This window comes from Mixophyes fleayi, chromosome 1 (assembly GCF_038048845.1).
Source record: "Mixophyes fleayi isolate aMixFle1 chromosome 1, aMixFle1.hap1, whole genome shotgun sequence".
Taxonomy (NCBI): Eukaryota; Metazoa; Chordata; class Amphibia; order Anura; family Limnodynastidae; genus Mixophyes; species Mixophyes fleayi.
The window spans coordinates 88106050-88349842 of record NC_134402.1 but is presented as its reverse complement, the minus strand read 5'-3'; the positions used below and the strand labels follow the sequence as shown (position 1 = coordinate 88349842).

At 40.9% G+C, this 243793-nt stretch overlaps 1 protein-coding gene and 1 long non-coding RNA gene across 8 annotated transcripts; one reads left to right on the top strand and one right to left on the bottom strand.

Annotated features, from left to right (window-relative positions):
- Positions 1-8426: 8426 nt before the first annotated feature.
- On the bottom strand, positions 8427-132088 carry SH3RF1 (SH3 domain containing ring finger 1). Of its 7 annotated transcripts, XM_075197789.1 has the most exons (15): positions 132006-132085; positions 131188-131496; positions 122942-123434; positions 54823-55098; positions 43749-43844; positions 40380-40490; positions 36772-37068; positions 34259-34369; positions 25960-26114; positions 25203-25241; positions 21887-22057; positions 20638-20909; positions 16675-17000; positions 14481-14812; positions 8427-12916 (listed from the first exon to the last, which is right to left on the bottom strand). In XM_075197789.1, the coding sequence occupies exons 3-15, from the start codon at positions 123362-123364 to the stop codon at positions 12748-12750; spliced, it is 2778 nt and encodes a 925-aa protein (XP_075053890.1). In that variant the 5' UTR covers positions 123365-123434; positions 131188-131496; positions 132006-132085; the 3' UTR covers positions 8427-12747. The 7 variants fall into 7 exon arrangements, with proteins under 7 accessions (XP_075053890.1, XP_075053894.1, XP_075053902.1 ...); XM_075197793.1 differs by lacking the exon at positions 25203-25241 and having other exon boundaries at positions 132006-132088; XM_075197801.1 differs by lacking the exon at positions 40380-40490 and having other exon boundaries at positions 132006-132088.
- LOC142139960 (uncharacterized) lies at positions 112609-117077 on the top strand. Its single transcript, XR_012688264.1, has 3 exons — positions 112609-112664; positions 116504-116659; positions 116751-117077. It is a non-coding gene; the product is annotated as an uncharacterized LOC142139960 (long non-coding RNA).
- Positions 132089-243793: the final 111705 nt, after the last annotated feature.

Sequence of the window (243793 nt, the reverse complement as noted above, 5' to 3'; positions counted from 1 at the left end):
CAATAAAACATATCCTGTTACAATGAATGTACTGTAACATGCACAATCTATGTGTACTCTGTCATGGTGATTACTCATAAGTGTGAATTGTAAATAGATAAAACACAGTCTAATATAGCATCAGTTATGACTAACAGATCAATTTCATTATTGATTCAAGTCAATGACTAGTGATGTGGAACACATATCACCTGTCAGTCGCCCATCCAAACGGGTCCCTCTGTTGAGTCTGATCAATAGACCATTGTTGGAAAACTCATCAATTGGCTTTTCTATTTAGTTCCCAAATTAATTTCAATAGCATTCGCTTGAGTGTTTTTTGGTATAGTGGCATGTACACTAAGCTTTGTGTCATTATGTAAATGTAAGAGAGTGCTAGGCAATAATAGAGAAGCAGGTATTCTCATTTATTAAGGAGGAAGTAAAAATTGCACTTTCAGAATGAAGACCAGATAAATATAAATTGAAAGCTATTAATATCATGACTAGACATTTTTGTTTAAAAAAAAGCAACAAACAAGTAATAATTTGACAGGATGCCTCTGCAACTTACAGAGGGTTCAATGTTTGCCTAAAAAATACCTCCTAACATTTAAAATGGATCTGTGAAATACACGCAGTCATACCTCCCCTCACTGACCAAACTGGGACAGTGTGAGCATGCTGGCGTTTGGCCTCTGAAAAGGGGCTTGGTCCACATCATATTGGGGTGTACCTAGTACTTCTAGGACACTATAGAGAAAACCCCCATATGTAGTTGTATGGGCGACAGGCATACCTCCCAACAGTCACGGCAGATGGGACTGTCCCACCTAAACACACAATGGAGACATCCAGTTAGTGGGCTATTCCAGTATGCATAGTATACATTTGCTGGGAACCAGTGACATCACAGAGGCACAGCAGGACTAATACTCATTATCCTGATTGCTAGTTAATTCCTGGGCTACATTCTCCTTCGTTCACTTCACAAAAGGATGCCTCTACTGTGGTTAGGTGATAGGATTAAAAAAGCAAAATCAGGACAAAATATTTCCTGCCTATTGTCCACCCCAAACCCAACTTGATCATACAACCATGGCCACATTTCACAAAAACGTCACACTTTCCAATTATTCAGTATGCTTTTCATGGTCCATAAATCTGTTCAGCCCTGCCAGATTGAATTGCATGGGGGTATATTTACTAAATTGTAGGTTTGAAAAAGTGGAGATGTTGCCTATAGCAACCAATCAGATTCTATCTGTCATTTTGTAGAATGTACTAAATAAATAACTAGAATCTGATTGGTTGCTATAGGCAACATCTCCACTTTTTCAAACCTACAGTTTAGTAAATATACCTCATGGAGTATGTGTATTTTAAACAGATAACCACCAAAATAAAGCAAACACCAAAATGAAGTGTTTTAATTCAGCAGATCATAATAGAGTGTTTTGTGTGGACTTTGGCATAGATTCTGCAAGTGCCTGGAAATGTGTTGGAAGGATGAGGAGCCCTGTAAAAAATCCACATATAGCTGAGTTTTAGTCGGTAAGCTTGGTCCTTTATACTTGCATGTATCTGGGCAACACGGGGTGGAATTTGTATGTTCAATGACCAGGGGCGGATCCAGAAGTTAATTGTACCGGGGGCGATTTAGGGGGGGCGATTTAGCCCCGCCCCCTTTTTGACACCTAAGGCTGCTGACAGCTGCACACTATGTGCAGATCCGTTCAGCAGAGAGAGTTAGGGAGAGAGTCCTGCCCAACTGCTCTGATTGTGTCAATCAGAGCAGTTGGGCAGGACTCTCTCCCTAACTCTCTCTGCTGAACGGATCTGCACATAGTGTGCAGCCCCCGGCAGCAAGCCCCTGCTAGGGGCGCGATCGCCCCGATCGCCCCCCCCCTGGATCCGCCACTGTCAATGACAAATATTCTCTGTACAACACTGCATAATATGGTGGTGCTGCATAAATAAACGGTAAATATACTTTTGCTGGTGATGGTGCAATGCTTGTGTGGGGGCACACATGATGTCCAAGTAAAAAGAATCCTCATGATTAACTACTGGTAGAATACATTCAATTATTTATAGAGCTGGAATGTGATGAGAATTGGCATCATTGAGCTCTGTTACACTTGGTGATGGATAAGGGCACAGCAAAAGTGATTTAAAGGGTCACAAAAATGGGGCATTGTCTTCCTGGAATATTCTACTCCCATAGGTATGGAAAAAATTCACCATAAAATTCAGGCTCAGAATGGCTTTGTGTTATTTAGTGTGTTATTTTGTCCAGCATCTCACAAGTTAAGTTTGTGAACCATCTTATTCATGTACTTCAACTATACCATTCCATTCCTGTTGTGTTCTTATATTCCTCTGTTGTTTCCTGTAAAGTGCTGTACACCGCTTTTGGCACTAAATAGAGACAGATCTTCAACACGCAATTAAAATAATGAGAAAAATAAAAGTGTCACAATGAACTTTCTCTTCTTTTCTTTCACTTGAATAGTTAAATTAGAATTTACTTAAATATTAGTAAGATTGTCCTCCTTCGTACTTGTGGGAACAGCCAAGAAAAACATCTGGATTTCCGAAAGGATAAAGCAGCAGAGAGCAGTCTTTAATATGTTTACTTTGAAGGGAAGCAATTTGTAAAATATGACCAGCTACTTCCTTTTTGTCTTCAAGAATTAAAATCCAAACACACACATACTATATGGACAAAAGTATTCGGACGCTTGACCATTACACCAACAGGGACTGTAATGACATTGTATTCAAATACTTTAATATGGAGTTGGTCCCCCTTTTGCAGAGATAACACCTTCCACTCTTCTTGGAAGGCTTTCCACAAGATCTTGGAGTGTTTCTGTGGGAATTTGTGCCCATTCATTCTGTAGAGCATTTATGAGGTCAGACACTGATGTTGGACGAGAAAGCCTGGCTTGCAATCTCCGTTCCTGTTCATCCCAAATGTGTTAAATGGGGTTGAGGTCAGGGCTTTGTGCGGGCCAGTCACATTCTTCCACACCAAACTCATCAAACCATGTCTTGGAAGTCCTTGCTTTGTGCACTAGGGGCACAGTCATGTTGGAATAGAAAAGGGCCTTCCCCAAACTGTTGCCACAAAGTTGGAAGCATAGCATTGTCCAAAATGACTTGGTATGCTGAAGTATTAAGATTGCCCTTCACTGGAGATAAGGGGCTTAGCCCAAACCCTGATAAACAGTCCCATACCATTATCCCTCTTCCACCAAATTACACAGTTGACATAATGCAGTCAGACAGGTAACGTTCGCCCGGCATCCGCCAAACCCAGATTCGCCCATCTGACTGCCAAACAGAGAAGCGTGACTTTTCACTCCACAGAATATGTTTCTACTGCTCCACAGCCAAGTGTCTGTGTGCTTTACACAACTCCATCTGACGCTTGGCATTGGTGATGTGAGGCTTGCATGTAGCTGCTTGGCCATGAAAACCCATTCCATTAAGCTCCTGCCGCACAGTTTTTGTGCTTATATTAACGCCAGTGGAGATTTGGAACTCTTCAGCTATGGAATCCGCAGAGTGTTGGTGACTTTTACGTACCATGCGCCTTAGCAGTCGTCTAACTTGCTCTGTGATTTTACGTGGTCTTCCGCTTCGTGGCTGAGTTGCTGTTGTTCCTAAATGCTTAAACTTTCTAATAATATCACTTACAGTTGACCGTTGAGCAGGGATAAAATTTCACAAATCATCTTATTGCAATGATGGTATCCCATCACAGTACCACGCATGAAGTCACTTAGCTCTTCAGAACGACCCATTTTTTATTACAAATGTTTGCAAATGGAGACTGCATGGGTAGGAGCTTGATTTTATACACCTGTGGCAACGGGTCTGATTGAAACACTTCCATTGAATATTTAACAGATGTGACCAAATACTTTTGTTCATATAGTGTATATCTGAAACATATCATGCTTGTAATATTCACTAGGACAATACCTTTTCTCCACCTGTGTTTTGTTCTGTTGACCCATTTAGCAGGCCTATTTTGATTAGCTGATGCTGAAACACTGAAAATGATTCATCGCAACATCTTTTACTATACTTTATAAGGGTTAGTTACAGGAGGCAAATTATCAAAGGGAGATGTTGTCATGGTACGCACATTCAATATTCTCTGAGGAATATATTATTTACCTTTGCAATTTATTTAATTAGCAAAACATTCATGATTTATATTCTATTATAAGGTCTAGTGAGTATATTTACTAAACTGTGGGTTTGAAAAAGTGGAGATGTTGCCTATAGCAACCAATCATATTCTAGCTGTCATTTTGTAGAATATACTAAATAAATAACTAGAATATGATTGGCTGCTATAGGCAAAATCTCCACTTTTTCAAACCCACAGTTTAGTAAATATACCCGTCTCCCTTTCATGCCTGTGAAAAACAAATACAAAAACTGTTATGTTGTGTTTGCCTATTAGGATTTTGTGACCAAAAAGTAAAAAAACAAAACAAAACAAAGCACACATGTACATGTAAAACCAAAATAGCAAATAATCAAAACAATCTTTAAATTGAACATCTAGTCCAAGTCTGCAATGACAAGGTTTGTAATAATACAATTTTTAAGCAGACCAGCCATTACCATTTGAAAGCCACATTACTTATGGAATTGAGCAGTTTTACAATTGATAGCACAGTTAGTTTAGTGGAAATAAATTCCAAATCAATGGACTTAAAATATTGATCTCATATTCGGTTCAGATCCCTACATAAACAGAATCAGTTTTTTGACCCTCATCAGTTCCTTTACCTTAATGGTTATATGTGAAAATTTCAGATTTGGTCTGTTAAATATCCTAGTATACACATTCTAGCATTTTATTCGGTCAGTTTGATTTTATTATTGTTCATATATGACTCTTCATGGATGCAGTGTACTTGCTTACATGTATGTATATAGGACAGGATTAAATGCAGGATGCTGCAGGAGTTGACATGACCATCATGCAATGGGTGTGGCCCTTTCCTCGACTCGCAGCTACCGGATGCTATTCATGTTTTACATTCAACTGCCCCTTGTCTGAATCCTCAAGTGTTGGGGTGTGTGAAAAAATGATAGGTACATGACATATGAAAAGCCTATCAAGCCTCCAATCCCTCATGACCTCTTCTCCCTGCAATATGTCTATGCACTTAGAATAAAATACACATTCTCGTGTTGCACATGCACATCAAATATGTATACACCTAACATGTTGATGCTATTTTTAGATGCCGTAAAGGCGTTAGATAGGTTACATTGGTCCTATATTACTCAAGTTCTGCATACTTTCGGATTTGTCAGTTACATCCTGAATTCTATATTATGCCCGTATTCGAACCCATCCGCCCGGGTGAATAGTGACGGGTTTCTCTCCCAAAAGTTCTCAATTTCTAACGGAACCCGACAGGGTTGTCCCATGTCCCCCATCATCTATTTGATGGCTATAGAACCCCTGGCAGCACGAATAAGACTTGACCAAAGGTGCACAGGACTAGAGGTGAGAGGGACATCCCATAAAGTGTGCTTATTCGCTGACAACGTACTCCTATTTGTGACAAACCCGGAGACCTCGCTGCCAGCGATTCATGACCTTCTGTTTCAGTTCAGTAGAGCTCCTCTTTATAAATTGAATACCTCAAAGACAGAAGTACTCCCTATAAATCTATAAATGTCCCAACGGGCAGATTGCAGGCCTTAAAAGACAAATTTATCTACTCGTGGAAAACTACTGGACTTACTTATCTTGGGATTCAAATAACTCCCCACTTAGATTCAATTATAGATCATCATTTTTCTCTACTACACCAACAATTATTGACGCTCATAGGGTCATGGATGTGCTTCGAGGTCTCCTGGTTAGGCAGGTTCTCAGCGTTTAAAATGATGCTACTTCCTAAACTAATGTACCTATTCCGTATGCTTCCGTTCTGCCTTGCCCCGGGGTTATTAGCCAAATTGACCTCTCTGATGAAAACATATATATGGAAGGCCAAACCCCCCTGTATTGCTATGCAACGCATGACTAGAGGGAAATGACAAGGGGGACTGTCCCTTCCTCACTTGTCAAAATATCATGAGGCCTGCATTTTGTCTCAAGTGCAAGACTGGTACATTCCAAGGGGTGAGAAACTCTGGGTAGATCTGGAAGTAGTGTGTAACTCAGAGTTCCCTTGAACGGACCTATTATGGGTAACTGGTCAATGGAGACGTCCCGCGGAGACATTGCCGGCCCTTACTAGAAACACCTTGACTGTGTGGGACCGTCTGTACCGGGATACTGAGGGGCTTTTACGCCCCAGTACGGGTGTGTCACTGCAGGGGGTCACCAAATAACAGATTTAAATCTCTCTGGTTGGGTCAGTAGGAGTATTCAGACCCTAGGGCAGTTGTTGGGCTTGGGCGAGCTTTTCACCTACTCACATCTTAGTGCCATGTATTCGCTGCCAAAAGGTGACTTCTATAAATACCTCCAAATTAGGCATCTACTAACCTCTCCACGGTTGAGAAATCTGGCGATAGGACCTCCCCTGGCCAGATATTTCTCCCTGTTAACTAAAGGTAGCAGTAAAGCCAGCATTATCCTCTGGTATAACACCTTATTGTGCCTAAATACTGTACCTAAGTCTAAACCTCAGATCCAGTGGGAAACAGACCTCCAGTTAGAATTGTCAGAAGATGACTGGGAACATATCTTTGTTAACTCTTTCTGTCTAAGTGCCTTAACCATACGGAGATGTTGGTAAAACGATTGAATAGAACGTATGCCACCCCAGATAAACTCCATAAAATTTGGCCATCCATATCCCCATTATGTTGGCGCAATTGTTCAGAACGTGGCGACATTCTTCATACATTTTAGTCATGTCCTGTGGTGCTTCCGTTATGGATCAATGTTTTCCAATTGATAAACTCAGTCCTTGGCCACTCGATCTCCCCCACACCAGAGCTGGCTTTATTACAACACTATCCTCCTGCTCTCCCACGTTGGGATAGATATGTGACAGGCCAGGTGTTGATTGCAACCAGAGCAGCTATCGCTCAGGCATGGAAACAATCTCTCCCCCCACCACTGGCCAAAGTGATCCCTAAAATCAACTTTAACTTGGAAATGGAAACCCTAGGTGTCCCATACTCTACGTCAACATCATCCCCGCTGGTTAAGTGGAGAGCTTGGCATATTTATGTTACCGAAGGGGAAGGAACCCCATCACGCTCTCTACCCTCGCCCACTAACGTTACTGGTGAATGAGCTTATATATGGAGATTATTATCTGGGTTTACCATACCATATATGGCAAATAGTCAGGTAGTTACTGTTCTGATTTTGTATGCTTTCAGGAGTATTGTGTTCCAACTCCATTATGTACCCCTTTTTGAAAAATCTAAAAAAAAACTATAAAAATTTAATTTGTTAAAAAACCCAAAACAAATATGTATACACCTACGTCTGTGTGCAGATTTTGTCTCATCTCACTTACAAGTCCTTATGCTTGGAGAAGAGGGACATCAGGGGAAGAGAGGGTAGGCCGGATACAGTTAGGGCATGTTCACATAACAGTGACTGAAGTAGACGGGGACGCAGAGGCATATACACCTGACATAAAGCATATCTCTCTTGTGTGCTGGTGCAACAAGCTGCAATAATGACAAACAGCACTGTTAGCGGATTCTGATTGACTGATTGTGTACTGACTCCACTAGCTGATAGAACTACTTTCATTAGTTGTGGCTGCTATATTATATGAAGCTGCAGCCATCTACTCATTTTACTTAATTTATATTTCCAGTTCGACGGCCGCAGGAAAGAATATTCCCATTTCAATTTTAAAGGGGAAAACAGCTATGCTTGTATTTAATTTAGTTGTATTTTACACTTGTGTCTGTATATATTATTTTAGATGGTAACTGCAAATTTAAAATTTTCAACAGGTCAAAACACTATTCTCTTGTGTGTACGACACTTCATTACATTTCTATTTTGTGTAAAAGTAGGGTAATGCGACTCCCATATACTATAACACTGTCCAGCAACGTCTCCGCACTATGTCTAGTGGCTGTAAAGTATGCTCACTTGTTACTCCCGACATATGCTAGTTGGACGCATCCTGACTGCACATAAAACTGCTTTTTCATACATGCGCCTTTTCCTGCCTATGTTCAGGCACAAATGCTTACAACTCTACATGAGCTGCTATGTCATGTCTGTGTCTGTTACTTTATTAAATAATTGTTCACTTTATCTTTGTATAAATTGTTTCTTTTAATTACAATATACATTTTTATTTGAAAAGTTTCTAAAAAAAAATTATTAATAAAAGAGAAGATTTATTATTTTTAATGAGATGTAATCACAATTATTTCATTATAATACTTTATCTTTTATGCTATAGCTAAAATTAGCAAGGATGTAAAATTGTATTGTAGATTCAGGAAAAGCTATGCAGGTACTTTGTGGCTTAAATATTCAAATTACATAGAGGAGACCAGTTGACTAGGCATTCTAACAGTGTAAAAAGATAGTGCCCCTCTTATTCTAGTTGGATTGGATAGGAAGGTCAGGTACAAGTCCATGCTTCCATCACAAGCACCAATATGTAGGGATGAAAGGACCACTTTAACACACTTTATTATGGGGTTTTTTCTTTAAAAAGCAAGACATTTTCTTCAATTATCTTTATTTTTGATGAAAAAAGTTTAGTTGTCTTTTATAAATGTTGTACTGCTGCGACAAATCCTTGTTACAAAACACTAATCATCAAACGATGCAGAAAAAGGACAGCAGATTCTAACAGAACACATTTTGTAACATGAAATGTAGTACACATCTTGGCAAGCTTAGAATTCAGTATCTTCCTTGCAGATTCCTCTACAGGTCCCTAACAGCCAAGACCTTAATGTCATTGTAAAATAATATAGTCACTAATAAAAGTCTATTTGTCCTAAAAAGATTACAACCTTACAGTTATATTACCCAGTTACGTTGAGAAAAGCTGAAGCCAGCTTCATCTTCATTATATTTCATTTCACAAGACATATTTACAATGAGATTCAAGTATGTTATTAAAAGAAAAAAAGAAAAAAAAAAGAGAAATGTCAAAAACAGTCATTACAGGTACAGAATTGCAGAGGAATCTGTCATCTAAATAAAAATAACAATAATGATCCAACAACAATCAGCAGTCTAGTTTTAATTGCTGCCAGTCTATTTAAGCAGTCATGTTACCTTACAATGTGACAGACTTAATTGGTACAGTGTGATCTAACCCACCCAACTGGGCACCCTAAAAATCCTCATTGCACATACAATTTATTAGAAGAAACAGCTACAAGAGAGATGGTAGCATGTTTGAGTGCTTGAATAATAAAAAAGTTTTGTTCTATCCATTATAGTAGGTTTTTACATATGAGGCATGCGATTTTATTTGTGTATTGGTCTGTTACTAGCACAAGCCCAGGTCCACGCTTTGTATAGACCATGGACACTGCACTTTGCCATCCAACACAGATGTGTCTCTAATAAATACACATGCTCAGTTGGTGGGTCTTCCTAAAAAATAAATGCTATGTATTAATTATATATTCTCCAGCTAGCTAAAAAGCAGGACATGGCCAAATCATTTCAAAATCACAATGGGGTGGGCTATATATGCCAAGGAATTGTATGTGGGAACATCCAAATGATCACAATTCCTAGCTGTAGAGTTTATGTATATACTTCAGATCCTCATTAAGGTGTCTACAAGAAAGGACGTTCCTAGATATACAACCATATAAGTTCCTTGATTACCTAAATTTCAAAGGGAAAACAAACCCCTAAAAGTGTCTTACTGTCAGTACGTGAATAAGGACAGGTGTACGCTCACCCTTTGTAAGACTGAGTTGAGTGCATATATGTGACTTAGATGATTATTAAAGCATAACAAACATCAGTATGCAGGAGCTGGTGCTGGCAGGTTCCTACACTGCTTTCAAGCTGTATCATACTTTTATTGTACTGTACAGCCACACTATGAGCTTTCATTATTTTCGTCTCTTTATGATATTTGGGAAGCCTGAGAATTCTGATGGTTGTCCTTTAGATAGTATTACCTGCAGTTATCTTTCTGTTTGGGGAATCCTTGGTTTTAACCTGCTGGTGATCTGTTTTTTCCATGGATTCCAGGGCTCTCTCAATAAACTCTGCTTAAAAAACAAGCTAAAACTGATATGAAAGCTTATCTGGCATCATAATGATGGTGGCAGCTCATTAATACATTTAAATACAGTGTGATGCATAGAATAAAGAAGGGTGGCGTTATAAAGGGGAGGAGGCATATTGAGGGAGCACTGTATACACAAGAGGGCACTGCTTTAATTTCTAATGTATTACTTTCTAATGTCGCCAATGTTTAAAATGTATTGTAGTTTGATGGCAATAAGGTATCTACACCTGTTTACTGCCAATCCCACAATCCACGGAGACATGAACAATGGCATTCATAGAGTACTCAGGTAGAGGAATTATTTAGGTGTGCTGCATCTATTGGCACAGTGAATGGGTAAAGTGTACTTCTTTTGAACAGATAGAGGGTTTTAAAAAACTATTTCTTGTGTGCTCTTTTATGTTGATAAACAACTTTTTTTCCCCCCTACTTTTATGTTCATTAAACCAGTGGTGGCCAACAGGCGACCCAGCGAGCCTTCACCTGCAGCCCCCACTTCTGTGCACCACACTCGACTTATTCTAAAGCAGAGACTAAGGGCTAGATTTACTAAACTGCGAGTTTGAAAAAGTGGGGATGTTGCCTATAGCAACCAATTAGATTCTAGCTGTCATTTTGTAGAATGTACTAAATAATTGAAAGCTAGAATCTGATTGGTTGCTATAGGCAACATCCCCACTTTTTCAAACTCGCAGCTTAGTAAATCTAGCCCTAAGAGTGAACGGGAGCAGTCGGATTCCGCATCACGTGACCTCTCTGCACACTGTAGCACAACAAATCAGGGAAGGAGGAGGAGAGTGTAGTGTCTCAAATATATTGCTACATCTATATCAACATCAATTTAATTCACTCGTTATACTTTCTAAGTGCATCTTGAGTTAAATACTTGTGTTTATTATTATTAGCTGTGCATTTATTACAATACACTTTCTAGGAGGTTCAGGAGATTATGATTATGTTTGCACGGTGTTATGCCTGCAATAAATGATAATCTTAAATATATAACATTTAGTTCAATTTGTGCTAAATAAGCTGGAATTACAATAAATAGCTGCCTAATTTTGTTCATTTGAAATAAGTCTTTCTTACAACACCCAGACCACTTAAAGAAACAGTTTTGTACCCAATATCAATTCTTAATATTGCTGTTAGATAAAAGTGATATGCTGGAAGTCGTGCAGTTCAGGAAGTGCTTACATGGGCCTGTGCGTTATTTAGGAAAAATGTTTCTTACTATAGCAAGCAATGACCTTTCTTAAAATAAACATCATGAGCTATAAACTACAGCTCCCATTAATATAAAAACAAACAGATATTCAAAAACAATTTACATCAAAAAGAATAAAAAAAACACGCAAACCTACTAAATACCAAACTATCCTACTCTACTCATTTTGAAATCACAATATTTACCCACTTTATGAGTTTCTGAAACAAAAGCCTAATTTTAAAGAGGGAAAATAACCCAAAACAAGGTGGTTAAAAACAAAAAAAAATGATCACAGTCAAGATGGCTCATTAATGGATCGATAGATGTAAATAATAATTTTGTGGTGAATTTTAATGCTATAAATACACTTAAAATCAAGTATATTCTCATTTGTTCGCACATTACCACAAATTACAAATAAATCAGTCCAAAGTTTTCTAATCATCCATCTGCACTAGAACTGCTGACTCCGTGATGATTATACTTGTGCTTGAGTTACAGAAAAACAAGTTGAGATGTTCAGTCTGTGTCTTATTGCTGAGTCCAATATGTGTTTCCCCTCCGAGGCTGCGGGTGTAAATAATTCAAAGTCAGGACCTATCACTAGTGCATTGCCTAGACAAGTTATTACAGGTAAAAAATATAAAAAATTAAAATAAACCAAAACACACGCCTACAAAACAGCACTCTAAATAGTAAACAAACAATGAAATGATTTTTTTCGCATCTGTACTTACATGTGTGACATCGCTACACTACAAGACACACAGATTATACTCCACTAATCAGAACAATTATTATTAAAAACAAGAGGCTAAGGCCAGTATCTATGTCTGTTTTAGAGAAAAGAAACCAGCTTCTCTTTTCTGTGCCATTCCATAAATTAATAAATTTGTTATAACTATCATTTCAGAAGACGTTAATCTATTTAAAAAAAAAAAAAGGGTGATTTAAAAATGTACAAAACTGAGAGGAAGCAAATAAATTATTAGCTAATGCCTTGTAAACATTAGTTTATTTGTTGTTAGGGTAAAGAGGAAAATGAAATAAAAAAAGTATAAACTTAACAGTACAAGGCACAAATGACATGGATAAAACAAAGTCTGGGTAACTAAGAAATCAGTGGACACTTTCCAGTCCTTTCCAACGCATCTGTTCTGCAGCGTATGATCCTCAAAAGCGTTGTTGTCACTCCTGTGGAACCAATAAAGATTTGCTCTTTCCAATGTTAAATACAAGTCCAATGTTTATGCTGACAGAGCTTTGATATGTTTGTGCTCATTCATAAACACTACTGCGAACGAGGACTTAAATGTTTTCCACAAAGCTGCCTGGGAATAAGCCGGTTTTGCCGTTTCGCTGTAGGGTGCCTTTGAACCAGCCGTCTTCTCGTTTCCTGTGCACAAATACAATGTCTCCTTCCTTGAGTTCAAGCTCGGCTTCACTCTGGGGAGGGTACGACACCACCACCCTGTATCTGTGAAAGATAGATGCTGTGAATTTCACATCGTACGCACCGGCCTACACAAAGCTAGGCATCTGGGCCTGAAACATCAGCTGTGACTGCTACCAGGAAGTTGTCTGTTTACAGATACCACAGTTTTATCAACACAGACATAATTACAATTGTAATTGTTGTAAATATCTGCAAATGTTATGACTGCTTCTAATTACTACACTACACACAGAGGCACATTCACATAAGCTACCGCCCCACGTCAGCACTCCATACAAAACAAAGCCAGTGATTATAACCAGCGTGATTATATCCAGCGTGGTGACGTTCCTGAGCTGATCTGCCACTCGCACCGGCGCCTTCAAGCTTCCCTGAGGAACTTGATTTCGAAAAGCCATCCAGTCTTGTTATTGTCTTCTGGCCTTAGGTTTAAACCAAAAGCTGTAATCCCTAGTCATTGTATGATACTCACATCTTGTAGCTGCACAGGCTCAGACTACTAATATTATTATAGTATCACGGTCACTTCTCTCTCTGTGAGTTTTGTGAGAGGTTAAATATACACTTAAAAAAAGGAAAATAAATACACGTGTTGGTCTCAGTGGTTACATTTAAATAAAAAATATTTTATTCCTTACTGTAAATTATTACAGATATTAGAAGTTATCTTGAAATTACATGAACTCTATGCACAGATATTGACCTCCTATGATGTAATATCCTTATAATTTACAGTAGAGCGTAAATTATCCTATATAATTTACAGCAGTCAGCACATTATCCCATATGTGTGTTGCACAGTTACGGGATTTACTAGGCAGATTGTGTATATGGCACTGCGTTTTGTGGTCATTGTCTCACTGATACCAACATTTTGCTTTAATCTGTGCATTAGTCTTCCTATGTGGTGTTCTGCATTGTCCTGGGATCAGTCAGCATTGTACTTGGATCTTAAGAATAAGCAGTGTACTGGGGTCATCAGTATGAGTTCTGCTTGGTAGTCACTTTGATGCCATACCATGCACACTAAGTAACCACTATCTGCATGCTGCTCAGTGCACTCCGTATATCAGTTTTGCTGTAGTACAGTAGCAAGGGTTTTGCCTATAACAGACTTGCTGCAGTAAATTCTGCTTGTGAACATAAACAGGATATTCTATACCCATAAATATCAAGTAGAGTTTTCTACTTTGCAAAAATTATGTCTTGGCTGCCACCAGGTGACAGTCTTGGAATTTCTGCAGGGACTGGTTCATCTTCCATGTCTCCACCTTCCGCAGTCTCTATTCATTCCAACTGTACCACACCCCCAAAAGATGAACAAAAATGCCAGCCCCCAATAGCTTCTTTAATATCAGTGGCTGACAGTGCTTCTGTCTTGCAGCAGCCACAATTCCTCACCGGCAGTTACAATTGTTATTTCACTACCTTATTAATTGTTTCCCACACCACTTAGATTGAAAGCACATCTGGGTAGACCATCTTTAGCTTTACGTCATTGTATACTGTATGTATAGCGCTGAGTAATATGGTGGCCCTTTATAAATAAAAGATATAATAAATGATTGATAGACAAGAGAATTACCTTTCACAGACTACAGGTCGGGCATCATTTAGTACAGGGCCCAGTGAGGAGCAAGGCTGTCTTGGTGGTGGTGCTATAGGAACGTTGAGATCCACCGAACTTGTCTTGCGGTTCTCTTGTGCCAGAGCAACAGCAGATACAGTTTCACAATCCACAGTGCAGGCAGCAGCTCGGCCGCTGGTACTGAGAACGTCAGGACCTACTGCTCCTTCTAGAGCTGCCTCTGTTGCTGCCTGTTCCAGTTCTAGAGTCGGCGAGTGAGGTGGAGACGCCCGAGGTTTTCTTTTGGCGGAGGCCCCAGACAACAACTTGAGCAAACCTTTTTTTTCTTTCTGTAACAAAGGAAACGCATGTCGTTGTTTTAGTACATTTCTTTCTGGATAAACCCAAAACATGTTAAATGCAGCCAACATAGAATGTTAGGTTTTTAATATATACATTGAACATTTGTCAGTTCATGCTGCTTATTGTATTCATTTAATCACATGGACAAGTCAAGTGCAACACACTGTAGATCAGGTTTAAAAAAAAGGTAACCATCTCTATCATGAGGTTTGGAGCACACTGAGGAACAGTTATAGGTATCCTCAATAAAACTGTATAATAATAATAATGTGACGCAAAATAATCAGTTATACAGGGACTTAAACTACTTTCTAGCAGCAACAATTGAGAAATAAAAATTGCACATGCTCATAAAAATAAATATAAAGAATTTTGAGCTGGATCAGTTTTCTTATTCTACCCAAGAGTTTTGTTTTGGTAAAATATTGACAAATTTAGCTTTTTAATGTAATCTATTTTTTAATATATTCATTAATTTCTGCATTTTAAATTCAATCTCTCTTCCTATTAATAAAAACACATGCACTGGAATGGCTGCCTTGTAACTAAACTATATCTTATGGGTAACTACAGAAGAACCCTCAGCTGTAGTTTGCAGCTCCCAGTTTATATTCTAATTTTCTGTGTTCACAAGCAGAACCTTTTGTTTGGTTTGCTGGAAGCTAAAATATGCTCTGGTGCATCTATATAAATAATATACATATTAGGATCTGCACCCAGAGCTACAGTGCAATGCACATTTGCAGGCATTCACACCGGTTTATTGTACTCCGAAAAGGAAATTGTTGTCAATTTTGTGTACTGTGAATATATTTCTGTTTGTATGGCATAAGTTACATGAACTCAAATATGATAAAAAAAAAAAAACAGAATTCATCTCACTAAGGATGCTAATGGAACACGTATGATCAGGGCGGAACGCTACATATCTGGCCCTTCAAGTGCCAGTACTAATGGAGGCATCACTGTGACCTCTTGCTTTTGAGAGCAGATGTAGTATAGCAGCTCTGATATACATATGCTATTGGGCACAAGCAGTCACTTTCTATCAGCTGACCAGAACTACTTGTGACTGAAATCACTTGTCAAGCAGCTAAAGAGCAGCTGGGTCTCAGACATAGAATAGTTAGCGTTCATACTGGAGTGAGAAAGAAACACCACAACCCAAATGGACTTTGTCTGACATGTTTCCCGTCACATGTTTGAATCTACCTGGTATGACATTATTACCGTTTTACAAATGGCCATCTAGGTTCACAAATTCTTGTATGTGGTCAGATGTGTAGTTCAGTGCAGTTTAAACATGATGAACACAGAGCTCTCTAAAGTAGTTGTTCTTAACAAGGGGAGGGCGGCAGGATTGAGGCAAGTGGGCCGCAGACTGGTGCCCACCTGCACGGGATCACTCTTCTTTGGCGGATGCATCAACATTATGAAATAAGCTCCAGTGTTGACTTGTCACCAATTAGAGTCAGAGCTTTACTGCATCACATGTAGTATAGACTGCGGAAGGCATGGGGGGAGGAAAGGGAACTGGGATTTGGCAATAGGATTGGGGAAGAGACTGCACAGATGAGTGCATGGAGGAGAGGGAGCTAGCTGTGCATATCTGGTAGGTAAAAGGCTGGTAAAGGCATTGGGGAGAATAAGGGAAGCGTATTTAGGTCAAAAATCAGTCTGTGTAAATCTCCCAGCGGCCCAGCAAAAGAATCACTGAATGCTATAATTCTCAACTGTGTGTCTTATTTGTATTGAACTAACAGTACAATAACTTTAGTTTTACAATAAAAGCAATATATTGTCTTTTTATTATGAAAGCAAATCAGCATCTGCCATAGACAAAACTCACCTTGCTATCCTTGTCTTGCTTATTAGCAGCAGAACTTGAAGGTGCGGAGGAATTATCAGGAGATGAAGAACATCCGGATTTCCAACTGCAATCTGCCTCCACAGAGGGCGCACCGCTGCTGGAAGAATTGGCAGCCACTGGAACATTTGGCCTGTTGAGGTTCATGGCAGCATTGATGTAAGCAACTGAACTTGAAAGTGGAGGCTGCATTTGTAGGGCAGAGGAGCCTTGTTGGGTGTTGACAGCTGTTTGGCTAAGGCAAGAGGAGTTCTGAGCCTGAATGGGAGTAACGGCGGCTGTCGGTCGCTCTTGACTGTGTGCAGCGGCTGTAAAATGGTAGTAAGAGAAGTAGAAGGACATTCAGTCAATAGGCACCGACTGAACAATGTTTCAATAATAATATCGGTTATGTGTTAAAGAGAAAAAAAAACAAGAGCATTGCTGCATCTATCATGAACACCTCAATGTTGTATTTATTCAAAGTGTTTTTTGTTTTAAAAATCGTTTTCAAAAATAGAACATCATTACCGTTGATTGATTGATTTTTAACATGGAGGATAACTAAATGAAAAGTAGATGAGTGGCAAGACAAAACCTATATGTTTCAGTTTTAAGTACTTGTATCAGTGTTTTATCAATTATTTTATGAAGGTATTCTTCCACTACATCATATCTTGATTTAGTACTGAAGAATTATATATTTTGTGTTTCTAATGTAAAAGAAAGATTTATAGGTTTATGGTGACTCTGATTCTACAGAGGTCACCCAGTATGAATACAGCTGGGATCTTAAATACAGACCTTGCACTCCAGATCGCCACTTTCTGAAGAAGTGAGCAAGAAACTCATGAAACGCGTTAATGTGAAGATTAGCTGACAAATGCAAACACTTGTGTACTTGAAGACCAACATTAATTTTTAGGTGAACAAGAATGTATTTAAATATGAACCTATAATAATTAAAGATGATACACATTGACCCCTTTTTTCTTTCCCTGTCCCTATTTGCACCAGAAAGTTTTCCAATAATTCCTAAAAAAAAAAATACATATAAAACAAAAACTCCTAATATTCAACTTTCTAGGCTTGAATTTTTTAAACTGCTTAAAAAAAGAATTCTATTTGAGCAAAGCATCCTACTATACTGGGGCTCTCTATGTACAGTGGTAATGAAGACTCAGGATTAGGTTTTTTTAAATAGGCCAAGGGCCACTCAAACTCACACTTGATTGTCCTGCCATTGTTTGACACTCCATACTCTAATTATCCTCTCAACTGAACTGGTAAACCAGAGGTTCACATACTTTTTTTTTTTTAAGTTTAATGTTGGACCATTTTGATCAATAAATTAAAGTATATATCTATTTTTATGACTTGGTGAAGATCTGAACACATATAAAGACATATATGCAGACATTCAGAACATTCTAAAGGGTTCACAAACATTCTAGCACCACCGTATCATTTCTCGGATAGTTTTATACTGTATACCTGATGTTTTACATTGTTCACCACTAGTTGTTTAATAACCCATTTTAGTTAGGTCCATGCAGTTTACATTGAACAACACTATCGGCAGCTGCTCAATCTAATTTAATTTGTTTTTACAGGCCTGCACCAGTATTGCCGGTGTTTTGTTTTCCTTTTCATTATAAGGGCCTAAGGTGTAAGACGATTTGGGCTGAGCTAGTTAGTCCAATAAATTTAAATGACCATATGAGAAAATAACAATGTTTTCTTAGCCTTCCTTTATTGCTCCTCTTTGCTGGCTTTATTCTCGCCTTTGGTTGAATAACCATTCAAATATTCTATATTCAGTGGAATAGTAAAATGTGATATTTAGTGCACCCTTTGACTGAACTCGCAAAGAATTTAAAGAGCTAAAAATATATATTTTACAATTTCATCAATTTGTTCTTTGGAGTTTAATAAAGAGATCTGTAAATTAAAACGCATAGGAACAGATGTATAGTATCTGGCTATAAAAGAAATTCTCTTACGTCTAAAGCTCCCTTTCGAGCTGTAAAACCGATTTGACAATTTCACTTTGTGTAATGCATTTTCTAGATGTCTGACATTTATACCAATCACCCTAAAGAGACTTCTCAGTTGTCAAAGAAAAAAAAAAAAGGGGGGGGGGGAGAAGGGGGGGTTGGACCAATCAAGAATCAGTTGATACAATGATAACATCATGTGACAATTATTACTTTTTATAACATGATATTATAGACATGTTTTCTCTAACTTTAACTCAGTCATGACCACAGCTCTCTGCAACACTGTAGAATGCACTATGTACAAGTTACCTTGAAGAGTGAAAGGGCCACTAATCTTTGTATGAATTATAAAGTTTAACTATTCACAACTTTGCATAACTATTTACATGCAATTAAATGCTGCCAGAGACTTGTTGTCTAATTGGCAGCATTTAAAATACAAACTGCTACACAAACTAAGCTTTTCCTGTATTTAAAACGCAGCCCAAACGCCCCCACTCTGCCCCTTTCACTGTCTATTCATCTGTGGTCTGTTGGGACCTGGCCCGGCTGCCTTTGCAGAGCAGAGCTGCAATTGCTCCGTAGAGTGTGACTAGGTCTGTGGGTAGGCCAGTGTTGGCTAACCTGTGACACTCCAGGTGTTGTGAAACTACAAGTCCCAGCATACCCTTCCAGCAATAAGCTGCTATATATTGGCAAAGCATGCTGGGACTTGTAGTTTCACAACACCTGGAGTGTCACAGGTTAGCCAACACTGGGGTAGGCAGTTGGAGAGCATGAGGGAGAGAAAGCAGCAAAGGTGAGGGGTCCGTACCGCTGGTGGCAGCCGTACAGCTGCAGACCACGGTCCTCTAGTTGATTACCAATTATATAAACAAATCCTTAATGAGCATCATATTTGTAGTATGATTTAACAAGTCAATTTTATCTTATAACATGGATATATATATATATATATATACACACACATACATATATATGTACATATACAATACCAAAATTATGTTTGAAAATTGTATGTAACCCTGCTCTAACTGCAAGTGCAAACTACAGTGTATTCCTAAGGTGATTTTACCAAGCATTTTTGCCATCAGCCTTCCTCTTCCATTCATCCATATGTCCCCAGTTTTGAAGTAATCAGGTTTAGATTTGTAGCCAATCGGCTGATCAGAATGGTTACAGCAGCAGGATAGGAGTGAGCCGATCTTGTTGGAGGTAGTGACCTTTCCACGTGTGAGTAAGTTAACCAATTGTAAAGCGCTACGGAGTTTGCTGGCGCTATATAAATATATGTTGACGATGATAGTGAAGACAGGGCTGCATGTGACAGGGGCGAAGCATGATGTGAGGAGGGGAGGCCATAGACTGAAAGAGTGGAGGCTGCAGGGGCTCCTGTCATTGCAGAATGGGAATATAAAAAACCTGCAAAATGGATTCATGAAACTGTGGACTTATATTCCATGTCTTTGGACACAACAAACGTTTTATCACTGCATGCTCCGCATGGCTGCTTGCTGTGTGTTTCAGTGTTTACAGACGGGAAGACATGCATAGAACAAACAGTTACTTGATGACTCTCAGGTTTATCTCAAATCAGTTATGATAATTGGAGTCTTTACCGAAGTGTTAAAAGAGTATTAAAAGCGGCTTTCGTATAAAGCAGTAAGATCTCTGGGTGTAGCAATCCTTTAATATGAATTACATAAACAGAGAAGCATATTATACATTTTCTCCAGCTTTCTAGCTGTTGTCCCTGAACCTCCACAGGCTGAATGGATGGATGTCCTTAATGAAACATACGTCCAGAGAGTTCTGTAATAAACCCTTGCTTATATGCATCCCAACACAAGTACGTACATAGACAGTATTAAACTCGCAGTGCATTCTTTTTCATTATACTTTATGGAAAAGGGGATTATTTTTTTTATTTTTTTTTTTAGAAGTGTGACGTCTCATCATTTGTTACCTGTCCGGACAGCATTCCGGGCCTGGTTGACAGTCATTTGGCCACTCATGTGCATCAAGGCCTTGGCTTGTGGGCTGGTCTGAATATGGCTTCCTGGAACAACTGTCGGGGAAACGCCATTCAGGTTAACGGTTTTGCAAAAGTCCACTCCGTTTCCTTGTAACTTCTGGCACGGTACTCCGCTGGAGCATGGGGCTACCATGTTCACCATTTGTGTGCCCACGCCTGCCGTTGACAGAGCCACTTTGGCCTGCGACCCAGTTGTTAATGCCCTTAAGAAATTAAAATTGTTCAGTCATTTTTCTGGTTTCCTCACTCTGTTTTGCAAATTAGTTTTGTTATCAGACATTATAAAATCTTATAAACTGTAGTGATCCAGATGCCTGTATCTAAAATTGAATAAAACATATTTTACTTTTACTAAATACCTTGCCATTTTACAGCAATAATGCCGTCCTTTAAAGTTATTGTGTTAGTGATTATGGAAATGAAAGAAATGCAATGTAATTCTCTATTATTATTATTATTATGTGCCATAATTGTGGAAAATTATAGCTCACAGTTTGTGTTTGTTTCCTATGTATGCCCTACCATTACCGGGCTGGGTAATTAAATAACACAGGATTTGGGCAGCATTAAAACAATAGTGGAAATTAAGTTATATAAATATACTCCAATATGAGCAACTGCTGTCAGTTATAAAATGAATGAGGAAATGTATTCAATGTATTAAATCAACATAAAACTTACATGCCACATGTACATACATGTATTTGTGCTATTACTGTCAGTGTCAAAATACATTCAGGGCATATTCAATTGTTGGCGTTACAGCCAAAAGTTACACCGCCCCGTGCACTATTACCGTCATTACGGTAATAGTGCGCGTAAATACCGTTTTTACGGTACTTTTCACGCTGGATTTCAGTTCGCGTCTCAGGGAGCTGCGTGCTGAAATCCGGCTTACTATTACCGTAATAACTGTAATAGTTTTTCCGTGGCGGAAATCGGCAACAATTGAATATGCCCCCTGCCATGTGATTTGCTACTCTATAACAGAATGCTTCCTCTAATATGGAAAGATTACAATTTGTTTTATTATACAATACTTTGACTTCAACGCAAACAAAGCCATAAGGAAACATGCTTCAGGTGTCTGCCTAATAAGTATGTAACAATTATACTAGAGGTTACATTGACATCAGTTTCTAACATGCTGAATACTCCATACACTCCTATTAATTCTTACCTTGTGACTGGTGCAACATAGTTCCCAGGGAACACCCCAATCTTACTGGTGTGCATGGACGTTCCTTTAAACCAGCCATCCTGACAGCGTTCAAATACCAGAAACATTTCACCTTTCCGTAGCTCCAGCTCATCCTCCTTACGTGGGAAATAAGGATAGATTGCAACATATCTGAGAAGAGATGACATCTTATATAAGTGATGTCCATCATGCTTGAGGCATTGTATGTCTACATTATCTTATCTTTAAAGCACAGGAAAATTTGTAACAACTTGCATGGTAAAATGGTTTGCATTATATTGTGAGTACAGTGAACGGTGAATATCAGCAGAAAGCAGACTTAGAAATAAATCAGGTCCGCTTGTTTGGCATCATTCATTCACTAAGTGGTTAAATGTCTAATGTATAACATTATAGCAAAACTTAACAGTGCTTTCTGTGGTGCTAAATAAAATATAAATGCAATTCATACAAAGCACTCCAATGTGAAAAGCTGTTTGGTTTACTGGTTAGTAAAGTAAAATCCATAAAAAGACTTAAGCTAGGTACACACTACAGAAGATTTCTCCCGATGCATTATCTAACGACTTTACCAACGACTGAAAGTCCCGATCAGCATGCTGATTCCTGTGTACACACCTACACATTTTACCTTCAGATCTGTGCTCTTCATCTGTCATAACCATCTGCTGAAAACATTGTGACTCTGTAAACTCTATAGAGATCTGCCTACACTGCTGGTCGTGAGTACATACACACTGACTAAAAATCACTATGAACAATGTCGAGCAAATTCTACAGTTTATTAAATCAAACGATAAGATGTGCTTTGGTATGATAAAATATGGTAGTGGGAGCAAGCACACTAGTGCGATATCTGACAGTCATTTATCTCCTGAATGGCACAATAAATCGGGTGAAAAACCTGTGATGTGTACCCAGCTTAACACATAAAATGTTTAGTAGTGGGAGAGACAGGAAGCATTTCCATGAAAAGCGCAAATGCAACCCAAGTTAAGAACTAGATCTTCCTCTTTATAAACACAGGAATTTTTTTTTATTAATTGGTCTTTTCTGCAATTGCCAATACACTTGTATACTGGAACACATTTTTGGTACATGTTGAAGATGCAGACTGCTACAGGAAAATGACCACTTGCCTATATTTGCACATGGATTAACAGCTACCCCCGATGTAGGGAACATTTTCAGTTGCTATACGTGTTGTATTGAATGGCTTTATATATGTGTGTTATATTTCTATTAATAAAAAAATGGACTGCTTAACTATAAATGATACATCTGTATATATCAGTGTTTGCTAACATGTGTGACACTCCAGGTGTTGTAAAACTACAAGTCCCAGCATGCTTTGCCAATATATAGCAGCTTATTGCTGGAAGGGTATGCTGGGGCTTGAAGTTTCACAGGTTAGCCAACACTGGTCTATATCATTCCATACATGCCATTTAACTCCAGGGACTTAGGAAGTACATTCTTATTTGAATATTGTTTAAGATACAGAATTAAAATTCCAGGAAGATGTATACTACCTGATCCTGATCTTTTGTCTGCTAAGAAGTAAAAACAGACAAGACTGTTACTTTTTATAACCTCCAGTTCATAGCTTACTTTAGTCTGATTTATGATCTCAAGTGAACCATTTCTAGACAATACAAGAGAAATGAATGATAGTTAGCATGTTGTTTACTGTGTGCTTACTCAAAAGATAAGTTCCGCTTTTAATTATGATTTGTAAACCGTAACAACTTATGCCCAAGTGCACTTGAGACAAACAACTGGTTAAGCAATCTCCCTGCATGATAATTACCCGGACCTGAATCCTTAAGTCGAGGTCCGTGGTTCAGCAAGAATCATTCTGTAGGACATGTGGACACTATACCAAACACATGGAAATATTGCACAGGCCTCATAGCTTGTCTTTCATCACTAAACATATAGTTTGGCTCTAAAAACACCAGACATAATAAGTCTCACTTTTTAACTGAAAACATTCTTATTTGTAGTCATTTGTACTGTAAGTCCAAATGTTTCTGTTCAAATACAAACTTTGAAGTCTGCCCATGATCTATAATGATAAACATATGGAACAGGAATGCTCTCACCCAATCAGGATAATCCACTTTCTTGATCTATTTTATGAAACCTCAACATCAGACCACATTTCATAATGATATTTACTTGGCCAATCAATCAATAGCACTACAAGTAATTGGGAAACCTTTAATTCCTGCTGCACATCTGGATTGTGGAAACATCACTGACAGAGCCAGCAGTTAGAGGAAGAGGCAAACACATAGCAAGTGCTATGCTGGATGCTGATGTGGTTGCTAAAAGGGGTTCTCTAGCAAACTGATCCAGAGCAGCCCCTACTGCGATGGTCTAAGGCTTGGTACACCTTGCTGTGTTATACAGCCTGTTATTAGTTCTCATCTAGAGAACACTCAGGTGGAGCAATAGTTATCACAGATGGAGCAATAGTTATCACAGAGGGAGCAATAGTTATCACAGATGGAGCAATAGTTATCCACAGGTGGAACAATAGTTATCCACAGGTGGAGCAATAGTTATCCACAGGTGGAGCAATAGTTACCCACAGATGGAGCAATAGTTATCCAAACAATTCCTCAAAAGTAATCAGCTTAAAGGTTACAGACTTATCAGGATAGTTATCTCTTGAACCAATTGCTAAATTATATTGCAAATGTAAATTAGTCTAAGATTGCTCATGATAAGATTCAGTGATGTGAGATAATTAACTGGTGATTTATCTGTATATCTTAACGGGACAGTCTGTGGCTCTTAAAGACTTTTCGGTTACCCTCCAACTTCTTAAAAAAAGGCTCAATTTTATTACATTTTTAATAGGAACTGGTGTATGTGCCGCTATTCATACCATGCATATGGACCAGCATATGTTAAAAAATAATAATAATACAAAACACCAAATTAGACAATAGTCTCTCTATCTAGCCCAATATAAGACAGGAACATTTATTCTCAAAAAGTAATATAAAAGGTTCAGTGATTTATTTTGTTCAGAACTTTCAATCTATTCCATGTGTTGACCCTCAAAAGTAAATCCCTCAACTTTCATAGTAACACCATATATATGTACAGACAATGGACATGTAAGTACCATGCTGGACTTTCAGCCTTGTAAAGTGTCATGTGACAAATGCTGATTGCTCTCTATATTTAATTAGCTACATAAGATTTAGCTCTGTTTGTGGACTTATGTAGAATATTTGAAAGTACAAATAGAATACATTCCTAGAGAAATGTGATCAAATACCTTTTGCACGGTACGTTGTTAGCACCTAACGGAGCCCCACTATAACGGAAGCACAATGGAGTGGGCAGGGTTAATGCAGAGTGATCCAGAGTATCCTCCTCATTTCGGAGGTCACCAGATCGCTCCAAATGGCTAAAAGAAATGTCCTCCATCTGTATACATAAGTAATTTTATGTACATTATGCCAGATTGTGTATGCAGCTCTTTGCAATATTGGGGATAATTAAAAAAAAACAAAACAATCCCGCCTCCCAAAAAAAAACAATAAGATAGAGGAAAATAGTTTAAGATTGGTATTCTGCCATAAATTTGCAGAGATGCAAAATAGTTAAGAGGTAGGATTTCAGCTTAGAGATACAGAGTGATGTGGTGCAGATTAGTGTTTTGCTTAGAAATTGAAAATGAGTACTTTATAGTTTGTTTGGTGAAGAATATAAAGCCACATAAGGAATTTTAATAGGCTGCAAGCAGGCAGAGCCCAAGAGCAGAAGGATACAGTTCAAGCTGTAGAACGGAGTATAACTGCAACATTTAGTCTAGACTGTTGTAAGTTGAAGCTGAAAAGTAGGTAAGCCCGTAAACACAATGTTGTATAAAGCCAAGTAAACTAAGGATGAGCCTTCCTCAAAACCAAATTGTATGGTACAGTAAAAATGTAAAAAGAATATCACCTTCAGGTGTAAATATTGGTATATTGTTTATTGATATCTATTTACAGCAAGTTTTGTGTGGACAAGTTTATGCCCTTAAGACTTACACGCTTGGTCGAGTGGACGGCCTAAGATGTGCAACTTGTTCAGCAGAACCACTAGTCAATCTCTGTCCAGCAGTAGAAGATGTTGCCCCAGAAGTTGTGGAGACAATAACAGCAGCAGTCAAGGGTGGAGGAGGAAGAATAGGTGGATTCAAATCCTAAGAGTAAATTGAAGAACAGTTTATTTAAAGAGTAACATCTCACCACATAATTTTGTCATTATACTCCACACCAAAAATGTATATACTCTGAACTATACTCGTGTTACAAATATTTACTACTTTCCTGCATTCTATGCCAGGTTACAGCTAGTTTCTTCTCTACAAACACCCGCCTCTCCCTCTTCTTGCAAATTTGCTTGGTGTGTGTCTTACTGTACAGTGCAACGAGGTAAGAGTGAGAGCACAGGGTATACAGAGAAGCTAATCTCTGAGAGATACGAAGAAGAGGCACAGGGGTTAGGCTGGGTACACACTACAGGGTTTTCAGCCGATTATCGGGCCAATCACAAGATTAACGACCGTTAGGCCTGTCAACGGATTGGTGTGTACGCTCCAACGATGAACAATTATCGTTCCAAAGAACATTGTATCGTTTCATTTGATATTTAAACTGAACTAAAATCCTTGTTCAAAGATGGAATGATGTTGATCAACTCCTGCAGTGTGTACGCACGCATGACCATCTGTCCGACAATCTGCCAATAGTTGTTCCAATAGCAACGCCTTTCTGGGCGCGTGTATTTAAATTTATGATGATGTCTCTACGTCTCCCACGTGGTGCTTTGTCAAAATGTGAAGCAAATGGAAATCATGATCTTTTAATGGCGAATTAATATTAAATCTTTTTTACATGCTCCATATGGCATTCCTGTATGCAAGTGTACAACAGTGTAACACATGTGAAAATACATATTTTCAATAAAGTCTCCTTTATTTACTGATGTAACATGTGTCCATTTCTTCAAATCTGTATTATCTTCCCAAAAAAAAAAAAAAAAAATCGGAATAAGTGTGCAATTACGAACGGAATTGACAAACGTCCACTATACCTATGTTGTACAATATAATGAATGTCGATGATGTATTTCCTTTTCTTTTTTTTTTTTTTTTTTTTGGGTGTTGCGTGCCTTGGGTTCAGCCCTTTATTTAAATTTATTTAGCACATTGCTGCTGGAAAGGCATAAACCCATACAGTATGTATGGAGTCACGATCTTTTGAGACTATTGTTATGACAGATGAAAATCACAGAAGTCATGTAAAAATTGTGTCAAATGTTTATAGTGTGTATGCAAGAATTGGCGTGCTGATCAGGACAGTCGTTGGTAACATCGCTAACGATATTGCATCGGGAGAAATTTCCCGTAGTGTGTACCCACCCTTAGAAATGCTAAACAGTATCCAGACAAATTTCAGGTGATAAGTCATTCATAAAATACAATCTTCCATTTGTTGAGCGGAGTATGATGAAAACAATTGGCTGTTTGCTAGTCACAACACAAGCATTAGGAACTAGTTCCAGGATTTATTCTATAAATTCATTTTTTATTATTCTCCATGTTATAAAAACTGGAAGCCCCAGCATGAGTCAAACAACACAAAAGAAAATCTCTCAGAGATGATAAAAGTAGTATCATGGGTATTCAACTGTCTAGAAAAAATAAATGCAATTTTAAATATATATTTTTGAGCTGGGAACATGTATTTTAACCTTTTTGTTGACAGATGTCTAAGGAATATAAATAAGCAGTGTTTACCGAGCCTTCTGTAGTAGCACTATAAGCTCATAACCAAAGAAACATTTGGCCATGCCACACTATGTACTTCCTATTTCTACATAAACATAGATTCTACTTTGTTTGCTCTCATCACAGACAAACTTGACATTATGAACTGCCATAGAAAGAAACCAAACGTTATAAGTAAAGCTTAAAAAAAAAAATCTAAAGAAATATATAAGATGTTGACATATACAACACAGAAACACTTAATTTACACAGGGAATTAAATCATGTAATCTGAAACTGCTCTGCAAACCGCTGCAATTCAGCTGCACCATACCTGAAACCACAGCATCAGGGATTAAAAAAGCAACCCCCTTTGATCTGTGAACGGGCTATGGTTCACACTCTTGCTTTTGTTTTGTTTTTAAACTATCTATTAACATTGCCATCCTTTGAAATGTATTGGTACGGAGGGCAGAAAATCTGTAGAAAGGCACATAAAGATTCACTTTGAAAACCACTGATGCAATTGTTAGACTGTAATCCATATAACATCCGACAGTAGGAGTCTCAGAAGCAACACTCAAGAGGAAATGACAAAACAAAAAGGCATTCTGCCTTAAAGACACAACTCTACTCTGCAACTTCACAGTGTAATTAGGAACAAAAGACAATCTAATTAGAGAAATCAGATTATGCAACAATAAGATTCTAGAAAATATTTTAGAACCCATGTGACATCTAATGGCTTTGCCATAAGAGTAGGTTTGTCTTCTGTACTGCTTTACAAAGGACGATCATTTCATTTGGCAAACTGATTGTAAGATTGTTTGCTACATTTTTCCAAGTTGTCTGCCTTTAACACAAAAAAAGATCATCATAGAGCAAATCTGGCAGTCATGCAGCACAAAGGGTTGTCTCTCTATACGCAAAAGCTGTTTACATTCTAGTCCATAAGCTTATGGTCCCAGAATAGCACTCGTCTTTGCCACAAAGGTTGATAGGCATTTGATGAAAGGGTTAACCTCAAAACCAGCTATTATCCTCCCCATTTTTCTATTTGTCTGGGAACATTTGCAATGGTCCAGAAGCCAACATTCAAGAAGTCCTGGAGGGGGTTCAACTATTTTCAAGACTGATAGACAATTGTAACTTTAATTTTAGCACATTAGTAAGTGGCTCTAATGAGCCACTGACAACAGATCTGGCACACCAATCACAGCTGTTCTGGAGAAAGAATTCATGTGAACGCATTAGTCTGTTTACAACTGATAACATTTATTTGTGCAATGTAATATAGTGCAAAGTTCAAATGTCAAGAGACATTGATTCTCTCCAGCCCACTGAAAACTGCAAAGTAAATGAGAACACATTTGTACTGATCTCCATATTAAACATATTTGACCAGAGATTTTAATTTTAAATCTTTCAGATCTGTTATATAAAGTAGAGATAAGTTAATGAGTTAGAGGCTTCCAACCATTTACTATGCACGTATTCTGAGTTTGGTGAGACAGTGGGGGTCATTTATGAACCATAAAATCTGTGGACGCTTAATGCTACTGTGCTCTTATTTGTCTGCCATGGACAGTTCAAGGTGTACTATGCCAGGGTCTTTGGAAACCCCTGTAAAAACAACCTGCGTCTTGTTTCAGGATTGGTGGCTTTTACCGAAAATACATAGATCAAACCCGTAAACATGTCCAACCCACTACCATTTTAGGACCACCCCTTTTCATTTAAACGTTTCAGGGTTTTCTCCTAAAATGCTGCTCATTTAAACTTCATGTAGGTCTTAAAATAATCATGAGAGTGAGGAAACATTGGGATTGCTTTTTTTACGTGTCATTTTTGTGTGTTTGAAGCACTGTATTAATTTGTCCTTGTGTAGCTAGAAATGTGCATTTTGCCCAAAAGTGTAAGTTAAAAGTGTTAAAATGGGCAGCACGGTGGCTTAGTGGTTAGCACTTCTGCCTCACAGCACCGGGGTCATGAGTTCAATTCCCGACCATGGCCTTATCTGTGAGGAATTTGTATGTTTCTCCCCGTGTTTGCGAGGGTTTCCTCCGAGTGCTTCGGTTTCCTCCCACATTCTAAAAACATACCAGTAGGTTAATTGGCTGCTAACAAATTGACCCTAGTGTGTGTGTGTGTGTGTGTGTGTGTGTTAGGGAATTTAGACTAAGCCCCAGGGACCGGGGTCAGGGACTGATGTGAGCGAGTTCTCTGTACAGAGCTGCGAAATTAATGGCGCTATATAAATAAATCAATCACAGTGATGATTATAAAAAGCGGATGCCTGGTAACCTCAGAACTGGTGGGGAATTCAAGAAAGGAATGTGTACTTGTATGCAGAATATGGGTATTCTAAATAATAATACACCTCACACTATATAAGAGCATAAGAAATCATCTCAGCGATTCATGTACCTAAAGTCCTATGCTGTTTTATGGTCACAAAACTCAGTAAACTCTAAAGTTTTTTGATTTTACAGTAGGGTAGGTAGCACATTATTCCAAATCTAAGCATTCTAGGTGTAGGATCACTCAAAGACCTACCTTGAGCATTAATGTACCATTCCTTGGGCTAAGTAAGGCTATAAGTAAATATTTCCCAGGATTACAGCAGCTGTGGGAAACAGCATTACATGTAGTTTTCTATGCAAAACACTGTTAATCAGCAAGGCCTGGACCCACTACAATGGTTTCTGAACAGTATACAAGAACATCGAGGCAATTCCTGTGTGGGCAGTACATCAATTGGTTTTTAACAGAGTGAATCCATACTTCCTGGCATGCAAAAGCACAGTGCACGAACATGACTGGGTGTAGTTCATTCTAATTACATTATAGGTCAGTTCGACAGAAGATTAGATTCATATTGTCCCTATTAATATTGCTACTATTTTGCCTCTAGCCTTGCTGTTCATACAATAATTAGCATGATCAGGATGTAGCAACTGTTCAGGGGCTGGCTGTGGTGGTGTAATGATGTGGGGACTGTTTTCAGCGGGATAAAGCACCATGTCACATAAGACATCTAAAGCTGGCACCATGAACATGACAATGGCCTCCACAGTCACCAGTTTTAAATCCAATAGCCTACCTTTGGGATGTGGTGGAACAGAAGATAAGCAGCTAACAAATCTGCAGCAACTGCGTGATGCTATCATGTCAACATAGATCAGAATCTTTAAGGAATGTTTCCAGCACTATGTTGAATTCATGCCACAGGTTGTTCTGAAAGCAATTGAGAATCCTACCCAGTACAAGAAAGGTGTACCTAATAAAGTGGACACTGAGTGTATATATTACTTGTGTCTTTTGGAGAGTACACTTCAAAAAAAAAAAGAAGAAGGCATTACAGAAAAGTAGGTATAGTGGAACATAAAAATCTCAAACAGGCTTTCACAGATTTGCTTAGTGTTTAATTTTGCAAATGTACGTTTCCTTTGTAGCTCAGTGCTACTTAGGCTTGTGATCTTTTTATGACCTCCTTCTGGAAGGCTTTGATGGTTACAGTCTATGTAATACAATAATTGCATGCAGGCTCTCTGTTTATTAATTTAGTGTGGTCTCTCAGCTGCGCTTCCTTCCTCTAGTAAATTATCTGTTTATGAGTCATTGATGGCTCCTATTATTAATAACGTCAGTGATATGAATATTATAGCACTCTTTGTGTACTTATTATTGTCACCAGAAGGGGAAAAAAAACAAATGTACAACATGAGCTTAGTAACATGGGCATAATTAGAAATTGTATGATTCAAAAGCAAAGTTTGCATCCTAAGCTGCCAGGCAGCACGTGCCATCACAGAGCAATATGAGGCGTAACGCGGCAGAATACAACTGCACAAAATACAATGATGAAACATATGGGAAATACAGAGTACCTGTATAGACAAATCCCAGGTAGCCAAAAGCCTAAAACACTACAGCTCACACCTGCATCGTGGGACTTTCCAATGAGGTCAATGGATGTACATCTTCCTTAGCTCTTTCCAAAAAAATCTGTTGGCTCCAATAGTTGAGTGAATGGCTCATCATTTCATCCACCCCTGCCTGATGGTCAGATACTGCGTTGAGGGCACATATGGCAGTTGAATGAGAAACTTATATACACTATATGGACAAAAGTATTTGGCCACACCTGTTAATTATTGAATTGAAGTGTTGCATTGAGACTTGTTGCCAGAGGTGTATAAAATCAAGCATCTAGCCATGCAGTTTCCATTTGCAAACATTTGTGCTACAAAATGGATTGTTCTGAAGAGTTCAGTGACTTCAAGCGTGGTACAGTGATAAGATGCCACCTTTGCAATAAGACGGTTCATGAAATGTCATCCCTGCTGGATATTCCATGGTCAACTGTAAGTGATATTATTAAAAAGTGGAAACATTTAGGAACAGCAGCAACGCAGCCACGAAGCGGAAGACCACGTAAAATCACAGAGCGGGGTCAACGACTGCTAAGGTGCATGGTGCGTAAAAGTCACCAACGCTCTGCTGATTCCATAGCTGAAGAGTTCCGAACTTCCACTGGCATTAATGTAAGCACAAAAACTGTATGGCCGGAGCTTAATGGAATGGGTTTTCATGGCCGAGCAGCTGCATGCAAGTCTCACATCACCAAGACCAATGGCAAGCGTCGGATGGAGTGGTGCATACACACTGGACTGTGGAGCAGTGGAAACGTGTTTTGTGGAGTGATGAATCCCGCTTCTCTGTTTGGCAGTCAGATGTGCAAGACTGGTTTTGGCAGAAGCCAGGAAAATGATACCTCTCTGACTGCATTATGCCAACTGTGAAGTTTGGTGGAGGAGGGATAATGGTATGGGTCTGTTTTTCAGGATTTGGGCAGTGAAGGGCAATCTTATCTCCAGTGAAGGGCAATCTTAATGCTTCAGCATACCAAGTCATTTTGGACAATGCTATGCTTCCAACTTTGTGGCAACCGTTTGGGAAAGGCCATTTTCCATTTCAACATGACTGTGCCCCAGAGCAGAAAGCAAGGACTATAGAGACATGGTTTGAGGAGTTCGGTGTAGAAGTACTTGACTGGCCTGCACAGAGCCCTGACCTCAACCCCATTGAACACCTTTGGGATGACCAGGAATGGAGACTGCGAGCCAGGCCTTCTCATCCAACATCAGTGTCTAACCTCATAAATGCTCTACAAGATTAATGGGCACAAATTTCCACAGAAACACTCCAACATCTAGTGGAAAGCCTTCCAAGAAGAGTGGAAGGTGTTATCTCTGCAAAAGGGGGACCAACTCCATATTAAAGTATTTCAATACAATGTCATTACAGTCCCTGTTGGTGTAATGGTCAAGCGTCCAAATACTTTTGTCCATATAATGTATCTTGAAACGAGTACAATTAAGCTTGAGCAAGGAGAATACTTTCAGAAGTGACCCGCAGATGCAGATTCAAGCGCTATTATTTTATCAGAGCAACAATTTTATCTTAAAGTGTTGTATTGGAACGCCATTAGCTTAGCTCCCACGTTGTCGCTTACAGACAGCCTCCTTCTTGAACACAAATCCAAACTGTCCATTTACATTACAATTTGTCCCACTTTTGAATCTGGTTTATAGATACCCCCTGGCATCTTAGAATAATGTAGGTAAGGGAAATTGGCAACTCAAATCCATAATGTTTGGATAAGCCACCTGTATTGACCCCTGAGGTATCTGGTTACTAAACTTTAGAACAGCATCCAAATTTATGTTTGTTTAGTGATTGGTGTTTATAGCCATGTACAGTAAGTTGTGTTTACTGTTAATGTGAATCTGAAGGTCTGCTTTAGAGTTTGCACGTCACATACATTCTTTTAGGCTGTTACAATATATATTTGCACTATGTTTATAAGGCAACTGCTATTAGTTTTTGAATGTATGATCAGATCATTCAGAAGCAGTATAACAACTACCTCATTCCTGAAGACTAGAAAGAGGTTGGAGAAAACACATTAGACAGACTACTGCCTCCCAGGGTAGAAATGTTACTTATTATTATTCTGTATTCAAAAATAAATGACAATGATAAGACTTGCTCCTTCCTTACATCAAAACAGAAAGCGGCCAAGCCTCCTATTTTGTCACACAGTGAACGAGAGCACATCCCTTTACCTCACAGACACTAAGAGGTTAGGTTTGGCTTTACACGGAAAGAAATATAGAGATAGATCTTATTTCAAATAAGAAAGATATAAAGCCTGCTTGTTCTTGAAAGAGAAGAAAGATATAAAACCTGTCACGTTCTACTAAGCCCTTGGGGAAAAAAAACAAAAAACTTGTACTTCTGTTTTCTCTCAGCCTAAGAGGTTATACTGGAAGTTTTGCAAGAACAAAAAAAGTGGCGAGATAAATTATTTCCACCAATACAGAAAAACTAGTTACTCCCAGTGAAGCGAGGCTGTGGAGTTAAAGTCGGAGGAGGTAGAAGGCAACTCCTACTATAAAGTCAAATGAAAAAGAAGAAGAGATGTTAAGCCTACTGCATCCTCATAGAGAAGAATGTAGTAGGGTCCCTGATTGACTCCAGAGCATACAGCATTAAGGCCTACTACTTACTCCCAGAGCAACTCGGTAGGCGGTATCCGGAGGGAATGTAAATGCAGAGCCACTTATTACAGGGCTGCTCGGGGGTGGGGTCACAATAAGCCCTGCAGTACTGATATGGACCTGACAGGAATAAAGAAAAAAGAAAAATAAATTAATATAAACTTATTAGATAATACTTTAATCTTCTTGACTGCCAGCATCTGGGATTTTATTTGCAAAGAACCAAAAAGGAGTGTAAGATATGGTCCTGAATAAAGTACATTTCATGTAAAATTAAGTCTGATATAGGTCTGCTAATATCATGTTGGTTTTTATATGAACTGATCCGTACATCCAGATGTGTAATGCTATTATTTATAGTCGTGGCACACTTGCAAAGAGAGTTATGTAACAAGCAGTCAGGACTTGTATTTTAAGGGGGTTTTCCAGTAAAGCCATTTTTTCTAAATAATTACTATTACCAATAATATTACTTTGGTGGGAATCCCATCATTCGCTGTATTTAGTAGGGATCTCTACTGACCACCTTCAGTGCTGCTGCACGCCCCGCTCCAAAACATGGCTCTAAGGCTTTCAATCAGGGCCACTGTGTTAGATCTCTTCTACTACAGGTAGATCCAAGCAGCTATGAGGGGCGGGGCGTTTGGGATTCTAAATGTTGGGAGTTATGGTGGCAGGACTGCACTAAATACAGTAAGCGGGGGGAGTCATCTCAGGGATGAACTAATATTTGTAAGGGAAGTGATGATAACGTGGATACAATAAGGAAAGCACAAGTTGTGCCTCTTGTTTTGGGAAAGCACAACTAACAAAAGGTTCTTCAGAAGGAGTTCACTCCAAAAATAATAATAAATCCCAAAAATAGGCTCTTGAATGGGTAGCTCAGTTTATGTCAGAGAGGACGTCTCCTGAATGATATGTTATGTTGTCCATCTCTGACTTAGTATGAAGAGCTTACTATCTCTTAATGGGACATGCATAGTATCACATCTGGCTGTAACCTGCAGGGGCTACTCCATCTGTTACTGGCTGCCCTGTCTCTTCATGTTGCTCCTGTTCTCTAGACAAGTATGGGGGACATTATACATTTCCTCTTCACAGTATGATTAGTTGGCTGAGAGCTATTTTAAATCTAGGTTTATAAAAAAAAAAGATTGGAGTCATACAATATTAATTACATTAACTGTGCTTTTAAGTAACATTATGTTATACCATTATTACATTAATTATTTAAAGTAAAGTAATATTTATACTGCATACATATTCTTATGGCTGGATAAAATGATAGTTCTATGTCAGCGCCAGTAAAGACAAGTAAATGTTCTGGTATGTAACATTTAACAGCTAAGGTGGGTTACACACTGCCAAAAAAAAAGCAATTCAACAGCAAAATTTAGTAGATAAGAAAAGAACAATGACATTTTTATAAAACCTTTCAAAATGCTGATTTTAAATAAACAATAACATGCTGTAATAAGTCAAATCCAGTAAAATTAGCTATAGCCAGTGATATGACGGACGTGAGCGAGTTCTCTGTACAGCGCTGCAGAATTAGTTTCGCTGTATAAATAGATGATGATAACGACTAGAAATGACTGGGCCCTATAGTAACATGCTGTACAAAGGCCCAGACACTCTACTCATTTGCTATACTCAAACCTTTCAATACTTGTTCTGTCATGGGCCTATATCAAGCACATGGTCTACAATGGCTGTAATATACTGTCAGCAATTTTACTCTAATCATTTCAACTGATCTAACAAACATTTTAATATAAACTAAGCAACACAGAACATAATGACTGCAGTCTGCTCTTAAATAACTAAGTGCAGATTGGCCTTTCGTTGCTTTCTACATACTTTTATATTGGAAGCACACTCGATATCAGTTTGAGCTTGGCATATTTTGTCTGTTAATACAGTATGTACATCACGCTCCTGTTGGCACTGCTATATGAAGAAATAATAATCTTACTTGTGTATATTTAAATTAGAAATCATTTTCACCCGGAGCAAGTGTCACTGTATTCCCATAACGTCTTAGCCCAATGTAATGTAGAGACCATTTAAATGAACCAACGTGATTCATGTACAGTAAGTCTATTGCACAGTTCATACAGTTAAAAAACATTTATTAATTTTACCTAACAATAACCTGCTTACACATAGGCACTAAAGGACTGTCAACCCAAACACAGAGAACTGACAGACAAGATGCACAATGTAAAAGTCCTTAACAATGTAAAAGATAACAAACTATGGTGCCAATATATACACTTTCTGGTTTTCTTGTGTACACATAGCATGATCTATGATTTATTTAAATGTTCAGCCATTGCTGAGTGTTGCTCATTATACAGAGGGTCAAAACCTGTTTCAGAGACCACAAAGTACTAGTATCATGAAATTCAGTAAGACAAGCAGGCAATGTAGATCAGGCAGCAGGACCAGGCTCAACCAATGTAACACCGCTATCTTACATGCATTAAGGCAGGTTTATTACTGGATGGCATTTTCCCTACCTGAGAAGGAGCGCTGCAAGACAGACCAGACAGCTCGCTGATCCTAGCAGCAGCGGTGGGATTGCTGGAGCTGATCAGCACGGGAGGACTGATCTCCATGGAATGGCGGTTCTGAACAGACTGCGATGACTTGTTGGACATGGTAAGGGAGGTAAAGGAGTGACGCTTTTTGGTGTTCTTCTTGGCATCTGTGTGCTTTTGGGAAGAGCTGCTATGGTTTGTCCCAGAAGTTCCTTCCCCAGAGTCCACTCCCGAGGGCTTGTCCAACTCTATAAGTTGCTTAGCTGCGGAATTAAACTAAAACAAACATAATTCATAATTATAGCATATGATGCAACATATCCAAACATATAACATAGCACACATAACAACCAATGAGGTCTTGTTCACATATCAATCCTGAAATGCATGGTACAGGCTATACGTACAGCACATATATTGCACTGTGCATGAACGTGACTGGAATCAGGATGAAGGATTCCAATACCTTCCCTATGTACTGTGCGCTGTGATAGACACAGTGGTCAGATGGCGCTTTAATTGTTGTTGTTGTTTTGATCAATGATTCATGCTCTATTTTCAGTGCGCTAATATGTGAACCAGCCCTAAAATTATAACTAGGAACTCCCTTTTCATCACCTTTATAAAGAGGACAGAAACAATTATTATGACAATAAAAATGAGGCCTCCTCTAGTGTATTATTTATAAAAAGGAAAGAGAAATGCAAATTAGATTTAGTAATATTGATAATCAGAAAATATACTGTAATTAAAAGGCATAGAGCATTTTCTTTTTTTTTTTTTCATAATAGTGCTCGTTTAATTACAGGAACTGAAGGCAGATTTATAATATAATTGTTGGACGACATTCCCCTTTAAAGTGGAGTAAGGTAACAGATTGTCTGATCTGGATACATTACTGAATCTTAGTCATGGGACATGTTTGTAGCACATACCAAGCTGGTGAAACAAATATGCTTTTGATTCTAATACATCCTAAAGCTCTCTGCAGCTCCTTTAATAAAACCCTCTGCTGAGGAGAGCAATTAAGGAAAGTGAGAGAGATTACACTTGAGTTTTGTCAGTTTTCCTCTAGGCTTGTTTTTCCACTTAATTAAGATATTTATTTATCTCTTGAAATTATTACAGACAAAAAAGATCTGCCTGCCTGATTGCTGAGCAAAGAAAGCGGCTAATGACATGCCCATGGGATTGGTGTCACACAGGACCCAGTGTGGTATTCCTTCCAGAAGTAGCTACAAACATGTATCTACTTATCTGATTAATTAGTCACACTTACATGTACAAATATGAGGGTGCCAGGGTTATTTAGCTAACAGCAGATTCCAGAAGTCACATCTATATGTAGCTAAACATCTCTAGCACCAAGTGAACCAAGACATTGGCAAGAAAATGAAAAAAACAAAACAAACTTTTAGAATCTTTTGGCCTTTTACCGCATTTGATTAACATTTGAACGTTTGATTTGGCTCAAATTCATATACATGCTGCCAAATGAGGATTATCAAATTTGCACATTCCTCCTATGTCCACATGATTTCAAGAACATCTTAAATTATACTTTGGGGAATGAGAACCATTTTCTTTTTAATAGAGATGTGCGCTGACCCCAGTGTTTTGGTTTTGGATGTGGTTTTGGTTCTAAACCGTTTTCGTGCTTTGGTTTTTCCCAAAATCCCTGAAAGGTTTTGGTTTTGGATCTGGGTTTAATTAAAAATTGTGAAAAATTGGTAAAATTATGTGATTTTGAGCTATATTACAATTTATGGCATCAACATTCATTTCCAGTCATTTCCTAATGATCTTTTCACAAACTTTCACCAGTTTTGGCCAAAGTCTGCATCGAGCTGCCTAGCTAAAATTAATGATAGAGTAGGGCAAAATTACATGTCAGTTTAATAATGGTTTCTAACAAATGTTAGAATTTTTGGGGGGTTGTGCTGCTCAGAGGGGGGTCCCGCTACAATGCTACTCAAATACAACACCCGGTTCTTTTTGCATGCTTAGTAGTAATGAGGTCACTGAGACTGCCCCTCACCAAATGTAAAATTACTTTGACTGGGAAAGAGAAAAGATTTTAAAAGAAGTATTGTTGTTTGGTGGATGCTGCTCACAGTCAAACCCTATTTTTTGTCTGCTTCATAAAGATGACCCTCACTTCTTTCATTACCAAATCCGAACCGCTCATCTCTACTTTTTAATGTCGTTATTTTTAATTAGGAAATTATGGTGGAGGCAGCTGTGATGTGAAAATGCAGATTATCAATTTGCCGATAACCGGGGCCTCATAAAGTACCTCAGGTGTCACTGGTTATCAGTAAACTCCTGTACATATTGGGTCTCTCTATAAAATGGCTGCCGTGCCTCTTCAGTGTGTATGTGGACGACATGTCAACTTAAGCTTTGGGGGCAGCACGGTGGCTCAGTGGTTAGCACTTCTGCCTCACAGCACTGGGGTCATGAGTTCAATTCCCCACCATGGCCTTATCTGTGTAGAGTTTCTATGTTCTTGACCCTAGTCTGTCTGTCTGTGTGTGTGTGTGTCTGTGTGTGTGTGTGTTAGGGAATTTAGACTGTAAGCCCCAGTGGGGCAGGGACTGATGTGAGAGTTCTCTGTACAGCGCTGCAGAATTAGTGGCGCTATATAAATAAATGGTGATGATGATGATGATAATAAAGTAATGCCGTCCTATTAAATGGCATCACAAGAAACGTTAAACTATGGCATTTGCACTTGTACAAAAAAAAAATCACAATATAAGCTTTTATGGTTTTGGTGTAAAACTGCTTAACTTCTCACATCATCGTCCTTTAGTCAACATGAAATACAAAAAAACTGCAAATGTCATGTTTTATACAGAAAATCATTCTGCCGGACATCTGCTTTGATTTGTAGAAGAGGTCCTCTAAAGATCAAATACATCATTCAAACAGTACAACTGCTGAGCCAATCAGCTCATAGCCTACATTTTTTTTTTTATAAAAAAAATAAGCTGGTGTCAAGGGGGACTAAACAATCTAAATGTATAGTGTATACTTGCCAAGGTTTCACAGGTAATAGGTTTTTCAGCCCAATTCCCACTTACTTCATTCCCCTTCCTCCCCCAATTTTTTTTTATTAGAGCAATTACTTTTCTAATGCAAGTAATAATGCTTTCAGTTTATTTTGGCCCACAAACTATTAAGAAGGTGGAAAAGCTCCGCTTAGAGGAATTACGCTCACTCCATGTGTGCAACCTGCTGGATAGCAACGTTTGGTCCTATATGAATTTAATAAGCACCGTCCAGATGTCTGAAAAATCTGTGATTGTAGTCAACGAAATCCTTTTTTTTTTTTATACTTTGCTCATTCCTAAGATTATATTTGGAGTGCGATATATTACTAAATGATAACAGCTTAAATATACGTCTGAAATGATAACATTGGCAAAGGAGTTGTTTGTGAGTGGGTACTTGGTGTATCATTACACATTGCCATATGAAATGATCACATCCTCCCATATACCTATCACTATGTAACACTATACATTCATGGGTATACCACAAATTTCCTAAGTTTGCTACTCATTTGTTACAAAAATGCTTACGTTCTTATTTATCATTTTATCAGTTTTGCCCTCTTGTTTTCTGGCAGCCTTTACTGTATACCGATGGCAGTCTGGGCAAAGAACAGGATGGAGCCCGGTTCGGAAGGCTATCTACAGGTTTAAAAGGAAAAATGATCCCTGTCACGGTATATTTAGAGAAGAAAAGGATTTTTTTTCTTTACGTCATTTGCACTATAGAATAAAATAATTTCCAAGGCTTGTACATTCAAATACACATTAGGAAAGTTGTTTGGAGATTATTTGCCATTTACAAAAAGAAAGATATTCAAAGCCATATCAACAAGTACAATTGCTTCTAGCAGAATCTAAACAGATTTTAATAGCTGGGAGACTGACTTTCAAAATGAGAGGGACCACTGCTCCAATAAATCATGAAAACTGCTGAACCAATAAACCATGGAGGGCACAATCAGAAGTCAAGTCATACATGGAACAGTGTCTTAACAATTAAATGACGACAGAGCACTGATGGATACATGCTTTTTATGACACAATGCTTATTTATAACTCTGCCAGATTCTGTTAAGGGATATTCCTTGATTTCTGAAAATAAATCACAGCTACAAATAGTTCAAATCATATTCCCACACTAATGGCAATTACGGATCGGTGGTAGTCAATAGTGAGAGGACTACCTTTCCGAAAAAAACGAGTGCGACAAAAGAATTCCAATTGCAGTAATGTAGACACGTAGAAATTAGCGACTTACTGAAAAAGTGAAAGAAAACAATTCCGGCAACCCTGCTCTGAACGCCAACTGGAGAACAGGCCGGCGCTCAGATTGACGTCACTTTAAATGGCGACAGTTACATTGTTAGTATAAAGAGGCAATGTGAGGACCCGCCAGCTCTATAGTGCCAAACCATTTGTAAAAAAAACAAACATTTTAATAAGAACCCTCATTATCATTCCAACCAAGACTGAAGAATCACAGGAGCTCAGTTTTAGTCATATCACTTCTAGCACTTTTTATTTGCTATCAAAAACATACAAGAAAAATTTAGAGTTGACGGACTCCTAAAACTATTTTTATTTCCCTCTAAATGACGCTTCCATTTAGTTCTATTGGAAGCAACTACAACACAGGAAATTATGGAAACTGGTTATGGGTTCCAAAAATTGCAACTGATTAGATTGATATACAGATATATATCACTCTCACTTTTTACTACTGTTTAGAAAATGAAATGACAAATGTAATTACATCAGACATACAAATCAGCCTTCCAGAGGCAGTAGGGCAATGGTGAAACTGGAGCAGAATAAAAATTATTTAAAGCTGTGCTACCACCTACCGAATTTAGTTTTTTTTGATGAACCCAAGGAGAAGGGGACAGAGTGGAAGGACCAATCACAGGCCACAATCAAAATGTAAACAGCTTTCTGATCAGAGTCATCAGAACCCTGGTAAAAATGACTGCATGAGAGGGGGAGTATGGTGAAATTTAAATGCAGATGACGTGTGAACTCAAATTTTGATTTGCAGCCTCTCCCTGAAAGAGGCCGCATTCTATAACATTGTAGAAGCGTGGCAATTATTTTTAATATGTAATTTTGCAGCCGCAAAAAAAAGCCTCCTGTGTAAAACACGCAGCATAGAAATGGGCTCTGTGTTGTGAATTATACTAACTGGATCAACGTAATTGGCCTACCAGAGTGATTTATAACACCTGCCAACACAATCTTGGTTATAGTGAACACGCTTTCAAAAGTAGAGTGTGCCATTGAGGCTATAATTTGTAATCTCAGGGGAGAAATGTTATTAGCATGCACTTGAGCCAGAGAGGGTATTTACATAACTAGTCAATAAATAGGTTTTATTATTCCACCAAGTGATTCTTTAGATCTTGTATTCTGTTGCCATTTACACACAAGGCAATCCTAAATAAGATATTCAGTGACATTTGTGTGGTAGTAATTTCCATAAACAGATTGCTCCCTAACGCTTGTTATTTATTAGGTTCTAGTGTCTGAAACCAAACTGTGTTCAGGTAAACGGGAAAATGTTTAGAATGTCTTGTTGGTCAAATCAAGAGACTATAGCAGGTATCTGTCAGTCATTGTCCTTATGGTTGTAGCAACAAAACTGCCACCATTGGTAATAATTTCTCATTCAAAAATGGTGCGGTTAGGTGACTAGATCTGTCACACTGAGATCAACTATTGGCCGACAGTCGTATAAGTGCATACGTACTGCAGGAGCGGAAGGTGATTGAAAAGACAATGTTAAAACAGTACGACTAACCAAATGGGACGGCTTTCAATCATCATGTAAGTATACACACTCACACGATATCTGACCAAACAGTCGTATGTCAGCTGATTGCAGGTTTTTTGTGCAATCATTGGGCCAGTGTGTACCTATTAGAAGGGGAGAGGGAAAGGCAGGGGAGGAAAACACCGCTCCGCACAAGATGGTTACCAAACTCACTTACTAATAAAAATAGGTTATGTGAGAGGGTGCTTAGGTCAGTACTGATTAACACATAAATCCATAAAGAGGGAAGAAAAAAGCGACCAAAAAAGCACTCCAGTGTGTACCTAGCCTTACTCTACGACAACAAATGTAGAGAACTTTATTGAAGAACAATACGGTAACTGTGCCAAACAAACCAAGATAAATAGAAGGATAGGGAGAATTATGGTCGCTAAATATAAGGTTTCTATAACAAGGTACATTTTAAATTGAGAGAGGGATATGGAAAATCAGGAACATAAGAGGCAGATGTAATGAGCATTAAATCTCTTAGACAAATCTATTAAGGAGAAATTATACATTTTCACATTTCTCCATATTACTGCAAATCCTTCAAGGGATCTAAGCTTCTTGTTTTCAAACTTGACACGTTTTGTGGAAACCGTTATACTGAACAAATGAAGGACTAAAGTGAGATATCAGCTGTTACACTTCTACATCATGCACAAACTTTGCACAAATGCCAGTGAATCATCTTTGCATACAATAAAACCTGCCAGTATAGTGACTTGTATATGAAGTCATTGTGGCAGCCTCAATAATGAGAACACTGAGCAGGGCTGCAGAAACAATGAACTTCTGTTCCAAAATACCTTCCCAGTGACAATCTAATGGAATTCCTTTTCTGCAACGATTGTGGGAACTATGAACTAGTAACTCACCATGACATCAACATATTCTATGAATGATGCAGACAAGGCAACACATGTGCCCTATTAATGCAGTCAAAACCAATGCACTCAGCAATTAGATGTATATGTGGAGAGAGAAAAAGTCACGCTCTGGGTTAATGAGAAATACAAAAAATAAGGCTTCAGGGCTCATTGTAAGAAACCAAGTCACTTATCTATCATTATGGGTATATTACTTACCTCTACATAGGAAATTGGGAATATTCCGATTTTGTCTCCCAGCATTCCTTCTGCCCAGTTCTCATCTACTCTGCGGATTACTGTGAGAATGTCGTCCTGTACAGACAAGTAAAAATTATCTCAGCAGGCTGCAGTCAATTTGCTTAATTTCACAACACAATCCATATGGGCTCCCACAAGAACAGTACAATAGTATAAGGAAGTGTGAGGTAAACTGGAATCTGGTAATCCATATACCTATAATGAGGTTCACATGTGCTTTAGTAATAGGTTTTTCTAGTAGTTGTAGTGTTTTTATGCTTTTACAGGTTGGAGAATCCTTTAAGGTTCCAGAATTAAAATACTCTATGGGATGGCAGAAGGGACAAATCTGCTCACAAATCTATCTTTGGAACAAAATATGTCGCCCCAAGGTCAACCCAAGTAAATGACTCAATCGATTTTCACAAGTGCATAAATTATTCACTCCCTTTAAAAAGGTGCAAGTTTATATGTGTATGTGTGGGTTCTATTTTTTGTAGTGAAATATTTTAGAAATTGCTGTGTGGTTCATCTATGTAAAAAGATTAGCTGCCGAGATGGTTTAGTAATGTCTTACAAAGACTGTGAAATATTTCTAGGACTATATAAATAAAACAGTGAGGCAGAAACGTGTTATGAATGGCGAGACTGTGACAAACGTAAAACAGTTCGCTTCATCCTAAAACACAGAATGGAGACTCAAATCAGATTATTTACTCTCAGAAATAACAGTAGTCGGTATTATCTCACAACAGATACTTCACTCTGTAACGGAGGTTATAAACCAAACACTTGCAACTGTGTGCAGAATTAGTAGTCACAGCCTAAATCTACAGTATACTTCTCTGCTGCTAGCAACACACATTGTGATGGGATACACTAAGCCCTATAACAGCATGTGTGGCCCCAAAACAAGTGTGAGGCACAATATTAATCTAGTAAAATGATCAGATTGTTATCAATTTGGAAAGTACAGTTGGAAGGTGAATGAGTGGTCATCTTCCCATTGCCTTATTATATAGGCTGGACACCTTTCACTAATTGTACTACACCTGACTTCTGCCTTTCTGTTAATAAAACTAATCAGTCCTGCGCCACCATCATATTGTCTAGCGTCACATTCTATTCCGCCTTGTACTTTACTTCTCACATACAAGCACTCTCAAAATCATATCCTTTCCATCTTCATATTTATCTTTACCCTAATAACACTGCTAATAAGCCCCTCTAATGTTGGATAGCAGAGTTTGGCGACATTTAATCTGCATATTTCCATATAGTCAGACACTGTTGAAATATTGTACTGCATTTCCTTTATTGAATAGTGTAAACTTTTGAAAAACCACTTTAGTTCAGCACTAAGCTGTGTCGATCACCACTCTGTACAACCGCCTTCAATTTTACCAAGACTTTGTCTGTGCTTAATATTCTTAATTTTTATTATTACACTTATCTGACCTTAAAAGTGTACAGCAATTTAATATCTCTCAGTCTGCAAACTGGCCAACTTAAAATAAAATGTATTTGACGTACTGATAAAAACACATCAATTGGAACAATGGCTAAACCTACAAAGTGATTAAATCTACTGATTAAAGCAAACTCCAAAACACTTACCGGGCATCAGAATCCAAATATAAATACTTATGTTTGGCAGAAAGCACATCACACAACAAAGGCCAATGCTCATTGTAGTGTAGACTATGGGGTGCAGTTTATAGTACAGCTCCTCAAATTCACCTTAGGAAGCTTGATACTCTTTACACTCTAATTTACCATCTTGCTTTCCTATGTAACTACAGAACACACCATCAGGCTAGACCTGATAGCATATTACAACTTTGCCTTTATGGCAAATATTTTATGGACAAGTTACCTGATTACATTCTTACTCCTGCAGCAAACAGCATTTAGCACCCAAGATATATCTCTAGAAGACTGCTAATGGCTCCTAAAGGAATCTAGATGCCCTGTATTCTCCAACCAATGTTTAATGTCTTCTCTAATTTGGACACAATTGTATATAATAGATCTAGGACATACTTCCAAAATAAAAGGTGAATGTATTTCTACCTTCGAAATCTCCATTTATTTATCTTTTATATTGTGTATTGTGAGGCCGCATGCTGGCACAATGGCACATGTTGAATCTGTCTTAAGATATATATAACTCGAATGGCTGGATCATAGAGGGCACAGTTATGTAGTCAATGACCACATACATGGCATCATTACCGCCACCTTGTTTGATATCTGAACAATTGACCAGAATAGACAATCTATTTGGGCCCATACATGCTGCAATTTGTGACTAATTAATTTGCTAGAAAAGCATACAGTGCTTGTTTGATTGGTCAGTCTAGTCACATGAACAAAATACTATATAAAGTACAATTGTGATGGGCACCTGGTCTTCTTTCTGATTGGACTCTGTATAGTGAATCCATATTTCTCTGATCTTTATATCACAGGTGAGCAATCAAATCCCAGACACACAACAGAACTGTTGTACAGAAACAGCAGCATACTTCCTGGCAGCCCAAATAAACTGATTGTCTGCCAAATCCAAATGAGAAGCATCACAATATTTGTTTTGCAACATTATTCTATCAGCATGCTTAGGATATGCTAATATAACATATAACAAGCAAACCGTAGGTGGCACCTAACATTGGGCTGACACTCATTTTAATAAATGCTAAATCAATTGTATTCTATTAATCTAGTCTCCTATGTTCTGCCACATTTACAGAAAAATAATAAGTAAACACTATTTTTAAACTGCATTTTCATTTCTAAAACTTCAATTAAAATTTCTGCAGGGAAGCAGACGGCAACGTAATACACAGTGCACGGGCACAGAGCGGCAGAATGCGCAGGGAACGCACACAGACAGCAGAATGCGCAGGGAACGCACACAGACAGCGGCAGAACATGCAGGACGCGCACACAGACAGGAGTGGAGTCCTCAAGGTGTGCTTGAAAGTGGTCAATGCACCTTACTGCATTCAATATTTAGCTACTATGTGTCCCCAGTTTTTAAGTTGGTGTGGATAGACTAACCTGTAGCCAGTATCAGACCATTGCAGGAAGATTGTGGTGTCAAATGCACCTCTATATGAAGTTCATCCAACTTTTTTTTTCATTGAATAATTTACTACCTTGCAGATTATTCAAAATATCCAATTTGTACAAGTGGTGTTAATTTTTCTTTTTTTATGTTATAATAGGGTCCCATCTACATTTTAAAAATATAAATCACTAACTTTGTCCTTCTATCTATCTCTATATACATTATACATTTCTCTTTATACATTCTTCATACCCCAAATTCTGTCACTCTATAGTTTAGATCAGGCCTGTCCAACCTGTGGCCCTCCAGGTGTTGGGAAACTACAAGCCCCCGCATGCTTTGCCGGTAGACAACCAGCTGTTAGCTGGAAGGGCATGCAGGGACTTGTAGTTTCACAACACCTGGAGGGCCACAGGTTGGACAGGCCTGGTTTAGATGATACCTGTGGATCAAAGTGTCATTTTAATTCAACAGTTTAAAGGCAACGAATGTTTGGAAATAAACTGATTAAACAATTGGTTTGGAGAGCAGGCGCACGCTACAGCCAACAGATCACTGGCGGAGGGGAGGGGACTGCTGCAGCTTCTATACCTTACATTCACATTACAGACAAAGTTGTATTCGCCAGAGGCACTGAAAGCCCTGAACAGTGCAACATGTTTGTTCTTGCAGCAGTCTGTGCAGCCAGGCACCATGATCACATTATACACCCTGAGACTAACACAAAGATAACAGCTCCTAGTACCAACTAAATATAGCTTTGTGGAAACCCTCCATCCCTTTGTTCTGTAACTGAATGTTATGTGCTACTTAAACACTGCACTATTATTATCGGAGTTAAACAGATGGACTACTGTGTTGTCATCATGATAATTATCGAGTCAGTGATGATGGTTTACAAGATATATGATGCTCGGAGTCCCCAAATTACTCATTACAGAAATGCACCAGTTCTGCAGATACAATTCGGCTACAACATAATGATATCATTAAAATATACATTTATTTCAGAGACTGATGTATCTGCTTAAGTCTAAAGTACATTACTATGAATATCATTAAAGCACAATACGGCTATTTTAATTTTTCATTTTATATTTGTCAAATGTATGTTTTAAAGGGAAGAATTTGAAGCCAGCACCAAAGAGACTATGACTATGCCAAAGGAATTAATGCTGCACACTGGGGACTGTGTTGTGAAAGTTTTGTAACGGTTACATACGGGTCAATGAAGTTTGGCAACAAGGAGGACAATTTGTGTCTGTACATGCGTGAGTCTAGGATTACATGTAGCTGTAGTGTGAGTCTGTAAACCACGGAGTTGGTAATGTATATATATATATAGTGCTTTCATTGAACGCATGTATAGCTTGTGATGTTTGAGAATTGCTGAGTGTGACTTGTGTTTGTGTATGTGGGAGGCTGCCTTATGATTGTAGGTGATATAAATGTAATTATGTGCATTCACATAAGGGCAGCACGGTGACTAAGTGGTTAGCACTTCTGCCTTACAGCACTGGGGTCATGAGTTCAATTCCCAACCATGGCCTTATCTGTGTGGGGTTTGTATGTTCTCCCTGTGTTTGCGTGGGTTTCCTCCGGGTGCTCCGGTTTCCTCCCATACTCCAAAAACATACTGGTAGGTTAATTAGCTGCTATCAAAATTGACCCTAGTCTCCCTCTGTCTGTCTGTGTGTGAGTGTGTGTCTATATTAGGGAATTTAGACTGTAAGCTCCAATGGGGCAGGGACTGATGTGAGTGAGTTCTCTGTACAGCGCTGCGGAATCAGTGGCGCTATATACATAAATGGTGATGATGATGATAATGACAATGTGGTAGGTAGAATGCTTGTGATCTCTGTGCAGATTGTATCTATAATCATATTGGATTACTTCAGGGGCAAATTAGGATTCCTAGAGGGGGATTTCATGCCACACAACGAGTGGACATGACCAGCATGCAAGGGGCGTGGATATAATTTTAGACAGCACTGGGTCACTCTCCAATTTGTTCCCATTCCTTTTAAATACATGGTAAATGCTGTATGCACTACTGTTCGGTGCACGCAGCTCCCTATTCACAAGCAGTCCTGACTGAATGGGACATTTACCCAATATCACGACAGCACCACCTGAACCAGGAAAGTGTGTAGATTGTGTTGTAGCTTTCACTACCTGACAATACAATAATAAGCGCTCACTCTTAATTGGAGTTTGCGCCCATATATGGAATCTTCCATTTTCTAGTGAGTAATAAATCTTAAGACTGAATTAAAGTGTATAGTAATAAGATATTTAATAGGTCTCACAATCTAATTACTATCTAAACCAAAATTTATCAAAATTTATTAGGACCTATCTAAAATTGTGATAAAAAGATTATATTAAATACATATTTCTAATATAAAATGGACTTTTATGTACATTATAGTTAGTCCAAAACCCCAATAATTTCCAAATATAAGAGGTTAAAAGTGCTTTATTGGATGGTTCCTTTTAGATGAAACATACCAGCATTTAGTAAATCACATCAGAGTTCCTTCCTATACCACTTTGTGACACCGGTGGTGCGCGCTGTGTGAGAAGTATCAGCAGGACACAGAGGAGCGGGTATGTGCAGAGGGGAAAGGATGAAGATGATGCACAGCTCCTCCTGGGGAGGGACCAGCCAGCAGCAAACATACCGAGTCTTGTCCTCAACCACACTATTCTCAGCCGGGGGTGGGGTTTGGGGGGTGTTTCCAGGCAACTGGACCCCCCTCAGTGCGCAATCTGTACTTGTGGTGCCAAGATGGTTTACTAATAACATTAGTGGTGAGACAAAATAGCGGATGCCATGCTTGATGCTGAACTTGTAATACTATTCTGAGACACACCCTCCTCCTACACACACATAGGGAGTTTTCTGTGATATCTATGGATGTTTGTGTGATACATACAGAGGTCTGTGTGGTATGGTACAATATAGGTGTATCTGTGGAGTTATATAACAGTTTGCGTAGTAATGGAGTAACTGTGATAGGACTGTGTATAATGGTATGACAGGATTTGTTAGATCAAATAGTCAATGGTGTATGTGATATAATGTGAGAGTATTTGGTTTATGTTGTGATTTGTAGTATGTAATAATGAGGATGGTAGTAGTTGTCTGAATGAGAACTGTATTGGGAATTGTAATGGATTCTGGCATCCACCCCCCACCCTTTTATAATATGTATAAACTTATGACATATGTACCATCGTTCCTGGGAACTCAGAGTAGAAAATGAGTTGTATTTCTAGGGGATTAACTGCATTTGCAAGGAGTTTATTAATAATTAGTGCTTTACTATTAGACCATCAATGCTGCCAGAAAGGTAATAGACGCACTTTAGCAGTGAAGCTGCCCCAAAATAGTGCAGATCTGAAAATTCCAGTCCAGCTAATTGCAGCAATCACAGGGCTGCACCTACCAACCCCCCTTTCCTTTTCCTTGCTCTAAATACTGATTCAGGCAACCCGGCAACACACCAATGCTTCTCAATGGAAACAGTCCCCTCCCTTCATAGTCACTAATCATGTTTGGAGGGGATGGGTACGGATTATCGATGACCACAATTCCGACATCCTTCATCCCTACAAAAAAAAAAAGCGATTGCACAATAAAGAGAATTAAATACAAGCAGACTTGCCTGAAAGCCAAAGATGCAGATGTCCGATGGCACCGCAGGCTGACAGGCAGTAAATCCGAATGGACAGCTCTCCGGCACTTGACTGTGACTTAGATGAATGTTAATTTAAAGCGGCAATGTCTGGACCCCACAGGCTAAGTGTTGCACTTGTGGGGTCCAGACATTGCCCCTTTAAATTCCCATTCATCTAAGTCGCACACATGTCACACTCAAGTGCCGGAGAGCTGTCCATTCGGAATCACTGCCTGTCAGCCTGCGGTGCCAACGGACATCTGCATCTTTGGCTTTCAGGCAAGTCTGCTTGTATTTACTTCGTTTTTTGTGCAATCTTTTTTTTTTTGTAGGAATGAAGGATGTCATAATTGTGGTCATCGGTAATACGATTACCACCGGTTTGGGGCATGTACAAAATGGAGTATGTAACATTCATATACACCACACACATTCTCAAGCTTTTAGGATACATGGCTCTCTTACTCTGAGGCTGCCCCATAACCCCACAGTAAATGGTTTATCTCATCCAACCCATCTTTGTTCAAATGGGGACACACTCTTCCATCCCCTACACACACACACCTAGCCCCAATATCAATAACACCCCTCTTCACACCCCTCAATACAATTGCTGCTTACCCGAACCTTCCCTCTAGAATAAACTACTGATCCCTCCAGTTTAATAATGCATGTAAAGTCTCAATAAACACTTGTTCAAAAAGAAAAAGAATCTTCTAACGTGCATGAATCAAATGTGTGTATTTGCAGTAATCCACGTGGAGAAAGTTAAACATACATCCAACATGTGGCATTCGCAAAAATGCTAATCCCACTTCTTGTGTCACTCAGATGGTCGCCATCCCCTTTCTTCAATACTCAAGTTGTCACATAATTACCAGCTCCCCAGAGAAGGCAAAGTTGGCTGCACAAAAAAGACATATGAGGTATGGCTAGTCTGTATGGATTTACTGATGCATTTTTCACCCAAATTTTTTTTTTTGCCACAATCCAACAAAAGCATGTTTGATTTGGCTTTACAAATTGGAACTACATGAAAAAAACATTTTTTTATACAGCTGTATGCCTACACTTACAATCCCACACCTAAACCTGAATATGACATAGTGAGACAGAATCCAATCTGGATTTGTGAGTCCCGCATGATTCATTCCCCCAGAAATCCACACTCATCTTCAGTCTGTCAAATCAAGGATTCCTTTTACTTAGAAACTTTTCCTCAGTTCAAAGACCTCATGTTTTATTTCTCCCTATATCATATCACAAGAATTATCTTTATGTCCACTGTTCCATAAACATGTCAGTTTTCAGCAGCCTCATAAATGGAATGTTTATTCCCGTTATAATTAAATATCATTTAACTGCTGTGACTTCACAACACAGCAAAAGCAACTGTGGGAACAATAACTTTAAACAAATTATAAAAAAGACCAGAAGTCATTGTGAGCTTTGGGATATACAAGGGCCTGCTTGGGAAACATGTACAGACATAATAGGGTATTAGTTAAACATTAATATATATATATAAATTTGCAACCAGTGTGTCGGGACATATTTGTGGAACATGCCAGGTGTGAGACAATTTAGCGGTCATAGACGTAATCCTGTAACAGAAGTGATGCAGTGAGGTGGTGGAGGATATTAATACACTTTACAAACAAACCCCAAGTCATCAGCAATAAGTAAGAGAGTTTATTTAAAGATTATAATCAGGATTTCCATGTGGGTGCTCAACTGTGAAGCTCCTTATACCAGCCCCAAAATAGGAACAAGAAAACCAGCACTCCAGGGAACAACGTTTAAAGTTTCTTTTTAGCTGGAAAAGTTGAACTTTTATTAAATGATATCTTTAAAACATGAAAATGATCCCCACTTACCTTACAGGCACCACCTGTCCCTAATAATAGCTGTATGAACTATAATTTAATGGAAAAGAAAAACTATCCAGCCAAGATGTGACATGCTTTTCAAATGTACCTGTGTTTGTTCACGATTAGGGTTTGCTTAATTGTAAGCCACACACATGAATCACATGGAAGATGTGTCAGCAGGTGTGTCCCAGCATTAGAAAGGATTGTAAGTTACTAACCTAAGGGGGTAAAAAGTGTTTGTGTTCTATATTAATATCCTTTATTAATGATGAGTGAAGCAATCAATGTGGAAGTTCTTTTATACATGTTATATATAAAACAATATGGAGGAGGGAAGCACACATAAAGCAGAATAGGTATAATACAGTAAGAGACTGTTAACAGTACACAAAGGGTGCATATTACAAGATAGTATGTCATTTGTTCGCTGTTGATCTGGGCTGCATTCAATGAGAGATCATCAAAGGCAGCCGGGTATGATTAAGTGGAGCTCTGTTGATGCAAGTGGAGTTGGCCAACCACTTGCACCAACAAGCAATAGCTGTAAGATGTTAGTTGACAGAGAGCAGAAAGAATGCTTCTGCTAGACTCCTGCTGCCCTGTAAAGGCAGAGACAAGTTTATTCTAGTGTGGTCAGAGGTGACTAATGATCTGCAATGCTGCTTACTTGCACATTTATCTGCCACAGAACGACTTCAGCAGACCACACAGGTGGCTTCTTGCTTCTAGAATGTACATTTCACCTACACACAGGTGCTCCGGTTTCCTCCGGGTGCTCCGGTTTCCTCCCACACTCCAAAAACATACTGGTAAGTTAATTGGCTGCTATCAAAAATTGACCCTAGTCTCTACCTCTCTGTCTGTATGTATATGTCTGTGTGTGTGAGTGTGTGTCTATATTAGGGAATTTAGACTGTAAGCTCCAATGGGGCAGGGACTGATGTGAATGAGTTCTCTGTACAGCGCTGCGGAATTAGTGGCGCTATATAAATAAATGATGATGATGATGATGATGATGAGGTGGACCCAACCAATACTCAGCCTTTCATGACTATATTACTGTGCCTTGCAAGTCATCTCTTTATCTAATAAGTGCCTAGTGAGTTTATGAACTGGACTATCATGGAAAGGCCCAGCTCACAGAGAAAGCTGTCTGCTCTGTATGTAGACAACAGGTACACTTTAATATCACATAGTTTTACTCTGCATGTAGCGGACAGAGGTCACAGTGGCCCAACTTATTTATTTATTTAACTGAGCAAGCAGTATAACCCATGCACCATAACTGTTGGTGATGAGGGAGGCTGTCAGCATCATGCTGTATGAAGATATGATGCAACAGACCTGTATAGATTGTTAGCAGTCATAAAATATAGCACATGACGTGTGTTTGTATGTGTCGCTGTCTGTCTAGATATTGTACGTTGTGATTACCGCTTTGTTTGTTAATACCCAGTCTTGCTTCATTATTCGGTTTGTTAACAATTGTAAAGTGCTATAGAGTATACTGGCACTATATAAATAAGTGTTAATAAATAATATATGTTCCCCAGTTTCAGTGCTACTGGGCTTGTCTCGTGCTTTACATATGGTAATAACAGGCTGAATACCTAAAGTATATCCAGTTCTTATATTGCATCCGGCTGAGAAGCTGATCTCACTGGGTTTTATTTTTTAATAGAAGGCTAGATCACATAAAAGTAACACCAAAGCAATCTATAGCTTAGAAACCAAATGCAGATGGGTTCTGTGTGTAAGAGAGAGAGGAAACCCCTACTACCTGCATGTCTAAAAGCACAACAAAACTTTTATGCAAGAACAAACCAAGATACAGCAGACACACCGATCTAAAGACAAGTGCAAAAAGGTGCTTTAAAAAGCTTCAAAGGCTTTTCCCCTACTGGGTAGAGGTTACGCTAAGTTCACTAACGTGCATTATTCTGAGTTTTTATGGATCGAGTGGTCATTCAAGTGAAGGGACATTGCTAGGATAGTACAAGAGGAGTGAAGGAAAAACTCCCCATTTCCACAGACACCAACTTTCCACAGTATTTATCATTTTTGCATGCCAGAAGATAAACTATATGAACATCAAATAAGACAAAAATATTAAATACTGGAAACTGAAATGTTGATATATAATGCTATAATCTATATTGCAAGTCATTTTGTATTTTTCAAAGTTGAGCGAGTGCCTTTCTTCATTTTCATTCTCTCTGTTTCGATCTATATCTAGACTATATAGGCAGATATATAGCATAGGATTAATAATGTATGATGTATATATTCTCTAGAGTCATTTGAATGTGAATGCGTAGAAGGGGGATTCTAGAAGCATCATAAATAACCATGCTCTAATTGGCCTGATTTTCATCAACTGAAGCATCACTAATCCCTCCAGACAAGGCTTCTTATCTGGTTCCTACCTTTGAAAAGGGCAAGCAATCCTTGTCAGCTTCCTTGTCTTTCACTTCAAAGTCATAAAGTGCTTTGCATTGAGGCGGAGGTTGAGGTAAAGGCTTGATAATCTGCACAAAGTTGGTTGGGAAGAAGCCATGGACTCCATTGATTTCTCCGTGGTACCAATTCTCATCAACCTGTCGGCGAAGCACGATGATGTCGCCCTTGTTAAATTTCAGATCCCCAGGCTCTTTCCCTTCGTAGTTGTACAAAGCTTTGGCACACGGTAACTGAGGTACACCCTGATAAAAATAAATAAAATTAAAACAAGCACTTGAAACGCTGACAAAAAAGACACAGCACAACAGCCTTTGTCTGCACACACTACATAAACATACGGTGTAGGGGAAAGATAGGAAGTAGGTTTTACATATATAAATACATATAAAGCTCCATGGTGACAAGTTGAAAGTATATGCTGCTCCTTGTCTATTCTGTGTAGAGGAAAGATCAAAGTTCCTGCAATACAATCCTCAAGTTCCGCTATTGCTACACTATTCCATTTATCATCACCATCTCCATTTATTTATATAGCGCCACTGATTCCGCAGCACTGTACAGAGAACTCACTCACATCTGTCCCTGCCCCATTGGAGCTTACAGTCTAAATTCCCTAACATACACACAGGCAGAGAGAGAGAGACTAGGGTCAATTTTGACAGCAGTCAATTAACCGATTAGTATGTTTTTGGAGTGTGGGAGGAAACCGGAGCACCCGGAGGAAACCCACGCAAACACGGGGGGGACATACAAACTCCACACAGATAAGGTTTAGTGCCCATATCGCACTGTATCTGTAAATTCTTATTTTGTGAAATGTATAATCTACCCTTTTTACTCTGCTCTGCCGTGCTGTTGGTGTAGGACTGGTATTGTCAGCAAAACAACAACGACAGGGTAAAATTCCACGCAGAAAACTTAAGCCATAATTGCACTTGAGAAACATGTTAAATTCGATGTTCCATGAGGAATGATGGCTCTACAAGCCAGTAAGCTCCTGTGTACAGATTAAGTCTAATGAAGGTACATTTTCAGAATTGTGAGTCAGTGTTTATCAATGAGAATGAAGATGAACAAGTAATCTATCTACAAGCACCATTCACACCATCTTAAAGAACAAAGCATATATTATATGCATAGAATATGAAGTGTGGATGGTTATCCCAGCTTGTCTACTAGATCTAGGAAATTAGCTTTCTACATGTTTTCAACATATCCAAAGTTATGTTATGAATCAGATCTCGGGCAGTAATGTCCTCCTAGCGCTTTCAACAGCACAAGTCTTAAGCTAATGAAAGAAAATCTATAACAGAGATGTTCTGGAGCAGTAACTTGAAAGAAAATAATAATAGCAACTTCCCACATTCATTATTTTTATAGTGTCTAACAAAGCCTTCCAAACCTAGCAGATGTGTAATTCCACATTTCCTTGGTTTCCCCCACCCAGAGAGTTACCATATGTACTTCATGTTTCCCAAAGTACACTGAAAATCCATCCATCATAGAGTTACAATTCCTCTGGTTCTGTTGAAGCTGTTTTGAGTTTACCGATCTAGGATATGCTGCTACCTGGACAATTACAGGTATTGTAATAATTAAAAAGCAACCTGGCAAAGCACATAATAAAACACACCAAATTAGGCAGAAATTAATTGAAGTATCATGTTCTTGCACATTTTGCAGTACAAAGACTGCGCTACCCTTTTGCTATGGTTGTAAATTATCCATAGGGATTGAGAATATATCCCGAAACATCAATCAAAGCACAGCAGTACAAGAAGAATGGTACCCTCTGGTGTACATTGGCTATTATAATGTGTAAAGTGTTTGGACATTTTGGTCTGGGTTCATGTTCGGACATACAGCCATTTGCTTTCTTGCATGAAATAGCTCTGAACATGCAATTCATGTCCGAACGCAAATGACACTTATAACAGCCAACAACTTGAAGGCCAGAAAGAGGGAGGGAAGGGGCGGAGTAACAAAGCAATGTACAGTAGGGGTATACAGAGGGCGCTCCGATGCAGATTCAAGTCCTGGGTTTTTCTTAAGTACGCTTGGTGTAAGCCGTATCACATGCACCAACTATAGGGTAGGTGTAAGTGCCGACTGATAGGGTGACTGACATGGCATAGTGTTTGTTTTAACATTATACATAATATGTATCATTTATACATGGGTATAGAAGTTGAGTATATTATAAAGTACAGCCAATGTCCGAGATATTTATGTTATGGGTACACCTAGATTTCTTGATGTAACAAGAGGTTATTTGGAATGGTTGGTTGGTGCACGTACAAGTTCCATTCACAGAGACCATCCACACTACTGCTTGCCGCTACTTGGTGGTAATAGGGGTTCTACAGCTAAACTAAACATTTCACATCTTCTCAGCTCTTTAGGACCCCAACTAAATAATGTAAACTTTTTATCTATTTATAATTTCCTGATATGTGATTCTAGCACATTGTAAAGTACCCCTCTAAAATCAGCAATTATTGAGTTAGGATCATATAGAATGAGGCCATACCTAACTGTTGTGTGTAATTGCTACTTTTAGATACTAAATGATTTCCTTATGTATTATATGTATAAAATACACATATTCTATTTTACTATTACGCTACATAAAAATACAACATATAAAATATAAATATGTGTGTGTGTGTTACTTACTCAACTGAAATAAATAGCTACATATAAGTGTAAAGTAGTTTCTATACAAGTAACACATCACATCTGGTTATTGTAGATGAAACTTTATCTGTCATGGACTAATTGGAATAATGTGTTAATGTTTGTCTGTGGACTGATCACATGCTTATCTAACAGGGAAACCAGCTAAGAACCTCTGCATTGCTCTGTAGCAGCTCACTGGGACATGGCTAATAAAGAGAGACATGGGAAGCCAAATCCATTTGGCTGTTCACAGGTTGGTCTATTGAGAGCTGCTTCTACCTCTTTCTATGCCCTTGTTTCAAGTTTGCCCTTTTCAGTGTAAAAAAAAAATGTGTGCTGAATAGGAGCATTGAGATGCATAAACACTTTCCTCTAAAGAGAAGATCTGCTCTGAAAGAATCTTTCAGAGTCTCTGCTAAGACCTGGACTACAATCAAAGTCTGTAATAAATGAGACCACTGCTATCTGCATGCTGGACACATCCTCGTCGCATGTCCCCCCAGCAGACTGGATCTGCTGAACTTTCACACTTAAATCTAACAAAAATGTACCACCAGCGCAGAGACTGCAAAGTGACAAGGACTGTAGCCGGTACCTATTTTCTCAGTGTTATTATGTGGGCTCTCATCCAAAATGGTTTCATCAGATTCGGCATGATAAAGTACTTTAAGAGCACCAACATTCGTTGCACTTAGTTTTTGTTACTTAGTAAAAGTTTTAAAATGTTAACAGTTACTAAAGATATTAGCACTTTGCAAGTTCGCCACGTATGTAAAGAGACTGAAGAAATGTTTGCATGGCATCATACAAGTACAATATCATTCAAGCATCATTGTTTATTTGTAAGCAGCCATGAAACTCTGCAGCACATAAAAATAAAATGTACATCAGAAGTTGACGAAGGAGAAAGAGAGGCAGAGAGGGCCGTGCTCATGAGACCTTACAGTTTAGATGTGAAACTTTTGGCAAAGCAAGCTAGATCTAGAACACTGCCATATAGAACAACAAATATTGCCAAAAAGCTGTCTACACTGAATGAGCATAAGAACAGCATAAAGACCATTTTTTTTTTCTTTTAAAAAAAAATATCAAAATTTGTCTCCCCAGCACCTATTTCCTGGGTGCTCCAATCGGCTGATATTACTTGCCACCCGGCTCTTGGAGCCAAACAGAGTTCTATTATAATACAATAAACCATTGTTTCTCCTATTAGAAAATGCCCTATATAAGCACTACTGCCAGCAATCAATATTATTGCTAAGTATTACAACTGTCCCCACCCAACTGGTTCTTAATGCCACCCGGCTGGCAAAAATTTCCTGGGGAGAACACTGAAGAGAATGTGTATTCTGAGCAGGTTTAACAGTCAATGTAATTTGTGGAGTAGTACTCTAATAATTCATTTTCCCCACAAAAAAAAAATAAAACACAATAGGCCAGGTACTTAAAACAGAAATTATTACTTTAAACAAACGTTCATTGTTCTCTGCGACTCCAGTGACCAGGATTTCATTTCAAAGTATTAGATCACCCAGAATCTGCCTCAATAAGCATTGCCTTAATCTTAGAAATGAAAAAGTAACATAAAAACCATATTCATCTGTAAAAAACTACAGACTCATTAAATCAGCTGCATTGTAGGCCTACATCTCAAACGATAGCTTCTATAACGGACACACGCGTAAAGTATACGCTCTTACTGCAGAAAGAGGCTGTGATCTTAAGAATGAAGCCCTTAAGCTGAATGAAAATAAACGGAGCTGCTTGTCACGAAGCAGGACATGGACATTAGGGATTAATGTTTTGGGAAGTTGCTGCTCCCGGATGTTAGGGGAGGAGTGAAAGGAGTTGTTCATATATATCCCTGGCTAGGCAGGGCAACTTCCTCTTGCATCAGGATTTCCTGCTGGTCGGATCACTGTCAGGCTGAGTGGAATTTTTTGGTTTTGAAGTTGCTTTTGTGGTTTCAATAACTTTGTTTTCATTGTGTCTGATTTCTGTTCTGTGTTAGCATTGGTTATTTGATTGCTGGTTAATTCTGATATTGTGTGGGTACGGGTCCAAGTGCTGCACTGTTGTCGGTTCTTTGCTGCCAAACTTTTAGAAGATATGTCTCGCCCCAGGCGCAGCGTGGGTCCCCCTGCTTGTTTTAGCGACCTTACCGAGCTCCCTGCCGAGAGTGATCGCCCGCTTAGTCCCCATGTTATGGCGGCCGCCATCTTACCTGAGGGGTCTGGTGAGCAGAGTTCTGGTCCTGAAGTGGTACTAGCGGGAGCTGAGGGGTTGGAGGGGCAGCAAGGAGAGGTGAGTCGGGGATGTCCGGAGGCGGTAGATGGGTCATCTCTCCCGGGCGCGTGTACGTGCGCATGCACGGCCGGGCGCCCAGCAGGCCCCATAAACAGAGGCTTATGGCAAAGGAGAGGTAAGGCCATGAGACGTAGGGTTGAAACTCCGTCCCCGACTAGGGGGCAGGCACCGTGAGGCCGCCAGCATGACGCTAGGTCCAGGTCTGGGTCTCCAGAGGGCAAGGAGCTGGATTGGGGGTTTGTGGCTGACAGTATTAGCGGTAGAGGGGGGAAAAAAGGGAGCCCTTCAGCTCGGCAGGCGGCTAGGAGTAGGCGAGGGGAGCGAGTCTCGGGCAGGAGGGATTCTCATTCCCCGGCTGTCACTTATGTAAGGGGCTATGATGATCTAGGGAGCGTTAGTCATCGGTATCCCCGGGATTCAGGGCACTATTCGGAGAGCATGGACAGTGAGTATGGTGCAGGTGAGGAGCGCCATCTGAGGGATGAGGGACAGCAGTTCTGTGATTTCATGAACGCCCAAGTTATGCATAGACAGACGGGGGAGAGGTTCTATGGGTACGACGAGCAAGCGGTAGGTCAGAGAGGACTTTATCAACAGCGGCTCCCTCTCCCATCGTGGGGGCCGGGAAGGGGGAGGGGAGGGCCAGTGTCCTATGGTCAACCAAGTCAGGAAGCATATAGGCAAGGATCATATCTTTTACCTCCAGAGAGTTATGTAGAGCAGTATGGAGAGGCAGGTAGATAGGGAGACCAATACCAGAGTTTGACATGGGGCCAAGGCAGCGGGCAGGCATGTTGTCATCAAGGGGTGGCCAGGGACTACCCGCATGGTAGGGGAGGGTTGTATCATCAGAATAGACCCTTGGTTTATGCGGAAGCGCCGAATAGGCCTCCCCAAGCGAGGTATGTAGGCCGGCAACAGGGGTGTGGACGCTCTGGAAACTATGGAGAGGGAGATGATGGGAGGCGGACTCCTAGGTCAGTAGTTCCGGAGCGCATGCATGCGGCAAGCAGGGCAAGAGGAGCAGGTATTAACATTCTTTGTCCCCCAGAAAGACAGAGTAGCAGTGGAATGGAGGTTGGTGGCTTAGCAGAAGGTCCGGTGGCATCAAGAAGACGCCATCTGTCAGCCACAAGGAGTGCAACGTCAGTGGAAGTGGCGCCTCGGCGGGAAGGAGCGGCAAGTCCAGGGGTCACGTCGCAAGGTGAGTGCCGTAATGTTTTGTCTCACACAGTTACACATAGTACAAGTGGGTCATCTATATGCAGTGGGTCCTCATCGGATCAGGAAAGTGGTTCTCGGAAGCTTTTGAGGATTCTGAATGAGCATTTTAGTGGGGCTAAGAGCCAGAAAAGGGTAGCGCATGCTGCGGTCAAAGAAAGCAGTAGTAAGGGTCCAGTAGTCCATTGTTCGTATACGACGCTGACATCGGGAATTAGGAAGAGTTCGAGAGAAAGGATCAGGAAAGGAGTGTATGTAGATATTTTCATTATAACAAAAACGGGCAAGAAGGAGCTGGAAAAGGCAAAGGAGAAAGGGGGAATAGGAGAAGAGTCCTATAAGTCATTCCCCAATTGGGTGACGGCTTTTAGCGTCTTTGCTTCGGTGTATTTGGAAACTAGGCCTGAAGTGGCTGTGGATGTCTGGCGATATTTGCACCTAATTACAGGGATCTATAGAAGAGATGGAGGCTCCATTTGGCGGAGATATGATGAGAGCTTCCGGGAGAAGGTCAAGGGGAAACGCATCATTCCTTTTGATTGTAAGGATGTGGAGACGTGGATGGAGATGATGCGTCCGAAAGAAAGTGAAGGGCAAGAGTTTAGGGCGCAGAGGTTTCGCATGCAGGGGAGACGTAGTTCTCCCCCAACGCAGACCAGAAACAGGTGCTTTGCCTTTAACAGCGGCACGTGCACCAGGGGAAATCCATGTAGATACAGGCATGTTTGTGCCAAACGCAAAGGTTCCCATCCAGCCCGTGATTGCACTAAAGGCGGGCCAGGGGCAGGAAGAGGCAAGGGGGATGCAGGGCCTGCTCAGTAAAGCAGGTTCGCCGGTCCAGACGGTGCAGCTGGACAGGTGGCTTTGCTTGTTTCCGGATAGGAAGCAGGCGGAGTTTTTAGGTGCAGGTTTTAAGAGAGGTTTTCCCCTTTCCATAGTAGGTAATGTTTTGGCTAAGGCAAAAAAGAATTTGCGCTCAGCCTAGGTGTTCCCAGAGATTTTGGAGGAGAAGGTGCGGAAAGAAGTAGACTTAGGCCGCATGGCTGGCCCCTTTCCATCTACTCCTATATAGGATTTCGTCATCTCCCCAGCGGGAGTTGTGCCCAAGAAAGCATTAGGGAAAATTAGGCTTATTCAGCACCTTTCCCATCCTCACGGGCAATCAGTTAACGATGCCATAGCCGTGGAAGACAGCTCAGCGAGTTACCAGTCGTTTGAGGAAGCCTTAGATCTAGTTAGAGCCTTGGGGTCAGGGGCCTTGTTGGCAAAGCTAGATATTGAATCTGCTTTTCGCCTGCTTCCCCTACATCCAGATTCGTTTAGATTTATGGGTTCCCGTCTGCCGGATGGGTACTATGTGGACAAATGTTTCCCAATGGGTTGCGCAGTGTCCTGCACATTCTTTGAAGTGTTCAGCTCCTTCTTGCACTGGGGTATACAGGCAAGAACAGTTCATGTGGGTATAGCTCACTACTTGGACGACTTCTTGTTTATTGGAACGGCTGGTTCATCAGAGTACGCAGACATACTGTTTGCGGCTAAGGCTTTATTTTGGGTCTTGGGAGTGCCAGTTGCACACGACAAGACAGAGGGTCCATTACCTTGTTTGTCATTCTTGGGAATCAAGATTGACACATTGGAGGGTTGTTGTAGGTTGCCCCAGGAGAAGGTGAAGAAGCTGGTAAGGTCAATTGAACTTACTTTGGCTTCAAGGTCTATTTCCTTACGCCAAGCCCAATCATTGTTAGGGTCCTTTAATTTTTCCTGCAGAATTATTCCTATGGGAAAAGTTTTCTGTAGAAAGATGCAGCTGGCTACAGCGGGAATGTCGCTTCCACACGCGCGGGTTACACTAAATAAGGAGGTTAAAGAGGATTTGCGGATGTGGTTGAGGTTCTTCGAGAACTTTAACGGCATTCGTATTTGGCCGGCTGCACCAGTCTCTAATAAGCACCTCGAGTTAGTAACAGATGCCTCTGGCTCGGTTGGTTTTGGAGCTTACTTTAAGGGTAGATGGTGTGCTGATCGGTGGCCAGATGTATGGTGGGCCAAAGGGTTGTTAGGCAACCTACTGGTACTGGAGTTGTTCCCCATTGTGGTTGCGATGGAACTATGGGCGTCAATGTTAAGAGGGCAGGAAGTGGTATTCTGGTGCGATAATCGGGGCGTAGTGCAGTGCATTAATAAACAGAGCGCATTGTCCATTCCTGCAATTGAATTGTTGAGGCATCTTGTGCTGCGCTGCCTTGAAAATGACATTACATTTAGAGCAAGACATGTCCCTGGTGCGGAAAATGAGGTGGCGGACGCGTTATCCCGAGGACAGTGGACACGTTTTAGGGAATTGGCTTCGCAGGCAGACATTATGGGTACGCCATGTCCCCCTTTTGTTTGGCAGGTAGTCGAGCAGGTATTGTAGGACTGGCGGAAGCTTCGTTGGCCCCTTCCACCAGGAGAGCATATCGTGCTGCATGGCGCCAGTGGGGACAGTACTTACAGTCGCGCGGTCGGTGTGACTCAGGTCAGAGCGCGGATATGCTTGATTTTATTTGGTTTAAGTACCAACAGGGCATTTCTAAAACTTTAATGGCGGCTATGCTGGCAGGAATTTCATTTATGGCCAAACTTCATGGTTGGACTGATTTTACTAAGGGGTTTTTGGTCACTAAGGCCCTTAAAGGTTGGTCGCGAATACAACCAGGAAAGGAGGATATAAGAAGGCCGGTTGACAAGAATATCTTGAAGAAACTTATGTCTGCGCTGGCTTTCATTACAGATAGTGCTTATGAATCGTTGCTGTTTCGCTCAGCTTTTTCGCTCGCTTTCTTTGGTGCGTTCAGGGTGAGGAGTTAGTGGCGCAGTCTAAGCGTGATTTGGGCAATGCCTTGTCAGCGAAGCATAAGTTTTTGGATGTTAACATGCTTTCTTGCCAAATCCTTAGATCCAAAACAGATCAAGTGGGTCGTGGTCAATGGATATCCATTTCTGCACAAGGGGATTGTGATCTGTCCTGTGGCACTGTGCAATGAATTTTAAAGAGTTAGACCACATAATTCTGAACCCTGGTTTATTCACGCTGACGGATCCCCTTTGTCGAAATTTCAGTTCACGGCCATATTTAAGAGTGCACTGAAGCACGAGGGTTTAGACCCATCACAATTTGGCACTCACTCCTTCAGGATTGGTGCGGCTACGGTTGCTGCTGAAGGTGGTTCTTCCGTTAGCGCCATTAAAGCCTTAGTGCGTTGGAAGTCAGATGCGTATAAAAGGTATATTAGACCGAATAGGTAATCGATACGCAATAGTATTCTCCCCGTCCAGTGTTAACCTTGGGCTCCTCCGCTCGCCATTGTTTTTATACGGGGGCATGAAGGGATTTGCCATTTTTTCCTCCGAAAAAGGCCTGATTAGTGGTGTGCCTCCGGGGTTACGGTTTTACCTTCATTTTGGTTAACACTTTTTTCCCCTTACTTAATTATACTGTAAAGTCATGTTAATGTCACTTAGAAGTCACATAATTTTCCCAAGCTGCAAGGAGTGGTGCCGAGTCTATCGGTTTATGGTGGATGAGTTCAACCTAGTGGTGACGGATCCTATTATCGGTGTTACAGGTTGCTCTTCTCAGAGGATAAGCATATGGATTGTTGGGCATTCGTTTGTGTTCTGGGCGTCCAGTTATAATTTTGCCAACAATAGAGAGGCTTTTGTAAGGCCAGTTGATATTTGTTGGATCGGTAAAAGGGGTCTGAGATGGCGAGGTTTGATGCCACTTCTGTCTGCTGAAATTGCTAAAGCAGGCCCTCCAGATACATTTGGGGGTAATGATGTGGGTATAGGTAAGTCGTTGGACCTAATTATCACTATCAGAGAGGACCTGAGAAGTATTAAGAGGCTTTGGCCTTCAGTTATGGTTTGCTGGTCCAATATTATGCCACGAATTAACTGGCGAGCGGATATACCTTTCCGCAAGATAAAGATCATGGAGGCAGAATTGAATAGAGCAACAAAGAAAATAATTCTGCAATTAGGAGGGATCGTGGTAGATCACCCGTTAATAAGATCCGATTTGAGTAATCTGTATAGAGATGATGGGGTTCACCTGTCGGAGGAAGGCAATTGGATAATTGTAGAACAGCTTTTTTGGAGAGTAGGTCAGTTAGTGAGGTCTATGGGTGGCGGGCTGGGGGTCCGTTAAAGGACTTCAGCGTGGCAGGAGAGCTTCTTCAATCAGCGACTAATTCATACGTGCTACCGCTGATTGGCCGCACGTCACTGCTCCTTTCAAAGCACCTTGGCTCTTGGTACCTATGTGTGAGGTCCCCTTGACCTGCACTGTGCGCGTGCGTCTTGGGGAGCCCAGAGGGGAGTGGTCATGATGACGCCAGATTTAGCACCGGCCGATCGTAAAGGACTGTGGTGCCTGGGACCAGTGATTAGTGCCTGTGGGCCATACACTGTTCGGTTTTCGATATTAGTTGTTAGCTGATTGAATCGCTCTCGCCGCCACCCTTTATAGGCAAGAATAAATAGATAAAATAAATAAATAAAAAGATTATTTTATTTGCCACTACAAAGTTGTCGTGTCTTTATTGTAGTTAAGTTTTAGAGTGTTAAGATTAACATCATTAATGTATGATGTAAAGCTGAGGGAATCAGCAGTCTACAGTTTATATACATTCTGGCACACAATCTATATTTTCTCATGTGTAAAACAAAATGTAGCTGTTTTGCATGAGCTTACTTTTTTTTGGCATGTTAATGTTAGTTTATTTGGAGCTTGTGTATATATACATATATATATATATATATATATATGTCTAACACGGACATGCAAAAACTAAGTTGAAGAGGCACAAAAAGGTAAAAGTGGATCAAAACAGAAACCAAATTTACAGTGGTCAGATCCATACTGAAAACACATCTGAGAATCAAAACAAAGTGAAACAATTCCGATGTGCACTTTTCACAGCTTTACATGCAGCCCCTCTTACACCCTCTGAGCTGGTTCATCAGGCAACAGGCCCTGAAGATCTGCTGAGTTTACATTTTCCTTCCAGCCATTCACTTGGCTCCACATGAAAGGAAAGCAGCATAGTAAAATAACACAAAGTCCCAGCAGTCTGCCCACAGGTTTGCAACTGCCATTGTCTCCTGCCAGCAACATGGAAAAATCTTAAACTGTCTATAATGAAGGCTTAATTATAATATTACACCACTTATATAGGATTTTAATATATATGTATTTGGCGTTTACTTACTTCCTAATGAAAAAAGCTTTGTAAGCATTATAAAACGAGGTTTGGTTACTTTGATTTAAAAAAAAAAAATCCAGTGATAATGGAAACTTGTATCTATGAAACATGGCATGTCTTTTACCTGCAGTGTTCAACTTAACCTTACTATACTTTTCAACTCTCCCGGAATGTCCAGAAGACTTCCGATTTCCGGGTAGGTCTCCCAGACTTCCAGGAGAGCAAGCAATGCTCCCGCATCCTGCCCACTTCCTAGTGAAGTGAGCAGGATGTGATCCTCAATGACGCGATTCATGGGAAATCGCGTCATTTTGGCCCTGTCCACACTTTAAAATGGCGATTTCAGTGCTGACCGAGGCCAAAGTGACGCAATTGTCAGCGGCCAGTCCCATTCCGCCACGCCCCCCTTCTGGGATCTCCTGAAGTTAACAAAAGGAGAGTTGTCAGGTAGGACCTTAACTTTCCAGTGCAGTTCTTTATTAATATAATGGGATATTTCTTTCCTTTTCCTGACCAACGCAACACACATGCCACCATGTCATATCAATGACTGTTTAAAGTGCAGTGACATCACTGGTCAAATAACCATATATTGAAATACATGAACCAGTACAAAGAATTTCCACTGGCTGGAAGCATGCAAGTAAATATCTTCGAATTTTCTATATTCCCCATTTCAGTGATACAAGAAACACAAGCTCCACCCCATAAGCATCTAATGTTTGGTTGATTTAGTTAAATAAATACAATTCACGCATTATAAAAAAAATACTCCAGCAATTCCACCACAGTACATGTTAAGGTATATGACAATTGGAAAAAATGACTGACCAAGTAGGACATTCATTGAAGGGTAGCAAAGAGAAAACCACAAGACCAAAATAACCCAATCAAATAAAACACGTTGCAGTACAACTTGGGTGTTTCATGCCGATCTACCTTGGAAAACCTGACTACTTGAACAATATCTTCTGGACAGACAACATCACAGTAAAGTGTTGAAGCCCTGTGGTGGAGTGGTGATGATATGGGGCTGTTTGGCAGTCACAGGACCTGGAAGCCCCCTAACAGTGAATGAGTCCGCCACAAACTATTTTTCATTCCAGAAAATTCTAGAGGAAACGTGAGGCTCTCCATTTAGCAACCGAAGCTTGGACAAAAATATAAATTCAAAGTCTCGACCTCAATCCCACTGAGTTACTATGGAGACTCTCAAACATCAATGAAGTAAAGCAGTGTCGTAAGGAGAGATGGGTCAAAATTTCCCAAAAACAGAAACCGATTATTTTAATGGACTTATGTTAATGGCGGTTCTACAAGCTACTGAATCATGGGTGTCCTTACTTGTCTCCCCCATGTTGGATTATGTTTTGCTTATTAAATAGTGACAAAGTAAAAAATATATTATGGGTTGCCACATGAGATTAGATTTGATTTTCGGACTTGGTAAGCACTAGATAACTGTACATTAGGTCCAGAAATGTAAAACAGATTTGAAGGAGTGTGTACCTTCCTGTTCATATGACTGTAGGGGACAGGCACACTCTAATAAGAAATTATCATCATCATCATCATCATTTATTTATATAGCACCAACATATTCCGTAGCGCTTTACAATTGGGTACAAACATAGTAAACTAATAAACAAACTGGGTAAAAACAGACAAAAAGGTGAGAAAGCCTGAATAGATATCATAGGTTTCCAACAGACACTTAAACTGACATTTTCTTTCTCTATAAGGTAGCAGATGTAAAGTATAAAATAAAAGTACTGAATATAAACAAACGGACATTGTCTGACTATTTTTCCCAGGCTCTGAAACAGTCGTTACATGCACTGCCCATTGAATTATTATCATTGATGCCAACTAAAGTTACAAGTCCAGGCGTAGCGTAGTGTCACCCAATATCACTGCCACCTTCCAGTTCTGAACTGGCTACATTCTGCAACTTATGTTACACTGAGACATCCAATTTACGCTAGCTGTGACGGCAATAGACACCACACCCTCTTCCTTTGAAACTTAATCCTTTACAAGAAAATAAAAGGAAATCTGCAGAGCGAGAGGAGCCGTAGCAGCGCAACACAAAGATGCTTTACAACAGACACACACACACAACAGCAATTACAGATTCACTTTAAGAGGCAGCGAGGGAACAGTAATAACATCCAGCGGACGATGTTCCCTACAAGTGGCACCTCCTTAACCCTCCAGAGCCACAACAGCCTACTGTTCACAGACCGCATATACTAAGGATTATCTCACAGCTTTTAGAACTTTTATTTTGTAATTGAATAAAAGCGTCCTCCAACTTCTACTGGTCAATGAAATACATGAAAAAACTGTCAGTATTTAACTTATGCGCAAAACAGAATACTAATTTGCACCCCTTGCATTGTAACATGGTTTTGTCCAGGAGACTTAAATAAGAAGTTTCTTAAGTTAAGATTCTTAATGAATCAGGCCCATGGTCTCTAAAGTAAGAAAAATGTGGGAATTAGTTGCTTTTTATAGGTTGGTTTTATAGTGGAATTATTAAATATGAATATTACATTTTCATTCAGAGTAACCCTTTAATTCTCGGTAGTGCGCACAAAGACTGCAGTTGCATTATAAGCATTTTAAAAACAATTTCCTTTTCAGAAAGCAGGAAATGATTCGTTATCTACATCCATTATAACTGGTCTGTGAGCTCATTTCTGTGTCAGCTGGGCAAAACAAAAGCAATTTCTATGCAAATGTATATCCTGGGCTAGACCCACTAATAACAGTGCCCCTTGTTACAGCACTTGAAGAGCAGCTAAAGGAGGATCAGTAGCTCACTCTAGGAGACCTGCATCTGGGGACCCATTAACCACTGAATACATTTTCTAATCACTCCACAAAACAGAAGCCCAGAACTGAAGAGATATAGAGAGCGGCACAAGTGGTTACAAAGAACAATTAGCTAGACACTACTTATTGCAGCAAACTCCCATTATTAGAAGTGAAAAATCTGCACCCTAAAAATTACTCTGCCTTTTTGGGGGACTTATTACACATATAATCGGACTCCAGAGTACAAGTGTTGGATCCTCAGAATATTCCATCACGTCCTTTAATGAGATCAGAAACTCTGCACTACCCAAGAAATAAGAGACCCATAAAAATCCATTTCAACAAATTACATTCCAATGAGAAGAGCAAAGCTACGACCAAGGGGAAAAAAATGTAATATAAAGTATTGGAGCTGTGACAACACGCTGTCAACTGTTACATAATGCCTGCAAAATGCTTGGACGGTGTATTTCAGAAATGACTAATGCATCCGAACGACCGGTATCTGGAGACTACAGCTGTGCAAGTCCCAGTCCTGTATCTGGATCTCATAAATTACGTGTAGTATCATGTAAACGGCTTTATATATTACTATACAACATAGCTGAACACAGAAATATTGCTGCGAGTATTATATGTGTGTGTGTGTGTGTGTGTGTGTGTGTGTGTGCACGCGCCACTTCTCCTTTATTATAAAACTATTAAATTCCATTCACTTACATTCTCTTTTAATTTTTCACTGTATGTACATATGCATGTATACACACACACACACACACACACACACAATACCTGAATGCAATGTCACACACAAGTCCCTTGGTTAATGTGTTTATTACCTGAGCAGACTGGAAGCAATTTGCCGTTTACTCACTGCAAACACACATTCTTCTGCCATCTGCTAGGATGTACAGACCGCCAAACATATCATGTGACTGACAGGTATGCTGTGGTCATTACTTGATATGTCTGAGTTAGAGCTGTATGCATTATGGACTAAAATAGAATAGTAATACGTACAATGCCCACCTCAAATAATTAGATGCTCGATAGTAGACATAAATAAGGAAATACCAATTCTGTATAAAAGTTCCTAATATTTTATAGTTAGAGATTGAGACTAGACAGTAAAATATAACTATTTAAGTTATTTCACTTTTATAGAAAACCCTGTAATCCTCCAATGGCTAAATTAAAAAAATATGGAATTCACATATGTACAGCTGTTATCTTACCTTTATGTAACTATTAATATGCATATACTCTTGTACATACTTACTGTTTATACAGGGTATTATTTATGTCAACACTTCAATATTAGTTATTAACAATTATTTTATAATAAGGAAGAATTAACACCTTATCCTAAAGTTGGTTATTGTAATATAACCATTTCATGGACACCGAATATACTGGTACTTTGCACTAGTATACAATATGGCACTTTTGTCAAACAGTAGTTTGAAAGATTAATTCAAAAACATACTGAGAAGCATGTAAAGCTACCAAACCTTAGCACTGGTTTCTGTAAATGAACTGTAAACAAAATAATCAGCACTTACAGGCTTCTGTTGGCTAAATTGACATACTGTTGACCAATCACAAGTAAAAACACATGCTAATATGGGAATCTCTGGCAAACAACTGAAACTGGTTTTATCTATATGTCAGGTGTCCTGATTGGCTAATGCTTGGAGGACAAGTCTAGACTTTAGGGCCTTTACCCACTGGCAACAAAATACATACTTTCATTGAGATTATTTTAATAGAAACGTACAAACAAGCAAGGAAATGGAACCCATTAGTTCAAAAGGCTCCATACCCACTAGCATATAAACTTGTGGTCAGGAGCATTTGTGTTGTAGAACAGTTTTTTGGATGCAGCATGCTCCATTTACTTATGTTCACTATAAATAAACACATGGGGATCAGTAAAAAGCTGGTTACCACAGCATGTCAGATGTTATCCTGTTTGGTTTGGGTAACCAGCCTTAAAAGTTAAGAACCTATGAGTTGAGTTGATCTGAACTTTATTCCATGTCCTCTTGTGTTTGAAGCTGTATGTAAGGTCAGTGTGGGTTCTACATGTCAATACTTGGATTTAGAGATGGGACGGTGCTCTGTATATTAGAATCTAGACATAAGACAATATAGTTTGTCCACTGTGCTAGATTTGGGAAAAGGATAGGTATGGGCGGCATTTACTCACTCACAGGTGGGATTTATGAGGGTTTACAGCATAAAGGGCAGAAAAAGCATTTTGGGAAGTCAGGAGTTATTGTCTCACAATAAGTGCAATTTATGGACCTCTCAAGGCATTATTATGACCCACTGTTATGGCTAATGGCTACCGAGATAAACTTTTAGAACAGATGGATAGAGGCCTTTACCTACAGCAGCCGCCTTTCCCATAAAAATAGTAGCGGTCAAAGGTACTCGGGCGCCCCCAGAACTTTACTCTAGTGTAGTAAAACTTTATCAATGGTGGCCGAAGCACAGAGGTGGAGGAGAATCGGAATAGAGGAGACAGTGCCAGAACAGTCCAAAGGTCGTGGGTCAGTAGCAAGCAGTATAATCAGGGACTGACCAGACATAAGGGCAGTTTGCAAGCGATAATTCAGTAAACAGGCAGAGGCCAGGGGCAATCAGAATTCAAGCAGGGTCCAGAAACAAGCCAAGAGTCACAACAGAAGTTAAACAGAAATCTGCAGTATCCACAGGGCAGAGCTGGTCAGCAATGTGATGTACACAGGATGCTATAATGGGCAGGAAGGCTAAGCCCTTCCTGCCTTAAATACTGGAATTGGCCAATCAGGAGTCAGATACATATGATATGAGAATCAGCCACAAGGCTGCCTAATTAAATTTATGTGCATGCACCTGGCTGTCCACACTTGCCGGGTCGCGGCTCTGATTAACAGAGCGTCCCGGCCGTTACCCTGGTGACGAGGATGAGGAGGGTGGAAGTGACGTCCCAGCTCTCATGGCGACAGCCTGCACGCAGCCCAAATAAGGAAGTTTTCTGGGTTAACACAAGATGTCAGCATTTGCAGAGATGCAGAATATTTAATAAGCAGATATGAGAAGATGGACAGACTTAGGGAATTACTTGTTAACTGCAGATTAGGTGCACTAAAGTGGAATTAGATTAAATACATTAGGTGTGGACAGAGAGGTTTTCCTGTTTTGCCTGCAAAAACAGTCTTGGGTCTCGTTCCTATTGATATTATATAGATCACTATAAGTAGAAGCATTTTGAATTATGTAATAAGAATATAAAACTGACCAAAGACATTCCTGATGTACCCATGCTCTCAGTATTAATGTAATCCAGAGTGGAGGCTAAATTGAGCAGTATTTTAGAAGAAAAACCCACAAACTGTAATTACTAAGAGATGGTCCTAAAGTAGCAGAAGGCTGTATGGACATTGAGATTGTGATGGTTTTAACTTCTTAGCGTCTTTTCAGGTTTATCTACCAACCCCCAAAACTAGGCAGAGCGTCTTTACAGAGGCGATTCCAAAGACCATGAAGTGGGCATATACCTTGACATGCCATTGGAAAACAAGTAGATGAACATAAAGGAGTATTGCAGGTCCCTTTATGTTACTCTAAATACACAAACATGGTGTAAAAATCATACGTACTTGGCTGTGACTTGGACAACCAGCTAGCGCCACTCAGTCCTGTACAGCTGGAATAAGGTTACAGAGGAAATAGCACAATAATGAGCTATACGTGACTAAGATTTAATTTATTTTATATAATACAATCACATTGCCATGTGAAAACTATATGCTATTAGTCCCCATCCAAGGCTGGTAAACAGCATAGGTAATGAGAATTAATGTAAATTAAAGCCTGAATATGTATAGTGACACAGGAATGGTCATTTGTGCTATAACAAGAGTAAAGATGCCTGATTGGTTAGCCAATAAAGGTATCGCACCTATAATACTTTTGTCATTTTTGACACAAAAGTATTTAACATCACATAGATATTTCTGCCTAACACGGTGCTGCAATAATAATTTCTAAAAAATATTTTTTTTTTGCCAGACATCAAGAGTAAGTGAGAAAAGTATAAGCAACCACAACAACAAATGCACTGCTTACCTTACTGGTTGCAGCTGTAAGCCCAGTCAGATGTAACTTAATGTTACCCATCCATCACACATCATCATGGTCCACATACCTGACTTACCATCTGCTACCTCTCAGCCTACTGTGGATACTGCTGGAGTGCAGAAAGTGATTAACAGGACAGTAGCAGATAGATTAAATGGTGTCCTAAAGTACAAATAGCCACAAAAACTAACATGTTTGTATATAAGAATTGTTAAATGTCCTGTCCCTCTCACCCCTATTCTTTCCTTTCTCTTCTCTCCTCCACCAACCCTCCCTAAATTTTCTTTTGTATTTTCATATTAATAACAATACGCTGCTTATATTGAGTGGAAACTTCTTTGCAGTTCTGTTTTACCTGTATTGCCTGTTTCCCTCATTGTCTGTATTGCAAAACTCAATAAAATATCTTTAAAAAAAAAAAAAAAAGAATTGTTAAATGTAAAAGCACAAATAAGGCACTACAGGTACGTTACTATGAATGTAGCATCATGGACATTCCTTGTGTATAAATCCATTTACATTTCTGTTGCCTACCATACTACAAGCCTTACTCACCTACCAACTTTATCATGCTCCCCTCTGGGATGGCAAGTGCCGAGGGGGTGTAGCGCCGACTAACAACATTTTGGCCCCCACTTGCGGCACACCACCACAAACGCATCAATGCGCTGCAGAGGAGGAGACAAGGAAGTGGGCAGGGTGCGGGAGAATGGTCTGCACTCCTGGGAGTACTAGCCATAATTCAAGAGTCTCCCAAGTATGCTACAAGCTAATGACACAAGCCCTCGTTTTACACTACCCAGAGTGATGCAAGACAGAGAAGTATTTCCTTCCTATTTAGCGGTTTGAAAATGTCTGCTTGCACAGGCTTAAAAATGTATTCATTCCCAACAGTTGTTAAATTTCCCATGAAAGTAAAGTCCTAGCAGTGAAATAGTTAACAGAATAAGGCCTCTTTTCCACAGGAATAAAGTCATTGTTCAGGACAACAAATGTGATCTGAAAAGTAGAGACGGTGAGAATTATAGATTTCGAAAATCAGACAATTGGCATGGCTGCATGATAAGGCTATTATACGGATGGTACAAGTGGCATCTGGGGATTACTCTCTTTCCCTCCGCACACAGCACTGACAAATTAGCATACCATCCTCAAGCTTATCCTACTAATCACCCATTGGAGGTTTGGCAACAGTGTGGGATACGGATCACCCAGTAATTTGTTCTGTTAATAGACTGGCAAGATTCCGAATCACAGTGTCCACAACAATTGGCTGGAGTATTCACACCAGAGAATACATAACTCCACAATATTTATACTAAATAGTACCTTAAAGAAAATATTTATTGGGGAAAACCAGCATAGCGTGTTATTAAACGTTTTGGGGTTCCTCCTAAAATGAACAGTGGAGGTGTTGCCCATAGCAACCAAACAGATTCTAGCTATCATTTTCTAGAATGCATCAGATAAATGATTGATAGAATCTGACTGGTTGTTATGGGCAACACCTCCAATCTACCCATTGGTTTCAGTTCAAATCCTAGAGATTTTATACACTATATTGTTACACAAATACTAAATTTGCATTCACTGATACATTTGAGTCTAAAGTACTATTAGGAGACAATTTGTAGATGTCTGTGGGATAAATGCTTTGTGTATTGCACAGAAGAGCAAAGGTGAATTCTAGCAATCAGTTTATTTTACAGTAGAGGTATTTCTGTCTTATAATACCTATAGGTCATACTAGTTAATGCTGAAGTGATACAGTACTGGGGCAATAAAAAATAAAATAATAAAAAAAAAAGTATTAACAACCTTTGGCATTTTTCGGATTTTATCTTTATTTGCTTACATCTTGGAACCTGAATGGATTCATTTGAGATTTCTTATCAGTGATCAACACAATATACTCTGTAATGTCTTTTAAAAAACATATAACTCTAGAACGCATTGTGGAAAGATTGGGCCTTATCCTATACTTTTCACTGAATGCATTTTGTACACTCATCACCATCATTTATTTATACAACGTACAGCTCCAGTTGCATTTTTACAGAAAAGCATATTTATGGGTGTACTTCAAACACCAATAAAAACATTGAAACACACGAAAATGACAGATGTAATTAAAACTGTTCCAAAGTCCAATCATGCTCATGATTAACTTAAGGCATAAATGAGGTTAGATTGAGCAGCATTTTAGGAGAAAATCAGAAAGGTGTAAATGAATGAAGGAGTGGCCCTAATGGGGTAAGTGGGTTGAGGTCTGTAGTGACATTTTCATTGGTTCCACCATGTGCATTCTGGTCTGAAAACCAGTAGGCGCTTCCCTCGTTTGCGGGAGTAATTCTGAGGACCTTAACATGAGCTCGGCAGGAAACCACAACCAAATGCGCAAATGCAGTGTTGGTATGCAAACCTAGCCGATTATAAATGAGCCTTATTAAGAGCTACTTGCTCCTGTGAAAAAAGATTGATTTTTATTTCTACAAGTTGTGTTTTTTATTTCTTTTATCAGTATTACAGTAATTTATTTTTATGGAACCACTAAATTATATCTCAAAAAATTTAATAAACACATACATACAAAACATGGAACATCAACCCTCTAAAAGGTGATTGCTGTATAGCTGTATATCTTTTATAGGTTTACACATGTACACAGAGACCTCCACAAGCATTCTGCTCTATATTACTGTGTTGTCTATCTTGGTTACATTTGGGAAATATTACCTACCTCTAACTAAATAATTTAGCCTTTGTATGATTTGTATTCCTATTTTGTGCTTTCTTTCATGCGCCTACATAAAAACAATATGATAGAATAGAAAAACCTTTCTTTCTGGGATGAAATGAATAACCCGATAAAAACCACAGCAAAATACTATCAAATATATATTGTGTGCTTATTCTATATTTAGTATTGTGCAACACACATAAATCACAGTTCTACTATACTAAACCATAAACATCTGGTTATACTGAAAATCACACAAAAGAATTGCTGTGGTACTGGAGCTGCAAGTGGTATCAAAAAGCAAAATAAACAGAATGATGTAGGAGTAGGGTATAATTGTACCAAATGACAAAATGGTAACAACATAATTCTCTTGCCAATTCATTACTTGGTACTTTAACACTATCATCTTTCAGGTGATAGGGTTTGTTGTTAGAACCCATTGTGCATTCCGCGCAGGATGTGAAATGGATAAACTGCAGGAAAGCAGAAGGCTACAGATTTGTCTGAACATTTCATGGCGCACATAGGTGAAAGTGAGAAAACAATGGCATCAGGCCACATGGTGAGTAAATATGCTGTCTGGAATATGATCAGAGTACTTTGAGAAAAAGTACAAGCCCCAAAAGGTCCGCAGACTAGATATACATATAAATACAGTGCATCACCTTTTAATAATGATTGTTCTCTGAAGACTGATTAAAACACCACTACCTTTGCAGCAGGGGCTTTATATAAAGCAACTGAATAGGCTTTGGATAAATGACTAACAAAAAAGTTCTTAATTCTTTCTTTAATGCTGGTACAAACTCTACTAAAAACACATATACTAGGCAAACATTTTAGAGACCACCAAAAGCTTTCTGGTGAATTTACATTCATTAAAAACGTATTTTAAAAAACGCCAGTTGGTATGTGGCTTTATAGAGACCAGGCTTTTGTTTACCTTGTACATGTACAATACACTATTTATATACACCAATGACTAGACACCAGCGATACCCACCTCAGATGGAGTTTTATCTGTCCAATGAAACCATTCCTAGATTTTTATAAGTGACAACAGATGAAACAAACTACTTTTTGGGAGAATCTTAACACATTAGAGAACAGGCACTAGTTTTCTCTCTTACAAGACTGTAAGAATGTTGTCCACGATCAGACAAAATGAATAGCTAATCAACCGCATGCAAAGCGGATAACATCTCTGCTGACCCTTAGTATTATCGTCTCTGCTGTAGGGGTACAATGCTTTTGAAGACACCGATCAATCACTTTTGGAGGCAATATCCAAGATCCAAGAAGTGATGGAACAATGTTCAAAGTTTGACTCGAGAGCTTTTCCCGGAGACAAACGACTTAATCATATGCCCTGCACAATGCTTGTTGGGATTTCAAGTAGGGACATTATGGTTCTTATTTGGTATAACTCGCCTACGCTACAGCGAGACTTCACTTGGCTTCCCAATGGAAGATATTTCTCTTTTGTTTCAATGAAGCTGTCAGGACTACATTTGTAGTATGGTCAGCCTTATTGTGAGGGCGTAGGACCAAACTCATAGCTGTCTTGGGGCCTTGAATTTCTATTCCCCACTTGGAAAGCATGTCCTTCCTTTTATCTTGGTTTCAGGAACTGTTTTTCTATTCCTGGGTTTCCTTATGAACACTTTGCTCAAGCTAACTAACTATTTGAGGATTGAGAGCACAATAAACCCTCTGGTTTACCTGTTAGATTTAGGCATGTTTTTGGAACTATATACTATTTGTAACTTTTATCATTTGCTTTTCTGTATTACCAGGTGTTGACTGTTATTTATTAGATACCCACAACACAACAATAGTTTAATAACTTAAACAAATGTCATTAACCAGTTAAATGCAGCCTCTTCTGTCATTCTACAGGAGCAGGTAGAATGCCAGGAAATTAATAATCCCAAATTTTAGATTTCAAGTACCTCTTCTACAAACCAAGGTGTATAAGGTCACTACCTACAGGATCCTGATCCAAGTCTCTCTGTAAATTATATTTTCAGTACTAACAAATATTTAATATTCCTAATAACAATAGGTCCAAAAGTTGTGTAACTATGAGCAAAAAATTACAAAATAACATCTCCAGCACCTAAAACGACGCAATTTAAAAAAGGTTAGTAAGCAAAGTAAAATTTTAGATTGGGGTTTAAATACATTAAAAGTTTTATTCTCTAGAGCTTCCACATTACATAAGTAAAATTCCAATATTCTGCCATACACTGGCTTCATGCTGATACTGGATAAGTAATGGGTAGGAACAGGAAGGCTGCAAAGCCAGAGCAAGACACAATGTCAGGGTCACCCTCACACACAGAGCCTTGGCCTCCCAAAAGTCACCATCCAGCCTGTGCTTGCTATGCATAGTAATCCCCAAGTGTTGGCATCACCGGAGGATCCCAGAAGGTGGAAAGCTGCTGAAGAAAGCCACCAGAAAGATAACAGAGCCTAAACATAATAAACTACAGTAACACAAAGATTGGACAGAGGATGAATTTAAATTCACTTCAATAGCTTTTTAATGTTGTGTGGGTGCTATATATAGCTTGAAACGATTAATGTGAAAGTAAATACAAAACATGGACTTAATAGCAATGATATTATTTTCCCACTTTCCATCATTACCCTACTCTAGCAATGATAAAGAACAGAAGTGTATTGCCGTAAATAGGATTTCGGCTTGTAGAAAATTTTTCAGACGTCATTGTATCTTAAAGCAAGTTTTGTATAATTGAAACCAGAGCTTGTCCTACAGCTGACCCGTCCTTTGCTCTTCCCTGCTCCTGAGAGCCAATGTTGCTGAGATTACCCATTTTACATAGCAATAAAAGCAATGTAATACTAAAACAGCCACTGGGGTCATTCAAGAGGAAGTTGTCTTAGTATATACTCCATAGCGATTGCAGGACTATAATGGCCCCGGGGATCAATTTTTGGAAGATTGCCAAAAGGATCAGGAATGTTGATACATAGGAAGGTAAATATCCTGGATATTGAGCCGACTTTACTGCTGAAAGCAATGCAGTATGTGGATTGAATTACTTACATAGACAATGTATGAGAGATACGTTTGTGTGTGTGTATATAATTATATATATATATATATATATATATATATATATATATATATATATATATATATATATATATACACACACACACATATATATATACACGAAGAGGAAGAGAGAGAGAGAGAGAGAGAGAGAGAGAGAGAGAGAGAGAGAGAGAGAGAGAGAGAGAGAGAGAGAGAGAGAGAGAGAGCGCGCAACACATACATAAGCTCACTTAGCTGTTCAGTACCACTACAACCACCATGTGACAGAGAACAATAATGGATCTGACCAATAGGAAGACAGAGGGACTTCTTGTGCATGGATGGAGTGGAGCGTTGCAGAGGTTACTGCCTCATGTTCAACATGTAATGATTTCTCCCACCATCATGCTGACCATGCTATAAATGGATTAGAACAGCGTGCATATTCCAATTTCTGTGCAGTTTTTGGGTGCACTCTCCTGGAGGAACAGCAGTCTATGTGTGATCCTGGGGCACTGAGGTGAGCAAACACCGTTTTGGAGGAGCTGACGTAGCCGCCTGGTGAGTTTTGCACCCAATGTGGCTTCTCCTACGAATATAAGTTAATATTACTTATTGCCTGTTTCTCTGTCCCCAAGACAACCATGATGTTGTAAATCTGTCAGCTTATTAATAGGCATGTTGGGAAATACAGTTTGAAAATGGCCGCTATTGGCCTGTGTGTGCAGTCATCTCCAGACCGCAATAATAATCCCCAGTACGGCCACAAGAGATCTGGTTTTGAGGCAAAACAGCAGGCCTGGTTGGCTCTAGTATGGCCAGATTTAGACCTACCACCATACTACTGGGGCTGGATAAAGCCTATTCAGATGTACACTACACCAATTATCAGTGCCAGTGAGAGAGATGGCCACACACATTCTGAGTAGGATTATCCTGTATTGGAAGACACAATAAAGTGTGCAGTTGTTGTGAGAGGTAACAAGTTGCATAACGTCCACGATTAATACTGAGAGATATTAAGGAATTTTGGATTTCCCTGGTCCCTGTACTGGAAGGAGGTAATAACAAGCTGCAGTGTAGACAGTGTGCAAATATAAATGAAACACACCAAAATGGTAATGTCTGTGTGTGCACTGAAGACATCTGCTCCACATCCACTGTAAACAAGCACACAGCCAGCTGAAACATAAATAAAACATATGCTCACAGTCAAACTATGCCAGATTGACTACAAAAGTGTTTTCTTCACATGGCGGCTTTGTTTGCAAATACATACTGGTATACACTCTTCACAGACAATGCTGGTCACATGTTCTTCAGTAGATCAACTCAAACTTATGTGAACGGATAGTGTATTGTAGCTTCATTTAATGTCAGTTTTAAAAAACGGATGGAAATTTGATGTTATCTTTCCTGGGAAATCATGCAATTCTCATAGAATGGCACTTACCTGCCTACAAGGCATGACACAAGTCACATCATCTAGCCACGTACACCTCAGTAAACACAAAGTGGACATGGACAAATAGTGGCTAGCAGACATGTCCAGCAAACTAACTATAAGAGAAGGCCGAGCATCTATGGATCAGGAACAAAGCCTACGACCTGTCCGAAAAGCAGGGGGACATTGTCTAGCTCGGTGGTAATCGTTAATACGATTACCACTATTCAGACAACCACTTCACCTACAAAAAAAACCCTGAAAGTTTTAAGAAGCGATATTAATATTTATAGACTTAGCGACTCTGCAGATCACCGATGGACCCGAATGCTGACCGCAAGTGATTTTGATTTAAGAGGTGTCCGGCACTAGTGTTTACTGTTATTGCGAATTTGTATTAATCTGAATTTAAAGTGGCAATGTCAGGCCCCCGCAGGTTAAGTGTTTAAACACTTAACCGGATATTGCCACTTTAAACTCAGAAGACTTGCAAGTCGCGATGACAGTAAACATTAGTGCCGGACACCTCTTAAATCGAGATCACTTGCGGTCAGCATTCGGGACCATCGGTGATCTGCAGAGTCGCTTTAAAGGCAAGTCTATAAATATTAACATCCCTTTTTAAAACTTTCTGGGGTTTTTTTGTAGGTGAAGTGGTTGTCGGATTCTTTCGAAACCGAAAAACCGTACCCAACCCGTCCAGCTCACTGCCTTAAGGCAACAAAGTATATAAAGAAGCAGGCTTGCGCATATGGGGTAAAGGCGATACTCACTCCTCGACCTGCGACATAGATAAGTTTGTCCATCGCTTGTGGCCCTTTATATTGAAACTGCTGGAGATGCGAGTGTTGCAGGAACTTTATATATTTTTTTTTTTTTTTTTTAAACAGAAAATTTTCTACATGTTTAACATGATGCCGAGGCATTTTTATAGAATGTCCACCTATAACTCAGCATTTTCTTTGCAAAATCTTTCTGTGGGGGAAGCTGATAAGGCTGCAGTTTTTATTCGCTGGAGGGCATTTGCATTCCCGCACTTTAGCTCATTCCCGAGGACAGGGTCCCCTGATCTCTGAGTCAGAGCCTCCTTCCATGTGCAGAATAGCAGAGGAAGAAAAGGGCAGCGAGTGTTCTATGAAGGTGTAGAGAAGAGGGACATTCCACATCCTCTCTGAGTATTTATGTACAAGTATTTGTGGTCCGTTCACATGGGACAGAAAACAAATCACTGCATTCATCAAAAATGGTAGGAGTGCCTGATTGTTTGAGAGGTTGTGGCCACAGGGGAACTATGCTGTACATATGGTGGACCTGCCCAATTATTTCCTCTTTCCGGGACGGTGTACATAGTTTTCTAACTCCCCTACTTCATGCTCCCGTTGCAAAGAACCCCTGCGTGTTCCTACTATGTTACCCTCCCCCGGACCTTGACGAATTTTCTAAAAAACTAACTGCACACATAATGAGCCGCCAAATCTCTTATTGCACTAAACTGGAAAAATCTTTCCCCCCCTCCCTATCTGCCCTTAAAAAGCAGATTTGGCATGTTGCAACCATGGAACAGATTACCTATTACCTCCATGATAGAGGCCATGTTTTTAACCAAGTATGGGCCCCCTGGCAGTTTGCGAAATGCTCGCTTCTCTCCGGCCCTTAGCTCTCCCACGACGACCCATGTTCGGTGTGGCGAGTATGACTTCCTTAAACGCTTTAGTACCTTACTTCTCTGAATTCCTTTCATATTCTCCGCTTCCGCATTCTTACACCCCCCTTCTATGTGGTCACCCCCCCCCCACCTCCAATTTCCTACCCAACTGCTCTTCCCCTCACCAATTTCTCTACGATTGCAATTTTTTTTTTTTTTTTTATATTGCATATGAAATTGTAAGCAATTAGTCACTTTTCCTCATAAGCTTTCTCTGGATGCAACAGCATTACAGTGATGTTCCTTGTATTTGCCTGTTTGACCAACCAAAATAAAGAATTATAAAAAAAATTAAAAAAAAATGGTGGCAGTGGTCATGTGGACCTATCAGTTTAAACCAATAAATTTGCAGTGAAAGGTTCTCCAAGGTGATGTGCCTTGGAGAAACGAACAAAACTATTGGGGTCTTAGACATGGACAAACTACAGACAAGAGGGGAAGGAGTTGATCACCAAAACAATAAATAAATACAAGTTTTCCCTATACTCTTGAAAATAATAAGTGCAGAGTTTCAGCTTTCCGAGTGGATTTTTTTTGGATTGTTTTTATATATTGTAGAACAACTCTATTTGTCTCTATATTTTAGATACTAATGTTCTCGATGAAGTTAGCTCCAAAAGCCACATGAGAGAAACTGTACGGACTTAAAAATATTTTAGCGGCCAGTGAATCCCATCCCATCAGAAATAAAGATAGTGTGAGGAGCACAGAAAATAATGCTGCCACTCTGAGGAATATTAGTAGTCATACTAAACCACTAACAGGCTGCTGTTCAACATGTCATTCAGCATTCTCATAGCCCACAAAATGGTATGTAGGCATCAGGGGCTCCTTAATGTATACACTATATTATTTGTGGGTTATGGGACATGCATAGCTGTAAGATTTTGCAGATTAAGAGGTACAAATCACTAAACGTACCTTATGTAGAGCCGAAAGCCTGCTATCTCATATAGGATACCCTGAGCTGGATCGTGGTCTGAGCCAGCCATTGTAAACATGAAAACGGGTTATGCCAATTGTATCTCCGATCTGACCTCAGAATAACTCATTTGACGTATAGTCCTTTGTGCCAAACAGAACACATTTTACTATACGGTGACTGAGACAATACCAGCTACTGTCCAGAGTTTAAATGATCTCTGACCTTCCACCTACTCAGTTTCCAGTGGAATCTCATTCATTTATATCTCAGATCAACATGGTTTCATTATTTCACTTTACAATTGAATAAAATTGAGCAAAATGATGATGATGTGCTTCTAATAGATGAGCTGCAATGATAAACACACAGATCTTGCATTTTCAAATATATACAAACTAGTGCGTAGAAATACAGCTTTGGGTATCAGTACGTCTAGTAGACAATTCCCATTCCAGCGTAATTAGGAAAGCTGGGAACTTCAGAGGGCTACAGTGCAGCATTGAGCACTGTGACTACCTGGCAATTAGCGGAACTACACCGAACCACAGGCTATTTTATATACCGTGTCTTAATTTATATGCAAAATACTTGTTAATAATGCGGACTTCACTTGAAAATGAGGAGGAAGAGATATGAGTGGCATTCATTCTGTAGAGCATTTATGAGGTCAGGCACCTGTGTTGGACGAGAAGGCCTGGCTCACAATCTCCGTTTCATTTCATCCCAAAGGTGTTCGATGGGGTTGAGGTCTGGGCTCTCTGCAGGCCATTTAAGTTCTTTCACACCAAACTCATCAAACCATGTATTTGTATCCCTTGCTTTTTGCACTGGGGAACAGTCATGTTAGAATAGAAAAAGATATTCCCCAAACTGTTGCCACAAAGTTGAAAGTATAGCATCGTCCAAAATGACTTGGTATGCTGAAGCATTAAAATTGTCCTCCACTGGAGATAAGGGGCCTAGCCTAAACTCTGCCAAACCCAGACTCGCCCACCTGAATTCCAAACAGAGAAGCGTGATTAGGCACGCCACAGAACAGGGTTACACTGCTCCACAGTCCAGTGTCGGCTTTACACCACTCCATCAGACGATTGGAATTGGTCTTGATGCTGTGGGGCTTGCATGCAGCTGCTCAGCCATGGAAACCCATTCCATTAAGCTCCCGCCGTACAGTTTTTGTGCTTACATTAATGCCAGTGGAGTTTGGAACTCTTCAGCTATGGAATCAGCAGAGCATTAGCGACTTTTACGCACAATGCGCATTAGCAGTCGTTGACCCTGCTCTGTGATTTTACGTGATGTTCCGCTTTGTAGCTGAGTTACTGTTGTTCTTAAACGCTTCGACTTTCTGATAATATCAATTAAAGTTGACCGTGGAATATCCAGCAGGGATGAAATTTCACAAACCATCTTATTGCAAAGGTGGCATCCTATCACAGTACCACACTTGAAGTTACTGAGCTCTTCAGAACACGACCCATTTTGTATCACAAATGTTTGTAAATGGAGACTGCATGGTTAGGTGCTTGATTTTATACATCACTGGCAACTAGTCTGATTGAAACAACTCAATTCAACAATTAACAGGTGTGGCCAAATACTTTTGTCCATAAAGTGTAGTATGTATGTATGTATGTATGTATGTATGTATCCATTCCTGCTTACCTCCAGTCATCTGTATGCTCTATATATACACATGTATAGGACTATTTCAGTGCTGCTGACCGTAGTCACATAGATGTGTCCCACAATAAAGCGATACACATGTAACCAGAGAAAATGACCAATCTTATCTTCTTAACATAAATAAGATAATTCAAAATTACTTATATTTGAGGAGTAGATCCGTGGGTCACCTTGTTCAGATCTTTCCTCCGTTATATAGTGATATACCGTAAAAAATACAAAAACACAACATAGTATAATATTGTAACAACAAATGACGTTGTGTGATGAATATGAAATAAATCAACTTCAATCCAAGGATATCTTCTTATGTGAATCCACTCACCAGATACAAAATATTTAAGTGCCTTGTATATATTAAACGTGTTCCATATACTGTGATTAATATCTTCACCCAACTCCTTAAGTGATAACACTTACAAGATGAAAAGACATAGTAGGCCTGGGTTCAAATTCTTTTGAAATCCTCCATAAAGAATAATCAACGTTTTCTCCCAAGTAGATATTTTCAGTATTGGGTAAAAAGAGAAAAAAACCGGATCTAGTGCGACACCGTTTGGCTACAAAATTTATTGCACATACATAGCATAGACAAAAAGGATAAAATGACATAAAAATAATAAAAACTGGTCTATAGGATCATGAGGGTCCCTACCAGATATAGGTGAATAAACAGCTTGTAGTTATATATCCCCGGGGTGCACTTTTCTGGTTATTTTAAGATGGTATAAATGGGGTCCTCATAAATTCCAGGTCCAGTAGCCCTATTTTCCACAACGCGTTTCAACATCTTTATGTAGGTCTTTTTCAAGGATCTGTATGCTCCGCTTTCTGCATGTAGCCATAGATGCCAAGTACTAAATTAGAGGCTGTAAAATTTATGACACCTAGGATTGGCACCTTTTCTGAAAAATAAAATACTGTTTCTGCCCTGTTAACAACACTGGTACCTAGTCCAGTTTTATCTGCCATGTTGGAAAACACTAGCAATTATTAGCAATACCTACCACTAAATGTTTAGGTTATGCAGTTTAATACCTTTATTAAAACTACAGATGATATTTAAATGAGCCTGAGATTATGGTCATGGGGGAGGAGTTATTCTCACAACGTATTTTCCCATGTATGAGATTATTGAAGGACACCAAATGAGTGTAAAACTCACCTATAAGGCCTCGTATATAGACATTTATGGATCCAAAAACACACACACACACACACACACACACACGTTCTGAAAATAGTATTCTTCACTATGCATCGAATTTGATGCTGCCTGCAGCATTCAGAAGTGTTACTTCGATGGGAGTGCTCATTAAGTACACAACAAACTATGCTGCAGGGAATTTTTGAGACGCATTAATGATCTTACTTCTAATGCTCTGTTAAAGTGAGAGAAAAGTAGGTTACATCTATGCTTTTACTTACGATTGATTCGCTTGTGTGTACAAGCTTTAACAAGGCTATATACAACTGCAAGAATAGAGACGGAATATGGAGAAGGAACCATTAAAAATATTCTGCAACATAATCCTTATATTTAAAAAGCAATGAGTTGTTTTTTAAATATAAATCAAAAATATATAATCGCCATTTTTTAATAAAGCTCATTGACCATTTTAGTCTTTAATCTTTTCGGTTTAAGTTAAATAAAATAACTTGCCTACATAAAAAAAAAAGAGTCCACCGAGTATTTATACAATCTTGCATACGGTGTCAGCTCTCATAAAACATAAAAATACGCTCAATATTAAACAAAAAAATGCATTTTAAAATGTGCTGCCCTTTCAAGTAGGAAAGATAAAAGCAATTCTTAAAAATTAATAGAATACATAAGTGAATGTAATTTTACAACTCATTTTTCTAACACAACCATACAGTTGTATAATTGTCTCACATACAAGATACCATCTCTTCAACTAGATCAAAAAGTTATTTTTTTCTTTCCTGGAGCAGCCAACCAGAAACCCTTTTGATGCTTCCAAATAGAGGGAGGGTGCTTGGATAGTCCTGGTGCTTAACAAACACAAGGCCTGCAGCTCAATCCACATCTCCAGGAGCGCACAGCACAGAGAAATATTACTTCATGGCCTTCAGGGCTGAAGAGGCTGCTAAGAGCACCTTAAATTATGTCTTGCTATTAAAGACGGTAATGCTGCCAACAGGGTCACTGTGCTGCTCTGGTATCTGTCAGAAAATAAAAGTCTAAGCACATTTGGATGTGTCAATGGCAGGATATGATCTAAATCTGGAGAAGAAAAATACTGCCTGGGTTATAGGGGTGAAAAGGTGTTGAGAGGACAGAGAATAGCACATTAGTCTCACAGTAATGTACGTCCCCAGCGAGCCACTACTTGTTTCCCCATCTCTAAGCACAAGCAGATGCTCTTCCACTCATCCAAAAAGTGAGAAACTGCAGTGTAAGAAATGTATAAACACCGCTCAGAGCAGATTATTGCCTTCTCCTCATCTAATAGAGGAACGCCTGCGTGATTTCTATTCAGATCTTCAATAACTGTGTAAATTGTCTGTGAAGTCTCTCAATCTACCAGGTAATGTATAAAGACACTGCACCACTGACCTGACTAGACCATTGCATTGTTTACAGCAACAGTCCACAACAAAGTGCATCTAAGCCAGGCCTGTCCAACCTGCGGCCCTCCAGATGTTGTGAAACTACAAGTCCCAGCATGCCCTTCCAGCTATCAACAGGTTGTCTACTGGAAAAGCATGCTGGGGCTTGTAGTTTCACAACACCTGGAGGGCCGCAGGTTGGACATGCCTGATCTAAGCTATCTGCCTAGCTACGTAGGGTGGTCTATTTGCAAAAGAATGATTTTATTACTTTTCATGTTAGAAGAAATATCCACAAGTGGTGGACTAATGCTTTAAAATATATTGTTTGCTTCACATCTCTGGATGATACTTTAAATAGTGAATAAATACTATGATCAGTCAGCACGCTGCACAGACCCACATACGTTTTGTCTTTGGTCACCTAGTACTGAAGCTTTCATTTCATACAATATCCACCACTCCAGACTACTTTATTCTATGCCCAGTAAACACGTCACACCAGCTCAGCAAGTCTCATAGAGCGTTTGACAATAAACAGCAAGAACACCTACAAGTTCATTGACGTACAGAATCACACATCATAAGGTCATATATGATTATTTGTTGTCAATATTACATTAGCAGGTCTGAATTTTAATATGGGAGATTTTGGGTCACTTATACAGCCTTGATGTACAGCCCTGCACACCTTTATTATAATCCAAACTACTTGTTTCCTTTAGTAAACTGATAGCTCTCACTATCACTTCAACCACAAAAAGGGAGTGCATTCAATAATACACTGAACATTTACATATACAGTATTTTCCCTTCAATAGCACTGGATTGTTATAGGCCTGTGTAGTGATTTGTGTGTTCTCTCTTCCCACATACACACTTTCAAACCGCATAGCAAAGCTTGCTGAATGTTAACCACAAACCTTGAAACGTCGATGTCTCTCTTCCCTTTAACTCCCCCAGAATAAACCATAATATTCATCAAAAGAGAATACTTTGTTTTTTATAAATAGTGTTTTGTCAGGTTACTTGACATTCACTAAGTTTAGTCAATAATAATTATTGATGCATGAAAACCAAGCAGAGCAGCAGAATACATCTATTATTTATTACAGCATATAGAATTTATACGCAGTGCATAGACAGCAACCAAAAACAAACAAAAGGATGCAAAATATATTTTTACTGGAATATGAATAAAAAAATAAATAAATAATAATTTGTAACAGGTCTCTCCGGCTTTTGTGAGTAATTGCAATAAAAATTTTCCTTCAATTAGTTACGGTCCTTTGAATAACCCCTAGCTCCCTGCTAATGAAAGCAATATGTATTGTGCATTTTCTATGGCGTTTGCTTTTAAGCTGTAGCAAGTTTAATTTATAGGCTTGCATTACCACAACTTGTAAACATATATAACAAGTACCCCATCATAAAATAAAATGATAAAAGGTAGAGTAAAAAAGTGTAATGAAATTATGGCTCCAATTAATGTCACTGCAGTGACCTGGATTTTATTCTGGTGTCAAACAAACAAGCCTAACTAACTAGAAGTAACAGAAACAAAAAAATTTAATTGGAGAATAGCCAGGGATACATAACCAAAATTTCTGTGGTCCAAGCATCAAAAGGACACCAAATTCAGATGATAAGCTGTAAGTATACTACGCGCCTCATACAACTCTTATAGTACAGTAATTAATTTTTCTGAAATTCGCACCCCAATAGTAAAGCGCTACGGAATCTGCTGGCGCTATATAAATAGATGATGATGATTATTGATGGATGATGGTGATGATGATGATGATGATGATGAGACAAACCTGCAGGAGGAAGCAGGATACTGACAAGGGCAAATAACGCAAAACCTGAGCAGATGTGGACACCATTCCTTAATAATGGTAACAAAAAGTGTGCAACGTATTATACATCTGTATAGTGGAGAGAACTACATACCGAGGACATCAAAGTGTGCGGAGTGGGCAATAATCGTGAGAGCCGTAACCTTGCCCTCCTAGCACTCAAGAAATCGCCCTCTCGATTTGCCAGATAGTGATCATAGTTGGACCTAGTCAAGATGATACACATCATCATCAACATTATTTATATAGTGCCAGCAGATTCCGTAGCGCTTTACAATTGGGAACAAACAGTAATAAAACAATATTGGGTAATGCATACATACGTAGATGTAAGAAGACCTAGCTCGCAAGCTTACAATCTATGGGACAATAGTTTGATACACAAGGGTAAGTGTTACATCATATTGAATGAAAACTATTTAGTGTTCTCTGTGATCAGTCACACAACTATGTTGGTCAGAGGGTTGTTGTCTTATGTTAGCTGTGTAGAGGGTGATAATAGGGTAACCTAGGGAGATTAAGAGGGTGGTAGAGGAATACTATAAGCTTGTCTGAAGAGGTGTATTTTCAGAGAGAGCTTGAATGTTTGAAGCCTTGAGGAGAGTCTTGTGGTGTGAGTGAGTGAATTCCATAAAGTGGGTGCAGCCTGAAAAAAGTCCTGTAACCGAGAGTGGGAGGATGTGATGAGAGTGGAAGAGAGACGTAGATCTTGTGCAGAACGGAGGTGTCGAGTTGGGAGATATTTTGATACAAGTGAGGAGATGTATGTCGATGCAATTTTATTGATGACCTTATATGTTAGTAGAAGAATTTTATATTGGATTCATTGAAAAACAGGCTTAGCTGTCCAAAGAGAAGGACCATGAAGATTCTTCTATTACAAGTAACTTTCATATACTTCATACACAACACAATTTGCTGTAAAATGTAACATTAAGAGGAAAAAAACAAACAAACAAACAACAAGTTTTAATGCATGATCCTATAGATTGTAAGCATACAAGGGGCCTTGTTACCCATTTGTGTGTTGGCTAATCTTATTTTATTACTGTATTTGCTCCGAATTATAAAGTACTGCAGAGTACGCTGTTGCTATATAAATAAGTGTTAATAATGATGATAATAATATGGTTTTGATAAGTTCTAAAAATTAAACATCTTTACTGTTGCTTTCTGGAAACGACACATGTATCCAAGTCGAACTCCCAAGTTAAACATTATGTGTGCTCAGTAAACCAGTAAACACATTTTCTTATTAAGAGACAGTGAATATTTATCCAGTGACTGATTAACAGCTAAGGTTCGGCAGGTGAAATTCCTGGTTGACTTTCATGCATTATAAATCACCTTTTCTCTAGCTATTTGTTCAGGAACTGTGGAATTCCTCCTCTCCGGTGTCTGTCTACCACAGCTGGAAGCAATAATATCTAACTTCCATTCAGGACTCTGCAGGCCACTGTCCAAATCACAAACCTTCCAGATAACAGCAACATGATATGTGTCACCAGAACATCAGATGTCACTTTATATTACAAATATAACATTAACATACTCCGACATGACAAGTTAGAACTCAGTAAGTGTCTGCTGCGCTAAATAGATGGAAACTTACAAGAGCAGATTTTTTTTTTGAAGATTGAATAGGAAATGCCTTCAGGATTCAACAAAGAGCAACTATATTAAATGGCAACACGCTAATTAATAATATGTATTTATACATTTGATATACATAGTTCTTGCTTTAGTGATTGGAAAGATTTAATAATCTACTAAAGTAAAACCTGAAATGTCTGTCTTCAGCTATTTTCTGAAATTAGAAAGGTTCACATTTGTAATAAAGCAGCATTCTCTTACTACCCACATCACCTATCATTTCCATTCTTAAAAAAATATTTTTTTCAAAAAATATTTTAAGCAATTATGGGTACCCCTGACTAGCAGAAGAAAGTGGGTTCTGACATTTCTTTAACGATAACTGACTTGCTAGGAGATCTTACAAAAGGTGCAATGCCGGTTGGCCAACCGATGCTTGGCCAAGCATCAGACCGGACAGGTATCATGGCCAATATTATTGCTATCGAATGCCTCTCCCACAGCAGTAAGCAGTGCATACAATGCATTCATTATCAGAATTACCTATTTATTACAAGAGAATAGGGTCTATGCCCAAAAGCATTTGTAATCTACAAGGATCTAGACAACTGCCATCATCCAGGAACAGTCCCATCTCCTTGGTGCAGTCTACAGGAAGTGATGACAGTGTGGTGACAATGGGCGTCTCTTTACTGGGCTCCAATAGTTAGGGGGATGGAGGATTTAAGTGCTGAAAAAGGGGGGAGTAGGAGGGCTGGGGTACCAGAGGTAGAGGATTCCTTTGAGATATCTCCCAAAAGTACAGCTTACTGAAAACGAACACTATTATTCTGCTCATCTGATAACTGATCTTTACAAACATTCCACAAAGGAGATAGAAATGAAAAGTTCTCTGCAATAAGGAGTACTGCTGAGCTATTTCTTCAGATACCTCCCCAGCCGTCCTTCACACAAGGGATGTTTATCTTGCAGTTTAAACTTGGAACTTTAATTAGTCTCCTGTTGCACCCACAACTTTCCAATTTTGAGGAGACCGTTAAATATTTTAACCCTTTGCTTAACTCTCAATAGGACTGTGTCATTACTCACAGAGCAAGCTCACTTAACCTCAATGACTCATCAGTGTCATTACTGAGAGCTGTACAAACACAATATAACAAAAATCTATGGAATGTTAACTAACTCCAGGAAACACTGTTCCTGGGTTATTTCCACTAGTAAGGGATATTTTATATTAATACTTAAATTGTATAGGATTAGTGATTATCTTCTGCTTCATACAACAGGCATCTTAAATATAAAATGATCACTTTCTTTTATCACCAGTGACACTCCCGAATTTGGTGCCACCCTGCATCTGATCTGGTATTTCTATTAAACAGAAGTAATTCCACTGTCCAACCACTCATGGCTACAAGGACATTACTACAGATGTGGCAGTACTTGCTACGGCTATCAAAGGTGCTGCGTAAAATGGTCGTGGTATGGGTAGATTAGGCGTGATGTGGTTTTGGCAGAACAGGTCCTGCTTTGTGCGGATCAAGGACGTGGCTTAATTTGTCAAAATTTTCCGACCTCCACTATAGAGTCAGCAGAAGACATTTTTAACAAAGCATATGGTCCACAGGTTACACAGTATGAATGTATATTTAACTGGGAAGCCAACAAAGTCAATACTTTAACAATGATTTAAGTAACCATTTATGAGAATGAAGTTGTTGGTGGGTGGTGGTCCCCTCAAAAGTTTGCTCTGGGGCCCTGTAGATAGTTATGCCACTGTGTGCGGTGTACTAAAACAAATTGTTCTGCTCAAACTTATATTGGGACACAAGTAGGCTTCCCCCCAGAACCAGTGTGCTCTCAGTGTACCGCACACCTTTGCCCTTTGCACAGCGGAGATCAGTTATTTTGCGAGCAGACCCAAACGCTCCATAATACTGACCTGGTATCTGTAGGGTGCTGCCACTATGTGACCCTCCATTGTGCACACGCCGCTTTGTACTGATCAATTTGATAGCAGCCAATTAACCTACTAGTATGTTTTTGGAGTGTGGGAGGAAGTCTGAGCACTCCAGAGGAAACCGACGTGTTTGTGTGGGTTTCCTCCAGGTGCTCCTCTTTCCTCACACACTCCAAAAACATACTAGTAGGTTAATTGGCTGCTATCAAATTGACCCTAGTCTCTCTCTCTGTGTTTGTATGTGTGTGTGTTAGGAAATTTAGACTGTAAGCTCCAATGGGGAAAGGAGTGATGTGAGCAAGTTCTCTGTACAGCGTTGCGGAATTAGTGGCGCTATATAAATAAATGGTGATGATGATGATGAAGTTCATAAAAGAGTTTTCGTTAACTGACTCAATATCCTTTATTATGATCAACTATTTTTATAGCTCTCCAATACCCCGCAGCATTTTACAATTGGGAACAAATACCTCAACAAAACAATACTGGGTTTTACCAAGCAAACTGTTGTAAGAGGGCCCTGGAGCTTACAATCTCTGAGACTCTTTGATGCTTTTGGCAAATATTTCTGCTTCTTAATCACTTAACTGCTGTGCAAAGCACTAATTTGCACGGAACTGGAACACAGAACAGTCAGACTGTTTTTAGAACTAGAACGTTGTATAAAGCATAACTTGCTATTTCTCTATATAAAGTGAATAGAGCTTTTAAACTTATTTCAAAGTAATAAATAATTAAAAGCACATCATTTAAATAACTCACAAATGAAAATGTACTATTTTACTTGTCTGCCATTGTCTATGATAAAAACATTTTATTACGCTCAATTAAAAAAATAAACTGCATTTTCTACACATAGGAGCAAGCATTTATTTTTTACTCTGTTTAGAGAAATGTTTATCCCCTCAGACACTGATACAACAATGACTCAATCAATCGCCAAATCATAGAGAAAAAATGGTGGAATACTTGATTGCATTAACTACTAAGGATTATGAGACTGACACGCTGTGTAAACCATGAGGCTTAATGGTGCCATTAATATGTATTTTGCTTTTGAAGGTTTGTTTGTTTTTTTAGCGAACAATCATCTACTCACACAAAAGCCAGATAAACATATTTTTTAAGGCAATGGTGGGAAAAAAACAGGAAGCTAACAAAAAAAAAAAAAAAATGTATTTTTTTGCCCACAACAAATGTTTTACAAAATAATGACAAACAAGAGACAAAGTTATTTTGAATATGGGTCAGAGGACAATGGAACTGTTTTTCCATATTGAAGAAAACACACAAACACACAGACTATTGTATGAGAATAATATGTTAGAAAATTGTGGAACGATATAAAATATACATGTTTACACTGTACATTTATGGAGTGCGAAGAGATGAACATATCATCCGGATGGCGCAGAGTGATGAAGGGGGGGAGCGGGATGGCGCAGAGTGATGAATGGGGGGAGCGGGATGGCGCAGAGTGATGAAAGGGAGGGAGCGGGATGGCACAGAGTGATGAAAGGGAGGGAGCGGGATGGCGCAGAGTGATGAAGGGGGGAGCAGGATGGCACAGGGTGATGAAGGGGGGAGCAGGATGGCACAGGGTGATGAAGGGGGGAGCAGGATGGCACAGAGTGATGAAGGGGGGGAGCAGGATGGCACAGAGTGATGAAGGGGGGAGCAGGATGGCACAGAGTAATGAAGGGGGGGAGCAGGATGGCACAGAGTGATGAAGGGGGGGAGCAGGATGGCACAGAGTGATGAAGGGGGGGAGCAGGATGGCACAGAGTGATGAAGGGGGGAGCAGGATGGCACAGAGTGATGAAGGGGAGGAGCAGGATGGCACAGAGTGATGAAGGGGGGAGCAGGATGGCACAGAGTGATGAAGGGGGGAGCAGGATGGCACAGAGTGATGAAGGGGAGGAGCAGGATGGCACAGAGTGATGAAGGGGGGAGCAGGATGGCGCAGAGTGATGAAGGGGGGGAGCAGGATGGCACAGGGTGATGAAGGGGGGAGCAGGATGGCACAGAGTGATGAAGGGGGGGAGCAGGATGGCACAGAGTGATGAAGGGGGGAGCAGGATGGCACAGAGTAATGAAGGGGGGGAGCAGGATGGCACAGAGTGATGAAGGGGGGGAGCAGGATGGCACAGAGTGATGAAGGGGGGGAGCAGGATGGCACAGAGTGATGAAGGGGGGGAGCAGGATGGCACAGAGTGATGAAGGGGGGAGCAGGATGGCACAGAGTGATGAAGGGGAGGAGCAAAAGCATCATGGTACAGTGTGATAAAAGTGATGAGCAAAAACAGTATAGCACAGTGTGATGAAGGGGGGGCAAATGAAGGGGGGAGCAAAAGCAGCATGGAGGGCACAGTGTGATCATAAGGAGGCACAGCATGGTGATGAAGGGGCACATTAATGTATGTGTGTGAATGCACAGGAGGGTTGTGGAAATGTTAGGTGTGTGTGAATGCACAGAGAGCTTGCGGAAATGTAGTATGTGTAAGTTTGTGATGGTTCAAGGGGCTTGTGGCAATGTAGTATGTGTGCGAGAGGTAGGTGGTGGCTAATGTGTGCCGTTTTGTTTGTGGGGTGATGGTGGGGCAATTTAATTTTATAGTGGGGACCAGTGTCGGACTGGGGCATGAAGGGCCAACCGGGGGACTGCAACGCTAGGAGCCCACCAGAGGGGGTGTGGCCAGCCATCATAGAGGTCGAGACCAGACACTAAAGGGAGAGTGGTCAGCCCACGAAGGACAGCTAGCAGCATAGTGTAGTATATAAGGAATGTAGTGTGCTCATCCTTCTCTTTTAAAATGACAGGCTGACTGCGCACTTAGTTACTAACCTGCTCATGCTCCTCTGGGCGGTTGGATATCCGCAACTCCTACTCTCATCTGCCCTGCTCAAAGTGAAAAACACACTACCGCGCAGGTTCAGAGAGCCCAGACGTGACTCTCTGCACCTGTGTGGTAGTGTGTTTAACGGGAGTGTTTGGCAAAAACGGGGAGGGGGGGAGGAGTTTCGCTCTACCCCTACTGTTGCAAGAGCAGCATTAACACAGGTTATCCCTCTCTACGAACTAATAATATACTGAAAGTTTAGCGCTCATTGACTTATGTATTATTCCAAGTGTAATGCTAATAATAAAATTTGTATTCTTTTATCTTGAATACAATTCGTATTTTTCTATATCTTGTATTAGGCTGTGAGCAAGAGGCTCGGTTCAATTAGTGGGATAACATTTAATGTTAGTTTTATCACAATTTATTGAATCCTGGTTAAAATACATAAAAATACATTAATATAGACAAATAAAATACTCCAATTAAACCACAGTATTTATATTATGAGGCATTGATTTCTATATACATACATATGGTATGGCATCAATTGAACATACATAAAAAAATCAGACAAACCTAGGTATAGTCTAACCTGGACTAGTCTAGCTACTGGGAGGCAAATGGCAGTGGGTATAAATGCTGCATTGATCCAGATATAACACAGTCACTGATATCTCAATAAAATAATGTTCATAGCATACAAGTCCAGTAGATGGGAATTGGTATTTCTTTAAGTCTCTGCTAGTGCAATATAAATAGTCAGATCACTGTCCACATATATCACATGGTTATTGCTGCGATGCTTTCAAATTTAACTTTGTTTACTTGCAGTTTTGATGTATATAGAGATGGTGGCCGGGTACCCAGTGTGCTGAAGTCAGAGGATGTTTCTCGTGGTTGTTACTGTTGGAGAGGAAGGTGCCTGTGTCCCACTGTGGAACGCATCTGTCCCTTCCTGTTCTCGCGTATGTCCAAAAAATGAATGGTATGCAAGTCGGGAGTCAGCTGTTTTCTTAGCTCCTCCCTAACAATGGAGGGGGCGTGGCTATAATGTGGGGGGGCCTACCGGTGGATAGTCCTGCTGCCCTGCAGGCCAGTCCGAGCCTGGTGGGGACTAATAATTTAAGATGGGGTGGTTTGGGGGCTATTAATTGAATGTGGTACTGAGTTTGGGGAGCATGAGGTCTATTTATTAAATGTGAATATGAATTATTTAATGGCAATGACGGCTGTGGGAAATAAATTAATATTTACATATAATAAATATACCTATTACTGGGGCTGTTTGGAGGGAGGAAATTAAAACTATTTATTAAATGGGAATACTATTATTTTAATTTGGGCCTGGAGGAAGGCTTAAGTATTAATCGTGGGTCCTATTGATTTAACGCCGGGGATGGTTGACATTTTCTTTTTCACTTTTTTCTCCAAATGGGGCCGGCAACATTCCAGGATCCAGACAAGCCGCAAGTAAAGAAACCAGCAGCCACAGTTGGTAAAAGTGACAAAAAAAAAGGTAGGAGAGAGCAGGATAGTCTGTCAAATGTTCTGGTTCAAGTCGTATAAATCCGATTTTTGGTGACTGTTCTGCCCCATCTAAAGGGCAGGTCAAGACTGTGTACTCTTTATATACACACTGCATTCTTTATATACTACACTATGGTGCTAAATGGCCTTCGTGGGCTTACTACACCCCCTCTAGTGGTTTGGTTATGCCTCTCTAGTGGCTGGCCACACCCCCCTTTGGTGGGCCCCTACCATTGTATTCTCCCTGTGGGCTCTTCATGCCCCAGTCCAACACTGGGCTGGTTACATAAATGCTTTTCCTCTATCAAAGATAGGATTACGACATCTTCATACTGGATTATGGACAACTATAAATTATAAATGCAATTGAACAGAAAATCCACACATGGGAGTAAATTTATCAAGCTGCGGGTTTGGTAAAGTCGAGATGTTTTGTTCTTTGTTTTAGGCTGTCGTAAACACCAGCCTAAAACAAAGACCAAAACTGGAGCTATAGCATTTGTGACATTACAAAGAGAGTGACTAATAATGTAATACATTTTAATGCACCTTTGTCCAGAACATATATGCGGCGACAGGCAAGAGTGACATTAAAAAGGGGGGTGTATAAAGAGAGCGCACCATACTATGCACAGGCCATGGCCTATCTGATATGATGAAGTTGCTGTTAAAATCATGGGTACTGTAGAACAAAGGAGCTGTCCCTGAGGCTGTCAACATCTTGCATGCTGTGTGAAGCTATTACTTCAAATGAATCCTGAATCTCACATACCCAAATCAGAAAGTGCAGCGGCTCCACTGTGGAATAGTGAATATATATATATATATATATATATATATATATATATATATATATATATATATATATATATATATATATATATATATATATATTATACATACAGAAAAAATTTATTCACACGTACTTGAACATATTTAGCAAGCAGCAAGACTGCAATTTACAGGTTTGTATATTTATGTTACTCCCGGTTTCCTTCTTAATACTACCAAAGAAACAAGAGCTCGCAACATTGTTACCAGTAAGTGATCTTTCATCGATCCTAATAAATAAATGTGTTTCATCCCCACTTTCAGTACACATTCCATGCAACACACTTTGTGAATACAGATAGTCAGATGGAACGGCTAGGCGTGATAGCTCTCTTGAATTTGAGTAAAACTGGTCCTTTAGATTTCTATAATCATTTTCTCATATTTCCTTACTGTCCCTCAACTATGAAAATGACACAGATCGAATCCCTGGCCACAATATTGTTCCAGATATGACTCGAGCAGATCTTACTGCCAGATAGAGAACATCCCTTACATAGCAGATGACGTCACGAGTAGCCATGACATAGATCCTATTCGGTCTTAATAATCCAAATTTGTAGGATTCAATTTATGACGCATGTATGATGTAGGTTTTTTCTCCCAGAGATTCCCTTTCTGAGATCCTACTTAGCATTATTAATCTTTGACACTGTCTCTTTGAAGTAAGAGAACCAGGAGTTGAGATATCTTTTGGCAGTAAATATGATCAAGTCACACAATCTTTAAATGACAACACTGTCTATGTTACACATCTGCAGTGTATTCATAAATAGAGGACTGTTCAGTCATTTGTGGTTTCACTAATCTCGGTCATCATTTCGGTGCAATTAACACACCAATACCCTCGCATTCCTTGGAAACTAAATCTGAATGCTGTACAGTCTGCAGTGACTCTTTCCCACGGATCTTTGAGATCTGTCTTTTTATGAAAGCTTGTGTGAAGCAATTCTTGATGGTCACACTGTTTCGCTGACGGACTGTCCCACAAGGATTCATTTTATATTATTTTCTACATGATTTTACTTCCTACACACTGTGAGACAGTCAGAACCTGGGTCCCTGTGGAAATAATGTAAAAGTTTCACAAGAAGGGGGGGGGGGGGGGGTTATTCATTTACAGTTTTCCAGCATAATGCCTTAATGCAGTGGTTCCCAACTGTGCACCTAGGCTCCCTGGGGTGCCTCGGCGATCTCACAGGGGTGCCTCGGCCATGACCAGTGGTAATCAAGACGGGGGACTACTTGGTAATAATTTTGGCTTAGGGGTGCCTTGAAAAAATTATGGAGACCCTAAGGGTGCCTTGAACTAAAAAAGTTTTGAATCCACTGCCTTAATGTAAAAATAGATCACTTTATGTGGTCATTTTGTTACAGGATCATTATAATCTTCTACATAAAGGAGAATAAAGACAGACAGCAGTGATCGCTCCGGTTTCCTCCCACACTCCAAAAACATACTAATAGGTTAATTAGCTGCTATTAAATTGACCTTAGTCTCTTTTGGTCTGTGTGTGTCATGGAATTTAGACTGTAAGCTCCAATGGGACAGGGACTGATGTGAGTGAGTTCTCTGTACAGGAATTAGTGGCGCTACATACATAGAAGATGATGACAGTTATATACATATGTTGCCTACAATCATTGGAGATTTTTTAATCAGATTAGGAATTTAGAAGGGGATGTATGTGTACTCCAAATGTATGAAATTGGACACTGGTAGACGTCTCCCAATGCAAATTTGTAAAGACATAGCTTAGAAAAAAACAACAAAACATACTTATAGCATATGTTGAGTCGGACGTGTACTGCATCCAGGCGCACACTTACATTGATCGGAGAAGAGATATTGTAGAGATGTGAGTTAGTAGCAGGGCCGGATTAAAGGAATGGAAGCCCCTGGGCTAAGGGGGCCTCTATTCCCCTGTGAGCCCCCCCACCTCAAGCACTTACCTCTTTCTGTTGTCCTGTCACTGTAGTCCTTCCGCGGCGCGCTGTAAGCTCCTTACTGAGGAGATCTCGTGAGAGTCAGACTCACGAGATCTCCTCGGTAAGGAGATTACTGAGCGCCGCGGAAGGACTACAGTGACAGACTCAGCAGCATTGATTGGGTTTGGGGGGCGCCCACGCCCCTGCACTGATCAATGTCAAGGGCCCCCTGGATGCCCGAGGCCCCTGGGCTGTAGCCCAGTTAGACCTTGGGTTAATCCGGCCCTAGTTGGTACTGCTAGTAGTAAATGCTAAAGTCTCATTACGCCGGGTGTACAAAACATAATAATGTACTGGAGGGTCATATACACAAGTTGACGAGCAAAAATTGCATTTTCAATAAAAAAATAAAATAATTGAGAAAACAAATTAAATCAAGTTCAAACATATCTTGAATTCCTCTTTAACAATCAGTGGGGAGTCTTCTTGCAGTAGTCCATATGGCTGTGTCAATTAAGCAATATGAATAGAAGTTGTAACGCCAATGATACTGTTAGCTGGAGGTGTCAATATGCAATCAGCCAATCAGAACTGGCTAGATAGCGCTGCTGACAATCATCATTATCATTGCCCCTTAGCAGCCACAAGGGATAAGACTCCATTCTGTACATTGCCTACACTTGCCCGCCCAGTTCTGTCTTTCCAGGTGTAATGAGGTACCAGTCAATGATACACTAAAAAGAATATATCGACATGTGCGCACCCCCCCTCCCAACTCTAAATGTCAGGGTGTCAATTGAAGCCGACTGCGAGTGAGCTTCATCCAACACCCTAAACTGAGTACCAGTCATATTACACAAGTTTAACAGCCTAGAGGATACAAGTAGCGCAGACACCAGTAGGTACACAGGTAGCGTTATTAATTGGTATTAATTAGTCTTGACAGGAGATCTTGTGTAAAGCAATGGAAGGCTGGAAACAAAACTGATTTGTATTCAAACAATTTAAATTACCACCATAAAATGAGAGGAAGACAAACATGAATTAAAGGAGGTTGGACCACCCTCTGGAGGCAAATGGCAATCATTGTATTTTACTGTAATATAGCTGCCTGGTCAGGGGACACTTTAATGTCTAAAAGCAGCAGGGCTTTCCTTGCCAGGAACATATATACCTATGTACACACAACACAAGTACTGCTTGAGGTCTTCAAGTAGCTCTCTGTGGTGTTCTTCAATAGCTTTATACACAGGAAGTCTGATGGACAAAGAAACAGGCTTTCAATATTAAGCTGAGTAGAAGCACTTTTATATATTATAGTCCTTAATTTGAGGTCAGGGGTCATTAATATAAATACAAATATATGCTAGGTTTAAGTTTGGTATATATAAAAATACAGTATTTGTCCATTTTAAAGTTCCACCCACTAATTTCCAAAGTAGGAGCACAATTTCTGTGTGAAAAGTACAACCGTTATTTCATTACAGAATGGTTTTTGATAACAATATCAACATATACATTCCTGGCAGCACACAGAATATAACCATTTGTCTACTGTGTATCTTGCCCCTTAACTGAACAGAGGCTTCATGAGATAAACATTAATATAAATTAGGGGTGTGCACCGGCCACTTTTTGGGTTTTGGGTTCTGATTAGCTTGAGGTTTTGGGTTCTGATTTGTTTTGCCAAAACACCACACGAAAGGTTTTGGTTCTGATTTTGGGTTCTGATTTTTTTTTTAAAAAAAAGCATAAAAAGTGCTAAAATCCATATTGTTGGGTTTTTTTCAGACGGGAGCACATTATCCCATATAACATAAAACAGCTCATGTGTATGATGTCTATCCGGTATAATTCTGTGTGCACACAAATCATCTATATTCCTTCTTGTTACATTTTATACATTTATTATGGATTTAATGGAAGAATCCTTGAAGAACACATTTATAAACATTTACAAAGCGCTGCGCAGCCTCGTGTCAGGGACATCACTGCGTCAGCGCTGTGTATTCCCTGTGCAGCCATTACTGTATGGAAGCGGGTGTATAATGGGATATAACAGAACATACCGCACCCTCCGTATTGTGGCAGGTGATCGGCGTAGGGCAGACGGGCCAGTCTTACCACTTCTGACCTGGCGCTGATGGGAACTGGTAATTTATTAATTTAGCCGTGCCATTAGGAACATAATTAGCCGATCGAAGCAGCAACTGACTTTCTAGAAATCCTGTGTCAGCTGCCCCTTTAACGGAGCCATTTACAGAGGTTTAATGCTGGGTAATGATGTGAGGATAAAACAGGTATCACTGTAACATACCATAAATGTAGCAGCGCTGACAGATTGCAAGAGTACTTCTATTACTAGATCCTGGTAATCTCACGTATGCTCAGGTCACTGAGCAGATGTCTGACATCTCCACTCTCTGCACGTGTCAGGGTACCAATAACCATTTCAATCTGATTTGATTTCAATCTGCTGGCAGTGAGATCTCGCGAGATCCGACGGCGTGATGACGAGGTTTTGCCTCGTTCTGAGTTTCATGATCGGCAGGAATACCCGAACAGTGCTCGGATCCGGGCTCGGATCGGCACTGTTCGGGGGGGTTCTGATTTGCCAAATCCGGACCCGCTCATCTCTAATATAAATGTTATCATTCAAGCACTACAGAGGATGACTTCACAATTATGTTAGCTGCTCACATTGAGGGTAACCGCTCATACTCATGCAAGAAACCAGGACACGTCATTTTGGAATCTAGGAAACCATCAGAAACAGTTGAGTAGTCAAGTGTCCAATTATACAGTCCGTGTAAAGAAAATATACAAAATTCCTGCTGATCGTTTCAAAGAAATATATCTTGGATATTACATAGACAACTTCAGATACCTCCAATTAACATTTAAATATTCTCCATCTATATTGATTTTATTTTTCAAATAATTTCCCTCAAAATACTCAATAAAAGCTTAGAGGTATGTTGGGGATCATACAGGCTGTGATTTTGATGACCATTAAGATTCTTTCAGACCAAAATTACTGGAAACTTCAGTGTGTTTTGGTCCAAAATGAACACTGTCTAAATAAAATGGAAGACATAGCATTGCTTTTGCTGTGTGGTAAATTCTTTTGGCCAATGATCACCTTAGCCTATGCGCGTGGTCACTGTCCAACAGGAAAACTGCACACCAAGAAAGTAAAAGGCATAGCGCACTATATTTTTATTTATAAAAAGGGATTTAGTAATGCTGAAATGAATGTATTATGACTGGATGAGCACACCTTTCCAATAACAGGAATTGTGAATGTTCTGTATTGTCCAGACCTCCTTGCTTGACCAAAGTAAAATGTTATAGGAAAAGAAAAACACCAGTCAGCAAAAAGTAGTAACATAAATGTTTTGCTTAATGAAAAAAACAAAAACAAAAAAAAACACCTCATCTCTTATTGACTTATTTCATTCTGCAAGACTAAACATTGTTTTAGTGCAAGTAGATGTTGTCACACATGCACTTTGTGTGCCATCTCCATAAAAATCATTGAAAAATGTTAAACAGTTCTTCAAAACACATATTAGATTAAGGAAAACTATGAATACTTGGCATATGAGTGAGCTTATTCTGTACAAACGTGGACATCGAATATATAGAAAAACACTACCTCACAACGCATTTTCTCTTTTTGCACCAGATAGCTGAATAACTAAAAATAACCTTGAACAATAGGGAATGTCATACAAACAAAATGTTTAATGACAAACACAACATACAAAAAAGGCATACAGGGAGTGAGGTTTATGTATGAAAGGCCCTGTTTATACAGGACAAAGTCTCCTGATCCTGTCAGGGGTCACTCAGTTTTTACCTCATTAAGGCCCTGTCACCTGGGTTAATTTTCTCTGGGAACTCTCCACGGTAAGCATTCGCTTGCTTAATTAAAATTTAACAAAAAAAGCATGTACAAAAGGGATCAATGTCGATTCAGTCCACGTTTCCTGCTGTTTTATATAAGTCCTTCACATTTAAAATATCTACAGCTGATCTCTTCTCCCAGTGATTTTCCTCAGGCGTTGTTGTTCAAACAACTCAAAAAATAAATAAAAAGCCTTCTTTATCTATGGCTTTAAACATAAAATATCAAAGACCAATATCAAGAGCTCAATGAGAGTGTACACACATTTGACAACCTATGAATGTAAAGAAAAGCTTAGAAGCCTCAGAACAACATGTCTCCCATCTTTATGGACATCTTGTTTTTGTAACACAACGATATCGAGTAAATAGTGTCCTGGATTTTATACTTTACATGAGAGTCCCCCCTTTGCATGTGCTTACATTTAAAGCTACACAACCGCATACACATTCAATTTTACCAATGCGCTTCCTTCCTCTAGATAGGAGTCCCAGGGGCTGCTCTACGCAGCCATTTTCCTAGGCTCCATGGTTCTTCTCACAGCCCCAGCAAAAGATTATGTCTTCTGATTGGTCCTCTGGTTTAAACTCACTCCCTTCACATCCATTTCAAAGTATTTTAGCGTGGTGAATGAGATAGATTGATGTATTGCAGAAATGGCAGAGCCCTGGGAAAAACGGGACGTCAGCTAGGGGACTGAAAAGGTTAGTCAGGCAGTAGTGCAGCTTTAAGGTATAAACTCAGAGGACCGAAAGTAGTAGGATTCATAGGATATTCCTAGTTTTTTCCATTGAAATGTGTTATTCAAACTTCAATTTGCTGATTTTTAGTAAGTTTGAAACAATTTAAAACACACAAGTTCAAGAGTTTATGTAATGTCGATATATGTAAATTTCCCACTGAAGACAGGAATTTACATGAGCTGAACAAATATTAATGAGAAAGCCACCTAAAAACTAGTGACATTATCAAGGCAATTTGATCCTCATGTGTCTCTGTGATATCACTAGTGACTAGCAAACATACTGGAGTGTACGGGAGAGTCCAGAATTCTGGGAAGGTCTCTCAGACTCTCGGAAGAACAAGCCTTTCTTGGACATCCTAGTGAAGTGAGCAGGATGGGGCCTCCATGACATGATTTGTCACAAAATGTGTCATGTTGGCCAGACCCCCATGGTAAAATTACACAATGCGGCACTGCAATTTGTGGCGTCTCGCCACCGCCTCACTTGTACTTTACCCAGGCCCCCCCAGATATCCAGGGGGGGGAAACAAAAAGCGAGTATGCTAGCAAATTGATAATCTAAATACTATCATACACTGTATACCCATGTAGTTTACAGCTTAGAATGCTTCTTTTTAAAGGATGATGGACCAGTTGTACAATGGCCAGGGACAGGGGAGGGCTGGCAAACTTTAGTCTGAGGGGCAAGACTCGACTCAGCGGACTATTACTATTACATTTTAAAGGAAAAAAAAAATGCAGGTGGCCCAGTGACCCAGCCCAAGGTAGCCCACTATGGGACTGGCCCAAGGGCAGATGCCACCCAGCCCAGCCTGCCTCTGGCCAGGGCCAATCATGATACAAGTGTAATACCAGCTGGACAGCCACCTTAAAGAAAGAAATGTACACTAGGTCAGTGTGTGACAGTAAAGCATCTTACAAACTATGAATGTTCATTTTTAGGGACTTTGATTTGTAATAGAACCGTTGCACTGTTGTCTGTGAGGCAATTGGTACAATTTCCTGATTTACAGTCCTTTCCCTTGTAATACATATGAGAAACTAAGCCCTCATATTTGCCAGAAATGAAACAGTCTGACATTATTTGCAATACATCTAATAGTGATTTCTTCCCCCTGCACTGAAGCCGGCTATTTGTCCTGCCAAGATTCATTACCGTTTTTGTTCATTCAACTCATGCAGGACACAGAATAAACAAGCATTTGTTTTAATAGGGTAAATGTGTTTTGCCTTTGCACTTAGACCCAGCCCCTTAAATTCACATTCTACATCTGGTGGTAAAAACAGCTGCTGCACAATTCAATTGCTATCCAATTAAGCTAAGGCAACAGAAATACAGTACAAATTAAATCTGCAACAGAAAACACAATTTATACTCTGGGTTGTTCTACAAATAGTCAATTAGATTGGATGAAAACAACGATTTACTACCATATGCCATTATACTAAAGATTACAAAGCTGAAATGCATAGATTACCATAAAATATTGTTGTCAAAGAAAATAGACAAGAAATATACACAGAAATATTTACGGCTTATTCTTACTGGTGGTTATACATCCACTGGGAATTTGACCAAACTAAATTGCATTCTGGGTCGGTCTATGACTTAGTGAGTGTAGAAAATTACTCATCATGATAATCAGTATTTTTTTTTTTAACTATTTATTTTGAAAAATAGCAATCATGTACAGATAAGAATCAACAATTAGTACATTTGCAGGACAAGAGACCAAAACAGAGAACAGCACATTGCATGGGCATAAGTCAAAGAAGCTGAAAATATTTGAGTAGCAAAAATATAAAATAGCCAGATGTTGTCAATAAACAGGCAGGTAAGTATACAATTGTTATGCAGAATACTCAAGACACTATCACATTTTATATCAATAGAGTGTGTGGGAGGGGGAGGGGGGAGGAGGGGGGGGGGGGGGCACTGGTCGCCACCGAGACTGAAAGAAAAAGAGAATATTCTTCCCAATTATCCAAAATAGTTCCCCAACCATATCCTTCCTTTTTAAGAGGAGGAACAAATAAATAGAAGAGGGGCAATGAGGGTTTCAGAGGAGATTACTGCTTAGATTCCCTGGGAAGGGAAACAACATCGAGAGTCAAGAGTAAGGCCACCTATGAACCTAGGGAGTCTATTTAGGAGGAAGGAGATGGTACAGGAGCTAAGGGGTTATAAGTAAAGCCAAGGGGCCCAAACCTGGTGAAATTTATCATCCTTATCATGCAGGTGGTATGTAATCTGTTCCATCCGGGCAATAAACCAGATATAGGATCGCAGGGCCGCCATAGTGAGGGGGGATCAACTTGTTTCCAAGACTTAGCTACTAGGCAACGCGCAGCAGCCAGGACATGGGAGGCCAATTTTGCAGACTCTCTATCATCCTCAATCAAAGGGTAACAGAGAAGAAAAGACCATGGGTCTTTTCGGACAGGGCATGGAAGGAGGGAGGAGAGGAGGGTCCCAACTCGGTCCCAAAAGGAGGATATTTTAGGACAGGACCACCAGATATGCAGAAAGGAGCCCAGCTGGCCACAACCCCGCCAACATAATGGAGAACTAGAGGGGAACATTTTAGTGAGTTTGTCAGGTGTATAGTACCACCTATAGTATACTTTATATGCGTTCTCCTTTACCAAAGTGGAGATAGAGCTGGTGGCAACTTGATCCCTTATGATTTCCCAGCAATCCTCCTCTGGGGGGTGGGGCCCAGATCCCTCTCCCACTCCCTCTCATGCCTACCGCCCGTAGGTAAAAGTACATTGAGAATTAAGCTGTAGATAGAGGAAATCATGCCCCTACCCAAGGGTGAGGAGAGACATAGGGATTCAAAGGGAGACCTAAGAGGGGGGAGAGGAGCCCCCCCGAGGAGAGAGCCCACAAAGTGTCGCAATTGGAAATACTCGTAGAATTTAGGATGGAGCCTTGGATATTTAGAGCATAGGTCCTCCCAGGAGATAAAGGCCCCCTGAAATAATAGGTCTCCAACAAATCGAACTCCCACAGTGACCCAGGGACTATAGAAGGCAGAGGAGAGCCCAGGAGGAAAGGCAGGGTTACCCCAAAGAGGTAGGAGAGTAAGAGAAGACACCGGTATCTTGAGATGGGGTCGGCAAGTCTCCCATATTGCAGCTGAGAATAGAAGGGTAGGGCATTGGAAGGTAAGGGGAGATCTAGTTTGTTTTGAGAGACCCCATATACAGGACAAGATTGGAAAATTAAGATAAGCGGATTCGATGTCAACCCACGACAGTGCTGCGGGGGGGGGGGGGGGCAAAGGAGGCTACGATCTGGCTCAAGTGAGCCGCCTAATAGTAAATTTTCAAATCCGGGAGACCCCTACCACCACCTCTGGTGGGTCTCTTTAAGAGAGCCAGCTTAATTCTGGGAGACCGGCCGTTCCAGATAAACCTAGAGAGACATTTTTGGATAGATGTCAGATCCGAAAGGGGAACTCGGACTGGAAGGGTCTGGAAATAATAGAGGAGCTTAGGGAGGAGGTTCATTTTGACAGAGATAATCCTGCCCAGCCACGAAATGATCAGTGAGCGCCAAGAGAGCAATTCAGACTTGATCTTAGCAAAGAGGGCTGGGTAGTTCTCCCGGTAGAGGGAGTCATAGGAGTCTGTAATGAAGATACCCAAGTATTTAATTTTCTTTCTCTGCCACCGAAAGTTAAAGCGGGAGGTGAGTACCAATCCTTCTGGGGAGGGAATATTAAGGAGGAGAGCTTCTGATTTCGTAATATTGATCTTGTAGCCTGAGAGGTGCCCATAGTGGTGTAATATGTTAAAGAGTCCAGGGAGAGACTTCTCGGGCTGCAGGAGAGTCAGAAGGACATCGTCCGCAAAGAGAGAGAGCTTACTCTCCAGGTTCCCCGTCCGCACAGATAATCAGTATTTTAAGGTTTGATAAACCATGTTCACTTACTATTTATAACACTGCTCATATAGCACAGGACGATGACCCACCAGACTTACAGGTAAGGACAAAAATAGCCAACCTTGGAGTTGAGAATTGTGTCTTATCCAGAGATTCCGTAAGTAGATGCGATCAACAGAATAGTGCTGGCCACTATAATGCACTATAATGAGCTGGCCAAGGTCAGGGACTGGAGAAGGTAGGACAATCAAGGTCGCAAGCTGAGGTCGGGATTGGAAACAGCAAGATAGTTGCAGTTACTAGCAGAGATCAAGCATTGGTGAAAACAGAGTGGTAAGGCAGAATTTTCTTTAGCAACAGAATGACACCGAACTATATAGTGACAATCGCATTACAGAATTGTGTATTAATGTGACATGCAACCAAAAGACAATGCCAAGGCTCAGGGAAATGAAGTGGATGTTGTGAAGAAAAGGGTTGGCCCACCAAGTAAGGCAAGTTATATTTTACAACGGGGAATGCAGGACAAAGTACACCCGACCCCTCAAAATAGAAGCACGGTAACTCTTTTTAGTTCAATGGATTTGAACATTAAAGCCAAGGTAAACAACACAATGTAAGGCAGCATGAAATCAGCGCACTTTCATTTTCAGGTTCCCTTTTGTTTTTGTTTTGTTTTTTGTGTTTTGTAAAGCCCTAGATAAATAGTGAGCTATAAGGCAGTCAATAAATAATAATATTAAACACCTGATATAGTTCTTTCTTGAGGAGAGAGGTAGACAGTGTGCAGTAAACGTTTACATTCTGTACCAAACTAGTCCCACTTTCTAGCAGCCATGTCAGTTGGTTATGCAGAGCATTACATTGACCAGTGTACTAATCAACTGAATTTCTACAGTGTTACATTTCACAGCACAATGAACTCCTGTGCCATAGTCAGTACTACCATTTTAAAATGGCCTTATACACACACACACACACACACACACACACACACACTTAAAATAGGAGCTGATGATTCACTGTTACTGCTATCCCCTGCCACAACATTATAAATGGAGAGGAAAGAAAAAAAAAAATGTTGTACCCTCTGGCAATGAAGCAGACGTGTTAGCACAAGTTTACAATCCTTCCTTAGGCAATGCTAAATTGTTAAGATAAAAGCCTGTAGCTGAAAATTATACACTTAACGTAGACCTAATATTTTGCCACCTCTTAAATGTCATGCGTGCCATGTCATCTGGACTGATAGATGATACTCACCACCCACACATCGATACTGAAAGCAGCCCAGAGATGTCCTGAAACATGTTATTATTGTAACTCTCTGCTTTCCTTGCTTTGATTAGGCTACTTGACATTCAGCGTATGGAAGAGGCATGCTAGGATTTGCCATGTGCTTAGCTGTCAGGACTCACCTTCCTGGGATATAATCCGAATGATTATAATACTGTAACAGTCCTGGGATACACTAACCTCCTCAGTGCTTATACCTAAGGGCTCAGTCACATTTATTTATTAGCATTTATTTATATAAAATCAGCGGCTCATTATAATTGGAGACACACATTGATAATACAAGACTGTGTGTTAACAGACAGACAAAGAGGTAAGAGGTCCTGCTTACAAATACATTTGCTTTTACCTGCATTATACCAGAAATGGAAAAAAAAACGTTATCCTCATCTGATCCCTCAATATATATTCAAGAATCACTTCTATAGTCTCTCGTTTGCAAGTGTTCCACAATAGAAGGATTATGAGTGAAAGCACTACACATCTAGATGAGGGCAAAACGTGTGGACTGCATTTCTGTCACTTAATTGTTCGTCATTAACATGTCCACTCACTTATTTACAGAACTAGCAACCTTATCACCTAGCTACAAAAAAAAATAAAAAAAAGACGACGCAACACAGAGAGAGTGGGTCCTTTGTTCTTACAAACAACAGTTCAATCCCAGAAGAGCCCTTGTCTTATTGGGAGTTCACGGATCACTAGGCACGTGGCTTTGGTGGTAGACCTGTAAATGCTTTTAACACATACACACCTTATAAACATTTTTCAGGAAGTGAAATAGAAAAAGGAGCAGTTTTCATAATCGGAGACAAAATAACTGTGGGGAAAAGATTTGTATGTTCAATGGCTGCATAACTTCACCTATAAGGGAAGTCAGTCACACGGAACAAAGAGGTGGTTTCCTTTACAGAAAAGGGCAATCTGTTTGTCAGGATCAATCAGTGCTCTTAAATACGGTAGGAAGATATTGGAAACACGATCTGCATTCACTAGGCCCAGTATGACTATTCCAGCGCTGGGTAGTTCTAGTGAATAACAGCCTAACACAGGAGCTGGGTCCACAGGGAGCTCGCATCATTATAGATAACCTTGAAAGATTTCACAGCAGAGAATGACAAGCACAATGAAAATGAAGTAAATCAACTGGGTTCAGCCACAATAAACCAATATATCCCGGGGAAACCTCGGAAAATGCTTATTTAACCATTACAAGAACTGTACAATGTGGATGAAGGATTCCTGTTTCTTCCTTCTGCACATCAGGAACAATGCTGATAATGCTGCAACAGGATTTAGTTCTGACAAATCGTATTCACAACATATGTTTAACAATATCTGGGATCATTGGCTAACTTAATCATTAACTGAATACAATGAAAACTTGTTATGAGCTGAACTTTCTTAGTTACTATTAAATCAGATATACTCAGGTGTTTTTATGTTCTATTCCACATAACACATCATAAAGTAGCTGCACACATTCTATGTGCATGAATAATGACTCTGGTATGTCCTTAGCTTTCTCATGATGAAGAATACACATTCATTTAACCATGTATTGATTAGACACACAATACAAGCCTTAACTAGCATAGATTTCATCCTTCAGCACATGCACTCTTATTACACTCCATAAAATCTGTCAGATTTCTAATTTCCTCACCAAACAACGCTATCTGGGGAGTTCACGGCATGTGGCACAGATCGGAACTGGTAACATGTCTGTGTATTAAACATATACTTTCCAGGGATAGTTTTACCCATGGGACCCAGCAGCTGAGGGGTCCACATAGGGGCCCGTAGGTGCCAGGTAAATGGCTTCCTTGGCTGCCAAGGCCCATGTAGCCGCCACTCATGCTCCCGTCTACCATCTCCATAGGGTGTCCGCAGGAAGTGTGATGAGCTTCCTGCCGTGTGGACGCTGACACCACAAGGCATCTGAAGCTCCAGAACGCTGTGCACGTGAGCTGGCCTTCTAGGGTTCAAATTTTTCTGAATGGAGAAACAAATTTTCTGAGCAGAGCGCACTGCATGAAGAGGATGGTAAATAAGGGAAGGTTTCCTCCGTAGAAACCTTGGTGACCCTATAGAATTGTCTATGGGCCTCCCAAATTTGTAGTTATGCTGCTGGTTTTAGCTATTCATTTTGGTTTTACATAGAAAGAAAACGTTCATTGCTATAAAAATGTGCTGGAAAAACCATGTCTAGGATTTTGAAAAGCACAATAGAGCTACCCTAAAGACACAGCTTTAGTTCTCAGCCAAATTAAGTTAATAGACAAATCTACTTCATGCATACCTGACAAATCGTTCTAAAAATCATAATAATGCAGGGTGCAGCCACAAATGTTATTCCTGCATGATGATCTGACAAGTGCTTTTACAAGTATATAGGGAAATATTTCCATAACTAAATTTCATGTTCCGAAAAAAAACTGTACTTGAATGTCTAATAATGGCAGCACCAATGTTCAGAGAGAACATTCCAGTTTTACTACATCAGTTACTAATATATATTGTGGCAAGAGCCCGCTACTGCAGAACACACGCATACAACTTCTTCCTTTTTATGGTTCTTTATTGTCAGGATGGTAATAATGTTTTGACACCGTATACTTGCAGAGCAATTATGGAGACCCTCAACGCTTACTATACATAGTCCAGCTCTCTGCCCAGATCAGCCAGCTAGCCCAGCGTTGATCTCCCTGAACAATGAAACAAGCAGGGTTTTATACCTGACACTCCTCCCACAGGCCTAGTTTGATGGACAGGTGACACCCACCTTCTCTTTAAAAGGAAATACCCACCCTGTCTGTTTAGACTATCAGACCCACCCTGTCTGTTTGCTGAGAGGAAGCAGCTTTTAAATCATGTAAGTAAACCAATTTTAAACTACACATATGTTTTTACCTGGTTTAATCTCCACCTAGGTACATAACTGTGCCAATGTTTTACTCTACTTCCCTGCATATTGCCAGCTAAATGCCTCCTTTTGTTACAATATATATAATTTATTTTATCTTCTTAAATATTATAGCTCAGATAATTGCCAAATGGGGCTCAACAGCATACATGACTAAATACTATAGAAGTCAGATTTTAAAAGTGTAAAATAGATCAGAAAAGGGACCCGTTCTCAATAACCTCACATGCAAAATAGTTACTAATACTCATTACAGTGACTATGCATTTACCATTGTTAAAATAGACACACACTATAATATATAAATATTACACACTAACACTAATATTATATATATATTTTACACACACACACACACACACACACACACACACACACACACACTATACTTGAGAATGGACTCCAAAATTACAGAGATGCTCCAAAAATGACTAAATCAAGACTGGATCATTTGGGAACAATCACATGAATAAACAGGTTTCAGCAATCAAAATAACAGCTATGTGCTTTAATGAAAAGTGTGACCTTTGTGGTGTTTTCAGGATGTGAGGTAAATATGAATGGGCAGCAAGCGGTGACCAGATAATTGAGAGTTAACCAAGCAGCAGTTGGAGAAGTAGAGCACAAGTGAAACCAAAAAAATCCCCAAACCCCTCACAATGCACTTAAGAGAAACACTATAATATTATTGAGAGTCACTATTACAAATAACTTGGTTCCTTCCTGTGAGTAAGATTTCACTGAGAGCCAATCTAGAGACATTACAGCAGCATAGGACACCATAGATAACTTGTTATTAGGGCAACCAAATCTCTTCCTCTGTGCACACAATGAGCTGCCACAATACATTACTTCATCAGCTGACAAAAGGTGCATTCATTCTGACTATTTAAATGCAAGAGGTCAATGACAGTACACCTTGCAGAGCTAAAAATGGAAACCATTTAATATTCTAGCTAAGGTTCAGAGAAGAAATGTATTAAACATTTAAACATTAACAAAGTCGAATGTTGCGAAAGAAATATTATGACTAGATAAAAATAAACTAAATCTGTTCAAAAACAATTTTAGAACAGAACACATTACAAACTTCATTTGATATTGTATACAATTATTCTGTGCTCTCTTAATTACGCATAATAAACTGCAAAAACATGATTATAAAGATTTATAACCAAGCTAATTGTATAACCTGTTTTTATTAGCAAAAAAACATGTTTAACAAGATGAATATTGAAATACAATGTACCAATGTAACCGAGAAGTTTCTACCTGTTAAAAACACACAAACACTGCTAAAAGACAATTATTGCACAATTGAAAATAAAAAAATATTATTTGTGGCTTAGATTAAAACATTTTCACAGTATGAAATGTTTATAGGCACATTACACTATGTTTTCAGGGCCTACTTTAATAAGTTTTCAGTTCCTGATATCTGTGTGTACTAACTTTGAACTGCATGTGAATCAATGCATGATAACCATATAAAAAGTATGTGTGGATTTTACATTTTTTGCATATTACAAAGAATAACATTCAAGTATCTCCACATGGATGTCCTAACACTACCTAAAGGTCAACATATCCAAAACAGAGCTCATTATCTTCCCTCCTGCCAGAATCACCACCTCCCCTGAAATCTCTCTCGCTGTCAATAACACCACAATTTCCTCAGTCTCCAAAGCTTGCTGCCTTGGTGTCACACTTGACTCTGCCCTCTGCTTTATTCCTCACGTCCAAACTCTCACCCAGTTCTGTCGATTTCACCTTAAAAACATTGCTTGAATACGCCCTTTTCTTACTCAACATGCTCCCAAAAATCTTATCCATTCTCTCATCATCTACCGTCTTGACTACTGCAACCGCCTGCTATCTGGCGTTCCAGAAACCCATATATCCACACTTCAATCCAAATTGCTGCTGCAAGGTTAATCTTCGTCTCTTACTGCTCCACCTGTTTGCAAATCCCTACACCGACTTCCTGTGTCCTCCAGAATCCAATTCATATTACTCACCCTTACCTACAAAGCCCTCAACACCACCACCCCTTCATACATCTCAAATCTAATATCAAAATACTCTCCTTCCCACCCTCTAAGATCTACCTCTGAACTGCACCTTGTCTTGTCTCTGGTGACCACCTATCACTCCCACCTACAAGACTTCTCTCGTGCTGCTCCCCACTTATGGAATTCCCTACCACGCTCAATCAGGCTTTCCCACAGCCTTCAAATCTTTAGATGTTCTCTAAAAACCCATCTCTTTTGTTAAAGCTTACCTTATCCCCAATGACACTATCCTAGCCATGTTTCAAACACAGAGGGTCGGAGAGACAACGTGGTGTCTGTCCAAACGCCATCCAGGAACAGTGATGCCTCCAGGGCGTATAACAAAATGCAGTACGGCCTGTACTGTGAGAAGCCCCTCTTAAAAATTGTCCAGCACATGGAGCATGTTCACCGCAATGAGACTGAAGTAGCCCGGGCCCTGAAATTCCCCAAAGCACTCGAAAGAAAGGTGCATGCAAATGGCACATCTTCACAATAAGGGGCAACTTTGCACACAATGCTGAGGCAATGAGGGCAGGCCATGGCATTCTGGTCCCGTGCAAACTTCCAGACAAAAAGATGGATGCTGAAGGCTCCATGCACTGTGTAGCCTGCCAGGGCTTGTTTGCAAGGAAATACCTGTTGCGACACATGAAGAGATGCAAGCTAAACCGAAAGGGCAACAAGCTCACACCTGGCAAGAACAGAGTCCAGTCACTGTGCGCCTTTGCTCAGCCTGTTCCACCTAACATCAGTGATAGCTTTTGGAAGCTCTTGAGTGACATGACCCAGGATGTAGTTTTACTCGAAGTCAAAAATGAACAATGCATCATGCAGATGGGGCAGCATCTGTTCAACTGGGTCGGATCAGATTTTGGCAGGCACTAGTACATCCGTCAGAAGCTTAGAGAAATGGGCAGGCTACTGATACAGGCCAGAAGAGCTACCCCTTTGGAGAGGATGGAAGACTTTACCACCCCATCGAACTTTCTGCACGTAATAGACAATGTGAAGCCGATAGCTGGCTATGACAAAGACAGGTACATTTAAGACGCCCTCGGTGGTGCTCAAGATCGGGCACGGCCTGCAAAAGATAGCGAGCATTGTGGAGTGTCGAGCCATGATAGAGGGCTGCACTGCTGCGGTTGAAATACACAAAATTTCAGAAAGCTATATGATGCGAGATGGAATGAGTTGATCTCATTGGCTGCCTTGAAAACTCTTAAGGAGTCCAAGTGGAACATGCCTCAGCTCTTACCTTTCACGGAAGATGTGAAAAACTTCTCGCTGAAAAGCGTGACAAATGTGGAGTGGATAGTCAAAATGTCTACATGTTCGCCAGACCAGCTGCCTTGCCACACTTCAGAGGCTCCAATTGCATAGGACTGTTTGCCCCGAGTGTGTGGGGCTAAGCATCCTCACACGCTGTCTTCCACGAAGCTTCGAAAGCACATTGCCACTCTCTCAAAAGGTCCTCAACCTCAACGACACAGAACTAGATCAGTTGGCAGACTTCCTTGGGCACGACATCAGGGTGCATCGGCAGTATTACCGCCTCCCAGAAGGTACCCTCCAACTCACCAAGATCAGCAAACTGTTAATGGCTCAAGAGTGGCAGCCTGGCCGAATTCAAAGGCAAGAATTTGGACGAGATGCACATTGGTCTGGACGGTAAGTGGAAAATCTGGTATGCTTTTGACTTTTACCTCGGTCTTTTACATATCTGTTTCTTTTCAGAACCAGTCCAGCTACAGAGCGACATGTCGGATGATGAGCAATCCCCCGTGACAGAGAGACAAGTGGCCAAGCATTTAGTCGACACTTCCACATCAGAAGAGAGGCGGTGTATGGACCTGGCAACACAGTATCGGTGTCCAGCCATGGCTTCCGCAGGTAGGTGTAGCACACAGTTTTGCTAGGCAGAAGAACTTTGCCTTCTCTGTATTTTGTGGAGCCATTATGGACCACTCTTACTTCCTTTCAGGTTGCACAGAAGTGTGGAGGAAATCCTGGGACAGAGAAGAGGTCCAGGCTGTGAAACACCTGATGAGGTTTATACAGACATGCCGGGTGCTCAGAAAGCGAGACTGTGCTGAGTGCCTCATGGCTGAACCATCCATACTGAAAGATCGGAACTGGTCGGGGGTGAAAATTTGCATAAAGAACCGCATAACAGCTTTAAAGAGGGATCAAACTTGTTGAAATGATGTAAAGTGGTTGAACAGGGCTGTAGCCTCCATGGCTAGGTGTCAGTGTAAGCGGGCATGTGGATGTCCTCAGACAGTCAAAATACATGACACTTTACCCATCATGCACTGTGTCAGTACTTTATGCAAAGTCAAAGTGTAAATCTCATGTGGTAACTCTGGTGACAAACCGCTCCTACATATACCCCTATGATTGTTCTGTCGACAGGGCATTAGGAAAGGGGTGTCCTTATACGCCATGTTCCAGACATGGGTCCTCACAATGCAATAAAAACAAGTATGTATGTGTGTGTGTGTGTGTGTGTGCGTGCTAGGGGGTATAGATTGTTATCTCCAGTGGGGCATGGCCTGATTCGAATGACTAAATATTCTCTCTAAAGCACTGCGTAATTTGTAGGCACATATACCACAAAATACCACTGCAAATCTAAATGGATCATCCATGGCTGCCATGTTTGTGAGCCGCACAGTTCTCATTCAGCATACAATAGATTGACTAGTGCCACTGTGCAGGCCTCAGATATCTTCAGGGACTTTACAAGGACTAAGAATGTCAAAAGATACATGAAAAAATGTAGGCAGTGGAGTGTCGGCTATGAGGGCCTGGTAAACAGAGGACACACAGACAATAGAGAAAGCTGGCGTCACATGATATCGGCAAAATGCAATTTATAATGTGGCAAATGCCACCTTATAAATATTTGAGGTTTCTTAATGAAATACAGCTATAAATTGGAATAATAAGTAGATAGGTACATGAAGACTTGAATGTCAGCCAGCAATAAACTAGAAGTAGAATAAATGCACGGGAACGGCAGATTGCATAGGAAAATGTCATGAATTTTTATTTCCCAAAAGAAAAGGCCATTTATTGCCAAGGTAGTTCTGACAAAGTTCCCATAAGGGACCAGCTTCTGCCTCTACCGAGACATTGGAATAGATTACAATTATCACCACAATCTGCTTCATCTTTGTCTTTCATTATAACAGTAGATCAATGTTTAAGAGACACTGTGAAATGTCAGAACATTAACGAGTTCTTCCACAGAGATCCTCATACTAGAAAACACTCTTGTAGCAGGTGACTGCTACTCATCCTCTTAACTTTAGTAACTAGATTTATTAGCTCATACGTGCCCATGTGCAATGGTTATTCTTTATCCTTTGGGCTTCCTTCAGATTTTTCAACCATGTCAATAAATTACCAGACAAATAGGTTTACTTTTGTTGCCCTGACAATAACACAAAACTGGATGCAATTGGATCAAGAAAAGTTTGCAAGAGGACATTTAAGCTAAAGTCCAATTAAGCTGGATGCCCCATTTAAATAAAACAGACATTATTGATTCTTTAAAAAGCCACCAGTACCAGACCACACCGACGTTGTTACCAACTCAAATGCGAACTAATTACAGCTGGGAGTTCTCAGATTTCTCTCCTCAAAGCTACAAGAGAAACAGCTATATTTTTGACCAAAGTTTCTATCTGGCATTTCGGAGATGCGACCAGAAATTGAAAAGCAGAATATGTGTATACACTTATATATAGTTAATGTTAGAGTGCATAGCTGACAATGTAACCATCAGAGTACTTATAAAATGAGTGATCCCACATAAGTGGGAGGAGCCTGTTTATGAATTACAGCTGATTGACACACGCATCAGGCAAGTGTAAGAAGCAAGAAGGTTCATCTTACCTGTGACACAGTTATAACAAAAAATTTTTTATTATAATTTCACAATATTATTTGTGCTGCAGTGTGCAAAAAGCAGAGTGCATTTACTAGGTATATACTATGTAAAAACAATCTTTTCACAGCTTCGCTGGTTACAACTGGTAACAATTGTAACCAGCGTAAATATAAGCAGGTCTCAAAAGACTAGGTACACATTTCTCAGAAACTTTAGCACCTCCTCGAAGATACTTTTAAAAAAAAATTGTTTCAGTGTAGAGAGTAAAAGTCTCCTCATTGAAGCGCTCGTTGTACTCTTAAAAATGAGCTTCCTGCACAAAACTGCCTTGGCGGCATTTATTGATCTGGAATATGGATGAGGATGTAAGTTACAGCAGTCCTACGTGCAAGGAAATTGTGATATCCTATGAATGGGAAGGCAGAACTTATCCACTTCGCCCAGGCAAAACAGAACATTTTATTTCAGTTTGATATAGTCCTCAAAATTACATTTGGACACCATTATTATAACCCAGAGGTAATCAAGTTGTGCCCCAGCAGCTATTATGGAACTGCATCCCCTGGCAAGTACTGGCAGGGCATGCAGAGATGTGCAGTGCTATGACAGCTGGAGAGACAGTGGCTAATCATCACAATACCGGGGGTTGGTGCTTCAGCCCACGTTAGTCCTTTACTAATGGCAGCTTGTGTGCTGTGCTTTTAGGTCTGCCCACAATTTTCACATACAACTGTATGAGAACTTGCTGTATTCCTGCATCAGCTATTAATGTCCGTCTTATTTACCCAATATGTTTCATTTGCTTTAAGACAAATTTATTGTTTACGTTGTAATTATATTAAAAAAAATATCTGTGCATTCATTGACATAGTGGGACACAATAAGGTTTTATAAAGTCCAACCGTTCACACTCAAAAGTGGTTGTTTATCCAGAGCAAGGAAAGGACACATATAAAGTGTAGTCCAATTTGCTTTAAGGGGGTAAAAAAAATCCTTCCTGAAACCACACAGGTAAACCATAGACAATTGTTAATGTATATGGAGCACCCAGAGAAACATTTTCCTTGCACATTAGTACTGGAGTGAGGTAGAGACATTTTGTGCAGTCTCAGATACAGAACTTTAAGACCACATCATGCAAACCTCTAAGCAACAGATGATTTCAATGTATGAGAAATCTGTTCCTGATGTTCGAAAAATCCTCTGATCGCTCAGTGAGGGAGCCACATGGTCACTATTGTGAATGTCGCAAGGCAGAACATGACTTATTGCCTACAATCTGAAAACCACTTTTCAGATGTTATCACTTTGCTACAAAACATGTGGGAACAGGATATCTGGGCAATGGCAAAGGCTGTGGAAATATCTAAGTGGACGAAGACTAAAATTCAGCTAATAAAATACAAGATGGTGGCAGTTTACTAGCCCGGAGATCAAAAATAAAGCCTTGTTGAAAACATCAAATAACTAATTACTGGTAAACTTTTCCCAGACAACTTATTTTGGGTATACCCATTTACTGTCTGCACCACATTCTGTTAACCAGAACCAGTCTCTGGTGAATACCTTCACTGTCTAGCTTAGCTGACTTCTTCAAGATGTATTCTCTTTCGCAGACAGATGCTATAAATTACATTTATAACTTATTTGCACCTAATAAATTGCCCATTATCTTGCTCTGCTTTTAGAATTGTCTTTGCCTTATGATTTAACCCTTCCAGAGTATTGCATGTATTGCCTGGATTCCTCAGATTAAAGAGATCATTGTTCACAATAACTAATAGTGATATTTGTGACAGCTCAGGAGGAAGGTGAGAATGTCAGCTCAGTAAGAGCACATATACGTGCTTGCTTTGCGCCCAAGGTATGCTCAGTTCAGGGTGCAGTCACCATAGACTGGGGCAGCACGGTGGCTTAGTGGTTAGCACCTCTACCTCACAACGCTGGGGTCACTTCCCGACCATGGCCTTATCTGTGAGGAGTTTGTATGTTCTCCCAGTGTTTGCGTGGGTTTCCTCAGGGTGCTCTGGTTTCCTCCAACACTCCAAAAACATACTGGTAGTCTGTGTGTCTGTCTGTGTGTGTGCGAGTTAGGGAATTTAGACTGTAAGCCCCAATGTGGCAGGGACTGATGTGAATGAGTTCTCTGTACAGCGCTGCAGAATTAGAGGTGCTATATAAATGATGATGATGATGATAGATTGAACATCTTTACAAATGGAGATCACTAATCTCTATCATAAACAGGATATCAGTAGTGCACACTGACAATTTTCTAAATAAAGGTACCAGTCAATGTGAAGAGAGGATAATATTACCCACCATGGACCTTGTCCTGCTTTCTTCTATGACACAGCAAGTTGCCAGATTATGTAAAACTAAGCTTAGCACGTCTATGTTCTAGTAAGATGTTCTGTACACTGCAAACAGATCATGATCTAAAACTCACTTCCCCGATAATCCATATCACTTATAGACTGCATTTTACAGTAATGCTGGGTACACACTACAGGTTTTTCACTTGATTATCGTACCAATCACAAGATAAGTGACTGTTAGGTTCGATATTGCATTAGTGTGTACGCTCCTACGATTATGTTTTATCATACTAAAGCTCATCATATCGTTTGATTTGATCTTATAACCGGACTACAAATCTCAATAAACTATGTAGTTCTAATTTTTCAGCGTGTATGCACTAACAATAGATCTCTATGGAGTTTACAGAGTCATGATCTTTTCAGAGCACAGATCTGAAGGTAAATCTTGTAAGACACATATAGTGTGTACACATGAGTCGGCATGCTGATCGGGACTTTAATCGTTGGAAAAATTGTTAATGGTGTCGCATTGGGAGTAACTTTCTGTAGTATGTATCCAGCCTGTCATTAATGTCAGTGTGTGAAACCCAGCACAGAATTGCGAACTGAATGAATGCGTGTACTGTGAAAGTTTTCACAGCAATTCCTCAGGTGGTATGGTAATCATTTCTAGATAGGAGATTACAAAGTCCGGGCACTAACAACCAACAGGTTAAACAGGTTGGAGAATGAGGAAACTTCAACTAGTGTTTTAACAGATCCCTGTAAAATATGATTGGAGGAAGACTGCATAGAGCGTACAACAGTTGTGATTAGATGGACTGACAGGCTTCTTCTGGGAAACCACAAACGCAGATTGCGAAAAAACTGCTCTCTTGAGCATTATAGTACAAGCATTTGTACAAATAACAGTGTGGAATCGATTTCCAGGGACAGTTTGCAATCAAATCTGACCAACAGGACCTGACCACTGAACGTGACCATAATACAATTTTACTGCATTTTAAATACTCATATTTAACAATATCCACACCTATAAAGCACACAAGATAAGAGGTAACTGCACCCTGCAAGCAAAATATTGTAATGTGCTACATTAGATGTATTTGTAGCATTCCCCACACTGCTGTTGGTAACCGTCAATTTTATGACAAAATAAAAAAAAAAACTCATATGACACAGTATTTATTTATTTGTATGCAAGAAAAGATTGTTTTTCTATCCTGCCCTACATAAAAACAGGCAGCTCTCAGTCATCCCCCTTTAAATCACAACCTTGCTAAATAAAATACTTGTACAAATCAATTTGTTCATATAAAGATGAAGCACGGTTGTAAAGTTATAATATCCCAGAAAAAATGCTGCAATAAAAAGACAACAAAAAGCGACACACCCAGGCTTAGAAGAGTCTTCCTAGACAGCTGCTCACAATAAGCTATATCCACTTCACACAATCACCGGACAGATGTTTGGCATCACACTTGCAAAAAGTTTCTCTATCTTGACAAATCATTGTAGCAGAAAATCCTTACATATTCAAACAAATCTGCAGCAAGATTAACAGTGTCAAAGGTGGGTGGATTTAACTAAGTCCTGGAGCAACATCCCAAAGGGACATGTGTCAAGATTCCTGCATCTTACCAGCATGAGAGGGGAAAGCAATGAGAATACAAGACTTCATTTATGGCCTCATGTGCACTGTGGATAGAAAGCACACAACATAGCTCCAGGTAACCACAATTGGAAAATTAGTTGGGTTACAGGGCAATTGCTGTCAGAAGGGATCCATAAATGTTTGTGCAAGCCCATTTCTAGGCCTACATCCCCTCGGCTTAAAGGTTAAGGAATTCGTCACCCAACATAATGCTTTATACATCTGTACTTCATTTCTATAGATTCCAATAGGAACCAATCACCTTAATGCTGCTGGTAGCAATGATTCCATATGGTACTCACCCGTACAGGAGGGCTCCGTGCTTGTATTCTCTGAGATCCTCCTTGAGTACTCTGTGCATCATTTGTGCCACAATTAGTAGTAACGTTGCCTTGTGCCCTTAATGCGTTTGTGCTATTCCCAGTGCTCTGTATTGCCCCAGGTTTCCTCGGCCTTTGTTTGATTCCATCCAGCAGTCGGACCAGTAGGATATTGCTGGGAAGTTCATCCACCCCACATTCCACCAGCGTCCTGCACTCTGGGCAGCGCAGCTCACCCCGGGAGCTCACAATCCCCAGCAGGCAGCGTTTGCAGAACGTGTGCTGACACGGTAAGACTTTAGCAGAGGCGTCCAGCCTCTCCAGACACACCGGGCATTCTAAGAGGTCCAACAAGGCAGATTCATCCATGCTTTTATCAGCACTGGTTTGCAAGGAGACAAGCATTTGTAAAGATTCACAGTCAGACTTGGTGATTCAGGGCCGATTATGTGATATCCATGCCTCTAATTGTCACCTTTAATAAGATGGGAAGGAAAAAATAAATACAAACACATGTTTTAGTCAGATAAATAATCTACACGTTTTACAGTAATTCTAACAGGATATGAATGTTGGTCTGGTTTCTGTATTCAGCTCTGCTATACAAGACAAGTTTGAAGGCAAAAACAAAAGAAAGTGTCTGTTGTTTACATAGTTGAATTATAATTACATTTTAATCTACACACTTGTTTTTCTCTGTGGATAGTTTAAGCACGATTCAGCAAAATTGTTTCTACATGCCCTGCCGCAACATTAATACTTCCTCCTGTGCTTTCCGCCCTGTTTTCATATGAACAGGCAAAGTTATGTCGTATTTCCCTCGGCCTTGGATACAGCACAGATTTGCTCTGTGCACTGGATCCCAGGGCAACGAACATAAACAACAATTTCGGCTCATTAAAATATATCGTTAAAAGGCACACAAGGATATCAGAATTTTAAAGCAATGTATTAGTAAAAGTTGCCAGAACAGAATGTACAAGTCAATATAAAAAGTATTTTTGTTTTTAAAAAAAGCCATCAACACTAGCATGTCAGCCAGGCATATCCACCAGGGCATTATGATTCAGATATGCAAGTCTGGATGGTGACCAGTGTTATTCTGAACCAATTTCTGCACATGACAGTAGACAGGAACGGCTGGCAGAGACTACCCCTTGTGCTATGCTATGAAAAACAAAGTGACAGCTGTAAATGCTGATAAATGGAGCAGATCAGACTGAATGCTGTATTGTACAATACACTGGTGTTAGACGCTGTATAAACTCTAAAGGCTGCATCTTAATTATATTTCAGAACTTTGTATTTCAGGATAGATTTGGAGGAAACAGTGGCATGATATATCCTTCCTCAATGAACACATCAGGATGCCACTTTACAGCGAGACCAGATAAAAGGATCTCGGATCTCCATGGTAATTTAATAGACTCATTAATAATGGAGAACGTGAGATTTATGTTGATCATTCAGAAGGCTGTCTAAGGCGCAGACAGTCACAGCACTGAATTGATTACTTATTATGTTGGGAACGGGAACTAGCAACAGTATAAGACTTTCGTGAAACCTGCCACCAATATGATACAAACACTACCATACAAGAGACAATTACGTGTCTCTACAGCAGATGTGTATGGCTCTATTCCTTGTATAGGTCAAGCAAATATTGACACCTATAGTATAAGCATTAATGAAAAAAATCAATGTATGCCCGACATGGTCTATGGCATTTAATAAAGACACGTGTAAGAACTAGGTTGGCATTTGTGATGGCCATAAAGTTGAAAATACATATTTTCAGTTACTTTTCTTTTCCCTGTACTATATTTAAATCTGTGATCAATCAAGTAATCTAGTCCTGCAAATAATGACCTCCAAACGTTGCTCAAATACTTATTTGGTTGAAAAGGATCTAAAAGTCAATGGTATTAACAAACACAGCAGCACTAAAACAGACAAACAGGTTTTCATCAGCAAGGATTAACATTTTGGCCCTTGTAGAATATCTCACAATGACATCTCAATCCTAGATAAAATAAGTGGTAATTTGGACAATTCCCTCAAGAACAAGGTTACCTTTGCCTTCTGTTTCAATACAGAATTGTATGTAATCTGCTTACCACATAATACCCGTTATTGTATAACACTGCACAATATTATCATTCATTATTTATAAAACATAACATGGAATTAACTCCTGTTAAACAGCACTAACCTACAGAACCAATAATATACAACATATAACACTAAACAATAAACCATGAAAGTCCATCAAAGCAAACCTAATGGAGAAAACTTTTATACACGTTTTCTATCACAAAATCAAGAGCAGCAACTATGGCCATGAGTCAATTAAGCTCATCAGTTTGTATTTGGTCTTCCTAGAACCAATCTGATTATAATCTTTAAGAAACATGAATATACAAAACATATATTAATTCACTATGATGGCATATTTGTACTGTTCTCACTTACCAGAGCTTTGGCTGCATTGGTATTATAATGTTTACATTTATGGTACTATATATATATTTTGACCTACTCAGTCTCTTTTTCGAACCTTGAGACATATGATGTTTGTTTTTATATATAAAAAACCAACAGGTCCTCAAAAATAAAGCGAGTGCTGCTGATGCACATTATGGATAGCTAATAAAGTTTGGTTTACATCTAATGACTGAGGAGACTCTGGGCCATTGTATACATCTGATGACAGGAGGACTTATGGCTCCTGTGCTCAGTTGCTTAATAAAGAGATTTGAATTATGCAACTAGCGGTGTTTCCTTGACTCTGTCCAGTGTTTGACTCTGTCCAGTGTTTGGGGATTGAGGACATCCTACACAGGTGCCCCAGTGCAAAAAAAATTCTGCCTATCTGTATGTAGCACTATGAATGGAGGCAACAATATCACCTGTGCTCAAGAATAATCAGATATCATCCAAATATATATTTCAATGCAACCATGCTGGCCACTGACTAAACTGCCATAGAAAATGACATATGATAACTAAGCAAAAACAGAACAGATCTTCTCAGATACGAAGGCACCCTTGTTTTACCTAACATAAAACAGCTCTTCCAACATAATATACCGGTAATAGCTTTCTAGAAATGTTACCATTTAGGTCAGTTTTGTAATGATCACACTTAATATATTCTATTTACTCACATATCTAAGCCTTGAGCAACACACATTGACCATAACACACATTGCATTACAAATATTCATCATCAACGTTAAGCTCAACCTTTTTAAATTAAAATCTCTAAATATAAATATTACCATATATATATATATAAATATATATATATATATATATATATATATATATATATATATATAATAAATTTGCGAAATGACCATTTTCCTTAGGATACGCTCTAGCAGGCACCACATTAATAAACCATGCATAAGGCGGGTAGTAAACCAGACATGCCAGCACTCAAATAGAGACCACAAACCAAGTCATACAAATAACTTAGAGTGAGGAAAGCTGCAGAAGGTTTTCAAGTCAATTTATTTTATCACAACAACAATTCCAAGCAGCAGAATAGATTGGTACTAATATATTACCCAGAAAAACCATTTAGTGCAAGAGAGGAGGCTCATACATCATTCAGTACAAGAAGGATACATAGGGGAGCTGAGCTGACAGTATGGCGCTGCAAACAGATTTGACTCAAGAACAAAAAGAAACCAAAACACTAAACAGTCATGATGAGGAATATAAAAGGAGGGTTATATACATAATCAGAGTGCAGCATGTCTGCCTACATCAGCATTATAAACATGGGTTTATGGTAATTATATGATATTTGTACAGCATCTTTTTTTTTTCATATACTTTTGGAAATTCAGAATGGAGGTTTGTTGACCTGGCTGGAAGCACAGTAGGTCACATTTTCACAGGATAGTTTTGTGTTTTAGCCATTAAAATGCTGATTTTCCTAGGTTCATTTAGATTAATGGAATTAGAGGGAAATTTGTTACTATCCCTTGTTTACACTTGACACCTAAAATGGGGCATACGGGACTGGGCAAGCTTCAGGTCACTGGGCTTATTGCTTAAAAAAGTAAATGATGAAAACTCTACCTTTAGGCATAGTACAAAAGCCAACCTAAGATACTTGTACCAAGGAAACCTAAGTGCTATTATTAGAAAATAGATATACTTTGTAAACTGCAAAACATTTTGTTTATTTTTTTTTAACAGCAAATTCTGTATCCTTGAAACATGAAGTTGAAAGGATATCCTGCAACTGCAAAGTCATCTCTCAGCTGGTATTCATTTGTAATTCAGCTCTCAAGCTGGTTCCGGAGGAGTGTGTAGCCTGATTTCTGCGTGAGAGCCAGTCTGTCAGGAATTTCCTCAGTGGTCACATGATGGCAAAAGAACAGGGTGGGGGTTGTAATATGAACAGGTATGCAGAGAAGAGACTCTCTGCTCACTACTTCATATGTCATGTGACTGTGGTTGCCATCATAGTCGATTGTCACATAGCAACCCTTTAAGTATTTAATAGTAGCATGAACAGAGTAATGTTAAAAAAAAGTAAACATTTCTTTTACGGATCAACCAAACCTGTTGCACAAACACCACTTTTACATTGAACATTAACAGACAAATTAAAACTTTAGTTTCTTCTAATCACTGTGGTATAGTGGTTAGCATTGCTGCCACACAGCACTGGGACCATGGGTTTGAATCCGAACTGGGCCCTGTCTATGTGGAGTTTGTATGTTCTCCCCGTGTTTGTGCGGGTTACTTCCAGGTGCTTCAGTTTCCTCCCACAGTCCCAAAAACACTGTTGGGTTAATTGGCTGCTGCCAAAAATGGATCCTAGTGTGCGTGTATATGTGTTAGGGAACATAGACTTCAATCTCCAATTGGGCAGGGACAAATATGAATGATATAATACTCATTGTTGCAGAAAATGGTGCAGCTACAGTATATAAATAATAAATTCCCCTTTTCATATGTCTGAAGGAAGTTAGGCAACAAGGTATTCATATTAGTGAGACTATGATCATCCCAAGTATTGGCAGTAGCATCCTCACTGGGCTCCTGAGAAATATCATCAAACTCTAGGACATATTCCAGCTTTAAAGATCAGTGCCACAGGATCTTGGCCCACACAAATGGCTAATAACTTCAGAAAGCATCATTGTAGGAAGCACCAGGCAAAAAAAAATAATGAGGGGGGGCACAGATTTATAGCTCATTTTATGAAGAATGGCCCATATGTTAATTATTGTATCTTAAGCAGGCGGATTTTACCCAGGCTGCTCTTTTCATGTTAGATTTGTAATAAGCATAAGCGAAAACATGAGCAGTTATAGAAAACAAATGACAGACAAAGACCTCCATGACCCATCATCTGTTCTGTGTAGTATGTACAATGCATTATAGTCTACTCAGGTGAAATAATCCAAGCTCACAGGCTTTTATGCATGTAGCCCAAGTCCAATCCAGTGTTTTCTGACATTGTTAATTTATATAGATTTATCTAACTAAACTCCTTGTAAAATTGATCAGTCAATATGAAACATTTTTATTATCTGCCATGGGATTGGTGTGTTTCAAATTGAAATATCTTTATACGTGGACTCAGGTGATTTATTCACTGAATGATTGGGTACCTTCAAAATATGATAACACTGCGTGTGCTGAAATAAGTTGTTAATCTATTAGTTCAGAGATGAAAATGCTGTCCACAGACAATACTGATTCAAGCGTGGTCAGTTTTACACAAAGCTGGAATTTGTCTTGGGCAAATTGCCTAAGGCTCTATGTTCAAAAGAGGGACAGCGTAATTGTTGGGACTTGTACTGCAATAGCAACTTCAGTAAATCAGTCCGGCTTGTCATTATAATGTAAGACGCCTCATGTTGCCAGATGCAGGTAATAAATCCCCCTTTTAAGCAACCCTGGTGAGTACAGACCGCTCTATCTCAGCCACGTAAACTTATTAGCATATTTGTCATAAATCGAATATATTACAAATGCTGCAAACAAAGAACTAAATGTATATAATGCAGACATATGACATTAACCAACACTGAAATTAGGTGCAAAACTTGCACAGGACCATAGCAACTAAACATAAATCTGCTTTTCTTCTGTTTAGCACAAATTAGACAATGAAATTAAGTGTCTTGTTGGTGACTATTATTTAGTCCATAACTAAATGCAATAATATTAAAGGAGCACTAGAATCCCGAGCTACAGAACTGCTCTCTTAAATGTAATTGACAATGAATGACAGTGATCAAGAAGGTAGGGTAATATTTTTATATACAGGTATGGGGCTTATTATGCAGAATGCTTGGGGCTTACAGTTTTATGCATACAGTGTTTTTCCATAATTGGGAACACCATGCCTAAAATATACTAAACTACATTTAAAAATGACCACTATCTTTTCCCACAATCATCATCTATTTATACAATGTCCATCATTAAACTGTTTAGCAGTATTCCACACAAAGAGTCCGTATGTTAATGCAGATAACTGAATCTCCGGTCCGCACATTGGATATAATTGTACTTACGTAGCAGATCTATTGTTGTTTAATCAAAGGACAACTAAAATCATTAAATATGCCTGGACAATAGAAATCTATAAAGTTTGACATACCCTTTAAATCACTTGTGAAAATATGCGACCATTTAGCATTAAATAGTAACCCCCCCTATGTTAAATATGTCAGTACAAGAGTACTGAAATAAAACAACCTAAACTACACACAGATTTCAAGTTAGAGGTAAGCACATTCTTCCTAGGCACCAATGACTCTTTATGTATTTACTTGAAGAGAAAAGAAAATATATTAAGCCTCATGCGTTCACTTAATGCCCAAGCGCAAATATTAGTGGTCAGGGGATTAGTGGAACCAGTAGTTTTCAATCCTATATTATGTATTTTGATACCAGTGGGTAGATTTTTTTCACATTACAAAGACAAGTGTTTTTGTTGAAAGTGTTTAATACATAAATTGTTTGGTTTAGGTTACTGTTATTTTATAGTCTGTTCACTTGGGCAAACTATTCATTTTTGTCATAGGCCTCACAGCAAAAGATAGGAATTTGAGTTGAATGTCCAACTTCTCAGCCCCCAGAGAATCCCTGCCACCAACCAGGAAGTACATTGATGTGTGGTATTACAGATTTTAAGGTAACACGCCAAGATTCATTGATTCATGCACAGGCCATGCCCAGGCTCAGAGATTGGTACCAAAAAATGGAATGGGGGAGGAGGGTGTACAGAGGCACAGCTTCAGCTCAATGACTAGATAAATGCATTTGGCTATCCGTTTCTATGGTAACCAATGGAAGGAACAAGGATTCCCATTGCCAGCCCTTCCTGTGTAGAAGAAAAAGACTATTATAACTCCTAAATACAAAAATCTGGATGAGAGGGGAAGCTGACAGCTGGATTCCCACTCCACCCTCACAGACTAGAAAGGGGACAACATTTGCTGATATAACTGTGAAAATGGCCTGCAACAGTTTAGATAACTTACTACTTTGCCAAACATTATGGCTGCAGAGAAGTTTATGTTTAACTTTACAACTAAAAGAGAATTACTGTAGGGGGTGGTTAAACACTGACTTCTTACAGAGATCATTCAGGCAGATATTTTAATAGGTGGTTAGTTACCTGCTAGGAATATTAATATATGGTACAACTTATGGTCTGTGTGTGTGTGACAATACCACCCAAACAGGGTAATACATGGTGCAATGTCCTCATCTGTGTTAGACAATATGTGAAAGCATTAACAGCACAGTGTCTATTCCAGTACTCCTTGATCACTGCAGCTGGGACTTCTTCCCACAACAATCTGTGTACTCTGACATCTGAAGTTACACATCAGTCAAGAAATAAGTGAGACTCAGTGACAACAGCGCTGACTATTCAGAACAAATAGGTCACTACTTGTACTGTTTACAGGGTACATACCAATAACAGCTCATGTGTCCTACATAACAATTCAGCGCACCACACAAACCTTTACCTTACTGACTGACACAGAGCATGTATGCACGAGTAAACATAATGTGAATGCAGACTGTTCTAGCTGTATAGAGTTAAAGGGATAGGAAGACCAAACCAGCTATATAGTAAGTGTCCCGCAGTATTAACCCCTCTATCATTGATCATAAGCTGTCACATGTAGCAACCCCAGAGCTGTACACTGTGCGTGCTTACAGGAGACAGCACTGACCTGCACGGGAAGAGTCCAGCGCTCAGCAGACACTACTCCAGAGCATGGGCAGAGTCTTCAGCTTTCCATGGAGATCACAGGATGAAGAGGAGAATGGGGGGCAGTGAGTGAGGTTCTAGAACACCCGGTGCCTTTGTCCCTGCGGCAGTATCCGAGCACAGCCTGTCTGTGTATGTGTCTCCTTTCCTCCCAGGGACTCTCCTCCTCCTCCTCCTTGCCATCCGACAGCAGGCACGTCACAGCCCGGGGAGGAGACACACAGGGTGGGGAATTGATTGGCAGAGGGTGAGAGCCTGAGATGAATGTGCACTGAAAGAAAGAGGAATAAAGTGGGGATCGGTCTCATTCATTGGGAAAAAGACTACATGGAATGTTTTAAACATGCAGTAAAAATCCTAAAAAGCAAAAACAAACCCCACGCGTGATAACAATCACTGGTGATGTTATCATTTCGTTGATTATTCTGGCAGCGTCTGCTTGCGGTGACTGTGGACTTTTAGTGCAGCCAGGCTGCCAGTTAAAGTGTCTATATGCTGATGCATTCATTACCTTTTAAATTAAAAGGAGGTGGATGAAGTTGGGATAATTGCGTTTATTTAAGACGCTATGTGAATCTGAGCAGTTAAATGTTTTATTGCACGCAGAGATTGGGCTTTACCGGTTTAAGGATAAGTATATATATTATATATGTGAATATTATTAAAGGACACTGGCTTCAGCCGCCAGGTAATGCAGTCAGTTAATCTGAGGGTGAGATAAGGGTTTAATGACTGAATTAAACAGAATAGGAAATTAGAAAATCGGTGCTATGCCATTACCACTTTTGGCTTCACGTTAGAAGAGATCCCACCTCCTCCTTTCTGGTTCATCGTGCCACATTGCCAGCCATTGTGTGTCTCGTAGGACAGACATGATAAATTTGTATGAGGCGTCTGAAGCCAACAATTTGTCTCCCGAGCAGCGCCCCTGGCAGCAATGAGTTGCATCGCTATTAGCCAGTGACCTTTTACTCAGCCCCCAGGGGAAAGACACTAAATAAGAGCCCCCTCCACCCTCCCCCTCTCCACTAACCCGGAGCAAATGGAGAAAGATTGTATGTAAGATATCACTTGTGTCTGCATGCAGAGATTGCAAGTCTCTGAGAAAATACATATTTACAGCTAAAATATAGTTGGCTATAAGCAAACAGTGAAATGAAATACTTGTCATGTATGTCTCTAATATAGTTACCACCTTTAACTATTAAAAATTAGAAGCCTATTTATTAATCCTTATTTTATGTAATTTAGTTTTTTGGGAAACAGACATAAATGTAAGTATCATGCAAATGTATTAACACTGCATCGCTGCTTTGCATTTTTTTTCGAAATACAGAGCAGTCCCCATGGGGACTGCTATTTACCGCATTTTAATAAGTAATCAAAAGCCATTTACACATATGTACGCGTACATTACCGTATGTGTAATTTTTTCTGCTCTGCTCAATGTGGGGAGCATTGCAGTTGAGGGATCTTCGGATCCCTCTCTGCGGGGCCTATTTATTAAACCTTCAATTGGCGTCTATTCCCTGAAAACAGCAGTTTTCGGGGAATAGACACCAATTGAAGTATTTGCCTCATATATCGACAGTGCATCGCATCAGATAGATATCTGCTGCTTTGCACTTTTTTTCGTAATACATAGCAGTCCCCATAGATGTCTATGTACCGCAATTTAACAATGAATAACAATGGTTTAACACATACGGTAATGTACGCCAGCTCAGGCTAATGTACATTACCGTTTCTGCTATTTTTCAGCAATGTTCAGCTCTGCTCCGAAGAGCAGAGCTTTACAGTGCATGTGTGGAGGTATCACATGATCCCTCCCTGTCACACTCCGCTCTCTGCAACAGTGAAGTACGGATAAGTTTTCAGACGGAGCATGCGCACAAGGCTTCTATGGATCGCACAGCAGTTTCGGGAGTGAGTGAAAAGGTAAGTTTTTAACTTCACAGGAACAGCAGTTTTTCGTGACTGCTGCTCCTGTGGAGATTTTTTAATAAATGTGAGAAATAGTTCAATCCTTATCAATGCGATAAGGATTGAAAACTATTTTTCATTTTATGTGTCTGTTGATAAATGTGCCCCTGCCTCTTACTGCTCTCCCCTCCTGTTACTATTGCAAAGGTGGCCACTTTGCAATAGTGACCATAGAAAAGATAGTATAGAGGTCTTCGCAGGGACAACAGTTTTTCGTGACCGCTGTTTCTGTTGAAGTTTTTTAATAAATACACACAATCTTTCATTCCTTTTCTTTGCGATAAAGATTGAAAGGGATCGTGTTAAAAATACAGTCTTTAATAAATATGCCCCAAGGTCACACACACACACACTCTAGTGTTGCGTTATTTAACTGCATTTAACAAGATACTTTCTGAAAACTGCAGTTAGTAAACGCTAGTAGCAGCTTTGGGTTGGATAACACTAGAATCAGTGGTTTCTGGTTTCAGACCCAGTTACATGCATTTTACTAGGATTAACACTGCTAAAAATCATTTTATAAATGCCGGAGAGTATGAGGCATGAATATTAACAATTGTGATAAGTGATATTATGAAGCATAACATGTTTGTGCTTTTATTTTGTTGAACCCAAATGTACTTATATCTTAAGGGTCATTTAGAAACGTGGAAAAATAAAAAAAAAACTTGTCAAAAATGCAACTTCTTTTGTGACTTTGTGAACCTATTTTGTAGGATTTTGTCCATTTTACAGACACGCATATGGGCTTTCATGGAAAGATGGTGGTAACTGTGAAGGGAACACGTTTCTTACGATGGCAAGAGCAGAGAAGATTTGGGCAGATCGGCCTCCCTGCTAGCCAGAGAAATACTCAATATTCTGCATACAATGAAAATAAAAAAAGTTTTTATTTAGATGGAGAACATATTGTAAAATCCTTCTAGGGATGGAGTGTGGGCATTTTTTTTTTTTTGGGGGGGGGGTGGCTCCTCTTTTTGCAGGTGTTTGCATAACAATTATAGCTCTATAAAAAGATGTGTTTGTTACACTGGTTATAATATAAAGTGGCAGTGACAGATCCTGGCCACTTTGTTCAGTGCCTGCCTTTATCACCACATGGGCTCATTAATATGCGCACATAGACCATTGTCACTTAGGGGCCTATTTCTTAAACCTCATTTTCATGTCAATTCCCTGAAAACGTCTGTTTTCGGGAAATTGACATGAAAATGAGGTTTAATAAATAGACACCAATCAAATTATTTCTCTAATCCAGCAACAGTGCATCTGCTTTGCACTTTTCTTCCTTCGTAATACATAGTAGTCCCCATAGATGTCTATGGGGACTGCTATGTACTGCAATTTAAGAATGAATGAAAATCCTTTTACATATACGGTAATGTACGCCAGCTCAGGCTGCCGTACATTACCGGTTCTGCTATTTTTTAGCACTGTTCAGCTCTGCTCCGAAGAGCAGAGCTTTACTGTGCATGTGTGGAGGGATCACATGATCCCTCCCTGTCACACTCCGCTCTCTGCATCATGGATGTGCAGAGAAGTTTCAGAGGGAGCATGCGCAGAAGGACCGCACAGCAGCTTCGGGAACGAAGAGGCAGTGAAAAGTTTTTAACTTCACAAGAACAGCAGTTTTTCACGACCGCTGTTCCTGTGGAGATTTTTTAATAAATTTGAGAAATAGTTCACTCCTTATCCATGCGATAAGGATTGATAACCATTTTTAATTTTTGACGAATATTGATAAATGTGCCCCTTAGACTGGGTACACACTACAAAAAATGTCACTCAATGTGATATCCTTAATGATTCTACCAAGGACTAGGGAAAGAAAAGTCCCGATCAGAATGCCGATTCATGTGTACTCACTAAACACGTTTAACAAGATTTACCTTCAGATCTGTTCTCTTCATCTGTTCTTACCATTGTCTGAATAGATTGTGACTCTGCACACTCTATAGAGATCTATGGACACTGCTGGTCATTAGTGCGTACACACTGCAGGATTGGAATGACATTGTTCCATCAATGAACAAGATTTTGAGTTCAGTTAAAAAATCAAATTAAACAATACTATGAGCTTTGGAATGATAGTTGATCATCATTGCAGTGTACACACTAATGTGACATCAGGCCGAACACTCGGTTACCATGTGATTGGCCCGATAATAGTCTGAAAACCTTGTAGTGTGTACCCGGCCTTAATTAAAATTTACTTTCACCAATATGTCATAAAACAAGCCACAAGCTCACAAAATGCCACAAAAAGCATGTGTGTGTGAACAGACATCAAGAAGTGGATTGGTAGTAGACATCAATGTATATAACTGGTAGATTTGCTCATAAACGTGCTTCTCATTTTTCTACTTTCATATATGAGCCCCTCTCACTCTTTTCTGTCCATCTCTCTCACCTTTCCTGATTTGTTCTCATCATTTGTGCTCCTTGCAGACAGAAATTTCCTGCTTTCACTTCTGCATAATTGTACTGTCTGGTTTTCAAGATTACAAAAACCCATACAGTGATCTAAACTCCTGTCCGGACATTTCAGAGCCTAAGTCTTCAGGTTTTGTAAAGTGCTGTGGAATATGCTAGAGCTAAATAATTCCTAATAATAATAATAATTATAATGGGTGAAACCCTGGTCTGACACTAGTGACATTACCCACAGTCACACCTTATTACATTGTGGAAGAGGGACAGGTTTAAGGTGTCCAAGGGGCATATTTAACAATTGTAGTTTTTCTGGCACAATCATTTTCATTCCTTACCGCAATGATAACGAATGTAAGATCTGGACCATTTATGAAAGTGTTCTGCCGGAATAGCAGTCATGATAAAGGGCTGTCCCGGCAAACACCTATCTCCTTTGCGATAGTCATCAGAAGGGAGAGCAGATAAGATGTGGCAAGGCATCCGATGATCCCTCTACAGTAATGCTTTCCCCATAGGCTTCAATGGCTAACGCCAGCTTCAGACGGTGTTGGTCATCTGGCACAAGTTCCGAAAATCTTTTTATATCATGCAAAATAGCTGTTCCCATAGAAATCAGTTGGAAAGTATCTCTGATATCTGATACAATCCTTTCGGTATAAATAGAAGGTATACTTAAATTTACGGTGGTCTCCTGAAAACAGCAGTATTCAGGGGTTCAGGAGCTTAAAAAATAGGCCCCCATCCATGGACAGATGCATATGCAGCCAAACGGCCCGTGTGTGTCCGAATAAGATAGATATGGTCAGTGTCAGCCTAAATGGTTGATTCTTACTAAGTACAATTAGTGTTGTCGGATGGTGACTACACACATGTTTTAAACACAGATTGAATTCTGAAAGATTTTGATCAGATGTTGACTGGGTCAGTGGTCATTTGGGGTCTATACACACACTGTGATTTGAGACCTAAAATGTAATTCCACACGTGGATAGCTTTTGTAGAATTCTAACCTGCTGATGTAATTAGATTGCGGCAGTTGGGGAATAAACCATCATCATCATCAGCAGCTATTTATATATCGCCATTAATTCCGTAGCGCTGTACAGAGAACTCACATCAGTCCCTGCCCCACTGGGGCTTATAGATTAAATGAAATGCATTCAAAGTGCATCAGTTCTTGCAGCAGATGAGAGTGATTCTTCACATTCTAGGCACAGTTAGATAAGACTACTAGAAAGTGTATCTAACATGATCAAAGGGGGGGCGAGTAAATTGCAAATATTTAATATCTTCCTGTTAGATTCCTTTATAAGAGTTGTATTTGAATCCTTTACATTGCCTCTAAGGGCTAGATTTACTAAGCTGCGGGTTTGAAAAAGTGGGGATGTTGCCTATGGTGACCAATCAGATTCTAGCTTTCATTTATATAGTACCTTCTACAAAATGACAGCTAGAATCTGATTGGTTGCTATAGGCAACATCCCCACTTTTTCAAACCCGCAGCTTAGTAAATCTAGCCCTAAATGTATTTTACAAGACTAATATATTGTAATCTGTAATATTTGACTTTGTTGTGCATTACGGAAAGTATTTTATTAAAATAAATATGATGGTTACAATTCTCTAAAATATATTTACCTTAAATAAAGGACACAAGTCGACTAATACTTTAAGGACATTTTTCTATAGTCCAATACTTTTCTTTCTTAATAAAATCAATTTTCTTTACTTGTACTGGTGCTAGGTGATCCATCAATCCAGTTGCCAGCGAGCCAGATCTGTGAACACGTGTCTATATGCATTTAGCCACACTAATCTGCTCCAGTTCTGGGTCCGCCTCAGAAATCATTGTCCATCCTGATTCTACAACCTGCCTCATCAAATTCATTCTAGGTTGAAGGAGGCAAACACAGCGCAATGGCCTGCAAGTTTGTTAAAAAATGACCATATTGGCTAAATTTGCACATATATGGCTAGCTTCCTTTAACTAAATCTAAGCTTCTGTCACTCACCAGACTGTGAGTGCTTCTTCCCGTGTGTTTAGGAACCGTGGCCGTCCACCATCCTGAGGGTCTGCGCATGTGCAGCCCTTTCAAACCTTCAGTTCATGTTCCTTTTAGTTAATTGGCTGATCAGGCAACACTCCCTATTTATAGCACCTGAGTTCCATACCTCGTTGCCTGATCTTGGAGTCTCATTCCCCATGAGCCTCTGCAGGTGTTCCTGTGTTTCCTCGTGTATTCAGCGCTGCTGATTCCTGTGGTTTCCAGACCACTTCAACCCTCCTGTGTTTCATCGTGACTGTTAGCTGATTCCTATCCGCTGCCTCCGTGCACTACAGTCTTCAGATCACTTCAACTCTCCTGTGTTTCATCGTGACTGTTAGCTGATTCCTATCCGCTGCCTCCGTGCACTACAGTCTTCAGACCACTTCAACACTCCTGTGTTTCATCGTGACTGTTTAGCTGATTCCTATCCGCTGCCTCCGTGCGCTACAGTCTTCAGCTCATCTCAACTCTCCTGTGTTTCCTCGAGACTGCAACAGCTGATTCCTATCCGCTGCTCTCCGTGCTCAACAGTTCCAGCTCAGCTCTACTCTCCCGTGTTTCATCGTGGCTGCACCTGCTGATTTCTATCCGCTACCTCCGTGTACCTGCAGAGTCCTGCTGGCTGCTACTCCTCAGTTCTACTCGTGTCTGCAACAGCTGATCCGCTCCCCGTGCTTCTCAGTGTTCCTGCTGGTGTCTACTCGCCAGTCTGCATCGGATCTACGCCTCGCTGCTTTCATCTCGTCTAGACCATCGCTACTCGTCAGGGTCCTCCAGGAGTCCAGTTCTACATACTACTGCTTCCTGAGTATTTGTGCTATCCCTGCTGGTCTACTTACCTGTGCGCTGCACCTACTTGATTACCGCTTCACCCTCCAGGGACTTCGCATCCTGCCGGCCTCTAGCCGTTCAGGTATCTCTGCACTCCTGTCTGACAGCCTGCTCCTGAACCACGGTATGCATACTTCTCATTGACTGTGCTGGTGTATTGCATATCTTGCTGGACTGAGTTGTTCTCCTCTGGAGCTTACTATCCGCTGAGACTTTTGCCATCATTGACTGTGTTATCTTTTGCCCGGATAGTTTCTGTGACTTTATATTATTGCAGTGCTGTTCGTCATTACTATATTGTGCATGTCTTTGTGGATCAAGTTCAAGGTGCCCGTGTATCCTCTGTATTGCAGTCTCTCCCCGTGCTCCTCCTCACATTTATATTCAGTGGTACAACTTGCTAGAGGCAGACCACTGATTCCTGTTTCCTGTGTCACCTGTTCCAGTGTCCTCTCACATAGCAGTGGTACAACTTGCTAACGCAGACCACTGACTCCCTGGATACCTTCACCTGGATTCCATTCCTTCACCCAGACAGCGGTACAACTTGCTAAACGCAGACCGCTGACTCTCATCACCTCCTCGTTTCTGTTGGACATTCCTCCTCACTATAGCAGTGGTACAACTTGCTACCGCAGACCACTGACTACCCTCACGTGTCCTTTGTCCATTCAGTTCCTCGTGTATTACTACATATATATTACCAGTGCTGCTAGTCATAGACTATCCCGAGCATCCCTATCATCTGCTGTCTCCTGTTCCGTGATCACCCCGCTACCAGAGTACCATATTACCATCTATACTGCTCTGGTAAGCTTATCATCTGGTGATCCCTGGGTAAAGACTCCTAGTGCCCGTGACAGCTTCATTATATACCAGTAATACCAGAAAATAAAAGAAACCGCCTGCAGCCAGATGATCAGAATGGCCAGTCTGAGAGGAATTTGCTGACCTTGTGGGAGGCAGTGACCTGTCCACTTGTGTCATAGTGTTAGTAAGGCGGGACTGCATGTGATGGGCAGTAATGTGAGGAGGGAAATGGAGGCATTAGTGATGTGAGGTTCCTATCAAACTTAGCTATTAGGATGGGAGGGGAGAATAATAATGCCAACAAAGATCTGGGGTCTCATATTTATCACTGATATAGATTGCGGACATGCATTATAAAGCCAACAGAGATCTGGGGTGTGTATAGAAAAGTCAAAGATCACCCACAACAGTATCAGCATCTGCTGTGCCAGAAAGTATTTCTTTAACCTGGCAAGTTATATAAGCAGGTTTAGCATAAAGGCCAATTGGTTGTATCTAAAATAGACATATAATCCTTTAGGGAGACATTTTTAATTAAAAAAAGCATAATTTGAGGATTGCAATATAGGCTGATTAAAGGACATCACAGTAGAGTGCGCTGTGTATTGTAAATTAGTCAATAGAATGCTGTCTCTTTTGTATAAATGATTCTAAAATGCTCTCTCTATGGTGTAGAGGTCACTAGAATATCCTTAGGATTTTAAGTTGCTCATCAGAATGCTCTGAGTATTATATATCAGGCACTAGATTGCTCCCTCTATTGAATATTGGTCTATGGAATGTTCTCTGTATTGTAGAAATCTCACTAGAAAGCTCTGTGCATTGTATAATGGTCACTGTTTTGCTCTGTATATTGATCACTAGAATGCTCTCACCAGTGCCGTAACTAGCCATTTTAGTGCCCTGGGCGAGACAGGGAACCGGCGCCCCCCATCTAAGTGGGAGTGTCAATTGTCGGGTGGGTGTGGTCAACCTACTGTGGGGGCGTGGCTAGCACTTTACAAGTTCTAGACCGCACTGAAACCACCTCCCTCTCCATTATTCTTGGTCTGGCTTTGTAAGGATCTTTATGTAATAAGCCTCCATAGAATCAAAGTACTTTAAATGCAGCTATCACATGCTAGCTGTATAAAAAAATTAATTGGTTATTGAAATAAAACTCACTGAAACAAATTAAAACATAAATGTAATGGTACCATCTGTATCACACTGCCCCTTCATCCCACTGTGCTCTCCATAACAGTTTCTCCTTTATCACACCGTGCCATGGAGCCATCTCTATCATTGTGCCCCCTTGTCACCATCACACTAAATATAATATATATAACACAAAACAAATGGGAGGGGACGCCAAATAGTATAATACTGTATATAAAAATACAGAAAGGTGTACCAAAAGTCAGAATCTTAACCACTAAATAGGTATAGACACTCAGGTAATAATAGTGGATCAACAGGAAGAAGGAAATGAGGAACCACTCTAGAACACCAGCGCCGTGCCAATATAATATGCGTACCAGATAAAAGATCTTTAAAGCTTATCTGTAGGTATAACCGGTATCTTCACCAATCAAGTTGAGCCTTATTACCCCATGGGAATAGCAGATGCTTCATACAATGTTGAAAGGTTCCAGAACTGGCACTTCATATATACTCAGTAGTATTCAGGATAATGGAGAGGAAGAAACTCACATAGTGTAATGCTGTATAGCAATACATTTATTACATAAATAATGTGGATGTGCACTTACATAAAAAAAATATATATATATATATACACACACATGTACACACACACATACAATATAAAGAGCCTCCTAGTGTCCGCCGTACCTTACAGAGAGCATTCCTGTGACCGCCATACCTTACAGAGAGCATTCCTGTGACCGCCATACTATACAGAGAGCATTCCTGTGACCGCCATACTATACAGAGAGCATTCCTGTGACCGCCATACTATACAGAGAGGATTCCTATGATCACCATACTATACAGAGAGCATTCCTATGACCACCATACTATACAGAGAGCATTCCTGTGACCGCCATACTATACAGAGAGGATTCCTATGATCGCCATACAATACAGAGAGCATTTCTGTGACCACCATACTAAACAGAGAGCATTCCTGTGACCACCATACTATACAGAGAGCATTCCTGTGACCGCCATACTATACAGAGAGGATTCCTATGATCACCATACAATACAGAGAGCATTCCTGTGACCACCATACTATACAGAGAGGATTCCTATGATCACCATACTATACAGAGAGCATTCCTGTGACCACCATACTATACAGAGAGCATTCTTGTGACTGCAATACAGATAAATACCTCACCTGAAATTAATAGACCCCACCATTAAATTAAAAAGCCCCATCAATAAATTAAATTGACCCACCAGCACCCCACAAATAAACTAGTACCCATTAAATAATTAGCCCCGTCTAAACGTCACCATTAAATTAATAGCCTACCTCCCACCCATGTACTAAGACACCCAACCTCCCTACCCTCATATCACACATTATATTAATACATACCCCCCTTCCCTCACACATTAGGGCAGCATACCCCCCCATCCCTCATAAAGCATAGCAGCATTCCCCCCCTCCATAATAGCAAGATGCAGCACACATTCCTCCCCTCCCTAATAGCAGCACACATTCCCCCCCTCCCTAATAGCAGCACACATTCCCCCCTCCCTAATAGCAGCATACATCCCCTCCCCCCCTCCATAATTGCAGCTTACATTCCCCCCCTGCCTCCCTCCATAATTTCAGCTTACATTCCCCCCCCCCTTGCCTCCATCCATAATTGCAGCTTACATTCCCCCCTCTCCTTGCCACCATCCATAATTGCAGCTTACATTCCCCCCCTCTTGCCTCCATCCATAATTGCAGCTTACATCCCCCCCCCCTTGCCTCCATCCATAATTGCAGCTTACATTCCCCCCTCCCCTTGCCACCATCCATAATTGCAGCTTACATTCCCCCCCTCTTGCCTCCATCCATAATTGCAGCTTACATTCCCCCCCCCCCTTGCCTCCATCCATAATTGCAGCTTACATTCCCCCCTCCCCTTGCCACCATCCATAATTGCAGCTTACATTCCCCCCCTCTTGCCTCCATCCATAATTGCAGCTTACATCCCCCCCCCTTGCCTCCATCCATAATTGCAGCTTACATTCCCCCCTCCCCTTGCCACCATCCATAATTGCAGCTTACATTCCCCCCCTCTTGCCTCCATCCATAATTGCAGCTTACATCCCCCCCTCCCCTCCATAATTGCAGCTTACATCCCCTCCATAATTGCAGCTTACATCCCCTCCATAATTGCAGCTTACATCCCCCTTCCCCTGCTTTGAAACTTACCTCCTGTCCAGCCGTCGCTGCCTGGCTCCTCTCTGCTTCTCTGCTCCTCTGCTGCCTAGCAACGTCATGACATCAGACGCTGAGGCAGAGGGCAGAGTTCAGAAGGGGGTGGAGCCGGGTGCCGGCCGCCATCTTGGATGCGCCGGGCGGCCGGCAGTCTGAATCTGAGGTCTGTTTAATTTTTTTTTTTTCTTTTCACTCCTCACACAGAAGTCGGTGCGGGCGGCCACTGCGCCCCCTAGGGACTGCGCCCGGGGCGGCGGCACCGCCCGCACCGGCCTCGTTACGGCTCTGGCTCTCACTATTGTATAAAGGTCACTGTATTGCTCTGTTTATTGATCACTAGAATGCTGGCACTATTGTACTTTGTTCACAAGAATGTCCCTTGTATTGCAGAGAAGTCAATAGAATGCTGTCTTTATTGTATAATTGTCACTAGAATGCACTAGAATGTTTTAGGTCACCAGAATAATCTGCTATGATTACTAGTCAGATGGGGCTGGTAAGGGTTGTATTTGATTAGGGCACTTAGACATAACATTTTTTTCCATATATTTCATTGAACTACACCCAGGGCCGGTGCTAGGGTCCTTGGTGCCCTAGGCACATTTTCAAAATTGTCGCCCCCCGCCCCGCGTCTTTTCTTACCTTAACTTGCCTCCTCTCTGCTCCGTCTGCTCCCCTCCACTCACTGACACTGTCGGGCCGTGATGATGATGTCACGGCCCGACAGTCAGTGAGTGGAGGGGAGGAGACGGAGCAGAGAGGCGGCGGTGGTGATGATCAATAGTCCCTCCCCCCCTCTCTGTGGATGTATTTGAAGCTGTGCGGCGGACGTGAAAGGTATGGTCAGCAATCGCCGCACAGTTTTAAAGAAATTTTTAATCTGTGGCGCCCTCCAGAGCCCGGCGCCCTAGGCAAGTGCCTAACCTTGCCTAATGGGAGCGCCGGCCCTGACTACACCCACATTAAACCAATCACGTTGCCAGCCAGCCCCTTACAACATTACATGCACACAGTACTGTGGACACTGCATCATGTTCTCTTCATCCAGAGTCTTCACATTAAGATATAATTGCATCATATGTTGCTGCTGGGTACAATTTAGATTCAGTTCATTGGAAAATGCTTTAATCTTAATTGCTGTTTGTTTGCATGCAGTATTTGTACAGCTCTTTACTGTAATGTGCATATTCTGCCAAGGTAAACAGCAGAAAAAAGCATAAACAAGGTGTGACCTAGGCAGGGGAACAAGTGTCATCTCCTGGGGTAGATGTTAGTGTGTAGCAGCCGTGAGATGACACAAGTCCAAGGCTTTGGGTACAACTGGCCTCAGCCAGTTTTATTAAGCAAGAAAAAAAATAATCAAAATAAACACCTTGCCTGTCCGGCACTATCTAAATACAATTCACTTCTGACTAATACACTAAAACAAAACATTAAAAGTTCCAGCATAGTTTTCTCCCAACAAAGATCAGGCTTCTCTCACAGAGACTCTGCAGTCCTTTCTCCTAGGTAGTGAGAGATTGAATCCACTGCCTAGCAGCCTTTTAAACCATACTTGCCTACTTTTGAAGGCAGCTGTCCAGGAGGGGGTCCATCGAGAGGGGCGTGACTATGTGTGGCACGCCGTTAGGCTCCTCCCCTGTCAATCTTAGGCATTTTTGGCCAATCGCAGCAGGGGCGGGGCCACGATGGCGCGATTAGCCCCACCCCCTCCATCTTCACCCACGGCAACAGCTAGATCCAGGATTTTTGCCTGCTCTCTCGGAAGTCCGGGAGAACTCCCAAAAATTCGGGAGTCTCCCGGACATTCCGGGAGAGTAGGCAACTATGTTTTAAACACAATTTTATAACATCTATATAATAAGAACACATGGTAATCTGATTGCATCTGAATTGCATATCGTTTACAGTGTAAAAGCAGTGTAAAAAGTGTAAATATTGAGGAATACGGAATTTTCCAGATACAAAACTTTACAGAAAAACACTCTGCCAGTGTCCCTGTTGGCCTCTATGAACAAAGTACTAAATTCCCTAGTGCAGGGAGTATGAAGAAAAATGGAATGCAGGGCAATCTGAGATGTGAATGCGCTAAGCAACCAATATATTAATGTTGCAAAAGTGGTGGTGGTGGTGAATTTGTAATCTGACAGCCGTGTCTTCGGCCATTACAACTGCATAGTCTGTAGTAAGGGTAGGTTTTCAGCACGTAATAATTATAACAGTTTATAATGTACATTGTTCAGGTGTTTGGGCAATGTAAAAATATAGAGTGGAATACGAAGATAGATGCCTAGCCCCGTACCATTAAGATAAAACGAAAAGGCTCATCTGTAGACCCTGTGGTCCCAGTAGAATTACTTTTAGAGTTGGATTCCAGCATATAATGCAGTGTAAATTAGTTTTTTACTAGAAGCAAATTGGCTAAGGTTCTAATAATATTAATAGTGACCATTTCACTCAAGCCAGATTAAGGCTTTCGGGGGCTGTGGCATTTAAGACAGGGGGGCTGCTTTGGCGTAATATAGTTATAATTTTAGACAAATACACAGGCAATACAGTGTGCGCTACTGTTAGGTGCATGCAACTCTGCCTTCACGAGCAGTACAGTGTGAAGCGGGACATATCTCTTAACTGTCCTCGTAGTCAGACCAAATCCTGACTAAGTGGGACAGTCACCCAAATTCGGGACTGCCTCACCAGATTTAGGACAGTTGACAGACTGTCCTGCTCTCTCCTACCTGTCCTTGCACCTTTCACTACCTTCAGAGAGCACTGCCTGTGGTGCAGATCTGCAAAGTGCTTAGATCTAAAAGAGGCTTGTTTGACGGTAGCATGAACCTTCCTCTATATCTGTGTGAGGTGCACAACAGTAAGACAAGCTTTAGGCAGACTTGAGGGCACCAGTGAGGCCAAAGAATTGGCTCGAGGATGGAAACCGAGGCTATAGAAGAAAGGAGATGTCACGGCAATAGGGTTTCTGGGATCCGTCTCAGGACCCTTGGGACTAGCTGTGGCAGGAATGTAGTGGAAATTGGAAGGCCGGATGAATGTCTTGCTCATAGAGGTTACTCTATTCCTGTATACCGGTTGTTAAGAGGAGGAAACATTAGGAGGAGGAAACGTTTGGAACCTGAAGGTGGGAACAAGGGGGCTTGAACCTACTATCAGAGACTCAGTACCTCCAAGAACTCAAGAAATAGGCCATTTTACTGAACCGGTCCACAGTTACCCAGATGGTGTTATAGTCAGATGACTGGGGCAAGTCCACAATGAAGTCCATGATTAAGTGTGTCCAGGGTCTTTTCAGGATGGACAGAGGCATGAGTGGACCTGCCAGATAATTATGGGAGGACTTATTCCTTTCACAGACCTCACAAGAAATCACAAATTTTCTAACGTCAGCAGACAAGGAGGGCCACCATACTACACGGGACAAGTTCTTGATAGTCTTGGAATCTCCGGGATGTCCAGAGGTTCTGCTATTATGAGAATCTATGAGAATCGCCTTCCGAAGGTGCTCTTGAACAAGCAACTTGTCAGCAGGAGTTTCAGGAGGTGCCAGGTGTTGAATTTCATGAATAGTTGTGCCAGATCCAGAAACGAGGAGGAAGCAGTAATGATGGAACAGAGTTCGGCAGCTGAGGAAAGAGGAGGGATGAAACTGCGGGACAAAGCGTCGGCCTTAATTTTCATAGACCCCGGTCGGAATGAAATGATAAATTTGAAATGTGTGAAGAAGAGTGCACGTCGGGTTTGCCTGGAGTTCAGGGTTTTAGCAGACTGGATGGTTTTTGTGGTCAGTGAATACCGAGTTGTTAAGGGCTTCTCCCTCTAGCCAGTGTCGTCACTCTTCGAAAGCCCATATGATTGCCAACAACTCCCGATTGCCACTTCATAATTTGTTTCTGCAGAAGAGAACTTCCGGGAGAGGTATGGACAGGGGTGCAGTCTATGGTCATGAGGGTCCTTTTAGGAAAGGATGGCACCTGCTCCTAAGTCTGAAGCATCCCCCTCAATTACAAACAGGAGTTCCGGATACAGGTTGTTGAGAACTGGAGCGGAGATGAAGGCACCTTTGAGAGCCTTGTAGGATGCCAAAGCTGAAGGAGACCAATTGACTGTGTCTGCTCCTTTGCAAGTAAGAGCAGTGATGGGTGCCACCAGTACAGAGAATGAATGGATGAACCTCCTTTAATAATTAGCAAAGCCCAGGAATCTTTGAATGGCTTTCGAATTCGTAGGAAGCACCCAATCCTGGATTGTCTGGACCTTGCTGGTATCCATAGAGAACTCACTAGGGGAGATGACATACCCCAGGAACGTAGCTTTGGTGACCTCAAGCTCACACTTCTTGAGTTTAGCAAAAAGGTGTTGTTGATGAAGTTTGAGGAGCAGGATGTCATTGATCAGATGCTGGAAAACAGCAGGTGCATTGCAGAGACCGGATACTCATAGTGACCGGAGTGGGTATTGAAGGCGGTTTTCCACTGATCCCCTTCTCTAATCCGCATGAGGTTATAAACTCCGCGCAAGTTGATCTTAAAAAAGATTAACTACATGAGACTCTCAAGAGAAGTTGGCAACGAATATCGCACCACAGAATCCTTGATCTGCCCAGACAAGCCAAGGCGAAATTAATTGGCTGCGATGTGTGGGTCATTCCACTTGCTGTCTATGGACCAGCGCCTGAACTCAGCACAATACTCTTCAGCTGTTCATCGACCTTATCTCAGGGACCTTATATGCGATTCGGCAGAGGTCACCCGATCAGGATAATCATAAAGAAGGCCCAAGGCATTAAAGAACACAGCAAGCTGCAGAACAGGACTATTTAGACTTAAGCTGAAAGCCCAATATTGAGGATCACCCTGGAGAAGGGAGATGACAATACCAACTCTTTGTTGTTCAGAGTCCGAGGAGCGGGGTCTTAAATGAAAATAGAGCTTGCAACTCTCCTGAAGTTGCGGAACAAACTTTATTCTCCAGAGAACCGGTCCGGTAAATGAAACTTGGGCTCAACTGCAGACAGGGCCGACAAGAGAAATTTTGGGCCCTGATACGGCAACTGCATAGGGCCCCCCGATAGTTAACTAGAAGGGAAACCTATGTGCCGCTGCACAGCGGCCAAGTGGGTGTGGCCATACCATTGGAGGATTGGCTGTGCATCATTGGGGGCGTGCCTAGGAGGTGAAAAGTGCGAGGCAAGAAATAATTTAATATATCCTCATTAGAAGGTACAATCATTTGGTGCTACAGGGTTCTTAGCCTAGGGACGTTGCCCTGTAGCACTCTCATTACAGAAATGCCCAGCAGCTTTACACACACATGCCCCCTCTGCCCACATGCTTTACACACACATACCCCTACTGCCAAGCAGCTTCAGTCACACATGCCCCTCTATGCCCAGAAGCTTTAGTCACACATGCCCCTCTATGCCCAGCAGCTTTAATAACACATGTCCTCTTCTGTCCAGCAGCTTTAATCACACATGCCCCCTCTGCCCAGCAGCTTTAATCACAAATGCCCCTCTCTGCCCAGCAGCTTTAATCACACATGTCCCCTTCTGTCCAGCAGCTTTACACAAACATGCCACCAATGCCCACATGCTTTATACACACATACCCACTCTGCCCACATACTTTACACACATATACCCACTCTGCCAATCAGCTTTAATCACACATGCCCCTCTCTGCCCAGCAGTTTTAATCACACATGCCGCTCTCTGCCCAGCAGCTTTAATCACACATGTCCCCCTCTGCCCAGCAGCTTTAATCACACATGTCCCCCTCTGCCCAGCAGCTTTAATAACACATACCCCCTCCCCATCATATCACCTCTTCTTACCTTTTTCTCCACTGCGGAGCACACAGGAACGGGAATATATCCAGCAGCAGCTCCTGCACTGTGTGTCATGTGACTGCTCCAGTCACATAACATGGTGAGGTCACAGTGATCGGGATCTAGCCACTGTCTTATGGAAATTGATGCAGACTGTGCGGTCCCTACATAGAGATCACAGTACATAGTATGTGACTTGACAGCCTATGCAGGGACTGCATAGACTGCCTGCCCGACACCCCCACGACCCCCATCCCTTCCCAGGAAACACACACACAAAAAATAGATTTTTTTTTTAAATTAGTAAAACAAAATAAAAACGTTGGTAGAGTGCAGTGTGTCCCAGGCCCCCTGGTATACCCGGGTAATCAGTACCCGCCCCCCACCCCTCTGCACCCCTGACTGCGGGTGTCAGGGTGGCTTGAGAGGACTTTGAGGCTTCTTCCGGTGTGGACAAATGGAGGGACAACTCAGGACCTCTTGGGAGATGGCCTGGATCTGGCCAACCTGAGCAGGACTAGGGCTGATTTGATTGGGGTCCATTAGGCATCCTCCAAAATATTATTTTTTAGGACTGTTATAATGTTACGGCAAATGGATACTGAAATAGACTTCTAGAACAGGTGATAAGAGGTCTTCACCTATAGCAGCCGCCTTTCCCGTAGAGCTTGTTGTGCTCACAGGTACTTGGATGCCCCCAAATCTCAACTCAAACAAAGTAAAAGTTTATATACAATACCATCACACAGAGATTGGAGGAAGCAACCAGAACAAAGGATGATGTCAGGGTCCATCCAAGGGTCCGTAGCGAGTAGACTAATGGGAACAGGCCAGAGGTCAGGTCTGGTAACAGACAGGGAAAATTCAAATAACAAAGCCAAGGCCAGGGACAATCAGAGTTCAAGGAGGGTCCAGAATCAAGCCAAGGGTCACATCAGGAATCAATAATAAACAGTCAGAGTATCCACAGGACTGGAGCTGGTCAACAATGTGAGGCAAACAGAACACTATAACCAGCGGGGAGGCTAAGCCCTCCCTGACTTAAATAACAGAAATGGCTATTTAGGATTCTAGGGCAGCAGCCCTAGTAATCAGCCACAGGAGGCTGTAATCATTAGTGGGGAAACCTATTGTGCACGCGACCGGCTTTTGTCAGCTTTTGCCTGGACGTGGAATATGAGAGTATCCCGGCTGGTGACAGTTGGGAGGAGGAGGCGTAAGTGAGGTGGCAAAAACTGGGACCAGGGCCTGATCAACCACTAGGCTGACCAGGCTGCAGCCTGGGGCGCTGGGTCCCGGGGGGCGCGGCGCTGCGGGTATTTTTTTTTTTTTTTTCATTCTTTTTTTTTTTTTTTTCTTCATTCATTTTTTTTTTTTCGGGGTGGGGGAGGGGGGTCACCGTGGGGAGGGGGGGGGGGGGTCGCCGCGGGGGGGGTGGAGGGCTCAACGATCAAAAGCATTGGTGGTCAGTGGTTAGCAACACACAGCCAATCGCCAGGCTGCCTGTTGCTGTGCAGCAGACAGGAAGCAGGACGTCTTCACTTCCTATCTGCTGATCTGAGGAGAGGAGCGACGCTGGCACAACTACAGGTAAGTGAAGGGGGGAACTGCCCTGCATATCTATAGGGAGGGGGGGAACTGCCCTGCATATCTATAGGGAGGGGGGGGGGGGAACTGCCCTGCATATCTATAGGGAGGGGGGGGGAACTGCCCTGCATATCGATAGGGAGGGGGGGGAACTGCCCTGCATATCTATAGGGAGGGGGGGAACTGCCCTGCATATCTATAGGGAGGGGGAGAACTGCCCTGCATATCTATTGGGAGGGGGGGGAACTGCCCTGCATATCTATAGGGAGGAGGGGGAACTGCCCTGCATATCTATAGGGAGGAGGGGAACTGCCCTGCATATCTATAGGGAGGGGGGGAACTGCCCTGCATATCTATAGGGAGGGGGGGAACTGCCCTGCATATCTATAGGGGGGGGGGAACTGCCCTGCATATCTATAGGGAGGGGGGGGAACTGCCCTGCATATCTATAGGGAGGGGGGAACTGCCCTGCATATCTATAGGGAGGGGGGGGAACTGCCCTGCATATCTATAGGAAGGGGGGGAACTGCCCTGCATATCTATAGGAGGGGGGGAACTGCCCTGCATATCTATAGGAAGGGGGGGGGGGGAACTGCCCTGCATATCTATAGGAAGGGGGGGGAACTACCCTGCATATCTATAGGGAGGGGGGGAACTACACTGCATATCTATAGGGAGGGGGGCTGCAGGGGGTATTTAAAAAAAATAGAGCAGCTTTGGGGGGCAGAATCTCATGATTGTGTGGTGGTCACATGTATGGTCTCAGCAATCACTAGAATACTAAATATTAGTGAGATGGGGCTGGTAGAGGTTTGTATTTGATTGACAACAAATATTCAGATATTGCTTATATATGCCTGTCCAATGGGGTACTTTTAGCTGGCCATAATGGAGTTTTTTGTTTTAACTAAAGGGCCTAATCATTCAGGGTTTGCATTATAATACATTTTTGCATTTTCAAAACAGGACGCCAACTTTCCAGAAGCCAGCGAGAGGATAACAAAGTTGCAAGAGAGAAGAGCAAGAACTGGTAAGAGACAATTGCACAATCTGTCTAAATTTGAATGCTGGAGAATGCACCTGAACATTCATATTCAGGAGTGTTCCTATACACCTATATATTCGGAGGAGGGGGGGGGGGGGCGCTGCGGCCGTATTAGCCTAGGGCAGCCAGAACCCTTAATCAGGCCCTGACTGGGACACAGCCCAAGGTAAGCAGACGAGCCAACACAGTGGCGGCTCGTGACATATGTATGATTTGTTATTGTGTTTCATTTGGGTTTGTGTGATTTGTATGCTGGCTATCAGGCGCTCTTATCTGAGCAACATATGTTTTTGTCTGTCCGGCATCTACAGAAATTTAAAACTTTTACATTACAAAAACAGGTTGCAGCATCAGTAATACATAATAAATAAATGTATTGAATAGTACTATGTCACAAACACTCTCCCAGCTGCCGTGACTTTGGGGTGTTTGCTATATGAGGTCACATGATTCCAGTCTGCAGTCTCTCTTTACCTATCTCACAGGTTATAGATGTACTGAATCACCCCAAACAATGCTCACACCCCCACACACATCAGGCTTCCCACCACCTATTGAATACGGGCAATAAGATTCCAATATGCTGTCCCCCACTGGCACACAGGCTTATAGCTATCCACAGACTAGCAAAACCCACACCAGCAAACAAAGGGTTAACTCTTCACACCTCCAGACTGTTACACAAATGTAAATTCAAGCACACACAGCTTGTTAATCAAATGTATCAACATATCACACACTGGCATTCAAAGGGTTAACTTGCTTGAGCTATATTTTTCTTAACAGGCTAATGGATTCGTTAGAGTATCAAGGATGCAACATATTAAAGATATAGTTTAATATACATAATTACAGGGCATACAGATATAAAAAAATAATTAATAAACAGTTAATAGATTGACATACACAAGCAAAGCAGTTTAAAATAAATGGGGTTACATTCAGAGTGTCACTTACATGAATGGCATACTCTGTGCCATCGGAAATTGGCTTGGAAGAAGGACAGCTTATCAATGTTAATTGATTTCCCAAAAAGTCTGACCATTTGTTGTAACTGGTCTCAGTTTTTTAAAGACACTTCAACACCTGTCCCTGCCCCCAGGGGTTGTGTCTGCGATATTTTTTTCAATCACCATATGCATGTTGTCTGATTTATTATTCAATTCTACTATGTGACCTAACTTTTCTGTGGAGCATCACACAGATCCAATTTTATTATTAATAAATCCCTTATGACTTTGTCCATCTTTTGATACCAAACATGATGAAATTTTGACAATGTGACATACCTTTTCCAAAGATATGTGATTTTAGCTGTTTCCGGATACCACCCGCACCTGTCATTTACAACCCTGGTGTGATTTCTGCTCCTCAGTATGGAGTAACACCTGGATTTCCCAAAATATGAACTATGAAGACATTTTCCTTTGAAGCTCATTTTTCTATATACCTGTATAGGCCTTAAAAATGCTGCCTTGGGCTCCAAGGATGTCCAGCTGTGACCAGCCCCACATAGTCTATTTAGGTTTCCAAAAACTAACTTGTGTCAGATATATCCCACAGCAAGAGCCCTTTGAAGCTGCCATAGGTGACACTCTTATCTTCTCACACTTTAATGTGCAAATACGCATACAACAGACTTTCTGTCTTCACATTTTACACTTTAGTAGCTGAACTTATCAATGGATTCATTTGATAGAACATATTTACACTGCAGTTATGACTTATCCCTTATAAATAACTAAGTCCTCTATGTTCACAACATACTATGACAGTACAAAATAGTATACCTGGGTATATTTTGTGAAATGTGTGAAATTAAAGTGTATAATTGGGGAAACAAGTCCACTAAAGTGTTTTAGAGATAGAAGGGAACGTATAAAGTGTATGTTTATGGAAGGTAAAATTGAGGTTTGCCTGTATTTGTTACACTTATTTTGTTAGCTTCAGTTTAAAAACAGAGAAAACATGGGGGTAAATGTATCAAAGTGCGAGTTTGCCAGCGTGTTTAAATCGCGGCAAATCGCGGGTAAACTCTCCTGTGTTTGGAAAACTCACCTGTGTTGTAACAGTGAGTTGTAAACACATCACTGTTACACTGCCCCTGTCATACAGCTGCCGGAGCTCCGTAAAAAACTGTAAAGAACTAGCTAGCGTGGGAAAATACCATAATACAGTAGTTAGCTCTTACGCAAACAGCGTAAGAGCATTGCGAAACGGACCTCCTACTAGGTAGGAGGTGTTTGCGGCGGCTCCTGTTTTTTTTTTTTTTATCTTCAAGCAACACTAAAGAGTCGGGATGTACAAATATGGGCCCCTTCTGGGCGAATTTCCTGTTGGCAAAGATTCCCTTATGGAGGTACAAATGGCTGGGACTGGGGCAAGCCGGCAAGATGGATTTACAAATAATAACTGACATTGGATCAAAAAAGAAGGCATCATTGGTAAGTATTTGGGTTTTATTATTTTTAATAAATACTTGTGGTTTAAAAGAGGGTGGTTAGTGTCTTTATTGTGGGTTTTATTATTTTTAATAAATGTATGTGGTTTATAAGAGGGTGTTGTGGCTTTGTAAACTTTTTTCTTTGTGGAACTACAGGGCCCAGCAAGCCAGGGATGTCAGGGCATGTTGGCACTTGTGGTTCTCCAAGTGCCAACATGCCCTGGCTGCCGTGGCTATGCTTGGCCACACTGTTTTTGGTAACCTGGCTGGCTGGGACTTGTAGTTCCACAAACAAAATTGGTGTCAGTTTTTTTTTTTACTACTTTACCGCCGTATTACCCTACTACCCACAGCCCAGGGGTAGTAGGAAGAGCCCTAGTGTTATCAGCACTGGGCTGGTTCTTTCTAGGGGGGGGGGGGGGGGGGCGCTCGTTTTTTTCAGCGGACCCCACTCCCTAGGGAATCCAGCCTAGCGCTGAACAGTCTAGGGTTGGTTAGTCATTATGGCAGGGGGACCCCTGCCGCGCGTCCCCCTGCTATAGTGCCGCCAACCCTGGCTGGTTTGCCTAGTGCTGGTAAAGTGAAAATCGGGGGAACCCCACGCAAAATTTTTCCCCGATTTTCACGGGACCAGCACTAGTCAGGCAGCACTACGGTTAAGCATAAATAGCAGAGGGACCCCACGCTTTTTTTTTTTTTTTTAACTTTTATCTGTTCTTTACAGTTTTAACACTGCCAGGGCAGTGTAACAGTGATGTGTTTGTACAACACGCTGCTATCAAGCAGCGTGTTGTATCTGGCGTGTTTTGAAGCAAACTCTCCTGAGTTTGCTAACTCGCAGCTTCATACATTTGAGAGCTGTATAGCTGCAGTGGCAAACAGTGGTGAGTTTGATCTCTGGCGATTTTGCAAGTAGCGATTTTGACAGAAGCAGAACTCTGGCGATTTTGCATGAAATCTCAGCTTCATACATCGGCTAGTTTCAACTCTCCTGAGAAAATCGCTGGAGTTGCAAACTCGCAGCTTGATACATTTACCCCATGGTGTTGTAGTGAGGGTGACGTTATAAATTGGTTGAAAAATAATGCAAGTAGTACATTTTTAATAAACTTTTGTGCAGAGAATATGCCTAGTGGGTATTATGAAAGCAGGTGGTATTTTTGCAAATGATCATGCTACTTAAACCAATTAATTTGAGTTAATGTATATCAAAGCTTATGTAGTAATGATCTAGATTATTTACATGAAATAACTAAAACATTTGTACATTACTGACTAGTATGTGTCAAGAATGATTTGTGTCCCATTCTGTTGTAAAAAGCAGACATGGTTTATACTGTGAGAGAATATAATGTATATTTACCTTGTATCATGGGCACGGAGTAGGGGGGACAATGCAGAAGCCTGAGACTAGGCGATTAATGTGCAGACTACTATGTAAAATACATTTTCTGTACAGATTGGTAAATATACACAGCGGCATGATTTCTTACACTATCCCTTAACATAAAGATACTGTATACCTCAGACACCACAATAATAGTTTGTTCTTTTGACCTTTCACATGTCATGTGTCAGGTGCCGTCTCCGTGCTCTCCACAGGCGCCGTAGACGGACACCTTCTCCGTAATCCACGTCCTGTTGCCTAACAGCAGAACTCTATCTCTACTCACCTGTCTGCAGCCAGCATGTCTAAACCGCCTAAATCTCCCTAACCCAATCAGGATGTCACTCACCGGACTGTGAGTGCTTCTTCCCGGACATTTAGGAACCGTGGCCGTCCTCCATCCTGAGGGACTGCGCATGCGCAGCCCTTTCTAAACCTTCAGTGTATGTTCCTTTAACTTAATTGGCAGATCAGGCAACCTCCCTATATTAAGCACCTGTGGTCAACACCACGTTGCCTGATCTTGGAGTCTCATTCCCCATGAGTCTCTGAAGGTGTTCCTGTGTTTCCTCGTTTATTCAGCCCAGCTGATTCCTGTGGTTTCCAAACCACTTCTACCTTTGTGGTTTCCAAACCACTTCTACTACTGTGGTTCCCATACCACTTCTACCATCTACTGTATCATCGTGACTGTGAGCTGATTCCTATCCGCTGCCTCCGTGCACTACAGTCTTCTAACCACTTCAACTCTACCATGTATTATTGGGACTGTTAGCGGATGCCTATCCGCTGCCTCCGTGCACTACAGTCTTCAACCTGCAACTCGTCTGTGTTTCATCATCGTGACTGCTAGCTGATTCCTATCCGCTGCCTCCGTGCACTACAGTCTTCAACCTGCAACTCGTCTGTGTTTCATCATCGTGACTGTTAGCTGATTCCTATCCGCTGCCTCCGTGCACTACAGTCTTCAACCTGCAACCCGTCTGTGTTTCATCGTGACTGTTTGGCTGATTCCTATCTGCTGCCTCTGTGCGCTTCAGTCTTCAGTCCTTGTCAACCCTCCCGTGTTTCCTTGAGTCTGCTGCCACTATTGCTACCCGCTATTCTCCGTGATCAACAGTTCCAGTTCTCTGCTCTTCCGTGTCCCATCGTTACTGCACCTGCTGGTTGCTATTGGCTACCTCCGTGTTCCCGCAGAGACCCGCTGTTGCTACTCCTCAGCGCTACTCATCCATCTACTGCTGATCCGCTCTCCACGCTTTCCTGTGTTCCCTGCTGGTCTACCTACCTGTGTGCTGCACCTACTAGACCACCGCTTCACCCATCCAGGGACTTCGCATCCTGCCGGCCTCCTGCCGTTCAGGTATCTCTGCACTCCTGTCTGACTGCCTTCTCCTGAACCACGGTATGCATACTTCCCATTGACTGTGCTGTGTATTGCATACCTTGCTGGACTGTGTTGGTTCTCCTCTGGAGTGTGCTATCCGCTGAGTCTATTGCCATCATTGACTGTGTTATCTCGTGCTGGACTACTTCAAGAGACTTTCTATATTGGCAGTGTTGTTCAGTCATCTATACATTTATATTGTGCATATTACTGTGGATCAAAGTCAAGGTGCCCGTGTATATCTTGTGTTGCAGTCTCTCCCCGTGCACCTCCTCACATATATATTCAGTGGTACAACTTGCTGGTGGCAGACCACTGACCCCTGTTTCCAGTTTCACCTGTTCCAGTATCCTCTCACATAGCAGTGGTACAACTTGCTAACGCAGACCACTGACTCCCCGGATACCTCCACTTGGATTCTATTCCTTCACTCAGACAGCGGTACAACTTGCTATCCGCAGACCGCTGACTCTCATCACCCCCTCGTTTCTGTTGGACATTCCTCCTCACTATAGCAGTGGTACAACTTGCTACCGCAGACCACTGACTACCTTCACGTGTCCTTTGTCCATACAGTTCCTCGTGTATTACTACCTCCATATTGCCAGTGCTGCTAGTCATAGACTTTCCTGAGCATCTCATCATCTGCTATTTCCTGTTCCGTGATCACCCTGCTACCAGAGTACCATATTACCACCTATACTGCTCTGGTAAGCCTATCACCTGGTGATCCCTGGGTAAAGACTCCTAGTGCCCGTGACAGTAAGATCAGGCCATGACAGACCCAGATACGGAACCTACCGCTAAAGAGATGCTGCAGCATCTGGTCAGCCGTGTGGAGCAACAGGATGCTCGCCAACAGCTGTTACTTCAATGTTACCAATCGTTAACCTCCCAAGGAACATCTGGACAGACTGTTACAGCTAATATTGAAGCTCCTGTGCTTTCCTCCGTTTCCCCAGTGCCATCCCAGGTGTCTACAGTTCCTACGCTTCACCTGCCTACTCCGTCAAAATACGACGGGGACCCCAAAACTTGTAGAGGTTTCCTTAACCAATGTTCAGTCCATTTTGAACTCCAACCTCAAAATTTTTCTACCCATCGTTCCAGAGTGGCCTATCTTATCTCATTGTTTTCTGGACAAGCCCTGGCTTGGGCCTCCCCTCTGTGGGAAAGAAACGATCCAATTCTACAAGATAGTGCCAAATTCATTTCCACGTTCCGAAGTGTGTTCGATGAACCAGGTCGTGTGACCTCCGCTGCTTCCAGCATCCTTCGTTTGCGACAAGGCTCCCATACAGTAGGACAGTATGTCATTCAATTTAGGATCTTAGCCTCTGAACTTCAGTGGAACACTGAAGCATTAGTTGCCGCCTTCTGGCAGGGGCTCTCCGATAAAATTAAAGATGCACTGACTACCCAAGAGCTTCCTTCGTCACTAGAAGATTTGATCTCTCTTTGCCATCGTGTAGATATGAGATTTCGTGAAAGAGAGTCTGAGAAAACAACGGCTGTCAAAGCACCTCTTCGTTCAAACCCTCAATTTCGTCCAGCTCCATCCTCTGTGATTCCCATGGAGATAGGACGTTCCAAATTATCTTCAGAGGAGAGGAAACGAAGAGTAAAGAATAGACTCTGTATCTATTGTGCTGATTCCACGCATATGCTCAGCTCTTGCCCTAAGAGATCGGGAAATGCCAGGCCCTAACTAGTTCTGGAGAGGTGAAGTTAGGGTCCCTGGAGTCCTCTCCATTGTCTATGAAATCTAAAGTCTGCGCTTTTGATGTTACGATTTCCTTTGCTACCAAATCCTTTGAGTCACAGGCATTGATTGATTCCGGAGCAGCAGGAAATTTCATTTCTAAATCACTAGTGAATCAATGGTCCCTACCAGTGATCACTTTAAAAACACCCATTACTGTGACGGCTATAGATGGATCACGTCTCATCAATGGTCTCATCACCCAGAGTACGTCTCCAGTAACCCTTCAGATTGGTGTACTACACCATGAAGAAATTTCGTTTTTAATTCTTCCAGTTACGACAAGTCCGATTGTCTTAGGCCTTCCATGGCTTCAGTGTCACTCTCCCCAGATTGACTGGCGCACCCCTCAAGTTACGTCTTGGGGGTCTGAATGTCACCATCGTTGTCTTTCTCAAGTTATTCCTCTTAAAGTACAGCAATCTTCCATCTCATCTTCCTCCCCGGGACTCCCTCCTCAGTATGCTTCATTTGCCGATGTGTTTGATAAAGCTCAGTCTGAACGTCTTCCTCCTCATCGTTCTTGGGATTGTCCGATCGACCTTCTACCTGGCAAGACTCCTCCCAGGGGTCGGGTCTATCCTCTCTCGTTACCTGAAACTCAAGCCACATCTGAGTACATACAGGAGAATCTCCAGCGTGGGTTCATTCGACCTTCCACCTCTCCCGCTGGAGCTGGGTTCTTCTTCGTCAAAAAGAAGGATGGATCATTACGCCCTTGTATAGATTTTCGTGGACTCAACGCCATTACTATCAAGAATCGGTATCCCATTCCGCTGATCACTGAGCTATTTGATCGCATCAAGGGAGCTCGGATATTTACTAAGTTGGATCTTCGTGGTGCCTACAATTTAATTAGAATCCGTTCCGGTGACGAATGGAAGACCGCGTTCAACACCAGAGATGGGCATTACGAATATTTAGTAATGCCCTTCGGGCTGTGTAATGCCCCTGCTGTTTTCCAGGGTTTCATCAATGAGATCTTTCGGGACTTATTATATGTATGTGTCGTTGTCTACTTGGACGACATATTGATCTTCTCACAGGACCTGCCTTCTCATCACCAACATGTGGCAGAGGTCCTCTCCAGACTACGGAAAAACTCATTGTTCTGTAAATTGGAAAAATGTTCATTCGAGTTACCCCAGATTCCATTCTTGGGGTATATAGTTTCCGGAGTTGGCCTGAAGATGGATCCAGACAAAGTAAATGCTGTACTACATTGGCCTCAGCCAACTACTCTTCGTGCCATCCAGCGTTTTTTAGGTTTTGCCAATTACTATAGACGCTTCATTCAAGACTTTTCATCCATTGCATCTCCTATTGTGGCCCTAACTCGGAAAGGGGCTAATACTAAGCAATGGTCATCTGAGGCTCTCCAAGCCTTTCAAATTCTCAAAGAGTCCTTCTCGTCTGCTCCCATTCTTCGACAGCCTGATGTGACACTCCCCTTCTTCCTAGAAGTAGATGCCTCTAATGTGGGCTTAGGAGCCATTCTCTCCCAACGCTCGGAGCAACAAAAATTACATCCTTGTGCCTTCTACTCTCGGGGTCTTCTGCCCGCAGAGAAAAATTATACTATCGGGGACAAAGAGTTGCTGGCCATCAAAGCTGCATTAGAGGAATGGAGATACTTGTTGGAAGGAGCTCGCCATCCGGTGACGATCTTCACGGATCATAAGAACTTGTCATATTTGCAATCTGCTCAATGCTTGAACCCTCGTCAAGCAAGATGGTCTCTTTTCTTTTCCCGTTTTGAATTAATTATAACCTTCAAACCAGCCGCTAAGAACAAGAAAGCTGACGCTCTATCTCGAGCTTTTGTGACGTCCTCTGATGTAGAAGAGGTTCCCAACCATGCTATTCTAGACCCCAAATGTATTTCTCTGGCTGCTTCATCCACCAAAATGCTACCATTTGGGAAGACCCTCGTGCCTCCTACTCTGAGGAGGAAAATCCTTTCGTGGTTCCATGCCTCTCGTTTTTCTGGACACGCCAGTGAACACAAGACCTTTGAGATTCTCTCTCGAAGTTACTGGTGGCCTTCAATGAGGAGAGACGTCAAAGAGTTTATTGCTTCCTGTGATTTATGTTCTCAGTTCAAATCCTCCAGCAGAACTCCAGCAGGGTTGCTGCGACCACTACCCATTCCGTCCAAGCCTTGGACCCATATTAGTATGGATTTCGTTACTGATTTGCCACCAAGTAAGAATCACAATACTATTTGGGTAGTGGTAGACAGATTTTCGAAGATGGCTCATTTCGTCCCTCTGTCCGGTTTACCTTCCTCGTCTACTCTGGCTGAACATTTCATTAAAGAAATCTTCCGCATCCATGGATGTCCGTCTGAGATTGTGTCAGATAGAGGAGTACAATTCGTTTCCAGATTCTGGCGGGCCCTTTGTAAAACCTTGGGCATACGATTAGCACTCTCATCGTCTTACCATCCGCAATCTAACGGACAAACGGAACGAGTCAATCAAGATCTTGAGACTTTTATTAGGATGTTCTCTTCAGCCAACCAAGACAACTGGGTAGAATTGCTCCCTTGGGCTGAATTCGCCCATAACAACATGTACCATGAGTCATCATCCAAAACTCCATTCTTTGTGGTCTACGGTCACCATCCGTCTTTTCCGGAATTTCCTGCCCTCCCGCCCACCCAAGTTCCTGCTGTGGAGACTGCTTGTCAGACCTTCAAAAATATCTGGTCTCAGGTCAAAACCTGTTTAAAGAAGACATCTAACAAATATAAGTCTTTCGCAGATAAGAAGAGGCGGGCTATTCCACCACTAAAAATTGGAGATCGTGTCTGGTTATCTACCAAAAATATTCGTTTGAAGGTTCCATCTATGAAATTCGCCCCTCGTTTTATTGGTCCATATAGGATCATTCAAGTTATCAATCCAGTATGTGTTAAACTTCTTCTTCCTAAGAATCTTCGGATTTCCAATGCCTTCCATGTGTCCTTGCTCAAACCTCTCATCATCAACCGTTTCTCGACTCCTCCCTCAGCACCGCAGCCAGTTCAAGTTCATCAGGAGGAGGATTTCGAGATTACTGAGGTATTGGATGCAAAAATTTCGCGAGGAGTCCTCCGTTTCCTCGTTCATTGGAAGGGCTTTGGTCCTGAAGAGCGTTCATGGATCAAAGCTGAAGATCTTAATGCTCCTGCCCTTCTGAAGAAGTTTTATTCCAAATATCCGGACAAGCCCGGTTCCAGGCGTTCTGTGCCCACCTTTAAAAGGGGGGGTACTGTCACTCACCGGACTGTGAGTGCTTCTTCCCGGACATTTAGGAACCGTGGCCGTCCCCCATCCTGAGGGACTGCGCATGCGCAGCCCTTTCTAAACCTTCAGTGTATGTTCCTTTAACTTAATTGGCAGATCAGGCAACCTCCCTATATTAAGCACCTGTGGTCAACACCACGTTGCCTGATCTTGGAGTCTCATTCCCCATGAGTCTCTGAAGGTGTTCCTGTGTTTCCTCGTTTATTCAGCCCAGCTGATTCCTGTGGTTTCCAAACCACTTCTACCTTTGTGGTTTCCAAACCACTTCTACTACTGTGGTTCCCATACCACTTCTACCATCTACTGTATCATCGTGACTGTGAGCTGATTCCTATCCGCTGCCTCCGTGCACTACAGTCTTCTAACCACTTCAACTCTACCATGTATTATTGGGACTGTTAGCGGATGCCTATCCGCTGCCTCCGTGCACTACAGTCTTCAACCTGCAACTCGTCTGTGTTTCATCATCGTGACTGCTAGCTGATTCCTATCCGCTGCCTCCGTGCACTACAGTCTTCAACCTGCAACTCGTCTGTGTTTCATCATCGTGACTGTTAGCTGATTCCTATCCGCTGCCTCCGTGCACTACAGTCTTCAACCTGCAACCCGTCTGTGTTTCATCGTGACTGTTTGGCTGATTCCTATCTGCTGCCTCTGTGCGCTTCAGTCTTCAGTCCTTGTCAACCCTCCCGTGTTTCCTTGAGTCTGCTGCCACTATTGCTACCCGCTATTCTCCGTGATCAACAGTTCCAGTTCTCTGCTCTTCCGTGTCCCATCGTTACTGCACCTGCTGGTTGCTATTGGCTACCTCCGTGTTCCCGCAGAGACCCGCTGTTGCTACTCCTCAGCGCTACTCATCCATCTACTGCTGATCCGCTCTCCACGCTTTCCTGTGTTCCCTGCTGGTCTACCTACCTGTGTGCTGCACCTACTAGACCACCGCTTCACCCATCCAGGGACTTCGCATCCTGCCGGCCTCCTGCCGTTCAGGTATCTCTGCACTCCTGTCTGACTGCCTTCTCCTGAACCACGGTATGCATACTTCCCATTGACTGTGCTGTGTATTGCATACCTTGCTGGACTGTGTTGGTTCTCCTCTGGAGTGTGCTATCCGCTGAGTCTATTGCCATCATTGACTGTGTTATCTCGTGCTGGACTACTTCAAGAGACTTTCTATATTGGCAGTGTTGTTCAGTCATCTATACATTTATATTGTGCATATTACTGTGGATCAAAGTCAAGGTGCCCGTGTATATCTTGTGTTGCAGTCTCTCCCCGTGCACCTCCTCACATATATATTCAGTGGTACAACTTGCTGGTGGCAGACCACTGACCCCTGTTTCCAGTTTCACCTGTTCCAGTATCCTCTCACATAGCAGTGGTACAACTTGCTAATGCAGACCACTGACTCCCCGGATACCTCCACTTGGATTCTATTCCTTCACTCAGACAGCGGTACAACTTGCTATCCGCAGACCGCTGACTCTCATCACCCCCTCGTTTCTGTTGGACATTCCTCCTCACTATAGCAGTGGTACAACTTGCTACCGCAGACCACTGACTACCTTCACGTGTCCTTTGTCCATACAGTTCCTCGTGTATTACTACCTCCATATTGCCAGTGCTGCTAGTCATAGACTTTCCTGAGCATCTCATCATCTGCTATTTCCTGTTCCGTGATCACCCTGCTACCAGAGTACCATATTACCACCTATACTGCTCTGGTAAGCCTATCACCTGGTGATCCCTGGGTAAAGACTCCTAGTGCCCGTGACAGTAAGATCAGGCCATGACAGACCCAGATACGGAACCTACCGCTAAAGAGATGCTGCAGCATCTGGTCAGCCGTGTGGAGCAACAGGATGCTCGCCAACAGCTGTTACTTCAATGTTACCAATCGTTAACCTCCCAAGGAACATCTGGACAGACTGTTACAGCTAATATTGAAGCTCCTGTGCTTTCCTCCGTTTCCCCAGTGCCATCCCAGGTGTCTACAGTTCCTACGCTTCACCTGCCTACTCCGTCAAAATACGACGGGGACCCCAAAACTTGTAGAGGTTTCCTTAACCAATGTTCAGTCCATTTTGAACTCCAACCTCAAAATTTTTCTACCCATCGTTCCAGAGTGGCCTATCTTATCTCATTGTTTTCTGGACAAGCCCTGGCTTGGGCCTCCCCTCTGTGGGAAAGAAACGATCCAATTCTACAAGATAGTGCCAAATTTATTTCCACGTTCCGAAGTGTGTTCGATGAACCAGGTCGTGTGACCTCCGCTGCTTCCAGCATCCTTCGTTTGCGACAAGGCTCCCATACAGTAGGACAGTATGTCATTCAATTTAGGATCTTAGCCTCTGAACTTCAGTGGAACACTGAAGCATTAGTTGCCGCCTTCTGGCAGGGGCTCTCCGATAAAATTAAAGATGCACTGACTACCCAAGAGCTTCCTTCGTCACTAGAAGATTTGATCTCTCTTTGCCATCGTGTAGATATGAGATTTCGTGAAAGAGAGTCTGAGAAAACAACGGCTGTCAAAGCACCTCTTCGTTCAAACCCTCAATTTCGTCCAGCTCCATCCTCTGTGATTCCCATGGAGATAGGACGTTCCAAATTATCTTCAGAGGAGAGGAAACGAAGAGTAAAGAATAGACTCTGTATCTATTGTGCTGATTCCACGCATATGCTCAGCTCTTGCCCTAAGAGATCGGGAAATGCCAGGCCCTAACTAGTTCTGGAGAGGTGAAGTTAGGGTCCCTGGAGTCCTCTCCATTGTCTATGAAATCTAAAGTCTGCGCTTTTGATGTTACGATTTCCTTTGCTACCAAGACCTTTGAGTCACAGGCATTGATTGATTCCGGAGCAGCAGGAAATTTCATTTCTAAATCACTAGTGAATCAATGGTCCCTACCAGTGATCACTTTAAAAACACCCATTACTGTGACGGCTATAGATGGATCACGTCTCATCAATGGTCTCATCACCCAGAGTACGTCTCCAGTAACCCTTCAGATTGGTGTACTACACCATGAAGAAATTTCGTTTTTAATTCTTCCAGTTACGACAAGTCCGATTGTCTTAGGCCTTCCATGGCTTCAGTGTCACTCTCCCCAGATTGACTGGCGCACCCCTCAAGTTACGTCTTGGGGGTCTGAATGTCACCATCGTTGTCTTTCTCAAGTTATTCCTCTTAAAGTACAGCAATCTTCCATCTCATCTTCCTCCCCGGGACTCCCTCCTCAGTATGCTTCATTTGCCGATGTGTTTGATAAAGCTCAGTCTGAACGTCTTCCTCCTCATCGTTCTTGGGATTGTCCGATCGACCTTCTACCTGGCAAGACTCCTCCCAGGGGTCGGGTCTATCCTCTCTCGTTACCTGAAACTCAAGCCACATCTGAGTACATACAGGAGAATCTCCAGCGTGGGTTCATTCGACCTTCCACCTCTCCCGCTGGAGCTGGGTTCTTCTTCGTCAAAAAGAAGGATGGATCATTACGCCCTTGTATAGATTTTCGTGGACTCAACGCCATTACTATCAAGAATCGGTATCCCATTCCGCTGATCACTGAGCTATTTGATCGCATCAAGGGAGCTCGGATATTTACTAAGTTGGATCTTCGTGGTTCCTACAATTTAATTAGAATCCGTTCCGGTGACGAATGGAAGACCGCGTTCAACACCAGAGATGGGCATTACGAATATTTAGTAATGCCCTTCGGGCTGTGTAATGCCCCCGCTGTTTTCCAGGGTTTCATCAATGAGATCTTTCGGGACTTATTATATGTATGTGTCGTTGTCTACTTGGACGACATATTGATCTTCTCACAGGACCTGCCTTCTCATCACCAACATGTGGCAGAGGTCCTCTCCAGACTACGGAAAAACTCATTGTTCTGTAAATTGGAAAAATGTTCATTCGAGTTACCCCAGATTCCATTCTTGGGGTATATAGTTTCCGGAGTTGGCCTGAAGATGGATCCAGACAAAGTAAATGCTGTACTACATTGGCCTCAGCCAACTACTCTTCGTGCCATCCAGCGTTTTTTAGGTTTTGCCAATTACTATAGACGCTTCATTCAAGACTTTTCATCCATTGCATCTCCTATTGTGGCCCTAACTCGGAAAGGGGCTAATACTAAGCAATGGTCATCTGAGGCTCTCCAAGCCTTTCAAATTCTCAAAGAGTCCTTCTCGTCTGCTCCCATTCTTCGACAGCCTGATGTGACACTCCCCTTCTTCCTAGAAGTAGATGCCTCTAATGTGGGCTTAGGAGCCATTCTCTCCCAACGCTCGGAGCAACAAAAATTACATCCTTGTGCCTTCTACTCTCGGGGTCTTCTGCCCGCAGAGAAAAATTATACTATCGGGGACAAAGAGTTGCTGGCCATCAAAGCTGCATTAGAGGAATGGAGATACTTGTTGGAAGGAGCTCGCCATCCGGTGACGATCTTCACGGATCATAAGAACTTGTCATATTTGCAATCTGCTCAATGCTTGAACCCTCGTCAAGCAAGATGGTCTCTTTTCTTTTCCCGTTTTGAATTAATTATAACCTTCAAACCAGCCGCTAAGAACAAGAAAGCTGACGCTCTATCTCGAGCTTTTGTGACGTCCTCTGATGTAGAAGAGGTTCCCAACCATGCTATTCTAGACCCCAAATGTATTTCTCTGGCTGCTTCATCCACCAAAATGCTACCATTTGGGAAGACCCTCGTGCCTCCTACTCTGAGGAGGAAAATCCTTTCGTGGTTCCATGCCTCTCGTTTTTCTGGACACGCCGGTGAACACAAGACCTTTGAGATTCTCTCTCGAAGTTACTGGTGGCCTTCAATGAGGAGAGACGTCAAAGAGTTTATTGCTTCCTGTGATTTATGTTCTCAGTTCAAATCCTCCCGCAGAACTCCAGCAGGGTTGCTGCGACCACTACCCATTCCGTCCAAGCCTTGGACCCATATTAGTATGGATTTCGTTACTGATTTGCCACCAAGTAAGAATCACAATACTATTTGGGTAGTGGTAGACAGATTTTCGAAGATGGCTCATTTCGTCCCTCTGTCCGGTTTACCTTCCTCGTCTACTCTGGCTGAACATTTCATTAAAGAAATCTTCCGCATCCATGGATGTCCGTCTGAGATTGTGTCAGATAGAGGAGTACAATTCGTTTCCAGATTCTGGCGGGCCCTTTGTAAAACCTTGGGCATACGATTAGCACTCTCATCGTCTTACCATCCGCAATCTAACGGACAAACGGAACGAGTCAATCAAGATCTTGAGACTTTTATTAGGATGTTCTCTTCAGCCAACCAAGACAACTGGGTAGAATTGCTCCCTTGGGCTGAATTCGCCCATAACAACATGTACCATGAGTCATCATCCAAAACTCCATTCTTTGTGGTCTACGGTCACCATCCGTCTTTTCCGGAATTTCCTGCCCTCCCGCCCACCCAAGTTCCTGCTGTGGAGACTGCTTGTCAGACCTTCAAAAATATCTGGTATCAGGTCAAAACCTGTTTAAAGAAGACATCTAACAAATATAAGTCTTTCGCAGATAAGAAGAGGCGGGCTATTCCACCACTAAAAATTGGAGATCGTGTCTGGTTATCTACCAAAAATATTCGTTTGAAGGTTCCATCTATGAAATTCGCCCCTCGTTTTATTGGTCCATATAGGATCATTCAAGTTATCAATCCAGTATGTGTTAAACTTCTTCTTCCTAAGAATCTTCGGATTTCCAATGCCTTCCATGTGTCCTTGCTCAAACCTCTCATCATCAACCGTTTCTCGACTCCTCCCTCAGCACCGCAGCCAGTTCAAGTTCATCAGGAGGAGGATTTCGAGATTACTGAGGTATTGGATGCAAAAATTTCGCGAGGAGTCCTCCGTTTCCTCGTTCATTGGAAGGGCTTTGGTCCTGAAGAGCGTTCATGGATCAAAGCTGAAGATCTTAATGCTCCTGCCCTTCTGAAGAAGTTTTATTCCAAATATCCGGACAAGCCCGGTTCCAGGCGTTCTGTGCCCACCTTTAAAAGGGGGGGTACTGTCACTCACCGGACTGTGAGTGCTTCTTCCCGGACATTTAGGAACCGTGGCCGTCCTCCATCCTAAGGGACTGCGCATGCGCAGCCCTTTCTAAACCTTCAGTGTATGTTCCTTTAACTTAATTGGCAGATCAGGCAACCTCCCTATATTAAGCACCTGTGGTCAACACCACGTTGCCTGATCTTGGAGTCTCATTCCCCATGAGTCTCTGAAGGTGTTCCTGTGTTTCCTCGTTTATTCAGCCCAGCTGATTCCTGTGGTTTCCAAACCACTTCTACCTTTGTGGTTTCCAAACCACTTCTACTACTGTGGTTCCCATACCACTTCTACCATCTACTGTATCATCGTGACTGTGAGCTGATTCCTATCCGCTGCCTCCGTGCACTACAGTCTTCTAACCACTTCAACTCTACCATGTATTATTGGGACTGTTAGCGGATGCCTATCCGCTGCCTCCGTGCACTACAGTCTTCAACCTGCAACTCGTCTGTGTTTCATCATCGTGACTGCTAGCTGATTCCTATCCGCTGCCTCCGTGCACTACAGTCTTCAACCTGCAACTCGTCTGTGTTTCATCATCGTGACTGTTAGCTGATTCCTATCCGCTGCCTCCGTGCACTACAGTCTTCAACCTGCAACCCGTCTGTGTTTCATCGTGACTGTTTGGCTGATTCCTATCTGCTGCCTCTGTGCGCTTCAGTCTTCAGTCCTTGTCAACCCTCCCGTGTTTCCTTGAGTCTGCTGCCACTATTGCTACCCGCTATTCTCCGTGATCAACAGTTCCAGTTCTCTGCTCTTCCGTGTCCCATCGTTACTGCACCTGCTGGTTGCTATTGGCTACCTCCGTTTTCCCGCAGAGACCCGCTGTTGCTACTCCTCAGCGCTACTCATCCATCTACTGCTGATCCGCTCTCCACGCTTTCCTGTGTTCCCTGCTGGTCTACCTACCTGTGTGCTGCACCTACTAGACCACCGCTTCACCCATCCAGGGACTTCGCATCCTGCCGGCCTCCTGCCGTTCAGGTATCTCTGCACTCCTGTCTGACTGCCTTCTCCTGAACCACGGTATGCATACTTCCCATTGACTGTGCTGTGTATTGCATACCTTGCTGGACTGTGTTGGTTCTCCTCTGGAGTGTGCTATCCGCTGAGTCTATTGCCATCATTGACTGTGTTATCTCGTGCTGGACTACTTCAAGAGACTTTCTATATTGGCAGTGTTGTTCAGTCATCTATACATTTATATTGTGCATATTACTGTGGATCAAAGTCAAGGTGCCCGTGTATATCTTGTGTTGCAGTCTCTCCCCGTGCACCTCCTCACATATATATTCAGTGGTACAACTTGCTGGTGGCAGACCACTGACCCCTGTTTCCAGTTTCACCTGTTCCAGTATCCTCTCACATAGCAGTGGTACAACTTGCTAACGCAGACCACTGACTCCCCGGATACCTCCACTTGGATTCTATTCCTTCACTCAGACAGCGGTACAACTTGCTATCCGCAGACCGCTGACTCTCATCACCCCCTCGTTTCTGTTGGACATTCCTCCTCACTATAGCAGTGGTACAACTTGCTACCGCAGATCACTGACTACCTTCACGTGTCCTTTGTCCATACAGTTCCTCGTGTATTACTACCTCCATATTGCCAGTGCTGCTAGTCATAGACTTTCCTGAGCATCTCATCATCTGCTATTTCCTGTTCCGTGATCACCCTGCTACCAGAGTACCATATTACCACCTATACTGCTCTGGTAAGCCTATCACCTGGTGATCCCTGGGTAAAGACTCCTAGTGCCCGTGACACAGGAGGCACATTAGGGTATATAAGGCAGCCTCTGACACAGGTCTAGTGCCAGAGTATTGGTTCTACCCTGCTCCAGCATTTAGTTGCATTCCTGTTCCTGACCTCCTGTGTAAAGACTCCTTGGCTTGTTTGACCTCTCTTCCGGATTTCCTTTGTACTTCGGTTCCCGCACTGGTATTGACCTTTGGACCGTCCCTGACTACTCTTGCCTACTCTCCGTGGTACCTCGCTTCCTTGGTTTCGACTCGGCCGGTCTGACTACCCTCTATTCGCTGCACTGGTGACTTCCTGAGAGAACCGCGACCTGCACATCGCACGCAACAAAGCCCAAACCTCTTTGCGGGGGTCCCTGGTGAACACCGGTGGTGTGTTAGGCTCCGCGCCTCTCAGGTTAGTAGCGCTAATACCAGTCAGTGATATTCTCTGTGTAAAAATGTGACATCATGGTAGTGTAACCAGTGTTTGCAAAATGTTGACATTCCTTAGTAACGTCAAAAATGTAAAGTGAAGGGATCACTTTTGATAGAAGTGGTTGGGTTAGTAAAATAGAGAAAGGGACACAATAAATGCAGTACAGATTAATCCTCACCTACCCAATCTAACCCCTATTACTTCTCTTTATTTATTTAAGCATCCCTCTCCATCTATAAGGGTTAATACACCTTATAGAAAGCTTTACCTTTCTGTCTTATAAAATACCCATGAGAATGTATCTAGTAGTTTGGTGGTTGCTAGGGTCTGTGGACTGCTCCAAGTCATGTCATACATTCAACATCACTGAGTATTAACTTCCTAGAGCAGAAAACTATTTACACATCGACTTTAAAACACAGAGATTAAAGGATAACTAAATCCCAAAATTGAAAATTCTAGATACTGTATGCATGTAACATACATGCTTAATTATTAACCTAATTGTTATGAAACAAGATTACGAGCAGCAGCATTAGTTTAAATATATATCTTTATGAATAAAAATGTTTCATCAAGGTTATATTTCAGTCTAATACAAAATACCCCATATGAATACAGTTCAGCTTCTGGGTATCAGGCCTGCTGGATCTCCAGACTTTCTTGGATACAGTGTATCCATTACATTGGTATGCCAGCATGGAGTACTGCTTCTTCTACTCCAGCTCTGTTAAAAATATGCTGTTGCCCAAACGAAATCTTGGTGGCGTAAATGCACCCAATCAGCCGATATATTTAATGTATTTTGGATGTGTCCAGCCATACAACCACTCTGGCGAGAGGTATTTGACTTCAAATCCATCGTGTTGGGAAGACCTGTAGATATGGCTTTGGCATTACTTCACCTGTATCCCCCCCTCTGTCCCTAAACATGACAGGTACCCACTAGGTCACATTTTGATCGCAACAAGAGCAGCGATAGCCCAAAACTGGAAGACTCCTGCACCTCCTGTTCTGCCTAAAATTATCTCTAAAATGCAGCATAGCTACAAAATGGAGACGATTGACATGCCCTACTCTACCTCTGCTTCAGCCCCTATCATGAAGTGGTTCAAATGGCACGTATACACCGCAGAGGGTGATGGAACCAACAGAGAAACCCCTGCTTCCTCCCTCTCTCAGTATTCCAAGCATCTCCAGACTCTCCCCGAGAGGACTAGTGGCCCCTATCCCACAGTTCTTTCAAGCAGATTCTCATTACCACACTGCATGTGAACATGTTCCTCTTTCTAAAATGCTTTCTCATTGTAGGTTTTTTTTTTTTTGCAATTATACTAATTACGGTCTCATTTATGTTGTGATCTTCCCTGAGCAACTCAACCCCCCACCCTTCTGCAAGGGGGCATCCCGTGTTCCCCTCCTTCTTTATGTAACCCCTTTTTATTTTCTGTACCATGTTCCATATGTTGTAAAACTTTTAAAAATTATTGATGAAAAAAAAAAATGTGCTGCTTCCATATACTGTACACTCTGGGCTCATTTAGAGTCGGATGTAATTTATTTTATTTGCATTAGATAGGCATTTCTATAATGTGCACCAAAAATTACGTCCATAATTTTTGTGTACTGGCGATGTTAGGAATACACTGGCTCGAGGAATGAGGTTGTGTTGCAATAAAAGATGTTTTACTGAAACTTAGCAGCAGACAGCAAATAATGGCAGTACTATACTGGCAATAATAATATGTGGGATAATATGGATATACAAGGTGCAGCAGAAAATCTCTGTCAGTAGACGGTCACTAGTAATGCAGAAGTCTATCTGACCCTGATTCAGACTAGCAAACAGTCTCTTGTATAATTGGCGTTCACTTGGGGCAGGTATGCAGACAGGCTGATGGTAACAAAGTCTAAAATGCACAAACAGTTGAGCACAGTGCCGTAACTAGCCATTTTAGTGCCCTGGGCGAGACAGGGAACCGGCGCCCCCCATCTAAGTGGGAGTGTCAATTGTCGGGTGGGTGTGGTCAACCTACTGTGGGGGCGTGGCTAGCACTTTACAAGTTCTAGACCGCACTGAAACCACCTCCCTCTCCATTATTCTTGGTCTGGCTTTGTAAGGATCTTTATGTAATAAGCCTCCATAGAATCAAAGTACTTTAAATGCAGCTATCACATGCTAGCTGTATAAAAAAATTAATTGGTTATTGAAATAAAACTCACTGAAACAAGTTAAAACATAAATGTAATGGTACCATCTGTATCACACTGCCCCTTCATCCCACTGTGCTCTCCATAACAGTTTCTCCTTTATCACACCGTGCCATGGAGCCATCTCTATCATTGTGCCCCCTTGTCATCATCACACTAAATATAATATATATAACACAAAACAAATGGGAGGGGACGCCAAATAGTATAATACTGTATATAAAAATACAGAAAGGTGTACCAAAAGTCAGAATCTTAACCACTAAATAGGTATAGACACTCAGGTAATAATAGTGGATCAACAGGAAGAAGGAAATGAGGAACCACTCTAGAACACCAGCGCCGTGCCAATATAATATGCGTACCAGATAAAAGATCTTTAAAGCTTATCTGTAGGTATAACCGGTATCTTCACCAATCAAGTTGAGCCTTATTACCCCATGGGAATAGCAGATGCTTCATACAATGTTGAAAGGTTCCAGAACTGGCACTTCATATATACTCAGTAGTATTCAGGATAATGGAGAGGAAGAAACTCACATAGTGTAATGCTGTATAGCAATACATTTATTACATAAATAATGTGGATGTGCACTTACATAAAAAATATATATATATATATATATATATATATACACACACACATGTACACACACACATACAATATAAAGAGCCTCCTAGTGTCCGCCGTACCTTACAGAGAGCATTCCTGTGACCGCCATACCTTACAGAGAGCATTCCTGTGACCGCCATACTATACAGAGAGCATTCCTGTGACCGCCATACTATACAGAGAGCATTCCTGTGACCGCCATACTATACAGAGAGGATTCCTATGATCACCATACTATACAGAGAGCATTCCTATGACCACCATACTATACAGAGAGCATTCCTGTGACCGCCATACTATACAGAGAGGATTCCTATGATCGCCATACAATACAGAGAGCATTTCTGTGACCACCATACTATACAGAGAGCATTCCTGTGATCACCATACTATACAGAGAGCATTCCTGTGACCGCCATACTATACAGAGAGGATTCCTATGATCACCATACAATACAGAGAGCATTCCTGTGACCACCATACTATACAGAGAGGATTCCTATGATCACCATACTATACAGAGAGCATTCCTGTGACCACCATACTATACAGAGAGCATTCTTGTGACTGCAATACAGATAAATACCTCACCTGAAATTAATAGACCCCACCATTAAATTAAAAAGCCCCATCAATAAATTAAATTGACCCACCAGCACCCCACAAATAAACTAGTACCCATTAAATAATTAGCCCCGCCTAAACGTCACCATTAAATTAATAGCCTACCTCCCACCCATGTACTAAGACACCCAACCTCCCTACCCTCATATCACACATTATATTAATACATACCCCCCTTCCCTCACACATTAGGGCAGCATACCCCCCCATCCCTCATAAAGCATAGCAGCATCCCCCCCCTCCATAATAGCAAGATGCAGCACACATTCCTCCCCTCCCTAATAGCAGCACACATTCCCCCCCTCCCTAATAGCAGCACACATTCCCCCCTCCCTAATAGCAGCATACATCCCCTCCCCCCCTCCATAATTGCAGCTTACATTCCCCCCCTGCCTCCCTCCATAATTTCAGCTTACATTCCCCCCCCCTTGCCTCCATCCATAATTGCAGCTTACATTCCCCCCTCTCCTTGCCACCATCCATAATTGCAGCTTACATTCCCCCCCTCTTGCCTCCATCCATAATTGCAGCTTACATCCCCCCCCTTGCCTCCATCCATAATTGCAGCTTACATTCCCCCCTCCCCTTGCCACCATCCATAATTGCAGCTTACATTCCCCCCCTCTTGCCTCCATCCATAATTGCAGCTTACATTCCCCCCCCCCTTGCCTCCATCCATAATTGCAGCTTACATTCCCCCCTCCCCTTGCCACCATCCATAATTGCAGCTTACATTCCCCCCCTCTTGCCTCCATCCATAATTGCAGCTTACATCCCCCCCCCCTTGCCTCCATCCATAATTGCAGCTTACATTCCCCCCTCCCCTTGCCACCATCCATAATTGCAGCTTACATTCCCCCCCCTCTTGCCTCCATCCATAATTGCAGCTTACATCCCCCCCTCCCCTCCATAATTGCAGCTTACATCTCCTCCATAATTGCAGCTTACATCCCCTCCATAATTGCAGCTTACATCCCCTCCATAATTGCAGCTTACATCCCCCTTCCCCTGCTTTGAAACTTACCTCCTGTCCAGCCGTCGCTGCCTGGCTCCTCTCTGCTTCTCTGCTCCTCTGCTGCCTAGCAACGTCATGACATCAGACGCTGAGGCAGAGGGCAGAGTTCAGAAGGGGGTGGAGCCGGGTGCCGGCCGCCATCTTGGATGCGCCGGGCGGCCGGCAGTCTGAATCTGAGGTCTGTTTAATTTTTTTTTTTCTTTTCACTCCTCACACAGAAGTCGGTGCGGGCGGCCACTGCGCCCCCTAGGGACTGCGCCCGGGGCGGCGGCACCGCCCGCACCGGCCTCGTTACGGCTCTGGTTGAGCACTCAGAAAGAACAGTGGCACTACTGAGACAGGCTTGGAGCCCCTCGCTGTGGATGAAAGAAATGCTGAACCAGGAGTAAGTACTCTAGTATTTAACTGTAGTAGAGCTACCTGTGAGTAGCATAATGCAAATTGAGCAATCTGTGCCAGAAATCACTGTAGTCAGAAGCCAGACTCAGGAACCAATATCAATGGAGATACAGAGCCAGGGTTCAGGAGACAGAATGCACAGTAATGCAGAGCCAGGGATCAAGAGACAGAAGTCACTGTAATGCAGAGCCAGGTCACTGTAATGCAGAGCCAGGTGTTCATAATCTGATGATCTCCCGTCAATAAAGCATCCAAAATGAACCAAAACACTATAGCAACATGCGCATAAACATACCAAGCTCAGTAAAGGACGACAATGATCATATGCAAATCCTAACAGGTGACTTCTCCTTACACCACAAGAGGCATAACAGAAATAACTAAGCAGGAACATACAGGGGCATATGATGCAAGGCTGTGTTCATGTAATTCCAACACAATTTGATGAAGATGCATTTGCAGATAAGACAACAATATGCAATAATAATGAATTTCAGCAGCACTAGCTAACCGCTTCTGATTAGTTGATTGCGTATCAGTACTTATTTCATTAGCTTTGCAGCTATATCTGTTTGCAAAACTTAATTGTCATCTCCATTTGGACAACTGCAGGAAAGAGGATTCCTTTTTTTATTTTTAAAGTGGAAAACAAAATATGTTTGTATTTAGTTTAATTTGTGTTTGTATGTAATTACTTTTTATATGGAACATGCAATTTTTGCATTTATAAATGTCAAGACAATATTTTCTGCTAGCTAAGTTTCTGCTTATGTTATCTGTTTCGGTTGCTGATTTACTGCATATGAGAGCTGCTTGCTTTCAATTAGTTTTAGATGCAGTGCAGGAGTGCTACTTGCATGTGTTAGGATTCTGTGGTTAAATGTCAGGTATTGCTGTATTTCTCTGGGTATGATAGGTCTCTGTATTCTATTAGGCTGAGTTGCATTGCGGGTGTGTTACCTGAAGTATCCTGATTGGTTGTCTGCACTATTTAAGGCCTGTCCTGACACTTTATCTTGGCCAGTGATAGCGTTTTGCTTCTAGAAGTAGTGTAATTCCCGTACTATATTATCCTGAGTTTGCTTTCTGGTTCTGATTCCAGGATATGTCTGACTATGATTCTGGTTCTGATTTCTAGCTCTCTCTGACCATTTGTTTTCCTGCTACCTGCCGTGTATTCAGTGCTCCATTCCTGACTGAGGTGCTGAGAAAACCATGACAGTGGTACCATTACCATTTATACAAGCCTTTCTATTTGCTGACGTCTGGTGGTACATTTCTCTGGCGTGCAGCTACTCCACATCCATTCTGCCCTTCTAGCCTGCATCCTGACCATCAGTTGTTCAATCCAATTGGAGTGGTAAGAATTTGCAGTTACTTTTGAACTGCTTCAAGTGCTATTGTGGCCGGCTGTTCTGTGGGACACTGGGTCTGTCTCAAAATACTTTGGATTCTCTGGATTTATATAGCTATATACTATACTGCTAAATACTGCTGCAAGTGCACGTAGACGTAAGTATGATCATGAGTGTGTATGAACACACAGAATAGAATAGGTTTTAAAGAAACACCACGCCCTGTACAAAAACAAATTAAGCATATCTTAAACATGGCAAAATGCCTAATAGCAGCACATTGGTCAAATCTTTCCCCATCTTCTTTATCTGCAACAATAAATAGTATTTGGTCTACATATGGAATGGAAAGTATTACAGTTACATTGAATACGCAGTGAACTTCCAAGCTTACTTGGACTCTATGGACAAGTTATTATGAAGCTGAACCTCCTCTAACCACCATTTGACATTCCCCAGATACTTTAGAAATCAACTTTAAACCAACCTGGTGACTCTTAATCCACTTACTGATACCAAACATACCACCCAAATAGGTATTTATCAGATCTGGTTGTCATCCTCAGATCCCACCTCCACTACATAAAAACAAATCTGACAGTGGTTCTCCCTTAACCACCACCCCCACTTCACCCCGGACTTTCCCCTTGTTTCTCTTCCCTCATAAACAATTTATGATTTCAGTAACAGTCCATTCTGCTAATGAGACTTCAGATCATTTTTCTGTCTTTCTACCACTCTTATTACTATGTAATAATTTCATATGGATGCAATACAATGTATGAAAGTTGTTTATTAACTTGTGAAAAACAATACAAGTTTTCTTTAAAAAAAAGAATAGAATAGGTTTTTATTTTAAAAACCCGTTTTTATGCTTTGAACTTGCATTAAAAACTCAAGTAAGGGACCTGGCCTTGCAGCCATGTACGTCAGCTGCGTTTTTTAGGAGCTCCGTGCACTTTTTTTGGCAAAACCAACTATCACATGGTGCCCGCTGCCCTGGTCTCACAACAAGTCCTCATGACTCCCCTACCGGTCCCCCGGGAGTGGGCGCGGACTTTTCCTGCTGGAAGTGAGCTCCTGGGTGGCACATTAAACTCTGAGGCCTACTCCCTTGCAGCTGCCTCGCGCCATTTCAGCCTGCTGGTCCCCTGCATCCCTTCCCTTTTACCACCACCGCCGGAGGCTCCTCAGCACCTCACCACCTCACCGCTACAACTGGAGGCTTGCTGGACCCACCCTCCCAGCGGAGGGTTTCCGCACTAGTTCCCGGCCGCTGCAGTATTCATCTCAGGATACTGACACAGCGCAATGCCTGCCACTGCTGTCGGATCCTCCCTGGCCATCCGGGGTCCCCTTAGGCTACCTCCGATCTTGGTCCAGTCAGTGCCGACACACCTGACGAGAGACACCTCTCCTGGCACTCATCAGAGCTCCTCTGGCATCTCCAACCTGGCCCAGGACATCCAGGTACGCCTTCTGCTGCTCCTCACTTTGGTTGCCATCAATAGACACCAATCTCTGGCTGCCTGCAGCACAAGTCTCTCCTATAGCTGGTCTTTCAGCTGCTGGCAACTCTGTAATTACTAGGCCACACAGCATGGTACAATTTTGTCCTGTTAAGTCGGTCACAATCAAAAGCCCATACGCTGATTGAAACTTTACTACCCCCCAGTGGCAGACCTCGGGTACTGCATCCTCAACCATCACAGGTATCAATCCACAAGTATCTGTGCCCCCCATTTTCAGTAACTCTGTCCCCTCTGATCACCCTGCACTGGGAACTAGTTCTAGAGGACACCGTATAGCTTCCGTCTAACTGAGTTTTGTGCTATTATACTATATCTGGACTTGCTCTCCCTTCCTTCATTTCTCCCTTCTCTCAGATCTACAATCTCCCTCCACCATGCCTAAAGGCAGAAAACAGCACGCCAAAGGCCTTCCTCAGTATTTTGCGAAACAGACGACTCCAGCCTCTGGTTCTGGTAGAACAGACTCTCCACGATCCTCTGCCGATACAGACTCTGAAGAAAATGACACGGCTCGTATCACTAGACGGAAATTTATGACCCTAATCAAAGAAATGAAAGAACTTAATTTTTTCCGTTCATTCTGAAATACAAACCGCTTTTCACTTACTGCGTGCAGACATGTCTTCAATAGGAGATCGAACTTATCAAGTGGAGGGGAGACTGGAGATAGTCGTGGCCTCCCAAACGGGGATGGAGGAAGACATCATGTGCATGCTCTGATATCTGTTCAGAAACGTCAAGAAGACATGGCCAATCATGCCAGATGGAACAATCTGCGTATTAAAGGTATCCCTGAAAGGGTGGAACCCCTACATCTGAACCAATACCTAAAAAAGCTTTTCTCCCAGTTGGACCCTGAGGTCCCGGAGGAACACCTGCTTCTGGACAGAGCTCATAGGGCCCTAAAACCTAGGTCACCAGACCAAAACCAACCCAGAGATGTTATTCTGCGCCATCACTTCTTTACGGCTAAGGAGATGATCTTTCAAGGCACCAGAAAACTGTCCGCGCTCAAGTATGAGAGTCACACATTGTAAATCTTTCAGGATCTTTCACCAGTCACTCGGGCTAAGCGTCGGGAACTCGCCCCTGTGATGCAGATTTTAAGAGTCCGTGGTATACATTATAGATGGGGCTTCCCCTTCCGCCTCTTCCTCTGGCATCAAGATTGCCAGGTTTCTGCAAGATCTTTACCAGAAGCCCAAACCCTTCTCCAATGACTGGGCCTTGCCTCAGGGTCCTCCCCGGCGGCCTCCCAAGCACCTGATCCAGAAGGATTGAATGCCACTTACCGGCCTGACAGCATTCATTCTGAAGACACAGGTCTCCGGCAGTACAGTTTGACATCAGTGCACTCTACATCCACTTTAAATTAACATTGCTGTAGGGTGCACTGACAGCAAGCTGTACTGCTGGAGAGCTGTGTCTTCGGAATGAATGCCTGTTAGCATGCCAGTGCCATCAGAAATGTGGATCTTTGGTGTTCAGGTAAGTCTGTGTATATTGTATATTTTTTTGTGCAATTGTTGTTTTTTGTAGTTAATCGGTAATATGATTACCGCTGAGACAATTTACTGATGTGATTGCATTTTCAATGTTTGTTACAACCCCGTTATCGTGTACCTACCCTAATCGCCCATCCCTGCTCTCTCACACTAGCTCTTGACCCATTACACTGCTTCAGCCCACTGGAGGGATGCTCCGCACCCCCCTCCCCTGTTGGCAACCCTTACAACGCCATCTGGTGCATGTCTGCCAATCATGTCCCACATAGAGCTCACTGCTCTCAGCTTGTCCCCAGATACCTAGAGTATCGCTTCTCTTTCCCCACCAGCATTGTAGGCGGGTGTAGCACACCACACCCGACCTCTCCTCTTTTTCCCTTCACCACACCATCCCTAAAAGAAGGAAAAAATGTCTCAGCATTCTTAATGTATATAGTAATTATTACCAACTGATATTGCCACTAACAAAATATTTATTAAAAACATTTAAAAAGCCATAATACATAACAAACATTTAAATAAATTGGTGTGGCCACACCTTTATATGGTTATCGCGATGTCTCTCTTGTGATCACCATTTAAAAGTCATTTAATTTTTTAGTGATTTCTAGCAATCTTAAAACAGAGAATTGTCTTACTCACAAAATGGATATATTTGTGTAGACCTCCAAAGTATGGAAAATATTGTTTTCGATTGTCAGTATCATAGATATATATAATTCAGTTAGCACTTCAGTGTCTATCTCTTTACATACAGGACTTACTGTTAATTGCTTCAGATGATCTTCCTATATAGTAAATACCTTTCAACACTCTTCATATTACCTATCCTCTCGTCCGGAGGGCACAGGTCGATGTAGTTAGAATTCAGGAAAAATCGGAAGCAATCAGTAAAGTCCTGAGCATGCACAGTTGTTCCGTGTTGTTTAGAAATGGGTCTTCGGCTGTAAGTGAATATTGCCGGCTTGTCTCAGACACAAATGGTTCCGAGCAGCTTGTTTACCTATATCGGATTCCATCCATCCTCGATATGGAGTATAATATAAATGCACAGTGATATAGTGCATCATTCAAATTGGTATACTGATATATTAAAGTGTATAATGGAACCTATGCGTTTCACCAATCGGCTTCTTCAGGGATAGTATATGATATGGGCGCCATGTTACTGGAGGCTCGGTTTTATACCCTTCTGATTTGTTATTATTTACATATCATCCTCTATTGGTTCTTATTCAGTTGCCGTGCTTACGGGTATACAACAACGTTCTTCGTCTGTTTCACTTAATTACATTATTCATAGATCTTAGCTTAAAAGCAATACATTTACATAAAACAATATACTTCCATAATTCCAAACTTTTAATATTGCAAAACTTAAAACATTGAGGTATTAATAATATAAATATTAGTGGTAACATGTAGTATATCAAATATCCATTGAATTTTCATGAATAGTAATATATATTGTAAAATTTAACATGGTTGCATAAGATTATATATTATTACATCCAGAAATTTAAGTTATACATTACAATATATTATAATATTATGACTATTGATATATATATATAAATGAATCTAGCTATTCTGATTTTTACTAGAAAAATATATTATATATGTTATGATTCCTAGCGAACTCAGCAAGCGGCAACAGAAGTATAAAAACCAAATATCTTTATTCAGGCAAAATATATGAACAAGAATTCAGTTCATGGAATATGCAGATTTTCAGGTAACAGCATAAACATGTATAGCTCAAATACACAAATATGAATAGGTGTGATGAATGGCAGGAAAGTCCACAGAGCAACAGGTTCCAAGCAATGACAGATACAGTTAAAATGCAGGAATAAGTATAGAGTTACCCTATTGCCAGGATGACGAGTCCGTCCAAAGAAGCAAACAGGGTAGCTGAGTCCAGTGACCAGGCAGAGTTCAGGGTCACAAGCAAATAAGCGTAAACCGGAAATCAGGCCGAGGTCACAATGGGAGATCAAGCAGCAGTAGAACAAACACTGTAACAGGTAAAAACAAGCAGCAGCCAGGGATTAACGATGAACTGCACAGAGCACAGATTGAAGAAGTATTTCAAGCTGTGAGACAGGTGCAGTTCTAATCAGGCAAGGAGATTAACTCCTACAGGCATGGTGTAAAGTTCAGGAGCAGAACAGCAGCACCTCTGGTGGATTTGAGGTACTGCTGCCACATATAAAATATAGGCAGAGTTGTAACAATATATAGATATTGGCTTGTATTAGTACCTATTATATATTTTTACAACTAAAATATTACCCACTTTGATAGTATAATAACTTTCATCATCAGAGTTGTAGTTAATAAGTGGTATTTATAGAAATGCTTCTAATTCTAGATCTATTTTAAGAGAATTAGGGGTCAAGGTGTTTAACAAAACAATCCACTTTGCTTCTTCCTTAGTTATATTCACTACAAAATCTCCTCCTCTCCAAGGTTTCTCAATCTTTTTAATTGCAGTAAATTTGAGACCTGAAGGATCACTATTGTGTTTTTAGGTGAAATGTTTCGTAATACTATGGCCATTCAAGTTATTTTTAATATTTCTTAAATGTTCACCAATCCGAGTTTTTAGACTTCTTATTGTCCTTATATTGTAATCCACATTGGCATTCTAATAAGTATATAACACCAATGTCATCTTTTCTTTAATGTAATAGATCTTCTTATTGCTATTGGAGGTGAATTGTTCTGCCACCTTAGTGCTTTTACAATTTGTTGTCCTGCAAGCTATAAATCTGGTACAATAGTAAAATCCTGCTTTTTTTCTCCTTTAACCATGATTCTTTTGATTCTTCCTTCTTAAATCTTGTATGACTTTCAACCAGAGCCGTTTTTTTAGATTTTTTTTGCTCTTCTGTATACCACATGGGGCTTCTGTGGAATAATGCCCTTTTTTATCAGCCTGGAGAACATGCCATTGTTTGCATAAGATATTTTCTACACCTTCCATCCCCACTACATCCTTCCTACCCTGGTCGTCAAGCTCTCCTGCCCCCTCAGACCGCAGGCTCTGGGTCTCTCAGTCCCTGTCTCTCTCATTTGACTTACCACCACTAACTTATTCCTGACTCTCTGCCTTATATCCTACAATGTAAAAGGTCTCAATGCTTCCCAAAAACAAGGCAACCTATTCACATCCTTACAGGCCCTTATAGGAGATCTTGTTTTACTCCAGGAAACCCACTTTGTTAAACACCTCCACCCAGAACTTAAGTCCAAACGATTCCCTCTCACCTACCATGCATGCAATTTTACCCCCCCTCTTCGCTCACCACCCCACTTTTGACCTAATATATACACATACCGACAAGAAGGGCAGATTCCTCATTCTGATAGGCAAATTGAACAATCTTCCCTGTACCCTTGTCAATAATTATGCCCCGAATCAGGACCAGCATAATTTATTTAAGCGTCTAGGAGTATTGCTCTCTCAGGTTCGTAAGGGGAACTGATAGTTGGGGGTGAATTCAATGCTTTCCTTACTCCCTCCCTAGATAGATCCATTAACCTAGCCCTCCTCCCTGACAGGAGAGAGAGAGGATGAATTGTAAGGCCTTGCAAGATTTTTTAAAACTTCATAATCTATATGACACATGGCGTATCTCTGACCCCATTGCCCGAGACTATTCCTTCTACTCCCCCTCACATAACACATATATAACACATACTCCAGAATCGACATGATCCTGCTCAGCCACAACCTCACCCTTAAACTCCTTAATTCTCACATTCATCCAATCACATGGTCTGATCATGCGCCGATCTCCTCCCAACTTTTCTCGCTAGCACTGCATCCCTCATCTTTCTCCTGTCTCCTGGAGAATTAAGAAATCCTTTCTTCATAACCACAACATGGTAGCCCACCTCAATTCCCTATTAACTAAGTATTTTCAAAATTAACGACTTCCCCGACATTACACCCACGACTCTCTGGAACGCCCAAAAGGCTGTCATCAGGGACACCTCATGGCCCTAGCTTCCTACGCCAAAAAGAAGAGAATTGCTAAAACACTCCAGCTTACTACCTCCGTAGAACAACTGGAAGCGCAACATAAGTCTAACCCAGATCCTAATACCCTCCAACAGATAGTCGATGTAAGGGGCAAGCTTAATCTGTTGCTCTCCCACCGTGTGGCCAATAACCTGAAAGGACTGAACCAGTGGTATTATGAAATGGGGGACAAGGCTGACAAACTCCTGGCCACCCGGCTTTGCACTAGAATCATCCCACAATCTCCTGGCTATTAGGGACTCTGCTGGGGTGCTGGTCCATGACCCAAAAATGATAGGTTCTGAATTTCAACAGTACTACCTAAAACTCTACAATTTCCCACAACCTCTTGATGCTCTTGCCCGCCAAAAACAGGAGGATTGCATAAAGAACTCCCATCTCCCTAAATTGACCAGGCTGACCGAGGCTCGACTCAGTGAATGCATTACCTAGGAGGAAGTTGAACAAGTCATAAAAGCTCAAAAGGCTGGCAAGTTACCTGGGCCAGATGGGTTCTTGGCTGCTTATTACAAGCAGTTTGCAGCCCTGCTGGTCCTCCGTCTATGCACCCTCATTAACACTATTCTCAAGGGAACCCCTTGGCCCCGAGAATCACTAGAAGCTAGGATTACCTTTATCCACAAGGAATGCAAAGATCCCTATAGTTGTGCTAGTTATCGCCCGATATCCCTCCTAAATAAAGATATAAAGCTCTACGCCAAGATCCTGTCACGGTTAGGTAAACTGTATTCTTAGGTCTGCCCAACTTAGCACTACTCCCAGTAAGGCGCGGAGTCTAATGAACGGATGGTTTTCACCAGGGATGCCCGCAAAGTTGGTTTGGTCTTAGCTGCATCCGTCCGCAGGTCGCGACCCTTACTAACATTGTCAGGCAATACCCTATAGGGGAGAGAGTAGAATAAGATGCTGTATGGAGGAAGGAACACTAGGCCAGAAGCCAATGGAATAATGAAGTCAGATGGAGCGTTAGCTCTTAAGTCAGCGGCACAATAGAGACAGGTAGAGCACAAGATCTTCAGCCAGCAGCACAAATGGAGACAGAAGAAATGTAATCTCTTTAGCCAGCGGCACAGTGGAGACAAGTAGAGCGCAAGCTCTTTAGCCAGCGGCACAATGGAGTCAGGTGGAGCGCAAGCTCTTTAGCCAGCGGCACAATGGAGTCAGGTGGAGCGCAAGCTCTTCAGCCAGCGGCACAGTGGAGACAGATGGAGCGTAAGCTCTTTAGCAAATGGCACTATGGAGACAAGTCATGTGTGAGTTCTTTAGCCAGCGGCACAGTGGAAACAGGTAATGAATGAGTTCTTTAGCCAGCGGCACAATGGAGATAGGTGGAGCGTAAACTCATTGGCCAGTGGCTCAATGAAGACAAGTGAAGCGTGGGTAGCTCAGCCAACGGCACAGCGAAGACAGGTGCAGCGTGAACAGTTCAGTCAGCAGTATAGCGGAGACAGGTGCAGCATGTGCAATTCAGCCAGCAGTATAGCGGAGTCAGGTGCAGCTTGAGTAATTCAGCAAGCGGCACAGCAGAGACAGGTGCAGCGTGAACGGTTCAGCCAGCAGTATAACAGAGACAGATAGGCGCTGAGGATCCAAGGTAGAACACACAGGACACAAGACGGTAAGTTTAATCAGGCAGGTAACTTGATCAACAGGCACTGAGGAGAAGGGGGAAGTGCCTTTTGAAGTTGGAGCCAGACTGATAGCCAATAGAAAACTTGCAGAGGACATCAAGGATAAGGTCCGAGCATGCGCAGCACCAAAGTCAGGGCGCCAGCAACTGCAGCATGAATCAGGGAGGAACAGGTGAGCGTGTCGTTCTTCGGTTATGGTAGCCGAATGACCGTCGTGTGACAGATCCTTGCCAATTGGCTTAACTCCGTACTCCCTTCACTAGTCCACTATAACCAGGTGGGTTTTATTCCTGGGAAGCAGGCAATGGACTAAACGAAGAGAGCCATTGACCTTATACACATACTTAATACTAGGAAGACTCCTCAATTATCTTAGCTCTGGATGCCGAAAAAGAGTTTGACAGAGTCTCCTGGCAGTTTATGACCCATAAGCTGAAGCACTTTGGTCTGTCTGGAGATTTCCTTTCTGGCATCCAAGACTTATATTCCTCTCCCTCTGCCAAGATTATGGTCAGTGGCTCTCCTTCGGACCCTATTCTGATAAGCAATGGCATGCATCAGGGATGCCCCCTTTCCCCTCTGATTTTTGCCTTTGTTATTGAACCCCTCAGGGCTACTATTAGAGCTTCCCCGAATATACGAGGGGGGACTACGGGGGACCTGGAGAGCAAGACTCCTCTATTCACCGACAATGTACTTTTGACCCTCCAGCAGCTGAGGACCTCTCTACCCAATTTATTTGATATCAGGTCACACTACGGGAGCCTTTCCGGCTTCAAAATTAATATTATGAAATCTGAGGCTCTGCTTCTCAATCTCCCTTCCTGTGAATCTCATGATATCACTTCCCAATTCCACTTTAAGTGGCAAAAGAAAAGGCTGAAGTAGCTTGGGATCTACATTACCACCACATAAGAGTCCCTATACCAAGACAACTATCCGACACGCCTCCTCAAACTCAAATTCGAAATCTTCTCATGGCGCTCCCTAATTATCTCCTGGCTGGGCAGGATCACTTCCGTTAAAATGTCTATTCTTTCTCAGCTCCTCTACCTTTTTCAGACACTCCCCATTAGGGTTCCTCTCTCTGAATACTATGCAGTGACACTTGGTTAAGTTTGTGTAGCGGGGCAGACCCCCTAGGATCCCACTAGCATTGCTCAAGAGACCCACCGATTCCTCGACCTCAAAGCCTACTACTGGGTGGCCCACCTTAGCACCGTTGTAACCTCTTTTGTTAATCCTGCCTCCCACGCATGGACTGATATAGAAGCTGCGTACCTTTCTCTACCAGACCTGTCTAGCATCTGGGGTCTACCTAAAACCTCTCCGGCTGCCCTCATTGAGCACTTCCCTACCTTACTCTTTGCTGTTAAGACCCGAGAGACCTGCAAGACTCATCTCTCTGTCCCCCCAATGCCACTGTCCATCATGCCCTTGTGGCACAATTCTGCCTTCGCGACTGGTATGCTCCGATTCCTACTCCTCAACATGGACCGCTTCAGGATTCGTTGGGGACCTTTTGGACCCGGGAAGGTTCTTGAATTATGATGCCCTCAGCTCCAAATACTCAGACTTAGGCCCGCCTTTCTATTAATACCTACAGATTAGTTATTTTCTCCACTTTCTCCTGTCGGGTGACCACCTGCCTCCTATTTCCCAATTTTGAAACTCTCTGTCTCTCCTCCCCTTTATGGAGAGGCATGATCTCTTCACTGTATAATTTACTTCTAGAAGAGATGGTAGCTCCTGGGAACAGTTGTGAGAGGTAGTGGGAGAGGGACTTGCCATCCCCCCCTTCCCCTGGTGAAGGGCTGCCAGAAGACCATCAGAACGGGCGTAGTCTCCAGCTCTATATCTACATTAATTAAGGAAAATGCGTACAAGATCTACTAAAGATGGTATCTTACGCCTGATGGACTTGGTCAAATGTACTTGACTGCCTCTCCTATGTGTTGGCGAGAATGCGGGCATAGAAGCACTCTCTTACATATTTGGTGGTCGTGCCCTGTCATTTCTTCCATCTGGGATAAAGTAACTAACCTCTTCTCCTCCAGTGCCCTATCAGGAAAGATCCTTGTTCCTTCCTCCTCTGCTATCCTATACAAGACATCGTTACCCAATCTGCAAAACAGGCCTTGGTGGCCAAATTATGGAAACGCACGAGCCCCCCCCCCCCCCCCCCGCGTCTCTTCTCTAAAATTATATATCTGGTTTATTGCTAACATAGAAAAAAAATCACCTCCCATCTTCGAGACAAAGAAGACATGTTTCACCAAATCTGGGCTCCCTGGTTATATCAGTAATGCTCCCGACAGATCCCTCCCAAGGACTTCCTCTTCCATACCCCACACCCCTGTCTATTCTTCTTCCTTTTTTCCTTTTTCACCCTTAGTCTTTTCTCTTTTCCGGCTCTGAGAATCCTCCTCTCTTAAGTCCTCCGCAACCGACAACCCCACCCCCCACACACACACTCCGCCCCTTCCCATTCCCCCCTCAAGTATAATTATACTGATATGGCTTAAAATAGTTCAGATATTTTTTCTCTTTGTCATTAACATATCTCGTTATGCAAAGCAATTCTGACATGTATTGTGACAATGTTTGGTTTCTTTCTTCCCTTGTTATCTGTTAATTAATTGCTGTCATCCACGATGTTTTAATAAAGTTTTGAGTTAAAAAAAACCCTCAAGTAAAACACAGCTGGCAAAGGGCTTAATACCCCAAATGATAGTAAAACAATTATTATTATTATTAACTTTTCTGTGTTCTTCTGTTGGAAAAATAAGCATATAGGATAGAAACATTCATGTGATTTAGAATTCATGTATCAATTGAGTTTGAAAACATAGTCGTAGACTAATATTAGTAATGTTGTTTCATTATGCAAAACTGTTAACGCTTAATATAGCATATATGCTGATGAGTCTTATACTATCTATTAGTTAACTATGGGTCGACTACAGGGGGGGGGTGGCAGATTTCAGCCCGGGGGGCAAGCACACAGCAGCGGCCCATCCTTAAAGGGTGGTTTTTGGTATAATATATATTTATCTATATAAAAAGAGGCTATTGTAGTGTTGCTTAATCCATATATATATATATATTTATGCCCAGGCCCATAGCTGGATTAAGGCTCTGGGGGGGCACTTTAGACTGGATAACCCCCTATGATGTAGCATGGTTATCATTTTAGAGAAATACACAGGCAATACTATGTGCCCTACTGTTAGGTGCACACAGTTCTGTCTTCACGAACAGTACACCGTGAAGCGGGACTTACCTCCCAACTGTCCTAAGTGAAACAGTCACCCAAGTTCGGGACTGTCTCACCAGATTCAGGACAGTTGGCAGACTGTCCTGCTCTCTCCTACTTGTCTTGTCACTGTCACCACTTGTGGCTGTTGGTTACTTTAGCTCATTTGCTGGTTGTCTGGATCCTGGAATGTTGGAGGCCCTATTTGGAAAAAAAATGGGTACATGAAATTTAGAAAACTCCAACCAGTCCCGATGTTAAATCAATAGCATTCACGTTTTATAATTAGGCCTCTCTCCAGCCACAACATTAAAATAATATTCACATTTGCTAAATATATCTCTTTCTCTCCAACCAACCCTGACATTAGATAGAAAACACATTTAATATATAAACCTATTTCCCTCCCTCCAAACAGCCCCAACAATAATTTAAATAGTATTTACATTTAACAAATATTACCATTTCCCACAGCAATCACAGGCATTAAAAAAACATAATAAATAGACCTCAGTTTCCACAACCAGCTCACAATTAATAAATCGCTCCCAAACCACCCCAGCATTAAATTAAAGGTCTAATTACCCCATTATAAATTCATAGGCCCCACTATTAAATGAAATTGCCCCACCATCACCCCACAAATAAAATAGCAACCAATAATTAGCCCCCACCTGCACTCCACAATTCAATTAATAGCCTACCACATTATATTAAGACCCCCCTCCCTTCCACACTACATTCATTTACTGCAATCCCCCCCGCACACCCCACACACACACATACACACAGCATTCATTTACTGGCCCTTCACTAACACACACACACACACACACACACAATATACTGTCCCCATACATATATATACATACTAGAGATGGGCGGGTCCCCGAGAACCGAACCCACCCGAACTTTGGGTATCCAATTGAGGCCGAACGTCATTGTGACGTCGTCGGATCTCGGGGCTCGGTTCTCGCGATACTTCAAGATTATAAATACACGCCTCCACAGCAATCCATCGCCATTTGACAGAGGGAGAGAGCAGGGTGTAGTCACAGGCTGATTAGAGCAGGGTCAGAGAATCCAATATTCTTATTCCAATTGCTGTAGCAAAAATCGCTAGAGAAGAGAGGAGGATAGAGGTTTATTATTTTTTTTTTAAGATTTGGCACTCCCCAGTGCTTTTGGGGTGTCCCCCATAATTGTGCATAAATATTTCTGGCTGTCAAAAGTCATATCTGTCAGCAGTATCTACCAAATAATTTGAAGCACTCCCCAGTGCTTTTGGGGTGTCCCCCATAATTGTGCATAAATATTTCTGGCTGTGAAAATTACTATCTGTCAGCAGTATCTACCAAATACTTTTTAGCACTACAAGTGCTTTGGGCTCAGAATGGATTCAAAGCAGTCCACATATGAGCAGAATGAGCAATCAGGTTCTGTCACCAGTCCTGATGTTAGTGTTTCCAGTACGTCATCTGGGCAAGGCGATGTCAAACAACCAGGTGTTTTGAAATCAGTCCAAAAAACACACACCCAAATTTTTTTTAATGTGTTGAAGCGAAAAAGAAGTGTAACTGAGCAAAAGTTAACTGCCGATCAAAAAAAAATTGCCAACATGCCATTCTACACACGCAGTGGTAAAGAGAGACTGAGGCCTTCGCCTTTCTCTATTAGTGGCAGATCCAAAAATGTTACCGAGCCTACAAGTGGTGCACAACTACTGTTACGCATCAAAGCCCAGCTGCAAGATAACAGTAAGGCATTAGAGGATAATGTTTGCTCTGAATCAGAAATGACACCAATCCCTGTGGAGAGTCCATCCAACAGTAGAATGCCTAATCTTGAGCATTCTGTTAGTGTACCCATAAAGAAGGGCCCTTTCAGCAGTTCTGCTGATGTGTGCCTGAACAGCCCGAGTGTAGCCGGTGATACACCAAGTGAGGATGACACTTTGTCTTTAGAAGAGGATGTGGGGGAGATTTGGGTATCCGACGATGAGGATGCGGTTGATTGTGTAAGTCCTGCAGCAGTGTGGCACCAGTGGGAGCAGTTCTGGCACGTGAGGTTCTGGCACCAATATGCACTTTCCAAACACAAGCAGGGATGACGCAGGGTGCAGAGCACAACAGATTAACATCTGGGCTGGTTTGAAAGATTTTTTTTAAAAATGTGTGACCTTGACCATAACTCCAAACAATCCTACTATTAACATGCAAAGGATGGTGGAGGGCCTATCAGGGATTAAACTGTATTTTTACTAATTGACAGTCATAAGGTTTGCGTGTAAAATACACCCAAAGACGAGTGCTCAATTGCTAAGAGTCATTGATGAAGAGGAAGACAAGCAGGCTTGTCTATAGAATTTGCAAGACCAAGTAATTTGAATTCCAAAAGTGGTGCACAACTACTGTTACGTGTGAAAGCCGAGCTGCAAGAAAACACTAAGGCCAATCCCTGTGGAGAGTCCATCCAACAGTGGTGTGTCTAATCGTGAGCATTCTGATAATGTACCCATAAAGAAGGCCCCCTTCAGCAGTTCTGCTGATGTGTGCCTGAACAGCCCGAGTGTAGCCAGTGATACACCAATTGAGGATGCCACTTTGGAATTAGAAGAGGATGAGGGGGAGATTTGTTTAGGCGACGAGGGCGCTAATGATGATGTGGATGATTAGGATGCAGACAGATACCAAACTGCCTTTGTCCATTTCTCTTAATATTCTAATTCTACAGTCTATGCAGGCTGCTTCTTTTCTATTTCAATACAAGTGGATGGGGAAGGGGAGGGTCTGATGCAGACAGATACCAAACTTCCTTGGTCCATTTATATTTTATATTGTTCAGTCTATCCAGGCTGCTTTTTTTCTATTTTACTCCTAGTGGAGAGGGGTTCTGATGCAGACAGATACCAAACTGCCTTGTCCATTTTTATATTCTAATTCTACAGTCTATGCAGGCTGCTTTTTTTCTATTCAACTACAAGTGGAGGGCGGGGGGGGGGGGTCATAGACAGCCACCAAACTACCGTGGTCCATTTATTTTTTATATTGTTCAGTCTATCCAGGCTGCTTTTTTTTCTATTTAACTACAAGTGGAGGGCGGGGGGGGGGAGGGGCTATAGAGACAGAAACCAAACTGCCTTTGTCCATTTCTTTAGATATTTAACTATAAGTGTAGGGTGTAATATACACCCAAAGACGATGGCTGCATTGCCAATATGCATAGATGGAGAGGAAGAAAATCTAGTTTGTGTGTAGAATTAATGAAGGCCTACCTACCAGGAATTAAACTGTTTTTTGGATAATTTATTAGCTTTACAATTAGATTACTTATCCAAGAAACAGGTGGAGCACTAAATTTGGTTATTTTAGGCCCAAAAACATTGATTTTGCAACAAAATAGCAAAACAAAACCAACCAAAACCAAAACCAAAACACGCAATGGCGGTTTTACAAAACCAAAACACGACGGTAATCCAGATCCAAAACCGAATACAAAACCAAAACACGGGGGTCAGTGACCATCTCTAATATATACACACACACACACAATATGCTGACGCACACACGCACACACATAAAATATGCTACTGCCACACATACATGATGCTACGGACACGCATACATACATACATACATACATACATGATGCTACTGACACGCATACATACATACATACATGATGCTACTGACACATAGATATATGATGCTACTGACATGCATACATATATGATGCTACTGACACGCATACATATATGATGCTACTGACACGCATACATATATGATGCTACTGACACTCATACATATATGATGCTACTGACACTCATACATATATGATGCTACTGACACTCATACATATATGATGCTACTGACACTCATACATATATGATGCTACTGACACTCATACATATATGATACTACTGACACACCCCCCCCCACACTTACCTTGTTTTATCTGCGCCGCGCGCTCTGCAGTCTTCTGGCATGGGACGGCACCTATCACGTGGTGCGCGTCCCATGTGACAACAGAAGCAGGCCTATCAGGAGGGAGGATGGGCTGTCGGTAGCAGCGTCTGCAGTAGCCAATGAGAAGGTGGCTGGTCCCAGAGAAGGGGTAGGTGCTTTTTTTTTCTTTTTGGTTTGTTCTCTATTAAACCTGCAGATATAGAGTTGTGCTGATTTTGTATGCCTCTGAGTCTGAGCTGTTAGATATTCTTTTCCCATGAAACTCAGTCGACATCTTGCCTCTAACTTAACTCCCAGTTCTCTCCCTATTCGGTATATTCTAAGGGGCTAGAAACTTCGAATATTCCAGTGAAAGGCAACTATTGGTTCTCTTCCATAGTCAGCTGAGATCTGACACTCAGTGTCATCCTGGAATAGTCTGAATATTCTTCACACATCTAGGTCAAGAGAATATACAGAATGGGCATGCATTTTGGGAAAACAAACTGTTGAGGTTATGGTAGAAGGTGGTTATAGATAAAATCTTAGTGGGGTCTGAAGTTCTTCATTCTTGAAAACATCTGCATGTTCTCAAAATTAAAAATAAATCTGTACTACCAGTTAAAAACATATATACAACAAACAAAACAAAATATTTAAGTGGAAATGATCAATGTGTGATGTTACTTCACCTAGTAATTATTTCATTGAAATCATTTGTTCCCTTGACAACCCCACTTTTCCTTAAATTAGTGTGACTAGAAACAGCCATTTAATTTTCTATTTACAGCAACTAAAGTTCACCTAACAAATCTAAATGGTATGATTTCTTAGTAATTGGTGAATAATTATATATGCATAATAAAAACATAGCATTTGCTTTTCTGCTTTATTTGAACTTAAATAATGTAAAAGTATAAAATCATTGCAGTTAAAGGAATAATTTTGAAAATGCAGTGACACAAATTACGTAAAGTAGTGCTCTCAAATTTCACCATAAATCCTTGAAAATATATATATTTCAATCTAATGGCCTGTGACATTTGCACGTCTCATTTTCCCGTTTTTCTAACAGGAAAATGACATGTGCAAATTTCTACAAACACTACAGACTCAAGTAGACTGCTCAGTAAAGTTTGCTACATGCCTTGCCGATATTTTGTCTCTCATGTCTGAACTTACTTTGCCTGCCTTTACTTTTATACTTTTCTGCCTAGCTCTCGTCAAGAGGAAAGAGGGACAATTATTGGCAGATAGCTATTAAGACCATCAGTTGGTTTGTGGAAGGAGAGAGAAGAATGTTATATTACTTGCCACCTCAGGCAGCAAAATGGTTAGGTCCTCCATTTATGGGTGGTAGTATAGGATCAGGTCTACCTACCGTGGTTAGTCTGCCATAATAACATGTATTCAATGCCATATTCACACAGCTCTCTGATATGCTTACCATTTAGTTAATAATGTAATATTAGCTACTTGCCTACATAGCACCTCAGCTGTTTATCAAGGTCATATCATGGACAGGAGGGGACAGGAAAGAAGAATTCATGCTATACATTAATAACCTACCATCCATGTTAGATATTTTATTCATGCAATATACACAAGCACTGAGATGATATGTGCACTGTAAGTGCTCTGTTCACTCTAAAATGATACAGTAATGTATAATACTATTAGAAGAGAGCTTGAAAAGACATCTTAAACAAGCATTCCAAATGTCCTCTTTCCTCTACTCCTACATGCAATTTGACTTTTATTCACAGTTTCTAGGTAATCAATGCAATAGATAGCAAATTGACTAAAAGGGGTACCATAGCCAATTTTTAAAATCATAGGTGGGTTTAAAGCAGAGATGCTCACTGATCCCTGTGTTTTGGTTTTGGTTTTGGATCTGGATTACCGTTGTCTTTTGGTTTTGCCAAACCGCTCTTGCGTGTTTTGGTTTTGGTTTTGTTTGGTTTTGTTTTGCAATTTTGTTTACAAATCATGTTTTTGGCCATAAAATAACAGAATTTAGTGCTCCACCTATTTCTTGGATAATAATGTAATTGTAAAGCTATATAGTTATGAAAAAAACATTTTAATTCCTGGTAGGCCGTCATTAATTTTACACAAAAACCAGATTGTCTTCCTCTCCATCTATGCATATTGGCAATGCAGCCATCGTCTTTGGGTGTATATTACACCCTACACTTATAGTTAAATATCTAAAGAAATGGACAAAGGCAGTTTGGTTTCTGTCTCTCTAGGCCCCTCTCCACTTGTAGAAAATACTAAAAATTTCAGCCGTTATAGACTGTACAATATAAATTGAAATGGACAAAGCCAGTTTGGTTTCTGTATCTATAGGCCCCCCTCCACTTGTAGAAAATACAAAAAAATTCAGCCGTTATAGACTGTACAATATAAATTGAAATGGACAAAGGCATTTTGGTATCTTTCAGCATCATAATCATCAACATCATCATTAGCGCCCTCGTCGCCTACACAAATCTCCCCCTCTTCCTCTTCTAATTCCAAAGTGGCATCCTCAATTGGTGTATCACCGGCTACACTCGGGCTGTTCAGGCACACATTAGCAGAACTGCTGATACACTAACAGAATGCTCACGATTAGACATCCCACTGTTGGATGGACTCTCCACAGGGATTGGTGTCATTTCTGATTCAGACCAAACATTATCCTTTAATGCCTTACTGTTATCTTGCAGGCTTTGACGCGTAACAGTAGTTGTCCACCACTTGTAGGCTCGGTAACATTTTTGGATCTGCCACTAAAAGAGAAAGGCGAAGGCCTCATTCTCTCTTTGCTTCAACACGGGAAAAAAATTTTTGGTGTGTGTTTTTTCCCCCAGATTTAAAAAGACTATGTACTTTTACATAGGCTTTACCAGATGACGTACTGGGAACACTACCATCAGGACTGGTGCTAGCACCTGCTTGCTGATTCTGCTCATATGTGGACTGATTTAATTCCATTTTAATGAGCCCAAGGCACTTGTAGTGCAAAATATTGTATAGATAGATACTGCTGCTAAATATCACTTTTGACAGCCAGAAAAATTAGTGTTTCACACTGGGGAATATGGGACACCCCAAAGCACTTGTAGTGCAAAATATTGAAAAAAAAAAAAAAGCCTCTTCTCTTCCTGCTCTAACAATTGCTAATAGAATTGGTAATAATAATAAAATTGAATAGATTAGAATTGAAATAATAATCCAAAGAATAAGGTGTACAATTATTGCTCTGTCCCTGCTCTAACACAGCCTGTGACTTAACCCTGCTCTCTACCTCTGTCAAATGGCGATGGATTGCTGTGTAGGCGGGTATTTATGCTTTTCAAATCTCGCGAGAACTGAGCTCTGAAATACGAATACGTTTTGCCTCGATTTCTATTCGGAACGGGCAGGAGAGAACCGAGCCTGCTCGGTTCGGTACTCGGATAGGCAAAGTTCAGGTGTGTTCGGATCTCGGGGAACCGAGCCCGTCCATCTCTAGTTTAAAGTGCTAGTAATCATTTTTGCTTTGCCACTTTTGATAAGTCTGCATAAAAAATTGCATTTAGGGCTTTGACATTTTGAGAATTAGCACATTTTCTTTTTAGCATTTTCATTTCTCATTTGTATGTTTCACGGCCTCCCAGCATTGTAGAACGCTACTGTATATGTTGGTGATGATGATTGTTGGGGGCTTTGGTAAGGCTGCACATGTAGCTATACATATGGTCTATTTTTGCACCAATTTCCAAATATTTTCTCTATATGTATTTCTGCAAATCACAAAAGCTCTAAAATAAAGTGAAATATTCTGTCTATAGTAGGAAATCACATTTTAATGTAACTATCTGAGAGAAATGACACCCATTTTAAACCTTCCTGTAAAAGCTGAAAAATGCAAACAGATGTCTGCAGTCTCTCATGCGCTGTCGGCATATGATTTAAATGGAAAGGACGATAAGAAGCACAAAACTGCCACATCAGCAAAAATGTTCTTTTTTAAATATACCCAGAACATTAAACCACTAAATCACTTTTATGAACACTTCTTTCTATGCAGCTTCTCTCAATTGCTAATGGTTGATTATCTGAGACTGAAAATGTACACAAACCTTTTACATTTTTGTTGAAATGAATAGGGTAAGTGAAAATAAGTGTTTCCTAATATATCTACAATGCAGTGTTACTATATTCAAAGCAGAAGTTTCATATGTGTCTATAACATGTTTTCTGAAATCATGTATTTTATTTAATGTCACAAATGTTATTGAACGCTCCATTTTGCTCACTTTCAGTTCTACCATCTATCACATCCAATCCATATGAATGGTCCAGAGAGTTCCATAGGCATCTGTCATCACTAATTTAGACCACTGCTGCCTTATGCCTGCACTGCCATTTCCAACACAAAGGATGACATACAGTGGTCGTAGTTAATATTTAGAAGTGGCGATATGAAAAATGTAATAGGATTATATGTGATTGGAATTTGATAGTTTTACAATGAAGGCAGCTGGAGAAGTGGCGGTATGGCATACCATCATATACACCCCCACTTTGACCACTGATGACACACCTACTTCATACCATCTAAATGCAGTTTCCAGGGATGTGCTGCTGGCAACATCTATTTATACTGGCCGTGTGTAATCTAAGAAAATGCCGGGACAATGACAGTAGATTAAGTGCTAATGTTGGTTTTTAAATTCTCACTCATAATAAATATCATAGTTTTAAGTATAAGAAACAATACTAAGGGGCATATTCAATTGTCGGCGGAAACATCGACAATCTCGCGGTCCGCGCATTATTACCGTTATTACGGTAATAGTGCGTGGAAAAACCGTTACCACGGTAGTTTTCTCGCTGGATTTCAGCTCGCGGCTCAGGGAGCTGCGAGCTGAAATCCAGCTAACTACTACTGTAATAACGGTAGTAGTTTTAACGCGCCGCAGAAACAGCACAATTGAATATGCCCCTAAGAATCAGAACAGCTTGGCAAGGAGCAACTAAGTAACCAAATGGAGAACAGATTATGACTTTGTGGTGCCCCAAAACCCTGTTAAACAGCACAGAGGCAGTACATAAACGCTTTTGAAATGCAGGGCTACAAGGGGTTACTAGAGGCTGAGAGAGACACAGTGGGAATGACAGTTGACAGTTGAACTAAAGAGACTGCCCAGGATGATGTGCAGGAAGGAGGAGTTTGTGTCATAGCAACAAGTCCACTGAGTTTGGTAATAACTGTGAACTCCCAGAAGGCAGTGGGGAGAGGAAAGTTCTAGACTTCTGAGGGAGAGCGATGAGGTTTATGAGTGACAAGAAGACAGACCAAGAGATAAGAAATCTGAGTTGAATCTTTCCATGTAGCTGCTCACTACCTCAGGAACAGGCTGAGAGAGATAAGAGGTATTACTGCTGGAAGTCGATCATATGAAGGAACTCTAGTTGAAAGTACAGTAGGTCTGCAAATCACCTTTGTCACAGATTCCTCCACTTGCTTTCCTCCATGCTGACAGATTTAATGTACTACAAAATTCCTGTGCACAGGTCAGCCCAGGACTGAGTGTAAAATATGGTAACGTTACCAGGGATAATATTGGTACCAAATGTTTTAGTTGAATGTTAATGTTAAGTGATTTACCTAAAAATTGATTTATTGTTATTGAAGATTTTATCGCAATTGTGCCTTATACTCACCAGTTGTATATTATATGTTAAATACTATTGTGCTCTATGTTGATCAAATGAATATTTTGTCATTACCATTGAGTTGAAGGGGTCAGTGGCGCGGTGGCTTACCAAAATTATCTTTACCGCATTATTAATAAACCCAAGTTATTTGACCAATCCTTGTCCCTTTCATTGAAGTATTTATCTCCTGACCACCGGATATCCGACCAAAAAAAGAACCTGACTCGTGTCTGGAGGACAAGGTAAGGGAAGGAAATCCCATTAGTACTCAACCACCACAACTTCACCAAAGACCCTGTAAGAGTCTGCCACTACCTACCACAACAATGTCACAGGATGATGGGCATTCTGCATAAATCATGAGAAGTACCCCTTTATTGACACCAAAATTTAATAAACACAAAAAAAATCGAAGGTTAAAATATTCCACCCAGGTTATGAGTGCACTCAACAGCAAATGCCCCTGGGAAGTTGTTCTCTTTGTCATTATGAAACACCATCCCCGGTGATGCCACTGTATAGGTCATTGGTACGGCCTCATCTAGAATACTGTGTTTAGTTCTGGAGGCCATATCTCCAGAAGGATATAAATACTGTTAGAGACTGTACAAAGAATGGCAACTAAAATGGTGCATGGCCTACAGCACAAGACTTACCTGGAAAGACTCAGATATCTTAATATGTATAGTTTGGAGCAGAGAAGGGAAAGGGAGATATGATAGAAACTTTCAAATATATCAAGGGTTTTAACAAGGTACAGGAGGGAAACATTCTTCAAATGAAAATAAATATAAGAACACGAGGAAATGCACTGAAACTGGAGGGAAGTAGGTTCAGAGGAAATTTGAGCAAAAACTACTTCACAGAGAGAGTATTGGATTAGTGGAATAGTCTCCCATCAGAGGTGGTAGAGGCTAATACAGTAGAGCAGTTTAAACATGCTTGAGATAGACAAAAGAATATTCTTAAAAAATAAAGGATCAAATAGGTTTTGAGGTATCACAGGTTAAAAATTGGGCAGACTAGATGGGTTAAGTGGTTCTTATCTGCCATCAAATTCTATGTTTCTATGAAACATGATATTGCTAACACATATTCAAGTTACAGTATAAAGACAAGCAATAAGCCCCATGTACTAAGCTAGAGTGATGTTTGAAATTAAATTACTGGCATGCTATGCCTTTCTGTACAAACTTATGGTCCTCCGCCAGCACCATATTGGCAATTGTCTGAGCTGGGGATTGTGTATTTTTACTAGGCTGTTTGAGATGGAAGGGGAGGAAATAATCAATGGCACACTAATACTCTATAATACTTTTTTATTTTTTTAAATTTTATTCAATCCCAATTATAATCTGCACTTCTTCATTTCTTCCTGACTAGACCAAAATTTCAATTTCTGCTGATAATGTATTTACTAATAAGTAGTAACATTAAATTAGAAATATATTTTTCTGGCCTTTTACCTATGAACAAAATAAAAAAGTTCTGCTTGGCTGAGCATGTACTGACCCCTCCAGACTGTTCAGTTCATCCATTTTCATCATTACTCAGCTAGGAGCAAGTTGTGGGCATCTTATGTGACTTTTAATTTTGTTTCTATATGGACTATTTCAGGACAAAAGAAAGTTTGGACTTCGGTATATATATATAGTGTTGACTAGACTAAAGCTGGTGTCCCATTTTGACAGGGGATACCCACGCTGCAGGTCTCCCTGTTATATTGTAACCAGCCTATCCTGGCAAAGTGTGGTGCTGGTTACGCCATGCTCAATGTCCCTTTACATCAGCCTATCAAGCTGGAATAGATACAACCCCTAAGCGGCTGGTGATGTGGCTAAATAGAGCTAGGCAGCATCTCCAGGAGTCATAGTAAGTACATCTATACACAATTGCCTGTACTTTACATAGTTGCCTAGGTTCCCGGAATGGGAGTCCTCCCAGACTCCAGGGACACCAAGCAAACCTCCTGGTTACTGGCAATGTCTTTAGTGAGTGGTGGGGGCGAGTCTTATGATGCGATTTTCGTCATCATGGCCATGCCCCCTACTGTTATAGGCTTAGAAAGAGTATGGCAAGTTAGGGGGCGGGGCTATATTGATGCAATTCACCTCCCCTTGCCCCCACACGCCCACCTCCCCCCGATCTCCCGCATCGCAACTTGGTAAAGTTGGCAAGTATGCTGTACTATACTGAATTTGCATATGCACATTTCCAATCCACCTCTCCAGGTGTAAGGGGCCACATGTTCAACTTACTGCAAAAGTCTAATTGTGGTTGTGGTCTCATTCTTCTGTGCACGCGCAGTGCAGCAAATCACATTTTTATTCAGATCAAATAGAGTCACACTTGTTTTCATTTTAGACTATTAAACATGTTATTATATATTATGTCAAACAGTACCAGGTTAGAGCTATGTTTGTTTAGGTCAATGACCTTTGAGAAAGATTGCCTTTAAATCAATGAAACTACACACATTTATTTCCACCCTGGGTGATTTTCAGAATGCACATATTTAATTTATTACTCTATAACTTTCGAGCTGTGCTTTACAAGTTGTTCACAGCAGCTTTCCTTGTGTCTATTTTCTGCCAGGATGATTAATCTTCTTTGTGTAAACAAACACTCACACTGTCAAGGGAATAAACCTTTTTGGGTTACATAACAATTTCTAAATGGCATCAACATGTATGTGTAGCAGATTTTACGTAGAGAACAGAATTTCAAAACCAGCAATGGAACTACCTACGGTACTTCTCCAGAATAGAATAGACTTTAAGACCCATGTTTAAACACTGAAGCTCCCTCTGTGTTAATGTAACCACCTTTAATAATTTATCTTGATGTTTGGGTGGGAATTACATCTTAAACCCGTGAAATCCATCTGCATACAGAAAAGAATATGATCAAGGAAATCAATAAGAAATGTCATTTTGGTAATGAGCCATAAAAATCCTAAATACAAGCAACTGCACTGATCATTTCTTCCGACAGAAAGCAACCCATTCCTACAATATTTGCTTTTCTGTGACCTGTTTTTCATCCGTGACTGAATGCTGAATTTATGCTTGGTCTGCCACTGTAACAAGCACATCTTGTTCAAATCAAATCAGGATCAGAAGAGAAAAATGAGGAGCAGAGCGAGGTAATAGCGAGAGAGCATTGGTCTTTGAAAACGTTAAATTGTATTCAATAATCCAAGCTGCTGTTTTTATGCTAATATACAAACGCTCACCTTTATAGAGTCATGTGACAAAGGCTTAAATAAGCCAGTGAATAATAATAATAATAATAATAATACATTTGGGTTAACTAGAAAATTATATCAAGGAAATACATTCCTCTATGCAGAAGATGATGCAACCAATATAGCCACATGAGAGTTATACCAGTAATGGTTCTACATGAACAACATTTACAAACTACATACAATGAACCAAAATGCCTGCTTCCAGCTGTGTTTCTTTAATGTCATGTTGTATATGGGATCCATTAATATATCTGCCTGCATGTTTTAATTGAAAATTCATGAAAACTAGCAAGCTCTTTTAACACATTGTTTCCTGCATTTTAAATGTGTTGCTTCTACTTTGCCTGACATGCTATGTTATTTAAAGGGACTGTAACCTCTAAAATTGTATCTGCTTTATTGCACCTAAGACAGGGGAGTTGGCTATAGTTGTACATTGTTCGTCTGTGAGCAGACTCATGGTTATGCCTGCAACCGCTGACGACTATATGCAGTCCTTTGCCCTGTTCCACTGGTGAGCACGACAATAACAGACCAGAGGATCCCACGCACGGGTGTTTAACACAAGTTGCGTGCAGTGGGCACTAGTGTAGAAGCATGATGCAGTGTAAATATAAAGATTAGACCCCAGGCCATTCTCAGTTCAAACAAGAAAACTTTATTACACTCCTGCTTCAACATATAATCGTAACGGTTACACTGACAGCTTTACACCAACCTCTGCAGTACAGTTGTTTAGCAGATGTCACTTGCTACTTGAACTAATCACCATAGTTGCAGATATAAATGGATGACAGTTACATACCCGGTGTTTTTTGGCAAAGCAGAACAGGGCACAGATCTGGCACATGCATGCACACAATGGACTGGAAATTAGAGGTTCTTGCACTCCATCCCCTCCAACAGGGACTCTCTCCTATTAATATCCCATCCCAAAATCCAGGGACTCTCTTCCGTATGAGCACACCATCCCCTAAACCAGGAACTCTCTTTCTCAGTCGACACAATGTTACTGCAAACGCTGCTCTCTCTATAAGGCTTTCTCCAGGCAGATGTACATATAGATGTACATATAGGGCCTGATTTATCTTTGAACGAAACCTGCATGCAAGTTGTGTTTTTAAAGCGAGAACGGAACTTGAGAGTACATGCACCTGTGTTCAAATCCCTGTGGACCTACCTCCATGGTCAAAACACTGCAAGATGGCCATCATTTCTTAAACACGGGGAAACTAGAGTCCTAAATACACCCCAAGTGAGCCTCTTATAGCCAGTGCTGGCACTTTTGCACTGCATTGCTAAGCCCTGCACACCCGGTGATGCGACTATCCGCATCACCGGCCCTAACTAATGAGGTCCACTCCGCTCTCTGGAAGTGACCTCCCAGTGACCCACACCTGCAGTTACAAGGAGCATGCTGGCAAGCATTACATGCCAATTACATCACGCAAATTAATTGCCATTAAGCCATGTTCTCAAGATATTGTATTGGGGGAAGATATTCTCAAATCAATAAGACTGATAGGAGAGCTCAGGAAGGTGGTTAAGGGAAGAGAAAAAGCATTGGCATTTGTAATGAATGCTGATCTCTTCATGCAGACTTACTAGCACCATCATATAAACTAGGTAAAGTCCTATGATCAGAATAAGATCTGTCACGGTTCAGCTAATATATTTAATACGAAAGTGTAAAAATATAAAAAACAAAAGTTTTTCTATGCTCCCTTCTTCCTGGAGGTAAGCATACATAAACAGCATATGTAGGTCTAACACGTTGTACGAGTCTTCCTGTGCAATACTCTATACTTACTCATATTCCAGTATTCCATATATAGCATACTGTTTCTCTGTGCTCTCTCATTAATAGTGGGTACATAAAAAAATGTATTTTGTTTTTGTTTTGTATACATTATGTAAAAATATAACGCAAGTACTAGGTTCTCTAGCCGTCTCATGCTCTTTCTGATTCTTCTATACAATATATAATGGCTTTTAACATCAACCTGACTCCAGACTAGTACCTTGGTGGGTGACCTGGCTATAATAGAGCTAAAAGAGAGCAATAATCCAATACACATGACTAAAATGAATGCTGGATCTTTAATGAATGAGCCCACAGTCATCCAATCAGGAGCCAAATATTATTTTAGCATTTATGCTTTGTACCACTCCCCTCCTTCGGTGCTGCCGCAACGTTACACAAGGTCTCCACACTACATAGTAGTGAGGATTGCTGAACAACGTAAATGGTGGAATCCCAATGGAGGGACTGCTGCCAATGTACTAGCCTGGACTAAGGAGGAGATTGTGCAAAACTAGTCCTGAATATGAAGCTCAGCTATTACGTTTTGAAAACAGCATTTAGTTTTTACATTGCAATGAATTAAACTATTATAAATATTACATTCTATATTTAATATGCTAATTAATGCATATATGTGCTCAAACTCTAATAAATGATCTGACTGAAATTAACATAATCATGGTTGAACAATGTATTGTATAATTAGGTAATGGTGTCTTATATTCTACATAGACCATGTCACCTAGTACACAATGCTTTGCTCTTATTCTTTCTGCCTATTCTTCTGTTTTAATATCCTGTACTGAATTAAATAACTGATGTTGAAAAACCCTTTTATTTCAGTAAACCAGTTCAGCCCGTAAGGAGGAGAAGAATTAATTAGTAATGGGAGTTGAGCATTATATTTCAGGCTAATTGGATCATGTTGGAAGGTATGGAGTATATACTCTGTAAATTACAACACAAGACACATATATGATACTACCAGAATTAGGACTAAGGTGCTCACTAATTATATTATTCATTATTGTTTTTTGTTTTTGGACATATGCACCATCATATTGCATTGAATTACAACATTTTACCAATGTGTGTACCTGAAACACCACCAGGGCATTCTTAACATATGCAGAATCTGGCACAACCAGTAGGGTCAGAGGAGTACCCGTACAGTCTGCTCACGTTGGCATTAGCTCCTAGAAGGTGCGGAGTCTAACGGAATGGTAGGCTGTCGCCAGAGGCTTCCGCAAGGGTGCTTGGTCTTCACAGCTCCCAGACCGCAGGTCGAGGTTCTCCTAGGAGGTGATGAGCGAAACTGTGAAGAAAACCAGGACTTTAGCTGAAGATGCTTCAGATGAGGAGTACCAGGATGGCTGAGAGATTAGGAGACAGTAGAGCAGTATGCTGATTAACACAGAAGGCTAGTAGCGATCGTAGCAATAACCGGCAGAGCGTTACCACAGAATAGTGGAGTAGTCACAAAGGCTGTGATGATCTGCGGATAGATGTGCTGGAGACTTCAGAGATCAGGTAGCAATATTCTGCAGAGCGTTACCACAGGGTAGTGGAGTAGTCACAAAGGCTGTGATGATCTGCGGATAGATGTGCTGGAGACTTCAGAGAACAGGCAGTAACAGGCAGTAAACAGGAGCCAGGTGTCACGGGCACTAGGAGTCTTTACCCAGTATCACCCGCTGATGGTCTTATCAGAGCAGTAGAGTTGGTATATGATACTCTGATGGCAGGGTGATAATGGAACTGGAAACAGCAGATGGTTAGAGAATGCTCAGAAAGTCTATGACTAGCAGCACTGGTAAACAATAGGTAACTGAACACGAGGATCTGGATGGACAAGGACACGTGAGGGTAGTCAGTGGTCTGCGCATGGCAAGTTGTACCACTGCTATAGTGAGAAGAATGTCCAGGAGTAATAAGGAGGTGGAAGTCAGCGGTCTGCGTTTAGCAAGTTGTACCGCTGTCTGTAGTGAAGGAATGGAATCCAAGTGAAGGTAACGGGGAAGTCAGTGGTCTGCGTGTAGCAAGTTGTACCACTGCTTATGTGAGAGGATATATGCAACTGGTGACACAGGGAAACAGGAATCAGTGGTTTGCCTTTAGCAAGTTGTACCACTGAATATATATGTGAGGAAGGACACGAGGAGATAAATGCAATGCAGAGTCTACACGGGTACACTGAACTTGATCCCACGTTGAACTGCACACAATAATAATAATGAATGAACAGCACTGCACAGATAAACAAAGTCACTAGAATAGTCCAGCAAAAGGAAACACAGTCAATAATAGCAATAGTCTCAGAGGATGGAAACTCCGGAGGGGAACAACTCAGTCCAGATGGATATGCAATACACCAACACAGTCAATGAGAAGTATGCATACCGTGGTTCAGATGAGCAGGCTGTTAGAGATAGCTGCAGGGATACCTGAGCGGCAGGGAACTGACGAGATGAGAAGTCCTTGCAGAATGGAAGCGGCAGGTAGGTGCAGCGCACTGTAGGTAGGCCAGCAAGGACGACAAATACTCAGGAAGCAGTAGTATATCGAATTGAACAGCAGGAGACCACGGGAGAGCTGAAGCGATGTAGCAGAGCTGGAAGCCGAGGAGCGTAGACTCGATGCTAACAGGCAAGTTGACACAAATGGACACACTGTAGAAGCAGTAGGCAGCGGGTCAGCTGACGGCAGGTAAAATGCAGACTGGAGCGCTGAGACGAGCAGGACTCTGTAGACACGCTGAAGTAGTTAACAGGAATCAGCTGGAACAGTAGCGATGTAACACAGGAGAGTTGGAGAGATCTGTAACTTGTTAGACACACGGAGGCAGTGGATAGGAATCAGCTGCTGGAGTCACGATGAAACACAGGAGAGTTTGCAGTAATCTGTAACTGTAGATACACGGAGGCAGCGGATAGGAATCAGCTGCTGGAGTCACGATGAAACACAGGAGAGTTTGCAGTAATCTGTAACTGTAGATATACGGAGGCAGCGGATAGGAATCAGCTGCTGAAGACACTAGGAACACGAGGAGTAGAAGTGGTCTGGAAACCACAAACGGCAAACAGGAATCAGCATCAGCTGAACACACGAGCAGGCACTGGAACACCTTCAGAGACTCATGAGGAATGAGACTCCAAGATCAGGCAACGTGGTATTGACCACAGGTGCTTAATATAGGGAGTGTTGCCTGATCAGCCAATTAAGTTAAAGGAACAGAACTGAAGGGTAAAAGGGACTGCACATGCGCAGTACCTCATAATAATGGACGGACACGGTTCCTAGCTACCTTAGAAGTAGCACTCACAGTCCGGTGAGTGACACCAGGAGAGTAGACCTAAAGATCTGGCAACTTGGTAGAGAAGCAGGTGCTTTAAATAGACAGAGCTGACAGGCAATTAGCCAATTAAGAGAATGCAGGAAGTATTGACCAGACCAGGTGTGCGCCTGCTCAGTTCAGCTCAGCAAGTGAATGCAGAAAGAGGGAAACAGTTGAGAACAGACCATAATGCAGGTTTAGCTGGTGCAATGTGTGACAGAATCCTGTAAACACAGAATTTCTTGTAATATCTACCTACCTGTGTTGTCTATACATAGTACATATTTTGGCATACAATATTTAGGAGGGTTTAATGGGCTTTTCCACTTAAAATAAACCCTACAGTAAATGTCCCCTCTTTCCATTCATAGAATTTTGTTGTGGGTCTCTCTCCCGAGACCCCTACCCATAGCATGGTCTTGCCACTGAATTAGAGCCAGGACGTTCAAGTATGGAACCTCACAGTTCTCAGTTCTGCTAGTGAGTGGAAAGTGAGATCTTTAGCTGGAGTGGTCCTTTAATGTGCCAGGCTGTGCCTCATTTAGCACTGTATAACAAAGTTTCCTATTACTTAATATTGACTGTTGCTAGTAGCAAGATTGGTGTGGGGAGTTTAAATTTTCTACAACGTAATAGCTTAGTTTCTTTTGTGTATGGACTCTGGCCTGTCAAAAAGTATAATATAATATAGATTATGGGTTCTAAGAGAGCTCCACTATCAGTTGCAGCTCAAAGAGATCTTACATCAACTATTCACGAGTAGATAAATGTGAAAAACAGAAATTAAAGAAATATTCAAGTGATATCTATCCCTCACTAACTAAAAAGTGAATAAAGTGATGAATAAAATAAATGATACTTATAATTAAATTGACGTGTGGATTCTCAGCTGTGTGATCAACCGTAAAACCCTTACGTTTGGCCGAAAACGCGTTGGGACGTGTGACAGGAACCTACATTCAATGTAACATCTTGATGTGAAGCGTTGTCTGGCAACATCCCAGGATACTTTAAAATATCTGCTTATTATTTGACCGCTTCCCTCTTCTGTTCGGTAGGAGTTCCTGTACTCATATTTTTTTAATTATCGGTTGAGTGAGTTTTTCTGTCTAGTGTGATAATTAAAACTTTGTTTAGTGATTTAAAACATATTGCATTAGATTTTTTCTTTTCCTTTTAACGTAACATCTATATCGTGATGACTATATGAGGAAAATATAATTGATGATTAAAATTCCACTTCAGAGTGACACTTTGGGATGTCTCAAAGATTGTTATTGCAGGATTTCAAAGAATACATCTTGTAAGTTCAATATCCACTAGGGACACTTGTTCCAGAAGATGGTTTACAAAAATCATTGCTATTATGCAATAATACAAGTCATTTTTTGTAAGTTTAATCCCAAGAGGGGGACTACAACCTTCATGAACATTCCAACTGTAGGACATTATATGTGTGTTATTTAAATTGTATATTTTATTGTGTACAGTATTGCACTATTATTGTGTTTTTTCTGATTTACGGTTGATCACACTGCTGGGGATTCAGGAGGAATACTCCACACATCAATTTAACTATATATACCATTTATTTTATTCATCACTTTATTCACTTTTTGGTTTGTGAGGGATAGATAGCGCTTGAATATTTCTTTAATTTCTGTTTTACACTGTAAAAAGTCTGCCAAAGTAGCTGTACCAATGACATTTCGGCCTGATTCATCAAGACACGCATACTGAGCTCAACGTGCTTAAATCGGCTCTACGTTCTCCCGATTTCAACAAGGAGCGGATCTGAAGATACGTGCGCTGATGAAAATGGGTGCAGGGCTGCTCTGTTACACAAGACACTGCAGGATACGTCCAATGCCTATGTGGAATATACATTCACAAAAGAACACACAGAAAAAACAACTATTCAATTAATGTTATCTGTTTATAATATAAGCATTAATGACATAACAAGTTTTAAAAAAGGGGCTTTATTTTAGATATTTGAAATAAAATACATTTATAACGATAATCTTAATGTCTACTGAACAGAAAATACATTTTTACAGTTGCTTCTGATTGTTACAGCATGCATATGAGATTGTCATCACTAGTACTCAGGACTTAGACTAGCCCTGTAAATAGAGAAATAGATACGGTAGAAAAACAAGTAACTTTGAGAAGCACAAAGCTTGAATCTGAAGTGTCTGCGCGTGTTTGTTTTTGGCACTTCTTTACTGTACATTGACTATGGGCAAATGCCCCTTCCCCACACTATTCTCTTCCGGAAATCTTAGGCTCTAGTAAGTGTCCTCTGCGTATGAAGGTGAATTTTACGTCACCATCTTAATTACCATTTATTTACATTGTGCCACCAATTCTGCAGTGCTGTACAGGGAATATTTGTCATTCACATCAGTTCCTGCCCCATTGGAGTTCACAGTCTAAATTCCCTAACACACACACACACATACTAAGGTTAATTCTGACAGCAGCCAATACAACCTACTAGTATGTTTTTGGAGTGTGGGAAAACCCACTCAGACACGGGAAGAACATCAAACTCCACAGAGATAAGGCCATGTTCGGCAGTCAAGCTCATGACCCTAGTGCAGTGAGCACTGAGCCACAACATTGCTGCGTTTAGTTGCGTATGGTCCTTTTCTGGTGCAGATGGAATTTGCAGATTAAACGCACAAAATCTGCATTTACGTTCCTTGATGATTCAGGCCCATCCATTCTAAATTTTGACATCTGATTACCATCAATTGAGGTAATTGACTTAGCCACAGAAAAATGCTAGTCACACTTACCACCACACCAATAACATGTGGTTGCCCATTGGTATTTTGTCAAGTAAAAGACAAAGAACTCACAAAAGGAGGACATTTGTGTAACTCTTACCACAGCCCTGAGATATTACATCACCAAAAGTATGGTTTATTTAAGGAAGAGGTATTAATTTAGGTATGTTATACTATTTATGGTATAGGAACATATAAAAATACTAATAACATACTTGGCACTATGCAAATTAGATGACCATAAGGCAATACAATTCATAATAATAATGTCAATTAATTCCCAGTGACTCTGATTTGGATGGTCTCCTACTGTTGGCCACATAGGTTATGATATCACTTGTAATATCAGGCAACCAGTCCTTTATTGCAGAGAGTATGTGTGTATGGTGTACAGTGGACTGCTCAGTGCAGGCCATATGTGTATGGTGTACAGTGGACTGCTCAGGACAGGCCATGTGTGTATGGTATACAGTGGACTGCTCAGAACAGGCCACGTGTGTATGGTGTACAGTGGACTGCTCAGGGCAGGCCATGTGTTTATGGTGTACAGTGGACAACTCAGTGCAGGTTATGTGTGTATGGTGTACAGTGGACTGCTCAGTGCAGGCCATGTGTGTATGGTGTACAGTGGACTGCTCAGTGCAGGCCATGTGTGTATATTGTACACTGGACTGCTCAGTGCAGGCCATGTGTGTATGGTGTAAAATGGACTGCTCAGGGCAAGCCATGTGTGTATGGTGTACAGTGGACTGCTCAGGGCAGGTCATGTGGGTATGGTGTACAGTGGACTGCTCAGGGCAGGTGATGTGTGTGTGGTGTACAGTGGACTGCTCAGTGCAGGCCATATGTGTATGGTGTACAGTGGACTGCTCAGTGCAGGCCATATGTGTATGGTGTACAGTGGACTGCTCAGTGCAGGCCATATGTGTATGGTGTACAATGGACTGCTCAGTGCAGACCATGTATGTATGGTGTACAGAGGACTGCTCTTACATCCCCTTGTTGCACAGAAGAGCACAAAAAGAAAAACAGGAGTTGCATAACTAAAAATTGTTTGAATGCAAATTGGGTCCTCAGTCTACAGCACTATCCATCTATTTTGTAACCCACTGTTTCCAACACATACTTCCGTAGATTTAATCAAATGTATTATCACTTTGCGCTGCTAAATATTTAATCCAAATGAAGTTATATAAGCAACCATATACTTTATATCCAGTTAATTTGGTGAAATTTAACTAATGTTAACTTTAAGTTTTAAATGTAATTTTTGACAAGGGTTGATTCCTGAGTAACAGGAAGTATAGTTGCTTATTCTATTTCCAGAAGGTTTCTCCTGGAAAGATTCAGCAAAGCTATAATTACAGGAAAATATATTCCATGCATAAGTTTGAGTTTTGCAAAGTAATTAAAAATGTAAAGGAAATGTAATTCCTACATATGAATATCTATCTACCTATCTCAGGGGTTCTTGACTGGCTGAGGACTGGCAACAGTTCATTTACAGTGGCTCAGAACACTCCTATGGCTAACCCATTATTAATCAACGTGATCAGCTATTTCTGGGTGCGTGCACGCAAGCACACCCAATGCTTGTGATTGTGCTGTCACTAGACAGCTACAATTACATAAACCAGGAACCAATTCCATGTGATGATTGTGACAGTCTGTCACAGTGATCACACTAAAAAGCATCTCTCCTCTCAGAACCATCTTGATGATTAGAGAGAGAGGTGCTGCTGGCTGCAGTGTTACTGTGTGTACAAGAAAAGAAAGTATTTGAAAAAAATATAATAATGACATTGTTCTAACAGTTTTAATAGAAAGCAGATAGGGACGAAGGAAAAGACTGCTCTGTAACTTTCATTTTTAACTAATTTTAAGTATATTCTGGGACATAAACATATATAAAATGGAGATGAAAATAGAAAGGAACTTTCACCACTGGTTTGTCAAACAACCAGAACTTGCAGATTCCATAGGTCCTAGAGACCCCTGATCGCTGCTAGGATCTCAAAAAGGCTCTCAGTTACTCAGCAGACATAGTTTTTCCAAAAGAAATCTGACGCAGAGGACCCCCCAAATAGGAAAATATATACTGGGTATTGCCAAGAAAAATGTGCCAAATATGTTGAAAATAAATAATATTTCATAAATAATATTAATCTTTTTCTACGTGTTGAGAAAATATCCATTCCATATGTGAATAAATTAAGAAAAAAACACAATAGTATACTGTATATAAGTGTTTAAATTAATTTTTTTCCCCTCCATATTTAACTTCTCACCTGGAACAGGTTCATTGAACTTGTGTCAAGCTTCAACAATCCAAAGTCATTGTGGTCTTTGTAGTGATCAAATAAAAAGTAACAGTGTTCATAGTGCAGCATGTGATAGATTCTGAATCCTAAACCACTGGTCAAATTGCTTTTCTTAATAATACACCTACAGCTCCATATATCTAGTAAACAGTCTTTTTGTTTCTGAAATAATTAAAAATATCAAAGTGCAATAATTTCAGTGCAAATAATAATAAAAAAGATATGCACAATGCCCCAAATATATAGTGTGGTAATTACACTCCTTTCAGTTACCACCGAGACTATAGGACATCGAGGACAGCAATGCTCCTTCCTATATTCTTAACAATTGGAGTCTGATCTGCACAATCAGCGAGTTTCACTATTTAAGCAATAAAGACAGACTGAGACCACCAGTAAATATAAGTTAATCTGTTGCTGGAGGTAAGAGGTGATGGTGACACTAGCAGTCTATAGTGGTATGATCGGACTGAGGTTTGATCGGACCGTTGTCAGATAGTCCGAAGAAGGTATAGCCTTGTGTATATAAGGCTGGGTACACATTACAGGTTTCTCAGCTGATTATTGGGTCACTTGAGCACTAAACAACAGTTCCGGACAATATTGCATAAGTGTGTATACTTGAACGATGAATGGCAGTTGTTCCAAAGTACCGATCGTTCTTTTATTTGAGTGTTCAGCAGTTCTATAAATCTTGTTCCAATGTTGTTCCAATCCTGCAGTGTGTATGCACTCACAATCAGGATCTTCATAGAGTTTAGAGTCATAATCTTTTTAACCGATGGTTATAACAGTTGAAGAGCACAGATCTGAGGGTAAATCTTTTAAAACATGTATAGTGTGTAGGAATGTATCGGCATGCTGATGAGGTGGTAAATGTATCAAGCTGAGAGTTTTTTTTAGCGGTTTTGAAAAGTGGAGATGTTGCCTATAGCAACCAATCAGATTTTAGCTATCATTTTGTAGAATGTACTAAATAAATGATAACTAGAATCTGATTAGTTTCTCAAACCCGCCGAAAAACTCTCAGCTTGATACATTTACCCCCAGGACTTTCTTCAGTCGTTTGTAAAATTGTTGTAGATAACGCATTGGCCTGAAAATTCTGTAGTGTGTACCCAGCCTTAGTATGATAATCACACAGATCAAATGAATCCAAGTGACTGATACAATGTCATCATCTACAAAAGCTAACACAGCTAAGGTTACCAATTACATGGTATTTTCTCAATAATAAGGGCCAGGTGTTTTAAATAATAAAAATTGTGAATAAAGCTTCTTGTTCTGTTTGTCAGTTGTTATTTTTGTTGTTATACATATTGTAAATTATTTCAATAATAAATGTTGTACATTCATGACATAAAATAGAGATAAATTTAAAATACATATTTGGCTGTAGGCGAACAAATTGACAATGTGTGTTCTAAGTATAAACATTGGATTGAGCGAAGGTAAATGAAAAACAAAAAGCATAGTACATAACATCCAAAAACCATATGACAAGGACATCCAGGTGGAGGAGGTGAGATTGGATAAAAAAGACAGGAGGAGAGAGGGACCTGCTATCTGGAGCTTAATTTGTTAAAGACTTAAAATTACATGAATCTGTGTAGTGATGCTGTGCTGCAGGTGGCACACCTGTAGCTATGTCACACACTCTCCCAGTTTGTTGCGGATTGATGCTAAAAACTTTGGCAGCAGATCGGCCATGTTGGTTGAGGCACTAGATTCGGTGACCGTTAGTCTTTATAATGACATAATGCATCATATCCCCTCATAATAGATCTCAGCCAATCACTGTTTTTGAGACTCTTCAGTCATTTGTAAGCAGGTGAGCACAGAGCTTACGGGGTTGTGCAGGATACAGTCCACACAACCAGAGGGCTGAAATGCTCCATCTTCCAACTTCAAATATGATGAAGCGATCTGAACTGCAGGCAGATTTAGGGGCTTTGGTGCATAAGGAGGATTAGGAGAGGTATGTAAGACATTTATTTATTACTGTCAGAGATAGCCACCTCTAGCCACTCCTTGGTTTAATATCTTATCCTATATTCACACAGTCAAACAATATATCACCTGTATTTTGTAAGGAAACCTCTCCTTACTAACTTTACCAGTGACAAACTGCACTCTGCTTACTTGTGACTTGGAGTGCTTACTGTATGGGGTTACACACAATTCCAGCCCTCAGTCGTTCTCTCACCTAATGCACAGGTTACAGATTTGCAAAATCGCCCCCAAACAGTGCTCACACAACCACACCCACTTCAGTTTTGCCATCACCTATTGAATAAGGACAATAGGACCCTCAGTATACTGTCCCACACTGGCACACAATGAGCACTCCTTGTCACACACAGGTTAGCAAGGCACACACCAGCCATCCAAAAAGGGTTAACACTTAACACCTCAAGACTCCATGACAAAAATGTATATGTAGACACACACTAGGCTTGGTGTCAGGAACGCCCAGCCTGTCCCAGATACAGCAATCTGAACAGCTGGCCGTGACTGGCGTCACCTTAGTCACTTAGCAATGAATACACCTTGTCTGCCACCACAAAGGATTTATTATGGTGTCCTTACATTCACCAGAACCACTTATTAATGTTTCGCACTTAAATCATATACATATGTAACATGAGCCTCCCTGGGCTTCGTAAATTCACATAGAATCACGGAGAACACACAAGATTAAATTTATTTAATCTGAAAACTGGTTAGTAGCTCAATTTATAAATGGCTTTATTTGATACACAGTATTTGCAATGCAGTTATGATTAGGCTTTAATCCCAACAATTATATTATGGGTTAATCTGTATAACTGTAATTCCTCTATGTTTACTACAATTACTGTGATCCCAACAAAAATTCAAATTTAGCAGAAGACATGAGTAATATTTGAAATCGTTATTATAAACTATTGTGTAAAAAAAAATATTATTTCAGGTATTAACAAAAATATAAGGTATAAAGCTACCCTCTAACTAACTCTAATATACAGATTGCTGTCATTACGCAAAATGTCATCATTTGGTGTATTATTATAAAGTATTTTGAATATATTAAAATAATAAAACAAAATGTCCAGACACAAAAAGATAGGGGGCCTGAGTCATTATGAGAGCAAGGCAAAAAAGGAGTAAATTTGATCCTGAACAAACCATGTTACAATTCAATGGGGGGGTATTCAATTATGATTCACGGCCGTGATTACGCGCGGCTGCGTGTATAAAGTGTTATGTGCGTATTGTCGCTAACCAATAACGATTGTCGAACCTCGAGTTGTGTTTCCAAAGCACAGAGTTTTATTCGCAATAAGTAGAATAATATGCTCAAGCGAAGTAATAGTAAATACAGCCGTTACTTATCGCAGGCGCTCTGGATCCAGTGCAGTCATTCAATCCTGAAGTCTGGGGACAAGAAGTCTGCCCTCTGGATCACAAGCTGCTGCTTATATACACAATCAAATACAGTAATACAATGAAGATGGAATAGCTTGCATCTATTAGTCCAGGTCTCAGGAAGGTCCAAGGGGTCGTCATCATTGGGCAGTTCATACAAAGGAATCCAAAGGAGGGGGTCATCTCTGCAGGGGGTATGCTCTGCTTTTCCCGCCAAGATTCCTTAGTCTTGAGTAGATCATAATTCCCTATCATTCATAACTTGTGTATGCACTCTGCGATTCCCTCGCAGAGTGAACCAAACAGTAGGATATGTAACGAGGTTCATTATGATACCACTCATGATGTTATTCCTTCAACCCATTCCGTGTATTTCACTAATATGCATGTAACTCTGATATAACATATAAATACTACTATATTTCGACATAACTGACTATGTGTTGCAACTACCATTAATGTGTACTATTTTATAAGTATGCGTGTTTGTGCGAATGTATGGTAAAAGACCGATTACTGTTGCTGCCACGTGTAGTGGATGCGCACGCCCTTTCACGCCGTAGCGTGCCCTTGTACGTCGATGCGTACTGTACGCATCTTTTCAGACAAAAACAACCAAGTTTGCTAGACTTTAATTGAAATGACTTTATCCAATTTACTGACTTCGACAAAAGCGTCATAACGGTATTGCAACATTGCGGATTTCCGTGCGCACCCCATAGCAACATCGTGGATTTCCCTATGGGGTGTGCACGGAAATCCACCATGTTGCGGTACCAGGACCCGAGCCTAATTGAATATGCCCCAATGGGTGTAAATTAGTTTATTATTTTGCATATAAATACCTGCTGCTTTTTCATATAGCACACAAATACTTGATAATTTTTTTTTGACACTGAAATTTAAAGTGGATCTAGGACCTGCCTACCCCAACTATAAATCTGTACCCACATTATAAATTTACCTCCCCCTCCAATGCAACATGGTTTTGCCAAGGTGCAAAGTTACCCCTTTTTTTTGCCTTGCTCTCCTTAATATCGCAGGTTCAGGATGTATTCTACAAAAAAGAGTTTGATTTTCAAAAGTCACATTTTAACAAATATATATAAAGTTCAATGGCTCCTACATGCAGGAGCACACTTTAGATACCAAAGGCAAAGTAATCACAATAAGAGAAATTTGTGTATTAAAATCTATTATATTGGTATTTCATATCTGCAATATGGAAGCTGTACATGACTTTGACAGCCACTATACATTGAGAAACACCAAGGATAACTACCAGAAGAAGGAAATGCCACATATCCATAGTTTTGATACAATCTCATCATCCCCATCACATTACAGGACAACAGACAAGTCTGGTTTACTACATTTCTGGTATGTGCATACATTTATTACTATTTAATAAAGCAACCATAGATAAGTCCTCATTTTGGCGCTTCCCATGTCATTTGCTGTTTAAGGCTATGTAGTTACTTATTTTTATGTTACTAAAGTCTAAGTACAACCCTGATTTTTTTTTTACATGTCTTATATTACTTTTAATAAACAGATGACATTATAACATTATTACACAGTGTACACTTAATGTAATGAAGTATGAAATACACAACACAACACAGAATAGTGTTAATACAGTGAGTGTTAACTGGAATTGTGTCAATTGCAAAACACAAGTAGGACACAGGGTAAATGTATAAGATATATAACACAGAATAATGTAAGCACAGTGACCAACTGGTCTGGTAAAAGCGTAACTTTAAAAATAGAAATACACAAGTCATACACACTGTTAATGTAGCATTACCCTATTCGTACACATGGATCTCACGCTACACACCAGTCAGAACTGCTGAGGTCACTAGAGAACATCCGCTGCTGGGAATGTATTTACTGGCGGTAAAGATCATCTCTCCAGCAGTACTGTACACCTAAATTCTAAGGGGCACATTTATCAATGTTCGCATAAAGTGAAAAATAGTTTTCAATCCTTATTGATAAGTATTGAACTATTTCTGAAATATATGAAGAACCCAACACAGAAACAGCAGTTCCGATAAACTGCTGTTTCTGTGATAAAAAAACATACCCCACCGCTTCGGAATGCGCTGTCTCCGGATCTCCTCCTTGTCCTCTTCGTTTCTTTTCTTACTGCAACTACACATGTGCAGATGCGCACAAACAGCTCCGCTCTGTCTCTGCAACTATAGTTGCAGAGAGAGAACGGTGAGTGACAGGGGTGATCATGTGATCTCTCCAAACATGCACTGTCCAGCTCTGCTCTTTGGAGCAGAGCGGACAGCACTGAAATTTTTCAGTTATGTTAATTACATTACAGTTACATTAGTTACATTAACATGACAAGTTTCCGAAAAAAAAATTTTTTTTTCGGAACTTGCTAGATTGCGAGAGGGAGCAGTCACCATACTATTGAATGGTGACTGCTCCCAAAAACGAAGCAGAATGCAAAGCAGCAGATATCCACAATATCTGCTGCGATGCACCGTTCTTAAATATGCGGGACACTACGAGTGCCGTGGATTGTACGGTAAGTGCCCCGAAAGTGTTACTTTACTAGTTGTTAAATATGCCCCTAATTGTGTTGTCCAGCAAGTAGGGTTATGGAGAAAGGGGAGCCTTGAGCTAACGTCAGATATATTCTTTTCCCAGTGACATACAATCTTGGAAGATTATTTGTTATTATCTAAAGATAGTGTCACATAGGATATTACACATTGACCAGGTAAAATAAAGCAATGAAAACAAGACAAAAACAGCCCCTCCACACCCTACACAAAAATGCAATAATCTTTGTCTTATTGGACATGTTATCCTTTGCATGAGGCTACTTATGTCTACCTGGGGGGTTGTGTATTCTTTAAAAATGACAGATTCAACAACCCTTACATATTTTTGTGACAATCAGATAAATCTTAATCACGGCTGAATGACATTCGTCTGACCTCTGCGTGTACTGGGCCATTCTGAAATCACCAATCATTGGCATGTAACAGACATCAGCATCTGCAATCTGCAACAATAAAAACATGTCAGAGCTCAATCTCTATCTCTTCTTAAAACATGCCCTTGCAGCATGTGCTAACATGATTGCTTTCAATGTCATTGGATTATATAATCTCCTAATGACAGATCTTGTTTTTTTATATTTAATATGGCAAGAAATTATAGATTTACAACTTGCTTAGTGCTTTAGGGAATAGATTTGCAGAATAATAGGATAAAGTTAGGCCACAAAGTGTCAGTTGATGTGAGATTTTTTTATTGTCTCCGTATAACACTGGTGAAAGGAATGGAAAAAGCAGAAGTGTTATTTATGCCTGAACTCTTTGCAGTGTGATCATTTTAAAATTCCCCATAGATACTGTCTATTTGCTATAAATTTTATGTACCAGAGGTGTACAAAAATAGACCACCTATGCAGTGAGATGAAATATTACTTAAGCTATATCACTTTGAGAATAATGTATTCCCCCTATGGCTATATACTAAGGAGGTAACTTTTACAATAAATATGTATGGTTGTTTTTGTATTTTTTTTTTTGCTATATTTTCCACCTTTAAAGATGCATTGACATATATTACCACCGTGTATGTGGTTTGTGAAAAATAAAGTTGTAGACTTTTTAGGCGTTTTAATTTTTGGGGGGATTATTAAATACTGAAAGGGAAAACAAATATTTTAAAAAATAGGAAGTAAGACACATGCATCTCTCATTTTACCACCCCGGTTTAAAATATAAAATAGTTCAATTATCAAATATAATAATTGCCAAACATTACAATGTTCATGCAGTGGTGTAACATGATCTCTTTATGACCATATGTTATAGAATCAAGGAATGTGATATTTCCATATTTAAATGCCTCTTTGCTACACTATTCCACACAAAGTGGTTTCTATCGATGAATATAAATAAAGTCACCTACATTTTGAATTCAAGAGTCCATCTGTTATACAGAACAGATGAATGGGACATTTAAGCAAGAGAATCATTGACACCAATCCAACTTGTTGCAAACATGCCAAGTGGGAAGAAAGCAGTCAAGTGTTTCAAGGGGCTATTAGACCCATTGGGGCCACAGTGGATCTAGTGAACTCAGCAAGGGAGGTAAGTAAACATTTGTTTGTATTTTATGTTATTGAACTCCAAACAGAACAACATTTTTACCTTTATGTAGAGTTATCCTTGAAACATTAATAAAGGTATGCAAATCTTTACATAGTATACTGGTTGTATTGTGGTATTGTAAGATCGCAGGAATAATGCTAGCAAGTAAAACAAACTGAATCATTGGACCTATACAAGCACAAAGGTGACCAAAGGAAACTTGGAACTAATAGTAAAGGCAAGGTCTATATTTTAGACATAAGACCTTCCGGACAATTTGTAGATAGGGGCTACTGCACATTGTGCAATAATGGACTTAGCGATGTAATGAAATAGCAGCCCCTCAACATAATCCTAGCAGTGCTTGAAATCTAAAGCATTTAGTATACAGGGCTTTCTCAGACCTCTCTGCTTTTTTACACTTTTCACATGTTAATAAACACATGAAAGCTCATTAAACATAGCTCAAATAAATCTGATTCCACCACTGCATTCAATAATTTTATTCAGACCTATCATAACTCTAGTCATAGCTGTAGTCCTGACATCAGCCAAAAACACCTATGTCAGGCTTTAACCACTGCCCAGAGGAAAGCTCAGGATTCTTATAGACAATTTCTACCTTCACAGAGGAGCAGAAATGTCCCTTTCCCTTTATAGACAAGCTATACAGTTTCAACAGAGAAAAAATTTAGCAAACAAACATGACATATATTGTATATATGAACAATTCTTGAACAATTCTACAGATTACACTGTCATTTGAGGAGATGGCAATGCAAGCTCTTTGGCAGGTGAAATTTTTATTTGGCATTTGTAATCTCCCCTGTGTTTGCCTAAGCAGCCTCTACTACAGATCTCGCCAAGCAAGCTTAAAACTTGTTCAACAGAAGTCCTAAATGTAAACCTTGTTAACAATGTCATTGTTCTTTAAAGGGGAGAATTCTACTGTCCGGGCAAATGTATTTATTTTTATTACTCTTGTGTACAGTGCGATAACAGATCTGCATTGTGGCACAATAGTTAGCATTGTTATCTCAGTGCTGGGGCCATGGGTCTAACCAGGGCACTATCTGTGTGTTTATTCCGGGTGCTTCAGTTTCCTCCCACACTACAAACACAAGCTCCACTGGTGCAGGGTTGATTTGAATTATTGAATATTCTCTGTAAAGAGCAGTGTAATACGTAGGCGGTATATAAATAACTGAGATTAAAGAAAGCAACTTCATAATTGTAATAAAGTGCTGCCTCTCTAGTATTGATTGCTGCATAAAACTGCCATTAGTGGTTTGTATTATTTGTGCTATATAAGTTAAAATTGGATTGTGATGATCATTTAACATACAGCACGATTTTCTACTATGAACAGGTCATATTTGACAGGTATAGTGTATGTGTTGCCCATAACAACCAATCAGATTTTACCTATCATTTATCTAGTACATTGTAGAAAACAGTAGCGAGAATCTGATTGGTTGCTATGGGTAACACCTACACTTTCCCATTTTAGAAGCTTTAGTAAATCTTCCCCTCCATATGCATAGAGTGTCCCATATACAGCATGTACTGGCTCACTTTCCTATTAGTGGTGCCCATGGAAATGGTTTCCCAGTGTCTGCAAGTTTTTCAGGTTCAGAAACAAGTGATTTTCTTTTGAAGCCAGAAATTAAAATCACTTGTGTGTTCCAGGTCAAAAGGCCATAAGCAATTTTGGAGCTGGATTGCTATCAAATTCTATCAGTGTTACGGAATCAATGATGTGTCCCTACGCTTTAAGGAATTTTACAAGTAAATCCTTTTTATTTTAAATTGTGTCTATTAAGAATGTGTTGACTTCTGTTTACTTTGGCTGCATGCCTTGGATCAGCCGACGATTAGTTCATGTGATTAAACATTTTCTAAACCTGACAGTCTATGTACTGTTATTATAGGTAAAACAGGTTTTTTTTAAAATTTTTGTGGCAGTGGTATCATAACTGTCAGAGTAATGACTTGAAGTGCACTCTTGTTTATTTAACTTACATTAGTCTAAAGGTGTGTCCTTATCTCACCTGGCATCTAAGTGAGGTGTGTACACTGAAAGCCTACTTGCCTTAAAGGCAAATAGTATTAAAATGGAAATCAATTCCAAGTTTGCTTTGGGCAGCTAATTAGATAGTAACATTATAATCTATTATTAATTTGTTGTTTTATGTCTGAACTGCTATAAAAGTGCTTAGCATTTGAAAAAACAATCAGACTATTGTTTCCATGTATTCCACATCTACTACTGTTATTTTTTTTTTTACCTCTAATTTAGTTACTTGTTTTTCTATTACAGAAACATGGTGTAGGGGACAGCAGGGGGGTAGGGATGCAGTATAGTGAAATGGTAAATGGCATTTGTAAAAGTAAATAAAACAATATATGAACAATAATAATAGTCTAATATCCCTCATATATAGACATATCACCCTTAGCTCTGAACCTTATAAATCAACCTCATGTTCACATCAGCCCCATCTCCAATACCCAGCATACAGCACCATACCTCATGTACACCAGATTGACAACCTTAAGCACACCACAGCCCCATGCACAACAATACATCCATGTGCTCTACATAGCAGTCTGGTGCCTACTGAATATTTTTGATGTATTCTTTATTTATTGCTTGTCAAACATCAAATAAACAAATAGAATCTCGCAGTTATGTTTGCACTTGTCGTTCTTTTAACAGCTGCATGAAACATGTAGCAAGAAAAGGAAATCTGTTATCAATTAAAACAAAGTGGGATAATGGAGTAAAAGGAGGAATGGGGTAGGGAATGGGTCACATGGATGTAGAGACACAGGTCTGTAACGAGGGCACTGCAGCCAGAACGCAGTACGCACAGCACGTGGGTAGGTAGAGCGGGCATCAGGCTGCAGAGCGCTCTGCCCACTATACCATTTATCCACTTAGTGCCTCCTCCTCTAACCGCTCTGTCTCTCCCTCAGTCTATGAGCGTCTGTCTCCCCCACCAACACCTCTGTCTCTCCCTCAGTATGTGACTCTCTCATTCTGTCTCCTTCCCTCAGCATGTGAGTCTTTCCCCCTGTATCCTGCTCCCTCCCCTCTGCGTGTAACAGTATTGCCCCATTACACCCCTCAGTCTTCTCAACATATGATGTCTTCCCCCTCCATCCTAGTAACATTCCACATATGGGGCCATGCTTCTCACCAGAAGAGTTTGTCTCCAACAGTATACGACTCTGAAGTCCGGATGTAAGAAGGTTAGTGTGGGAGGGCTCTTAGAGCAGTGTGGGCGGTGATGGGGGGTGAATGGTGCTATTAATTTAAAGATATAATGAGAGTGGGAGCTATTAATTTATTGGTGGGGCAATTAGATTAATGGGAGTAAGGGCTATTAATTATTTTTGAAACCTATTAATTTAATGGGGGTAGGGGATATTAATTTATTGGTGGCAGTTATTAATTTAATGGGGGCAGGGACTATTCATTTATTAGTGGGGGCTATTAATTTTAATTTTGGGATGATTGTGATTGTGGGGCCCTAACATTCCAGGATCCGGCCGAGCAGCAAGTGAGCTTAAGACAGCAGCAAAAGCACCAGGTAATCAAAGCCACAAGAACAAGTAGGAAATAGCAGTACATAGTTGGACAATGGTCTAGTTCTTGTAAAGGGCTAGGCACAGCTCCACAGTAGGGTGGCTACATCTACTCCCACCCAAAAAAATATTTGCTTTAGGTTCTGGCCCTATGTGGGGTAGGGTTCAAGGTTCAAGGTAAGAACAGAAGGCATCAGTTTCCTTAATTGTAAGCCAACTAAACCCTGTAGTTGTCAATTTGGTAAATGTATCTTGGCCTGAGGAAATCAGATCCTCCGTGTTCACGTAAGATATTTCTCTTTTAATTATGTTAGAAACGAGGCAGATAGTACAAACAGGGATATTTTACCAGGGACAAGGAGAGTATACCTTACACAGACCTTTTTTTTTATCAGGTTTTAATAAAAAAAGTTTAAACAAACTAGAGTATTCTTAAAAAGCCTCTGATGTTGAAAGTAGCCTATCACACACTAAGCCTGGGATTTAATCCAAGTCCAAAGAGCATGAATGATTATTTTTTTTATAAATGCAAAATGTAGATATGGTGAAGAAATGTCAATACATTTTAAACCATTATAATAATAGAACTGAAGACCGATCTACCAAGTGTGTTCTTATTGGGGTCTTGTTCTAGTTGGGGGGAGGGTGGGGTATTACTTCTCTCTCAGTCTAGTGATTCTCTCTCAGATGATAAATGTAGGACAGTCACTACAAACTGTCAGACGAGGGCACCACACATAAATGAAAAAGTATTTTTTTATATGACCGCACATCCTCCCACTCCCAAATTAAGTCCCTTCCTATTATATTAGTGTATGAAAAGCACAATTCCAGCTACAGCTATGTTCACTTGTGATGCAAATTATTTGTAAATGCCACGCTCTCCTTTTTCCCAATAACTGATGGCTGTGCACTTGAAAGGACACTAGATGACAAATGCCGGAACAGCAGAAACTGTAACATTTATTCAACATTATATTTAAACGCTTTATTTCAAATTAACATTGAGCACAGCATGGTCAAAGGTAAAGTCCATATCTGAAACAAATAAAATGTACAATACTTAGGGGCCTTTTTATTAAGTCTTGAATAAGGTGGAAATGGCTTTTCCCACATGGTTTAGGCATTTTTAAGTGACATGTTTATTTAATAAAAGCCTAATGCTGGAGATATCAGAGATTTATCCCGCTTTAGGCTAAGTTTCGCATTAAACTGCAGTCCCCATAATTGTCAATGAGGACTCTGGTGTATGGCAATTTACCAAGCTCCACAAATTGGACAGGTGACAAGGGATGATAATTAAACAGGGGGGAAATTAGGCCATTAATAAATAAGCACCTTAGGGTGATAATTAATATCAACTAGGAGAATATTTATTAGTCAGGAGCCAGGAACGCATATTTTAGACCAAATGACTGGTGTGGAAGTGTCACAATTACTCTCTAGCCAAAGTAGGTAATTTAGATGCTTTGGGCTTTAAATTATTAAGTTCAATTACTTGTATATGCATGTATAATCGTAGACAGATAGCACTATCTAAACCCCAAGTATTTAGACTGTCAATACAAACTGCTTGCTTGCAATAAAATTAAAGATATCTTTACATACTCGTTATTGCTGATATCTCCTGGGATGCTCGTTACTAATGCTGTCTACTGCATTTATCTTGTCCAATTAAAAATGCATTCAGTGAAATAGAGTTCTGCTATCTCTACTGTGTCTTATGGAACATATGGCATTGCTAAGAAGCTCCATGTATCTACTGTACAGGGCACATAAAGGTCATGCACCATATACATTGAACAAATTGCATGCTTTTTGGAGTCAATACCCATATATTGTAAACTAGTGCAAAATGCAAAAAATAATACTTATTTGAGCTTTATGTAAATGCCATTAGACTTTAAAGTCTGATTCTAGTGTAAAGATATCTTACAGTAATCACACACCCATGAACCTATGTTTTGTCCAATCTTAGTCTAATTCAGGCCTGTCCAACCTGCGGCCCTCCAGATGTTTGTGAAACTACAAGTCCCAGCATGCCCTTCCAGCTATCAGCAGGTTGTCTACTGGCAAAGCATGCTGGGGCTTGTAGTTTCACAACACCTGGAGGGCCGCAGGTTGGACAGGCCTGGTCTAATTGTTACCTACACACACTGTAGCCATTTTGTTGTCTAAACATATTTTGATGAGACTTCAACAATTAGGAACCAGTAACATCACAGACTTACTTTGTGTTTTATGCCTTAATGCTTTCACAAAAATCCTGATGAATTGATAGGCTGATTATAGCTTCAAACCACACAAACTGTGAGAAGAATGACAATGCTAATGTCTCAAAGAAACAACAACCGACAAAATTATAGTCCAAAACAAAAAAAAGCAAAATCTTTATTGTGCAGTCTTGATATTAGATCACCAAATTCTTCTTTTTTTTGTATATATCTCACAAAACATGACAAAAAATGTATAAAAAATACATGCACTGGATTTCATCACATTTGTATACCATATAAATGCGCAATCCAAACTCTGTTCTTTCGTGAATAGAGCTCAAACCACCGTGAGTTAGTAATACATGCAATGCTACTTACACTGTTATAGCAAAAACTGAATGAATCCTTGAAATCATTCTAAAAAAAATAAAAAATATTTATACAATAGTTTAATATTGAACAGAAAGAAAGATCAGCATGAAGATAATCAGTCTTTTATTTTCTTTATGTTTCTTTTGTTCTTAAACATTAGTAACACTCTCCGTCAATATGTGGAATAAAGCAATAAGGAAGAATCTTGTGTAGCATTCTGGAGACACTTTGCGCATATATTTTTACTGAAATTTCTGCTTATTTTTCCTTGTACCCCATAGAGGTGCGAGGAAAACTGAGCGTATATTTTTACCGTAGTAACGGTAAAACTGCGCAGCCGCAATGTTGATGGCTAATTGAATTCCCCCTTAGTATACTTTAAGGAGGAGTCTGTTGTTTTTAGTTTGATTTTGTTGCAATGGATGTGCAAGATATTAAAATGTTATTTTTAAATCTAAAACGTACTACATGAGGAGATTCTTCTTTTCTGCCTTTTTCCACATCTTGTCAGAGACTGGTATTTAAGAACAAAAGAAGCTTGAAGGAAAGACTGATTATGTACACAATGATTCTTCTTCCTGTTCATGTCGGTGCAGCCCTACACATTTTGATCTAATAATGTCAAGCAATATTACTATTTTGCGGTGTAAAGTGGGCTGCATTTGTCTTTTGGAACGCTGTTGGTTCAGTTGCTTGTATTCTATACATCATACCAAGTCCATCTACTTGCCTTTGGAACATATTGGGGCACATTTTGAGTTGGATGTACATTTGTTTTCTGTACTGAACCTGCACAACTAGAGAAGTTCAAAGCTTCAATTAGAACAGATCTGTAAGAGTCAATCATTTTCTTTATGGGCGGCATTCTCCCTATAAGGATACTGTTGCTTCAGGTAAATAATCTGAAAAATAAGGCGAAGAGAAGAGGGTGCTCAATGGTGACATACTTTCTGATTATTTTATTCTAAGATGAGACAACATATGCCTGTACCAGAAGTAGTAGGAACTAGACTTGTATCAGAATATTGCATCAAGGTCCTTAGGCTGCAGTAATGATTTTTCCTTGCCAGTTGCTCTATGTGATCCTCACAATGTGGCAGAGGCTATTCAGGACACACATATTCAGAAAAAGGGAGTCTTAGTGCATAGTGCAATATGTCTAGACACCGTTTAATAGAACATGTACAATAGTAAAGAATATAAAACAGCTTATCTGAGAATCCTGAATATCACAGCCATCGGAGTTCGTCCTATAGTACAGGTGATGCCCTTCCCCTCTCCTACACACACATTTTATTTTGAATAACTTTGTCAGGAAGATCACCAAGGGACCTGACAGAGTCATTCAAGACTAGGGTCTAACAAAACCTCAAATCCAAATTCAACTCAGGAACTGTAAGCCAGATCATGGGTTACAATCCCTTTTGTAGCCGTTGTTGGAGATCTTGGGGCTCCAATGTGGCTCTTTTCCTACTGGGATTCCCAGGAGGCAGCACACCTTTTGGGCTCAATGGAATCTGACAGGCGCTATCAGAACAGCCTCAGACGCTGCTGCCCTCTGATCCCTTCCTGGGGAATTGGAATGCAGCAGCCAAAACAACACCAGACTCTACTTTAAAATATTGCTCTTGCAGGGTTCATGAGAACCCTGTGCTATTCTCTGCATTGCTCTGAGTAGAAGCTTTATACCACCAGAGCTCTTGGATGTACAATGTAAGTTAAATATTATTTTTAAATACATTTCAAACGTATAATATATATACACAATTATCACATTAAACCATTTCCCCAGCATGTGCGCCAGTTGTGTGAGAGGAGTGTTGGAAGTAAAGGGGGAGCCAGCCCCAGTATGTTATACAAAACACACCTATTTTTTTTCCCCATAATACCTGACTGACAGAGAAAGAAGTAAACTTCGATCCACATATTATGACTTACATTAAAATGTTTTTACATGTATCAATGACCAAGAAACAGAAGATTGTCAGTAGTGAAATGTAAATGGTGACAAGGCTTATCTGATTAAAGCCTTGTTCATTGTTTGTTCTTTATGGAAGAACTAGATTTTTGGTCTTTCACCTAATATAAGCAACATTCCAAAATCACATTTAGCATACAGGTCCTGTGTCCTATACACCTGGCAAATCACAAAGTGCCACAATGATTAATTCATTCCACGTTGCATGAAATATATATTGTGTTTGTGATCACAGATGGGTGAGTTTAAGTTGGAATGTGCATCTCTTTCATGTGAAGTCAAGTGACGAGTTAGATGTAGACTCTAGCACATTTTTTGGACAGACTTCAGGAAAAGGTATTGTTTTGTGAATTATTCTGTTTACCAAACTATTAGAACACTGGCGATCCTATATCCAAGGCACCTGCAGTTTAGGAGACACTTGCCCCTGTTGATGCCTGCACCCACTGCTCCTCCTGGCTTCTCCAGAGAAGATTAAAAATCAATGCTGCTCAGGTGAAACCCTCCCAAAAGATAACTTTTTGCCTGGTGTTTTCCTCCACTCCTCCACTTCAAATGTTAAGAAGGATTTGTAGGCAAATCATTTTACCTGAAAAAGTGAAGGATCCCATTTGAGGCAAAAAAAGGTGACCTTGCATAAATGCTAAAGTGTTGCAACCTCCCAGCCACTGTTGACATTACTATAGGGCTCCTCCTGATGACTAAACTAGACCAAGTAAAACGAAGAAGCACAACTTGTGGTGAGAAAATGTGCATTAAGCTTAAGGGAGGTAATAGACCTATAAGTAAGGATATTACTTTTTTGATTTGAAGGAAGTCTGTGCATTAATTGGGTATAGGTTGTATTGGGTATATGTGTATAGGTTGACGTAATAAACAATAAGTTGTTACTGTAGAAGGATTCACGTTAGAAAGATTCTTAGCAGGCCCATCTGGCTGAGACATGTCTCTATTACCATTATTAACATTTATTTATATAGTACCAGCATATTCCATAGCGCTTTGTCTTTCAAATGCTGTCACTATAAGTTAAAGAGGCACATACATTTTATGGTCCAAAAAGGCTGAATAAGTGAGTGCAAGATTAAAGTCTAAATCCAAACCGTGAACCTCAGCGTTCTGCTGTTTCTCAGCTTCGCTGATTTGCATATAAAAGAAAACATTCTTTGCAAGACATTTTAGTTCACAGCATGATAGATCCTAATAGTAAAACATGGCTTTCACCCAAATTAATGGCAACTTTCTTTGTGACAATTGTGTCCATTATAATACTTATAACACAAAATTTGTGCAACATCAAAATTATATTTTTAACATGAATTATATACATGTTATCTTGGCCATGCTCTAAAATAGTTTGTACTACACTAAAAACTTATTTGTAATTGCTCTCCTATACAGGAGACAGAAATAAAATTTTAATATAATAACAATGCACTTTATACACACTGGTCATACATCTACATCAGGGGCGAACGCAGGATTTAGAAGGGGGGGTTTCCGCCCCCCCTGGAAAAAAAAAAAATATTCCGAGAGGGAGTCGAGTCTGAATTTTACAGCAGCGATGAGGGCATGGTTTGTTTATAGGGGATGTTTATAGGAGTTTAGCATCGATGGTATAGGTTGGTGGCAGGCCTCAGATCCTGGGAATCAGGGCATGGCCGGAAAATGCAGTGCAGTCAACGGCCAGTGGTTAGGCCACACATTACGGTAGCAGAGACCCTTAACCTACCTCTCTTCGATGGAGTCGGCTATAGTCTCGGTCCAAGTACCACCCAGGCGGTTGGCTGGTGGTTGCTTTCTGTTAGCCCGGAAGGGTTGCGGGTTCTGTAGTGCCCGGGCTGAATGCCCCATATAAGGTAGATATGTGCACCCAGGGTGTGTTTGGTTGTCCCCCCCATCTGCGGGTATCCCATGGTTAATGCTGGGACATCCTGGATTGCCTGGCGAATATCGAACTGACTGCTCTTTTTCCCCCACTACCATACCTTCAAAATAAACTTCTTTAATTTTGTCACACTAAGGTGTTGTGTCATTTATTCAAGAATGGTTAAAATAAGGTTAGGAGACTAAAGGAAGTAAAAATATCAGTCGTTAAGCATTTTTAGGGATTTAAAAAGCATAATTTGAAATTAAAACCTCTTACCCTGAGCCCTGAACTATCATGACTGTTTTTTGATCGAAAAAATGAGACTTCTACAAGATTTACCCTGCTTCTGCTGTCATTTTTCTGACATTCAATTAAATGTTATTCTCACTTCATTTTCCATCCATCTGCTCTGTACTCTATGACCACATGCTCTGTTAAAGACCTAACACCGTTCTCTATCTCATTACCAGACAACCTAAGGGAGCTCCACGGGTGAGGACAGGAGTTATACAAAGCATGTACATGACCCCAGGGTCAGTTCTTAGCTCTAATCAACACAACAAATGAACAAATAAATGGCTTTTGAAAATGACACCTTAGCAGCATAGTTATAATGAAGCCCATTTGCTGACTACTATTACGTTCCTAACAGTAAACATATAAAATGTGACACTCATCTTTCACTTATTTTGAGCAAGACAGTAATTTTCTGAAGTGTCTGCCTTCTGTGTGGAAGTGTCGGATATCATACTTTGCTCTAGATCCATAGAAGCCTGTTGTGATATCTTTTAAAACCTCATAATTTTTCTAGTGTTCCAGGCTTCTCAGCTTTCAGCAATATTTAAGTAAGTCACGGTCATTGCCAAGCAGACATGCACTTTAGTTTTAATGTTTTCTCAAACTTATTTTCTGAACCATGCAATGCCTTACGAGACTGAGCATCATGATGATTCTTTGAAGATGTTGCCTTTAGCAACCAATCAGATTCTAGCTATCATTTTGTAGAATGTACTAAATAAATGATAGCTAGAATCTGATTTTTTCAAACCCGCAGTTTAGTAAATACACCCACTGATGTTTTTGCCAGCAAAAGGGCTTGTTTTTTACTTCGCACTATATACTAATATGGTTATTATTTGTTTTAGGGTTAACCTCAGGGGCGTCTTTTTGACTGGGCACGATGGGCAGGTGCCCGGGGGCCCAGTCAGACAAGAGGGCCCGAGGCAGGGACTCCTGTAAAAAAACGAAAAAAAAACGAATAGAAAAACAAACATATCTTTTGCGGTCACCTTTTTTTTTTACACACACATAGATATGTATATATATATATATATATATATATATATATATATATATATATATAGGTCACTTTTTATACACAAATATGTGTGTGTATATATATATATATATATATATATATATATATATATATAGAGATCACTTTATATATATATATATATATATATATATATTATATATATAAATAGATCATTTTTATATATATATATATATATATATATATATATATATATATATATATATATATATAGTATATATAGGAGCCCCGGTGCACTGCTTTTCCTGGGGGCCCATGCTGTTGTTAAGATGGCCCTGGTTAACCTAAAACAAATAATATGAGGGGTGCTACTGGGAGGAGGAGCAGAGCACTAGGTGTCAATCTGACACCCTGGCCTAGAGCTGGATTAATTCCCTATGATGTAACATGGTTATCATTTTTGACAAATACACAGGCAATACTGTGTGCACTACTGTTAGGTGCATGCAGTTCTGCCTTTGTGACTAGTACAGTGTGAAGCAAGACATACCTCCCAACTGTCCTTCCAGTCAGACCAAATCCTGACTGAACAAGACAGTCACCCAAATTCGGAACTGCTCCAAAAGATTCAGAACAGTTGGTAGACTGTCTTGCTCTCTCCTACCTATTCTTGTCACTTTCATCACCTGTGGATGCTGGTGTCTTTAGATCAGTTGCTGCTTGTCTGGATCCTGAAATGTTGGGGGCCCTATTTGGAAAAAAATGGGTACAGGAGATCTAGGAAACTCCAACCAGCCCCGATATTAAATCAAAATAGCACCCACGTTTTATAATTAGGCCTCCCTCCAGCCCCAACATTAAAATAATTGTATTCACATTTAATAAATATATCTATTTCTCTCCAACTAGCCCCAACATTAAATTAATAGCATACATATTAAATAAATAAACCTATTCCCTCCCTCCAAACAGCCCCAGCAATAATTTAAATAGCATTTACATTTAACAAATATGACCATTTCCCACAACAATTACAGGCATTAAATAATTCATAATCACATTTAATAATCCCCAAACAGCCCACAATAGCCAGTGCTCGTGGCCATGTATTAGCTGTAGAATTACCACAGTTATCCAAGGAACTGGTGGAGTGATCGAAGGAACCATAACTGATTTCATGATCCAAGGACAAATCCAACTTGCACCACTTTTCTTTACTGGCACTGCTGTGTGGCAATGTTTCCTGGATGTGCTAGGAACTGCCATGTGTTTGAGTCATTGCTCTGTCGCTTAGCATCCAGCCAGGTTGCTGCAGTCTTTGTTTGAAAGTGTATGAAAATAATATTGTGACCTGTGAGATGGTCCAAATTGACTGCAAATGACTTGAAATTAGTGTTATTAAGGTTAATAATAATGTAGGGGGGAAGCAAAATTAAATGATTTTAGCAAAAATAGGGATTTAGACAAAAATAGGGATCCAAAAACAAAAACCAAAACACGCAAGGGTGGGTTTTTCCAAAAGAAAAACAAAAACTCAAAGTTAATCCAGATCCAAAACCAAAACCAGAACACAGGGGTCAGTGAACATCTCTAGAAAGAGGTTATTTGAAGAGGAGTGGAAGCAATTACTAGAATCCATTACAGAAGGGGATCAACAGGATAAGTAACCTGCATTTAGCTTATTACGGGTTTGCCTGGACTGAGTATTTGCTGTTAGTTATGCAGGGAACTAGTAGTGAAACGTGAAGATAAATTGTAAAACCATTTTGCAGGGCTGTGTTTTAGTGACAAGGGTGTAGTACAGAGAGAGGCAGATAGGATTTTGAGACAATAATCTTTAGCTATGAGAAAGTATTATTAAGTTTGTGTTGTGGCACAAGGGCTCACTAAAAGAACTGTGAGTTTTACATCTGAGAGGAAAATAGGGAGCAGCCTATATATTACGTGTGTTTCTGCACCCATATTGGATTGAAGTTTAAGCAAACAAAGGATTGTCCTTTATTAAGTCTTCAGGAGAAAATTCCTTATTGAGAGAAGGAAAGACAAAGTGCTGTTATGTGGAATCCTATATGTTATGTTAAGTTGAGAAATACAGAGAGAGTTGCTTCTGCAATATAAATGCTAGCTAGCTTTGTTGTCTAGAAGTGGAAATCTACATTTGTGCTATTTTCTGAAACCATATAATTGAATTTATATGTGTATTATACAAATGCATTTGTGTGAATGTGCTAGTTTATTTAAAGCAAATTTGAGTGAGTTTAACATTGCATTACTATAGTTATCGTGACTAGAGATATTTTGCAGGATTGCAATTAGAGAGGATAAGTGGGTTAGAGTACCTCTTAGTGGTATTGAGGACAGCAAGTGTGTAAATACAAACTGTGTTTATTGTTTAACAAATCCATTCCTATAAGACAGAGTATATATTTGTAGAAATTGTAGAAAGAAAATAAGACCATAAGAAGGTAAGTAGAAGTGAATGGTGTGATGAAGGGGGACAGTGTGATGTAGGGGGAACAGTGTGATGATGGGGCAGACATATTTGTTATTTGTTGCTCTTATTGTTGTAATTTTATAGCTATATAGTGTTTTATTTAAAATAAAGCGCACACCTGACTGACTTGTATACTATAAGACATTAATTTGTGTGACACATAGTGTTGTGGGTCACAGGGCCTATAAGAGTCGGGACTGGAGTGGGGGAGAAGTTAGGAATGGAGAAGGGGAGGAGTCGGGACTGGAGGGGAGAAGGAGTTGGAACTGGAGAGGTGGCTGAGTCGAGATTAATTAATCAATAATCTGTTCCCCCTAAAAGAAAAATGTAGATTCGCCCCTGTGCCAGAGGGGTTACTTGCAGTTCCACAACAGTTGTAGAGCCAAAGGTTGCCTAATTAATCATGAATGTCACTTTATATTAAATGAAATAATTCCCTTTCGCTGAAAGCATGATATGAGGCTTGTCACTCCACAACAGCTGGAGAGCAACAAGCTGTCTAAACCTGCTGCAGGTATACAAAGTATTGTAGTTTTCTCATTAAAAGTCACTTTACTGTATACTAAATCATTATCATCATCATGCAAAATAATACACTTAATTATGTGAGAAAGTAGCTGCAAAAGTGCTGGAGGGAAGATCTATTTCTCCCAGAGTACTATTATATGTCTCATTAGTTTCAGAGAAAATTGTGTTTCTATTACAAATATCTTTATGTCTAACACAGCTTACATAAAAGCTTGGTAAAGGGGTCTGGCTTTGAAGAGTAGGGCTGGTTCCCTAATTCATAGTCCAGTTCAGATTTTGGACAAATGTCCTAAAAAGGCTGCAGCTGTAGTTTGCATAAATACAGGTGTGGTTGTGCCTGTGGAGCACATTTGGGTGTGTAAGACCCAAGGGATGTGCCTACAAACAAATAAACAAGGAACCAGACATACTCTGTTGCTAAACTTTTCTTAAAAATTGCTTGATTCCATGTGAACCTTTAGAAGGCACTGGTATAGAATACAGTTGTATAGTCAGTGCTCAGACAAGCATCATTTGTTGCATTTATGTTTTGTTTGAACTTTTGCTAACAAAGGGAAAAGGAACCCGTATGTTACAAGTTACAACTGCGCCTGCTGCTATAAAATATAACTAAATTAAATAATAAAAATAAATAATTAAACAGAGTCCTCTTGCACCATTTTGCTGGTGTAACTATCTGATATCTGATTACAGCCACTTTCCTGAGCTGAATTAGCTTACTGAACTAATACTGATCACATATTTTAATAATTATAATTACTAATATACTTCGTTGTTACTATTATAGTGTTTTTACTGCAGAGGCAAATATAAAATAGCTACCTATAGATACATGATTTTATAAGATTATTATGTGTCAGATGTCATTTTAAAACAGAAAAAGTAATCAAACAAGTGACAACATGATTTACAGACTCAGGTGTTAGCTTCATGTATAATTTGAAATTAAAAATAGGGTTGATGTTGACAAGTGATAGCCATTTAAAGTAATAAAAATCAATTAATGCTTAAAGGTAAAATGAAGATTGACAAAGTCATGTGTCAACATCAGGCTTCATTTGAAATAAAAAAAAACCTGAGTTTACTTTAACAAATGGCAATGATGAATGACTGATGTTTGAATACATTAATGATATTCTAAGATAGGCACTGTACATAACAAAAGTATTTATACTTTATTTTATAATGTATCTACCTCATATTAGCATTACATGAGTTTCTTAGTGTTCTATACCAATTTCAAAGTGTTGACGTGTTAAAATTTTAAATGTAAAGATTCCATATATAAGTGTTTACTGCTGTTATGTGATTTAATGTGGTATCATTGGTGATCATTGGTTGAGTTATTGTTACTGGCTGACTAACCACTAACCTCTGTAGAGCAGGAAAGATAAGGACGTCCAGGAGCTGAGAAAACCAGAAACTGACAGGAAAGTCCAACTATCGCTACCTGCTTTTCAAGTAATGCACTTGGAAAAAATAATATGGTGGCTCAGGATGGATCCAGTTTAATTCTTGTATCAGAGCAATAAATTACTTATATCAACCACTAGGATCATGAAAACGTCCCTAAGTGGGCAATTAGTGGCTCATTTTGAGTTGAACACAAGACCTGTTTTTTAAGCAAAGATTATCCATTTTCATACTGCACATGCACCAAAGTGAATATTCCTGTGTCTGTCTAAAGATTTTTGCGTATCCCAGACTTGCCTCTCCATACACATATTTGTGAGATTATTAGTGTTTGAAGTAGCTGCAGATACGCCCATCAGGAGCGCTAAAAAAGAAGCATTTTTGTATGTGTCACTATATGGGGGAAGGGACAAGCCTTTTTTTTGTAATTATTTTCTGTGGTCACTTATTCCCAACCAGCAGGTTGGAGGAGCTAAGGTCCTGAAGACTGTTCTTGGGTAAAATCATCTGATTTGTGGTTTATCCAAGGTTGCATGCCAAACTATACTATGTGGCTATATAACTCACTCAAAGGGCAGATTCAATTGTAAAAAAATCCATACGAGGTGCCTCTGGAACGGTAGCAAGACACCTTGTGCAAATTTTTACTGAAATCTCCCTCATCTTTTCTTGCGCCCCATAGAGATGCGAGCAAAAATGAGCGTTCATTTTTACCGTAGTAACGATAAAAAAATGCACAGCCGTGATGTCCTGAGGAATCTTCCCCAATATGTTCAAAGTTATACACTTTGCTTCTTAAAACTTTGGACAACTACTGAGAGGGAGAATACTAGCATTGTGACACTCACCAACCCCCCCCCCCGTGGCTGCCACAGCATCACCATTCTAGATCTGGACTAGTCTTTAGCAGTAATGGACCATGTAAATAAATTGTGCCTTGGCACTGCCCACTTGTCAATAATTCCTAAGTTGCTGGTTGGCAGAAAGCGTTACATTTTTTAATTATTTATCTTGCTCCTGATCCTTCCCAGAGTTTTTCAACCTCCAGAACCAGCACAATATCCCTCACCAAAGCATATATCAGTATTTTCAACTCAGGCACCTCCACAGCACATTTCAAGACTTTGAGACCAAACCATTAGTAGACCTGTCTTCGCAGCTTAAATTTAAAGTGGCGCTGCCCTGTAAAGGGAAACTTCCCTTTACAAGGCAGTGCTGCTTTAAATTTAAGCTGCGAAGACGCCGAACTCCCGCGAGTTGTAAAAACCGGGTTATGATACATTTATCCCCAGATGTCAAAATGTTGTGCTGAGTCATCTGCATCATCCCTGGGTCTCTTGGAAAAGTTTTTTCCTAGCAGCAGTTGAGAGAGAAACTGAAGGAGGAGACGCCGTCCTGTCATGTAACACTTGAGCTGTCATCTTGCTCACCAGGAGCTCCTTGCATCTCTTCAGATCTGGATCAGTTGGAAACAAAGAGAATACATAGCTCTTTAACTGAGGATCAAGCACAGTTGCCAAAATGTAGTGTTCCGATTTCAAGATTTTGATAACTCTTGGATCCTAATTAAGTCTTGAAGTCTAATTAAGTTAATCACTTGACTCAAGCTAGCAGTGTCTGATCTCACTTCACAGGTGACTACCTCTAATAGTTTCAGCAACTTGCCCAACACGGAAAGTATTCTCCACTGTACTTGAGTAACATACATCCCCCCTCCTTTCCCAATGTCATGGCTTGTGGTGTAAGCGTGGATGGCTTTTCGCTGTTCCTCCATTCGCAGAAGCATATACAGGGTAGAATTCCACCTTGTCACCACCTCTTGCTTCAGTTGGTGGCAGGTCTTGTAGCTGTTGCAATCTCCTACATGCTGTTGCCAAATGCTGTAAATGTCCAGATATTTTATAGGACACAGACAGCATTTCCTGCACGTCCCTGTCATTTTTTAAAAATCTCTACACCACCAAGTTTATTGTGTGAGCAAAACAAGGAATGTGATGGAATTCACCCAGCTGTAATGCTCTCACAATATTGGTGGCATTATCAGAAATGACTTATCCTGAGGAGAGTCCAAGCGGGATAAGCCATGTTGCAATGACATCCCTTAGTTTTTGTAACAGATTGTCAGCTGTATGCCTCTTATACCATTTTCATACTGCCGCCTAGGTAATATCTCGGGTATATGAACACGGGATATTGCCAGGGGACAGCGGTGGACAGAGGCTCCCCTGGAGTCAAAATCCCGCGTAGACTGCGTTCATACTGAACACGGGTCTTGCCGGGGTCTCTATGGCAACATGACAAGAGGAACTCTGATTGGCTCCTCTTGTGATGGGTTTTTTGTTTTTTTTAAAACTTTAACATTTTTGTCTGGTGCAGGCTTCTGGGGCAGACCTGGGAATTACCCCACCAAAAGTCCAGGGTCTAATTCCAGGGTTTGATGACCCGGGAATTAGATCTGGGATAATTCATACTGCACCTCGACTCGGGTCGTCTGGGCTTGCACTGGCAAAATCCCGGGTTTTTGGTGCAGCATTAATGGGGTGGAGCCAGTGATACACAGAGTAGCCTGCCTCTGAAAAATGTGACGTACTTGGGTACATGATGTTGCTGTTCCTGCTGGTGAGGGCGAGTCAAAAACCCATTGGGCTGTCACAGTCATATAATCTTTAGTTTGCCCAGTTCCGCTTGTCTACATATCTGTGGTGAAGTGTACAGTGGGTAGAATAGCATCTTCTACCCCAATAATTACATTTTTACGAACCTTCTGGTAGAGGTGAGGAATAACTTTTCTAGTAAAAAAATTTGACGGAATTTGGAAACGGGGACACAAGACCTCAAGTAATTGTCTAAATCCAGCTGCATTAATAATGGATATTTGATGCAGATCTAATGCTAGCATAGTCACCATGGCGTCTGTGATCCACTTTGCGACTGGGTGACAGCTTTCATACTTGCTTCCTCTTGCAAAGGATTGTTTAACAGTCAATTGTTGTAAACTATTAGTAGTCTTCTTCTTGGTCTGCTTCTGGGATGAAGATTCACCCCCAGCAGCAGCAGCAGCAGTTGGACTAACGCTCAAGAATTCTTCTGAGGAATCCAGGATAGTGAAGGCGTCATCTAGCCTTAGCAACTTGGATGCAGGACTAACTCCGATTGCTACTGAGGATATTGATGAGGACGGTGTTGTGGGTGTAGATTGCAGGTGTTGAGACCTAGCTGAGAGAAGAGACCTTGCTGATGATGGACTGCTTGTTGCTATTCTTTTAGCATAAGTTTCTTTAGCATAAGTTCATGGCAACAGCTTGCCATGGACTCGCTTCAAATGACGTAACATAGATGAGGTTCCTAAATGGTTAAGGTACCTACCTCCACTGACTCTGGCTTTACAACCGCTACAAATGGCTAGACAACTGTCAGGATTTGGGTAAAAATAATTCCACACTTAAAAGGTGGATTGTTTGGTCTTATGCCCAGGCATGACAATGGACTTCTTCTTATCACGTGCAAGAACTGCTTCCACTGGTGCAGGACTTACACAAATAACATCATCCTCATCAACATCCTCATTAGCATCCTCGTCAGATACACAAATATCCCCCTCATCCTGTTGCAATTCCAAAGTGGCATCCTCAATTTGTGTATCACCGGCTACACTTGGGCTGTTCATGCACACATCTGCAGAAATACTGAAAGGGGCCTTCCTTATGGGTACACTATCAGACAGGTCAGGATTACACATAACACTTGTGGATAGACTCTCCTCAAGGATTTGTATCATTTCTCAATCTGAACATATATTTTCCACAATGCCTTACTGTTTTCTTCCAGCTCGGCTTTTACATATAAAAGTATTTGGATACCACTTTTGGAGTCCGAATGACAAGGTCTTGCTTGGTCATGTCTGACCCTACAAGAAGATGCCTCAGTGACAGTTGCAGAACTAGCACTCATAGAGAAAGGCAAAGGCCACATTCTTTCCTTGCCACTGCATGTGTAGAATGGCATGTTGGCAATTTTATTTTTTTTGCAGCTAACTTTGCCTGGATTACAGGTCTTTTTTCTTGAACAAGGTAAAAGGTGTTTTTTTACATTTTGTTTCCCTGACTTAAAAACACTATGCACTTTAGCATAGGTTTTAGCAGATGACGTAGAGGGATTGCTATCATCATGACTGGTGCCAGCAGCTGATTGGTGCTCCTGGTCTTCTGTGTACTGTTGTGAATCCATTTTAATAACACAGTACAATGTGACTGCAGATTTAGAAGATCAAGCCTGCCAGCCCTATTATTTCTTTTTCAGCAATGACAATTAGCAATGGCGCAATGGAGCTCTCCTCTTTGTGTTTTACCTATATAACACAGTCCAATGTGACTGCAGATTTAGAAGACCAAGCCTACCAGCCCTATTATTTATATTTCAGCAATGACAATTAGCAATGGAGCTCTCCTCTTTGGGTTTTTTTACCTATATAATACAGTACAATGTGACTGCAGATTTAGAAGACCAAGCCTGCCAGACATATTATTTCTAGGTATGTGCATCGGCCACATTTCACGTTTTGGGTTTTGAGTTTTGGGTTCTGATTACCTTAAGGTTTTGGGTTCTAATGGGTTTTGCCAAAACACCCCCCTCAAGGTTTTGGGTTTTGGGTTCTGATTTTTTTTTAAAAAAGCATAAAAACTGCTAAAATCCAGTTTTCACTCCTACGCTATTATTAACCTCAATAACATTGATTTCCACTTATTTGCACTCTATTCTGAACACCTCACACCTCACAATATTGTTTTTAGGCCAAAAGGTTGCACCGAGGTAGCTGGATGACTAAGCTTAGCGACACAAGTGGGCGGCACAAACACATGGCCCATCTAGGAGTGGCACTGCATTGGCAGACAGGATGGCAGTTTGAAAAACTAGGCCCCAAAGAGCACATATTGCCAAAAAAAGAGTTGCAAGATGGAATTGTCTTTGGGCCCTCCCACCCACCCTTATGTTGGGGAAATAGGACATGCGCACTTTAACAAACCAATCATTTCAGCGACAGGGCCTACAAAACTGTGGCTGAAATGATTGGTTCGTTTGGACCCCCACAAAACGAGCTGGCAAAGAAAAAAAAGAGGTGCAAGATGGAATTGTCCTTGGGCCCTCCCACCCACCCTTATGTTGCGGAAAAAGGACATGCACACTTTAACAAACCAATCATTTCAGCGACAGCGCCTACCAAACTACTGTGGCTGAAATGATTGGTTTGTTTGGGCCCCCACACAAAAAAAGCAATTCATCTCTCCCTGTACAAAGTAAACTGGCTCTACTGAGGCAAGATGTCGCCCTCATCCTCATCCTCTGATTCCTCGCCCCCTTCAGTGTGTACTTCCTAATCCTCACACATTATCAATTCATCCCCGCTGGACTCCACAATCACAGGTCCCTCTGTAGTCTCTGGAGGCCATTGCTGGTCTTGATTGAAGAATTGATAATTCATTTTTATGAACATCATCTTCTCAACATTTTGCGGAAGCAACCTCCTTCGCCGCTCACTGACCAGGTTCCCCGCTGCACTAAAAACTCTTTCGGAGTACACACTGGAGGGGGGACAACTCAGGTAAAATAGAGCCAGTTTGTACAGGGGCTTCCAAACTGCCTTTTTTTCCTGCCAGTAAAAGTAAGGACTGTCTGACATGTCTACTTGGATGGTGTCAGCAAAGTAATCCTCCACCATTTTTTCAATGGTGACAGCATCCAATGCAGCGACAGTAGACATGTCAGCAATGGTTGGCAGGTCCTTCAGTCCTGACCAGATGTTCTCTGCATCCCCGCCAGCGGGTCGTTTATGAAATCTCAGCTATTTCCTTGCAGCCACAGGTGTGGAAGACAATGAAGGAGGAGCTGTTACCATGTCACGGTCCTCTTCAGATGACAATCTCCTGATCAGCAGGTCTTTGCACCGCTGTAGACTTGTGTCCGCCGGAAACAGAGACACAACATACGCTTTAAACCGAGGATCGAGCACGGTGGCCAGAATGTATTCCTCTGACTTTAAAACACTGACCACCCTCGGATCCTGGCAAAGCATACGAAGGGCTTCATCCACAAGAGCAACATGCTTAGTGGAATTGCAATGGTTTACAAGCTCCTCCCTCACTTTCTCCAGCTGCTTCTGCAACAGCCTAATCAGGGGAATCACCTGACTCAAGCTGGCAGTGTCGGAACTGACTTCTCGTGTGGCAAGTTCAAATGGCTGGAGAACCTTGCACAACACGGAAATCAGTCTCCACTGCGCTTGACTCAGGCGCATCCCCACTCCTTTGCCTATGTCGTAGGTGGCTGTGTAGGCTTGAATGGCCTTTTGCTGTTCCTCCATCCTCTGCAGCATATAGAGGGTGGAGTTCCAGCGCATCACACCTTCTTGTTTGAGGTGATGGCAGGGCAGGTTCAGGCGCTTTTGATGCTGCTCCAGTCTTCAGTAGGCAGTGGCAGAATGCCGAAAGTGTCACGCAATTTTGCGGGCCACCGCAAGCATATCCTGCACATCCCTGTCACTTTTCAGATAATGCTGCACCACCAAATTTATTGTGTGGGCAAAACATGGCACGTGCTGGAAATTGCCCATATGTAATGCCCGCACAATGTTACTGGCGTTGTCCGACACCACAAATCCCCAGGAGAGTGTAAGTGGGGTAAGCCACTGCGAGATTATTTCTTACTGAAACCGGTGATACACAACGTTGCCTGCCTTGGAACGAGCAGGCTTTCCAGAGATGCTGCTACTGATGCAGCTGCTGCTGTTGCTGCGGAAGGCGATGCATCTACCCAGTGGGCTGTCACAGTCATATAGTCCTTAGTTTGCCCTGAACCACTTGTCCACATGTCCGTGGTTAAGTGGACAGTGGGTACAACCGCATTTTTCAGAGCACTGAGGACACTTTTTTGTACTTCTCTGTACATCCCGGGTATCGCCTGCCTAGTGAAGTGGAATCTAGACGGGATTTGGTACCGGGGACACAATATCTCCATCAACCTTCTAAATCACACTCCACTGATGGCGGACACCGGACGCACGTCTAACACCAACATAGCTGTCAAGGATGCAGTTATCTGCTTTGCTTTAGGATGACTGCTGTCGTACTTCGTGCTCATGGCAAACGACTGTTGTACGGTCATTTGTTTAGTGAAAGACGTAGCGGTCTTACGACTTCCCCTCTGGGAAGATGACCGACTCCCAGCAGCAACAGCAGCAGCGGCAGTAGTAGGCGTACCGCTGCAGGATCCTCCGGAAGAATCCCGGATTGAAGAGGACACAGTCATGCCGGTGACATGGCCTGCAGGACTATCTCTGATCGAGATCGTGGAGGAAATTGACGAGGAGGGTGTTGCTGGTGTGGATACAACAGGACCAAGGGATTGAGATCGTGGAGGAAATTGACGAGGAGGGTGTTGCTGGTGTGGATACAACAGGACCAAGGGATTTAGGTGTCCCTGGACTGCTGACGGTCCTAGCCACAGTTCCTGAACTAAACACTGAATTATGAAGGGTCTTCAGGTGACGTAGAAGGGAGGATGTCCCTAGGTGGCCAAGATCCTTACCCCTGCTTATTGCAGCTTTACATAAACTACATATGGCAATACAATTGTTGCCCGGATTGGGATAGAAATAATTCCAGACCGAAGAGGTGGAATTTTTGGTCTTCTGCCCAGGCATGACGATGGGCTTTTTCATCCCATGGACAACAACTGTTTCCCCCCCCTGGTGCCTGATTTAAGATACCCACATCAGCATCCTCCTCGTCAAGTTCCTCCTCAGCGCCAGCTACATCAATATCCTCCTCCCAGTGTACAACATTGACACCTTCATTCTCAAAATCTGGAACTGCACTGTGGGTGATCCTTCCAGCATATGCAGAGGGCATGCTGAAAATGGCGAGTCCAAGGGTGTTGGTAACCACCAACACCCTTGGACTCGCCTTGGGGATTTGTGATGACATCTCTTTAGAAGGCAGAGTTGTTGGCTGTGTTGTTGATGACAGCTGAACTCTCATAAATTTTTTAGAGGGGGGGGAGGAGGAGGGCTTAGATCATTGTATGAAGCTGAACCACTAGTCATGAACATGGGCCAGGGCCTAAGCCGTTCCTTGCCACTCCGTGTCGTAAATGGCATATTGGCAAGTTTATGTTTCTCCTCAGATGATTTCAATTTCTTTTTTTTGATCATTTTAGTGACCTTTGGCTTTTTGGATTTTACATGCCTCTACTATGAAATTGGGCATCGGCCTTGGCAGACGACGTTGATGGCATTTCATCATCTATGTCATGACTAGTGGCAGCAGCTTCAGCATTAGGAGGAAGTGGTTCTTGATCTTTCCCTACTTTATCCTCCAAATTTTGGTTCTCCATTATATGCAGCACAAGAGTGCGTACCCCTAAATCACACACACTCGGCAAAGCCTTTAAAAATTATATGCGGCACAGGAGAGTACCACTGGACTGGAGTTATACAGCAGTACCAATGGACTTATACTGCAGGATCAGTGAACGTAGTTATTATATTGCAGTACCAATGGACTTATACTGCAGGATCAGTCAACATAGTTAATATATTGCAGTACCAGTGGACTTATACTGCAGGATCAGTGAACGTAGTTATTATATTGCAGTACCAATGGACTTATAGTCTTATACTGCAGGATCAGTGAACGTAGTTATTATATTGCAGTACCAATGGACTTATAGTCTTATACTGCAGGATCAGTGAACATAGTTATTATATTGCAGTACCAATGGACTTATACTGCAGGATCAGTGAACGTAGTTATTATATTGCAGTACCAATGGACTTATACTGCAGGATCAGTGAACGTAGTAATTATATTGCAGTACGAATGGATTTATACTGCAGGATCAGTGAACTTCTATAGCAGTACCACTGTACTGGGCACAGGACAGCACCACTGGAATAATGGCAGCACCACCACTGGACTGAGCAGGACAGAGCACAGGACAGCACCACTGGACTGAGCAGGACAAAGCACAGGACACCACCACTGGACTGAGCAGGACAGAGTACAGGACAGCACCACTGGACTGAGCAGGACAGAGAGAGGAGGTGTTTTGTTTTAGCTCTGACTTCCAGAAGCCTGCAGGGTAAAGTTCTGTGCCTAGCCCAGCCTTGATGGAGGATCCTGGGGGGGGAGTGGAGGAGAGCCCCCAGGCTCCTGGGCCTACTGAGTCTAGTATGAAAGCTAGCATCTCCTGCCGGCCTTATATCAGCGTGGCCACGGTTCTGGACCCTGCATGTGTGGAAAGATGCCCTGAAGCTATGGAGGTGACCCCCCCAGATATGGAGGATGGAGTCCCAGGGCCTTCTGTTACTGTCAGCCCGGCATTTCCCTGTATGGAGAATAATACAGGGGGTCATATGAAAGAGGCCTGTGTCCCAGCTCTAGTGAGGCAACTAGGGGCTGTGGAAGGACTGCCT

What these genes read in the sequence shown, in the direction of transcription:
- SH3RF1 (XM_075197789.1), bottom strand. Translation starts at nt 123,364, where the DNA reads ATGCTTGTCTCCTTGCAAACCAGTGCTGATAAAAGCATGGATGAATCT. An exon ending in CACGGAGCCCTCCTGTACGG is followed by an intron (nt 55,099 to 122,941) that starts GTGAGTACCATA and finishes TATTTTTATCAG; the next exon opens with GGTGTACCTCAGTTACCGTG. An exon ending in AACAACGTACCGTGCAAAAG is followed by an intron (nt 22,058 to 25,202) that starts GTATTTGATCAC and finishes ATCTCTTCTCAG; the next exon opens with ATATGTTGCAATCTATCCTT.